A 255,624-nucleotide genomic window follows, 5' to 3' on the forward strand; every position below is an offset into this window, starting at 1 on the left:
AGAGTGCAGCTATTAATCTAGGAGCATTTGCTTGTGTGGGAGGGTTTATGTAAGTGGCCCTATTAATCTTCATTGAGCCGTTTCAGAAGGCGGAGGGGAGCGAGGGAGTGCGCTTCTTTTATCAGCCTCACACATGTCCATCTGTCCCTGTCAGACGAAGCGTCAGAGGAGAGACACGCGGAGTGTGTTTGAGTGGAGCTGTGTGCGTGTGCATGTGTGTGTACGTGTGTGTAGTTAAGGCCAAGAGACAGTGCCAGCTTAATTGGCCTTGCCCTGGCAGGGGACGTGATGGCAAAGTCAGGACTTGTGAGTGTGTGCGCATGTGTGTCCAACATCTGTCCTTTGTGAACAGCATAACAAAGACCCTTTTCTTCTACCTTCTTCTACAACTTCTCTGCTTTGCCATACTTCTGACTGACAGGAGACAAGAGTAAAGATCAAGACCTGGCGTTAGAGGAAACAACCAAGCAGTTTATGGCAGAAGACGCAGACAGTGGATTGATGTCGATTCACCAAAGTCATCTTTTCTTTGTACTTCCGTTTTGTTCTCCGGTCGACTTACATCATTCCATATCAGTTCACTACTGCTGGTAATCAGTTGTGTCGGATCACAAACCTAAACGTTCTCCAAGCCCAAGTCAAAAGAAAGTTCTGAAGGATCTGGTCAAAAACATTTACTAGACAATGCTGAAGAGATTAATGCTGGATACTGTAACAAAAAAGGAGCCGATTCATTCAAAGGCTGTTTGGAAAGAGACAGATAAAAAACAAAAACCTTTGAAAGTTTACAATCCTCTCAGGACACTAGCTTGCCCCTTTGCACATTGCAAACAAAACCAAAACCTGGACATGTTGAGGAATCTTTGGTGAAAATAAGAAACACTATGGATTGTTCCTGATGGCTTCCAGCATTGCTGGCACAACGTGAATTTCCCCCGAGAGACGTCGCCTATGTGGCTGAGGGGAACTGTTTTCCTTCCATGGAACAATGGAGCTTCAGCTTGTGCAGGGGTGTCAAACCACCGCTAGCCACATGGAGACGTAGCTGCCAATTGTGTTGTCTGAAAAGTTCACGCGTTGATGTGTGTTGCTCTGAGTTCAATTTGAGAGCCAATCCCAGATCCCACAAAAACAACAAACCTCCTGCTGACAAATATTGTTATATCTGCATTTTATATCTGCTCATTGTAAACTGAGGGGACATTTTAAACGATCTGATCTGACCATGGCTGGTTCAAAGCTTCCCAGAGCAGAAGGCGTCATTTTGTACCTGAACACCTTGGGCTAAGATACGACCAAATCTGAAAACATGCAAAACAACGATGCAAAACATCGATGCCTTCGAAGAGGCAAAAAATACAAAAAAACACATTAAAAAACATCACCACAGCAGTTGGAATAGGAGCACCTGTAATGTTCGTCTCGGATTAAAACCCAGACAAAATAAAGGTGTGTTTCCATTACAAATGTGCGCAGAACAACATCATTTTACAATTGATGTGTTTTGATTAAATAAGAAATCAAATTAAATCACATGCTAACGAGCTTGTTCACATGATAACTCGGTATAAATCCTGTAAACAGTTAGATGAGATATATTTCTAATTTTGCCATGGCACTAGTGCTCATTGTTCACCAGCCAATCAGAGGAGGCGCTACTGTCTTATTCTGTAGTTGGAGCAACAAGCCCCACCTACTTGGGAGCGTCTACGTATGCAGCGTTTTGGGGGAATTGTAGTCATCCATTTTACCATGTGGGAGAAAACTGTCAATTTTCAACTAGAATGGGACAAAATATGCTTTATTGATCCCCATGGTGACGATGCTAATGAGTTGACAAGCTGCTTCATCCAAAGCACTAAATACTGGTAAATACAAATATGTAAAAGTTACTAAAAATGATGTGCATAAGTGTGATATTGTGAGTAATTTATGTATGACAAAATGTGAAAAAATAAAACAATAAAAAGCAAAATACTTTTGGAAAACGAAATTAATTAATTAAAAAGGCAAAAATGAGGGCGAGGCCGGGCTGTTTTTGATTTTATTAGTTTTATCTCTCCAACAAAAAAACTTTTTTTTTGTTTGTTTAATGAAATTTGTACATCATTACAAATCCAAAACAGAAAAAGCGCTTTAAGCTGTTGCCTTAATAAAAGAAGGCAACAGAAGGCAAATGTTCTGTTTTCTTTTTTTTAGGTCATTTATTATTTTTGTTTTTTTCACTTTTCTTGTTTGTTTGTTTTTTATCATTCTTGACTTGAGGTCGGCGCCAAACAAAATTAATGCCAGGGCCACACATTGGACTGATTAAAATCTATAATCTTAATCTGTAAAATCTATCATTTTTGCACTCAGAACCCTGAATAATCTATAAACTACGGGGTATATATTTGATAAGCTGAAAAAAACAAACCACATTTGAATGCTGTATTGCATCACCTTCCTAAAATAATGCCCAAAAACAATTTTTGCCAAAAGTAATTTTTTTTCCTCCCAAATCATCTTTTGCAATCACAGACGCTGATTTTATTTTTTTGTTCTTCTCTCCAAAATCCCTTTTAACAAAAAAAAAAAATGACTCAGGCCATTGTTTCAATCTATCAGCGAGTAATAGTCTCAGAAGAAAGTTCAAGAATAAATCTACATCAATAGATTTATTTCTTTTTTTTCCAGGCCAGGCAGCTGTTCCTGTCCACCTCACAGAGAGCCGTCAGCCGTCGGTGCATTATTATTTTATTAGGATACTCTGCAGAGGCAGCAGCTATCCACGGCCCTCTGATCTTTCTGTCCAAATGGGCTGTTTTGGCCAGTGGTCCATGAGAGGGGATTTTCAGCCGTGTTGGGAGGCGGCGGGCTGTGACTAATACCAATACACAGCGGACATCTGCACGGGTCCGGACACACACACACACTGCGGGAGATGACACTTGTATATATGCCTTGTGTCCAGCCTGCACAGGGGAGGAAGGGAAAATATATTTGGTCCACTGATCTATGCCACCACCCCCCAATTTGTCTCTATCAGACACACAAACACACACACACACACACACACACACACACACACACACACACACACACACACAAAGCCAGCAGGAGCTTTTTGCTTCTGTGATCCCAATTATCTGATGTCGAGAAAAGTTCAGTTCTCACATGAAAAAGGTTTTATGTGGCTAAATATAAAGCGCATGTGTGTGGACAAATATAACCTTGATGATCTCTTGCTGTGTTCAGGTTAGAGTTTGGTACTGAGCTTTACAGTATTTCTTCATTGGCAACATATTTCAATGCAACAATGCTTTGGTTTTAGCAGTGCTGTGTTCACACACACATTGAGAGGAGGGAAGACAATGTCAGACGCTAGTTTCATAAGAACCATATCTACAAAGATTGTAGCAATGTCTTTGTGAGAAACAAGAATATATTCTGTATAATCATGGTACAAGATTTTGTTTGTTTATTTGTTTTAATGTACATTTTAAAACCAATCTGTTTCTTGTCTTGCTGTATAAGCCGATGTTTCAATCATGAGGTTTTTATGATGTTTTATTTTTCTGTTTTTATGATGTAAAGCACTTTGAATGGTCTTGTTGCTGAAATGTGCTATACAAATGAATTGGATTGCTTGATTGATTCATCAATCAATCATGATTGATTGATGAGTGTCACCTGATAACTATAACTTCCTGCCGTGTTAGGGCCTTGCGAGCAAAGACGCCACTTCAGATCTGAATGTGAAGAATAATAATATTCAGATCAATTAAATTTTTCCTTCCAACCAGCCAGCTGTTTCTCCTTATATTTTTTTCTTTCCGTTTACGGCGAGGCCTAACGGACACGGCTCTCCTTCCTTCACTGTTCTGCACTCAGTGATGTGCAGAAGGATGAAAGCTGCGCAGTAATAAAACACAGTATAGGTCGGCTTGTCATCACCAGCCAGCCCAGCTCCTCCTTCACGCAATTTCTGAATGACACAAAGGATTTATGATTCATGAGTGACCGATCTGACGCAGCAGCAGATCTGGTCCACAGTCCTGATATAACACAGTCACCATATGTAGGGAGCCACTTCCTGTCCTTTTCTTTGCTTTGCTTTTTTTTTTTTAACGTTATGCTTCCCTTTGTTGTGATTCCTCAGCAGTGCTTGTGTTTTTCACCCGATTGGTCTGACCTGGGATGCTTACTAAAAACATCAAACAGCACACAGGTATTAAATATTTCATATGCGAGGAGGAAAAGGCAAAATATGGACTTTTTTTTCCCCCAGCAGTTGCGTTTTCCATTAACCAAAAGTTTGAAATTGCAAAAATAAACTTGCTTTGTGGAAACTCGCCACCTTTTCGATCAAAATAAAAAGTTTTGCGCTCCGAGGAAATGGGACTGAATACTTTCACACACTTTTCATCATTTCATTGGTAAAAATATGTATAATTTTCTTTCTTCTTCACCACTTTGTATTAATTTTCACATGAAATTCCAATGAAATAGATTTATGTCTGAGTTGCAATGTGACAAAATATGGAAAAGTTCAAAGGGTGTAGATGTTCATACAGCTGAACCCATAACACTGTGGTGTTAACATGGTTTTACATTAAAACTGGTTCTAAAACTACGCATCAGAATTAAAGGATGAGAAAATCACAAATTAATGTGAATCTCTAGGACATCATTTCCAACGAAACCGAGAGGACATTAAACGTCTCCTCTTGTTTGGCCACTTTATTGTTATGCTGAAGGCAAACGGGTTCGGGCTGCTGCACCGGTAGAGGGATGGTACTGGAAGTCACGTCTGGCAACCCGAGCTCACCCAGCAATGTCATCCTGTCAGAGTCACGGCAAACACCAGCAACACGCTCAACGGGACGCCTCCCTGCCGGGCACACAGAGATGACACACCTGCTCCGAGTGCCACGCATGCGCACGATCTCCGCTGACTGGCGGGCCGAAGCAGCGCCTCCACCTGCTGTCACTCTGCGGCTCGCATCCAAGTGGAGCCGCAAGACGGAGGCCGAGCACACGGCACACCAAGGCGGAGCAGGACGCAATACCAATGCCCTCTGGTTGCTAGTACTGTAAGAACGGAGGGGCAGTGAGGGTCATTCAAACAGGAACTTTACAAGAGAAAGGAGGCCTTCATCCACTGACTAGATTTTGTCTTGTTTTGTTTTTCATTTTAGCCATTCTAATTCTGTAGCTACAACGGAATTCTAAATATTTATTTAGATTGTGAATTAATTATTTATATCAGCAGCAGAAGGAAGTTCCAGGTGTGTGAGAGTCAGCAGGGGGTGTAAGTGAGGTTTTATTCTTTTTCAAAAGGTCCATGAAAATAAATGCATTATTGAGAATTATGTCACCTGTTTTCTTCTTCCTGCAGCTTTTTCTCTCATGTAACTATTGTAAGAGAAGGTGTTTGTGAATTAATGATAGAATTTGTGCAATCGAGTGAAGAAACTGATTGAAGACAAAGACAAAAACATTCCAACTTCTATTAGCTTCTATCACCACAGTTAGCAGAGCTAGCACTACTTCCTGTAAACAACAGTTTCTGTTCTCACAGTCCAGCACTGTTTAGGTTTTCTTCTGACCACCGCAGGCTCTGGCCAAGAACCAATATTTCTGCTCCAGAGACCATTCAGTCCTTTTTTAGTGATCAGTATAACTATAAACCAACAATAATTTTTCTCAATTTCAATGAAAAAGAAAATAAAGCCCCATGCCGTGTAGAAACTTCATGAGAAATAGTAAAGCTGAGACTGAATCTCCACTTGTTGCTCCTGCCCACGTTTAAGCGAGTTGAAGCAGCACAGCTAGCTGCTACAGGAAGTTAAAAAAAAGCAGCAGTAAATACTCATGGTTGTGTGATTGCAAAATTTATTAAAAGAAAGGAATAATAAATCTAGATTCACAAACACTAAAAGATAAGTATTATGAAGCAAATTTAAAAAGTAGACAATAGCTGCATTTCTACTACAAAACTTTATTTGTATTTCACTGATGGAAAAGAATTTATATATATATATATATATATATATATATATATATATATATATATATATACTTTTTTTTTCCATTAAATAAACACATCTAAAATACCACATGAATAAATTTGCCCACAAGATCAGTCATTAAAAACCCTTCTGTATGTTCATCCTCTAACTACTTCCTGTTGTCTTTTTCGTGGTTTTTGCCAGAAGCAGTATCTGGTTGTTGATCATGTCACTCGTGTGATGCAAAAAAATGTTTATTTTTTGCAAAATAAACCAATCTCAAAACGTTGAATTAAAAAGCGAGTTTTCTCAAAATCGGCACATTTCCATTGACAAGATTTAGTTTTGAAACGTCAAACTGCTAAATAATATGGTCAATGGAAATGCAACCACTAACAGTAATAGATATAAACTAAGTATAACCAAGGATGCTTTGACAAGTCTACAGAGATGTCCCGCCTGAATTTCCATTTCATTCACAACAAACATTTATCTGAACTCCTCTGCTTTCTTTTGTCTCAACTCATACAATCGTGACTTCAGGCACATAATTCATGTCTTTATGCTACTTTTGCTGCTCTATTCTTATTCTCAGTCATCAAGCCGTATTAAGAAAATCTGGTTTAACACACTGTTAGGGAAGAAGAGACTGCGTCTTGGTTGATTTGCGTAAAGCTGTTTAACTGAATGAAAACACCACCTGCTTTCCTAATGCAGGGAAAAATGAAGTCGAGGAGTTTTGCAGCAGAAATTAGGGATGCACCATTAAGCACATTAAAATGATCCCTTTCGGTGAATCCCCGCTGAGAGGAGTTCAGTCTGAAAGCTAACATTATCATAATTTTGCATTATTATAACCAGGTTAAAATCAGCAAATTATGCAAACAGATACAATTTCCTATATGTTGCTCACTTCTGAGGTTAATGTCGACGTGTACGTCGCTTTAAATAGAACGAGATGCGCACAAGTTTCTGTTACGTCACAGCAAACTTCAGTGCATTTCACAAGGATGTTTAGTGGCAAACAAAAAGAAAAACGGTGTCTAATTATGTAATGGAAGAAAAGCATGATTCTTGAAATATTTTTTTTCTTTCCTCCACTAAAACCCTCCCCCTAAAACAGAAAGGTGTCTTTGTATTCAGCACCCTTCTGTCACGTTGTTTACTGAGACTCTAGTGCAGGCTGCAATTACAGACACAACACAATCTGAAACCATTTCAGAGGTTTCTTCAAGATGATATACGACGGTAACAGAAGAAGGTAGGTGGCTATTTCCGACTCCATTTTGTCGGGCAGAAGGGAGGAAGTTTCTGTTTGAGGCGATGCTCAAACATCTGTAGCTACAGATGCTGAGTTTGGCAGAGAGCAGAAAAGCCGTTTGTCTGATAGAAGTGTCTCTGGTGGACTGTGGGGACGGAGCGCTGTGGAGCCGGGTGAAAAGATCAGAATCAGAGCTTTCAGGCTGCTGTGAAAAAGATACAAGCCTGGGTCACTTCAACCAGCTGCGTGAACGTAACTTTCCTGAATAACCTTCTTCTAACCTGACCTGTTAGCTTATGTTCACAGTCATGTCTTGTAACATTGGCGGTTGTGTCAAAGTCTGTAGTTTTCAGATGATGTATTGAAAACAGGCCTGGAAAACATTGATGTAAAGCCTAACACTGACACGTTGTCCCCAGGTGTCTCCATTTGGATATATTTCCATCTAATTGTGATGTGACTCTTTTGTAATATTTTTTAAATTCTGCAAAAAAGAAAATGTAGATAAGTTGTGTTTCCATCAAGTGGTTTGGAGTGAATGGACCTGACCTTGCAGGGTGTAATTTCCTCAAATGCTGACGCTACACAGAGAACAAGATGTGAAAAGTCTTGTGCCTCTGGTAAGGCACTCATCAATTAAAGGTGAGGTTTGTTAGGTCAGAGTTTATTCTGTAAATATGTTTCCATCTCTTCTTCGGAAAATCCAAAAATCCCCTAAAGTGTAAAAACGCTTTTCTCCCCTGAGATTAAATACGCTTTTCAAATATTGATATTTCCAATGACCTTTTCTAATGTGGTACTTCAAAATGTGCATTAAAAAAACCTCTCTGTGTTTTCTAACAAACCTCTGAGGCCTTCATAGAGCAGCTGCTTCAACACTGAGGCTGAATCACAAACAGAAGGACAGAGCCAGGCCTGTCATGAGAAACTGTCCCAGTAATTATTGCAATAAACCATAATATTGTCGTTTTGGAAAAACATTTTCAATGTGATGTATTGATAATGTTCTCTCAAATATGAGTGAAATTTAATTTTATAGAGAAAACGTCACACTGGAAGTTACTTTAAATATCCAAAATAAATAATATAGAATGGAAATAAGAACCACTCACAACCAAAACAATAAAGAAGATGGATATTGAAATCTCAGCAAACAAAGTTGCCCTTATAAGTGGAAAATATTTAGCTCATTTTAATGTATCATGTCATCAATTGAATATTGATTTTTTGCTTACTGCAACTCACCTAATAGGTATCTTATGAAGGTGATTGGTTGTCTTGGATTTAACTTAAGGCATGGGTGTCCAAAGTGTGGGTTGGGGGCCATTTGTTGTCCTTGAAATGATTTTGGTCAGCTACCCACCAACAGGTCAAGAAGGGGAAAAAAATCTGACAGCAGAAAACAACTGATAACCCCAAAAATTGGAAAATAATAGTTTTTCTTTTGATACTCCATCAAGCCGAATCATCTTTTATGTTTTGTATTGCTAAAGATTTATAGATTTCATATAAAAATATATCATTGAATAATAATAAAAAGAAAATATCTAAATGAACTAATTTTAGCATCATTCATTAATTTTAAACAGTCTGTGACTCACCAGTAGTTTAATATGTTAATTTTAGCCCCAGTGACAAAAAGTTTGCACAACACGACTTACAAGACTTGTTTTTGCAAAAACTTTTGAAAACCACAGGAGGAGGATGAAACTTCACATTCATCCTTCTCTGTCTGTCACACAAACCCCCAAAAATTGAAGTCAAGAGAAGACAAAGGCAAAAGAGAAGCCAAAGAAATGCTTGTAAAACTGAAAGCGACGAGGAGAAAAACGAAACAAAGAACATAAAACAGGACACCTCCGGTAGAAAGAGCAGGGAGGAAACGGACACGGGAGAGAGACACAGAGTGACAGGAAGCAGTCGCGCTGCACGGTCCAACGGCTGACTGCTGCTGGCAGCAGGAAGTGAAGGAGCAGACAGGATTTTCCACTCTCTGAGAAACAACAGATACATGAGAGCAAATGAATCACGCGATGGGCCGTCTGCTCTCGCTCTGACCTCTCCCAGCCATCAGGGCGACTGAAGCATCAGACAGGAACAGGTTTACGTTGCCCCCTGCTGAACGCAGAGCCTCGTTTCTGCAGCGATTCAGATTGAAACCCCCTCGGTACTCCTTGAAGTTTGTTCCGTTACCCTTTCGGTTCAAGGACTCTGCTCTTAAATAAGTCACGGGTCACTCAGTCGCCTCCTGGTGTCATCCCCATTCCTCTCCCATCTCAATTCCACAAAAGGCGTACCACCCCTGACCCTTGACCCCGGCTCTTTACAGCCAAAACAAAACCCCTCTTGACAACATGCGACTCATGTTATGAAGTGGGTCCTTCTGTCTCTGGAAAACGTTCATTTGCAGGTCCTCAAAACCCTGCTGACCCTTTGGAGCATTTTGAACACGAGTGTCAGGCACAGAACAGGCGCTGCTGCTTTGGCTGGACAGTCTGCTATGCTAAGTTCATTTCTTTTTGTCAGTTGCTGTGTTTCCATTACAAATGTGTGCAAATCTTTGTCTATATTCTCTAATGTTGGAAACATACAATTATGAAATTGAGGCGTTAATAAACAAAAAATGAAATTAAAATGACATATGAATAAGTTTGTTCAATGTCAGGTTGTTGATCATGTGACTCATTTGATGTTAAACAAAGTGTTTGACACGAACAAAATATAGATTTTGCTGTGCCACTGCAAAGTGTTTGACCCAAGAGCAGGTTTCATTATGTTTGCCATTTAATGATTATATGAATATGTATATGTATCATAATTTCATCTAAAGGTTTACCAGAAAACAATAAAAAACTGAAATGGAGCAATTTGTACTCCCAAATTAGAGTTTTTCAGTAAAATGATCTCAGCTCAGATCTTCTTCAAAGATTGTCTAATCTGTCAGACCGCCCTCTCCAATCCAACATTCTCTAATCTCATCTTTTGACATCAGCTGATCTGTATCATAATTATTTTATGATATTGGAGTTCTGCCGTCTGAGAAGTGAGGATGTGTGCTGGTGTCTCTGTTCCTGCCTCTGGCTCTAAAGGCTGTTTCTCATGAAGCGTCTTTAGGTTTGATTTCTTGTCACATTTGCCACCTGGGCCGACTGTTTCCAACATGTCCGCCAGCGTGTTTTGAGGTTAATTAGAAAGAGAGTGCCAGATGTTCGAAGAGACGGGACTCCATTAGGTTGGCTGGTTTCTGGGAAGTGATTGTCTCCAGAAATAATAACAATAATAATAAAAATGTACTGTGAAGCTAAACATTTGTGAAACCAGGCAACTTTTAGAGCAAGGGGTTTTTATTCAGTGTTTCATCACATTTATGGAGGATTCTAATGGATTAAATAAAATGCTTCATATGCTTATTAATAAACCAAATAATAGGCAAAAATCACAAAATCAAATTAGCAGAGAAAATGTTAGCATATAGATATTAAAAGTAATGTTTTGTATGGTCCTTTGGGAGTCTAGTACCTTCCTAATTTGGTTCAAGGGTGCTGAATGTTTCAGAAATGGTTTACCATGATTGATGATTTAGTAATGGGACAAACTAGGTTGGGGAGTTTTCACACCTGATTTCTTACATTTTTTGGCTGCTGTCTTTTTCTCACTGGACTGAGTCAAACGAACCAAACCCTTTAAATAATCTGTTCACTTCTTCACCAAGAACTACTGAAGAAAACAACATGAAAACCTGTGAAAAAGACACTAAGCACAACTTTCTTCTTCATGAAACATAAACAGAAATGAGTGGTGTCAGATTTAGGAGGCTGTAGGATTTCTGTTTCGTCTTTGGTAAAAGTCTTTTCTCCCGCAGGAGAAACTCACACGTTTGTCTTGATTTTATTTACCCAGAATTCCCTGCTCAGTCGTTTGCTTCCTGTCCCCGGCGTTCACACGCACATTCAAATTGCACCAGCATTCAACCAAATCAAGAACTAAGTTTGTAATTTCTAAAAATATAAATAACTATAGAGCTTTAATGTTCCATCACCTAATGAAGAAGGAAACATGTCAGTAACCCTGCAGTGTGTTTATTTGATCCTCAGAGGCTGCTTCATGCTATAGTGCAACTAAAGCCCTCAGATTTCTGTTTTCAGAAACAGTGACTGTGCCAAAGAGGCTCGTTGGGCAGCATGATGTGGAGCAGTGGGCTGCAGTGGATACCACCGACATGTTTCACCCCTGAGGCTTGTTAGAGTCTGAAATGTATATCTTTGGTTCTTTGCAATTTCTCGGAGCATTGCCTGGTCTGACTTCGTTGGGGGCATGTTGGAGTGTCCAATCCTGGCAGGGACCTGAAATGTTTACGGCTGATGAGTAAACTTTCTCACTGCATGACTTGTTTGGAAATGATGTAATGACTTCACAGATTGACACCTCCTGGCATTGCATTCGCACTTGATGATCAGTTAATGAGGCGCATGTTAGTAGCAGCATCTAGCTTCTATTTTCCATTTAACATCATGTAGAAGCAGTAAGAGTACACTTAGTTTTTCTTTGACAAGTTTAAACCCACGATAAGTCTGCTTTTTATAAAAAAGAAAGGATAGACAAGAGTAAGTCTTTACTTGTCTCCTCAGAGAAGGGTTAGACAACACTGGGATGTTCTTTGGACTGAAATTGTTCCTGCGGTGGAACAATAGGACTTCATCATAGTCTCTATAGGAAAAAGTTCTTGGGTTTTTCAAGGACTTCTGCACTTTAACGCCCCAAAGTGTTGCTATGCAGGCTGAGGTGACTAAAGAACTTTGTATTACCAACCAGTAATGAGTAGCATTCATTCTGCAATGTTTAAAACCTTTAAATGATCAAAGACATTATGACTAGAAAGGCTAGTAATATGTGGTATGTTGGCAAATAACGCTACCTTATAGGAGATTCAAGTGACCTTGTTACCTTCAGTTGTTTTATATATATATATATATATATATATATATATAGATAGATAGATAGATAGATATCTATAAATATATAGATATATCTATATCTATATAGATATAGATATATCTATCTATAGATATATATATATATATCTATAGATAGATAGATAGATAGATAGATAGATAGATAGATAGATAGATAGATAGATAGATAGATAGATAGATAGATAGATAGATAGATAGATAGATAGATAGATAGATAGATAGATAGATAGATATACTTTGTAATCAACACCTTGAAGTTGGGTCTCTGTCTCTTTAAAAAAAAAAATTCCTTCTCTTTCTGAAACTCCGCCTTCAGAAAGTCATCACAACATGAAGGCGGAGCTAGGTCCAACCTGGTGTTTTGCACAGCTGTAGGGTTACCATGGAGATTAAATGATTAAATCAAAGCAACCATCCAGGTATATTTTTCATGAGAGAATAACATCATGACATGATGTAAAACTCAAAAAAGTCCATTTTTCATAATACTATCCCTTCAACAAACACAAAAATGTCAGAGCAAAAAGCTTTAAAATGAGTAAGCTGAAACATGATGGATGTTTCATTCAAGTACAGTTCATGTGTTTTCTATTATTTTCTTGGATTGAGTTGTCATGGTAAACTAGAAAACATGCAAACCCTTTGTGAGAAGCCCAACAAGATCCGTAATTCTCTTAGCAGTATTAGCACAACCTGACAAAGAACCGGGTCCATCAGTGTCCATCGGACCAAGTGAGCAGTTGGAATTACTGTTCAGAGCTAACAAGCTCTCAGTAATAAGGTGAGAGTCAAGCCCCACGCTATCTATCCAATTAAAATGTTGGACTGATGTACATTAGGACACAGTTCATGCTGTTTATGGGCTCAGCCAGCAGCGATTAGCAACTTGCTAGTGTTGGTCATGATGGCTAGCGGAGGAGACATGTTAATTTACTTGGCTGTTTTGTAAGACCTTCAGTTGAATAAAGTTTGACATCCATGTTGAAGTTTTTGTTAAATATTCTTCAAATAGTTAGCTGTTTACACTCATGCTCTGATTTTGAAGCAGGTGAAGACTGCTTACGATGTTTTTCTGTAGAGGACTGCAGATCCAGAGGAGCTCCACAATCATAATCAAATCATTTCTCAAATCTGACACATCTGGACTATAGTTTTCTCTCCTATGGTAAATAATCAATAGATGTGTCAGTAAAACTTCTTAAACTCACTTCCTGCTGTGTGATTTTATGGTATTTGTGATTTTTTGTGATGCTGCTCATCTCGACCTGGTGTCACTTTGAAAACAGGTTTTTAATATCACTGGGATATTACCTGGTTAAGAAAAGGTCAGAGAAAGAATAAAAATGAAACATCCACTATTTTGCTGTGTAAGGTTTCAGTTAAATAATGTGACGACAAACACAATGTCTGGGTAAAAATGAGAAAAACTCCTCTAGCCTACAGTACAGCCTCTATATAAGTAAGGCCAGTTTTTAAAATTTGTTCACCAATTTAGTTGCAAATTTTGATTTACTTCAATAAAGCCTAGCCTTACTACAAATTAGCTTCTGCAATAGGAGACATGAAGAGCTTAAATCACGCTTTAGGCTAATAAAAGATAAAGTATTGCTTAGTGTAGCTAATGAGCTCAAAGTCTGACTTTCTGTGTTGTTTATGTTTTTAATCCACATTTATCCCCCCAAGAGGCTTAACTTTATTCTTTACAGCTTCAGATAAACCCCTGAACTATACGGTAAGAACTCTACAAAGTTTCTGGACAGTTTGACAAAGAAAAACACAAGGATGTCTAGCATTGTGTCCACTATGCTAAAGCTAACAAATTCACCTAAAAGTAGTGTGTTTGTATCAGAACTCGTTGTTTACAGTCATTCTAGTCTGTCCTACGTTTAGCTGTGCTAATAGCATGGGTTGGTGGTGTTAGCTTGATGCTAATCCTACCGTAGCACTGGACTTAAAACTGAAGGGGTGTCACTCCAGGTCTCTTTTACAATAGAAACAAAGTAGTGTACCAGTGCTGTGGCGGTCAGTGGAAACCAGGCTTAAGGTGGAAAATAGACAGAATAGTTTTACATAAAAATTGTAATCATAATCTCACTTTGCTTTCATTGCTTCTCCGAAGACTTCACTTTCTCCTTCTTTCCTTTCTCTTTCTTCTCCCCATATACTCCACTAACTCTTTTCCCACATTCCTCCTGGGCATTTCCCAGCTCTACTATGGCGGTGTGAATGTTCAGAAGAGTGCCAGGATCTTCTGCTGTAAAGCTCCCCCTAAACCCCAAGAACAGGAGATAAGGAGGTGGAGGAGGACGATCCCTCCTCAGGGTCTCCTCTCTCTCATCTCCTCACAGTCTCAAACCCTGTGATCCCGCTCTCTGCTCAGGTGTTGATGCTCTTATTTTTGCCCTGAAAATGTTTTTTTTTTTTTTTAATATGCTTTTATGTCTCTACTTATTTTTGCTGCTTTTATGTTCCCTCCAACCCCCATCTGTGTTTGAGAAGCGAAGTCATTTCGTTTAGTCTGAGTCTTTCAGCAGGTTCATCTCCGGACTCTGGACTCTCTTGGTTTATGTTCAATATTTTCTCTGATCAAATAAGCCCTGATCTAATCAAACATGACTGCCGCTCGGGACTGAGGTCGGGGTGAAGGTTGGGTTAAAACAGCTGACGAAAATTCATTCAACAGTAGAAGAGAAGAGAACGTAACTTGTCTGAGGTTAACCGTCCCCATAAAAAAATAAAAAATGAGTCTCTTCCACTTCAATTACAGATACACTCCAATTTATCCAAAATGAAGTGAGTTCACTTCATTTTTCAAATTGACTTTAAAAAAGTTTCTAAGGAACGTGGGAAGATATCAACGAGTCAGTAGCTGCATTAACCATTAAAATGTGCAAATTGAACGTACAATAACACATTTCCTTCACGGTAACACAGCAATTTAAAAAAAAAACACCTTTTTTGATGAAAAGTTTTTGTTCTTGGATGAGGTTTGGTTCTTCCAGTTGCATCAAAATATATGTTTAGCAAAACTGCGATGAAAACACTTTATTCACCATCACAAGTCAAGGCTGACGTCACGACTGGCATTGAAAAGAAGGCGGTGACAGGAAGTGGTTGTTGGAGGATGATGACGCAGCGTAATAATGCCTGACAGATGAGAGCTCAAATATGAATATATATTTTATGTAACTCTTTACATCCGTCGCTGCCATGATTTTTAATGACTTCTCATTTGAACAAGCTTATCCAAGCGTAATTTTAATTTTAAAACTCCTCAATTGCTAAATTCTTAATATTCTGTTAATGTAAAAAAAAAAAAAAAACACTTAAACTTACAAACATTTGCAATGGAAATGCAGCTACTGTTAAAATAAAAGTTTTTTTTTCATAAACTGATGAAAAGTTCAATCACACACATGCTGCAGGACGACGAAGATGAATGAAAGTGATTAAACGTGCACAGCGTCTCCTGCTGCCCCTCCCTCTGTTCTGCAAAAGAAATTTTAAATTAAGTCCACGTAATCTCCTGAAACTCTGATATCTGTGCCTTAGCATTCAGAATCTAATAATCTCTGCCTCTGTTGGAGCAGGACTTTAAAGCAGTGCTGCAAGTTTGACACTAAGGGGGTTTAAACATGGCAGTGCCACGTAGTCGTTTTCCTAGAGGCTTGTTGCAAAGAGGCGAGTGTCAGAGGCTGAATAGTAAATTAGCAGGAGAGTCAGTTTGGCTAGCAGAACAGGCCAGATTACGGTGGGAGGCAGGAGGCAGGAGGAAGTGCCGAGGTTTGAACTCTGGTAATCTGTCGAAGGGAAAACCGCTGAAACACAACCTGAGACAGACAAAATAACAACCCTGCGTGAGACAAGATTTAACTTTTTTATGTTTACAGCAATATTCTCCATACGGGTGATGCTTTTAGTCAATCTTAAATGATTCATATCAAACTAATTTCAGTACAAGATGAAGAAAATCTGAGAAACTATAAAGTTTAGTTTCAAAATGATGATGACTTAATTTATTAAGAGATGGTAGCTTTCTGAACCAACCTGGTGATCTGTCAAAAACGGCTGACTTCCCCCGTTAAATCTGTGATTATTCACATTTTTTTAGCTTGACTTCAATAAAAATTTTGGTCAAATTTGCATGACAGTTTGATAGAATCTTAAATAGAGACGTCAGGTCAGTCTGGAAAAACGTAGAACGCTATTTCTAAAGCTTTGAACGCAGTGAGAGCCAAAATCCACGAGTTTATGGAACAGAAGAAAGAAAATAATTTGATTAAGATTCATTGAAACTGGGTTGTTCTTCTTCGGCTTCTGTTTCTTCCTTAATGGCTGTTGACAAACAACTTATTCAGCATTGCCATTACCAAGTGGTAACACTGAATTACCAGCGTTGGTTTATTATCACAAAGTTTTATAAAATCCTATCGTACTCCATATCCTATCATATGAATTAGACTATAGAATGTGACTTCACTTCAACAGCCAGAAACTGAGACATTAAATAATTAACTACCTTTTGGTTGAGAAATATAATTATGAACTAGTCAGTCAAGATTTTTGTGAAATAATGCAAATAGACCAGATTTTCACCTGGAAAAAAAAGCGCCTATCATTTTCCTTTCATCATTTTGTGCTTTGTCTTGTTGTTTCACATCAATTTCCAATGAAAAAAGCAGCAAGATTTGTGGTTGTAATCTGAAAAAATATAATGAATCTGAAAGCATACATCATGTCAAACCTTTTCCAAAATACTGTAAATCTGGTTAGAGAAAAACAAAGCATGTTAAAGTCAGCCCCATAATTTTACTTTGACTTATGTTTATTTCATCGCGTTGTGACGTCTCCGCCGCTAACAAACAGGCAAATACATCTTTCTACCAAGGTCAGTGCTGGTAACGTCCTGCTGTTGCTATGAGAAGGAAGGGGAAAATAATGCAGTCTGATGTCAGAACAAGCAGACATCAGTCCACATGTTGATTTGGCACGCCAAAAAAGAAATAAGAAACAACGTTGGGTCTCGTAATTGGCCAGACTGGACCAGACCTTTTCAACAACAGACAACCTGATTTCTCACAGCGTGAGCATCTGAAGTGTAATGAATCTCATTAATTCCAGAGGAGCTCCTGACGCTGCCGGAGTAAATCTTGGAAATGAGCTCGCTCGCGAATCAGCGGGACCTTCGTCCAATTAGATCACACCTGTGCACTTCCTGGGTGGACACGTCAAAAACACGTTGCATGTGAAAATGTCATTTTCACAGCTCTGTTGCGCTGGGCTTGTAATCTAGATTTAGAGGTTACCTCCAGATATTGTTTTTCAAGGCAGCCTCGTTTTTGTGTCCGAGTTCGCCGGGAGCAATATCCCTCTTTGGAGAGCAAGATTATTGTGCCTGGATAGTTTTGTTATCATCATTGTACACCTGAGACAGAGACTTCAGGATGACTAACAGATGGTTTTAGGGGATTAACTACAAAGAATAGATTGCAAGGTTAAAACCTGAGCTGTGTCCCTGAACACTTATAATGCTTAAAGCTACTACTTGTTTTGGGATGTGTTTACCGGCTTCAAACCAGTATTGGAAAAAAAAATTGAAAGAAGTTGATTCTTCTGCCTTCATGTTCTAAACATTATGTTTTTAAACATAATGTTTAAAAACAGCCACCAGCTAATCAAAATTAGCTGGTGAATGTTAAGCAAAGATTCACCAGCTAAAGCTAACACACCTGCAGTTCATATTGGAGAAATTCCATTCTTATCTGGCAATCTGCTTCCAGTCTGGTCAATGGTCTGGTCATTTCTCGAATTGATTACTGTAATTCTCGCTTTTAAAATGTCCACCTTGTGTCCTTGTTTTAAAGGGGTAGTGTTGTGTAAAATCAACTCTTTTGAGCTTCACATCATGATATAATGTTATTCCCTCATCTAAAATGTACCTGGAGTGCTGCCATGGGAGCCATTCAGCTGTCCAAAACACCTGGATGGACCTAGCTCCGCCTTGAAGGACGAAGCTCCTCCTTCCTGAAGGCAGAGTTTCAGAAAGAGCAGGAGATTTTAAAGAGAGGTCCAATTTCAAAGCATTAAATTACAAAGTCAAATTTCTTTTTAAGTCATATTTGCTACATATAGCCTTTTAATAACAACTGATGTTAACATAGTGCTAAAAACACTGTCCCTTTAAAGCTAAGAGGGGGAATGAGAAACGGATGAACACAAGAGTAGAAGAAGGAGGAGGAGATCGATGCTTTATCAGCGTTCCCAGACCCTAAAATCCCTTTGGCTCCAGATCAAGATAACTCCGGCTTGCCTTTGTTGTTTTGCTTTTTTTTAAAGTCCTGTAACAATTGATTTTATTCTGCAATTAATTAATAGATTTCCTGGTTGTAATTGTCGACGGATTCCCACACACGCTCTGTGGGTGTCTGTGCGCAGAGAGAGGGGAGGAAGACATGAATGAAGGGAGGAAAACAGAGTGGTTTATAAAGTGATTAAGGAGTTCATTTATTTCTGTTCTGTTTAAGAAAGCAGAAATTGTGAAAGCAGATATCAAGACTGAGGGAAAAAAATAAAAAAGCAGCTTCGGAAGAGGTTCTGCGTGTGTGAAATTTTGCTAATGACATTTCAGTGACAGAGGCAAAATGTCATCAGCAGCTAATTGATTAATTAGCCATTTAATGATAGCAAATGTTTAACCTTACATATTCTTTCAGTACACAGTACGAAAACCAGCAGCTCATTTTCATTCTGAGGCATCCAAGAAGAAGAAACTGATTTTATTTGTTTGATTACTAAACATTACCAATATGAGCGGCTTAATTTTAAAGTACTTTAAATATCAGACAAAGATAAAAGGTGCAGTTTTGAAATGATGGGTTGATATATTAAGGGAGAATCCAAACCAACTCCCTGTGTGAAAAGGTTAATTTCTCTCTTCCATTCACCTCATAATTTTTAGAACAACTGCATTCAGTTGTTGGCATTACATTTATTTTTCCTCGCAGAACGAATAACTAAATTTCAGTCACAATAAGAGGTTATGTCCCATGAACAATCTGCTTCAGAGAGGCATTTTTATGTATTTTACAGCCTAATAGTATCATTTTATAACTCAATAAAGTAAAAACGCTGAATAACATATGACTTAAAACAACTGGACTTTGTAATTTAACACCTTGTAATTGGGCCTCCGTCTCTTTAAGTAGCTTCTGCTCTTTTTGAAACTCCGCCTACAAGAAGACATCACAACATGGCTCCTCTGTTAACCCCTAAGACAAAATGCTTTCTCGAACATGGAAGAAAGAACCGAGGCAACACTCCAGGAATGTTTTTGAAGAGGGAATAACATGACATGATGAAACAAAGAAGTTGATTTTACTTAACGTTGACCCTTTCAGGCATCCCAAAACATTTGAATGAGAAATAAGACAGACTTTAACTAGGCCACTCGAGAATCCTAATTTTTGTTTGGTGTTTTTTGAGGTTATTTTGAACCTCCCCAGTCTCTGTTTAATTCAAATTGATCATACTTCATAATTAATGAAGAAACACTGTATTATAAGGCATGAATGTTAACAAAAAGTACTGATCAGACTCTAAATCAATGTGCGCTATTCTGATCTGCCGTTTCTTTGGAAAGAACATAATATGGTAAATGAACTTATACCTTTATCATATTATTTTGACCAGTCAAAGCGCTTCACACTAGAGTCTCATTCAGCCATGCACAAACACACATTTATACCTTGATACAGGGGTCAATGTGGGGTTAGGTGATCACAAGATGACTGCTCTACCCACAGAGCCACAGATGCCTCTGACTTCTGAGTTATTGACTTTATAAAACTATGAGAAAATGAGATGAACACATTAAAAGAACATCAAGCTAAAAAAAAAAAAGGCTTTGTGGCAAACCCAATGGCATTATGTTTACATGTGCTCAAGCAATAACTTGCACAAACAAACTATAAGATCAAGATGGTCCAAAAGCTGGAGTCTGTTATTAAACCTGACATGTTTTGTTTGGGGTTTTTTTTTACCCTCTTCAAACACTGTTCTCATTTTTCATTTTAGAAGATAGCAAAAGCTTTTCCCTCTGCCACAGTCACCCCTGGGTGATGTTACCATAGAAGCCTTCAGAGCCAATAAGGCAGAAGGACTTTCATATCCTTCACAAACAACAGAGACGTGTCTCCAGTCTTTTTTGTTTTTTGCCTGAGTTTGTCCCCTGTGTTTACCTCCGCCTCCACAGTCATCTCACCCTTCCCTCCGAAGGCCTTCCTCCGCCCACTCCTCTCTCCAGACCCAGATCCTTTATTTCCTCTCTCTATCTGTCTGCTGCAGCTCCGACTGGACAGGCGGTGAAGCCCACCTCCTCACGCCCCACCACCACCACCACGCTCAGGCACAAGCACGACTTTCTTTCAAGAGTTCCTTTTGTTAACCTGAGAGTATGAATTTTAAATACGCCTCATAACAAATCACTGATGTGAACTCCATGACGCCGCAAAGAGCGCCGCGAAGAAGCTCGCGCCATAACATGGCAGTCTGTGGGCGCCGGTAGAAAGGAAAGCAGGGAGCGAATCAATCAGAGGGACATCAGGTGAAACTAAATAGACAGGGCATAAAATTGGATTTTTCTCAAGTAAGCAAAATGGGGAGCTTTTACTTCTTAATATCAAGCCGCATGAAAACGTTCTGCTCGAGAAGAGAACACAAGTTTGTTCTGTGTTGCAAAACTACTCCTGGTTTAAAGCGAATCATCTTGGCTGTAGAGATTTAATTAAACTGAAGCACAGTGGTGGAAAACAAGTCCCATAAAATCACATTTCAATGCAGAATTTGTGATTTAGTTTATTATAAAGGTGGATAAGCTCTTGTTGAAAACCTGTGGTTTCCCTCAAGAGATGGACATTTTATGCAACTGAGGTTTATTTGTAGTTTGGGTTCATAAAATGAAGAAAAATCTGTTGCAATTATTTGGAAATTTTTTTTACATTTCCCAAATAAGAGTTTCTCAAATGATAAGCTACGTTAATAATAATTAGCAAGAATTGTTTGTGATCAGTGTAAAAATAATGATGGACTACTTATCATGTTGGGATGTGCTAAGGCAGATGCTAACATTAGCATAATTAGCAGCTAACAAGTCTTGTTATTTTCACAACTTTTCACCAGTTATTTTACAGATATATGAAAAAGGTTTGACATTAATCAGAGAACATTAACACATAAACCTGATGTCGTAACATGGCCGTAACGTTAAAATGTGTTTCCCAGCGTAACAACTGTCCACGGTGTTTCCTGCCAGCGATCTCAGCCATTTGACCTGCAGACCGTCATGCATGCTGCACGTTAACACGCTGTAGCGGTAAAGCTCTCAGATGAAAATGTGCAGGATCGGCACTCTGGCTGGATGTTCGCAGCATCATTAATTAAACGCTGACAAATGATCAGACCAATGCTTCCAATTTGTCTTGCTGGTTTTCGAGTTAATGAGCCTTTTTTTTCCTTTATATTGCTTAATTTGCAACATAAAGCCCCACACACAGTGGAGTCATTCACATTCACACGCATACGCATTTATATACAGCACAAGCCATTAAGTTAATTAACCAATGCATCTTTTTTTTTTTTAGAAAAGGCATATCCATCACTGTGGATATACATTTACCCCTAAGAGACAGCAGACAATGACTTCCAACCACAAAGGTTTTCCAACATGTCTATTGTGTTTGTGAGACGAGCAGACTGGGGGGGAAACACAACGAACACAGGAAGCTGAATCTCTTGATAAAGGACTCGGTCTTCTTGCCATGGATTATTCTGTCTGCCGTAGCGGTTTCACATCTCAACCGCTTATTGGAGCGGAGGTACAGGCGGTATATGAGAAAGAGACTTTAAAAACGAGAGCTCAGGGAGGTTGGGCGGGAGCGTCGGCATCAGGGGGGATTTTTCTGGATCGATGGAGCTACAGCTGTTGAAGAGGAGCGATCAATGGTTTAGCAAAAACTCCAGGTGGTTAATAAAATGAACGGCGAGAGCAAACAGAAGAGGAGACGGAGAAATTATCAGAAAGATCATTTGGTAATTGGAGAGGCGGGAAGACGCAAGCAAACACTGGTATTGGAGTATAAACTGCTCTCGTTTTTTTCCCTTACCAAACCCAACAGGTCATTGTCGATATAGAGTACATCAGAAAATCTTAAATTTCCCCAAAGTACAATCTACAAAGAGGAAGCCATTCTAGCCATTCACGTTTCTTCCTGCAAAGCAATCAACATATCTTGGGAGTTTGTTTGCTATCAGGTAAAAGGTTCATTGACAGTCATTTCCTTTAGTGTCTGGACTGTTAAGTCTTGGAAAGTGGTGGCAGAAAGCCTTTGTAAACTCTTAATGAAGAGACAGATGTTACAGTTCAGGAACATCTGTTGAGGGCTGGGTGTTTTCCCAGAACTACTTAGAATTTCATCCATTTATATTAGAAACCAAGTTTCAGCTGAAGAAAAGGAACCCATGATGCATCACTGCGGGTATTCAGATGTTTTGGTGGTGCGATGTGTTGTTTCATTCCAGACAAGCCTATAGAGATGCTGTCTTAAGCTTGACATGTCGTTGTATCTCAACACGCTCTCACTCAACGATCTGGGAGATTTTAGGTAGGCCTGAATATTTTCTTTGGAAGAAAATACTTTTGTATTTCAATTCTTTTCCTTAGCCTAAACATGAGGACATTTATCACATAAACTTTCTCTACTTGTGAAAAGTCCTGCAGATCCTACTGGGTTGCTTTCTGCCTCTTAGCCTATTTGAGTTCTTGATCATTTTGAAACATGTCTAGTGTTTGTAATGTCTCTGAACTCTAATTTGTTGGTTAAGAACGTCTTGTTCGTTTGGGGAGGTGTGAATGTAAAATGAAAACATGAAATCGTCATTTGAAAACTGATTTCTGTGTTTATTCAGGTGATCCCGCTCAGACACTGAAATGTTCTAAAACCACCCTGGAGACTCGCTTCTGTCATTAGAAACAAAATGCTTTGTCCTTTTTCCTACAGAGCTCCACTAAAGCGCAGCGATTCCTCTCTGAGATACGCTCACACCAAGTCGAACTTTCTCAGGCCTTTGCACTTCAAAGGTGATTGGTGCGCAGCAGTCGGATCTACGTATCAAAGTTTAAGGAAACGCCTCATGACGTGCTATTTCTGCTACCCCTTCGTCAGGATTTACAAGCTGCCTTAACGGAGATAAAGAAGCCGAAAAGGAAGGATTTTCACACAGACAAGGCCCTATATAGCCCGGAATCCGTAGTGAAACCCATTGAAGGAAGGTCAGCCAACAGTAAATATGATGGGATTAGATTTAGTAGCTTATCCTGCCAAGAAAATGTAATTCTAAAGTAAACTCTAAAACATGACACAATTGCCTTCCGTTCGTTCCCTGCATGCGGCGGGAGAAATGAGATGCGGGTGTGCTCTACCGGGCAGGCAGCAGACGACATCTTTAGAACGACACAGAACCCTCCCATTCACTGCAGAGAGCTCAGAGAAAGGAAATTAGGATGTAACGTGATTAGAGCAGGTTGTAATACCGATGATCTCATTTGAAGGATCAAACCAGAATGAGATGGGAGGGAAAAAATTTTTTAAAAAGAGTCTATTCTTCTCTGGGCTCCTGTACGCAGTGATGAGATCAGGCTTTTTGTTAGCGCCACAGTGATGACAGCTCTCACAATGCCGTCTGTTGGCGCGATGACTAAGCTGAAGCCAGGAGGTGAGAGCTTCAGTCGGGTCCCTGCAGCTTCAGAGCCTCTCCCAGGCTCCTTCGTCCCGTCTCATTTGAAAGTGGATTAGTGAAGGAGAGATAAGACGATAAAGCAGGTGCCGTCTCTTCCTCCCGATACTTTCTTATGTCATTCAACAGTCCTGCTAGTATATCTATCCTCTGAACAGAGGCCTTCTGTCACTTTGATCCAGTAGAAGGCATAGGGGAAAGTTTTTGATTGATAGAATCTTATTCATTCTCTTTCATTGTTCTCCTTTGACGAGAGGCTCTTATAAGACCTAAATGAAACATGTTCCTTCTTATAGTTTGACATTGTTTCACCAGGTCCTGTTGAGAGGGAAGCATAATGTCTCATGTCAAGTTCACCCAGCAAGAATTTAATGCTTGATTTTTTATTTTTTTACTTCATCTTCCCCTTCTGATGGTCTTAAAGGGCCGATATGTAAAATCAAGTGCGACATAAACCAATGTCAAAATAAAACAAAAGACCTCATCCAAGAGACAAAATGTGAGTCTTTTTGAAATTGGTAAAAAACTACTGTAAGAAAAACGAAATTGTTCTGATCAGAAATGTAGCTTCTTATAAGCATGTAATAGAGGAATGTAAGGCCAAACCAAAGCATTGGTTTTCTCGATATTTTGAGAAAACCGTAGATGATCTTCAAGAATCAAATGTCCAGTGACCTCAGGACGTCCAGATGTAAAAGCGCTGCAGGTTTATCTGGGATTCCTCAAACAGACAGATTTCTCTAGCGTTGTAAACATGGCAGGTTTGGACGTCCCTGTTGCTGCAACATTTATTTAATTCCTTTCTTCTCTCCCGTTATCAGACGATTTCCAGTGGGCAGTGAAGGGATGATCTTAGGTTCAATCTGGCGATGCTCAGCCATCATCCGGTCTCTTTCATCTTCTGGTCGCTTTGTGGCAGAACAGGACCGAGCTAAGATTTTCATAATCCCTACTTTTTACTTTTTCCTAGTGTTGCTTATGGATTCATGTTCAATGCAACAAGTGACTTTAAAAAATGACAGAATAGCAAAATTGAACAGTGCAATTAGACACATTTACCAGCTGTTGCACTGGTCAAAGCGAGTTTCCATCTTCAAGGTTTTCATCAGTTATTGCTAATACCTTCTCACATGCCGCAGTACTCCAATATACGTTTGCATTGTTCCGGCTGCTTCTCTGCTTTTTTTCCCCTGCATTTGGTCATGTTATTTCACGGCTTTCATACTCTTGACAGCTCAGTTTTATGACTTTGTCAGGCAGTATATCATAAGAAAAAAGCATTCCCTCCGGTACCTATCTGAAGTCAAAGAGCAGGTAAGTGCAGCTGAGAGACAAGAAGTCTTTTTTTTGAATGCTTAAGTTTGGAATGGGCTTTGAAAACATGATGAAATACAGTGAAACACACAGCTCAACTGTTGCTCCTCACTTGTAAAGTTGCTTCTGATAAAAGTGATTGCTATACAAGCAACTGTGATATCAAAGGAACCCGCTTGTATACATTCACTCCCAGCTGTACGATAAATATCACATGAAGTTTGATGCTCACCAGAAGCTGATACAGTCATAGTGAGATTCCACAAAAGAAACGTTCACGTTGCGCTCCACTTTCCTGTTATCTGTATTTTACAGCTGGTATTCATGTAGCTGATACTATTATTAACCCCATTCGCCCAGTCAGAGTAACGCTTGTTAAGGCTCCAATCTCTCTTTTAACTCACTGCCAGGTGCTTCAGGAACTGCCAGACTCATGATGCAGCCTCTTATGTTGCCTGCTGCTGTTTTTGGACTCGCAACCTAGTTCTGTTGGACCTCAATGCAGTATTGGACAATGTTGACCTTGACGTATTATTCAAGTGACTGGAGAACTGGGTCGAACTCTCTGGTCCACTACATTACTGGTTCCAGTCCCACCTAAAGAACCGGGACTTCTTTGTGTCAATCGGTAACTTTTCATTGGAGCGGACCGAATTTCCAGGCCAGGTACCCCAAGGCTCAATCCTGGGGCACCTCTTATTTTATATCTACATGCTACTTCTAGCCCAGGTTATAAAATGACATAAGATTAGCTACCACAACTAAACAGATGATACATATTACAATGTCACCTGGTGACTCCAAACCTAACCAAGCACAGAACAGATGCTGAGGACAAATCAACATGTGGAGCTGTTCTGACTTTTGTGAGCTGAATAGAAACCAAACTGAAGTTATTATCTTTAGACCTAGAGAGGAACCATCTACAGCTTCAGTTATCACAGCAAGAAACGAGCAATCAGGCCCGAAATCTGGGTGAAGTGATTGAGTAAATTAGTGAAATATAGTCACATGACATCAACCCGACATTTTACATTTCTTAATGTTCACATAAAATCTACTTTTCCCAGATACAGTATCATAGTGTATAAATGTTGAGTTGATTTTCCAACAGACACTGTGATCCTTTACTCAAGTTATTTTTTACATGTGAAAGTTAATCTACAAAAGAGAAATAACGTAGCTTCATACTCTACCATATTGAGTTCCCTTCTCCTGTCTTCTTATTGTCTGCTGTTGTTTCCTTCCAGGCGTGGCTGGTTGGCTGCGTCATGATTGCTCATTCCACCCACCTGGGTCCAATTATCCACAACAGCATAAGGCCCTGCGTAGCGTCTCTCATCACCCACTTCACAAGTTTTCAAGTTGTCTTTGCCCTGCTTGAAGGAGTTTGTCCTGTCTGACTCAGGAAGGCAATGTGCCAATCACACATAGCGTCGTCATTTACCTGTACGATCGGGACACAATGAGCCACATCGGAACTCTACAGATTCACCAAGTCGAGCCCGTTGAAGCCAGAACCTTCTCACCTGCATCCATAGCCAACCGTGTAAAGCCTCAACCAAAGGAAGAGTTCAAAACCGATTAAGCAGATGAAAGAACAGCTGAATTGAACAAAATACGACTCAAGTAATTTACCCTCAAAAGAAAGATGAAGAAGCTTCTAAGCTCGCTAGACAGATTAGCATGCATTAGCATAGCTTGGCTAGGAATCTGACACAGTTTGATCACGTTATCGTACCTTATACAATTAATGAATGAAAGAGGAATCAGTTGCCACTCATGTTTTAATAATAATGTTTATTTTTACCCACTGAGGCATCAGAGGGAATATTAGAAAAAAACAAAAAAGTCAATAAATGAGCAATCAGTAAGTAAAATGTGATAAGTGGAAACTGTCCAACAGTAAAACCTTTTATTCTTATCATAAAAGGTCTTAACATTTTTTTTTCCTGTTATTTGCCATCTGGGATCAGGAGAGGAAAATGAGAGGCCTTTTTCTAAGAACCCAAACTCCATTTGACCTTTCAGTTATTTAATAGCCTCATATAAAATTTCTATATTCTCTAATAATGCTGAATCAAAACTAATTGTCCTCTGTTGTTGGAGGGTTAAGAACAGGTAAAGAAAAACAGCCTGCTAATGAACTCTGTCAGAAGATTGGACTTGAAATAAACAGATTTGTTTTCATAAGTTACCAGTTCATCAGTTCAATAAGGATCAGAAAACTAGATCGTCAAATTGCTCTGTTGCTTCGCAGTTTTTCAACAAATGCTCTCAGAGCGATTAGTTTCTGTCGTAAAGTAACAGTTTATTCAAGCTGAATCGATGCAGAAATCAGCCTTCATTCCGTACGACAGCATATGAGTTAATTGTTTAAACGGCGTGACCTGGATCCATCAGACTCACACTGTGATACTGTGGTGCAGGGAGCATGAGACGTCATTTTCACACCAGATCTCAGTGAATAATGGATGAAACTCTGGCTTGAGATCATTGTTGACTGAATCAGCCTAGGAAAACGACGCCATAGCAAATATCCACATTATAATAATCATCAACGATATCTAAGTGGGTTTCTCAACCTTTATTTTTGTGTAACCAAGTGCTCAAAGTTGCCCTTCTGGTGCATGAAATGTTATTTTTGGTATTATCCATGTTGAAAGACCTTTATCAACCGACATAACTCCTTGTCATCTTAATATTATGTTCAGAGCAACATATGGCTCATTAATTTAATGTACTAAACATAAACTTGAATTGAACAATTTTTAAAATAAACTATGGTTTCAATTGGACAAAAAATGCTAATGTGATGGTTACCAAAATACAAAACTACCAGAACAATGAAGGAAAGTGCCTTTTGAACAAAAACATACATTGAACTTTCTTAGCTTCTCAAATGTAATACATTAACTCAAATAACGCTGACTCAAAACAAAAAACTACTTTCTTTCAGGAAAGCTGATCATTATTCTTTTATGTGGAGCACAGCGTGAGGGAATGTGCTGGTCTTTATAGATGGAGTCGTTTCTTCTTTTCTGAGGTCATCGTATATATGACCGTTGACCTCTTACAAAACGCCACATAATGCCCAGTTGTTTCAGACGTTGGACCTTCCTGAAATGCTATGATGGCCTTCAGAGTGAATCTCTGTTGTTGAAGTTGAACGGTTGATGGAAATTCACTGAGGGAAAACTGCTTGGGATTGGGGAAATTTTGCTCCACACTTGTGGCCCAGAATAATCCAAGGTCTGTGTCAATCCAGACGAGTTCTCTCACTCCGTGACTGTGACAAACAGAGAATTTTTTCTGACATGTCAGTTTTACATGCTGCTGGTCATGCATCGGGACATTGGATTGGTCTCAGGCATGAAGATGCTGCAAGGTGGAGCCCTTGTTCAACAGCAGACTGACAGCTAAGCCAGAAGATGAGAGGACTGACAAGTCAATGGAAATTAAAGGTACTTTCCTTGAATTTGAAATGTGAAGTTTACAGTACTGGGAGGAGCACTGTCTTAGGATTTTCTGTCATTGTATTTTGAATAACTGTGGACACATGATGAACACCAGACTTCAACTGAACAGGGCTGAATATTGAGCTCAGTATCTTCTTCACTGTGAGTGGACATAGTGTCATCTGTGACTTTGCTTCTAAGGTTTGATTTGCACACTTCTGACATGAAGGGATTACCATGAATGTCATTACCTTCTGTCTCACTTAATGCCGCAGTGGCAATGCTGCGTATTGGGACCTTTGATTCCTCCAAAGGTTGTGCGTTAGCATTCTGGGAGATGAAGGCAGAGAAAAAACACTCATGACCAGCTAAGCAAGGTCAGTGGCATCAACTAACTCGCTCCTTGGTTACCTAGCAACAACCTACTGAGTAACTTGTGCAGCAGCAGTTTCATGTTTCACCACTGTGTCTCATAACTGCTTAAAATAATAATGTTGTGGAGCCAAAAGAGACGAGGACAGAGGACAAAAAGGTTGTGTCACCAGTCTGCAGTATTTCAGATATATGAAGCAAAAAACGAATCAATAATTATTGATATTGACTGATATGAAATACTTATATCATGATACAAGTGTTAAGGTTGACACCATCAATAATGCCAGAATCTGCCCCCTGCTTCACTCGTGTAGGCAAAGATTCCAGCAGTTCAGGGAAGAGAGAGACCAAAGATGCTTCATGCACCATGGGACCAACTCCAGTTCTCATGTCCAACTTGCCACTCCAAAAGCAGAACCGTATCAAACAAACAGCTTCATGTCTAGACAACAACCCGTGTTCTCTAACACTTCATGAGCCGTAACCTCACACAGCCTACACCACCAACGCCACCCTGTTTCCAGGAGGGACATCCAAAGACGGAGACAAATTTATAGACCTATGTCTGTGAGTAGACTGTTTTCATCCTCTGAGGCTCAAAAAAAAGGAAAATCAATAGTCTTAACCATCATCAAAAAGACTGATGACGAGATGAAGACTTCCTTTAGGGTGATGCAAACACCTGTCAGCACACAAACACACCACCTTTGAGTAATTTGTCATAGAAAACAGACTCTGCTGTGACGATTCTTCTGATCATTTAATATGAGCTACTCCACCATACACTGACATCTACCTTTAATGTCTGATATCTTTCGAAAATAATTGCAATAAATAAAGAAAAACAAAGAATACAATGGCGTTCCTGGCGTTAACAAGGGCAGGTGTTTATCGTATTACCATTTAAACAATAACATTTCTTATCACTATAAGAAATTTAATTTATCGTCTCAATGCAATTACAGCGTAATTGGAAATTTTATTGGTATTTTCTCCACTATTTGTTCCATACAAGCATCAAATTTCAGTAATGTTTGAAAATATATTTACTTCCTGTGACCCTCCAATAGGAAAAAGCCCAAAATATTAGGAAGACCCTCTCCATGCACAGTGGACACCTAACATCCATAAAATATGTCCAATCCACCTCAGCAAACTCTTCAAAGTGTGAAAAACCACTTTCTACTCCAAACAGGTCAACCTGCAGGAAAGTGGGTCAAATATCCAACTTAAATCCACAATTTCATTCTTTTAATCAACACCAAAGTTCCACGACTCAACATAAGAGTAAGATTATAATCAAGTTCTGCCTTCCAACTCAGCTCTCTGAAAACTACAACAGACTTATGGGACATCAGCTTTCATGCAAAACTCACACTAACCTGTCAGTGTCCAACTCTGTCCCTCTGTCCCATTTCAACCCAACTTCACACAGAACTCCATCTGAACAACTCACACTTATTTTAAAAGAGAAATATGAACAAAATCTAATTTTACTAACCTTAAAAACAAACATAAAATGAACACAGAGAAAAAGATGAACTGTAGTCCTCCAAAAGGGATGGAGCATCTTCCTTATCAAGGAGGGATCAGTCTGCTTGGACGCATCTTTTTGCTCTGAAAGATTTTAGCAGAAAAAAAAATACAACTTTAAGACAAAGACAAAGGAGAAGCTACTAAATACTGACTTTAAAAAAAAAACACACAATTGGTTTATAAAACAAAGAAAAACAATAAACCATCCAAGTTCTAAAAATACTTTTTATACACACTAAAAATACCACATGATGCGCCATTAAATGACCTGCAAATGAACATGTTAACAAAAGACATAAATAAAACCTACAACCAACATTCTAAAAGATTCACAGACCATCAGCAGAAAATGCCTCTGTAGCCTGAATATTGTCTATTTCTGCCAGTTTTGCTGCAGCTTCGTTCAGGTGTTAGAGGAACAGAGTCGACTTCAGCTGCTGCTCCTTCTTTGCCGTGGCTTCAGTTTGAAAGCCTGGCGTGATTTTTGGAAAACCTTCTACCTGGACATTAGTACAATGGTACTGGAAATAAAAAGTTTTACTATCATTACAAGTATCACTTGTGATTAATTTGATGATGAGAGATTAGCGTTTTTGTTTTCTGGTAACAAACTGCCACAAACATTTCATTTCTGTTTAATGTGTTTTATGAGATATTCACCACCAGGGACTAAAAGAAACATTTTCACTTTACTGCAAAATTCTCCAACGACACAATTCTTCAGTATCTAATTCAAAAGAGCAGAGGAAATTGTATGTTTTTTTTTTTTTAACAATAACAGTATTTGTTGTTAATCGTTGCTAGGAGATGAGCGCGTTTTCTTGTAGCTGAGAGCCAGGAAGGAAATATTTGTGTTTTACTGTTGCAAAATTGACCCATTATAAATTTCTCGTGTCTTAGCAGATGAGCAGTATTTTATGTTTTATAAACAATAATATTACTTATGAATTTGGTGTGAAGAGATGAGCCGTTTCCTGGTAACAAACTGACATTTTTGAGTTGAAAGTTTAATAATATTCAACTAATGACAAAAAAAAAAATCGCTTTTCTGCAAAATTTACCAAATGCACAGTTCTTAGAAAGTATAAGTAGTATTTCAAAAGAACAGCGGAAATCCTTTTTTTTTTTTTTTTTTTTAAACAATAATATTTATTGTTCATCTGTTGCTAAGAGACACTAGAAACTAGACCAAAGTTACTTGGTAAGATTTTGTGTTTTTGCAGTGAAAGTTTCCTGGATTTATTTTGGACAAAATAATCAAGAAGTTAATGTGCCACTGATCATCCACGCTACAGAACATGAACCACAGTGATCCGGTAAAGCTGCAGAAGCTGCCTCCACCTCCATTAGGGGGCTTATGTTCAAGTCTGCATGAAGGTGGAAAAAGAAAAGATGAGATTTGGTGTGAAGGGGAGTCCTGCCTGCAGGAGTTTCTGTTTCCCAGCCATCATCTGCATCTCTTTCCCTCAGAATCCTTTCATGCCAATAACTTTGCTCTGCGACGGTTTGTCTTTCACCTCTGGAAAAAAAAAAAGTAGCGAAGCAACAAGCTTCTGCCACGCCGCGCACAACAACCAAAGCGGCTCTCAGAAACTCGTGTTAGACCGTTTTCCTGCTGAGTTTAAAGCAAATACCAAAAAAAAAAACAAGAGAAAAAAGAAAAGCGCAGCAGAGTGGCAGCTGCAGCTGCTTGTTGTAATGAGGACACAATGACAAACAGCCAGAGTTTCAGTGCTGCTTCACAGGTGGACTCTGGCTCATGATTGCATGCAGCTGCACAATACAGGAAAAGTGGTCAGAATATGATCCAAAACCTTTTTTTTTTTCTAGCATAATTTGTTTCAAGAATTTAATAAAAAATAAAAAGGGTGAGGAACTGAGATTTCTGAGAAACCGAGAATATCGGGTAGGATTTGTGGAAACTGCAGGGCCGGATGAAGCCTATTTCAGGGCCTAAGCAGATTTTCGCTTGCTGAATTTCACAGGCCAAGATGCTGGACAGTGACTCAACAGATTGCTGTCCTCTATGGAGGCTAATCACAGGCTTAATGAGTCACAGTCATTCACTCTTACAAAGTTCAGTGGGAACCACACACACACATACATCCCCCCCACCCCCCCCCCACACACACACACAGACTCCCTCATGGTCATGCACTGGATTATGGATTACAATCCCCCCTCACTTTTGACAATGATGCAAGAGGAATGCGCTGGCTTTAATCTGTAGTATTTCCAGCAGATTAAAGGCACAGCGGTTCAACAATAAGTGTACGAAACCTAAAAATAATCACATAGAAAAACTTTTATGTCCTTTTTGATCTGTGGGAGGAAATATAACAGTTATTTGCCTGGATTAAAGTCAAACGTTAAGGAGTGGAAACTTTGATCTTATTGGAATAATGTGAGAACAGCAGAATGTCCAAATGAGAGACTAAAGCAAAAAGACGGTTTACACTGGATGGTATCTGTTGTGATGAGGTAACAGTGTCATCAGACAAACCTTAAGCTAATCAACTTTCCACTGGTTGCTGTGGAACTGTTATGGGCGGAGCGAACTCTAATCTGTTGACCAACCAATAGAGGAAATGATGTAATCTTTGAAAGTTGTGTAGTAAAGGAGACGATCTGGATGACAACCTCATGCTTTTCTTCAATAAGCTCAAGAGAATCCTCCAATTTTGCCTCTTTTGGCCCTCCATATCACCCATTGCATCAGTGAAATGAACATTTGAGCTAGCTGTATGATCAGCTGAACAGTTAAGGGCTTTTTCAGCACTTCCGTCAGAAGTACATTGCTATTATTTGGTTATATTTTTCAGTATATGTTGGTTCTACCAGACATCCTGAGACTCTGGTGATTTGACAAAAGTTGTTGGGAGGAGTTACTGTCTCCCATAGGCAGTATCCAGCTCTTTAATAATGTTCCAGGCATCACTTGGAATCAGAATGAGGAATTAGTTGAGAGCGTGCGTCTTCTGCCAGAAAGAAAAGATGGCTCCTTTAGAGTCTGAAGGCTGTCTGGTCAGAACACTCTGGTGACAGATTGATGGGAACTGGATGGTTTGTTTCTAGGCCACTGAGACCATTCTAGTGATTGATCTTCAGATGTCTGTGGCCCATGTCAACCTAGAGATTTCAGCTTAGAGCTCCAGTTTCCTCAAGTTGCTTCTGTTGTCGTCACGGGACACGTAAATCTGTGAGCTGCAAAATTTACAGATTTTGTCCTGAGTGAGACCTTGTCTGCAAGCATGGATGAAACTGTTTGAGTTGTTCTGGGTCTTGCTGAACTTTTTGGGTGTTCACACGCACACACACACACACACACACACACACACACACACACACACGTGGATAATTCTAATTTGAAAAAATAATTGAAAATATAATGTGATCTCTGAAAACAATGTGATACAATAATGTGGCAAAATATTTAGAAAAAATATGAATAATAATTTCAAAAAATTAAAGCTGAAAAATAGTAAACAGCACAAATGTAGGTCCAACTATTGCATTTGCGCTTTTCCACTTTTTAAACGCATCCTTCCTAAATCTCAATTCTTGGCAACACTGGAACAAACATCTCTCTAGAAGGATGGCACTAGCAGTCCAAAGGAGTACAGAGCTTTTTTTTTTTTTTCCACAAGTCAATTTGGAAAGCTTAACAAATCAAAATCAATATTTAAAAACTGATTTTTGTGATTGCTCTGGTTATGTTGACGAAAAAGAAAAGCAAAAAAACAGAATGATGACATAAGGGGACAAGTTTTTTCTATACTTCCCACTGCAACGTTGAGGGAAGCACCGAGCGAACGTAAAAGTGAAGAGCTTAATTTGAGCAGGACTGCAACCGAACAGGGTGCAGGGAGAAACGGTGCCGCTGATGCTCAGGTACCGTCATGACAAGGACGGGTTGGGGATTAGAGAGTAATTTCAGGGACGCCGTGTCCTCGGAGAAGTGAGCGCTGTGTGGGTGGAGGGGGTTTATTAACATTCAGGCGGAAAACAAATTTCTGACTGACACTCTAGTTTTTTTTTCCACCCAGAATGTCATTTATATCAGTTCTCCTTCTGCATCTAAATTAGCTGCAAAAAAAAGCTACTTAAATATTCTAGGTCATTTATGGGGTTGTGTGAAATATTCTTGTTTGAATGAGAACCAAGTCTGATCAAACGGAGTGTCAAAATGGAATTAGCTTCTTTCAAGTCAAGTCTAATAGAGGGTTTTTTTCTGTTTGCAACTGTGTGCAATAACATAATTGCAACTCCTGAGATTTGCTACAGAGGGCTGAAGTGGGAAGGATGGATGTAAGGAAGCCTGGATGTATTTAATCCAGAGCCACCGGGGGGCTCAGAAAGAGCTTCACTGCAGCTCAGACTGTCCCAGATAAGGCTCGGTTCTATGGACGCCTGAACGTCACAGGAAGCTTCAGGTCGGTGCTAAAAACGGAGGAAATAAACAGCTGACGGAAAGAAAGGGTTTAGCGCAGTTATTGTTGCTACATAGCTAACGGAAAACAGACGGAACACAGTTTGTAAAGTTTCTTTACCTCAAGGTCAGGCTGGACAATACGGCTGAAAAACATGTCACCATGTCTGCGTTTCTTATCAGATTATGATAGTTATTGATTTGTTTTTTGTTTTAAATGCGTGAAATCCTGACAAACTGGTGTCGTCACCTTTGCTGTTTTATTCACAGTTTTCACTCCATGTTGTTTTTTACTTTTCAGCAGTTTTGAGGTGAAAGCTGAAACTGTTGCTGCGCTAGTCACTCAACAGGTTGCTGCCAGGTAGCCAAGGAGTGATTGAGTTAGTTGATGCCACCTAGCTTACGTAGCTAGCCATGAGAGGTTGAGCGGCTAAAGTCTTTCCTCTGCCTGCATTTCCCAGAATGCCATGCAGTTCTGGGTTGAAGTAAAATTATTGAATATTTCAAAAGATGTATTATCTCGTGATATTGATACATGTCTATCGCGATATATATTGTTACCAATTTAGTACCTGACTGATTCTCTGAAATTCTGTTTTTTCAACTTTTCACATACCGTCACCATATAACTTTGCTTTGATTTCAATTAAAATATATAAAATTTTTATCTAGAGTGAACCAAATATGTCCATATTTGGACTGTGTACACATGCAGCAACTTTTCCAGAACCCATTTTATGATTTTTTTGGTTTGTTTTAAAAAACCAAAAACAAACCAAAAAAAGGCTTAGTTTTAAGCTATAAAAAACACGATATATTTTGATCTGTTGAAATAAGGTAGGACTCAAGTGGCAAAGGTGGACAGCTGATGAGGCATTTCTTACTGAAAATGATAAAAAACAAACTTACAAAAGCATGTAGAACACAGAGAGCCAGAGACTAAGGAACACAGAAAAGTGGAACTAACAAAACCACCAAAACAAACCAGGACCCTAACAAGATCAGCTTCTGGCTATGTGGAGAGTTATGCATCATCTAGCTTGACTTGTTTAAACTCTGCCATCAATAACAGTCCATTCTGATGTGCTTTGCTTATCAAGAGCATCAGATGGATTCAGTCTCCTTAACTAGATGCTGTTTCTTTTTTCCTTCAAAGTGGCATTGGCTTATTAGAGTTAGACATATAAGCATGCAAATAAACTAACAGTCGCCCATATAACCTTATTAGCACATTTGATTGTGTCCCATAACATTGTCCATTGTCTCCAGAGGCTCACTATACCTGCTTAGTGTGCAATTAGCATTCCCAGAACTGACTGAGGCGTAACAAGGCTCGACCAGGCTGCCGATCATCACACTGGTGGAGATCCAGGATGAGGCAATGGAACGAGTACAGAGGCTGTAGGAGTTCGAAACCTTGTTTACAATGGTGGAGATCTGAGTTTTATAGGCATAATAAATGTTATTGCCCATAAACAGGAACGTTTGCACCCATAATCCAGAACCAACTCTGTTTGTATAAATGTCCTTTAAACTTCAAATGGAAGAAAGTGTTTGTGAATGGGAAATAAGAACTGAAATGGTTAGTTAGTTTTCTTCTAATTGTCGTTACTTTTTGACATTCTGAACTCTGTGACCTTGGATGCTGCTCTTGGACTGAAGTTTGTCTAAGCAGTTTGCAGTCTGACTTTGAAGGACCTTTCTAAAAACATCCAATTCTGGCAAGAATGCTTGATTCCCTCTGTCCACTCAAGAAAATACTAAAATTTAATTGATTTTCAGAAAATAGCAACTCAAAGAAGAAGAGTTGTTTTAAGATGACAGAAGGTCACTTTGCTCTTGGTCCCTTTTGGACTAGCCGTTAGCATCAGCCTGGCTGGTCATGCTAACCGGAAATAGTCAGAATCGGTCAGTAATTGATTTCTGTATGACAAGTTAAATGCTGGTAAATGAATTGTCCAAATGATAAGAATGTTATTGGTTGACATTTGTAAAGTTACAGTCAAAAATTAGCAGCAATAATTTGAGTTGTTTATTCTGTCAGGAAGGGAAAAAATGAGGTTAATTATTCAATCTTACTTTCAAAATGTTATTCATTCATTTAGACAGTTTCAAACTACTTCATTAGCTAACTATATATGTAGCGATGCAGCATTAAAGGTGACGCAGGTTACATGGATTTGATGAGAAAATGTTTAAAGGATTGAGATTCGACTGACTTAGAAAAAAAAAGTCACTGTGAAGATTTCTGTTTAAAGGTCCAGTTGAAGAGGAAAGTATGATTTTCCTCCAGGCGTTTCTTAGGAATATCTTTGTGCTACATGAACACTTGGTTCACTGGAGATGAATTACTGTTTTCTAAATTAGGTGGAAGCTCAGGGTCAAAAAACATGTGCATTTTGATGATGCGTTAAACTCACATTGCCATCTAGTGGCCTGGCATGACAACTACAGCAGATTTAAAGTGTCTTGGCAATGCCGTCTAAATGTAGAACTTTTCTCAAGTGAATAACACTCTTGAGTAAACATTGCCTTAATTTCCACTCTATAGAAACTGACAGTGTTGTAACCTGTTTATTCGCCATGAAGTATTCCCCTTTCTGCCTGGTCAGCAACAAAAGTCCTCGAGTCACAAGTGAAGGCATAATTTACTTTTCTGAGGAAAGGGGATGGGTTTACAGTTTGCATGATTGTTGATGGAATTAGAGCCATTACTCTCTGGGAAAGTAAAAAGTGAGTTACGGCTGAGCACCGCTCTCTCGGATCCGTCTTCACAGGCTGAAACAATTTACTCTCTCAGGCTAGAATATATGGACCTGCTGTCAGACATCCAGCAAATATGTATCAGCATGTCGCAACGACTGCGCATCAACAACATTCTACAGCAAGAAAGCAATCCGTTCCTGTCTGTCTTCTTGTTTTGAACCTAAAGTGATTTCTCTGCTTCTCTAGGCCCTCAGTTCTGCTTCCCAAATCCAAGTGTTCCACCCAGAATGGATTTCTATGGATCTTAGTGCTAAGACATAAAGCACATCCCTTCATTCCTTCTGGCTCCGGTGTCTCTCAATATAGGAAATCAGCGGCTTGTGCGCCGAGGATAGATTTTTAAAATGTATTGAGTTCACATTTCAGCAAACCGCCGATCGTTGCAATCACTGAGGCTGAAAAACGATGAGAAACACCTCAAAAGTTTCATCTTTTAGATGAGGAGAAATGCATCAGAACAAGTCTGAACATCTCCACAAATATTCTTGCTTTCAGTCAGTCCCTAAGCAGAAACGTTTTCAGTTCTCTGTATGAACCCCACTCGCCCCACCGCGCTCTTTGTTCATCCACTGAACACACACGGCTTTAATTAGACGGAGGCCCAGTATGTTCCCCAGTCCCAGGACTCGGGCTTCATCATGCAGCTTCTTTGTGTGACTGAACATGAATTTCATCTCCTGGGATTGTTTTACTTTAATATGGCATGAACTGAACTGAGCTACTCATGTCAGAGCAGTGATGTGAACATTAAACCATTCAGATTGAAAGTAGACCTGGGGAAATGAGGAGTTTCTCAATTTCGTCGTGGCTCAAAATGGACATGAAACTGGAGTTGGACGCTTCATTTAAAGGGGAACTTATTGTGCCAAGTTCACTTTCTACATGCTGTTGTACTTATATTCAGGTCTCTACTACTTATAGAAACAGTCCAGACACTTAAAGGGGCAGGATTATGTTTTCCAGGCAGATAGCTTCATTTTATACCACAATCAAGTAACTATGTTAACTTTGATTGTCAAAAAAATACTCTTTATATCAAATATAACTTAAAATAAATGTTATTTTGTAATTTAGTATTTATTTAGAAACTTCTGCTCTTCCTCAATATCCACCTTCAGGAAGTCATCACAACATGGCTGACTCGTCTATTGTTTCCATTTACAGCCTGAGGTGATACTTGCCAGCAATCTGAGCTGGGATCTGCTCAGGCATAACTCATCGCTTGCCGACAGCCGTGGCCTTCCATTGTTCTCAGAACCAATTAAAAGCAGCTCGCAGAGAGAAAGGCTGCCTCATCTGATACCATTCGTCATGGTAAACACTACCTGCGCTGTACCGCCGAACACCACTGTATCTGAGCCGGGGAACTGATGGCCGCGTCTCCGGGAGACGTTTTGTCCCCACCGCAGCCCACAACGGGACAAACAGGGAGAAGAAACAGCACTCAAACAGCCGCCAATTAGCAAGATTCGACGGGTTTGTTGGGGGTTTTGATGACAACCTTGATGGATTGAAAGTAGCGGCATTAGTGCGGCGGCGAGTCTCCGTTGGTGTTTAATGGGTTGTGAAAGCACAGTGGAGATCCATCTCTTCACACCAGAACCAGAGCAGAATATTAAAACTCTGTTAGAATCTGTGGCACATTCGCCTTCGCCTTCTCAAGCATGAATGATTTAGAAGTGAGGGAAAAATATATGCATGTAACCTTGTACAGTTCCAGCTCAAGTTTGTCTCTCTACAGTCAGCGATTGCCGCATTGAGATGCTGCAAATATATACAGAACACTTTCCAGCCTGTTGTTTTAGCTTATGAACATATTTTTTTGGGGGGAGGAAAAGGGAAATGTTTCCTGGAGATGAAGTTACCTGTGCATGTTTCCCTCACAGTTGACGTTCATTCTGCTGATTAGACCCAACTGTGTTCACTCCAGTTGTCACATCTCAGTAGCTGCATTTCCATTACAAATGTGTGCAAAACTTTGTCAATATTCGTCTAATGTGCAAAAAACAAAATTTCACAATCGCGGTCTTACCACTAAATGAGAAATGCAATTAATATCGTGTGTGAATGAGTTTGTTCACTTGAATAAAAAAAACATGCAGCACTGTCGATGTCCTGCTACTTCCTGTTGTCGTCTTCTTCGTGGGTTTTGCCAGTGGCAACATCTGGTTGTTGATCATGTGACCTGTGTGATGCAAAAGATGTATTTCCATTGCAACTTTGCAAAATGAGAAATAGTCAAAGTATTCATAAATAAACACCTCATTGTAGCGCAAAAACCTTTCAGCAAAAACTTTTTTTTTTTAAATTGGAGCGTTTTCATTCTTCTTTTTTTTTAATTATACGGTCAATGACAATGCGGCTGATTTCTGTCATTCTCTGCTGGATGACAGTAAATGAGAGCGTCCCACCCAGACGTGTGACGCTCTCATTACAGTGACATATTCGAATGAATTTCATTTTCATTCGGTTTTATTTCATATTCAACAAGCTGAACAGAGAATCCACATGGTGAATTCACACATCAGGAAGATGAATACGTGCAAGCTGCAGTTAAATTAGGCCATTTCATCAACTTTTTCTAATGCAGTACCTTCTAAACGTGCATTAATAAAAAATAAAAAAAACACAGCTGTAGACCATCATAGGGAATCCTTCCTACTTATAGCAACAAAAGAAAACTCTATAGTGAGTTGCAACATTTCATTTCAGTCTTGGATTGGGGACGTATTTTTGAGTTGAATTTGAGTGTAATTGAATACTCATTGTTTACTACTGGAGCAACCAGCAGATGCAGCATCTTGAATCACCATAAACAGACTGGAACTCAGACATGAGTCAGTAGAAGACAAAGGAGGACTTGTTATCCTCCTCACCAAAGACGGAGGAGTCTGCTGGTTCTTGGCCTCTTTCTGCAGCTCTTTGATGCATCTGAGAGGAAGTTAGGTCTTGTTTTAATGATGCTGACATGTCATTTCAAAGGAATCAAGAAATGGAAGACATCTGCCTGAGAAGTTCTTTTCTTCATGTTAATACGGTGCCAAATTTTAAAAAACGCAAATACAAAAAGTTCTGGATCTTCAGCAGGCACAATGCTAATCTCAGTTAGCTCAGACACAGAGTTTCATCTCATCTGCTGGAGTTCAGCATGGCAGGAAGCCGGTGTGAGGTTACGAGGATGCACATCTGGAAAATCATTTGCATAGAGAAGAAATGGTAAGTCCCCATTGTTCACAAAGAAGGGTGTGTTGATGCATATCAGAAAAGTTAAGGACTTGTTTAATCTGAAGTACAGTATCAAAAAACCCCTAAAACTAAATATTTGAATTGGGAACATTGAATTAAGATGGAGACGCCTTTCAGATCCCTCCCTGCTATGACTGGCCCTAATCAGGAATCTGGTGTCAGCGGCATTAATCATCCCACCAGAGATCTCATTAGAGGAAAAAACCCAGACAAACCTTTGCTGAGGAGGATCTTGTGTGGACAGCAGAGGTCCAGAACTTTAGAAATAAAGTGCTGCCTATTTGAGGGTCAGTATTTTGCGCCTTCTGATTTTTCTGTGGAACATAACTAAAGGTTTAGAGTAAAATTTGTCTGACTTTTTTATAGTACACATGTAAAATATTTTAAAGAAAATGGAGATTGGGACGCTGAAATACTGAGACACAATGCTACTTGACACACACTTGACTGGCATGTGTGAAAAATTCAGGAGTGGCTTCATTGTACTTGGTGCTGATTGGTCATAGCGCTACGGGTGGAGGTAGACCGTGGATGTTAGCTCCTGCAGAGGAAAGACTGTCGATATCAGCTTCACCATTAGCAGTAAGACTTTTATCTTCTGCGGTAGGGCAAACACAGCATAAACGTATTAAAGCATGAGGTTTAAGTTTGGAAAATTTAAATTGGCAGTTTTGAGCATTTTTGGCTCGCTTTCTGCCAAGCTAGCTAAAAATACTGGAGTGGTGGGTTTTAGTTACTTGTGAGCGGTTAGGGTCGCTAGCCCCAGTGAATACACTCCACTCTGTTGCAATGAAGATTACACCTGTTCTGTCTGAATGAATTATTCAAGAATTGTTCTCTAGCATTGGCCTCCATAAAAAGTGCTGAAGGTTAATGACTCACCATTTGGAAAACAGCTACATCCATAAAGCTCTCATTGCTGTATCTTAGCTGAAAAGTTGCTAGCAATGCAGCTGTGTCAGAGCTAGTGAGAGAAACTCTGCTCCGCTTGTGTGTGGCAGTGAAACCCCGAGGTGACCGAGTGGAAGAATGCTTTAGTTTGCCACCTGACTGTGCTGAGACACACCATCTGCTACCATAATACGCGCGCGCTGCGCGGTGCAGAGACGATACGGAACGTGTTTGCCCACGTTTGAATATTACATATTCAGATAATGTGCTGCATGCAGCATCTGTGTAGGTGTGTGTGGAATGTGTGGCTTTAGAGAAATCTTGTCTTTTTTTTCCCTGTTCCCAGGGAAGAAACATGGAGTAGTACAGAAGTTTCCACTGACCTTGCAGATTGGCAGAGGAGACAAAGGAGCGATGGTATTTAGGAACTCAACAATGCCTGAGGGGCAGTCATTTATGATGATGTGTGTGTGTGTGTGTGTGTGTGTGTGTGTGTGTGTGTGTGTGTGTGTGTGTGTGTGTGTGTGTGTGTGTGTGTGTGTGTCAGCTCACCCATCTGTTGTGTTCACTCTGGGGACCGTAGCAGCAGACACTCCTGATTCTCCACACACAGTCCTGTAGAGGTGGAGGTGGAGGGGAGGAGGGTGTTGCTCTCAATAACAAAAGCACAGATGTGTTTATCAAAATCTGTGATAATTGAATATCCCTGAAGAAACTTGAGACAGTAAATCTAAAAAAATAAACCCAGAAGCTCGTACAGTACTCAAAAACATCTCTGATTGTTCGTGCCAAGCAGATGTAACGACGCCTCATCCTCTCCCAGGATTAATTTCGTCAATATTTAAGTTAATATAAACACTGCGAGAGAAAACAAGCAGCTTGCTTCCTGACAAACAAGATGGCTGACTTGTTTGTTCAATTTAACAAGAAGCAAGAGGATTGTTTCTCTGGATTTTTTGCGCGACCCGAGGAGCAGGGCTCACAGAACGCTGCCGGGCGCCTGCAGGGACTGCAAGGTACTAAAGATAATTATCCCACAGTCAGACATCCCTCTGCACTAATAACAAGCCTGGTCTCACACTTCTTTCATGTGTCTGCATACACAAACAGACTGCTGTCGTTACACACTTTGCATTGGCCTCTCTGTCCCTTCGGGTTCAGAACAAACAGCTTCAGAGTGCTGTCATTCATAGAGAAAGAACATTTATTCCAGATTCAGACCTTTGTTCACGTCCCGATAGGCGATTAATAACACACTAACAATTAGTGTTTAGCCATGAGGCCCACTGCAAAAACACAAAACCTCACAAAGTCTTTTTGGTTCAGTTTCTACTGCAAACATCTTAGTACTTGAAATAAGATGAAACTAACATACATTTCATATTTCAGCAAGAAATGTTACATTTCTAGTAAATTATTGACTTGTTGTAAATCAATAATTTATTGGTGAAAACGAACCAGTAGCACTGGCAGATTATGTCACTCCTAACATTTCACTTGCTATAAGTGAAATAATCTCCCAAGTATCATTTAATGAATATTACATAATTTGTTTTTACTTAAAATAAGTTCCTATTTCTGGCTGAAAGGTTACTTCTAAGTTAGTTTTGTACTAAGATATTTGCTTTAGAAACTGAATCAAAAATACTTGGTAAGGTTGTGTTTTTGCAGTGTATATACTCCTGCTTCAACAAAATATTTATGTTTCTCTCATATTAGGTTGTAAGGAAGGAACATTAGAAAATAAATAGAAAATGTTAGCTTCCAAGATGGTTTTCATAATGTGTGTTATGAGTCAGATTACCTTATTTAAAAAAAAAAAAAGTAAAAACAATACGGTAAACCCATTAAAATAAAGTATTTCAGCACCAGAGGTTCACTATATCACTGTATTCATTGTCCACCACATATTAGATAAAGTTACTAAGATTATTTATATCTAATATTTTCACATTTCTCATCTGCATCACTCATTTCGGCATGCTCAGTGCTTGAAACTGAAAGGGAGACTGACGCCAAAACTTACAATGTCATTCACTGAAATTATAATTATTTGACCACTTGGAATCACTGCGAGAGAATGGAAATTTAATTCCCAGTTGGTTACTTAATCCTGTAATACAAATTCTTCAGAAAACATTAAGAGACATTGATGTGTAATACACCCATTAATGACGCAGCAGAATGATGCATCTTCCACACCAGTAGATGCTGTTTTGTGTAAAATGTAAACTGGGTAGAAAAGTCTGAAATCTATGTCATATTAATTTTGTTGTGTTATATATTTTCAAATATAATAATCACCTGAAAATCAGAGAATAAAAGTTTAGAGCTCTATACCACAGCTGTCAAACTCAAGGCCTGGGGGCCATAAACTAAACTCTGACAACAGTTGTGTGTTAAGAAGCTATTTTATCAGTCAAATTATTTTTTATTTGGGACTCATTTCTACAGGACCAAATTACATCAATCTATAAAGATGTTACAAATTGTTACAAGTTTAAGAAGCATTAATTGAACACAGAGAAATTAAAGGTGTTGTTTTATCAATACATCCTGTCATAACCAGAGCTTTATAGACATTCATAATCTTGAATGGATTAAAATGAAAATGAGTTTGACACCCCCGCTCCCTAAAGCCTATCACTGTCCTAACAGCATTCAGCATGACGAGGCGAGTAAACCTTCATCGGCATAGAGGGAGTGCATGCATAGTGTAAAGTGAGATTAAGTGAAATTACTGGGTGTTTGTTGTAACTCTATGCTGTGAGGTTGCAGTTTATATCAGGCAACAATATTAAGAAAATATGGCTGATATTTTATTGTTCATATCCATTGATTCCAGTGATCATATCAATTATGATTAACTTTCTGTTCCCTGACTCGTTCTATTTCTCACTCTAACCAGCCAGAATACTGTTGTTATGCAGAAACTGAATTCTGATCGGTTGAAATATAGCCAAGTTTTCAATGAAGGCAGACCTTTGTCATCGCAGTACTGAACACACTAGTTACATTATACACACTAGTGTGTGTATAATGTAACAATGAAATGCATGAGCTGGCCCATAGTTTCCTTTGAAAAAGTATCTTCCAGTATGTCTGGAAACCATGTAGCTGTTGCAATATGGTGTTTAATTCAACCCCACGCTGCTTTGAAGATACTTCAAAATAAAAACAGACTTGAAAAAGAAAATCTATCAGAGCAGAAAGTTAGTTTCCTGTAAGCCAGTCTTTGTCGGCTTTCAGGAGCCTGGTGTTTATGCGCTGTGTGTCGACAGATCATTAGATGTGTTGTCCCCGAGTTGAGCAGGGTCACGATGAACTCTGCAAGGGGAAAACACAACATCACCTCCAAATTCTGGATTGCTTCCCAGAAAATGAATGAAGAAGGGGGCCAGTGGAATTTAAATGTTTTGAAGCCGTTGTGTATTACCTGTCACGGACTGAAATTCTGATGGACCCAAGTTTGCTCAATATTCTGTGGAATTTGGTACGGATGTGAAATTCATTTCAGATTTTCCAGGCTGTTCGGCAGTGTTTTTATTTAACAGTGTTTTTATTTGCGAAAGTATCTACACCTCTTAGACTTTTCCCACATACTGTCACGTTACAAATTAGAGTTTAAATCAGACCTAAAAAATTTCAAGGTGCTAAATTACAAACTCTTTTGTCATAGTAATTTTTATGACTGAAGGCAACATTTCTACTTCAATCTACTATAAGTCGGCACTAGACTCACAGTCTACCTTTAAAAGGGGTCAGACCACTTTTACAGGTAGACCTGCGGTGATAAAAACAACAAATTCAATAAGTGAAGCACTAAAAACAGATGCTTGTGCACACACATGCACTGCAGATGGATTCAAAGACATATAAACAAGCAAATACATGTTTAATTCATAGCTCTAACTGAGTGGGACTCATCTGTTTTGAGAGAGACGGCTTTTGCTGTAGGACCCTTACGCTGACAAACAGAGAGCCAAAACACAATCCTCAAAATGAACGATAGCACAAATGCACGAGTACACAGAGACAACGTTTCAGCGGCGCCACACACAGAAACAGGAGCTGAGATCTTCCCATCCTGGGAGAGCTGCAGTAACACAGCTCAGAGATGAGGGATCGGGGGGGAGGGGGTTAAAGATAATGATTTAACTGGATTGGGCTGGTGGTCGGGGGACTACATTCAATTCAGAACACCACAAAAAAAGATCCAAACGAAGATCTGGGCTACATGTCATGTGACTGAAGTAATTTTATGGCTCAAAGTGCTCCGGAGTACACATGATGATTTATACATGGCTGCTTTTTAATGTAGTATTTCTGCTGCTATTGTTCCTCAAACTCCCTCAGTGATGCTCTCTAGTTCACATTAAGCCACTGTCAACAAGCAGTGATAGCATCTGAAGTCTTTCAGTAACTTCTGACTTGTTTTCTTTGTCTGGGGGAGTCGAATCAATTCACTCATCATTTGCAGTTCCTCCTCTTGTTTCTCAGTTGATTTTTAACAATCAGCCAATTAGCACAAACTGCATTTCATGATCAATATTACTCATTTGTTGTCATTGTTAGCCCGGATACTTGCTCATCGTTTGTACAATATTTGTACCATCTCACACTGCGTCCAGCTGAAATATGCAAGAAGAAACTTGCTGTAATGAGTTTCATTTTGGGGTAGATGTTCAGTGTTGTTGGATTTGGTGTGTTTCCACCTAATTGGGCTGCATTTGAACATATTGGGCTGGAAAAAAACCAAACAGTTTTGGATGGGTTGTTAAAATTTGGGCTGCTTTTTACAACATTTGGTGTCGTTTTTAGAACGTGTTCAGAGATAGTTGTTCCAAATAGTTCTTATTACGTGGCAGAAAAGCACAAAACTTTGAATAAATTTAATTTCTTGCACTTATCTTAAATATTTTGTTTTGAAGTCTCTAGAATCTGTCAAACATGGCATCATCAATGATTAGTTATTGGTTAATCAGATGTAATTATGTAGCAGCATTGTAAAAAAGAAACCCCAGGGCAACTTCCTGATTTTAAAGGACTTGGAACAGCGTTCAGCCCTTTATAGATTGGTTCTGGTCAGAATGTAATAAAGGATGACCAAGCATGCTGTGAATTGTCACAACTCTATGAAAGCAATCAATGACCTAAAGGACATATAAAATTTTAAATGCATACAAATATATGTTTATTAACATGAGTTTTGTTAGAGGTTGAGATTTTGCTGGGTTTTTGGCGGGGATTTAGGTGAGTTTTACATTGTTGCTCTACACTGTCAATCAGACCTGGCAACCCTGAGGACGTTCCCAGCCTGAACAGGTAACATGTTGGAATGACACACAACTTTTTATGAACTGTGCCACCACTTCCTGTCGTCTTTTTGTCATTTCTGCCTGTAGTAACATCTGGCTGTTTATCATGTGACTCGTGTGATGCGAAAATTGTTCAGATATGGCTGAAAAACCACAATAGTGCAAAAGCATTTGATGAAAAAAAAAATCTTTTTTTTTTCATTGATGTGTTTCCATTGAGCAGATTTACTTTCAAAATTTCAATTTGCATAATTCTACAGTTATGAAAATGCAGCTACTTTGAGTCAAGCAAACTGTTGTAGAAATTTTGTGCAATTTTTTACAAGGGTTGTGTTGATAACGCCATCAGCTAAAAGTCAAAGTACCTGAAAAGCACAGCGGTCTGAAAAACTGCAATGCTCTTCCATCCAAAACGTGGCACCCAACAATCTCGTCAATCATCGGAAAATGTCCTTCGGAGCCTTAGAGGAAATCCCCGGCTTAGTGAGCAAAAGTCCAAGCTAATTCCACTCAGTTCTGCTGCTAGGGAGGTGACCAGTACTAAAAATATTCCCACCGGAGATAATCACAAATCCTGGTTTTCACGTAAGCCCTTAAATAGAGGCTGACTTATTTGAATGGGAGTCTGAGATTACACTAGGTCATCTCCTGCTGGAAACCAAAAATCACACACAACCTATAAATGCATCGGATTGGGCCGTCAAAGTGTCCGGACCGAGCCGTCTGCTCGGCCCTGAGGGAATGTGTACTGATAACAGTTTGGGAAATCGTGTGCCAGTCCACAAATGTGGCGACTCAGTGTGTGTTCTCCAGCATCATCTCATCGCAGCCAGTATTCCCTCACCTCCATCACCCCACACAGCAGTGGAAATGGAGGCTGCCGCCTGGCTTCCCTCATCGATTTACGGTTCAGACAAAGTGCCAGAGATTCAGACTGCGGTGCATCAGCAATTTCACTGCCAGGAGAAGGAATTAGAAATAAGCCGTCGTCCAGCATCTCTGCGCAGCACAGACACAGTTTGGAGAGAAAAGAACACTTAATGCAGCGTCCAATCATTTTAGACTGGGAGAAAATGTAAGTACAGAACATCGATGAAAAGCTCTCATGTCAAATCCTATTTTTAGTTTAATACCTTTTTGTCTCGCCGATAAGGTAAGATTTTCAAAGCAAAGAGTCGGTTGGCTTTCTTCAATATAAATCCCAGAACCTTTAAGTTTCTGATAAATGCTTATATAAACCTTAATTAAGAGTTTTAATGGACTGGTTTCAGTTTTCCAGACACTACACCTGGTAAGATAAGTTGAAGAATAACTTTCACCACCAACCTCTTAAAGCAGTTGTATATAAACCACACAGTGCAAGCTTTATTGAAGTTTCCATCATCAAATTATGTAATATGAGTATGTTGTATAAAGTGGAAATGAACTGATAATTATTTCAGTTTTCTGACAAGCACAGAGAAACTGGTGTCATATGAAAAAGATTTACAAAAGGTAACATAAGTAATAGTTTGTGTGCTCTGTAACCCATCAACATAAATTATCCTCATTAAAAAAGTTAATTATCCTTTTTATCACTGACATATAATGACCTGCATTCTGACCAGTGATACAATATTTATGTGAAAGATTCAGTTTCAAAGAGCCTGACCATTTTAAACTGGTAGTGTTTGGGATTGATAGCGGTAACAAGAGGAGAACTATGCAACTGGTTGTTTTTATATGGTTGCAGCAATGACCAGATGCATGGAGAATGAGGAGCAGACTGTGGCCAGAGTGCAGCGGGGGGTTATGCCTAAATGCTTCCAGTACCTGACTTTTTTATGACATTCTGAACAACGCAAAGCAGATTTTTAGAAATGTGATCCAGTGATACGTATCTAATCTTGAAACATTACCTATATTTGTACAGCCTGGTTGCTTCCATCTGATCTGAAAGTCATTGGTACTAGACAAACAAACTAGACAAAATACAAAACACAGAAGAAAAACGACAAGCATTAAGCTGTTAATGTGCTAGCTCGGGTTAGACAACAACTTTAAAATCTCAGCCATTTTTACATTCACAAATACTGAGGACACTCGCTAAGTGTGGTGTTGCAGCGCCCCCTTCTGTGCATGTGGGACACTTTTAGGTTGTTTTCAGTTCACACAGTAGGTCACATACAAGTCGCACATCTTTGGAAATATGAACGACCACAGAAAAATGTCACAAAAAAATCTAAATTGAGCATTAAGGCCTTCAGTGTGAACCGAGCCACATGGTTTCCAGCTATGCTAACCTGACACCAAAGAAGGACAATACAGTGGGACTGGCGATATGTGTGGCTGTGGTACCATCGTTCTATGCAGGCAACAGGGCAATGGGTCTTCTGTCAGATTTCTTGATACTGTGATGAACGTCTGATTCAAAACCCAACACTGAGGGAAGTGGTGGAAACTACCACCACTAGTCAGCCAGTAAAACAGTCAGTTACCACAGAGACAGAACACAAACTAATGGACGGACATTATTGCCAACCCGAGTTAAGCTGACCTCTTAAAGGTAACTCACACCAGTAGTGTCAGACGTGGTGAAAATAGACCCTTACTGGTACTGAAAAGCCAGCATGATGCTACCACTGGAAGCTAAAGGCAACATGAGGCACATTGACTAACGAGAGGCAATGCTAGCAAGTTGCTCAGCCACAGAAACATCCTGCTCATCTCCCAAGTGATGCTTATTCTGCTGAATCATAGGGAACACCGACTGCATCATCAGGCAAGAGAAACAATTTTATTTTCTGTTCAGGGCTAAACTAAGCTAAAAGTATTTTTGTCTGATCATATGCTCTGTAAACCCTCAGCAGCTTTAATGGCTTTACTATTACTGTTACACAGTCCATAATGAAATGAGAACCTTTTGAGGACACAAAACTGTTAGTTTCTGTATTTTCAGGTTACAGAAAGGTCTAAAGCTAAATTTGTTTGCAAACATATGCGGATGTGGACACAATTAGTTTTTGGTTTTGTTTTGTCTCATAATGACTGTTAAAGACAATTAGCATAAATTTAGTGGTGTGTTTAAGTGTCTCTACTCATTAACAGCAGATGAACTGTGGGGCATGTTGCTGAACTATTTTGCTGATCTAAAGTGCTGTAACTCGAGCCACTGTAATTTAAAAATAATGACAAAATTATGTGGGTTGCTCAGCTTCGGGGTACTTCTATAGTAGTGGCTGAAGGATCAGGCTGCAAGTAATTCATTTATTTCTTTATTTTTTGCCTGGCATTTGAGTCTAATTACTTCTCAAAAAACTAATTAGTAGCTAAGTATTGAATGAGCGTCCACGCGCTATATTTAGACCGGGTTTGTCCCTCGATCTCTGGGTTTGTCGGTTGAAAACCCATGCTCGCGCGGCTCCACCTGCCTGGTCGCTTTGACGCCAGTGCTCTCGTGTGGCGGTGGCGCGCGACTGCGGCCCGACGAAGTGGCAACGCTTAGAAGTGTTTGCGTCTCGCGGGGATGTACGGCACCGCAGAACAAAGCCGAGGGATCACTCCGCGTTTTGACACGTGCAAGTGAGCGCCGGAGCGGCTCGGCAGCAGAGCCAGTCATTCTGGGCGTTTTTCTTTTTGACAACTCCAGAGACAATCGACGGCACTCTCCATCACCGCGGTTCAGCTCCTTTCCTCTTCTTTTCCTCTCCTCACTTTCTCTGTCAGCCGGGCTTCGGCTGCTGCTTCCTCCCGCGGTCCTTCCGGAAGACCAAAGAAGCGGCTGGGGATGTCAGCCTGTTTAACACATACAATATGCCCACACACACACACACACACACACACACACACACACACACACACACACACACGACTCTGAACCCAGATGTCTTATTTGATTGGACTGATATTGTGTGATCAAATGCCTTTTGGAGAAAGGCGGAATGCAGAAAAATCACTTTCTGGGTTTAGCTGTGCGGATGCAAAATCATCTTTCTTTTTTTCCCCCCTGACAAATGCGACATGACAGAAGACTGACGGAAAGAGCAGGATGCAGCGAAGGCGGGTGAAGTGAAAGTGAGAGAGAGGAGATGAAAGAGCAGAAATGGCTTCAGAGAGGGAGAAGGGAGGAAAAGCAAAACGCTGGGAATGAAGCCTGAAGACGAGGAATGCTGTATCAGAAGAGGAAACGAAGGAACAATGAAGAATCTGCCGTTTATCTCCACATGTTCTGGTCGTAGGGACGCTCCTCTGGTAGATAAGCCATGACAGACTCAATTTCATGTTTTATAGTCAAAATTCAGCACTGCATCCCAGAGGAGTGACATACTGCATGTTTTGGTACTAATCCAATACCAAGTAAATACAAGAACCGTATCACCGAAGCTGATATCGATATCAATACCGATACTTATTTAAGCATAATATATAATCAAACCTCCGCCTTTTCTTTTGTTTTTTGTTTCCATTGAAATATTTTTGCCAAACATCAGAATAGTGACAAAGTTTATAAGTGTCAACAAAATGCTTTACCATATTAAAATGATGTCTGTTTATTTCTTATCAATAAATAAAATGCAAAACAAATGTGGAAAAAAAGTTAATTTAAGAGCAGATCAAAGCAAAATCTGTTTTGAGGTAGAGTTGAGAAACTATGACAGAAAAATTAAATGAAGTTTCAAGAAGAAATCAGAGACTGAAAATATCAATCTTACCATGGAAATATCAATCTGATATTGGGTTGGTATCGATATTATCCATACCATCACCCCTGCTGCATTGACTAAATCTAACGTTATAGCAAGACATTGGATCTATAGCCACTTGGTTTCAAAGTGTTCACACAACGAAGAAGAAACTAGTGCTAAACATGGAGCTACATAGCAGATAGAAATTAGCAACAGATAGTCTATATTTACTGCTTGTTTTGTTGTGACACCCTCCGAAAGACCACAAACACAGGTGAAGAGAATAACAGGCTTCTTCTTTTGTCAAGTCTTCTCTCTACATATGAACGTATCTTTGATGTTTGTGGAAATTACTTTTTGGAGCCTTTTTACCTTTCTCTGTGTAAAAATTCCTCCAGCTTGTTCTTTCAACTGTTGGACCTTTAAAGGTTTCCTTTCATGACTTAGTAGATTTTAGCTCCCCCATAACTTCACAGGAACGCTTTCCGTTCCTCAGACATTCCTAAATGTCTTCTCTGTGCTGCTGCACCGAGGAGCATCGTCCTTTTAAGAGGCCGGCGCCAAAACATCCTTAGTCTCATCTACAAGTTCAAACTAGTGGCAAATACATCGATGATTTTATGAGATCTCTACAGGAAAATGTAGTAATTAAACAAAAGTACCTCTTAGCCTGGCACAATTTACAATTAACCAATTAATCGCATGCTAAATAAATATGTGCTTGATAAGCTTCTTTCTAATGATTACTATTTGAATATTTTTTGAAGAGCAGTTTTGTTTGCTGAGACATCATAATCCATTTTATTGATGGTTTCAGTTTTTTTCTCTGTTTTATTTATGGTTTTTGTTTATGGCGTCATATTTGGTAAGTTAAAACATCTTCCAGTTCCAGCGTTAACTGTTCTTTACAAAGTTAAAGTTTATTGGCCTTTGGTGAACTTAAATTATTTTGCTACTGTCAATGTAGCTCAAAAATGGTCACAAAATAATATCATTCATCGCAATCATTACTGGGGCATCGTATCGTCTAGCTAAATCTGCCTTTGTGACAGACGTACCAAACATTTTTGTTGTGGAAAGAATAAAAAAAGATGCATATATATGCATTACATTACTGCATTAATCTATTCCCGTGTGAAACCAGATAAGTGGTTCTAGGTTTAAGCTATATCCTGAAGTGAATGACGCTGAGGGTCATGAAGCTTCTTTAGCTCCAGAAATCCCACATCAGAACTAAAACGGCAGAGGATGCAGGATTATATTCCCTCTAAAGCGTCCATCAGTATTGTGTGCACTCTGAGGGAATCCCTTCTTACTGGATAAGTCTTAACTCTGTGTGGAACAGATTACAGGCTGCTCTTCTGTAAGACCCTCGCTAGGAAGTCAGCACAACCGGAGACATTTTTGACAGGATTACTTTACATGCAAATGCTTTGTACACTGACCCATAATGCAATTTCAGACAAGAAAAAGCAGGACTTACTGGAGAGCCGCGGTTACAGAGGAACTCTATTCTACCGAGGAAGCTTTCTAGCTGATATGAACGCCGCCTGAGTGCTTTGTGTCCATCAAGTTTTTCTTTTTTTTTTCTAAAATTATGTGAATAAGTGGAGGAAAAAAAAAACTCAATTAACTCATCAATGCCTGTGGGAAATCCAAAGTTTGCCAGGAAGCCAGTTATCTGTTTGGCTTATTAGATTGCTTGCTGTCATCAGCTTCAATAAGGTTGGCTGGCTGTCATCAACTACGGAGAGTCTGTTGGGCACTGATTAAGAGTCGCTGTTTAATCTTTTGTGACAGGACGGCCAATGGTATCCCTGAAAAGTTAGATTGGGAAAGGCTTTTTAGTCGGGCGCATCGGTTTTTTAAGAGATAAGTTCCTGCAATCAAATCACATCGAACATTTCATTAAGGATGTTCAACAGGGTGGCCATGAACACACGGCATAAAGACGGTGCAACTTTACACTTAAAGTTACAGAGACGCAAGACTGCAAAGAGTTTTTGTATCATCTGATTTTGTGACGCAACACAGACAAAGTCCTGAGAAAAATGTTTTCAAGTCCTTCACACCAACAGAGATCTAATGAGACTGGATATCTAGAGTATCCAATATTAAAATGAAACAATGTTTGTCGTCAGAGTGAAGGCTGTGAAGTTAGCAGAGTGTGAAGTCAGTCTGAGGTAAGATTACGGCCTTCAGGTGTGGAGGTGAGTCCTTCAATCTGTTTTAAGGCTCTTACTTTAACGTAACTACTTGTTGACTACAGTGTTGTTGTAGTCAACAACACTGGATTGTAAAGAAGAGAAAAATGATCCACCACTTGTAAGTTTAGCGTTTTTATGTGGCTGGTTTTAAAATATTCAGGGAAAAATTGCCTAAAACTAATTCCCGACAAACGTTGTGTTAAAGCAAAATCGACAGAAAAGCTACCTAACCAGCAAGGCTATATCAAGAACGGGTATGTCAGCAGTGAGTTAGCGGTAGCCTCAAATGCCTCCAGTCACAGAACAGAATGAAGTTGTTTGAATGCAACTCAAACTCAGAAAAATAAACAAAACATACAATATACAAGATGAAATAATCTAGTCAAGACAATGTTTAAGATCTGTGATTAACATAAAGAAGACTATCTTACTTTCTAAATGAATTTAAGACATTTTAAAACCGTAGTTTTAGATACACAAATGTAAGAATTTTTAAGGATTGGCACAGACCCTGGCTAAAATGTAGCATAAAAGCAGAAACGACAGCAAACCAACTCGCATTATGTCGAACCCAGATGAAAACAAATCTGTTTTTGTAAGAGAGAGAAAAAAAAACAACAAGAAAATAAGTGTGTTGTAACGCTTGGGTTGTGTTTAAGGGAGGAGAGGAGGCAGCAGACTCGTCAGGACATATATTTATATTTTGGCATTGCTAATGTAGCATACGTTAGCATATTTATGTTACCAGCAAATGCTATCATTTACTTATGGTCTAAGTGCCACAGTTCGACTTCTTCCAGCTATTTTTCCTCAAGCTAAAGAGGAAAAAAAATTTCCTGTCAGGAGTTTTTTCTAAAGAGATTCTCTCTGTAACATCTTCTGCTTTCTTCCTTTTTTTTCCTGCCTTGTTGTTTCTCTCTTTATGGTCCCTCGGGTCAAACCACAGCAGATGAGCTAAGCTTGAGAAAATTCTGGTTAAGGGCTTGTGTTGGCAGCATCTCCCCGTCCCTGCCTGGCTCTGGAATAGATCTTTCCTCTCCTGCAGTGTAAGGAGTTTGCCCTGGCTAATTGGATTTTTGGGAGAAAGAGAGTGGAGGCTGAAAAAGAGGTGAAGAAGAAGGAGACGGACAGAGGGAGACAAAAGGGAAGCTGCAGATGGATACATGTGTGGATGGTGACAGAGCGACTCTTTTTTAACTAAGAAAAACAGTGAAGAAAGTCAGTAGCTGTTTTTCGACTGATTACACAGCTGCAAAATTTAACATTTCTAAAATAAATTTTGCTGAATGGAAAAAAATGTCCATAAGTTTTAACGCTAGAAGAGGTTGTTCTCCAGCTTTATCAAAATTGCAAAACTGTTTTTAAAATCATTTTTGGCAGTTTTTCAGTTTTGTGGAAGTTTGTTTGAGTTCAGATGCTGCTTTTCTGAACGAGAAGACCGCATTGGGAGGTCTTGCCGAAGCCGGCCGTCTCCCTGTGACTCCAATCAGAGCTGCAGCAAACCTTGTACGAGGATCCGCCTTTCGTCTGCTCAGGTTGTTACAACTGGACATTTAGTAACAAAATAATAATAATAGAGCAGCAGCGCAGATGTTTTCCACAGTATAATGACCCCTCTGTTACCCATTTGGAACAATTACACAAGCACACACAGTCACATTATTTTCCGCATTAGATGCCTCATTATCTGTCCCCTTGCTTAATTCTGACTGATTGCAGCAGATCAAATACGCAAAACACAGAGAGAGGATGCTCCGACACGGATCCCCTTTTTCACGCCGTTTACACAACTCACACAGAATCTGCATGAGTGCTGCGCATAATGAAGCTGGTGCTTTAACAACAGTAAGGTAGTCAGCTGACGCTCATCTGGATTGATAGCCTGCAGCTGTCGCCATGTTGTCTCGCAACATGTAAAATCAAAGCCATGAAAACGGAGTTGGATTTACATTTCTCTGGAAAACGTAGCTGCCTCCTTACAAGATACATCTGATATCGCTGCTTTGCTGTTGATTTTTCTTTGTCACACTTAAACACACTGAAAATATAATCAAGTCAGTGAATCAGTGGGTTTAGTAAAGAAAAGCAAACGACAGAAGAAGTCTATAAATCGGGAGAATACATTTTCAGGGTTAGGACATGACAAATTGGGCGCCTGGTGTTATCCCAATTAATCCTGTATGCTGTTATGTTTGGTATACAGGCTGTACAGTGAGTTGGACTTTCTGCTGATGAAGTCTAATAGGACAGAAACACTGCAGGCTGCCAGACACAAATAATGAAGCATTATATGAAATCTAAACAGCTTTCTCCACAACTAAAATAAATGTCTTTTCTCTGTTTTTATCATCCTTTGCATCCTAAAGGCGCCTAAAGAAGCTCAAAGTTATTTACATATATGTTATAATACATATAATATATCTCCAGGTTTCATTCAGTTCACAGAATTGTTCTACTGAGGCAGCACGGCTACAGACGTCTTTTAACACGCCGCTGTTCTGTGCAAAATTTCCAGATACAAACAATAACATGAAGCCTGTCTATATGGAAGACTTGACTTTATTTTGACTTTATAGTGGTAAATTGTCCAAGACAATGTCTTCAACTGACCGAGGTTACCAAGTCCAACTTTGGGCTGTTCGGACAAAAAGCAGGAAAAAGAAAAAGAGCCTGCTCACAGAACTGAGGCCCTCTTACCACCCACACATTCTTTACTTTGCTGCCATCTTCTGTAGTTCCGACCACATTTCTTTAGACTGTCTGTAGTGTTACCTTTGCTCATCTTTTATAATGAGGACAGTGATTCCATGGCAACCAGAAGCAACTGATTGTCTTGAGTGTGCAAACATCAGCTGCAATCTCTTTTTTTTTTTGTAACAGTTCATCTGAGAAGTTGGGGCGAATGCATTGGTGGAGTGGTTTCTAACAAACAGGTGCACCACAATCTGCTCACCCGCCGTCAAAAGACAGAACCAATCAAAGAGAGGACGACTGCAGAAAGATAAGAGACATGAAAGGGAACAGAGTTTAGCAAAGTCTGCAAACTTCCTCCCTGATTGTGGCGGACGCAACGCAAAACATTAAAATCACACAGAGCTCCATGGGGAATACCAGATGTGTTAGATACAAAGAGGTTGTTTTATAGAGATGGTATGTTTGAGAAAAATGGTTGGTACAAATGACAGGAAGAAAACATGGTTAGACAGAGCTAACTCTTCCCTGGAAGGGCCCACTGCACTGACCTCAGCTTATTTATGTAGCAAGAATTTATAATCTGAACTGCCATGTACGGTGGCCCAAAAGGATCAGCAAAACCAAAAGCTACAACGCAGTAACATAAGCAACATTGGAAGCTACGCTAAAGCTCAATTTATGCTGAGCTGAAAGCATAATGTCAGTAGGTGTTTCCATTACAAATGTGAGCAAAACCTCAGTCTATATTCCGCTAACGTTGTAAAAACACAATTTTGCAATTGAGAAACACAATTAAAATCACATGTAAATAAGTTTGTTCATGTCTTTAAACATGCCGCATCATCATTCTACAGCTACTTCCTTTTCATTTTCTTCTTCAAGGTCTGTGTTGCACATGGCATGTGAAAAAGATGTTTCTATCGCAAGTTTTACAACAAAAATACTATTTCGATATGGCCAAATAACACAAAGACTTTTTTTAAATCAAAAATCTCTTTTTCTTTAAATTGTCATGTTTTCATTAGATGAATTCATTTTCAAAATGTCAATCTGTGAGATTATGTGGTCAGTGGGAAAACATCTATTTTTTGTTGACCTTTCTGACCCACCGTAGCCATGACTGACTTTAATAACTTGACATTTTAAACACTTTAATATCTCCTGTAAGTGATTAACACAATTAGTGCAGCTAGTCCTGGTAACTCTAAATAGCAGTTACCGTGAATCCGCAAATACTTGAAAGCCGATGTAAGAGCACTTAGTGTAACTGCCTATTTTAATGGTTCAAACACCAAATATACATTTATGTGAATAAATACGAACAATGGGACTACCGCCGAAAATAGTCTTCCTTAGTTCCGCTCTTGGCCAATCAGTGCCAACAAAAATAAAGGACGCTCCAGGATTTGTTCATTTGCAAATCCAATGAAGAGTGAAGTAGCCTTTTGTCTGCATAGCTCAGCTTCCCCAAGCTGAGAAAAGTCTCACTTCTAAACAGTAAAAAAGAAAAATCATAAGTCCATATATATGTACCTCTGGAATATATTGAGAGTTTACAGATTGCCAGTGTGTCAGATGCTGAATGTTGTTGACATAAACAGTGAATCTCTGCACACCACTGAAACCCACAGCAGGTACACAACACTATGGAGGATATATTTGTCTTTTGGGGCATTGAATTATTATTTAATACAATTTGAAGTCCTTAAATTAAGAATATTACCAGATTCCACTCGGCTGCATTTGTTTTCATTGAAGAAAACCAGTTGATGGACTTGTTGCTCTTTACTTCACCATCTGTGCTACAAAGCGTCTATGTGAAGGCTCAGTAGCCTCAGGCTTGTTTGTCTCCTTTTTACTTTTCTAATTTAAATGTCAGTTCTGTTCTGGCTTCACACTGAAGTGCTCATAGATTCTGTAGACTCTGAAATGAAGTCAGAGTCATTTCTGTGGAGCATTTTTAGATCCGTTTCAATTGTCTCAATTAACAGTCTAGCTATTACATCCTACTCTACCAGGACACCCAATGACAGATTGCTCTCTCTCACTCTTTCACAGCCTGAAAGCATTACAATCATGTCTCAACATGTTGTAGAAAGAATGATTAATGATTTTTTCCACCTTTTGAGGATTGTTTGACATTATTTGGAACGCCCCACTGATACAGAGAAAATAATAATAAAAAAATTACAAACTGGGTAAAATTTAAAACGTCATCGCTGCCAATCGTTCCTCAACAACCAAGAACCCAGACCCTCTGAACGAAGAGAAGCATAGTCTGGTTTTACCAAGCTAGCTAAAATGTAATCAGGATGGGAAAATATTTCAACACCATTACGGTGTTGAAATATTTTATATGGTTGAAATATGGTTCAAGATTTCTCAGGCTGATATACTGATGTTACCACTCATACTTAGATGGAGGCTTTATTAATTTATCAACATCTAATATGAGACGACAAAAGCTTTCATTTCGGGCTGTCAGAATAAAGGAGGTTTTAGCTGTAATTGTTTAATAATGCATAGGCAGATTTTCACAGTATTTATGTTCCTCCCACTTTCATGGGCCAGAAAAGTAAATAAAAGTCGGATTGAAAATGTTATTTATGATGACCTACAGGCCATTTCAACAAAAAATAAATAAAAAAGCTAAAATTGCAGTTTCATAGAGATTGTTTTCTTGCTCTGTTCTAATCTGTTTAGCCATTTTTGTGCCATTTCTCTCTCTCTAAGCGAGAATATGTTCGTTTTCTATCTGATTACTGATTTTCTGCTTGATAGCGTCTTATTTGAAACCAAGCCATTGTAATTATACTCAGAGAAATGTAGCGTTTGTCAATCCAAGAGATCTTTTTTTTTACCTCCCCTTCTGTGTCCTTCAGGGTTGTGTGTGCTGGATGTTCCAGACACAGTGGATAATTCCAAAATACTTTATGAAAAAAAAAAAAAAAAAAGTCTTACACAACGAGGCAATTTAACAATGACAGTAAGAGACAGCAGCGTGTACTGAATGCTGATGGAGCCGATGGAAGCATAACGGCACATTAAAACGCCTCAGACAGACAGGAGAACAGAGATATGACAACTGCAGACCAAGCTCAGGTGGTCAAAGAGAAACCACAACGGTGTCCTAATTATGCATTAATATATTGGTGAAATATCAGCAGGATGCACTGGAACGCACAACGAAATTTAAGAACAAGATCTCAATTGATTTAGATTGACTGGCAACACATGATTATCTTTGTTTCCATATTAAAACGGCCATGCAGCATTATTATTAAGCTGAGCCAGCATTTTGAAAAACATGTTATTTAATGTCTAAACATGAAGGAAAAGGGGAATGTTGTGGAACATGGAGTCCCGTCGCGTCTTTTAAGCGTCTCTGCTGCTTTTGATGCGTTTTTGTTCTGATTGGTGCCTGTGTGCTGGGATCCAGGGCGTGGCATTCACACTGAGGCACAGGTTGCAGAAAACTGTTTCAGCATCCTTCTTTGTCAAACATAAACGTTAGCTTCGCACTCATTTATTTCCGAAAACAAAATCAAGATAAAACATAAATAAAATTACAAGAAGCTTTATTCTCATAATTTTATTTATTTTGTACTGTTACATTTTTGTCAAAATATTATGATAGAAAACTATTTTGTTCTTGGTTGTATATGCCATTTTCTGTTGTCCTACTGGTTTACTTGTTTTTGTTATTTTTAATTTGCATTATTTGAAATGCAAAAATACAAAAACTTTAGTCTTGCAATATTATGACTTTTTTCTCCTAATTCTTTTTTTGTTTGTTTGTTTTCTTAGTCTTATAAAACTGGTCAATAACTAAAGCAAGTGTTTTGATTGCCATTGACTTTTCTAGAAGGGTATAATTAATTTTCAATATGACAATTCTTCATGAAGAGAGCGTCTTCAGTCAGAGGCTTCTTGGAATTCACTGTGATACAGACTGCCACACTATTTCCTTCCTGCATCACTGCCTATGATAACTCTCTGGAGAATTTGAATTAATAGGAGTTACCACATTTAACTTCCCTTTGGGATCAATAAAGTATTTTTGAATTTGAATTGAATTTGAAAATGCAGGTCAGTTTGTGTTCATTGTTTTGCATCTTTTCAGTGATCCGTATCCAGTTTCCTATCAGAAAACAAATATCAGTTAAATGAAAAATATCTAAACCTGCCAGGTGTGTGAATACTTTTCTTTACTTACTTTTAAACCTTGCAGTGTGTGTCTTAGTGAGCTTCTTAGCTGCACTGTCCATTCTCTGTCCTCACTCCACCAATGAGTCCATTCAGTCCTATAATTAGTCGAAACGCAACAAGCTGCACCGGCAGAAGAAAAATGAGCTCCACATTTACATGAGGTCCGACGTTCCCGAAGTTAAATGAACTAATTAAGAAGAGCCAGGAGCTCCTTTTGCTTGGGAGATCCAGGATTTAATCAGCTCTCGTCAAAGTGGCTAACTAGACGGTTCCAGCTCAGTTCACTCCATTACAAACTTCCTAATCACAACAGCATTCAAATGGAATGACTAATTTCTCTTTTCAGCTGCTGTTTCTTCTTCTGAATCCAACATTATCCACAAACTTGAGTACAGAATTACAAGTATGTCATTTGGGAATCTTCACGGTTCTTTGCATAGAAGAAACCAGCCAGGAAATCTTTGGTGGTTTCCATATTTGGAAACCACTAACATACAACATTATTGTGCCCCAACAAAAACATGCTTGAATAAAACGATATATCGGCTCCATTTAAAATATTAGCGCTTAATTTGGAGCTTTGTAAAGTGAACTATGAGTGGCTTTCTTTAGGATGGAGTAAACACTCCAGGTATGCTTTTCTTGTTGCCTGTGTCCTAACTTTGCTACAGCACATTACGTTCAACTGTTTTTCTAATTTTGCATTTATTTTCATATAAAAGATTTATGATAATTAGATTATCACTCTTATTATCAGAAAAGCAGTTCACTCAGGGGTCGGGTCAACAATAAAGCAGGAGTGTGATTTTATCACAGAGGACACTTCCTCTGACCCGTGCCTCTGCTGTGTCAGCTTAGCTCCTGTGTGTGTGTCCTTAGCCTAAGGTCCTAGCTTAAAAGCATAATTACTGCATAGTTGGCAAAAAAAATAAGGTTTTATTTATCTCATAAAACTTCTGGGACCATCATGGAGAATAAAACAATTGATAGGGTGAGAACATTTTGTATTAATTGGAAAAAATGGTTGTTAACTATTTGCTGTCATGTGTCTTGTCTATATCTAACCATTTTGTTATTTACTGCTGTACTTTGGCAAAACAATAAAACGACTGAAAAACTCTTTAAAAAAAGAGGATAAATCAGGTTTTTCTTCTCAACATTCATCCCCAGTTACTCCACCAGCAAATCCTCCAAATCTAATTACACAGTTTCACCTGCTAAATGTTTATAAAAAATTTTAGGGGCAGTTTCACTGAGTTTAACTAAATCTTTGGTAAATAATGGCACTTGTAATCAATGGAAAAGTTCCAGAATGAAAAGAGGTTTATTTAATTAGATGAAATAATTTTTTTTTTTTAAACTCACAAACTCTATGCAGAAAGACGCCAGGCCAGGATTCAAACCTAGAACCTCCTTACTTCAAGGCAACAGCTGCCAGCTGCACCACCATGCAGCACAAGACACTCCTGTTTCTTATCTGTTTATATCTGTTCTGTAAAAGCTTCAGTACGTTACTTTTTCATTTTGTTAAAGTATAACCAATGAGACAGAATCTGTGAAAGGTTTGAACTCCTTCACCTCCTCCCAAAGCAACATCGCTCCTGTTCAGAAACAACCAATCAGAGCCAGGAGGCTTAACGCTGTCAATCAATCTCATGTTCTCGTTGCTAAATATGCTAATGGCGGAGAAACACCTTTCTGTTCCAGAAAAACCGTCGTCATCAGTGACTATGCTAACTAGCCTTAGCATGTGTGGCAGATTGTGTTGAAGCAAACCAAACTAGACCTTTGCCACTCTAAAGAGATTTCAACCTTATCAAATTTAAAGATATGTATGGAAATGTTATGATACAAACCATTAAAATAAAAGCAGAGTTAGAAACATTATGCTTACAGTTTGTACACCTAAAATATTAGACTTAGTTTTTAGAGCTTAGCAATACGAAAGGAAGTAGAGATTGTGAGAACAGAAGAGAACGTTGTTAAGTATGGGAGGAAATGATACAAAAGGGTGAAAAGTGAAGTTTCAGGAGCTCAGTGACTAATACAAGTTATCTGTCCTCTAATCTGCCCTGCCTGACCTGAGAGGGTGGGAATCGGCTGAGAGAGCTTATAAGGAACAGGCAGAAAGTTCACACCCTCATTGCTGAGAGCAGAGACGAAGCGGGAGATACTCAGACATCCACTTTCAAAAGCCAAGCCAGGAGGATATGGTTTCAGATGTTAGAGGAGGATTTGAGTCTTTGAAAATGTAATGGAAAAGGGAAGAGGGGTACTTACAGTTTCATTTGAACTGAAGGGGGGAACAGAATAGCTACATAGAAACAAATTCAGATTTGAAACTTCCTTTTTCCCAGGTTGGAATGATTATGCATTATGTACAATGAATTTTAAAGGTTTGAGTACATTTATTACAGACATTCTCTTAAATTAGACAACATCCACTCAGTAATATTTGAAGCCTTCTGGCATACAAATAGCTGGACCAACTTTTAAGAGTGTTTTCACACCTGATGGTCTGGGAGAGTCGGTTCGATTGGGGATCAAAGTTGCAACATATGTTACATTTTCTTTCACATTGCACTGTGTTAAACAATCCAAACTAAGTGAAAAACCTGTTCACCCCTCACCTGTGGTGGCAGTGCACCAACAACCGGAGAGACAAAAACTCCAGAAGACACTGAACACAACTTGTTCCTTTAAAAAAAATTTATAAAAATGCCATTAAATTTAAGCAGTTACAGGTTGTTTTTTTTATGTCTTTGGTAAAAGACCACAATAATTTTCTTCCACCACTGCAAGAATAGCATGTTTGTTTTGGCTGTACTTACCCAGAATGCCCTGCGCTATAGAACACTTCCTAATTTTGGAGTGGTCTCGAATTCACTTGCATCCACACCAGAGTGCACTTCCTCCGAATGAACCGGACGTTTTCAGCAAATCAACTAGAGTTTGATTAAAGCAGACTTAGTGGAGCTGGTGTGAATGCAGCGTAATACATTTACCAACAGGCCTGAAGTTGGGATTTAATAGTAGTAACATTTTATTGAGGTCACTGTCTCAGTTTTGTCCAAATTTTAAAAAATGTATCTGATTTATCTGTTTCACAAAACATTTCAAGGCAGAATTAAGTTGCTATTCTCCTGATTGCCAGTGTTGAGTAAATGGAACAATCTTTTGAGGTCAACCCACCGATGTTATGCCCTAAGCAGACTGAGATGTACAGGGAAGGCAGAGGGAGAGACTGTAGTGATGATGTGATGTCTTATGCATTGTATGGCCAGCCCACTGAAGGATTTAAAATAAAGGAATTTGGAAGGGAAGAGTCCAGTAAGAACATCCATCATCTCCAACAGTCACTAAAGACAAGGTGGGGTACGTCCTGGACAGTTCGCCACTCCATCACAGGGCATCACAGACACACACAGGGCAACACAGACACACACAGGGCAACATAGACACACACAGGGCAACACAGATGCACACGCACTCACACATAAGGACAATTAACCCAACCGTCATGTTTTTGGACAGGAAGCTTGAGCACTTGGAAAAGATATTGCTTTGAAAAGATTGCCGTGGGTTGACTTCCAGCACAGATTTTATGTGTAGTCCATACTATGCAACACCTCTCGTAAGAAAAATATAGACATTGCCGTTTGTGCTTCTGTCAGCAACTTCTTAAGCTTCTTATAAAAGAGTCTTCACTGTTGACGGTCAGGAGTTCCAGGAGTTTCAAGTTCAGGGAAGCTTGATCTTTGCTTGTTCCTCCCTTGTTTCTCAACTTTGTGGCCAAATCAATTTTATCCGAGAGGGATGGGCTTACAAAAAGGTTTTTAAACGTGATAATGCTGGAATCCGCAGTTGCTTAGAAATAGATCCAAAATCTATCTTTAGTTCATTGTTGACGTCTCTTGGACTTGTCCATTACTCTGTGTAGTTGTAAATCAAAGCAACAGGAGATTAACAACCTCGCTAATTCAAGATTTTTTTGTCAAGATCATTGGACTTAACCATGTCAAACACCATCAGCCCATAATCTGTCCCCATCTTTCATTGTCATATGTTAAGCCAGTTCATTTCATAGTGCAACACAAACTTTGTATGTGACTGCTATTGTTTCACCTTGGTATTACAAATAGCTGCTTTAATCTTCTTGCCAGTATAACTTCTTATCTCTGCAAAACCAGAGCTGATTCCATCACTGATTCTGACTTCTCCCTCTACTGTCTGACAACAACTTATAATTGCAAATCTTATATCTGGTTCTACTTCCAATGCAAGCCTTGAAAATATACATTATTCAGATTTTAAACAGTCTCAAAAAACTTTCCTGGCTATTGGAGTGAATGATTCAGTTTTATTTTTCATTAGGGATCTCGCTTTTTATATCCAAACCCTTTAAAATCATGAATACAGAACAGAAGCGAGGGTACGAGGCAGGATGCTGCTCCTCAAAGTGAAAAATGAGATGCTCCTGTTTCCTGCGTTTGGCTCTCTCTCTCTCCGACATATTGTTCATTGGCGTTCCCTCACCCTGTGATGAAGCGGTGCACCACAATGGAAATGAGCCCCTGATTGTTCTGGAGTTTTAATCCTCCAGATTTATGTAGCCCCGAACAGCTGCACACATGGAGGAGCCACACTCATTGTGTTGCATCTGTTCGACGGATCAGACTGGGAAGGGGAAAGATGCGGCAGGGATCAGCTTGACGGCCAGTCGGAACCGGAACTTTTTTAAGAAAACTGGAGTTTTCACCAAAGACACAGTGCTGCCAGTTAACTCTTGTGCTTATCCCATACTGCTCTGGGTGTTTTGCTAAATGTGTGTCTAATTAGTTCTTAACATTTAGAAGCAAAGGAATAAAATGATTGTGGGCGATATAAAGGCTGTAACACAGATTGATGAATCAGTTGACTCTAATCTCTGGGTTTAGACACAGCTCTCAAGGAGCTAAAACTACAAAAAGATTTTAGCCCCTTGTCACTGTTGATTCTGACCTAGAATAAACAAAATAAACAGTCAGTACAGTAACAATACAGTAATATAACAATACAGTGGTGACTGAACCATAGACTACACCAGTAGCCAGAAAGGTGATGTCGCTCTATTGGAAATCAGATAAATAAACATGGGTGACAGAATTAGGAAATGTGCTCCATCTGGAGAAAATCAGATTCACTTCAACTAAAATAGAAAATGTATTTCATAATATTTGATAACCGTTTTATGGAGCAATCTGCAATGGCACATTAGTTCTTCTGCTCAACATGGTCAGGCTGGCAATGTGACATAGTTGCATTCCATAAATGAGCCATCAGTGCACTACCTGTTTTTCTTTGAGGAGGTTCACATGTACAACCAGCTGCTCTAAACAACAAATCCCCCAAAAATTTGAGATTTTGGAGATATTCGGAGTCAATCATGTCTTTGTCAAAGCTATTTCTCAATGAAATAGAACTTCAAAAACTAATTGTCGACTCAACACCAAGAATGTCCCATCCTATGCCATCTGTGGTTATATGAGCAGCTATAATTATCAATGCCGTAACTTACCAGATGTAAGGTAATTCGTGTTGATATGATGTTCTCACTTTGAGCTGCCCAGGAAGCTACTATTGCACAAACACTGCAGCTGTAAGAAGACTACTTATGTGCCCACAGCAAATTCAAACACTTGATTGGTGGAAACCTCTTCAACTGTCCCATAGTTAGCATCCAAGTAAGAGCAAAAGCAGTTTATAAAAACCAGTGGGATTCTCCAAAGACAGCTTTGTCTCCTCTACACAAAACTCTGCCGCAGCACACCGGCTTGCCACGTTTCTACTGAGGTGTCTTCAGATAAAGTTTCCAATAAAGAGTGTCTCCTGTGGGTAGAGCTCTGGGAGACTGTAATTACCTTCAGCTCTTCAAACTGTGTTGTTGGGAATTCACGGGAAAGAAAAAAAAAAAAAAAAAAAACAGACACAACGAGAAAAAAGTGAGGAAGCCAACACTTTGCTTCTCTTCATACCACTTCATCTAATGAAAGACTGCAGAGGAGGACTTTGTTCATCAAGCTGGAAAAGGGCTGTCTGTTTATGTGGCGCGCATTACGGCAAACATGCCGCCTACTCATCAAACCTGAAAAGATCCGCTCCTCAGTTTCATTTCATACTGTGTCGACTCGCAGACTCCCAAATCTGCTCAGATGTCAGATTGTGTCACTGCCTTAGAATAAAATGTTAAAACCCATCTGAAAGTCTCAGATGCATTTATTTTGCACAAGTCGTGTTGTTTAAAGCAGCACTGCCTGCGTCTTTTGGAATTACCTACAACATAATTTTATGCCTTTCACTGTTTATCATATGTTTTTTTTTATATAGTTGCATCTGTTCTTATTGAAGGAATAAGAACAGATGCTGTGTTTTACAAAACAGGCAGAAAGTTAAAGAACCTCGAAAAGTCAAAAGTCTTTACTAACTCAATTAGTACAGTACTTTCAAAGGTTTTTGGATCTTTTTAGTATTGTTTGTGCATACACAAACCTAGAAATGTACAACTGGGTTGAGAAAGATAGCAAAACCCAGAAATTAAAAAGAATTTATCCCCCATGGACTTGTTCTCTTTTCCAGATGTTATCAGAACAAATTTTAGATCAATGTCTGGTGGAAAACTAACTGTGGACATTATACAAACTACCCCCCACCTTGAAACATGGTGATGGCAGAATCATGGTGTTGGAATAGATTTCTTCTGCAGGGACAGATGGTTAGATGGAAGATGGATGCAGGATAATCCTGAAGGAAAACATTTTGCAGACTTCAACAAACTTTCTAGACATTCAACAGAGCTACAATGGATTGGTTTAGAGACAGGCATGTGTTAGAGTGACCCAGTCAAAGTCCAAACCTACTCTCTATTTTGCCTGAGCATGAGCTTTTATGTCTAAGAATGGGCAAAAGAAATCAGTTTTTAGACTGAAAGCAGGTACAGAGATGCCCCTATTGGCTTATGCCTGTCACTGCAGTGTAAGATGTTTCTGTAAGGTATTGACTTAAATTTTTTAGACAAACGAACAATACTTTTATTATAACACGTAAATAACTTTCCACCATTAAACCTTAGTAGATATTAATCATGTAAAATACAAGGAGGGAGTCTCTGATATTTTTCCCAGGTCAAAGCAGTTCCTGCCTGAAGTTCACAAAAAACCTGCTGCACTTCCAGATCTCTGCTCCTCAGTTTAGTTTGGGTATTGTAATGCGTTTGTTTCAGTAAGCTAGTTCTGCCTTCATTTTGGCTCTGGTTGGTAGTAAAAGCAATGAAAAGAGTTTTCCATAGATTTGTTGACCTCAACAAGAGCAGCCAGCTGAAACATTTCCCAGACCTTACATGCTAATCAATGCATGTCACTCTGTATACTCAACGCTGTCATGATGCAAAACTGAAACTGATGGTGGCGGAACAGAACCCTACTATACGTATATTTGTAAGGAAGTGAGTCTGCAGATTTTAAGAAATATTAAAATGAATATGTGATGCAAGCAAATGGTTATGTAGGAGATTTAGACCATAGGGTCGTCCCAATCTGGTGTAAATGGGACCTTATAAAGTAATTATTTGTAGCTTTTCTACATTTAACCATTGGGTGTAGCTGATTTCCAACCATATCTAAAAGCAACAGACCTTTTAGATATTTAACAACACCAAGTGCTGTTAAATATTTGTGACCTAAAATGCTAAAAGTCTCATCATGCTGAAATCTGACACCTGAGCAAAGAGCAGCCCACATTTTCACACATTTAAAGTTCACCCTCTTTAAGAAATGGCATGTACCGAACAGTGACTGTCAGCTTCAGCTGTGAGTCATTCCATTTACAAACCAGGCTGCCTCACCTTTCAGATAAAGCTTTGTATCTGAGATCCTTCTGAATGCTAAAGTGCATTCTGAGAGGCGAATCTCCATCTAGATAGAGATTACCAGTCAATCACACACACACACACGCGCGCACACACACACACGGAGACACATACAAGCATACACATAATAACTGTGATGGCTCAGTCCTGTGAGTTTTGTCAGAACAACTTTCAATACCTGAAATTGACATACATCATGTCAACACCTGAAATACTATAACTGCCTGTTTGGTGCTTCACCAACAAGAAAATCCTGTCAGCAATAAGAAAATTAAAAAAAAGATTGTTTTACTCATATAAGCAAAAGTGTTCAATTATGTCTGATCAACAGAAAGCAGCTGCATGTTTGAACAGATTTTGTCTCTGTGATTCTGAAGATGGATCCTAATGGATCAATGCAGAACATTTGCAGGGGGGGCGGGAAGCGGTATGGATGAATGAAAAGACAATAGAGTTTCAATGTAAAGATGGTTTGTAGTTTGTTTTGTTGCGACCTGAAATGTGAGATAAACTTCAGTGGAGTTTGAAAACAAAACATATGTATAGGTTTATGTCTGGCTAAACAATATGTGGGCCCAGTTGATTTTTGTTTTCTTTCTTGGGGGGGACTTTACTGTGATCCATAGGAGGGCCCAGAAAATCTTTGGGAACCACTGACTTAGACAAAGTAGCATCTGCTCTAACATTTAAAACAGATCCAGAGAAGGTGGATAGGAGGTTTTGGAAGTAAGGAATGAACAGATGAAAGGACAATGGTTGAAAGAGCAAATGGACCATAAGAAAGACCATCACAGGATTAGAACTGTGACATCTTCTCCTAAACCCAACTATAGCCCAAATTTGTTGAAAATTTCACCAACACACACACACACACACACACAGGCACATTCTCTCAGACAGATAAGACACGTGTCCACAGAGATTTGTATTTGAAGGTTACAGGTCAGCTTTGCTAGTCTTTGTTTTTGCCTGTTTTGTCATTGGATGTCGTGCCACGTACCTGGACCAGCAGTTTTAGTTTACCTCTTATTTTCCTCTGACTACAGTTAAGCTCCATTGTACTCATTCATTATGATCAGCCCCCAAGGTTTCCAAATCCCCCCACTTGAAGCATTTTGCAAACTCATTCAGCATTAAAACCCGTTCAGAGCTCCACTGTAGTTCTTTTCAAATGTAAGCAGCAGTAGATACAAGTGCCTGCTAATTCACCATAATGTCCTAAACTCGTGCACACACAGGGAGGCTGCGTGCCTCTCCACACACCACAGCAGTAGATGGCTGATTAGACTTGAATGAGTACCATCTGCAGTGCAAAATGAAGCAGGGAAGACCCACACTGAGTCCAGCTGTACTGCTCAGTGCTATAGAAGGTGCTCTTTAGTCAAAACGCTAACATTTTTGTCATAATCCGGCCTCTCATTTATGTGACAGTGATGGGAGTCTGTCAGACCAACAATTTTCTTTTAAATCTGGCCTCAGAGTTCAACTTTTCTGTAACACTCCCTGTGGACAAGTGAACACTCTGCAGGTGTGAACGCAAACATGACCACAACGCAGGCTGTAGTGGTTTTTTGTATGAATTCACAGCCAGCTAACCACAAAAACAATGGCGGATGGCATTGTGATGATTTTTGCTACTTAACCCGTTCAGATTAGCACAATTTCTGATAAGGAATACATGTCTGACATAAACACTTTGTTCATGAGACAGAGATGAGTTGCTGTATACAGTAGTTGTGTTTCCATTGACCATCAAATTGTGCAAATTGAAAATTTAAAAATAAACCAGCTTAATGGAAACAAGTCAATGTTGAAAAGAATCTAGTTTTTTATTAAAAGGTTTTTGTGTTACGATGAGGCGGCTTTCAACTCTAACACAAAACAGAACTACAATAGAAACAGTTTTATCACATAAACCAAAGGTTGATCAACATCCGGATGTTACCACTGGCGAAAACCATGAAGAAGACGACAGGAAGTGGTGGGAGGATGACGGTTTGTGGGGGTTTTTTCTAACAATGTGCTGAATCCATATCTGTTCTGTAAAATGGCCAACTACAATTTTCCAGGCAAACTTCAAAAACAGATCTGGGATTTTCAGGAATATTCAAATAAAATCAAAAGTTATTTTTACCCAGTGATACCAGTACCAAAGGCTGAGAAACATTAATAATCACTGATAAAGCTTTTTGTTTTTTACTGACTTGGCATTAGCACCTTCCAACCTTTATAACCTTCTGCATCACAGCAGTGATGCAGAAGGTTGAATAGTTGTTCAATAGATTGAACAACTATTCAATCCAACTTCATAAATAATGTTTTTTTTAATAAATAGTGAGATTAAAAGAAAGGATTAAGAGGATATATTCCAACCTTAGGTGCAGGTGGCCTTGGCTAAGAAGCTCTTAGAAGAATAAGGTGTTATCCATGAATTAATAAGAGATTATTAGTGTAAGCACATCAGGGTGTAAACAAGCTTTACATAATGGAGGAGTGGGAGGACACGGACTTACAAAGCAACACTGCAGGTGTTCAATTCTTCAGACTGAAGGAGAAACTTTAGGGACAGGATCGCTAATGAGGAGATGAGTGGGTGGCGTGACACGCCTCGGAGCTTCTTCACCTCGCATCTCTGGGAGGTTTCAGACCCGACGCCATGGTTTCAGCATCATCAGGCTGGGCCTGCCTCACAAAACACAAGCAAAGTGCTGCCATGAATTTATGAATCAGCATTAATAAACATGAGCAAACGTGACGACAGCAGAGGTTTAAAGTGAGCCACAGGTAAAGGGCAGGCGGCGTGAATCCCCACTGCAGCTGATGATGCTCAGAAGAGTTTCAACTGATTTTCATTTGCACATTTTTTCTCCTGAAAAGCAAGCTATGCTTGAATCTATAATGAGTTTGAAAGCTGCTTTAATAGAGGCTGGGGTTTTTTGGGTTTTTTTTACATTATTCTAAAATGTAAGCAAATATATACCATATGAACTTTGGTATATTACATGAGCAGAATATAGTTAGCTGATGCAAATGAGTGTTTTCATATTGGACTATTAAAATAGACTTATCCCTCTCACATTAAAATATTACCTTAACAATACATAAAATATTCACAGGGCAAAAGTCAAAGATGTCTAGACTGACGAAAGTTTCAGCACATCAGATCAGAACCAGTTCTGGTTCTGGTTCTGGTCTGCACTCAGCACTGTTACACCGGGCCTCACCAAAGAAAGATCTGACATTATTATTCCCTTCTTGTCACTTTGACATAACAAACGTCAACGCAGTTTCTCTCAAAGTGTTTTGCATTCAGCACTCTTTACTGCTACACACCTGCTGCTCTGAGGAGCCACAAATCCAGAGAGATTATGTGTAATTTAATCTCAGCTCCATTCTGGAAAAACCTTTGATGTTTTTTGGAGAACATTAAAGAACAAACAGCATCATGAACACAAAGCAACACAACACAAAAAACTCAGGGGGTTTAAAACAGGGTTAGATTATAAGACACACAGCTGCACATTTACCAGGACATGTTGTCCTCCTCAACCAGGACATGTTGTCCTCCTCAACCAGGACATGTTGTCCTCCTCAACCAGGACATGTTGTCCTCCTCAACCAGGATATGTTGTCCTCCTCAACCAGGACAGACCAAAGAATCTCCCAAAGCCCATTTGTGACGCCTCCATTGGTTTTGTGTGGCCTCAATATGTTTTGCCCAGGGAGACTTTGTTTTAAAGAGCAAATTTTACATAAAACCTTAAATCTTCTTCAAATGGAATCTTTTAATGACCTTTTTGCTTTTTTCATTTCATTGCTAACTTGACCTCTAACACCTGGTGACTCAAAGGTAAACCTGGGAGAATTCAAGTCTGCCTTTAATTTACTCATTACCTTGACAGAAAATAATCCATATTTTTAAGGAAGAGTTTCTCAAATACAGCTGTTGTTGTTGTTGTTGAGACAAGGAAATAAATATTACTCAACCTTTCCTCAGTCGAGGCAGCGAAGCTGCTGGGATGAGATGAATTGTTAGCTCATTTGCGCATGTGCTGAAAGAAACACTTCCGCATCCTTCTTAAAATGCACATCAACAAGGTGTAAACATTGTGTTCACACTAATTATAATACAACTTGTTATAAGAGGGACTATTCCATAGTCAATGTTGTAATTCTTTTGCTGAATAATGATTATAATAATTCAGTTCAAAGATTAAAATTCAGTAGAAAAATTGTTGACTTACGGCATTCACGCTGTCAGTGCGCCCTCTGGTGGACTGGTCACGAACAAAAACGCTTTTATGCTTTTTTTTCCTATAAAAAATCATGTCTTTTAAGAGATTAACTAAACTGTATCCCATGTATAAATGGGAAGCACTAACTTATTACTCCATTTTTCCTCATGTTTGATGATTGTGCATTTACATGTTTTTGTTTATTTATAAGATAGCAGTCAAAGTCTTGGCAGCGAAATGCGATTAAACCGTTTTTACTCTTATTTTATGTTATTCTCTTTGAATCACAAACGATTTTAACAATTGCAATAAAATACAAAAAGAGAAAGGAAATTTTAAAAAAACAAACTAATTCCTTTAGCAAATATGCAAATGAGCTAATGCACCCCACACTCGAGATTTTTAATCCAAAATCCATTGAATACCATGTATCAAAAATGCACTTCTTTGTCTATTGCATTGTTTGAATTTTGCCGTATTCCATGGGTTGTGAAAGCAGTTTCAATGCTCTATTTGGGTCTCTAATCACTCTTTGGCCACAGTCAGACTTCCAGCAGCTTCCAGGCTGGTTTTACATGAAGAAACAGAACATTTGAAAAAGAAGCCTGGAACTGACCCATCTGGAGCAGCCATGAAGGACATCCATTGTGTTAATGTGCCTGACAACACTCCAGTTTGTTTACATGTGTGCATTTTTGTCCGCGCCATGTAAGGCCTTGTCCCAACGCTGCGTCCAAACGAGGGGACGGACGCTGCAGAGGCAGCAGCAGGACCTCGGGCTCAGAGAGCCGTGGGACACGCGTGTCCCCGAGCTTTATAGTGCAGGACGGGACAGTGAAATGAAATTCATTTGTGTGTCTAAAAGTCATAACAAACATTTTACAGCTCCACAAAAACCATTCATGACCTGCGTTCACAACCCCGACACACACACCTGAGTCATTACATCCTGAGCCAATAAGACGCCACGCGAGTTAATGAGGCAACTAGGTTTACAGCCAAAGAGTGCAGACGTCTGAACACACACACACACACACAGCTGGGTGTGTGATATACCAGCTGTCGTTGGCTTAAACACACAGCGTGCTGAAGAGGAAGGGAGCCGAATTTTGCCCAGCGGCATAATTGTAATTAATGGTGCCCATTCTGTCCAGAACTATATTTGAACACGGGGATTTTCTGATGGACCAGCAGGCCTGTGTACAGCCGCAGTCCCCGGCATTCACTCTGCATGCAATGTGACGAATCAATACTGCAGACCTCTCAGGACCGCAGGGCCGTAAATAAAGGTGAAGAGTGCCAGTGGGTCAAGACATCTGAGGAGAAAACTTTTCTCCTTCAACTGCTTTGGTTTGGTTCTGTCAGGAGAAAAAAGGCGTTGAGATAGTTAAAAGGTTTACACCAAAAATATAGGGGTTCTTTGTTCATACAGCTAAAAAGAATGGTAGAAACAAGAAAGAAACTAAAAAAAAAAAAAAAACTTCTTCACATGACTAGCTCCTCTTTATTGGTGACAGAAATGATTGATGTGGAACATCTGCTTTGCTAACACCTCAGCTCGGTGGATTCATCCATGCGTGTTGCTTGTATTGACATAAAGAGAGACAGAGAACAACTGATGGCATGAATATTAATTCAATACAAATCGATGATACTAAATTGAGAGAAACAGGGAAACAAGAAGATGTCCTCCATACTGAAAATATAATCTCATGAAATCCAAGCACAGCTGACACTAGATATTCATGATTAAACTGTTCTATAATGCCTTATGTAAACAAAAAAAGACCAGTTTTGTAGAGTATGTATGGGCATAATTGAAAAGTTCAATCATAATGCCAACATTAAATGGGTGCTTATGGGTTGTTGTCTTTCAAACATTTGCGCTTTTGTACTTTAGCATTAGCTTCGGCTAAGTACCATGTTGGTGTAGCACTTTAGCGTTAGCAGAACTAATGTTCATCATTAGCGCATCAGGATTAGCACAATGAACCTTTTAGCTGGCAGCAACTTCCACCGTGCTTTGAAGAACAAATTTGATTTAGCTAGGACAAAGTCTTTCATTTGTAAGTGGAAACAGAAGAACCAAATGCAAATGAAGCACATTATCACCGAGGTCAAAATGACTGCCCTTATCTGAAAGCTTCATTTACAGGGATTTCATCCGGATTTGACATCAAAGAAAACGTGAGTCTAAAACCAAATCACAAGAATGTTTCCTTTAAACATGACAAGTTTTCTGCTTTTGGTTTCAGTGACTAAAGATGCTGCTTACAGATGCAAGTAACTTAGATCAAGCTTTTTGCTTAATTGACATCAAATTCGTCCTTGATTCTCCAAGTTGAAAACAAATTTTATGTTTTCTCGTTTTCCAGTTAAATGAAGAGTAGGATCTGCTTCGACTAAGGAGCCCATCATGTACTCATTAAAGCACATGTAGACGTAATGGATATATTATGCTTCCTCTGTGCAATTTGGAGCAATCAAGTAGTTCTGAGTGTTGATTTTACATTTCCAGTGACAGAAACAGTGAGAGACGGTTTCTAACAAATCGACAGCCTCTCGAGGACGTCTCTTTTTCTAAGACTACCAAACTGTCAGCAGAAATCAGAGGTCGAGAGAAGACAATAACACAGCAGAGGAAAAAGACTGAGAGGCTCAAGGTCGTAGGTGAGCCTTTCAGTCTCACCTGTCAGGTAAGGAAAAGATTATTTATGATGAAAAAAGTCTCTTTTCTCATAGATAAGTGAAATAATCTGCCAATGGAGCTAGTACTTCTTTCCCAATTTTAAGAAATGATTTACTCAAAGCAAGTTCCTATATCCTGCTGAAAAGTTACTTTTAAGTTACTTTTAAGTTAGTCTCTCCTCCCTTCTTTTTGTCTCATTTCAAATGTTTTAAGACATTTGTACTAGCAACTAGACTGAAATTACTTGGGAAGATTTTGTGTTTTTGTATTGTAGACAAGAACTTATAGTAGTTTCCTAACTTTTAAACTACAGAAAGCTTTTTGTAAATGAGCTTTCCCATTTTGAAGCCATATTTCTACACCAGGGACAGAAGAAGTCAGCCGTTTCTGACTAAATCTTATGAAATGGTAGAGAATCTACTACACCATATTGGGGCTGTTATAGAACAAAGAGGAGTCCGTTTCCACAGACATACTCACAAAATTTGAGATTAATCTCAGAGATTTTCTAGAAAGAACAGGAAAATTTAAAAAGTCTAAAATTTGCTAGAAAAAATCTCTGAAATTTTGAGCTCAACCAGAAATTCTCAAACTCAGAAGGAAAAGTCTGAGTTTCAGAAGTTGGAAGTTTCAAAGATTTTTGGCAGAAATTTACTTCTTTTTTTTTTAACCTAAATGTAAGTCACCCTAATATAAGGATCAATTGGGGCAAAACCTCAGCTGTGTATTTTGCTGGTGTTGATGAAGGTGCTGGCAAACCATGACAACACTGATTTTTAACAACTATTTGTTTTCCCAAGCTAAATAAATGCACTTTAACTAACAGCTGGAGTTCTTCCATGTCTCAGTGAAAGATTAAGCCACTAATTTAGGATGAATTCATTTAAACGTTTTTTACTCATCTCCACTGGGGAGCCAGCGGCAGCTTACTGCTGCTGCTTTATTTTGATATTTGCAACATGTTTTCTTCTCAGAAAACATGTTCTTATTGTTCAGTGGGATCCTTATGAAGGCAAGAGAGACGGGCGACGTTAAAGCCCTTCGAGAAAACGACACTCCTTACACAGCATCAGAAATTATAGAGCAAACAGCACAGCAAGAGAACAAATATAGAAATGCATAAGAGAAGAGTAAATATCCTGCAGTAATGAAGTGAAGTGGAATGAATCTGATCTCACTTCTGTTTGTTCGACATTTAAATGAGCGACAACACAAATAAAGCTGCTCTAATCACTCTTTGGCCACAGTCAGACGTTTATTTTATTTTTTTAAAGTAAATTGATGTGATTGTTAGATTGAAGTGACTCAACCTGAGAGTATTTCACACCCAGAGTAAACATGCAGCAGTTGCTATGTTATAAATGCTGTTTGGATTGAAGATTGTTGGTTGGTTGCAGTTTTCTGTTCACCTCCAGTTAAACTGTGGCTTTGTTTTACTGCTACCCTGTAAAAATGATTTCTGCAGGGTAGCAACTCTACAGCAGAGCAAAAGAAAAAAACTATGCTTGATAAATCCAAAGCAGCACAAAAATCTGTGCTCTGCTCTTATTTAGTGAGAAAATATCCTGATTTCTCTCTTGTCCTGTTCTCTAGCTGTTCCCTCTTTCATCTCTCCTCCCTTCCCCTCATCCACTGCTTTCTTATTTCACAGGCAGCTGGTTGCCAGGGTAACTGACATTAATTCATACGGCCATCGATTCGCTGCTCTGCTTATTACTATTTACCTCTGCAGGCCGCTGTGTACTTGTGCATTTGAAGCTTAACCGCGGCGTGTGTGTGTGTTCCTCAGAAGTTTAGTCAACCTTTATGAGCGTCAAGCTTCACTTTGCTACATGAAGACCGCAAGGTTGTTGTTTTTTTGTTTTTTTCTTGAATTTAAGCTTGTTATAGTCAACTGGTGTTGCAGCAGAATTTCAAAAGTTCCCTTTTTATTCCCATTTGATTTTTGCTTTTCATCAAGTACAAGTAACATAGATTAGGTGAGTGGAACAACAGGAATTCATCCGGACAAACCAGCTGTAAGTTGAAAGTCGTGTGTGTAAGAACCAGGTTTTTATATCTTTGTGGGGACCTATCTGCGTCTACAATGTGGAGTTATGGGGACCACTGCTCAATGTGGGGGCATTTTCTTGGTCCCCATGAGGAGAAATTATGTTTTAGAGTTAGGAGTTAGGTACGTAATGATAAGAGTTAGACTGTAGAAAATTAATGGAAGTCATAAAGTCATAAAAACACGTATTTGTGTAGGTGTGTGTGTGTGTGTGTGTGTGTGTGTGTGTGTGTGTGTGTGTGTGTGTGTGTGTGTGTGTGTGTGTATGTGTGTGGGTGTGTGTGTGTGTGTGTGTGTGGTGTGTGTGTGTGTGTGTGTGTGTGTGGGTGTGTGTGTGTGTGTGTGTGTGTGTGTGTGTGTGTGTGTGTGTGTGTGTGTGTGTGTGTGTTTAACAACTTGGTGGTTTAAGGTTCAGTTATCTGCCTTCAAAGTCCCGTCTTCTGCATTCTTTCACCTCTTACACACACACACACACACACACACACACACACACACACACACACACACGCACACACACACACTGCACCTGACTTCATTATCTGCAATCGGGATGTCAGCAGCAGCAGCAGCAGCAACCATGGTAACAAGTAGCAAGAAGAAGACTGTTGAGATTCACAGCCACTTCACACCAACGCAGCATCATTAATGTCATTTAACTCACCCCTTGGTGACACTTTCTATCTACCCGTCTGTTTTCCACCGTCGCTCCCCCTCAGCGCCCTGTCTTCCTCCCCTTCCTCCCCTTCCTCCTCCTGTGTTTCACTTTTCTCTCACCCATCTGTGTCACACTGTCTCCCTCTGAGTCAGGCTTTTTACACCAGGCTTCGCTGGCCGGTGACTCACCATACCTGGTTATTTCCTAAATTGTGTGTGTGTGGGGTTTTTTTTGGTGCAACACAGCTTCAGTGGAGTCACCACCGCAGGGGTCAATTAGTGACATTTCCACCTTTCTTTTCCAAACGACGGCACAGATTTCTCGCAGCGCAACACCTTCGCTGCAATGCAGTGGTGTAGTCCAAGGATGCTCCGCTCTGGGAAAAAACCAAAGAGCTTCCACGTAGAAATGGATACGGGTCATCTATTGTTTGAGTTTTTCTCCTGAAGTTTTCTGACAGAGACTTGCAGAGTTTTCAGGTTTCATCAACATGCATCTTAAAAATGTGCAATGTGAACAACTGTTTCTGAATCACAGCAGACTGAACGTTTCTGTGCAAAATAAAACAGACTTTAATATGAATAATACACATCAACGATGAGAATTGCTTAGTTATGCTCTGAAAAACACAACGTGTGGGAGTTTAAAGTCAGATAATGCATGTTTACAGCAGATATGTTGAAAGAGAGAGAGCAAAAGCAAACGATTAAAAAAAGGACGTGTGGCTCTGCTAGTAAATGGAGTAACAGTGCCCTCTGCTGGTCATAAGGAGGACACTCAGCATTGAGAGGGTAAAACATTATTACTGTTTTACTTCCAAGATATTTTTTCAGCTAGTGGGGGAAAACAGCACACTGCAGATGAAAGTTAAAAAAAAAAAAAAAAGAAAATATGTTTATATATCAAAAGGAATAGAATCTGTTAAAATTGCATTCAACAGATGTATCTTTGCTTCAATCGTGTCCTGTCTGTTGAAATCAAGGCTTTCAGAAAAAAGGTATAAATAATAAATATGCTTTCATTATACATCGTAAAAAAAAAAATATCCCAGACCAGCACATCTTCATCAGGCTCCCGAAAAACTTCATTTAACAAACAAAGCTCCACCAATCAGTCACCAAAAGAGAAACAGGACTTAAAAAATATACTATTCCTTCTTGGACCAAAATAAAAGGAACAAAAACATACAGAATAAGTTTTAAAAGGGAATTCTCACTCCATCTTATGTGTGTGTTTGTCAGCTTGCTTTTCAAACAAAACTTTACAGAAAACTGAATTTACAAAGAGCATCTAACACTAGACACGGTGATGTAAGTTTATCTGAATAGTGTCGTTTCATGTGTACGGTTCACATTTTACACTGAAGAACTAATGAAAACAACATTAAAACCAGAAATGTTTTCAGACAGGAATGGAAAAAAATGCAAGCATCCAAATTTTAAATCCATATTTAAGATATGACCAAAATGAACTAATAAGCTGCAGTAAATTATAACAATGTCAGCAGTGTTAACCTCCAAAGTTGTGCATCATCAGCATACAGACATTAAGAGATGTTGTGATGCTCCATAATTTGAAGTAGAGGAATCATGAAGCTAAAGAAATAAAAGTGGCCTGAGAACAGAGCCTTGAGGAACCCCACATGAGAACTTTGCTTGTTTTGAATCGTGTCAAAATTAGTCTTTGTCTGAGCATATCTGACGATCTCACCAACGTTGACAGTTTGTCTTGATCAAAACAAACATGGGAATCAAAACCTGACTGGGCAGCAGTGAAGTAACCTTATTAAATAAGAAATGATTAAATTACCTGAATCGATATTTTTGCAATCTTTGAAAAATGTTAGGTTATATATGGGCTTGTATTAGATTATAATAAGGCAATTTTTTTATTAAATAAATCCCTCAATAATTTTTCTTCTTATCCACCTCTGGAGCCACAAGCCACTCTGATCGTCTTCTGGGTTTTGTTTGTGAATAAATGTGAAAAGTCCTGACACGATTTGCTTGTAAGACTCCAGGATGGACTAAACAAAGCAAATGTGAAAACAGGAATCTGCTCCAGTACTCTCCTGTTGAGACATGAGAAATATACAGTCCTGTCGGCGTGGTGTAAAGCCAATTTAGATCAGCAGTAATAGCTTCACGTCTTTTCCTTGTTAATGTGGTTGGAACAGCTTAAATTACTGCAAATTGGTTTGAAAATGTGCACTATTAAAACATAGCTAGAGGAAAACCCTGAAGGCAGACATTACTTTAGCTTTGTAATGAGAGCCAGAGTTTTTCTTTCTTCTTTTCTTCTGCAGCAACAGAACAGAGAAGGACAGCGATGAAGACAGCTGACTCTACAGAAACTGGATGAAAACTAAAGAATCAGGTTTGCTTCCTTATGAGCAAATGGAACCATGACAAATCATTATATAGTGGCGACTCACTAAATATTGTCTAAAGGGACAGATTAACATTCTAGTTACTTATAGTTGAAACCAGAAGTTTACATACTCTAAATATATGAATAAAAACACATTTTCAAATCAGAACAAACGTCTCTTTGTTTTAGGCTCGTTTGGTGATTTTGGTCAGAATCACCAAAATGATTTCTGTTTGCTGCATGCTGCAATAGCGAGAGAATGAGTCCGTCACTGTTTCGACCATACACTACACACTGCGTCAAATCGCTCTGCTGAAGACAAGCAGACTGAGGACAAGATCCCTGGAACCAAGTCCTGTGGACTGTTGAGACCAACATAAACTCATTTGGTTGAGAGAGAAACATTGATATCCACCCATCTTTTCTGTCTCCACAGAGAACTGAAAATCAGTGACTGACCCCCTTCACTCTGCCATTGACTGACTGATTGCTTTATATTTGGCAACCTTTCAGACTCAAAATAGAAACTTGTATAAGCCAAGATCAGAATCTGGATCTTTTTAAAGCTCAATGATCAGCTAGAAAACTACCCATGAAAATATCCGATGAAAGATTTACAAATGTACTTCATGTATTTTTACTTAAATTGTGGAATGGGGTGGAGAACCACGGGTGAAGCCAGCAGGATGGTGTCTATAAATTTGAGATTTTTCCTAAACATACCGACCTTTCTGAACACCTTGGATATTGTAATGGTAGGCCAGTGGTTGTAATTCTAAATCTGGACATTAGATGGCAGCAGTGTAGCACCTTTTTTTAAAATGCCTGTTTCATCTGCTTGCTGTATTGCACTAACTTTGTTTGTACCTTAAAGTTATGTTTTGATGTTTCTTCCTCTTTTTTAAGCAACATTTAAACATGTTTGTAAATATGGCGACATTCTATAAAAAGATGCCAATATTGAAACAAACAAAACAACCGTTTTAACTTAGGAGGAAGGAAAATGAAAAGGTTTTCCTATCGACTACACGTTCAAGTGAGCACACTTCAAGATTCTGCCAATGCTTCTGGAAGTCCAGATTAAGGGCTTGACATATATCCTAAAGAAAACAACAACAAAAAAGTGGACAAACTGAGACTGTTTACTATGACTAATGGCATATGGTTAGCAGTTGTCAAGGCAACCGGCCAGCCATCCGCTGGGGCCTGAGAAAAACAGGAAGCAGAGTGAGAACCGAGAAAAGCAACTGAAACTGAAACAGACGTTAGAGCTCTGGATAAACTGAATGAAGCGACTGTGTGTGTGTGTGTGTGTGTGTGTGTGTGTGTGTGTGTGTGCGCGTGTGTGTGTGTGTGTGCGTGTGTGTGCAGAGTGAGGCCTCATCTGACAAATACCTGAACCACTCATACCGGTTAATCCAGTTTCAGTCATTACAGGTGCTAACTTGCACAGTTCAGCAGCAAAACCTTTAATCCTTATCTCAAAGTCGAGTCCCAGCCCAAGCCGCAGTAATGGTCAGTTTCCCAACAAAAAAGTCTCTAGCCGTCACTTTGCCTTTATCTTAACAGCCACAGATATACGAGCTCTCTGAGGCTCAGCAGCTATAAAAGAAAAAAGAACTGGACTCTGCTCTTTCTGCCTATACTAGATGAAACAAATGAGTGCAATCCAACCCTGTTGTGACGGTCATAAAAATCCAACCGAACGCAGAATAAATACAAAAACACTTTATTTTCAGTTGAACATGTTGATTCACATGTAGATTTCACAACATTACAGACGGATGGCGGGATGAAAAGCAGAGCAAATGTAATTTGTTTTTTTTTTCATGGTAGTTTGTTTTTTTTTCCTTTCAGCTAAATAGTTACATAATCCTCTAAGAGAGTGTGCTGCCGAAAATAAAGAAGGACAACTCCTTCCTGATAAGAGATTAAATGGCTCTAAATTACTCTGGACAACAGAAACACCCGTCAGCTTTCACTGCTCGTCTCTAACCCACATAAAGCGGAAGAAACTAAATCTGTGGAAAAGCGCACGCAGGATGTTGCTGCGAGGCTACCGTTAAGGCAATGCAAGTCGGTGGACATTCAGACAGTTTTGTTGTTAACGCCAGCTCTTCTGACCAGCAATTTCCTCATTTTTTAATTCCCATTTTAAATACCAGGAAACACCTTGTGTGCGTTTCTGCGTCCACTTGAAATAGCTAAACTGATTCCAAAAACAAACAAAACAAAAAAAAAAACAATTTAAAAAAAGCAGACGGCTCTCAGTTCAGTTATTAGCAGAATTTGCTTTAAATATTACATAATGCAGGCAGGATTCACGAGCTGCATCTACAGACTGAAACGAGCTTTTTCCGTCATTGAGTAATAACAATAATAAAAAAAGGCACAAGTATGAAAAGATTTTTGCAGTAAAGCAAGCAACAACCCCCTTTGATCCAGTGAGTCTTTATATTTAAAAAAAATAATAAAATCACCATGACGACTTAGTGAATCCAGTGTTACACTCTGGAGGGAGGGGGTTTGGTTCCCACAGTGGCTCCACCGTCTTCCTGTTGGCTGCGCTTTAGCCTGCTAGCTGTTAGCAACCCTTAATGGATCCTGTTTCCTCATAGCAGGGCCGATGACTCCTGAGTACTTTCTGCTTTGTCAGTGCAGCTCAGTCTCTGTGCAGGGCAAATGGGAGATTTGTGCGCTCAAATTAAACTGCCCCTCCCCCCAGGGAGGATTAAAATCAAAGAAATAAATTCATATGCATATCTTATTTATAAAAAGGCACAAGAGCGACTTTCTGAGGTGTAGAGTTTGCCACTAGCAGGCTAAAGCACAGCTAGCTTCAAGTAAGCATGGGCCGGTCACCAGAGTCAAGTTTTCATTTCATGTTTTTATTATGTTCCATCTTATTTTCCACCAGAAACAAACTTCTTGGTGCCTGAAGTAAAATGGTTCAAATAATATTGAACATAACTCATGTCATTCCTCTATTTTGTCAAAATTTTAGGATCTCATTGTATCAGGATTAAGAATCTCATACAGGCCCATGCCTACTTTGAATCGGGCACATCAAAAGGCACATATCTGCAAGTAAAGCGTTGCTCCCCGTTTCTCTCAAGACTCACAAACACACACGCAAACACACACACGCCAACCAGTGCGCTGCCTGTAAGGTGCTAAAGCAATCAAAAACCCACATACTATAGAGTTATGTACATTGTGGACACCAGGAGGACGGTGTTAGTCCCCCCGCTGTAGTAATGGCGAGTCCAGTGTCCTGAGGAGCCAGATCCACGCGGGCTGCTGTCCACTGTGGGGCCAGTGATTGAGAGTATAAATAGATGATAATTAATCTGCTGACCTGAACTGATTGGGATGTTGACGCCACATACCGGTTCCATGTGTCTCCAGCAAAGCATTTAACTTGGTAGATAGGTGCTTGCTTTGGTTAAACGTGGCGTTAAGGAACATGATTGCAAACAGGCTGCATCTACATTTAGGTTGTAGAAACTAACGGACTGAATTAAACTAATCTTTGGTAAGCCGAAGTCTTAAAAACGTGGAGAACCTTTCACTACTAAAAAGGTGTGTAAAGCTACTTAAGCTGCACATAAATGTTCCACCGGTGGCACACGGAGGGCGTCGGTATGGTCCTCATGTCCCCACTCGGGTGGAAGTGGTCTGCAGATTGTAAACCCGGCCCCCAAGGTGACGGTCAAATGCTCACCGCTTGGCGGACCGATACATCCAGCTAAGCTTCAGTCGGCCGAAAGGGAAAACTAAGAGAACTGAAGATCCACACAGGTGTTTTAGGCTCCGACGTAGCCAACATGTTCTCCAGAAGCGACTGTTCTTCCCCCTATCCCCTTCATCCGAGGTCAGGGGTCAGGAGGAAGTGACGTCCGAGGTTTTCCTAATGACGCTTGCACGCACCTCGTGAGCGTGGCTGCTCGACGGGGGCGTGTGAGAGTTCTGGCCGCAGGCCGGCGTCCAACTGTCGATGTGGTAGCTGATGAGGGGCGAAGGGTCCTTCAGGCTGGTGACCCGGAAGTTGGGTTTGCTCGGGTTGACGAACGAAGCCATGCCGGGGAGAGAGCACGGCGGGATTCTGAGGACCGACTGGTATTCCTTCTTCCACGTCTGACCGAGAGCCTGTCGGTGGGAACAAGGAGAAGAAGGAGGATCATTAAAAAAAATGACCTACACATCGTGGACAATTTCTGATGCAAACTGAAGTGAACCTGGGGCTGAGCTGCATAGCAAAGTGTTCATCAGCCTTGGACTTTTTCACATTTTATCATGTATTGTAAGGAGTCTTTACAGGAAGGAATAAAAAGTCCTCTATTATTGTTAAGTAGCACCATAACGTGGTTTTCAAAGTTAATTTTATAAATGAAGTGTATTCTATCAAGACTTACTGTGGGAATAGTGTTAATGGTCCAAGTTTGCTTCCATGATTAGCATTTTGCACACTGAAGTTAGATTTGGTCTCATTTGAACCGTAGCAAGGGTGCATCAATTACACCCTCCAACTTTGGCCGATGCCAATTTTTTGTCTGAAACTTTGCTAAATATAGCGACAAGTTAGGGTGAGGTGAGTATTGTTAACCAGATACGTTCAGACCTGACCTGGTGGGCAGGTCAACTCTCTCACAGCAGAACAAAGGGGGACAGTGGCTGATTTACAGACCTTTGTATAGACAGATAAAATTGGTAGATAAGATCAGTTTCTCATGTAGGATGATTAACATGTAACTAACCTCCCCTGGGAGAGCATTCCTTTGCCACTCACAAATTTGAAAAGTCCCAACAAAGGAGGGGGATGTCTGCTGTAAGTTTGGACTGAATCTTTCTCTGTGAGTTAGTCTGTCACAATAAGCAATACATCAAATAATCGCATGATTAATTAAAATTATTTATCAATTGTCAAAGACATGCTCCCCTTCAACACTGTTGAAAAGCCACCATTTTGAGAAGCATTTGGCACCCAGTACCAAGGTGGTGGTTTGCATTACCTGCCCCTTTTGCCTGTTTTCCTGTCAAAGCTGAATGATATATTTTGAAAATCACTTTTGGTAATGGAGACTTCATAATCTTGTTTCAGCTGCTTTATTCATTTATTTTGGATGTTTAAGCTGTTTGTCAGTTCCAGTGTTAAAGGTTTCTTTAGAAATTAAAGTTGTTTGATCTCTGAGACGTTGCACTCGCATTAATATATCACCATCACTGTGAAAGTTGAACATAGTATCAAAAAATGACAATATTGCAAAATGCGTTATTCTGACAAGCCTATCTGTGAGATGATAAAAGCTGGGGATACATGACTGTGCTGAATTTTAGTTTGCTGTATTAAAGTAGAGAGGGCCAAGTACACTTTTTAGATATGTGTTTATTTCCTCATAAAATGCCAGCTTGTTTTGTCCCACTGAAATGTGCTGAAACATAATGCAGGAAAGTCCAAGGTGTGGTAATACTATTGCAACATCACACATAAAGCAGCTAAACAGTCCTTGCTGTTGAATCGACGTGTGACTCTGTGTAAATATTTAGCCATCAGTAGTGTGTGTGAAATGAGCTAAAAGAGCATCTCCTCTGCGTGGAAGTGCAGGTGAATTCCTGTGTTGCGGCTCAGGACAGAACAGCTTGTTAGCATGTGGTGAGAGACAAAAGGACAAGCGGAGATCAAACTGTTAATGTTTGACTGCAAAGGTTCCTGACAGAGCCCTCCCTTTTCTCACTCTTTTGCAACCTTACAGGAAGCAACACACACACACCTAACTCAACACGTAATAATAAAACAGTTGTTTGAGATTCTGAGATGCACCACAAACTCTCATCACAGTCAGGGCCAAGGCTCCTAAACCTCATGATGCATACACACACACACACACACACACACACCCTTTTTGAGCAGGTAAAAACCTGTTTATCTGAAAACTGGTCCAGCTGCTGATTCATTCAGCGCTCTTTGGTGTGTGTGTGTGTGTGTGTGTGTGTGTGTGTGTGTGTGTGTGTGTGTGTGTGTGTGTGTGTGTGTGTGTGTGTGTGTGTGTGTGTGTGTGTGTGTGTGTGTGTGTGTGTGTGTGTGTGTGTGCATGCGTGCGTGCGTTAAGTGTCAGACCCACCTCTTTGTTGTCTTCTGTGTCGCTCTCTGTGTCGCTGCCTGCAGTCAGAGAAGACAGGAAAACGGAGGTAAAACCACACATGCAGGCCTGACAATTACTCCCCATCCCCCGGCCCCAACACACACAAGCGCACACACTGCTGCTACACACAACTCTGAATGTTAGCTGTGCATATAAACACACACAAGCAAGCAGAGCTGACACCCATAGATCGAGCTTGGCCTGAATGACGGGTCACAAACACATGAGATAAACCAGCTAGTAGCTGGAAAAGAGGAGCAGTTATCTGCTTTTATATAACCAGAGATTAAAAAATAAATAAACTACCAAAATGTTCTGGAAGTTGTTGGGTTGATAACGAGGCCTATCCCTCTATTTTCACCCATCCAGCTGGTTTGGGCAGACTGATGCTAACCGTTTAGCATCTGAACCACAGGGTTTGTTTTTTGACTGCTCAGGAAGAACAGAAACAGCCGATCAGATACAGAGTTGAGGAAAGCCAATCCTCTGTATTGAAACCACAATGATGTAAAAGAGGTTCCCATGTGGTCAGGAGCCCGTAGGTGCATTATTTAGGCTTTTTTTGTTCCTCGTAACATGCTGTGGTTAAGAGGATGTGTTTGTGTGTGTGGTATCTCACCACAGCATGAAGATACAGGAGAGATCTGCAGTGGGTACGAGTGGGAGGAGCTAACGGTCTGCTCCTCGTTCTCAGTGGTCACCTCGATGGTCTGGCACACGTCCGGCAGCTGCTCGCAGTGGACCAGGTGGTCCCCGGCCGGACTGTGGAGCGCTGCGGGTCACACACACACACACAGAGCGTAAACAAGAGGGAGTCCGGCGCACTCCTGTGGTGCAGGGCGACACAAAACACACTGACAGTACCTGATCCACTGTTGGTCACTATGAGGTCCCGGGCCTCTACTTTGAGCGCGAGCTGCTTGGAACAGTCGACGGGTCCGGGGTGGGCTTCAGAAAAAGTCGTATTTGGAGACAGAGCGGCTCCCTGAGGGGCAAAGGAAGAGGAGAGGTTGGATGGAGCTAAACATAACTGAAAAATGCAGCATATAAAGATGCAATGCACTGATCCGCTTTTATCTGATATAGATACCAGTATCTGAGGTTTAGCATCAGCTGATACCGATCCAACATAGAAAAACAGTGCTGAATTGACTAAAAAAAGATTCTTGTTTGTTTTTTTAAAAGCAGACATAAATGTTCTGAATTATAAATGTATATGATAACTCTGTACCTGTACAGCCCATTTAAATACACCAATACACAATTTTCACTTCTGCAAGTAGGAGTACAACAACTAATGCAACACAAATATCGGGAATCGGCCAGTAAATTGCAATCGGTGTGTATCTAGGCCTGACACAATAAGCACCAAATCAATTAATCGCATAATAAGTGAAAACTAGCACAATAATTTCCATTTGCATTTCTCATTTTTCTCTTTTTCAACTAAAAACTGGATGACAGAACTCTATAGTCGGTTGCTTTGATCTCAAGCAGCCATTTTTATGAAGGACAATTTTGCTTCCAGACAAAATAATTCAATTTATTTGTTGTTTTTTTGTTGATATTTTCCTGTTCCAATGGAAGACTTTACTTATCTTTGATCTTTGAGAATGTGTTTTGCACTCAGCGTATGACATAAAATGTAAATATAAAAGTGAAGTTTATTTTGAGCCGGTACTGTGCTGCAGACTGTAATATTCTCCGACTGCAGCGATGAACACGGACGACTTCCAGACACCTCTCCAGTGATTCCACTCAACACATTTTGAGACCTGCATCTGCAGGAGGAACAGCTGGATTTTTGCACCTCCAGTTGGGAGCTGCAACAACAAAGCAGGCATGCCTCGACCATCACCCACCCAGAGAGAGCACTCGATCCCTCCCACTGTGAGCTACTCTCTTATCTGATCCAACACAGAGCAATTCTGCATCATGTGGGAACAGGAAGGAGACCTGATTGTTCCAACTCAGCCGTTCCCTCCTTCACTCCACCCTCTTCACTCTGACCTGACGAAGCTTTCCAGAAGCGTTTTTCTCCGTATTGGCAGGAGTTGAGGCAATGCAAAACGCCTCATAGGTAAGGCATTTCGGCAATGCCGCCAAACTGGACTGTGAAGACCAGTTTATTATCAGGCCTGGGTTAAAGTTTACAAAGAGTGAGGATCAAAAGACCCAAAGGTTTTCCTACCTCTTTGCTTCCTTTGGACTTTCCCTCCTTGTCAGCCTTCTTCTTTCCTGCGAGGAGACACAGATCAGAGGGAGGATTCAGAAAACATGTTTTGAGTCAAATCCAGGAGTAAAACAGCAGAGGAGGAACGAGCGCAGCTCACCTTTCTTCAAGCTCCTCTCTGTGGACGAGAGCATCTTGTACACTCTGAAGGCGTTGGTTCCTTTCTTGATACTTTTGTCCTTCACCTCCTCGATGTCAGGCAGGCTGTTCATGGCGCAGCGGAAGTTGGCCTTCCAGGTCTTTGGGTCGGGCCGGTCCACGCCGGGCTGATATTTACCTGCAGACGGACATTAAGAGAAATACCAAAGAATGAATTAGTGTGTTTATTATTATAGCAGGGTTAGCTTGAGTTTCTTTTTTTATTATTATTTCAACGTGAAAAGGATGCAACTACAACATTGTGTGTCCAGAACACTTTGAATACTTCTCATTTTATGATAAAATTTGTCATATTATTACGTTAAAACCAAAGGAACATATATTCAGTGGGATTTTATGTGCCAGGTGAGGACAGAACTTGTCAAATTAGAAGAAGAAAAAATATACGATTCACAGCATTTATTGTTTTCTGAAATAAACCTGAAAAGTGTGGCGTGCATGTAGAACTTCTGATTTAATAGTGCGATGAAAAGCGTCAAAGCCACAGTATTTCATTGAGTGCACAGGGTGTTGCACTGTCTATTTCTGTTATATCTAAATAAAACACACTGGGTTGGACTTTAGAAAATGTTTTACATGGGCAGTAACCCAGGGCTGTAATTTTTGGGGTGTGAAGACAGATTTTCATTTTTTTAATTTTTTATATAATTAATGCATGCTTTGCAAAAATTCTACTTTATGTAACAATCATAGGCCTACATGAGATGAGCTGTAATAATGTTTTTAGGATTTTTATGAGTAGAATCAATACTCATGTATTTGAAAATGAAGTGAAAATATTTCTATTTTTTTATTTGGGAACAAAATGGAGCAACTGGCCAAGTGACGTGTTACACCTATCATCACCAGCTGGTATCACCAGTTCATACCTGGTTTATGCATAGGCCAAACTTAATTTATTGTAATTTGCATTAATGAAACAACTTTTCTTTAGTTAATAGGACATCAAAACGTTTCCCATGCCTCCGCCCCTAATACCTGTACCTCTGGCCCTGAACACAAGGATGCTTAAGATGATAATTTGACAAATTCTGAAAAGTTTCTAGGGTAAGAAATACTTCTGCAAGGTCATGTAAGGGTATTTTGGATTAAAAAAGAATGTGAAGAGAACCTTATTCATTTGTGGCATTTAAATGGAAAAACTCAGTTCATTTTTCAAAATATAAAGTCTGGAAGCAAAAATCCATTTTCCAAAATCCTTTTTTTTCTCATTCCTTGCTTAACCAGAGCCAGAAAGCACTGAAAAGTGTATTCTATTCTTTTCAGGTCCAAGTAGAAAACCCATTTCACTCTTGCGAAACTAAAGCCTGAAGGAGACTCCTCCCTCCACAGTTTGGAGTCGAAAACTGATTGGCTTTTACTTTGTTTTTTTTTTCTAAACCAATAAGCATTGCCTAACCGTAAAGTTTCTCAGATTTGTGGCAGAAAATTAAGATCGCTGTTTGGTCAGACATGAGACTGAAAGCCACAGGAAAGGAGAAGCAGTGAGAGTGTGCTCCAGTTACCAGTGTGTATGGCCCATCGCATGAAGAGCGGCGCGTCTTTCTCCAGGTCCCAGCCGTGACGCGCCGCATGCATCCACGGGATCTGGAAGATTCTCTTTTCCTGAAAATGAATGCGGCCTGTCAGCATCTTACTTCGCAGAATGGAGTCGACGCCAGAATATTAAAAACACCAACTCACTTTGTTGACCCATTTCAGTCCTGGGATCTGACAAGAGTTGATCTGTTCCTCCAGCCACGGCCGCATCCTCATCCTTTCTACAGGCATGGTGACCTAAGAGACACAAACAATGACAGGTATTAACAGGCGGCAGCTGGAACTGACCGAAATCTAAATTATTCTTCTCAAATAGTGAGACAGCGTACCATGATTATTACTGGGGGTGCATCAATTAAATCAGGCAGAGATTATAACTCAGCTAATCGTCCTTTAAGTAGCTCTAAATGCCTGTTTAAGTGTATAAACAGGGGTAATCTTGCAATCCTGTCATTCCCTGTTTGATCCAAAGCTATAACTTATTTCAAAAAGCCTGGAACACTTTTTGTTTTCCCCCCATCAAATATTGGAACTGGTCACAATCAGAGCTGGCTGCTCACCTAAAAGAAAACCACAAATCAATGACGGCCAGAAGAATCCTCATCAGTGCATTTCAAATTACTGATTCACAACAAAAGATGTTATTTCTAAACCTAGTTTGTCACATGGATGAACAATATACATATTTCTGTTTCATTTAGTTTGGAAATGAGAGATGTTAAATAAAGAAATAAAACTTGACTCAGGTTTAAACTTTTGTTAATGAAAATCTGGTTCTAGAAAAAAATAATAATAATAATATTTGGAACTAATAAAACAGGAAGCTGGGCAAAAATTCAAGCGGCAATTCGACAAATGTAGAATGTTTCCTTAAAAAAAAAAACAGAGGAGGACAATTTCCCCCGGCCTGAAGCTCATGATGGTTCCCGACATGATCAAAGTCCAGCAGGCCCCAGTGATCCCAGCTGCACATTAATGTGGCACTTCTGATAACAGACAGCTCCCTAAAAGGTCAAACCAGGTAACATGGCTCCACACCAGGCTGTTTTAACCAGCAGCAGGCCTGGAACATCCAGCTGAGTCCCCCCAGTGTGTGTATGTGTGTGTTACTCTGATCCTTATTGGTTTTAACACTTACAATTATTGTGCATCACTTTCCTTTCTGGTCAAACATGTGAGACACACTTCTACAAACTCTCAGATGTTTTAGTAAAATTTTAACTCTGCTGAAACGACCTTTGTTCCACTGCGGCTAAAACACACCATCAGGTTCTGCTCTCCTCCCAGGCAACGGATATAACACACAGAAAATATAATAACCTGGCAATAACGAAGCGAAATCCAACATGGTGCTCTCGCAAATAACGCTATTACTATTCAAGAGTCATTTTATTTCTCATAGCTCAAACTCTGTAAACAAAAAAAACAACAACACACAATTAGATACGGAAAACTGACATAAAAACAAGGGCATTTAAGTCATAATGTGTTCAAAGTTACAGCACACGCTAGCTGTCCGAGCGCCAGCTCTGTGCGGTTGTGGACACGTTTATTGAAGTAAAGTTGAATTTAGCAGCGGAGGTCAAAAGTTTAGCGCGCTGTTTGTCTGCTGCCTGCCAGCGAGCTGACCCAAAAACAACGAAGCCAAAAGTGAAAATAAACCCAGTACCTCGCCGGCGAACGAAGACTCAAAAACTACTGGGGTACTTTCACTTACAGCGCGAGCTAAGGAGCTGTCATGTCGTCCCGTAGGAAGTCGCTGCGTGTGACTGTGTGTACGCAGCCCAACGGCTTTTAATATGCGGAAATAAAAACAGTTACCGTCTCAGTTTGGACGGCCTGTGGCTCCTCAGCGCCGCTGTCGGAGAATAAAACCCAGGGCTCGAGGTGGACAACGGCGCGGCTTCGACGCTTTAAAATGCATATAGAAAAAAAAAAAGAAAGATGGTGTCGGTGGTTTATTTCTGTTTCTGCATTCAGACCGAAAGCAAAACAACGACTGCTTCGGGAAGTCAGGGCGCGTGCTGGAAATCCCCCTGCAAGCTCTCGTGCTCTCGCTTCAGCTCGGTCTCGAGCGGAGTCGCGGAAGATCCTTTGCGCGCTCCCCAGAAACGTACGAAGAGCGCTCACTCCGATTTATATCTCCGCTGTTGTTGTCGCCGTCGAAGTCGAAAATGTCTTCCCGGGAACATTCGTGCTCTGCTCAAAGGGCTCTCCGAAATCTTATTTACATGTTTTAAGCATAAATTGTCAAAAAATACAAGCAAAGGAAATCTTTTACTTTAATAAAAAATACATATATTTATTTCAACCGGCTTTAGCCATCATCATATACATAGACGATCTTTGAACTGGATTTCATTTTCGCTTCCTCAATTCTCCCTCCTCTCACACGTACCCACCGCAGCCCTTTTTTCTAACGCGCCCGGTGCCAGAAACGAAACTAGAAACTTCTCACAGCCGTGCATATAGGTTTGTGCAAGGCCAAGCAGCTGCAGCAGTTATTGAGAAAATGCATTTGGGTTTTATTTTCCAGAGTGCGCAACTGAAAATCATCTGTGGTTGCTGCTGTTGGAAAGGGCCAGAAAAGGGTTTCATGCATCTTTTTTTTTTTTTTATGAAACCGAATGTAGATGAAGCGTACAGCTGAAGAAAATGAATCTGTTGAAAAAAATAACAGCAACATTTTTAAAAACAAAACAAAAAAATGAATTATTTAAAAACAAAACAAAAAATTGGTATAAAATAAATGCATAAAATACAAAGTCAATGTTTAGATTTCAATTTCAAATGTCTTAAATGTTGGCGATGAGCAGTTTATGCAAACATTGAGACTTCACAAAAGCAGATTTGCAATATTTCTAAATGAATACATAAAACTTTTCGAATGAACGATGAAGCTGTTAGCATCCCTGATTTAAAAAAAATAGTCATCTAAAATAGCTTCATATTTTATTCCAGTAATCTTACACAAATATTGCTCCCTAATATATGAGGAGATTCCAACAACAATATGATCATTACTTGATTACCCATGACATTTCACAAAGTTGGAGAACAAACAGATTGTCATTCCTTTTTGCACATTTAGATCCTGGGTCCTCTTTTTTGCTCTCCTCTCCTCAGTTTACACCAAAAGATTTCGGTTTAGGTTTAAGGGCTGAGATTGTTCCGGAAGAAAGACCAGGTTGTCTGATGAACCATTTTAAAACTGATTTGGTTTATGTTATCAATTTTTTGGTTTTTGAACAAAGAATCCGGCCCTGAGCACCACAGACCCTCTACTCTGCTTACTAGTGTTTCCTTTGTTGTTGCTGTTGTTTTTTCATTTTTATCTTCTTTTCAATGCTCAAAGCGATTTCCACAGGGAAGCTCGATTAGAATCTCACCGGGTGAAAATGTAAGTTTTGAAGTCCAAGCAGATTTTGCTTGAACTCCTGGGAATTTTATATGGATTGTAGATAATACACATAATTTCTGTTCCCACTATAGAGAAAACAACATGTTGCATTGAGGAACAGAGAGTGACTGTGTCAGGACGTGTTGGGTATCCACTCCGTATTGCTTCACCCCTTGGTTCGCCACAGGCAGGGAGTATCTGTTTGTGCCAGGCATGTTCTGCAGGCGACGCTCTGGGCACAGTCTGAATGTCAACAGGAAAAGTTTGGTCATGTAAGCTGATTTAGGAGAGGAGGATTTATTTACAGTATTTGGGAAAGGTGCAGATTTTTACAGGGCATGTTAATGTGTGTGAAGAGGATTCTGGAAGTGTATATATATACATATATTTATAAATATTGTTCACTTCACTTGTTCCTGAAACAAGTGAAGACCTGCTCTAAAACTTCCAATAGCGTCCTCTAGAGGCTGCAGGCTCACATTGATTATTCATTTGTTTATTTATGATTTCTCATGGAATGCAAATTCTTCTGAATCACATTTCATACACACATTGACAAGTGCAGTGCAGTGGCGTAAAAAAAAAGAGGGGTATGACCTACCCATGGGGGCGCTGGGTGAGAAGGGGCGCCAGAACGATGATGGCAGAACGTTTGTTTCTGGCGCACTACTTATTTATTTCTTCATTTGATTTGTGTTGCTGTCTGGTGACAATGAGCTAAAGATGGAGATCCTGAAAACAAATAAAGGAATAGGAAACAAGGATAAAGATTTTCAAAGTGGTAGATGCACAGCAGGTCAGTTATATCAGTCTCTCATGAGGAGGCTTCCAAATATTCATGTTACCTTAAGTTACTAGTTAAATCACAGCACGTCTTCCAACGGTGTTCAAACAGCAAAAATAGAAACATTTTCCCATGTTTCAATTTTAAATGATGGATTCATTCCAGTAAACCGTAATAAAGCCATTGAAAACCTGAAAGAGAACCTTGTTATATTGGGCCTCAGAACACATGACAGCATCCTCTGGCTCAGAAACACAGCAAGCAAAGAAAAACTGGCTTCCAATGTTATTTGATTCACCAACTGTCTTAAATCATCCGCCTCATTCTTACAGGGAATCACCAAATCTCCTCGACAATGGAAAAATAATTTATTGGATTAATGTGAAAGGCAGCTGAAACGCTGCGCTACATGCTAAAAGAGTCATATTTCTGGAACAACTCAGAGCTGAAATATTTGTTTTCAGAACAAGTCCGTTCCAGGAAGACAAAAAGGGCAAACAGCTGGAGTTCCAAGAAAGCGTGTTCCAGGATGTTGCAAGTCCCAACAGGTTTTTTTAGGAAAACTAGATGCTTCTGACATGTGTTATGAGCTAACTTAGGAATTGTGTTCATGGAATTGTGAGTTGAAAGATAATTCCTTTGAGATTAGCGCTGAACTTATTGAAAGGATTTAGATGTGACATGATGGATTAACCACTGCCCTCTACACATCTTAATGAAAACAGTTGCCTATGACTCCATCTAACAGTATTTATCTAATGATCTAGAGTTTAAAGGATATTTTCTGTTTATTACAGTGTTAAAATCAGTAGTAGAATTATTAAGTGGCTGTTAATTCTGGCAGTCAGATTGAAATTGTAATCAAACCAGGGGGAATGTCTCTTTAAGGACCTGGAAAGTTACAGCAGGCTGTAATAAACCGCACTGGAAACCATAAAAAGCCTGAGCAGCTAAAGCCGATAACCGTCTTGTGTTCATTAATCAAAGTGAAAGCAGTTCTACGATAATTTGGAGAAAACAAAGACATTTTAACGACAAAGATAACCCGAGTAAAAACAAAATACACGTTTTCAAATCATTTTATTTATTAAAAGGGAAAATAAACTATCATGACCAACCCGCCTCCGTGTGATAGATGTGGAAACAGTGATTGCGCCCCAAATCTAAGACCTGAATGTACATCATCATTTTCCTCATTGTCCTGCTTCATAATAGTGTCCAAAGGTTTTAACAGTAAGAACTGATGGTCAGTCAATCTCCTTCAGGATGCTTTGGTAGAGAGCAAACATTCATGATTCTATCAAATTCTGGAGGTTGTCCTGGTTCTGAAGAAGCAAAACTGGCCCGTACCATCACACAACCACCGTCATATTTCACTGTTAGTCTGACGTTCTTGTGCCGTGTTGGTTTTACTCCTGAAGGTGAACCGCCTCTGCACAATAGGCCTAATAGTTTATTTTTAAAAAAAATACATGATTGATGTGATTTTTCTGAAATCTTAAAAAAAAACAGTCTAATTTTGTTTCTACTCTAAATAAAATAATAAATACTTTGAAAGTATGTTCTACATCCCAAAGGGGAACACTTTATGAATTCATTTAGTTGAGAAGTAAAAGTCTTTGGTCAGCATTGACACAACACAGGGGATTTGCTTTTTTCCACTATATCCAGGCAAGTTGGAAGAAGATTCAAAGTGGAACGCCACCTTGTGGTTGACTCGCGTCATGATCTGCATCAGCTCCAGCTTTCCACCGTACTCGGCCAGACTTTCACACAGTGACTGTATGAACCAGGAGCCGTTGGTGGTGTTTCTCCAGGAGTAATAGCCTGTCAGGTGGAGTGACGAGTTAGAGGGGAGGTTCAGGTAAGAAAGTTGAAGAGAAATTCAATGAGATTAAGTTACCTGGAGCACTAGAGTACGCGTACATGAAGTCTGCCTCCACAGGAATCTTCTCAGACGTTTCGTCTACCGCGGTGTCCGTCTCTACGCCGTCGTCAAACTCTGTACCTCTGCACGCCTGGGACGCGAAGAACGACGAGGTGAAAGAAAGAGAGAGATGAAAAACAATCAGATTCACTCGATTCCCCCTCCACACTCCCACGATAACTCCCACAAAGCATAGCATTTTCAGCTAATGAACTGTAGCTGACCTGTATGAAGAAGAGCTTTGGTTTTCCCACCAGACTCATGCAATGACGTCCTTTGATGCAATTGATCAGCTTTTCAAGCTTTTCGGACCGATCTGTGCCGTAAATCATCTCCTGGTCTCCATGGCTGAGCAGCACACACACAAACGAGGCGTTCTGACTGTGGTCCTCCTCAGCCACTGCACACAGAGCGACACAAGCCCTTACACCAGGGCATTTCTGGATATTTGTGAACCAAATTATATTAATTAATATCATTTGCAAGCCACAACTCTGTAGATTGTTACAAATTCATCCGTAACAATCAGATACAGATGAATTTGTGTCTGATTGTCTGGTAAAATGAGAGTTTGAGGTTCTTCCTAGAGTCAGCGTTGATCGTAGCACCGGTCACATTTTGCCGTTGCTGGCAGGATGAGGTGGCCCAGCGAGACCAGGAAGATGAAGCTATGCTGTTAGTCAATAGACGGCAAATTATTCTTGTTCTGCCATTTTAGTTCTTTGTCAGTGCATCAGTGTTATTGTTATGGCATAAGCATAAACTATTGACAGCGTCTGACAGAAGTTTAACACTTAGCAGGGTGTTTAAGACTGTTTCTTTAAGTTATGGTAGAATGAAGAGCAACTAAACCTTTTAGAAGCTTGCCACAAATCTGCTTATGGTGCAGAAACAATATTTACAGCGTTTATTAGGCAGTAATTTACTCCAACGTGGTGGATAACAGCTTATGAACAAAAGTCAGACAACTGGTTACCCATCCTGATCATAACGTATCATTTGCTTCAATGTCTCCTTCTGCCAGGGATGCTAGAGCACCTGGCTCTTTTTCCTCTGGACAAAAACAGTTTTTATTTCTGTTTTTGTTATCATTTGCAGTGTATAGTGCCCAAAGTATCATTTCTGGAAATAAAAGCCAGAAATCCTTACTAGTGCCCCACATTCTTGTAATTCTGTCCAACACAAATTTGAAATCACTTCTCAGAGCTTGTAGATGTTCATCTAAGAATCTAAGGACAGTTTCTGTCATCGATCACACTGACTACATGCAGAAGAACTTATATTTTGCGCTGTTGTATAGATATACTCTGTTCTGTTGTTTCCAACATGTAAAGTACTGAACAAAACTAAACATCTGCATCAGACAACATCTGGCTACTGATGATCGATAATTGGTGCTTAAGCTGCGTTTGTAAAAAAAATCTCACACCCTTAAGTCAGCCAGCAGTTCCATGTGGCGCATAAGGTATCCTTTCTTCCCACTTTAGCGCCTCAACATGTCTGTGCATACCACTACCCCCCCTCTCTAAAAAGTGACCTCAAGGTTCCCAGTGTGGTTGAGATCTGGGAGGTCAAGAATGTCTGCATCCTGCTCTTTGAGTCACTTTGCTATCACTCTTAACTTGTGACAAGTTAAGAACGCTGGAAAATCCACGTTTCTTCACCAAAGTGCTCCAGGGTTCGTGGGTGAAGCTGATCATGGAGGCTGCTCTGATCCAGCACCTTGTTCAGAACTGTGATTAAGCTCAATTCCTTGAACAAAAGGCAACACCACACACTGACAGATGAGAGATCTACCAGAGTAAAAAACATTGCAGAAGTTTTATAAGCCACACAGAACATTAGTCTGTCATGTTTGCTGTAAAGAGAAGCAGCTTCTTTGTGGCTGTTTTGTAACAAAGCTACAGTCTAAAATGTTCCCACCAACTCAGCACTGGCCTGTGATGCACAGTTGACAAAGCTGAACATGCAGGACACATGGAAGAAGATACTTTGGTCAGTCTGAGGCACAAGAGTACACCCTGATGAAAACGATTCCTCTTGTGACTTAAACGAATCGGAGTTGATCAGCTTTAGTTACCTGCTTTCATCCGTTTTATTATGTCATCCATGGTCTGGTCATTCAACAATCTGATCTTGTAACCCAGTTTAGTGAATGTCTTAGCAACATTAGCAGCGTCAACATCGGTTCCATTTCGGCAGCTCATTCCTGAAGGAAGATAAACAGGAAATCCGCTTAGCGTCTGGACAGCAGCTCGATGGAGCCAGTGTGAGATCTGTGGCCTGCATTTCATGACATTTTGAAAATCGCAGAATTTCCAAACACACCACAACAGGGTGAGTTCACACACACATTGTGTTTGATGGATTTTATTGAAGGCTTCTTTCGTTAGAGCAAAGGATAAAAAAAAAAAAAGAAATGAATGAATCCAAGCAAGAGTAAATATCTATTAATATAAAATGAGATTAAACGTATATGTTTTAACACATCTTTAACTACTTTTTCCATCTTGTTTCAAGAAAGCAGATTTTTTTTTAAAAGCGAACATTTTAAGGAGAAGTTATTCTTATGTCATATTTCTGGCTCAATTCATACATTAAATGACTCGGGCTGGTAAATCGGATTTCTTTGTCTTCATTGATGAAGCAAATGTAATTAATCAACTTGTGCCGAGACTCTGAGGCCATATCTGGGCAGCGTGTTGTTAAAACAATGAGCAAAGCCAAGTGTGAAGAGTTTAAGAAAGTAGAAACAGGAGGAAAAATGTTAAATAAAACAAAAACCTCAAAGATCTGACTGACCAATCTATGTGAACCGTGTGCCTTGAATGATACAATAACATGCAGGTCCAAGTTAGGTGAATAAATGAGAAGAAAAATAATTAACTGATAACTATAACACCAACATATATAAACACACACAACACAAGACATTTACATAAGAAGATCATAATAAAACCTGACTTCTTGACACAGTAAAAATAAATTGTAATGATAACAGAAGTAGTTTAGAAAAATAATCTGTGGTCTAAAATATGAGTAAGGCAGCTTTAATCAGAGATAAAAACTTGTTCAAAGTTGATTTATATTTAAGCTTTTGGTGAGACCTGAACAAAAATAATCATAGCTCAATATTTTTATTTTAGGATCAAACTTTGAAAATAAAAAAAAAATCAAAATAAAAAATGAAGGTAAAGTGTGATTACTTAAGAACCAGTGTCCTTTTTAGTGACAAACATGATCTATATCCTACCAGTGTTTTTGTGGAAGTTCTTGTTGTTGATAATGAGGCAGACGCCCATGCAGGGATAGTCCATTCGGTAGCAGAAAAGGTCAGAGGGAGAACCTGAGCTGTTATCATCATCAGCTGCTGCTGGAGCTGTGCTGCTGCTGCTGCACACATGGAAACACACAAAGACTCCTGAGGCTGTTTCACTCAAACCAGAAGTACTTGTGCATCACCACATGCTGTGGTGCCTTAGGGGATCACGCAATCCACGTTTGGAGGCCTTGAGTTCTCGACGCGGCCGTCGCAGGTTTGATTCCCAGACCCGACCATATTTGTCTTCTCACCTCTCTTTGCCCCCATTCCTGTCAGCCTACTTTCATATAAGGGACACTAGAGCCCACAAAATAAAAAATAAAAAAACACTAAATAATAATGATATGACAAAAGTGGAAATGGCTTTCAACCTAGTTTAACATGAACAGAAGCTGGATATAAAAAGTTCCCTATCAGTCGAACTTGGTTTCTGTGGAAAGCAGGATGAACTGGCACTGATAGCAGTTTACGTTCATAAAGGGGAGAGAGGCCTGGAAAAAACACCAGAAACAAAACAAAGAAACAGTCGCTACCTTTTCAGAGAGAATTTAGAGGCGTCCACGGTGTCTTTAGCCTGGTCTCTGTGTTTGCCATTCTCCGCCATGTTCCTACAGACATCAGCAGACAAAAATAATCAGCAAAGGAGAAATCAGAGCAGAAGATAAGGGACAACATCTAGGAGTCTTATTTCCTGCTGAGAAGCAGCGATTTTTAGAATCACTCGAGTGGAACTGTCTTGGAAACGGAGAAAATTTCCCTTGTGTCTTCTGAAGCAGAATGTTCCGGACAAACTTCACCGGGTTTCATCTGACAATGTAGAAGACCATTAAACTACACATAATAGAAACAAGTTTAACATAAACCTGGTGCAAATGATCTCTTATTAATTATTTAGTGAACTTATACAGTGAATATATAAAACAGATCAGTAATATGCATTATGTGTTTATTCCCTTTTGCTTTGAAAGACCTCAATAAAACCCAGTGAAGCCGACGGTTTAATGTCAAAAGCTCAAAGTCCCTCTGTGTGTGTTCACTGATGTCATTATAAATGCAGCCAGCAGGTCCTGCAGATTCCCGCTAGACACATGTGGATTTTAAGACCTCGTGTTAGAAAGGTCCAGTCAAAGCCCAGATCAAGATCCACTACAGACAAGACTTAGAAAAAAAATATTGTTCACAGACGTTCTCCATCCAGTTTGAACTCGAGAGAAGTTAAAAAAAAAAGAAGAAGAATCTGCGAGAAGCATACCCCAGAAAACTTTAGACGTCGGTGTTCTTACAGCAAAAAAGTGCTTTTACAAATGAGTCATTTGGGAGTGGTCCGAATACAAGCTCACGCCACACTTTTCAGATGTTTCCCATGCCAAAAATATGTTTGAAAACTGTAGCTTTCTCCTCCTGCTTCACAACAGGGCCCTATTTGTGTTTGTCAATCGCTTGTAGAAAACCAAATAGGAAGATGTAAACCAGCAAACAGCTTTTGAGGCTCTTTTTGCCTCTAACCTGCTTACATCTTTGTGTGTCTGAACACATTTAAACACGGATCATTCAGCCAGGTAGCCGCAGTGGTCTTATCTTATCCCTGCAGAAGATCGTTTGTTTTTAAGTTACCAGGTGTTTTTGTAGGAACATGAGTCATTGACGTGACAAGGAGTTTAATCTGTAATCTGCAGATCAGCTCCAGAATTTCAGTTCAGGAACATGAACCTTTAAAACCAGACACAGGCTGCGGACACAGTGCAGTTCCTGTGTCCGCTCTACAGAGCAGAGGCTTTTTTTCGTCACGCATTTGTTCAGCTGAAACAAACGTTGAATGTGTTGCTCTGAATTTTTTCAAGGCTCAAAGTCAAAGTAGCTACTATTTAAACACTCGGCGTTCACAGCTCTATATATACAGCAAATGCTAAGTAAAAAAAAAAAAAAAAAAAAAAAAAAACGAAAATGAAAATAATTTATCCAACAGGTATGAATCACTTTATAGCTGCGTAATCACACCAAGCCCAGTTTACAGTAAACGATTGGATAACATTCGGGGAACCATTAACGTGACTATCTTTCGACGTCATACTGGAACAAGCGACAATTAACAGGTCATTTATTAATAGGTCATTTGTTAACAGGTCATTTGTTAATTCCTCGCGAGGAGCCAGGCACCCAAAAGACTTCCTGTGTTCTGCTGCTGTACCAAACTGTCTGGAACACCCACCTTATCGATACAGCTGGACCACACGCGACTAAACACCTCAGAGGTTTCCGGCTCTTTACCGTCGACAACAACAACACGCTCACGATAGTCACCTTGAACCTACCTTTTGCAGAGACGCGTGGTAGAAGCGCTATATAGAATGTGTGTGAACTTAAAGACAAAATATAGTTGTTCTTTTCTCGAGGGTATAAACCTGACTTTCAGCAAATCAGAGACGCTGCATCTCTGATTGGCTGTGAAAAAAAAGGGACGGACAGAAGCTGATTGGCTGACTAAGCGCTCGCGGTTAACCTTGATTTAACCGAGTAGTTTCAAGTCATTTCACCTCTATATTCTCTATATTCTTATGTCACCAGTACTGATATAATTAATCATACTAAATCCACTGAAACATATTGAAAAGCCGCATTTATTGAACATGTTTATCTTACATTATAGTTACATACAAAAAATGCTCATTATTTGCGAGCCGTCTTCTTAGCCTGGACTTGACTGGGAGGATGAACTGGTCTCTGAATCAGCTTTGTTTCCAACAACAGAGCCGGTAAACTGGATGCTCCAAACTGCAACAAAAGAAATAAAATGTCCCATCACTTATGCCTCAAATATGATAATCCATTATGATATAAAAGGCAACTAAATATAAAATTGTTCCTTCTGATGAACACAAAAATCTAGTGAATGCTTAACTCTTCGGCAACCGGCCTTAATGGGTAAAACGCCCTCTATTAATTTTTTTTATTATTATCACAGAAGTATAATCCAAAACTGAATGTTTCAGTAGGACAAGGGTGAAAAAGAGAACAAAGCAAAGATGCATTATTTGACAACTGTTTTCTAGTACTCCTAATAATTACAACCTAAACATTTCAGAGTGAGAATACGACAGTCTTGACAGCTGACGTCTTCACCACCGGGGATACAAATGTGGTGGTCACCGTTTTCACAGAAAGTATCTAAATCTCGCCGTCTATCGTCAGCATCCCGCTGCGTTTCTACCGTCTCTTTCTCAGCGGGGTGCTTGCGTCTGTAGGCCAGGTAACGCGTGGTCAGCTCCCTGACGTCGCGGAGGAACGCTCTGCCTCTTCTGAGATCGACTAGTCTCTGCTGGAGCTCCGCTTTCTCCTTCTCCAGCAGCCACAGCTGCCTCTCTGCCCTGCATGACCAAACCCCGACAAGAGGAATTCACAAACTCCAACACTGTGCACAACGTCCCTTCAAAAACGACACATGGAGAAAAAATCTAATTATTAGATGTTTACCTCGTTAGCTCGTGTTTGGCGTTCAACAGTCTCCGAGTCTTCGTTCGAATCAGAGAGCCCACCTGCCGAAACAGAAGCCGCAAAGAACCGATCAGCTTGTCACCAGCAAGCCTCCCTCTAGATGCTAGCGGCTAGCAGCTAGCCACTACCTGGAGTTGCTGGATGTCACGCTGCAGAAGCATGAATGTTACCTTTATGTTCTCTCTTTTCAAAGACCGGAAGTCCTTCAGAGATGAGATCTGAGGAAGAAAAGAAACTCAAAGAATGCATCTGGTATTTTCAAACAAGAGTCACATTTTCAGATTTATTGGGGATTAATCGTGACATCGTGTTTAGTCTTTGAGACTGCGTGCCAAAGTGTTTGCGCGTGTGATGGAGAAGCGATGTCGCAGGGCGAACCTGTTCCTCCAGATGAGCCTTCACGTTGTTGGCGAAACAACCGACAGACTCTCTGACTCCCGCCGACTCCACCGTCTCGCTGGAAACCGGTGCACAAAAGAAGTGAAAGAGGCTCTTGATGCAAAGTGAAAGAGTTGGTTTGCAGGTTGCGGCATGTGGGCAATTTTACCTGTACTGCTGGCAGAAATCCAGCACGGCATCCAGCACCACCTCTAACTGGGATCCTCCCCGGCCGCCGACAGCTCTGGCATCTTTAGCTGCAAATATTCACATCTACAGCTCAATACGAGCACACTGGAGCTTGGAAACATGTTTGGTTTTTACTTGAAAATCTTCAACATACTCTTATCTGATGAGGACTTTCTTCCCAAACTGAGCTGTTTACTCAGGCGTTTAGTCGTCACTGGACTCGGATGCTGGAAAATGACAAGCAAAAAATGGAAACGGTCATACGAACGTCATGCTGCTGCTTTCAGGCAGAACATGGATTCATACCCAAACGCTGCCTTCATCATTTTCCTCATCAGAGGAAGGGAGCTTCCTGCTGTTCCTCCTGCGATTCCTCCGAGCTCCATCAGAGTCAGACTCCTCCTGGAGAGACAAAAAAAATAAATAAATAAGTTGTGTGAACAGCATTTATTCTCCAGACTCTGTCATTTTTAATGTACCAACACAAAACTTTTGTAGAAATGTGGAGAGGTTCTGTGTTTGTCAGGGTTTTCCCCCTGTCCATCATAAGCCTGGCGGGCCACCAGGCTTTACTTGTGCCCCCCACCAGGCTCAGCATTGCTTATTTAAAATGTTAGCATTTTGTAGTTGCTGTTCAGGTATTGATCTTCCAGTCTTCCAAAACCACACAATTATCAAGTGATATTTTCAACTTTCCTGTCAACTTTCCCTCACCGATCCTGCTTTCAAATATCGTCTTCTAACAATCTTTACCTCAGACTCTGAAGTCCTCTCGTCAGCTGATTCGCTCGCCGTCTCGCCCTCCTCCTCCAGCTGCTGCCTCTGTGCCGGTCTGGAAGGGAAAGATTCCGCCTTCAGGAAGACATCGCAACATGGCTCCTCTATTGACCCTTTAACAACGTTTTTACCAACACTGCACTGAGAAGTAGCTCATATGAAAAGCCCAGCAGATGTTCAGTTACACCAGGTGTTTGCTATTTGCTGCTGGCTAGTCTAGAGGAGTCTTTCCGTTAGCGCTCTGACCTTCCAGCAGACGTCCTTCCCGGGGCCTTCCTCATCGCAACAGGCTTCTTCCCACTCAGACGCCGGCTGGTCGTGGACTGGGTCGTTTTGGACCTCTCCGCTGTCTCGCCCGGCTGCCTTTGTGCTGCTCCCTTTTGTTGCCTGATTGTTGGCCGATGAGCAACAGATCTGAACTGTTGCCAAAATGATGTGGAATACAGGAACAAAGCGCCGAACGTTACCTGGCTCTTCCCTTCCCTCCTGTATCAGTCCTGCTCTTCTTCTTCCTCTCCTCATCCTCGCCTACTGAGACTTTTCTCTTCGCAGCAGCTCCCTGCTTTTCCACAGGAGCAATTTTTCCTCTTTGACCTCGGTTTTTGTCCAACTGTCCCTCCTCCTGGACATCCAAGTGCTCCTCCAAGGCAGTGCTGTGAAGAGGGTTGCCTAGGGAACAGATCCGATAAAGGTTTGGCTTTCAATGGGTAAACAAAACTAATTTCACACACGAATTTGGGAAAATGGGTTGAATTTGTTGGTTCAGTAACATGGGGGGACACCCACTGTCATTCCGCTCCAGTCCTTCAAAGAAGCTGGCTTGGTCCACAGCAGACGGACTGGTGGACTCCATCTAGTTAGGACATAAACGACAGGTTTATAATTCAGGTTTACAGTTTGATAAGACAGCGTTTAGGGACAAACTCACCTGGCTCTCGAGCTTCTGGCCCGGAGGCACTTTGGTCCCTCGGCTCTTTCTGGCGCCGCAGGAACGAGAAAACAGAGACGTGCCTTAATTTTACAGCTTCAACAATCTGCCGTGATCTAAATTTATTTAATTGTGCTTTCTAAGGCTACAGAGTGCTTCATGTTTACTTGTTGCGCCAATGAAATGGACAAGTTTCCAAGTCAAACACCAAAGAATCAGATTTTTCTAATCATTAAATGTAGCAAAACTGAGTAATCATTTTTCACTTCAAACACCAACTGAAAGTGTCTTCATAATGCAAATCCAGTTTTTTGAAAGTCAGCAAATAACAGAAGACATGTTTAGGTTGATCATCTAATTTCTTAAGTTTCTGTTAACCTACTGAAAGAGTTTGCAAATAAAAATGAAGTAATTTTAAAACAGGCCTATGAAATCTAAACCCATTTTGAAGAGAAATTGTGCTTGCAACGATGCCTTAAAAGTGAACATAACAATAATAATAAATTATAGAAAAGGCAGCTTTCAGTTTTAAAAGGTCATCAACCGAACAAATGTCTCTCTGCTTTACAAGGATCCAGCTGCATTTAATCATCTGCAGGTTAATTTTAAGTGACCTGGATTGGATTACTATAACACCATTTTAGAGCAACTTTATTGTGAAACACTTTGTCAACCATATTAGTAATAATAAATACACATTATTTATAATATTTTCACTTTCTGAACCTTAACTTCCGGACCAAGCAGCTGGTTGGACCGTCCCACTGACAGCCTTTTCTTTCACGGCTTGTGAATTAGAGCGCCCTCTAATGGCGTTAATAGTCATTGAAATCTCAGCTTAGTAAACTAAATAAATGTGACTCGGTACCGGGTCGAATAACCCGTTCCAGCTTTAACTAAACATTTAAGTTACATATTATATGCTAACCTTAATGTCGTGACGTTCTGTAACAAAACGTATTCAATCCTAATATGAGAGAAACAGAGCATTATTTTTCTATTAACGGCTTCAGTATTTTTATTACCGAGTTTTCGAACAACAAAAAGTGGACATATTATGACATAAAACAAAACCAAACCGCTTCGGCGGATCGGTGTCATGTCCTCACCTCACTTTCTTTAGTGTTTTGTTGACGCCGTTAGCTCGACCTGGAGTAGCGGCTTCCCGCTAAACAGTTCGAGCTCCGGACGGAACCATTCCGCAAACACCGGGGGGACTAGCGGAACATTTGAAAGGTGGGGAAGAGAGGGAAACTCTTGAAATTCGCAGCTTAAATAAAACCTCATATATTTTAAAAATAATGTGCAGTCAAAGCCTAGAAAGATGTTTTAAAAATAGGAGTGATTTAGGAAATTTATTTAAATATTGCAGTCGATCGCTCGAAATGTGAATATGGAAAGGTCCAGTCCTACGGAAAGCGGGAGGTCATCTCACCTTACTTCGCCATTTCAGAGCAACGCACTTCAACTATTGCGTGTGGTGATATTTTTGTTGGAATTTGAAAAAAAAATCGAATCCAATCATTTGATTGGACCTACTCTGGAAACGTTACACCTTTTAATTACCCCCTCAATTCTTAAAAACAACCAGGAGTTTAAAAGTCAACATGATTTTATTTTTAAAACAGAAGTAGAACAAATTTTAATTGCAACTAATTAAAGTCAATTTTAAGGAAATGAGATGATTTGGGGTTAATGTTTCCCTGTGACAAACCATCAAGATTTTTACAAGACAGAGATTGCAGAGAGGGTTGAATATTTCCAGTTAAATATCTCCTAATAAAGCTGATGCTGCCCTGAATTGATCAGCCAGATCTAAAATTTGGTCCAAATTAATAACAAAGAAGAAGAAAACAGTCAATTGAAGAACCTATTTATGAACAAATATGCAACACTGGTGTGATTTAAGCCTTTTCAAGTCTGAGACTGCATTTAATAAAAACATAAGACTGTTTAAGATCTATCTGAAACTAATCAGATTTGAAAGGAACCCAGTTTTACAGTTTACCATTTAAGTAAGAACAATTAAGAACCAGTTGTTCTTAATTGTATCAAAGCAACAAATAAAAGCAGCAAAGATGAATCACTAAATGTACACATGCCACAAAGTTTACACCGATCTTTTAATATTTCTTTCATGAAATCTTTTACAAAATGAAAACCTAGTGATTAACTTTTCATTACAAAAGAACATTCAGTTAAGAAAGGTGCTTTAGCCAGTATCCTTTTCTAATCATCGTTATAAATAAATTAATAAATTAAAATGATTTCCCATATTTTTCCCATAGGTTCCCGAGTTCTCCAAACACAGCTAGATCAGACTGTGTTGTCCTCAGTGACTGAACTAGTTCATGAGGCACCAAGCTTATTCATATATTCACAGTGAAAACAGCTTAAATGTACATCCAATGTACAGCGATGACCATGCTGATCTAAAAATGGTTGAGATGCTGTGGTTTTTTCCACTAACACCTAGTACTATAGCTCGACGTGTGGCTTTTTGTCAAATTTTGTCTTTGTTTGGAGTTTCAATGAATGCCAGTCAGATTATTGTAAGAACATCACTCTTGTGATGCAAACAGAGGCTCCACCCCTAAACAATAAGTGACCAATAGTCTTCTGATGTCACGAACTCCAGCAAAATCAAAGGGTCTGATAGCATGTAGCAAGTCACGCTGAGTGTGCACTAATAGAAATAGAAGGGCCATTAGCTTAAATATCCGGCATGTGATCAGTTTGTACATGTGGCTGTACCCACCATGATTCCTGATGGAGCAGGAGAGACTGTTTCCCTTTGAAATTTTCACATAAGAGCTGATTGGAATCATCTTAAAAAATATTTTAAAAATCATACATTTGTATTGTAGTGAGGTTTGATCATAGAAAACACTTCATGTGTAAAAACTCCTCTGGACTGGGAGGTTTAGTGTTCCAAAGATCCCATCTTGGAAATGCTTGACAAACACTAAAAGCTGCATGTCGGCCTGCTCTGCTCGTTTCTTGTGTTCCAGATCGACACCTTGGAGTTTCTTGTCGCCTCTTTCTCTCTTCACAACACAGATGGAGCTTGTGAGCCATGCTACATGCTGATCCCAGCGTACAGCTCATCTATCTGGGACCTGAAGTGCTGCTGCATTTCGTTCCTCTTGGCCTTCATTGTTGGGGTGAGCAGGCCGTTCTCGATGGAGAACATCTCCGTATGAATGTGGATGGCCTTAACCTGCAGGACACCGGTTGTGTTAGAGGAGAATAATGCTTTGTCAGCAACTTATCTCAGCTTTGTTACGTTTCAACAGGATTCACAGTCTTGCGAATCTCGTCTAGAAGCCGGTGTTGCACCTGCTCAAAGGACTTGAGGCCTCCTTCTTTGCCAAGCCGCAGCATGTCTTCCAAGATGGCTGCCTTGACTTCCTATAAAGAAAAATAAAATTGTAAACATAATGTCCTCAAGAAGATGATTTAAAGTTAATTAAAACATTTTACAGTAAAAAAAAAGGATTGAAACGATTAATTGGATTTATTGTGATTAATCAAATATTCAAATAATTGTCAACTATTTAGAAATCGATTTATTGTCAAATTGAGTACACAGACTCAAAAACTGGACATTTGTTGAAATAACAACACAGAGCAGCAATTAAGTCAAAACTGTACAAAATATATGTACATATGGACTTTGTCAGTTCTACCAAAACTCCTCAAGTGGCAGTTTCAGCTTCACCTGGTTCGAATTATTTTTTATAAAAAGAAAAAAAGAGTCCTATACTCCTTTCAATATCCAATTATTAATTAGTTAAAAATTAATCAACAGATCAGCCCAATACTGTATTGATGCTGAGCTTAGTTGATGTTATAAGTATTATTTTAGCTGTTTATGCTGACAAAAGATCAACCGTTCAGGTAAAGAAATGCTATATTAAGGCATTTGAGGCAACAAAATGCTTATTTCTTGTTTGGATGCATCTTTTAATGGAATTTTAATATTATATAAAAACATTCAATGAAAGTTTTGCAGAATGTATAATTAGTTGAGGGCTAAAAGAGAATGTGTGTAGTAAAGCTCTGAAAATTGGCTTTGCCATTAAGTGATTGTAGAAATTTTGTGCACAGTCTGCTGGGATTACCGCTTTCCTACACAGCTCCTGGTAGCTTCCCTGCAGCCTCAACGTTTTCTTGGCCCAGCTACACAGGAAGTCGGGGTCAGGGACCACCACCGCTACCAGACAAGCCTGGAGACAACAGTTACACCCGTCTCAACACGATACGCAGCCTGAGACGAGTTTGAGAGAAAAACAAAACAGTTTGGCTTTAAAATGGCTGACCTGCAGACTGTCTCCATGCACAAACACCTGCACCACTGCGTCGCTCCTCATGTAGATGTTCTCAATCTTCTCAGGAGCGATGTACTCGCCCTGGGCCAGCTTGAAAATGTGCTTCTTCCTGTCGACGATCTTCAGCGTGCCGTTCTGTAAAGAGATGTGTGTACTGTGTTACTACTCCCTGCGACATCAAGGCTTCTGATAAGGACACAGTGAGAAGCAGCGGGTAACAAAGTCAGATTCACATTAATGGGCCGATGATTAATCAATAAAGATTTTATTCTTGGAAAATGTGTATTTTTTTGCCCCCAAATAATGCACTCCCTGGATTCTCATAAGTCAGAGTGATGTCGCTTGCTCAAGGCCACCATCTTGTTTGACAAGCGTATTTTAAAGCTTCTATTTATGTGGACTTGGAATTTAGGTCAAATCTACAATGGGATATTCGGGCCAAACTTTATTTTAAATTAAATGAATAAAGTCCTAATATTACCAGAATGAAGTTGTAATTTAAGAGGAATTAAGTAGTGCTTTTGAAATGAAAAATAGCAAAAATAAATAAATAAATAAAAGGAGAAAACAACATGGAGTAAGCCGGTCACGTCAGATCTCAATAAGTCTAGAAACTTCCTCATAATTTCAGTACATTCTTCTGGTAAAAATACATCTACAGTCTGCTAATTTTGTGACTATATTCTGATCATTTAACAGAAATTATTGTAACCTTGCCCTAATACTCCATTGTACAACTCACAGAAGGGATAAAATAAAATAAAATACACTTTTTGAAAATATTTCCTGTCATTGAGAAAATTTAAAAAATCAATTAAAATTGAATCTGGTATGACGACATCTTAAAGCAATATCACTATAATTCACATAGAAAAAATGTGAAAATGAATGAAGCTGGATGAACGTACAGGGAGCCACTTCCCGATGTCTCCGGTGTGCAACCATCCGTCTGCATCTATAGTCTCTGCGGTCTTCTCTGGGTCTTTCAGGTAGCCCTTGAAGACGTTTGGACCCTTCACACACACCTAAAAAACAAAAACACACCTACATGTAGAAGGGAGAGAAGGCTAACCAAAACCATGTGATTCCATCGGCTGGTATTGTGTCCCACCTCCCCTTCCCCGTTTACAGCTAGGTAGTTCATCTCAGCGACATCCACCAGTTTGATGACGTTGCAGGGCAGAGGCGGTCCGACGTGACCTGCTGAGCAGAGGTCGCTCTTAGTTCAAGTCTCACTGGCCGATTAGACGGCTTCACGTGGAAAAACGTTACCTGCACTCCAGTCGCCAGGAAGGGTCATCGTACATCCGGCGGTGCACTCCGTTTGCCCGTAGCCTTCGTAGAACTGCAGAGCAACAAGACTGGATTAATGTGGATCTGATTTATGAAACAGCAGAGAGCAAACTTCCAGCTCAACCATTACCCGACAGCCGATAGCAACTCTGAGGAAGGAGAGGACTGTAGGGGAGATGGGGGCCGCTCCTGTCACCATGAGACGCACGCGGCCTCCGAGGCTGGCCTGTAGGGGGCAGCATAGGACACTACTGAAAAATCTAAAACAATCAGTCAAAATAAGCAACAAGCTCTTGCACCTGATCAGCAAAATCTGATTCAGGCCCGGGGCTTCATGCCTAGCTTACATCCCCTTTCCTCTCTGTCGGTGGTACAGCGGTGATGTCAGGGACAGAAGGCTGAGTTATAGTCGCCTTTAACAGTTTGGGTTGAGCATGTTTTTAAGCCAAGACAGCAGTTTGGCGTTTATAGCTAAGGTTTACATTAGAACCGCCTGGAAGAGCATCGTCCAGTTTGTGTGAACTGTGGCGCGCGCGACCCGTGACGAGTTATCAAAATTCAGAGGTGCACAAGATGCTGCAACACGCTGTGCATGCAGCGCATGCCTCTGCGCGTCTGCTTCAAAGCGTCAACAATACACCTAGCTGCAGCAGTTGCTCGCTGCTCCAGGTTCCGATTTGAAATTGATAGTGTCAAAATGATCCCAACCCAAATTTGTGTCGTTTCATCATTAGTGAGCAGAAGTCCGATGTTTCTGTTGTTCTCTTGGTTTGTTGTACTTCATATCAGATGGATTTCAGAAAGACATAGTTGCTCTCTGTGGTGGCGAAACTTGTAAGCTCCGCTGCTGCAGGCATGTCTAGGTTGTAAAGTTAAATCATTATGAGCTTTATTTGGGTATAAAGAGCCCGGTCATTAGCCCCGCCCCTCGACTCAACGCTAATGTATTCCACTAGTGGACTAATTGATCACTATTATTACAATGATGTTTATATCTTACAGTCTTTCAGCAGAAACAATGCCTTACATCACAGTCTTGATGGGTTTAATCTACTTTGTAGTAGTGTATTTTTATAAAGCATGGAGATCAATAATCATAAAAATGTTCAAACGTTACATAATTTAATTGTATATCAGTTTTTGAAACTTTTGTTTTAATATAATTAAATAATCCATATTTGGGGCAAATGATTTTTATAAAATATGATGAATGGATAATGGGCTGATTATCAAACATAATTATGTTGAAGTGATCTCCTTGTGCAATATATTAGTTACAAAACCATAAAACAAACAAACAAATAAAAAAGCAATAATTAAAATGTAAGTAAACTTTCCCCAAGAAGAGAATAAGAGAATTGCAGAGAATTATTTTACATCATTGCCTTTCAATGAATCCACTAATCCATGTTTCGGCTCCGTTTTGTTAAAGTCAGCAACCAGCAACTACTGCTGCCACTTATACATTGAAAAATTAAAAATGTGCTGAGAAAATTTTTTGTTTCCTGTGACTTGAGGAACAATGTGACCAGTTGGTTCTGCATACCTGGACCTTCCTGAAGATGAGTCGATCCCAGATACTGTCTGTCCGCACAATGCCTTTCATGACCTCTGCCTGCTTCCTCCTGTACGCCAAGTCCAGCAGCCAGCGCTTCAAAGAGGTGTTGGCCTGCCCGAAGATCTGAGCGTGCGCACGCACGCACACACACACACACACACACACGCAACACACACACGTAAACAGTCAGTGAAAACAAGGTGAACCTTATCACTCTCATATCTCTTTTAATCAAACAATAGATCTAAAACTCCAACAGGTGACACAATTAATGATGATTAATTAATTATTGAAATCAGTTAATCAATAACTGGAGTATTCAGTCTCTAAAAGTGGCCAGTAATTAAACCAAAGCCTTTGCAAAAATCTTTACATTTTGCATTTCAGATGAAAAAACCTACTTTGCATGGACATGTTTACTACCCACAACTCACGTGGGAGTTTTACCTTCACTTTAAATTCTGTATTAAAACAAATCTCATATTAAGATCTTTTGCTATCCAGGTATTGATCCAAAAAACAAACAGTAGCTCAGTTGACAGTATGATTTTTTTCCTGTTGCTCCAGATGATCAAACTACAGTAAAGAAATGCTGTTATTGCATTTTAGACAATAAAATATTTACTTTCTTACTGGAATTATCTTTGACAGAAATGTTATGCTTATTTCCATTTTTATTGGATTTCTAATAGTGTAAAAATGGCTACAGTGAAAAATTTGTGGAATATGTCCATTTAATCGTCAGAACAATTGATAGAATAATCGATTACTAAAATAATTGTTAGTTGCAGACCTATCACAGTGCTGCCAGTAGACGTTAAGGTGGCTCAATCACCTTATCATACATTCTGTTGAGAAGTCTGGGTACAACTGGGAACACGGTAGGTCTCAGTGCGATCAGATCCTCCGATAACCGGCGGACGTCTCCCTGGAAAAAGCCGATTCTGGCTCCATGCACCAGCATGACCCCCTGTCAGAAAGATGGCACCGTAAACAGTTTTTGCAGTGTGTTCCTGCAGTAAAGAAGATGGGGCGACTGAAAGGTAACAACCTGAAACGTACCTGGACTACCCTTTCAAACATATGAGCCAAAGGGAGGTAGGAAATATGGACGTCACTGGAATTCAGCGGACAGCACAGCTACAGGATATGACAGCAAGGAAGCAAGGGTGAGTGATTTTATATCACAGGCAGTAAATCTAGCATTAAGTCTCCGAATGTTGTCTAAATGGACAGAAGAGGATGTGGGTCATAAAAACCTACTCTGCATCTTAAACCAGCTGACCCTGCTGTGTCGCAAGAAACGTAAACAATCCAAAATGCTAACACTAAATAAAATATGAACGTGAAAGCTGTTTTCTCCCCAAACCATTTGTCGCTTTCTGAGTAACAGATGGAACAGAAATAACATTAAAGAAACATTGCATGCAGAGCTGCATGTTTGTTTTGGGTGTGGTTACTCTGTGAGTCGGCTGCCTGAATTCTGCCGAAAAATAAAACAGAAAGCTAATGTAGGAGCTCTTGTTTCTCATAGCAATGGTTGCTTTCTGCCATATCTGTATTAATTTGTTTTGGAAGACACCTGTGGTCTTTTGGTTCACATGTTTAATGCTACATCAATTTACCTTTGATTTGTTATGTTCTTTCTTTCCCACTCAAAGGGCAAAAATACAAAATCCTACCAAATATTTTCATTTTAGTTTCTAGGGCAAATATCTCTGTACACTTGACATAAGATAAAACTTGCTATCTTGCAAACAAGATAGAGGAGCTTGATCTTAGTCAATAATTCCTTAATATAACTAGAACTTTTTCATCAATAAGTGAATTAATCTGCCAGTGAAAGAAGAAGATATTTTTTTCCACTTTATAAGTTAAAATATAATTTTGCTTCCCCAAATCTCCTAGATGAAAATCAAAGCAAATCTTAGAAGCTGAAAGTTGAAAAAATGAAAAATAAGTGTTTTTTATCTCCAGATAAAAGCTCTCACCTCTGTTAGTTTGATGAAGGAAGAGTAGTTGGACACAATGTTGCCATGTGTTAACATCGCTCCTTTTGGGCTTCCTGAAAATGAACAGCAGGATGGAGGCTTTGGTCATGATTGAAGGTATTTCAGGTGCGGGTCAGACGGCGTGTGTTACCTGTGGTTCCACTGGTGAAGCAGATGACTGCCATGTCATCAGGCTGAGGAGGCTGACGGGGGTCAAACACACAAGTTTAAGGTCAAGTTTATTAGCATTGGAAAGTTCTGGGCAGATTTGTAAGTTACTTACAATCGGCTGCTTGTAATTGGCCTCACCGAGAGCCTGAGGAAGAGGAAAGTAAGACAAGACGGTAAAAGAGGAGAGAAAAGGACATTTGATTCCTTCAAAAAGAAAATAGTTTAGGAAAAATTAAAATGATGACATAAATATTGGAAACAACTCAATAGAGAGAAAAATAAGTTTCCCAACAAGTAAATTCCAACAGATTATTAAAAAACAGCCTTAAAATCCACCAGTCAGACATGGTGCAGAGGTTAAGAAGTGACTCCAGACCTCCATTTCCTGCAGGCTCAGGATGTGGACTCCGGCCTGCTGGCCCCTCTCCACCAGGCTGGCACTGGGGGTCTCCATCAGAACGATGGTCTTCACCAAGTGCTTCATGTCTGCAAGGCAGTCCAGCACCAGGCTGGCTTTGTCCGTCACGTCACACACTATGGCAGAGATGGAAGCTGCACAAACACAATCCCGACGTACGGAAGAGGTTCGAGTCAAGGACAGGCTAAAACACAGTAACTTACAGCAGCATGCATGACCTTTGAACCTTTGCCACATTTCCTAGCATCACAAGGACAAACCATCATGTATTTTAATGGGATTTACCAACATAAAGTAGCAAGTAATTATGATTGGGAAGGTAAATGTGAACATGGCTTTTCAGAAAAGTATTTTTTTTATTATTATTATTTTAAATGTTATTTACGCATATCAGACTAAAGCAGGCAAAATACAAAAGCACAAAATATCAATTTTTAGCACAAATATGTAAACATAAATGTAAAAGGACTGCAACTAACTAATTATTCTGATGATTAATAGATTAAAGGTCTAAAAAATTGGCCCATTCTGCAGATTTTTCATTTAACCTTTTAAGGGTTTTTTTTTATACAAAATTAGAAGTACATTAAAGACACAAAGAAATATTTGTGGTTGTAATTCATTTAAATGTGAAAAAAACTGAATGGATGTGAATAATTTATCAAATCATTCTGCTGTTGCAGGGTTTCACCTTTGTCTATGATGTAGGAAATGGCCTCTGTTCCCAGCGTGTCGTACAGAGGGACGGACACCAGGGAGTAGGTGTAGCACGCCAGCTCACTGATGGTCCACTAGACCCACACAGACATTACAGCGTCAAAACAGAACAAAACATATTTAATGTTAGATTGGCATTCTGGCCTAAAAAAAGCAACAAAAGAAACGAATTGAAGGATAAGGAGAAAAGTTTGTACCTCTGGTCTGTTTTGAGAAAAAACACCAATGTGGGGGTTGGTGATTTTTGAATGTCCTTTGTGAAGAAACGCAGAACCCAGATGTTCTGCTCGCTTCATTACCTACCAAACATACACACACACACACACACACACACACACACACACACACACACACACACACACACACACACACACACACACACACACACACACACACACACACACACACAGGGGATTTTAAGGCAGCACAGATAAGCTGATTAGTAGAAATTAGTAAAAACCGACGTAAAAGTAACTTTCTGGTAAGAAACAGGAGTTTAAGTTCCTTAACATTGATTAAAAAGCATCATTTTTAATTAATGACAGATTATTTCACTTCTAACGTAGTTTTTCCATCAATATTAAGGAATTATTGATTCCTATATCTTAATCCTGAGTTAATTTTGAATTAATTCAAATATAATAATATATTTGCTCCAACAGGCACCTCTTTGTAAGACATCCACTCATAAGGCTGTTTTGGTTTCCTGAAGCCCAAACAGGGACCATTATCTGGGAGGAGAGGGGAGAGGTGAAAGGTCAAAGAATGAGGAAGAAAAAAACAGAGACAGCTTGAGGAGGGCTCTGTAACTGCAAAACACTCATTTCTACTTTAAAACTGTAAAAATGAAATAGCCAAGAGATTGAAGATCTGTTGAACTTAAACCTAAATGAAAACTATACTGTGGGTCAGAGGGCATGTCCCAGGTTACAGCTTTAAGCTCTTTATTATCTCACTTACTGGAAACTCTTGCTCCTCTGATGAAAGACTCGTACATAGTTCTGGCGTCTTCATAGGCGTGAGTCAGGTAACTGTCTTCTTTCTGAAGCACTGAGCGATGCACAAAATCACTGCCCTGAAAAAACACAACATGTTATGAAAGCTAATAAGAGAGATTTCAGGCAGTGAAGAAGGCTTTTGTCTAGGATGTAATTCAGCTTGTTTTTGTGAGGGATCATGTGGCTACAATGTAGCTCCACCAGTGTGTGAATGATAGTTTGAAGCACTTTGGAGTCCTTGGACTGTACAAGACCAGACTATTTATTCTTTGTCACAGTTTCATCATCTGTCTTCAGTAAACTATAAGTGGATTTTTCCAGCAGTAGAGAGGTTAATTTTCTCAGATTGCTCATATCTTTAAGATCTTTAAGATCCCCAGAGGTGGAAACATTTTTCCAGGAATGAGAATGTTTGACACATTCAAGGCATCTTGTAAAGAAACCTTGAGGTGACATTTATTATGAGTTGATGCCATGTAAACAACTTAACTGAATTATATTTAGTATTAAACTTTATTTTGTAGTGAACAACAACAACAAAGTTTTCTTGGCTTGTTCTTGAGTGTTTATTTTCCCCTTGGATTTTAACTCACCGGAACCTCGACTGACTGCGTGTGCAGGTCCCAGAACGGTGGGAGGGCTTTGGGTCGCGTAGCCAGGTAGTAGGTGGTGGCAGCGGCCACTGCTCCCATGCTGACCAACATGGGGGTGGAGATGCTCATGATATACTGGCTCATGTCTTCCAGGTCTAAAGACCTCATCTTCTCTAGGAACGCCTGGCTCAGCATTTTGCTGTAGTACTGGAACAACAGGTGGGCCTGGGGGCTCAGGAAAGGTCAGAGATCGCAGGTGCTGGACAGATGCTTCTCAGGAGGCGACCTAGAAAAGAACAGTACAGAAATATTCAGGTGTGACAGCATCATCGAAGCATGTAGGTTCATACCAGCTCCAGCTCCAGACGAGTGCAACCATGGGGGCAGCGGCTTATTTTGGGCGGGCAAAATGAATCTACGTAGCAATAAGATCACACAGTAACTTTTGTTACCAAATATAGCAACTTTGGGCTTCTTCACAGTCCGGATTATTAAGTTATGATTACAGTTATCTATATTATGTACAGTTTTTTTTCCAAAACTTTATTTATGCTTTAACGTGAGGTACAATGTGAAGGCAGTGCAATAGTTACACAGTTAACAATGTACCTTTAACCTACAAACCTAAGAGGGCTAGAACAAACCCAAACATACCCACATATATACAGACATGAAATACATTAAGTGGATCAGATCATAGTAAATAGAAACAGATACATTAATAATAAAATAAACAAAAAAACACCGGTGCCAGGGGATACTACAGTCAGTCAAACTAGAGAAGGAAAATAGAAGAAAAAGAAACATAGGTAAAAATGATAAACATCACATTCACCCACATTTACACCGACATGCAGGTTGGTGGGCAAAGTGCTGCCACGTGCCCTGCCCAGGGGCACTTCAGCATGTGGCTCAGGAAGCTGAAATCGAACTTACAACCTTCTGGTCACAAGACGACCACAAAATCACAGTTGTCCTAAAAAAGCCACTGCATGATCCTTTAGCTAATCTTTTCTAAAATACAGGTTTAAACACAGTATAACAAGCTACAATTCAGTGCAATTTAATATAAAAACTGAGTAGAAAAGGGAAAACTAAAGGACAAACCATAAAAGCACAAATACAGTGAAAATAAGCAGAAATCATTACTATTAATAGAAGAAATTTTAATTCTTAAATTCTTAAAATAGCGGCACTAAACCAGCAAAGGGAAAATGTCTAACGTCTGGTGAGTTCAATTAATTTCACAAGTTTAACAATAAAATTGCACAAATGTTTGGAGTTTCTTGAACTATTTTGGGGGTGATTTACAGTGACCAACTGACCTGACCTGCATGTTTTAGGAGATGTGGGGGGAACTGGAGCATCCAGGGAAAACCCAAGCAAACACGGGGAGACCATGCAAACCCCACACTGCGTCTCTGTGAAGATGTAGTGCTAACCGCTGCGACACCGTGCTGCCCACGTTTTTCCGTCTTTCTCTAAAAATCAAAGTCTGGAACATCAGATGTGGTCTTGGTCGTCTTTTTTTTTTTTTCTTCCATCTGAACATTTTTCTCACCGTTTTCCAAAATGTCAATTTTTTCCTCTTACCATCCTGTAAGCCTTTCATGTCTGTATCATCCAAATATTCCCGGCTGGTTTCTTCAATGATCTCGGTTTCCTTGGTGGTTTCTTGACTTCACCAGCCTGGTGAGGTTTCTTCCCGGAGTTCGTCCTCTGAAGAAACCTCTCGATGCAGATCTTCAGCCAGCTCGTCTTTGCTCTGTTCCTCTTCCTCTTTGGAAACTGAGATTGGTTCTTGTTGGGAATCTTTGTCAGCACTCAGCGTGTCGGGCAGCAGCAAATCTTCTTCTGATGGTTCCAAATCATTTTTTGCAGAACTGTTCTCTTGCTGGTTTTTGCCCGCTTGCTGTTTCAATGCAGTCATATAGGTTTCATACCGACACCTGACCTTCTCTAGCTCAATCTTGACACTGTTTAATTTTTCTTGCAGGAACCTAATCTCTTGCCTAGTCTTTCCTCTGAGGATGGCATTCTCGGCTGTCAGATTTTCGAGAAGTGCCTTGTCCTCTTCTGACTTCTCCATTTGAAGTCACCTCCTGGGTGATCTGGAGCTTTAGTTTCTGAACTTGTTGGATTAACTCCTCCTTCTCAGCTCTTATGTTGTTGATAAGCCGCTTATTGTCATTATCTTGTTCAAAGTTTGCCTCTTTCTTGTGTCTCAACTGCTGCTGATATTGTTCCACTTCTTGCTTTACTCCAGAAATCTGGCTTTCATAGCTGCAGATAATTTTCTTGTATGAACGCTTGGTCGCATTCAACTCTTCTTTCCAAAGCTTCTTGTGTAAGAAGAGTTGGTATTTAGGTCACCTTATAGTTTTGGCTTTTTAAATGAACCAAAACACTGAATTCTGCAGCACATAAACAGTACCAAGTTAAGTTGTCAAAGTCAAGCTAGCATAGCTGAACTACTTCCATGGTTTCCTCCAGAAAACTTTCTAAACCCAGTGGGAGGCCGCATATTTTTTTATTAGAAATATTTCAAGTTGACAGGAAATTTGAAAATATCACTTGATGAGTATGTGCTATTGGAAGATTAATACCTGCACACCAACTATAAAGTCTTTAAAAAGGAAAATCATTAAAACAAACGATGCTTAGCCTGGTCGCTCGCCAGGCTTGGAGCCACCGGGAGAAATCCTGTACTTCCCTTTCCCGCTATTTTATTTTCTTCTGAATTAAAACTTTTTCTTCACTTTGTTATCCAGAAAGGAGTCAGGATAAAACTGTTTGTTGTTTAAAGGGATTTCTTTTTGGCTCTCGTTGCCTTTATTTGAAAGTGCTCAAACAGAAAAGTAGGTAATGAGAGAGAGGGAAGACATGCAGCAAAGATCAGCAGGCTGGGATTCAAACCCTTGACAGCCATGTCGAGGCCTAAGGTCTCCTTCAGTGGGTTGTACTTAACCTTTGTGCCACTTTGGCATGCCAGGATCAAACAGTTTGAATAATATTCAGTCTTTACATCCGAGACCTTAAACCTGACTCTTCAGTGTCATCCCTGTTTATTTCCTGTGAAAAGGAGAATAAAGGTCCTGTTTTCTCTTCCTGCACTCATATTCACACTGTTTGAACAATAGCTTTGCATCAAGGATTGTCCCAAGGTATTTATAAGACTGCACCTTTTCAATGGTTCACCCATTAATTATGGTGGACTCTGGAGTTGGGATTACTCTTCTGACATAAACAGCCGTGCGCTTCGTTTTTGAGGTGTTGATTTGCATATCTGCGTCTTCCCACCACCTCAGAGTCAATGACTGAGCCGTCTTGCTTTTACACAGGCAGTTATTTGTGATCATCTAATTATTCCGTCTTTTATTTATCCTATAAATACTTGGAAGAAGGTTGTATGTATCAACATGTATTTTTTCAGTCTGGAAGATCAGATGGTATTCAGCACAGATGAGTTAATAACCAGTAACATTTAAATCAAAGAGCTCCACTGTCATCTTTCCAACCCATAAGATGAATTTCAGGTTGAGCCGGTGGAGGTGGAATTAGCTTGTTAGTTTCTTTTCCTCTACTTAGTAATATGCTTAAATTCCATCGTAGTGCATAGGAAACAGACTTTCAGATTACACTTAAAAACAGCACTTAAAAATGCTTGCTTAAACTGGGCTCAAGTTCATGGCTCTGGACCAAGGAATGTACACAAAAGACATCAGATGCAATTATCATATTTATTGGAAATCTGAGGCTCAGTAGCAAAACCTGAAGCTGCTGCTGCACAAGTTGCACAACAGGTTGTTGCTAGGTAACCAAAGAGTAAGTGGGTTTGTTGATGCCGCTCACCTTGCTTTAGCTTGTGGTGAGAAGTTGAAAAGCTATAGCGTTTCTTCTGCCTACATCCCCCAGAATGCCGTGGAGTTCTGGATCAGAGATCAGTGGAATTGTTGAAGACCAAGAATTAGTGGCGGTCAAATCGGGCTGTCCTATCGTTACCATGGTGCACGTCTCGTCGCCTAGCAACCATGGTGGTGCTAAATACAAGCTGCTAAAAATGGGGCTCAAAATCGTGCAGTTTCTTTTTTTTTTAATTAGCTCTTTTTAAGAACATTGTACTAAAAAACACGTCTTTGCAAAATGACAAAAACATAACACAACCTAGTATGAGCTGTTAATATTTGGATATACTTCTATTTAAAGGTGTGCTCCTCTGTCACACAAGAACAAAAATCTCCTGTTCAGTTTTCAGTGAATCTTGCCTTTTCCCATCTAAATACAGGAAAAGGGGGAACACATTTGGAGAAAACTTTGTCGCATTGCCATTGAAGGAATTTGAACACATCGAAAGACAACAGATTGTAAATATGCTGCAACATTCTGATAGATACACCTGTAGCATTTAAGAACTTGTTAGTTTAAAAAGTATTTTTGGTAAACAACTGAGTCCATGTGGCTTTTGGAGTCAAAGGAGCTGTTTAGTGAATACAGAGGTAAAATCTGAGTTGCATTGTTGTTGAGGAAACAATGGAGAGCTCACTTTAAAGATGAATGACAAAAAGAAAATCTGAATGTGCAAAATTTAAGACCAGTGCTTTGGCTTGAGAACAACATTCCCCTTTATGCTCTTTCCTCTGTAATCGTCCAAGGAGGAGCTGTGTATTCGGTTTCACTGTTTCTCCTTCAGCAAGAACACACAAAGATCTGAGGCGTGTTGTCACTGAACATGAAGGAGGCTTAAAAACAGCCAAACAAACCCAGAGTGGATCACATCTCTCTATAAAAAATATGGATAATATAACAGGAGAAACTCAACTCTGCTTTAAGCATAGAGAGACTGGTCCATACACTTTAAAAGTAAGAGAACTAAAACAATTTCACAGATTACTAAAACTAGAAAATGATACATAAAATGGAAAACAAGTACAAAGAAAACAAAACAGGAATCTTTATCTACTTACCAAAAGTACAACTCTGGATCGTTCTATCCGATATTTGCCACCAACCTGGACCAGAAAGCAGCGGGTGTTTAATCTCTGCTGATTATCCACAGACAGCGACCCCGGCAACGCTGCTGCTGCCGCGGCCACGAGGAGGAAGTTACACTAAAAACCCACAGAGACCCGTTAATACACAGTTAGCCAGAGCTAGCCCTCCAATCACACATCGCACAGGCATCAGGAAGCCCTCTGATAGGCCCACGGCTCCAAGACAGCCGGCCTGATTGTTTACATTTGGCCTTTGAGACGGTCAATGAGCAAGATAGGAAAAGAGACAAGAGAGAAGCAACTTTTACTGCTTTATTACTTTTACAGAGGCTTCTAAAACACTTGTTTGGCACGTACAGTTGTGTTCAACTAAAACACCCCTGGAGTGAATGAAAGTTTCCCACAAAGAGTGTCAAAAAGTGGGAAGAAAGAGCAGCTCAGTGGTCTCACCTCTGCCTCAGTGACCTATGACCCCCCGTGCATGGTCAGCTGAGACGATTGCATGGGCCGAGATAAAAGCTGATCAAAGTGGAATGGAATGGCTGCGGAGGACATTAAAACTTGTTGCACAACAAACTCCATTCATTCGTCCAATTTGTACAATTTTAAGCTGTCCCTTCGGTCCGCTTCAGAAACGCTGCAAATCATCTCAACCGATGAGAAATCTGATTATTTAAATATGAAAGTAAATATTGATTTACAGAAGCTGAGATGATTTTTTGTTTAGGCAAAATGTAAATGTAGAATAATAAAGTCACAAAAATAAGGAAGACTTCAGTTCAGGTCTGGAACATTATGTACAAATAATCATTGGTCAATTTTTATGGATTTTAATTAAACAGTCAGCTGATGGGAAGGAGAGGAAGTGATAAAAATGGAAGAAATCATTTCACCGCCTTGTGCAAGGCTGAATTATCAAGTAGGTGAAAGTTGAAGTGGAGTGGGGCCGTTAACCCCCCCCCTGCTGAGTTGCTAGATATCCTGTTCCTTTATTTTTTTCAGGACAAACAGAAAGGCCTTAAAAATCCCAATAATACTTATAGATCTAGGGAAACATGGAGGTGGCAGCATCATGGTTTGGGGAAGCTCCTTTGAAGCAGATAGGGAAGCTGTTGTGAGGTCATGAAAAGATGTTAAAATCATCTCTAAATGATCACAAAAACAACACAAGAATTTTTTTTTTATTTTTGATGTATTCCAACTTGCTAGTACTTTCTGCTAATGTGACTGATGCACACTTTCCATATTCCACTTTCTGCCCCTGGAACAGATCACAGTTTGGTAAACGAACTAAACTAATTGCAATACAAACTGCAAATAAATTTGTATGAGTGAAATATTTCACCTTTATTTTTCTGCTTTTTATTTCTTTCCACTTTTTTTTCCCAGCAGTCTTTTGAAGGGCACCAAAAAGCTGATTTTGTTTTCATTTCATTTTATATATTTGGTCAATTATTGAAAAGGAAGAATGAACAAATTAAGACCTATTTAAGGTTCTGGTAGAAAGCCACATTAAAGGCTCTATCAAAAACAAAAACAAGGGTCAAAACCTCATCCCCTCCCATGACCTCTCAGGAACTGGCCCTTCTGACAGGAAAGCAGAAATATTTCTATGAGCTTTTTTGCCACACTGGGCTTATTTTACTGGTCCAGTGTGTTGTGAATTCATGAGGTAGAACATTTTATCACTTAGATGAACTTTAGCCCATTATATAGATATGCAATATGCCTATATTGGTTATTGTACAGAATGTGCTTAGAGTGATCTTGTCAGCAGAAGTGCTGGGTCTGATTTGGACCATGTTTTGCGCATTTCTGCAAAACGTTGCACAAATGCGTTTAACTCCAGTTAATAATGACTGAAAACTATGTTTAAAAAAAAAAAAGATTTTTTTTTTTTTTTTTTGAAAAGCTGCTTGACCAGAGAATGGACGCCGGGAAACTCTTCTTTCTGCCCCACTTTATGCATTTGTGACTTAAATAAAACACCAGATACAGACCAGACTTCACGAGGAGCAATACAAACAGAAACACACGCGGGCCATACAAGTAAACACTACTTGATACAAACAGCTGCTTTAAAGCCGATCAGCGCGTGAAACACCTTTCAGGCGGTTCAACCTGAAATTTAATTCCATATTTTGCCAAACTTCATTTCTGAGAGCTCCTTCAGATGGATAAAACTTCCAGCGCGCTTTGTTTGAGCTGCGAAGTTAAGCTCGGCAGCACCGCAATCATAATTCAGCAACATAAGTCAAACTTTTCTTACCTGTCTCTCAGTGAAGTTCGCCGCCGCTTCACGCGCTCCACCGCGCGCACCTGATGTTAGAGCTGCTTTGTTCTCGAACGCGACTTCCGGGTTTGCCCTTCAAAATAAAGGACGCAAAACTAAACTGAAGCTAAAAACGAAGAACGCGCAATGCACACTTTTCAACTCAAAACATAAACGAGTAAATTAAATATCCTTTTTTTTTTACCTCACGTCCTTCTATTTTTGTTGAGAATGCGGGTTTGTAGCCTCAGATGTAATTCGTTCAAGTTTATTTTGAAAACCGTGGTCGCTTAATATCGTGGCCTTAAAGATAACTTCCACCGACGGCTTTCTTATTTTAAAGTTACTAACCAGGCTTGCATAAAACAACTCAAAGCCATCCTCAGTTATGACTTGTTAATTACAGATTAACTGTTAACTGTTTTCCAGCTTATGAATATCTACTGAATATGCTTCAATATTTACTGAAGATCTGCCCTCCCAAAAACCAGCTTCCTCTTGCATGTGCAGCACCACTAATGACGTCACACAAGGCATAAAATAACTTCATATCTTCTTCAAGGGCTTCCTTTTTTTCTTGTTGTATTTGCGTGTTTTGTGAAATAGATTGTCCAGTTGTTTTATGCTGGACAGCTGCAGCAAAAATATTTTATTTCCGGGAAATAAAGCCTCATCCATCTTAGTGCCAAACCGTGTGCAGCCAGTCACTGCTACACTCTTTATCTCCACCGGGAATTTCCTGTCCAGTTGCAGTGAGAGTACTATCAAAGGCCCGGGTTGTGTTACCCAGAAGCTCGTTAAAGCTAATATTTAACCAGTACCGTCCTGGCCTGTGTGCACAGACTGCACACCATCAGATCTTGTGCAATGTGACCAGTTTAATGTGAAGTTTGGAGCTTAGAAATATCACCAGCTCATTAGCTGTTTTTTACTCAAGAAGCAGTGAGATTTTTTTTTGTTGCTGGACATCAGAGGTGTTGTGACCTAATATTACACAGTAGTGGTATAAACTGTAGGTCATACACTGGTTGAGGTGTGAATTAGTGTAGCAGTTGCAAAATGGAGCACACGGGACTCAGGATCTGCGTCAGTTTATTTCTGTAACACAACATGGGATACACTCAACCATTGGTGTGGCACATACACACAGTCAGATCCCAGCAGCTCTACAAACATTTTGGAGGGAAAATTTCAAACAACCTTAAAGGCCAACAGTTTAATCCTAACTGAAACTAAAGTCTTTCTTAAGACATATAAAAACAATTAACATTTTAATTTAAAAGTACAAAAGTCTGAGAACAATTATAAACATCATAAACATCACTAAGAGTGGGGGGTAGCATTAGCACGTCTTACCAGCAGCTGTGTAGGCAGCTTCTGCCTGGCTGCTGCAGCTACCTCACAGAACCCACTCTGTGCGACATCAATAACCACCCTCCCAGAACGACATCAGGAACCAAAAACAACAGACATGTCAATTCTACAAAAAGTGTTTTGAGAAGGTTCATATAATAATTATAAAAAATAAGTAAATAAAATCAACTCAGCTACATTAGCATGTGCCTAAATTCTGTAAATCTCTAAAATCTCACCGGATCTGAGATATTCTGGTGCCTCCTTCTTGTATGCGATTTTAACTTTGAACCATTTCTCCCAGATTTGTTCCTTCTAAATCTTGCTTTTCCCCCTTTTCCTCTATTCACTCTTCTGTTGGTCATTGATATTACCAGAAAACTATATTGAGCTGCTGCCGTCTTGTCTTGATGAAATCATATTCCAATTTCACCGAGCTTCACTCAAACAAAGCAATTCCTAAAGCTATGTGGAAAATTGCAACTTTGGATTAAGGCACTACTTGAACCTTATGAATAACTTTAGCAAAAACGTGGTTATAATTTTTACCTATATATGGTTTTGTGGTCAGGTTTTTTATTTTTTATTTTTATGAAGGAGGAAACTGTTAATTTTTTGATGATGTTGAATCTGTTAAATCTGTCCATTTAGCCTTTAACTCAGCCAGACGGGTGGACAATCAAGCTGAGCTTAAGCTAAAACTTTAGAGGTTTTATATTGAAAATCATTAAGTCCATGAAAATAATTTACATTCGACTGGTTGTGGTGGTGGTTAACCAGTGGATGTGGTTTGGATGTCCATTATTCAAACACATGAATTAAATGTACAGGAACCAAACAAAAAATAATCCAGTTGATTTAGGATAAATAAATCAGAGAAGCACACATGACTGGTGTTCTTCTACATATTTTATTTCTTTATGACAACACAAAATAATTAGATGCACCAAAAAGATTGTCTATGCTTTTTGTTTAAAACGCAGTAAGAAATAAACTAAAAACTTTCAAGCGAGTTCTCAAACACTGTTTTAGTAGTATAAAATGTCAGTATTAGAATGATGAGCAGCTTTCACAACATAAAAATAAATTAAAGCTTCAAGCAGCCTCGAACGGCCCTCGCAGCCAAGCGCCGCTCCGGCCTATTGGCCACCGCGGGGTACAAGCAACCGCCGCCCGACGCCAGCCACCACAGAAGCTCTCACGCAGTTTTCAGCAACCTCCGCCCGCACCGCGGAAGCTGTTGCTCAGTTTCCATCAACGCTTCCCACGTTCTAACACATAAGTTGTTGCGCAGTTTCCGCGCCCGTCCACCAGGCGGTACGCATCGATGCGTTCGGCGGCGCTCCTTGACGATGCAAAAAATGTGGTCCAGATTCATTGGTTTAGCGAGGAAATATAGCTGGCAGATTAATGTAGGGGGCGCAGTGGAGTCAAAATACATTTCAATGCTGTTTTGCTCTTTAGAGGTCAACAAAGGTCATACATATCCAATTTGGCGCCAGTCGAATGATCCACGTGTCATTTACAGCCGATGTATGCACATGGCGAAGTACTGCAGTTCTTCATTTTTCATCATCTTCAGCTGTGTTTCTAAAGCACTCTACTTCATTGTTGGAGCAATACTTACTCAGAGTGGCGAATTACTGAAATGGTTTGTAAGCAGTAACAAAACGCTACATTTACTGCATGATTTAATTCAACAAAAATTATCTGAGACATTTCTATCCTTTTAGAAATGTCACGGCAACGCTCTCACAAAGTTTTCACGCCCATCCGCCCGTGGATCTGTTTGTCATTGGTGGAGTAACACTGACACCTACTGGCGAAATACTGATATTGTTCTTCATCCTGTTTATCCGCTGTTTCATTTGTGGAGCAATACTGACCCCAAGTGGCGAATTACTGAAATTGTTTATAAACAGTTACTGCTGCTGAATGACGTTTGTATTATTTCTAGCCAAAATGAATTAATGTTTGTACTCTAACCCACAAAACAAACTTATTAAAAAAAATAAAAGAAAACTTATAATAATGTATATTTAAATAATTAATGTTAACCTGCATAACATAACCTATATTTCATAGGGTGCTGTGGTGTTAGCTGGGCTAAGGTTATTTCATCAAGTGGCCATGGAAATGTGTTCAGGACTGTTCTGTAGAGAGACATAGTAAGTGTGAAGCAGCTGTAATCTTGCATTTGGAAGTTATTCAATCTTGATGTTTCACGGCAAATCGTCAAAGTTCTCCACGCCGCCACGCCCACCTGCTCCATCGAAGCTGGTCGGGGTTGGAATCCTCAACACACCAACATGTCTTCTGTCTCTGGGCACAGTTTCATGTTGATGAGGTCAAAGGGGTCAGATAGCGACCTTTCACAGTAAAACATTACACTTCCTGTTCTCAGGGGGCGTGGCCTAAGTGATGTAATCATTCGACCATAGGGTATTGTAGGACACCTGATGATGATCAATCACAGAAACTTTGGTGCCTCTGTGAGTTTCTGTCTAGGAGATATAGCAGTTTATTTTTTATGGCGAGTAGGTGATCTTTGACCCCTGCTAACCCCCCTTCAGCATACTCAAAAACTCACTGTTTTGATAACTTTAGATGGGACATGCCTTATGAACAGACTGCCCGAGTTTGAAGCCGATCAATCAAAATCCCTAGGAGGAGTTCGATCAAATACGAAGGCTGTAAACGGCAAAAATGGGGTCAAAATCCGAACTTCAATCCAAAATGGCTGACTTCCTGTGATACTTGCACTATGACATTAATTGTAAATTTTGAGCATCTTGGGGAGCTCTACAAGTGTACCAAATTTTATGTCTCTAGGATAAAGTAAATGAATAGAAAAGGGTCCTTTGAAAATTTCTAGGTGGCGCTATTGAGCCATTTCTTGTGGGATTTTGCGATGACCTTAAAAATCAAAATTTTTAAACAGGCTTAAGGACTCCGCCAAGTTTGGTGAGTTTTTGAATATGATAAAGCCTCCAAAAAGGCCCCTTATTAGGGGGGCAAAATAATAATTAAAGCTGCAAGCAGCCTCGAATGGCCCTCGCAGCCAAGCGCCGCTCCGGCCTATTGGCCACCGCGGGGTACAAGCAACCGCCGCCTGACGCCAGCCACCACAGAAGCTCTCACGCAGTTTTCAGCGCCTCCGCCCGCACTGCGGAAGCTGTTGCTCAGTTTCCATCAACGCTTCCCACGTTCCAACATAGAAGTTGTTGTGCAGTTTCCGCGCCCGTCCACCAGGCGGTACGCATCGATGCGTTCGGCGGCGCTCCTTGACGATGCAAAAAAATGTGGGGCAGATTCATTGGTTTAGCGAGGAAATATAGCTGGCGGATTAATGTAGGGGGCGCAGTGGAGTCAAAATACATTTCAATGCTGTTTTGCTCTTTAGAGGTCAACAAAGGTCATACGTATTCAATTTGGCGCCTGTGGGATCATCCACGTGTCATTCAGAGCCGATCGTATGCACATGGCGAAGGAATGCATTTTGTCATTTCTACACCCCAATGCGGTTGGTCAGCAGCCAGCATTCATAGAGTTCATTATGTTATCGTTTTTAGTCAGTATTCACATGATGAAACCCATATAAATTATAGAATAACAGTAAAATATACAGCAGAAAAAACATGTGACTGCCTCTTAAGAGTGGGCGGGGCTACAGTGAGGTCATCAAGTGACCATGGAAATCTGTTCTCTAGAAAGACAGAGGAAGTGTGATGCAGCTGTGATCTTGCATTTGGAAGTAATTTAATGTTGATGTTTCATGGCAAATAGTGAAAGTTTTACACTAAGCCACACCCACATGCTTTGATGTGAACTACAACTGAGATCTAAATGCAGTGCAACTTTAACGTTATCGTGAAATGAGTCAGGAAAATGGTGAAGGTTAAGATGTATCAGTTTAATAAACCGTACTGTTCAGTAATAAACCAAGGGCAATGCACATTAACAGAGCACAGTTAACTTTCAGCACATTAGAACAATAGCACAGGCTGAATCCCATCCATTAATTAGGTATTAATCACAGGAAGTGCTGCAACTAAATATTACAACCCCATTGGATGGGTAATAAGATACTTAGCATTTTCTCAGAGCTCTTTCAAACGACATTTTAAACATCTTCTATACATAATAACAAACAAGTCTGAATGTATGAAACTGGATGTATCAAACACACTATTCAGTTTATTGAATTAGTAAAGTGCTTCGTTAGCATTAAAAACATTGCAGGCCTCAGGCATTGGGTTAGCATCCTCCTCAGAATAACTGTTCCAAACATGACGGCTTCCAGAACCAGCAGGAAGGAATAAATTACTCACCGCACCGCGAGTTACGACTTTTTAAACGAACAGCAATGGGCTCTTTGCACCTGCCGCGCTGGAAATCTCACGGCAAACGCGCTCGAAAAGTTTCCACTGTCGGTCTGTTTTGTCATTGATGGAGTACCACTGCCTCCTGCTGGCGCAATACAGGTATTGCGCCAGCAGTACCTGTATTGCGCCACCAGGGGGCAGTGGTACTCCATCAACACTGACCCCAGTTACTCAGCGGAGCTGTCATTTGTGTAGTGAGAATAGTGGCGAATACACGTTTTGCTGAATGACGATGTTTGTATTATTTCTAGCCAAAATTAATGAATGTTTGTACTCTAACCCACAAAACAAACTTATATTTTAAAAAAACTTATATTAATGTATATTTAAATAATTAATATGTTAACTTGCCCCCAATTTTCTAGGGGGCGCTAGAGAGAAATTACGCCACGCCCTACAAATATTGTGATGGATTCCTGTAAGGGAGTGTATGAGGATCCATCCTTGTGAGTTTGGAGCAGCTGGGCCCGAAAATGTGGAATTGAGAGCCAAACGTATGGCGATGGCGTTAGAGGTCACTTCGCCACGCCGCCACGGCCACCTGCTCCATCAAAGCTGGTCGGGGTTGGAATCCTCAACACACCACCGTGTTTTCTGTCTCTGGGCACAGTTTCATGTTGATGAGGTCAAAGGGGTCAGATAGCAACCTTTCAAAGTAAAACATTACACTTCCTGTTCTCAGGGGGCGTGGCCTAAGTGATGTCATCATTCGACCATAGGGTATTGTAGGACACCCGATGATGATCAATCACAGAAACTTTGGTGCCTCTGTGAGTTTCTGTGTAGGAGATATAGCAGTTTATTTTTTTACGGCGAGTAGGTGAACTTTGACCCCTGCTAACTCCCCTTCAGCATACTCAAAAACTCACCGTTTTGATAACTTTAGATGGGACATGCCTTATGAACAGACTGACCGAGTTTGAAGCCGATCAATTGAAATCCCTAGGAGGAGTTCGATCAAATACGAAGGCTGTAAACGCCAAAAATGGGGTGAAAATTGGACCTTCAATCCAAAATGGCTGACTTCCTGTGATACTTGCACTATGACATTAATTGTAAATTTTGAGCATCTTGGGGAGCTCTACAAGTGTACCAAATTTCATGTCTCTACGATGAAGTAAGTGAATAGCAAGGGTCCTTTGAAAATTTCTAGGTGGCGCTATTGAGCCATTTCTGTTGCAATTTTGCGACGACTTTAAAATACGTAAATTTGAAACAGGCTTAAGGCCTCCGCCAAGTTTGGTGAGTTTTTGAATATGATAAAGCCCCCAAAAAGCCAATTCATTTGGAGGGAGAATCATAATAAGAAACAGTACAGAAACAATAGGCCTTCGCAGTGCTTAGCTGCTTGGGCCTAAATATCTGAAGCCAGCTTCAAATATCTGTCAGGAGATCTGAAACTGAAGTATAAATTAAGACCATAAAAGCATAAAATCTCTGCGTTCTTCATTGTCCTTTGCTCATGCATTTCAGCAAAGTTTCAAAAACAGAGCTTGTGGTGCAGTGAAACACCTTTGGGATGGGGTGGACCTTGGGATGTGGTCAGCTGGAGCAGAAGGAGCAATGGATTCCTCCAGTCAGGTCGCTAACCACCCCCTCTCTCACCAGTCTGTGCAGGTACTGAGTTTCTTTGTCCACGTTGTGCATGTTCTGCTGCTGCATGAGGCTCATGGGCAGGTTGTCGTAGTAGTGCAGCGGCGCCCCCTGCTGGGACAGGTTGTAGCCGAATCCCGCCAGGCTGACCTCGTCACAGAGCAGGCTGGCTAAGCTCAGTGCAGTCACGCCCAGCGTCGGTACATTCTACGAGGAAATGGAGACCCTTCATGTTTTATCCACTCTGTGCTTTCAATTTTAAGTACACTCCGATTAAAAATGTGAAACATGATTTACAGAACTGACCTAAACTCTAGTGAATTATCTTTATGGGTTTATCAATGGTAGCTCTGACACTGATGTATGTATGAGCATAAGCCACAACTCCTTTGTAGTGGAAAAACTAAAAGTCTGTTTCTTGTTTAACTTTAAATACTTGATATTTTGAAGCAGGAGGACATGGAGCTGAAGATAGGACTTCCTCCACAATTTGTAATTTATCACTTTTAAATGGCCTTTTGGGGAATTCTACAAAAGCATAAAATTAGGCTTGAAATGACTAATCGTGATTAATGCACTACTATAAAAAATAAATCTCAACTAATTTTGTCAACGATTAATTGTTAAACTTCTGAAATGTATGCATTGCATTCAAAATAAAAAAAACTGCAACAAATCAACAATCACAAGAGGAATGCTACGTAATTGCATTTTAGGCAATAAAATATTCCCTTAATTTATATATTAAATAATGTGTAAAAATGCTTAACTAGATAAATGCAAAATCCACAACTAATTTTTTTCCCCCAGTTAATCGGTTGTCAGAATAATCAATTACTAAAAATTTTTTTAGCTGCGGTCCATATATTACATTTGGAGATAAAGTTAAATGAAAACTACAATTTCATATTGTGTTTCAACAAAGTCAATAATTTGTTGAGATTTTAAAATCAAGAGAAATTTGGCTTTTAGCAGCACCTTTGACTCAGTCTTGATGTAATTTCTTTGGCTGAGCTCACTTTGTTCCCCCCTGTGTGCTAGAAGAGGCTATGACGCACCTTTGAATGAGTGACATCATTTCTGTGCAATGACTTTGATTTAAATGCCGCAGTTCACAAAACATAACACAAGGGGGCGATACGTCTTCATTTAAAAAGAAAGCATGAGGTCTGCAGAGACTAAATGTTAAGACAGATGATGCCTTTTGATTTAATCTTTGCAGTGTTTGAACAGTACATCTAAATCCTCTTAAAACAAAACTGCACTCCAACTTTCTTTCTGAACATCAGATTGAAGAGCTTCACCCACCTACAGCTGGTAATCCTGAGTGGATCAGATTTTACTACTAATGTTTTGATCACTTTAAGCTTTTTTTTTTACAGAATGTTTTAGAGCTATTTTAAATAAAAACCTAATCCAGGTGTTATCCCGTTTTTCCTCCCCCCGACTGCTCAGGTAATGGTTCAAACTGAGCTGTACCTGGTCCCAGCCCCACAGGCGATACCTAGGCTCAGGGTATTCCAGGAAGTCCAAGGCAGTCTGCCTGACGACGTCAGGATTCAGAAGTCGGAACCTTGAGGGATCTAGAGGAATTTTCTGTGGAACCCTCTGCCAGAAGAAGACCCACTCCCAAAACGTCTGCAATACAAAGCAGCACTTTGATCGCTAAAGAGGAAACGGCGTCCTCGTCACACGTTGGCAAAACATCACACGACTGGGTCGGCCCAAACACAAATCTTATGCATTTTGGGTAAGCACGATAGAACACTCAGAAACCTCTTGCTGATCTACGTTAGACGTGCTAGAAAGTATTTGACCGGGGAAAAATAAAAAAGGAAAATGAATAATGCTTACTTCTAGATATCGATCTAACCAAACTACGTTTGTCGGTCAGATTTACATACAGCAGATGAATATGAAAATATATAGATTTTATCCTGCCTGCTAACAACAGAGAACAAGAAAACGATAAAGATAACGCTCCAGCCACTCACCACGCTGAGCTTCCTGATCATGGCTGAGATCCAGCTGAGGTCAACGCCTTTGAAGATCACGGCCACGAACACAGAATGAGGGTCTGTGTCCATCCAGCAGAGGGGGGTGCCCTCAGGATAACTCATCCTGATGCTGGTTCGATTCCCCACGTCAGCTGTGTGCTTTCCCAGAGGGCCGCTGTTCAACCTGACAGACAGAGAAAGGAGAAGAAAGTGGAAACATTGCCTAGAACAGGAGCAAGATTGGAGTTTGTTACCATTAGAGGCGCACCTAATGTTTATTTGATTCATCAATTATTCTGACGATTATCAATTAATGAGACAAAAAATTTGCTTTTTTGTCTCAACACATTTATTATACATTAAACGATGCAAATAAACTAATTTCTTTTTGAAATAATGAGCATTTTATTGCAAAAAATGCAATACCACAGCATTCCTTTGACGTGCAATTGATCATTTTAGACTTTTAACATCAATGTGAAACGTATGCTTAACTAAACATCATTATAATATAGCAAAAGTAGCTTAATAGCAGATTTTTTTTTTTTTTACAAAAAGTTTTTTTCTAAATCTTGAATGCAAAATGTTTTTGATTTAATTACTGCTCTGTGCTTTTTCAGCAAATGAACTTTTTTTTTGTCCATACTCTCCAGATATTAAATGTACTACTAAATTATTTGACAGTTATTTGCAATTATCAATTAATTGTTACAGCCCCAACTGCTACAGAAAACAAAAACCAGGAGGTCTCAATCTGAGTGCAGTTCCAGTCACTCTGCATGTTGTCAAGTCTATTGCAGAACCATGAGAAGTGAAAGCGAAGCCTGACCTGATTATGGTGTGGAAACGGTCGATCTGCTGACCGAGCTCCAGCCCCTTCAGCACGCCACCGTTCCCCACCACCACACAGCGGCGACACTTCCTGGAAGCCTCCTCCGGTCCCGGGTCAGGGTGGGCCGCTGGCAGCTGGAAGCACAGAGAGCCGATCAGGTCTGACGTTCTGAGAGACTTTGCGGCTTTAACCAGAATCCATTGAGGTTGCAGACAACAAAACCCAAGACGACCCAATAAACCAATATACAATATATGTGCATGTTGGTTGTTTGGTTTCTTGTGAGCTTTTGTTTTTTAATATGCCTGTTCTCCTCAGTAGTTGACATTTTCACCAAAGATATATCGATCTGAGATTATCTGTATTTGCCTTGATGCTGAAAAAAACTAACTCTAGACCAGGAATCGGTACCATGTGCCTGATCAATAAGAGCAGATCTATTAAGTTCAATTCTATCCCATCTTCCTTTATTATGTATTTTAGCATTATATCTAGAATCCTTGATTGTTCTTTATGTACTATTTAAAAAAGGTTAGACCTATCGTTTTTTAATCAGTTTCAGTGTCTATCCTTTATTTTTACATTTGCTCTTCTACTGCTAATTGAACTGAATGAACAAATTAAAGTCGTCTTGTTTTTACATGGAGACCAAGCTTCTGAAATCATTGGTGTATATAAGTGAGCTGCACTTGTGCAGATTTAGCTAATAAATGCATAATTTAGTAAATTTATGTCTGTTTTTTTTTTTTTAAGTACATTTTTTCAGTCAATTCAGCATTGGTTTTCTGTATCAGCTGATGCTAATGCTCAGATATCTATAGCTTCCTTCATGGGAAGTGTTGCACTAACAACTGAAACCAAGCAAGTTGAACTGTGGTTGTTCTGAGTTATCAGTAAAACCTCCCTAGATGGTATTTTCATTCACCAGCGTCAGCAGGTTCTCGACTTTGTCTTTAAGCCCTTTGAAGCCAAACGGCGGCGGGTAGAGGAGGAGCTGGGCGGGGAGCGGCTGGTCCCTCCACAGGAAGGGCTGGACGGCGCTGCTGGCAGACGGGAACAGAGTGAGCAGCTTCTCTCTGCTGCCTCCGGGGCGACACTGTCCTTCCAGAACGCGCCGTGCGTTCTCATGCACCAGCTGCAGGGCGAAACAAAGCCAGGCAAATAAAGAGTCTGTTATCACAACCTGTACAAGTATCTGCCTTGTTGCTACATAATACTGAAGAATACTGAGACATAAGACATATCCAGGGAGGTGTCGTGTGTCAGAAGGATAAACATTATGCTTCGTGTGGTTTGCAGTCCTTGAACATCACATTTTGCTTTTGTGTGTTTTATTACGACTCAGACCGCAGCAAATCTGGAACATGACTTAATTTATTTTGTCTTTGTTGTGTTTCCAATGCCAGTAAAACGCGAGGTCATGAGCCGACGCTAATGGTTTTTAGTGTTAGATGCCTTTTAAAAGTTTAAAGGACTTGAACTTTGTGTGTTTTATGACATCTTAAGCGCAGGTGCAGTTCTGTTGACCATTTGTTGCCGTCTCTCTTCATGTCAACACCTGCATGGTTGCAGATTACAGGACAACTGATAGATGTACAGACAAGTGTCATTTAGTCCCAGGTTAACTATCATCCAAAAATAACTGCAAACAATAACTTCCATTTGACCTGCAAACAGAAATCAAATATCAGCATGATTTAGCTAAAAGTAATATGTATTCTCCAAAACATCTTGTAAAGCACTTTGTATTGCCTTGTTGCTGTAAATGTGCTATATAAATAAAGTTATCTTTACCTTTAATCCAAAACTTAAGAAGGATTTTGCTGATGTTGCTTTTTTGAAAGAGAGGCATCTAGTTTTTATTTTTTGACGCAATTGAGCTAATTTCCTCTCAGATATGATAACAGGATTTGGGTCACTTCCTTTCGAAACACTTGCTATAATGAGCCAAGTTTGATAAATCAGATAAAAGCTGATCTCCGAGCATCGAAGTTGGTTTTTCAGTCAAAGCCTCAGGATAGTCGCGGTTCTATTCATTATGCAAATGTAACCGATCTTGACATTTTCCATCGTAAGAAAATCATGTTGGAAATAATTTTACACTGACTACAAATAATAATTAGAAAGGTCTCCGACTGCATCCATCACTTGTGCTGGATGGGCCATATTAGTATCCTTGAGCTGCAGTTGAGCACTTTGGAAAACTCTAATAGAAATCCTACAGAAATTGCTTCTTATTTACATAAAAAACAAGGTGCTTTTGAAGAACAGATTGAAAATCCAGACAACTCTTGTCATGAAAAGCTTGAAGAGGTTCCAGTGTGCTCCGCTGAGCTTCCCTCACCCGTTTATGTGCAGAGTTGACATAAAACTGATATGGTTCCTCTGTTCTTGTGTGTATCCGCAGCAGGGAGAGTATCATCAAAACTAGACAACTCAGAACAATAAGTCCCAACAACATCTGCCTGCAGAGAAATGGAAAAAGAAAATTAAACAGTTTAAAATATTAAGCCAAAGACAAACATGAAAAGTGATAGCAGAAAGGAAGAGTGTTCATGTCTCTGATGACATTTCAGAGTTGAGCCTCTGAGTCACAGTTTCAGGTGAGCAGCTGAGATCCCATTAGAATCATAAGAATCAATATCAGCGTCTTATATAGGCGTCGGAGCAACAAGCCTCTTATTCCTGGGAGTGGCTATGCATGTGGCATCTTGGGAAAAATATAGTCGGCCATTTCCAGAAGAGCGATACATGACTTTGTATGGACTCTGTGATGCTGAGAGCACCGAACATCGTCCAACAAAGCCAAAAACAATCATCCTGCCACTTCCTGTCGTCCAAGTAGTGAATTTCTATGGTTTTATGGAAATGCAGCTTCTGTGTTGTGTGGTGATGGAGCAACCCTGCTACGGTAAGCTGGCAAAGACAATGGATGGAGAATAAAGGTTGGGAGTTTTGCTCTTTATGAAACGGAAGGGAAGAGATTTGGGTCCCCAAATACGGTTTACCATATTAATACATACATATTACATGTATTAATTTATTTATTTTTTTGTGCTTGTATAATTTTAAAGCTTAGATAAGTTAAAGGGACAGTTTTATGTAAAATTGCCTTTTTGGAGAGTTACATCATGTTACAATGTCATTATATCAGAAATATACCTGAAGTGTAACTTTGATTCTTTCAAGCATGTTTGAGAAAAACTTTCAGCAACCATCCAGCTGTCCAAAACACCTAATTGGACTCAGCCTCGCCTTTGAGGATGAAGCTCCTCCTCTGACCTACAGTTTTCAAACTTTCACTTCACAGAGCAGCCTTCCTCGCCAATCCCCCTCTCAGCTCCTTCAGACTAGCCAGCAGAAATTAACAAACACCTGGTGGAACTGAGCATCAGCAGAGATCATTATAGGAGCTACTTCACAGTGCAACGCTGGTAAAAATGTTAAAGCGTTAATAGAGGAGCCATGTTGTGATGACTTCTCAAAGAGCAGAAGCTTCTTAAAGAGACAGAGGCCCAATTTCAAGGCATTAAATTACAAAGCCAACGTGAAGGAGATGTCTGGAGGTTTCCTTCTGGCTCTGTTGCCCCAGCAACCAAGTCTTGGATAAGCAGAAAAATCAGATGATGGATGGAAACAGTACTGGTCTGGAGCTGTTTACTTTTGCATTTTCTGCTCTTGAACCCACATTTCTGCTGTTGTTATGCTGACATGCAAAAAATTACATGTCAGCTAAAGGAAAGTGTGACGACATGCAAATAATGGAAATGACATATTTCTGTTTGGGTCCAACTGACAATATCAATTTTTTTCCTAATGTTACACACCAAAGAGAGATGTTCTCAGCCACAGGCACCAACACAATATGAATGAGTGAGCAGTGATCACCTGTGTGCTGGACGGTGCAAGAAAGGCTTCATGTTGTCATCCGCCGTGGATCCAGCTGTCACCTTGGATCTTCTGGCTGAAGCTCGGAGCCCTCTGGCTCTAAGGCATCCTGTCCTGGACACACACACACACACACACACACACACACACACACACACACACACACACACACACACACACACACACACAGTATTTCTCTTCGTCCACACAGACTACCAGAACAGAGGAGCTTCTGTGGCTAATGTGAGCTCATTCAAAGGGTTGGTGGTTGGATAAATTTTCTGCCTCCTGCTTCCCCAGTGTCTGGGATCAGATGATTGTCAGCTTCGGTTTGAATGTGTAAGCTGAGCAGAGAAAAGGCAATGATTATCACCTCAGGCATTAAAATACTTATCTAGTTTAGAGCTGTGACTAACAGGTAATGGATTACTTATGTTAAGTTATTCTACTGGTTCTTCATTAAGCTACTCAAGTCTATAATTACACAATATGACAAAAACATTGAACATGCAAATAATTCAATTAACTTTTTACAAAAGAAATACATTTTATTGCCTGAAATGCAATGAATATTGGCCAATATTTTTACTTCAGATTAATAACTGGGTGGAAAAAAGGTGCTAGGAGACTTTTTTTATAAACTGAATCTGATCTGGGTGAAAGTAAAACTGTAATAGGAATATTTTTCATTTAAACTCTAAGTTTAGTCTTAATTCCTGCTCTAGCCTCTGGTAGATGGTTTTTGAGAATTTGCCATTGAATTTTCTAGAATGGTTATTTCTGAAGTTCAGTTTGCATAGAAACATATGTGACAAAGCTGAAACAGGAGTCAGATTTCAGTCAGCCTCAAAGCTGCTAAAACGCAGGTTGTGATCTGCACAACAGACATTGTGCTTGTCCCAAACACGACACGACAATCACATTGATTTGATTTGATTTGTGCTTCTTCCAGAACACCTACTAGGTTCTTTAAGTTATAATTTCTATAAATCATAGGCTCCATTCCGTTATAGGTAGGCATGCAAAGCATAAAGATTCAATTTGAACTAAAATGAGGTTTAGCATCATAAAAATCTATTTTTAAAGCCCTGACTGAAGGCCTGAACCCAATGCTAACTGTAGCTTCATCTTGTTGCCCACTTTTAAATGGCTAAGATGATAAAACATAACAGAGAACCATTTTGTTTAGTGAAATCTCTCTGTAATTGCTCTATTTTTTAATGAATTAGTCGTCGGGTCTGTCAGCAGGCAGGGGGATAATGGCGCAGTCTGTAACGGGTGTTTCGGTGCGTTTCGGCTCAGTTTAAATTGCGAAGGGCTCGCGAGCGAGTTCCAGGACGACGCTCAGATCGCGGCAGCTACATCATTACACCACGAAGTCACTCGTTTTCTTTACGTCTTCCTTTAACATCCGAGTGAAACAGAAGCGAGATATTTTAGACTATTGAGTTTTTTTAACCAGTGTCAAGAGGCGGTAAAAGGTCTCGTTTTGAAAATGTTTAGACATTAATCCAGCCACATTAAAAAGGAGCTGCTGTTCGGTTACAGTAGCCATAGTTACCTTTTACGACAATCGTCCGCTACGGGCCTTTATGGACTTATACCCGTCCTACCTCTCATAGATTGCTCCCTCATTCTGTTACTTAAAAGTGTCCTTACTCTCGCATGGACTCCGGTGGTTCTTCATGGCCCCATTCCGTGAAATAAAGTGAGCTGCTCTCTGGCTCCGGCAGCGTTTAGCCTGGAATCCGTCTTCATCTGTAAGACCCTTCAAGGACTCTGACGCAACCAGCCAATCAGGTTCAGGGCATCACCCATCACTTCCGCTTTCTTTCATATTACACATACCTTCTGCAGTTACAAATTATTCTTCACACGTAAAACCGCTAACAATTAAGATTTATTGTTACTTTGTACATCATTAGATACGGGAAACAGTGGAGATGTAGGCCGCCTTCTAAACGATTATGTTATTTATGACAGTAAAGTCTCAGTTTAAAAAGTTTTGAACAGGAACTTTTTATTTATTTACTGTATCATACAATATATGCTTAAAAGCATAAACATTATCCTGTAAAAAAAACTGGAAGGCTTTAATAGGTTACATTAATCTCCACATCAAACCTTTTATAACAGGACATTTGGTTTGCAAGGTACTCTTAAAAAACCTGTTGAACATAATATTCCCGCCTGCTTTCCAGACAAATGGCGCTTCAGCTGCAGGGTCGAGATCAACAAACACGCAAACAGTTGCCAGCGGCTCGTCCTACTGCAGAGGCTGCTTCAGTTCAAACAGTCCTGTTCCACCTTTGACCACCTTCCCCACAACCAAGCAGGCCGAGGGAGAAACCAGCTGATCATGTGACCCTGAATAAGAATAATAGCACTTAGTGAAAAAAGGAAAAAATAGAGCAAAGATTTCAATGACTAAGAAAGAAACTGAGCATGCTGATTTCTGTAAACGAGTGGAACGAGTGAACCAAAGCTGGAGGAATGTCATTTACATGCGTAAAGACAGGAGCCATTTTCTTCCCTTAAGTATGAAAATCAAATTAGACTCGAGGTCCATTGTTGAATCGTTTCCCTCCATTTCTTACCCAGCATGGTGGCCTGTTTGAGGAACTTGAAGCTGGTCTCGAAGGTCATCTGCTGCAGAGGGGAAGAGTTCGACATGATGGCGTGTCGGTTTAACGGCTTGTAGACGCCTTCGAAACACATGTAGTCTGCCACCAACGACAGATGCCTGGGGTCAACCTCAATCCCTGCAGACGGGGGTCAGAGATACTGGGTCACAATCTTAGACCCAGGTGCTCTAAGAGTTCTGCACGTTTTATTGAACGTTACAGAGTTTTCTACACTCAAATTTTCAGACGTAACTGGGGGTTCTTTCAGGATAAATATGACAGATGTGGTTGTAGAGGTCAGACTTTACACATTAAATCTGCTAAACAAAAATATAAGGCAAAAAACAAAAAAAAGACAATAAGAAGGAAGGACGGTAATAGAAAGAAAGGAAGGAATGCAATATTATGGAAGGAAAAGAAGACAAAAAGGAAGGAATGATAGAAAGAAGGAATACAAAAGGAAGTAACACAGAAAGGAAGGAAAGAAGGCAGTAGGAAAGAGAAAGACAGAAGACAAAAGGAAGGAAGAAGGTAAAGAAAGAAGGGAAGGGAGAATCGAAGGAAGAAAGGAGGGAAAAAGGTAGTCAGATAATAGACAAATGGATGAGTGGATAGATGGAAAAAGTCAGATACAAACAATTTAATTCCATCAAACCTGATCCAGACTAGAAAATAATTAAGTTCTAGACATTTTTAGACTTTAGTAATGCTGTGAATTAGAGGATAGCTGTGTGTGTGTGTGTGTGGGGGGGGGGGGGGGGGGGGGGGTGGGGGTGTGTGTGTGTGTGTGCGTGTGTGTTTGTACCATAAACTGCAAAGACATCTTTGATCTCCTTCTCTATGACTTTCAGAGCCACTTCGATCCCGTAGGTGCTGGCCATGGCGTGGACCTCATTGGAGTACAGTTTGTTGATGTCCAGGATCTGGAGACACAAGCTGATCATGTGACAACTAAACACATTTATGCAAAGATGTATTTAGTTGTTACAACCTGATTTAATTCCAACAATCAGGTTGTACCAGTTCTGTTCAGCTGGCGATTTCAGTCAGTTGACATGATATCCTCATGTCAGCATTATTATTGATAATGCTAAACCGTGTTTATCAAGTCTTTAATGGTGACTTAACTTGAAAATGCAATAACTGATCAGATTATAATATTAATATAGACATGTTGCAGTGTGACGTCAGGCACGGAAGATCCCCACCCCATCGCCCTGCTGAAGGGCAAAATGTGCTAGCTTACCATTGGCTTTAGCTGTTAAGTTGTCAACATAACATGCTAAATATTAAATGTAGCATGGCATATGAAAGAAAATGGGATGCAGTTCTTTGCTACTAATTGTCAACACTACAACATTTTAATAAAAAAAAAAAGTAATTAAATCTAGCATAGCTGATGTAGCTAAGTTAGATCAGTTATGCTAACTTGACTTTGACAACCTTAACATGTAGATGTGCTGTGGAAAATTTGTTGTTTCGGTTCAATTAGAAAAAAAGGAAAGGCAACCCACACACCGACTCTCTGACAGATCATCGGCAGAGCAGGTGTAGAGCAAGGAAATGGAAGAATGAGTGGTTTTTCTGCATTATTTATACCTTTGTTGTGACTCACTGCACTGAATTAATAATGCTACATCTCCAGGTTTAATTTAGTTAATGCTGCAACATCTCAATCATCTCATCGCCCTTCAGTGTTGTGCACATGTGTAAAATTTCTGGTTGTGAACAATAACATACAACCTGTCTATACATGGAGAGAAATGTCTGAAAAAGTTGACGCTTTATATCACATTGATAATCAATAACAGATCATGCCACCTGTGAGCGATTTACTGCTTCCCTAACGGCTGCTGTGTTTTGTACTTCCTACTTTCATTTGGAGGAAGTCACTTGCTTCATTATTCATTCTCTCTTCTCTTTCAGGTCACCTGGTCATGTGTTGCCATGGAAGCGTGCCCATGAGCAGTGCTGATAAGGACCTGGTGTTTCCTGTCAATTGGACAAATCCATTGTTTGAGAGGGAGGGGAGATGTTTTTTGGATTTTCTTTGAGCCCAGATTGTTTTTGTTTTGAAGATGTTAGTGGAAATGTAAACATTTTTCTAGGAATATAGTTTAGTACAAATGTTTGAGCTGTAACTTCAGGTTATTTCATTCATATATATCCCTCGACATATGCTTCTTAGATTACTGTGTAATTTCTTGTTATTCAGTGCAAAAGTGAGTCAAAGTGTGGCATAATTTATGGAATAAGAGTTCCAGGTTGTGTGGAATGCGGCCGACGTACATCGTTGTACTTAAAGATTTCGTGCATGTTGATGCCCTCTGTGTTGAGAACCGTCTGTTTTTCCCCAGACTTGGTTGTGGTCTCGCTCAGAAGGCACCGCGTCAGGCCTCGGGTCTCCATGATGACGGCGTTCTGGGCCAGAGTCGACAGGACCGAGGTCAGGTCGAAGTGGACCCTGTTCAAAGGGAACTCCAGCTCCACCTGTGTGAATGGTCACGTTTCGTACAAGTTGTTAGAACATCGGAACTGATGAGTGAAAATAATGGCAGAACAGTTTCAAGTCTGAACAAACTTTGGGCCTAACCCACACCAGGCACCTTTCACTATATTCAGTATGTTGACGGCCTTTCTGGACTCAAACCTTACGGTTCTAGGCAGGCAAGTTCTAATATTCCAGTTCCAGCTGGAAAGCTGACTTCAGGGGGTTTTCTTGCTTTTCCCCCCGAATGTCTCAGATTTAAAACTTCTAGAGCCGAATTTAAAACAGTTTTTAAGACCATGATGAACGAAAGATCTCCACAGAAATAAACAAACTTTGTCCAGCCAACTGGCTTACAACAGACACAGAAAAACTAACTAGCTAACATTGAAATAGTAGCTAGCTATACCCTTGCTACTTAGCGAGGGTATGTTAGCTGTGAGTTACAATTACCTGAACTGTCTCAAATCACAGAATCAATGAAGATGTCTGATTCAAACAGAAAAGTCCCACCAGAAACAAATATACATTTAATACAAGATTAAATAGTTCTGTCAAGACAAAATTTAAGACTTGCAATTAAGGCCAATTGTCTATTTTTCTTAAAAATGAATTTAAGACATTTTAATGCCTTCATTTTAGCTATATGAATTTAAGACTTTTAAAGCATGCACTAAAGCCGTTTCACTGGCTTATGTTAGAAAATCTGAGATATGAATCATAAGAGAATGCACCTGAAATCTCCTGTTAGTGTAGTTTAAAGCAGATTCTCAAAATAACATTAAAGAAAAGTCATTAATTACATATCTACTCCTATGTACGTATACCATTTTGCACAAATATGGACCAATAGCCTTGTTGCAGTTTACTGTAATTCTCTAAAGTGCAACCTGGCTCACCTCACACCAGAGTTCTTCCTGCTGATCGAAGGAGTATCTCTGTATGGCCGAGTTAGAAGACAGAACTGAGTTCACCCTCATCTGGACCAGGGAGCCTCTACTTGGCCTCACTCTTGTTTTTTCCTCCTGCTGCTGCTGCTCTCCAGTGTCTGCTGACTCTGGTTGGGTCTCCTCCGCTGCGTTTGCCTGGCTGTTCTCCTCCTCACCCTGATCCTCTTCAGCATCGCTGCCTTCGCCCTCGTCTTCGCTTTCGTAGTCTACCTGTAAGTGAAGGTGAATTATCAGCCTGGACTAGCAAGTCACTTTCCAGCAAGAAATAAGAGCATGTTTTTAAGTCGATAATTCCTCAGTATTAATGAAAAAGTTCTTGTTGCATTGGCAGATTATTTCACATTAAAAGTGAAATAATTCACCATTGGAAGTAGTAATTTATGATCCAATATTAAGAAAAAATTGACTCAAAACAAGCTGCAATATCTTGCTGAAAAGCACTTTGTAAGTTAATTTTGTCCTATTTAAAGTGCACTAATATATTTGCACAAGAAACTAGATTGAAAACACTTAATAAGACTTTGTGTGTTTTTGCAGTGTACTGCTCGTGTCCTGATTGGATGACAGTTTCTGGGAGTACAGTCCATTCCAACCAAGTTGAAACTCATTTTGGAAAATGTTAAAGAAAGTCTGACATTGGGGGAGGCACCTCAATTCATGAAATTACGTTTCACAAACGAACAAGTCCTGTTTCAGCCTCAGCCCTACCTCCTCTGCCTGTTTGCTTTTCCTCTTGGCGTCTGATGCATCAGCGTCTCCTTCATTCCCCTGGTCATCGACAATCTCTCCTTCCTCCTCCTCTTCTCCACCACCGTCCTGCGGAACGTGAACGAAAATAAAAGCTCAAGCACGACTGAGGCTGAGGGAGAACACTGAAAAATAATGACACAAAACTAAATTAAAACCTGGTCGTCTGCGGTCCCATCCTCATCCATGTTTTTATCTCCATAGGTGGCCTTCCTCGTCTCCACGGCGATGGAGGCCAGCTTGGCTGAACGCTTTTTAATGGCTTCCAGGAGGAGACGGAAAAACCTGAAAGTAGACGAGGAGGTGGATGAGAGCAGGTGGGGTTAAAGACAAACAGGTGAGCTCCGACTGTTTCCTGACATGCGAACACACACCTCGTCTCCATGTAGTGGAGGATCTGATGGGGAGTTAACAGTTTGTCGTCACAGTAACGCTCCGGAGGCAGGAAGTGAAAGGTGACTTTAAACGATTGCAGTGTTTGATTAGTTTCGATGCGAAGCGTCTCGACAACGTCCACCTTCTGCAGCACCTACACACACACACACACACACCATTTATCTCTAACCCTGATAAATGAAAGTGGCAGTATTGTGTATTTCCCAGGTATGCAGTGCAGTTTTGTAATTATAAAAATGCTTTAAATATCAAACATGACTTGGAAAAAAAAATCTGACTTTTTAATTTAACACCTTAAAATTGGGCCTCTGCCTCTTTAAGAACAAGTCTTCTGAAACTCTACCTTCAAGAAGTCATCACAACATGGCTCCTCTTTTAGAAACATTTTTAGTAGATCCTAAAATGAGCTCAGCAGTTCCACCAGAGGTTTGCTAAATGCTGCCCTGTGAGGCAGAAGCTCGGTAGCTGGGAAACTGCAGCTCTGAGAGGAGCTTCGTCCTCGAAGGCGGGGCTAGGTTCACCCAGGTGTTTTAGCACAGCTGAACGGTCGCCATGGAGATTAAAGGACTTCTGAAGCATACATGAAAAAATCGAGGCAACACTCCAGGTATGTTTTTGATGAGGGAATAGCATTAGAAAAAAGTTGATTTTACACTTCACTGCCAGATACTTTTAGCCCTTCCTAAATGTAATCTCAAGCTAAACTGAATACATGTCTTAGTTCTGACCCTAAAAGCGATGGGCTGCTGCATTAAGATTGGGCTTTGATGAAGGAGGAACAGAAAGAGACCACAGCAGAGGAGATGAGTAAAACAACTGGTAACAGAGGAAGAGAAACTGATAAGAAAACAGAACTGTGATGGCCTCAGACCTCAGCGAGGCAGACTCTGGTGAGCTGCTTCCGCAGCGTTTTGGCCCTCTTCAAGGCCTTCTTGTTGTTCAGCACCGGGACGCTCATCATGGGGGTTTTAATGTTGGAATTGGCCACCATCAGGATCTCCCTCAGTCTGGAAGGTTGGACACGAGTTGGCTCTCGTTAAAATGAGACGTCAACAACAACAGACACAAAAGCGTTGTGAGTGTGAGGGTTTGTTACCGAGGGATTCCCAGAGTGACGTTCATCTCTCCTCTGCCCGCAAAGTGGAAGGTGTTGAGGGTCATCTGGGTGGAGGGCTCACCTATGGACTGAGCTGCCAGCAGGCCCACAGCTTCCCCCGGATCACACAGGGAGCGCTGCCACTTATAGTGCAGCAGCTGTCGCAGCCTGCAGTCATTCATTACTGTACGTCACTCAGCTGCTTTTACAGCAGAGGAGACACAATCAAGCAGGAATCTAATTCTAGCCATTAGCCATTATTTTCTTCATTTTAGAATCACTCAGACTAGTGCAAGCTACAAGGTGGAAGGATAATGATGCGAGGTTCAACTGTCCAAAAAGAAGAGTTGCGTTTCAGTACCTCTGCGTCTCCATGCCGTCCTCCGTGGCGTTACCTCTGTTCTGAAAGTACTTTTCGGTGATGTCATGGAAGTTTTCCGACACCGACCCGAAGCAGACGTCGGGCCTGAACAGGCCCAGGGTCGGCTCAGGGCAGCGGGACGACCGCCTGGTGTATTTGACTCTGCTGGCTTCGTCCAGAGAGTGCCAGTCCTTCACCAGCTGTGGAGACAAAGAGAGAGAGAGAAAAGGGTTCAAGACGACACCGTATATGCAGCAAGTCGAACTAAAACGGACTTTTACCTGCAGCACTGCAGGATCTTGAGCGGGCAGCGGCTCAGTTGACGGGATGGCCTCTCGTAGTTTTGCTAACTTCTTCTGGGAAAACAGTAGAAAGGCACCTGGCACAGAAAACATAGTCAAACCAAAATTTATGGAAAAAAATCAAATAGAGCAGTAATCAAAATATTTTTTTTAGAGACGTATACCTCTCCGGGGACACGCCAGCTCTCTCTTTGCTTTCCAGCGCTGGATGGCTGTGAAGTGGCGGGCTGCAGTGTGAGGGTCCAAACGGGCCAGAACGCTGTCCAGGTCCTGTGACCTCCTGATGACCTGAGGAGAAACAGAAAGCACAAGCAAAGGAAGTTTTAAAGGATTCTTCAAATTAAAAATGTATGCTCAACTGTGACAATAGCAACAGGAGAAGAAGAAAGAACAGAAAACATATTTTATAGTCATAAGAAAGAAGAAGCCAAATTTAAAGTTATGACAACATTTATATGCTATTCTGATTCTGGATATTCCATCAATAAATCTTTAAATCTTTTTCATTTCCTTGTATCTTTCTTTTTCTTCATCTTCTTTTTATTCTATGTTTCTTTCAAAATTGTAGAGTTTATTGGTCTAAACCTCTCCTTGCATTTAGTGCAGGTTGTACAAATATCAAAGCTGCCAAGTGGACATTGAAAGAAGAGCCATGTCTTGGGGAAAAGCTGACATGAAGCTAATTTTAACGGTTAAATACAGAATTAAAGTTGAGTTTTAATGAAGCTGTGTATTCTGTGGTTGATGGACGGTTTGTTTTTTAACTCTGTGTTTAGGTGAGTGAACCACTGGGAAAAAGACGCCAAGAGAACAGAGTGTAGCACAGTTATTAGCACGGTTAGCATTGCCTCCTTTTATCTTCTGATTTTTAAGTCCCGGATAAAGTGAGATATTGAATAAAAGGTCAACATATGTAGAAAAGACGCCTCCATAGCAGCGTTTACGTTGACCACATCATTGCACATTTTGATATTTAAAAAATAAATTGAAATAAACAAGCCAAATTTTGTAAAAATAATGTTTTTCTATGAAAACTTTTAGCGCTAGCATGAAGTGGCTTTTGTTTTTAGCCTTTATAAAAATTTGTTCATTTCACAAAATTGCAATAGAAACACCTTTCAGATTATCAACAAGCAGATGTTGCTGGAAAGAAGAAGAGAGCAGGAAGTAGTTCAAAGATCATTAATTGCGTTTGATATATAATAAAATTTGTAATTTAAACGCTGCAATTTATAGTGAAAATTTCCAACTTTGAGCCCTTCTTATGATAACTTTACCATAAAAGAGAATTGTTGTCAGCCATTAGTGACTAGATACGGTGCGTTCGCTGACAAGAAAAAAGATGGGATTATTCATTTCCAATCAGTTGATCAGCCATCAGAGATGGTTGGAAGTAAAAATCTCTTTTAGCAGACCTCAGTTGGTTTTGCTGTACATCTCTAAGAATAACATCAACAAGACGACATTAAATAAAACCACTCAATTATGCTAGTAAATTATGGCAAAATAGTTCCAAAAAGTAGCAACATTTTTTTTTTTTTTAAATCAAGAGTCCAGCCTCCCCACAGAAAGCCAGTCAGTGTCTGTGTTTATTGCGACACCTCGTAGTTGTTCTCGATGAATGGGAACTGCCTGGGCTGCAGGAACTGGGTCTTGGGAATGTCCAGCCCATCCTCGCCATACAGGAACTGGACCACGGAGCCGTCGCTGTCTCTGACGGTCAGGTCATACTGCACCACCAGACCCTCCAAGTGCTTTATGATGCATCTGGGGAGCAGAAGGTGGGAGGGAGAATGAGGCAGATGAAGAAAAGAAGAAGCACAGCAATCCCACTCATTTACAACCACTTCAACTTCCCAATGCCAGCTGATGATGAGGCTAAAATTTGCTCCGTTTACACCAGGAGAGGTTTTGTGTAAAGGTGAGTTACCTCTGCAGATATCCTGATCGGGACGTTTTCACAGCCGTGTCCACCAGTCCTTCTCTCCCAGCCATGCAGTGAAAGAAAAACTCCTGGAGACACATCACAATCATCAAGGTTTCTGCAGGTTTCACCAACTCAAAGACTTTTTAAGACCATTAATTAAATTAAAGACCGAAATCACAACAGAAATGTACAAAACAAAGTAGCATATTTTTATAGTAATGGTACCAAGCCTTTTTTTTCAGAGGCAGCACCTAGACTTGTGTCAGGTGTAGTGGAGCCAAGTGGTGCTAAATTTGCCACCACAATGAACCCAAAAAAGCTAGCTAGCTAGTTAGAAAAGGTATATTAGTAGCTAGTTAGCGGTGGTCTCAACCATCTTGAGTCACAGAACACACAAAAAACAAATATTTGAATGCCTCTCAAATGTCTGCCTGACAGAAAAATCCCATGAGGAAAACAAACTACACAGTTAGCTAGTAAAATTGTATTAGCAGCTAATTAGCTGCAGCTTCAACAACCTCAATCACAGAAGACGATGAAGATGTCTGAGTGCGACTCAAACGTTTGCCAGACAGAAAAGTCCCAAGAGAAAAATAAACTACAGAGACATTAACATTAAAAATGTAAGACCATCTTAAATTTTTTCTAATGAATTTAAGACATTTTAATGCTTTAATTTTAGTTTCATAATTTTAAGACTTATGCAACTTAACCTGCACATATCTGACAGTCTGCATGTTATAATGTCCTTCTGTAGCCAAACACAAACCGCCCTCCACCTCCACAGCCGAGTGGACGAACCTGTGGCTTGATTCCTGTGAGGAAGCGTCCAGAAACGAAGCCCCCCGCGCCAGGCGAAGGGTCATATGGCTGGAAGCAAGGCAGAAACTTTCCTGAAGGCATCAGGGGCGGCCGGCGGCCTTCCAGCTCTATCTGGCCCAGCAGGCAGGAGATCTGGAACGAGCAGCAACAAACGGGATCAGAACTAGGAGTGCGCTGAAAAGAGGGTTGGCATTTTTTCCCTTCACAATCCATATAAAATGGAGGACGGGACAAAGATAAGAGCAAACTTGGGTCACCTGCATAGTGTTGACGGTGGAACCTTTAGCTCCAGACTGCACCATGAGCTGGAGGTTGTTGTCTGGGAACGGGGTGTGCAGTCCGACTGGCATACACACCTAAACACAAACACATGGTCACTGAAACACACTTTGATACACCAAGCGGTGATGCTTCATCCTGTTACAGCGTCACACTAGAAACTGCCACTACAGTTTTTAGATGTCATAAAATCCATCAGTTTAAAAGACATCATTAGTGTCTGAGTACATGAACTTGTTGGATTTCATCATGAAACAATTAAGTTTTAAAGACTTCTGACTTTTTAGCATATGGGCAATAAGTTGCAAACTGATATCTACAAAATAAACCAAGAAAATAAATGTTGGAAAATATCTCGAGAGGATAATCCACAAAGAAATATAGATGTAATAAAATCTGTGAAGATTATTTTAAAAACTATCATTTCAGAGTTTGTTTGGCGTCTAAACTAAATCTAAAAATCTATTTTTCAATGTCTGTTTAGACAGTAATGCAAAAACGAGAAAAGATGAGGGAAACAACTTTTTATGTGACATACAAATAGTAAAAAAGTTAACATCTAAATGACTAAAGACTGGAATAATTCCTATGCTGTACATGTATGGGTCATTATTGATCCCGGTGATGGAGAGTGAAACCTTGTTGATGTCGTTGTTCACTTGATTGGCCACTTCCTTGAATTTGTGATCGGCCAAGCTAAAGTCTCTCTGGTCGGGGCTGAGGTGAGCGTCCTGCCACCGACTGGCAGCTTCAGCCGGAGTCGTGCTGGGAGGCAAGTTGAAGGCAGCCTGCAGGGCCTAAGGGCACACACACAAACTATTTGAAAATCACTTTCCAACTAGGACCAAAGGGGATTTCATGAGTATACTTTGCTGGTGGCTTGAAGAAGAACCGGCTAAATATTTGAAACTACGCACATTAGCAGACAATTATTGTTTCTACGTGTTATCTGTCACAGCGCTCCTGTTGCTATGCTGCGCCATAATAATAACCTTGATGTAACTTGTTAGCTTTAAGGGGCGGGGCTTAAATTTTTTGCTAATATCTTAAAAGATACAGCAAAATTAAAGGCGGCAAAATGGAGCCTAAAGCTATTGGAGAAATACAGGCATTGTCCAAACCAAGATGGCGAAAAGTACCGACAGTCAGCAGTCTGCTAGCTCAACACGAAATGTTCAACATGAAATATTTTCATGTTTCAATACACGTCTTTTTTTGTAATTTTAAGACATTTCTTCTAGTAAAATTGCATCTTCATTCTGCTGCTATTACACAAATGAGAATTATTCTCACCTTACCCTAATAATCCATCATACAACTAACAGAAGTGATGATTAAAATAAATACTTTTTGAAAATATTTTTCTGCCGCTTCTAATTTCTTTTTTCAGAAAAGAGAGTGAGGAAAAAAAAAAATCCAACGCTGTTCAGCATTCCTGAGTGTTTGTGTGCAGTAGATGTTTGTCCCCAGTGGGCATGTGGAGCACCGTGGGGCCCATAAACTGCACCTTTACTGTGGCAGCCATTTTGGCCAGTGGCATCCAGGAAGAAGGAAGCACTGAATTTGACAAGGCTGCAGGATTTGATCAGCGCATTAAACACAAATTGGGGAGATTTGCTCACCTTGGTGCCAATTTTCAGAGACTCTTGGATGATTTGTTTCCTCCGCATATTGGCTCCAGGTTTCACCAGAATGTCTTCCACTCCTAGAGAGACACATGCAGGTGACCCGGAGTTAAGGCTTGAGAGAAGAATGACTCAATCTAATGCGTTTATATCTACTACCTATAGTGTCCCTATCGAAGCCATTACAGTTAAAGGCAGGACCGTACCCAGAGTGAAGCCCCTGTAGAGTTGCAGGTAGGCAGTGAAGAGTCGAGCAAGGCAGCTGAGTAGCTTCCCGCTGGTCTCCCCTCCGTAAAGCTCGTAGCAACAGTGGACCAATCCGTAGGCCGATGAGCCGTAGTGCGCTTTGTCCAGAACACCGACCAGCAGTTCGCCCTGACGGATCACCACCTGCAGGACGACGCCGTGAAGCCGCCAGTTCAACCCGCAGATAAGCTCCAGAACATCTCCTCTAGTGTGTGTGTGTGTGTGTGTGTGTGTGTGTGTGTGTGTGTGTGTGTGTGTGTGTGTGTGTGTGTGTGTGTGTGTTCCTACCTGTGACTCACACATGCTCTCTGGGTTGTACCCAGGAGAAGATCGAGGTGGGAGCTGGATCCAAGCCTTGCCAGGGATTTTGGCTTTGCCGGTGAGGTTAAGCGGGACGGCTTTGTCTGGGAGAACGTTCAGCAATAAAGTGGAGACGACCTGTGGAAGAGGAGGAGGAGGTGGAGTAAAGGGTGATGTAACAAATACAGGTCTGGAAAAAGTGGAGAGCCCACTGCACTGAAACCCCACTGAAACCCTCCTGGTTATTCCACCAAATACTGATTTCTGAACTCTTAAAGAGTTAAAACATTACTGATTTAAAGGAGAGGAATACAAATACACACCACCCCTGGAATACTGTTCTATTTTCATTCCTATTAAAAGAAATTATCCTCCAAAATGAGAAATGATAAGAAGTCATTTTAAGTTAGATAAAAATGACTTAATTTAAGCATTTATTGCTTAAAATGAGATTGCTAAGAAAATGGTGAATTTTTGGTGAGCCCTCATATCAAGTCCCAGTCCAGTCTGTGAAAATGTGAGATAGCAATGTGAAAGCAAAGGTAAATGTGTGTGAATATTCTTTATGTTTTTCCTTCTGTGGTTGCAGAAGGAGTCGTGTGTAGCGGTCACCTGCTTCCCGGTCCACAGCTGCTGAGGTTTGAGGACAGCGGGGGCCAGCAGCCTGATCCGGCCCTTCTTGTCGGTCAGCCCTCGGTACACCAGCTCGGTGTACTGGTCCTTGGTGAAGAAGCAGCCTCTGATGGTCATCTTGGTTCCTGACACCATGTGGTCTTGGATGAGGCCTGCTAAAGGTTTACCGTCCTGACCACAAACAGGGAAGGAAACCAACAACTCATTCACATCCCTCTGATTCAAGGAGTTCAGGGTCTGAGAGTGAAAAGCAGGCAGGCCTAAATGTATGTGTGCTGAAGGGGTTCTGTGGGGGCCCACCTTGGGGACGAGGTACTGCTGGTTGGTGCTGACCAGCGTGTAGGCCTCGGCTCGGCCCAGTTCAGTCTGAGGGAAGTGGGCGTTCATCTCGTCTCCGTCAAAGTCGGCGTTGTACGCCTTGCAGTTGGCGTAGTGAAGCCGCAGGACCTGAGGAGCAGAGGACAGAGAGGGTTGACTGGTCATGTGATCTACAGGGTTACTGACCTAACAGGTTTCACTACAATGGTTCTGAAATTTACTGAATTTATTGATAGATATTTACACAGCAGGTGGGATCTGACTAGAACAAGAAATGAGGAAGGAAGACAATAGAAAGTAAAGGAAGGAAGGAAAGATAGAAGGAAAGAAGAAAGAAAATGGAAAGGAAAGTAAAATTGAGGGAAGGAAGACAGCAAGAAAAGGAGAAAGACAGAAGGAAGGAAGCAAAAAAGAAGGTCGGGAGGAAAAAAAGGAGGAAAACAATGGGAAGGAGGAAAGAAAAGAAGAAAGACAATAGGAAGAAGGAAGGAAAAAGGGAAGGTGGGAAGGAAGACAGCAGGAAGAAAGGAAACAGAAAAGAAGTCAGGCAATGTGAAGGAAGGATTCCACATTTACAAAGCAGGATAAGGAACCTTTTCCTTCATGGATCCTTCATATAGCAATGAGAGCAGAAGAAGAGAAGAGGTGTTACCTTCTCTCCAGGTAAGATGCGAGCGCAGTGGGCTTGTATGGAGGGTCTGTGCAGGGTGGGCTGTCTGTTGAGCAGCAGAACGTCTCCATTCTTTATGTGTCGATTCACCTGAGGCAACAACAACACAGCATGACGGAGTGAAAACCCAGTCGCAGCTCTCAGTGGATCCGCTTCCAGTCAAGACTTACAATCTTCATGGGCATCTTGTGTGGACCGGGACAGGGCGTCAGCAGTTGCTTGGCGACCGCCTCCCTCTGCGTGGCGTTACTGGGCGACAGGATGGTCTTCATGCCGTCCTCGTTAATCACCATGGAGGCGCCGGGGTGGACGTTGGGCCCGTTGAGGACGGCCTGCCGGAGCTCCTTCACGTTCCAAGGCGTGACGGGCTGAGGGTAGGTCAGCTTGGTGGCAAACACCTCAACACACACACACACACACACACACACACACACACCGTCAACACGTCAACAATCAACTGGTTGACAACTCTGTTGCTACTCTCCACCTAGATCTAGTCACCATGGGGATCCCGATCTCATTGGTTCCGATGTACATGTCGGGACAGATGACGGACCGGGCGGCGTAGTCCACCCGCTTCCCCATCATGTGCTTCCGGAACAATCCATCCTTCTTTTCCAGGATCTGCCGGCCGGAACAGAAAAGTCTTTGGTTTTATCTTAAAAGGTGAATGGACTTTTTTATTTGCATCCTTTAATGTTTTTTTCTAATACTGTATAGAAAGCGGCTTGAGGAGTGAAATTAAAAATCTGCAGAATTTTAAACTTTTTTACCCAATTGACAAAACAAACAAACAAAAAAAAAAAAATCGCTCCCAAAAAGTTATTCCTGGCTGCAGCGGTATTTTAAACATGTCCTAGTTCATGCCCCATTTTTCCCCTACATGCCATTAAGTCTGTCACACCTGTCTGATCCCAGGGTATTTATCCGTTATCAGTTTGTCCATATCACTGTCGAAGACAATGTTGACATGGCTCTGCAGGCGGCTCCACGTGTTATAGAGCTTATCCTGTAACGTCGCTCCACTGATTCCCGACAGGAACGTTTGATCGTCTGCCTCAAACGTCTGGGGAGGAGAAACAAATGGTAGGATAAATAAAGAGCTGAGATAAAGTGTTCCCAAAAGGAAGCCGTGACGCTCCCTCACCACTCCCTCCTCCTGCTCCTCAGTTTGCTTCTCTCCTGCTATGAGAGCCAGAAGCTTCCTGATGACGGCGCAGTCCTTCATCACAGCCTGCATGTTGACCGTCTGGCCGTTGGTGAACATCTGGTCACCTAGGCGATTAATGGGGCGATACCTGGAACAAAGGGCGGGTCAGGTGCGTGTATTGCTGCAGTCAGCCTTCGTGCCGGCTCGTTGTGCTGCCAGCGTACCTGCAGGGTGGAACCACCAGCAGCTCCAGGAAGAACAGGTTGGGGTAGAAACCCTCCTGTCCCTCAGATCCTGAGCTCTCCGCCAGACCAGGAAACAGCAACTTCAGGAAAAAACCTGGAATCAAAGGTGTTGAGATAAAGCGAGATCATCTCATTTCCCCATGCTGGACATTTTGGTTTAGCAGTAACAATGCATAAAACTGCCTGTAAAATTTATCATATAAAGTAACATCTAGACCAAACAGTGATTCTACTTATTTTTGTATTTAGTCATAAGAAATCAAAGTCATAATCATAGGCAGAAAGAGACAGAGTGCTGTCAAGCCATGAAAAAGGAACAGCAGGTTTCCAGCCCGAGGAGTCTTGAAGAATGAAATCTAAACATTTTGAGTAATTGATTAAATAATGTTGGATTTTACCCTCTTTCTCCCAGACTTTACTGATGTGCTCCCTAGCGGTGCTGGCCATGAGAAACACTCTCTTTCCCATCAGATCTTCTGCAATACCTACAAAAAGGACATGTAAGCAGAGAGAAATATTCTCATCCAACACATGCCACGCAAAATAAGAGCGGAAATCTAGAAAGAACATTTTCACTATAAGCAACAGACACCATCCTCTTGTATTAATTATTTGTTCTAAATGTTTCTTTCTGTATTTTGCTTCATTGAACACTTTACTACTTCTTACTCCACTGAAATGTCTCAGCTTCTTCTGGACCACTGCAAACTAAGCCTGAAAACAATTAGGCTGAAGAGTTTAATTGGTTTCCATATTTCCTTGATTGAACACTCTTTATTTATTTAATAAAAACTTTTATTTTCTTTTAAGTTTCTCTAGATCTTGCAGGGACATTAGGGATTCTATCACATAGAAATGTTCTTCAGGTGACAGAAGGCTGATTTTGTAACTATCTTTATGTGACTCTGAAGGTTCAGGTCTGACTCATTGCTACAGCCAAAAATCAGGTCTGATCGCCGGTTTCTCGCTGTAATAACCGAAGCTGAAGTTAAAATAACAAAAAACTGAAATTGAGAAACCAATTTTGTTAAATAAAAATGGTAATTATTGGAAAGAAATTGAACTAACTACAAGAATACTGGTTATAAAACTAACTGAAACAAACATACTGAAATTAGAAATATAATATCCATAGTTTTTGTGATTATGAATCTATTCATCAGCCTTTTGAATTATTTTTTTTCCTCCCACACAAGTTAAATTACGCTGTAATTACAAATTACAGCGCTCCATACGCTAACTGGTGGTGCTTATGCTCAAAGAGTGTTGATGGCAAAAAGTTGAGAAAGCACCAGAATCAGCTGATCGTTCAATCATTATTGAAAACATTTTTTTTGAAAATGGCATCATCTGTTGAGTCCTCATTACCCAATCGATGTATAAATAATCACAAAACAATACTTTTACCTTTTTGAATTCTGCACCTAAAAATAAACTAAACTAGGTAAAAACTAAAACTACCACTAAAGCCAATGAAAACTAAATTAAAACAAAATATTTAACTAATAATTAACTCAATTAGACAAAAAGTCAACAATACTATTATAATCAAAAGCAAAGGCTGAACCTTTTTTTTCTTTTTAAGTTGAAAGAAATATCATTTTGTTCATGGTTTTAGTCACTGGGTATGAATTTGGATTATTTTTATTTGGAAACAAAAAGCTGCAAATGAAAGCTACCATGAATAATGTATTACGTATTAATTAGATTAACAGGAGTGATTTCAGGAGGACTGTTCCACAACTTCATTTAAGCTGTACTGTTATCTTCCTCCATTTTACTACAAATCCTTGAACATGCCTAAAAAAAACTGTAAATTCAAACACTATGCACTGCCAAAGTCCCCCACCTGTGTTTTCAGCAGTCTGTCCTCCCGTTGGCATGGTGATGATCAGCTTGCTGTTGTGTTCGCGACGCACCATTGACTTGCCACCTCTTCCCCCGGGTAAAACATAAACATGTAGCACGAGGTGAACTTCGCGTCACCGTTCAGAACGTCATGCTTCAGGTTCGGGCTGGGTCTCTGTCGGCCTACCTGCAATACGAACACTTCCTGGAGTTCATGTGGACCTTCCAGAAGTTGTTTATCAAGCTGCTCTTCTTCTCCACCAGATGTTTAATCTAACAAGCAGAAGAGACGCGGAGTCGGTGCGTGACGCAGGGAGATATCATCAGTAGAACCACCTGTCCGGTTGGGTTTGTGATTATGTGGAGGAGTAAACTCACAGGTTTGAAGTTCTGTGAAGCCTCGGCGTTCGCTCCAATGACCATGCTGGTGAACTCCCTCAGCACCTGCTCGATCTCGTCTCCTGTGGCTTTGGGGTTTTCTTCAAGGTGCTAACATAAGAAGAACAACAATAATCAACTTTATTTATTTATTTTTTGTCTGATAGCAAATCTCTATGGTTCCGATGGTTACTAGTTAACTACACACGGAAAGTGAACGTCCCGGTTCACTTTTAAAAATTAGCTTACCGGTATCATTTTGTCAACAGATTCAAATTTGAATCGGTGGAAATTTGGATGCTGATGCTTCCCAGCAGCTGCAGATGTTCCTTTAACTCACCTGATTAAGAACGCTCTCCACAAGATGTACCTCCACCATGGCTCCATGCTCCAGTAACCGGAGCTGGTTCACCAGCAGGTGGATGGCGGCGCGGGGACACGTCAACATGTGACACAACAGGCACGAGCCGCGGATCAACAGGTACAGTTTCTGAAGAGGAACAACATGTCAGACACAAAATGAAATTAATTCATTAAAAATTGGACTATTTGAAGCTAGAAGCATTTCGGAAGCTGATAGGATGCGCTGAGAGCAACACTCTTTAGTGTAGAAGCTCTAAGTGAAGAAAACTTATCTATTATATTTCTTCTGTCAGTGACATCACAGCACAAAAACTGGAAGAAGATGTTTAAAAGGAAGCTATAGTTTCTATGATGTACTGAAATATGTCTTCATTTACTTCAGGCTAACAGAGACAGTGAAACTTGCAGCAAATGACAGGAGACTGAAAGTGGAAAACCAAAGTTACGCTCCTTTATCCTCTTCAACTTTTTTCTATCTATAATTAAGTCAGCTTGCTGCAGTTTTCTTTTTATTATTATTAATATTATTAATCCTGCTTGAAATTTTATTTTAATTTTCACTTAAATGGCACAGAAAAAATGTCACATTTCTTGGGGAAGCATTTCAAAATTATTCCTAAATCTTATCTTTGTGTGTTGTACAACTCTTAGACTTTAATAGCTGTATGTACTTTAGAGAACAACAGCACAGTCTTGTGCTGATCACCAACATAAAATCCTAAAGAACGCAGAAAATGTCATCTTAATTAACAATAATACTACGTCAATAGTTTTAAAATCTTAAAACTGTATTTTGCATAAAAGGTAAGACTCTTTTCGGCAGAGTTATGAATGATTAACAATTTCTCATTGTAGGAAAATGGAGAAAAAAAATACATATTTTCCAACACTATGTTTTTTTTATCAAAATAGTGAAAGAAAATTTGTAAAATCAGAATGTTGTAAAATAAATAAATAAATGAAATGAAATAAGCAACTGCACTCAATGTTTCTATCCTTCAACTGAATATACCTATATTTGTGAAAGCTGTTGATCTAATTCTGGTACAGGTTTGTGTACTGAATGATGCTCACATCAAAGAACAGCGGGTTGAAGACTGGTAGAGGCAGCTCGATGTGTCCAAAGTGTCCTGGACAGTTGTTGAAATCCTGACAGCAGGTGGAACAAATCTGGGAAAACCCAACAACATTAAACAAAGTAGCATTATTCATTTAAATGCAAAATGAGAATTGGATTCCTATAAGGTCCAATCACTGAGCATGTGTTCAGTAAAGCACCTCTTTGGTGTCTGTTGGCCCCAGAGCCAGGTCATACAAACTGTTCTGGGCCACATTTCCAACGCCGTCCAGAAGCCTGGAGTTGGTGATGGTTTTCACGCTCAACTTTCTGAAAAAGAGATGGAAAAATGTTGCAACTTATCCTCAGTTACTTTTTACTCAGTTTGTCCTGAGCTTTGTGGGTCAGAAAGTAAAACAGGTGTGAAGCTCAAAGGGGAGTTTGTTTGTGTTTCACTTATTATTTGACAAGCATTCTCAGCTGCTACAAGTAATGAGTCTCCCCGCAGCAGCTCCGATGTGACACTTTCAGGAGGCTACGAGCCACGAGCTTCTGCGATGTTTTGAACTCTGACCCGCCAGAAGCTAACATGCTAAACCTGCCTCACCTTATCTCTTCGGTTGTGTAAAAGCCGAACGACATGCCCTCCAGCCGCCGCCATGGCACTTCTTTGGAAAACAACATTTCTGGATGCTAGCTGAAACTTTGTTGTTTACAGTTGTGAATTCATGGCGCTGCGCGTGAAGCCCACGAGTCTCTTGTTCTCGCACGTGGGACCGCGAGACCACAGCTGAGACTGGAGGGGAGCACGCGCGCATATGTCACGGGGCATTCACATGAAATTAAGTCTTTACAGTCACTTTATATTTCAATGTGGTCTACAAAATGGTTGTTAATGCAGATTTAAGTCAGTTATACTTTGGTGTTAACTTTTGAAAAACCTGTAACTGTTATTTCTTCTCCCCTCTTTCGTTGGTTCGTCCCTTTCCCACAAGCCTTCAGTGCTTAACAATATGGCGGCTCCCTGTAAGCACGTAGGACAGCATATTCATAGAAACGGAAGATTTCTGCGGTTTAACATCGACCAGCTGTTTGCTAGCAGGTAGGGCGAGCTTGTGAATGTTTTTCTACCATATTCTACTTTCACTGACTTGTGACGTCATGTGTGTTGTTGGTTTAGCAGCAGTAGCATCCTCCGACAGGAGAGGTCACGTCTCTGACTTTCTACTGACATCACTACTCCTACGAGTCTACTACTGCTTTGTGTTCAGATTAAACACATGCAGCTTAAAGTCAGACTATGGTCTTTTATTGGTTGTGTCCAGATAATTAAAGCTTAGTTCTGCTTCTCTGCAGGAGTTTCGGGCGGACTTCAGCTCTGCAACAACAAGCCACCGACCTTCACAAAGGTAAACAAATCACAGCAGTTTGATTTGGAGACTCAAGTCTCTAAAAACATAACATGGGCAACATAAACATAGGCATAAAACAAATGTGAAATACAGTTAAGATTAAGGGGTGCGAATACTTTCATAATGCACCGCAGCCATTGCAAGTCAATGGAGAGAACAGTGTTGAATTCCTGTTGTCTTTTGATGTGAAAATAGCCTCTTTTTTTGCTCTGTTCCAGAATCAAAAGAAGCGATAGTCATCCCCAGGAAGAAATCATGGTATGTCTGATATATCACAAACAAAGTTTTATTCTGATCACTACATTCTTTAGCACAGTCAGTATTGCGTCTTCCTCTTGACAGGAGCAAGGAGGCAGTGCTGGAGGCCCTGGCTTCTACTGTCCAACGAGTAAGAGTCTCTCTGGAGAAGATTTTGGTTTCTGATTCTGTTTGTTAATTTGGTTGTTTCTCATGTATCCTGCTTGGACATTTCTCCCTGCAGGACCCAACAGCCTATCCCTACCAGTTCCAGGACGACTCGTACCTCTCACCCAGGACATCCGCTGAGTTTGTAGGAGCTCTAGCTCGATATATCAACCTGTGTTACCATAGTGATTTCTCAAAAATGAGTGAGGACAGTACCTGACACTGAGTTGTTTGTTTTTCTTCTTTCTCTTTGCAGAATCTGTTCTCCCTGTCTCAGGAATCCGGCAGAGCTGCAGCCAAGTACTTTGTCAACTGCAACCCCAAGTTATTCACCAAAGACTTTGCAGAACCGCATATACCAGTAAGAACCGCAGGGATGCAAATAATTAATCAACTTCCGATCAATTGTCGATTGATGGGTTATTAGATTAAAACTATTTCCAAAAATGTCCGCTTCAGCATTCTTTTAGTGTTGTTGTTTGGCCGCCATTGATCATTGTTAAGCGTCGCCAGTTGATACAGAAACAGTCCAAACAGAACCAGTGGGGATGTAAAATACACTTTATGCAAGTTTTTTTGCTGTGAGTTAAAGCTCTTTGTGGAGCAAAGAGAACTTCTGATGTAGATGTCTCAGTTTATGGGGAAATTAAGTGTTTCATACAGTTTATTCTTTTCATCTTTTATTTTTTTGTTCAGTAACCATGAGCTTCCTCTTTTGTTGTATTCTATAATACAAGAATAATAATATGAGAAAACCACAATTTTCTTTGTGTTCAATAAGTATTAAATAAAGCAGAGAATAATTTTTTTTATTCAGTGTAGTCTGAAAAATATAACTTTTTTGTCATGGAAAGACAGCTGGCCATTTAGATTCTAGAAAAAACGGAAGGTTTTAAGGAAAAGACCGCTTATTGATTAATTGCTAGTCGATCAATGATGGGGTTTTTTGTTAGGTTTTGCAACCCCACATGTTTCCTGTGAGGACACAGTGTGAGATATGATTTCTTTTCTCTCATCTGCATTCATGTTGTCCTACTCATGTAACGAAAGGTCAGCGCCTGCAGCCTCAGGCATCTGTCTACCCATGTCTTATGTTGTCTTTTTTTATTTTTATTCTACTTTATGGTTTGGATGGGCTGTACTGAAACAAGTTTTGTTGTTCTGATTTTGATAGTGATCAACTGTAGAGGAAGTTAATAATCAATAACTTGCACACTTTTTTAATCTGTTTTGTGTGCATTTGTAGTGTTTGATGCCAGAGAGCGTGGCACCGTGTCTGGAGGAGGTGAGCGAGGCGGCGCTGGAGGAACGGATCAGCCTGAGGAAGGTCTCGGCCGCGGTGGAGATGTATGATCAGCTGCAGCAGTCCGGTGAGGTCACACACAAGAACGATTACGTTTCTTTAAAAAGAACTCCCACTGATGCGCCGCTTCATTTCTGGTGAATGCTGCTCCTTCCAGGCACAGCAGTCTCCATGGAGACAACCCACAAGTTGTTGGACCTCATCTGTCTGTACTGTGACAAGGAGCCAGTCCAGGAGTGGGGACCGAAGACTGAGGCCAGAGTAAGTCGATCTTAACCCGGGCGACGTGGTCGGCTCTACGGAGCGCGGGTGCTGAGGTTTGTCTCTGTGTTTGACTCAGGAGGAGGCGGGAGATAAGGAGGGCAGGAGGTGGAAACCCGTGGGACGCCGACTGACAAACTTCTTGAAGTTGACCTGGAAGGACAACAACAATGCAGAGAGGATCTTCAACCTGCTGCCGGAGAGAGACGCGCGGTGTTACTCCGCTCTGATCAGAGGCATGGTGAAGGTAACGCCTCGCTCACGTCCGTCATGCTGAACAAACAGCCGCGTTTCATCACCGCAGCGTTCCTTCATTGTTTATGTCTCTGAGCAGCACGGAGCACACGCAAAGGCCTTCAACATGTACGCAGACCTGCTCAACAACAGACTGTCAGGTGAGGATCAGGACACACTGTGAGAAGGAAGCAGCACATTGCTAATACTGCACGAATATCTGCTTGGATCCAGGATAGCTCAGATGTGGGGTTCCCCAAGGTTCAATTCTGGGACTCCTTCTATTGATTACATAACCCACCTCTACTTTATCAGGTTATAATAAGAAATAAGATTAATCACCATTAGACATGTTGCAAGAAACTAATTTTAGCAACATGACTTACCTTTAATACTTGTTAGCACCAGGGTTTCCCCCAGAAAACTTTCCAAACCCGGTGGCAGGCTGCTGGATGACCGCCACTTTTTTTTTTAGTTAAAAAATATTTCAAGTTGACAGAAAATTTGAAAATATCACTTGACAATTATGTGTTATTGGAAGATTGATACCTGCACACCAACTGCAAAGTCTTCAAAATGGGGGAAACATTAAAACAAACTCAAATAAATAAACAATGGTAGAATGGTGGGCTAATTCAGACAGGAAAGTCACGTAGCACCAAAAAACTGAACAGTTTTTGTTGGTTTTCTTGCATTCACAGCTGATGTCCACATCTTCAACGCGCTGATCTCAGCCGTTCCTGATGTCAAAGAGAAGTTCAACGAGAGATGGGACCTCATCGATGTAAGTACACCTCAACTGTGGAACGTTGTTCAGATTCCCTTTAATAAAAAAAAGACATTTTTAACATCAGAACTGAAGGAAGCAGCCAGACCAGATGTTCAATGTTAAATTGTGTGTGTGCGTGCATGTGTGTGTGTGTGCGTGTGTAGGAGTTGCTGAACCAGATGAAGGAACAGAAAGTTCATCCCAACCTGCTCACCTTCAACAGTGTTCTCAAAGCTCTGAGGCGATGTGGCTTCCTGGCTAAAACCTTCTCGCCCCAGACTCTAAACGAGATGAAGGCCCTGGGAATCGGTAAGCTACCGGCACCGTCACCTCTACCATTTTCCTCCGGGCGATTATGGGGTCATGTTGTTTCCTCACCCATGTTTTCCGCTGTGTAACCTTCAGCTCCAAGCTTGGCCACCTATGAACACATCCTGGCAGTCTTCTCCAAGCCAGGTAGGTCTGGCTCTCATTGAGGCAGGTGTTTATGAGCTACTTCCTGTTCATTAGCTACTTCTTGTACGCTTACTGAGCAGTGGACATTTCCTCCGCAGCCTCCTCCGGGCCCAGCAGCATGGACGTCTTACAGAATGTGTTGACGAAGTTGGAGGGAACCAGCTTCACCTGCCAGGACCCTGATGATGGTGAGGCCAGAGCGATTGAGAGAGGAAATGATGTCATCTGTACTGATACTATGACAGGAAACCTTTCTAAACTTTTCTTTTTCATTTCTTCCCAGTTTTGTTTTTCTCCACTGCAATGAAAATGGTAAGTTTTAAAACTTTCTCTTTTTTTAAATGTCTTTCCCTTTTTTTTTTGTTTTGATCTTTTTTTTTTTTTTGTTTTTTTTTTTGCGTAGAATCAGACTTCAGTTTTTTTCACTGAGTTTGAGCAACCAAACAGGAAAATTACATTTAGGGCTGTAACTCTGTTCCTCCTACATTAACCTCACCTCCAATGTCTTCAAGTGTTTGGACGGTAAAGATCTGGAACTGGGTTACAAAGTTCACAGTCTGGTGGAAGTTGGGGAGAACTGCAGGCTGCTGGGAGATTCCTATCAAAGGGGTATCTATTAGTAAGTTCCCAGAAATGGCTCTTCTGATACGTTCTGTCTTCATTTTTGTTTTTTTTCTCCTTCCTAACTCTCCCCATTTCCTCTGCAGCGGTCGCTTCTTCAGCCTGCTGTGCATGATGGAGCACATCGATGTGGTGCTGAAGTGGTACAACCGGATCGTCCCTTCGGTCAGTGCACCCCCATTCAGCTGTGTTTCCATTACAGAAACTTTGTCAAAATTCTGCTAATGTTGGGGGGGAAAAACACAATTTTGCATATACGGTGTTTCCATTATTTAAGAAATGCGATAAAATCACACAAGAATGTTTTTTCTTGTGAAAAGTAATCAAAAAACAGGAGGCCCTCCGTCATCTTCCAGCTACTTCCTGTCATCTTCTTCTTTGTGGTTTTCTCCAGTAGTGATATCTGGTTGTTGATCATGTGACTCATCTGATGCGGGGAGAAAAGTGCTTTCGTGTTTTGTGAATTTGACCAACCACGGTTGACATCATATATGGCACTTCCCATTTTTAGATAATTGTCAATATAAAAGGCTTTTTATAAAAAAATACTTTTTTTCGAAATTGCCTCGTTTCTATTTATTTTTGAAATGTTAAATTGCTCAATTACACAGTCATTGGAAACCCAGCTACTGTTGGCAGATTTCTGCCGTCTGTGGACGGTAGCTCACTCTTCAGTCTGCTGTTTGCAGTTGCACTACCCCAACCCTCCGGGAATGAAGAGCCTGCTGCAGGCTCTGGACACGGACAGCCGCCTGGACCTGCTGCCCACCATTTGGAAAGGTCCGTCCCACACCGCCAGGAGCGCTCCGCCTGCCTTTGTCTCTAGAAATATGGTTCATTTCCCTTTATTGTCTGCAGACATTAAGACTTTGGGTCATGATAACAAGCTGAATCTGGTGGAGGATCTGCTGAGTCTCATGGCCAGAGAGGAGCACAGTGTGGAGGTCAGTTTTCGTCCCTCACTGATTCACCTTTTTCACGTCCAATACAGAAACAATTGGCTGGATTGACTTAAAACATGTATTAAAAAAAGAAAACACAAACATAAATATGCTGAATTAAAATTCATTTGATACTCTCCGCCAGTACAGCACACTTAAATGCACAAATAGAATTTAAATGTTTGGTCAAACATATAAAAACAAGACAATTTTAATTTATTCAAATTAGGAAAACAATAGCCAATGTAAAATAATAAGAAACTGACTACCTTGGTCAAACATGGAAAAATACTGTAGCAATTTCTTTGAAATGGTTCAAAAAGTGCATTTAGGTATTCTAAATATAATGTAAAATAAATGATAAAGCATTATGTCACTCAGAGCACAAAACATAGAATTAGACTGAATAGACCTGCCTTCTGAATTGGGCCCATTGTCACTGATACCTGATATAGGAGTGTTTTTTTTTATATTGGCACCGATACAGATATTAGCATCGGGTCGATGTGTCTTTAAAAGGCTCACTTTTATTGTGTTATCATTGGCAGTGAGGAATTTTCTATTATAGCAATAAATTCTACTAAATGTTTAAAAACTAACTCTATTGTCAGAATTTCCATTATTTTCTGTTCCATAAAAGTTCCATAAAAGCATTAATAAATTCAAAACTGTGATCAAATGTAATTACTGTGATCAGTTTAATGATAAATTAAATTTCTTCTGCCGTTTGGTTATTTTAAAAAGATTGCAAAGCTGTAATAAATAGCTTTTATAGTTATCCTATCGGTACCACAAGATCTAGTGATAAAATGTCCGACTGACCACATCATCTGCAGGTCCAGGAGTCTTTTGCTGCGTGTGCTCTGGATATTAAACGCGTGTTTGACGAGAGGCCCGGCATGGAGTGGAGAACCTCGTCGCTGTCGCAAGTCTCCATCCTGCTGCTGCGAGCCAACAAGTTCCAAAAGGCCTGGTGAGAGAAGCATTCACACCGCTTACAGCCTGGCAGCGGGTCCTCAAAAAGTCTTAATTTTTATCTAAAATTAAGGCAATAAAATGTCTTAAATTATTTGCTGTTTTAAGTGGACCAACAAATTGTTAATCACAGGTATTAAAATTTGTCTTGACAAGACTATTTAATCTCCTATATTGTATGCATGTTTTTTTTTTTCTGGCAGGACTTTTAAGTCAGGCAAAAGTTTGAGACACACTCAGACATCTTGACGTTCTGTGACTGGAGACTTTTGAAGTTTTTCTTTAATTGGTTTATTACCAAGTTTGAGCTATTATTTCTGTCGCTATAAAGCTCTAAATCAAGGAAAATGCAAAGATATCAGTCAACTCTTAATTTTTAAAATGTATTTAATCTCCAGTGAAATAGTTTTAAAAAGATTTAAAAAAAAAAAAAAGACAGTTGAGGCCATAGACATGAATACATAGATGCCTCATAGAGTGGGTAGGCCTGTTGCTGCGATGCGTCACAGCGTACGCATTATGGTTTCTGACCTCGTTGTGTCTCTTCCGGTTCCCTCTGCAGGGACATGCTGCAGCTCTTCAAAGGCAAAAGCAGGGTTCCTTCGTAAGTTTTCACACCATTTATTTATTTATTTATTTATTTAGGCACGTAACCCTTTGGTCTTTTCTCCACAGTGGGGCGCTGTTGAGCAGCTTCCTGACCGCGTGTCGATGCAACGCTTCCCCTCAGAGAGCCGTGGAGCTGGTCCAGCTGTCTGCAGCTTTCGGTCTCCCAACAACCCCGGAGCTAGCTAAGAGGACACTGGCTGAGTTTGAGCTGGACGACAAACAAAGGTGACTCACTTAGTTACCTGGAATCGAACAACAATTGGCAAATCAAGTTTTTCTAAATCGTTCTATTCTTCTGGGGAGTTAGAAAAATATATGAGGCACTGTGCAAAAGTTTTAAACCGACCAGCAGAATGTTAAAGAAAACACTCCCACAGTAGACTGCGAAGCACTATCAAGTAGCCTGGTCATGAATTATTAGCAGACACTACTTGGAAGTGACTTGGGACATTTAAAGTCCTGACAGCAGCATCTGAATAAGTCAGAGAGGTACATTACAGGCCTTGTCTGTAATGTACAGACAAGGCCGTACCCATATCCGCAGCAGGTCTCCAAGGTGAACAGCCTCTGGCGTGTTGGATGAATGGAGTTAAGGGAAGTCGGCAAGTCAGATCTGTAACTTCGGGATAAAGATTGGCAGGTGGGATGGAGGAGAGTAGGTGGGATGGTTATGGTTTGGGCTGGTGCAGCATCTGACTGAGAGCTTTGAACGTCAAAAAGAATCTACTTGAAAATCTTAAGAGACTGAAATCGATGGATCAAGAAGAATCCAGCATAGCTCCTTAAAACAAAATCCTGGAGACCCATCTCAGAGCGTCAATTTAGCAGAGCAGACTACTAAATGTATAAAGAATTACAATGTTTTTTCTCACTTTTATTCACTATTCAATAAATATTACGATTATTTAGCATAAAAGCTGCCTCATGCCTTCTGATTTTAGTCAGCCGTGAGTTCTTAGGGTTTTGTCTTTTTGTAGCCAGGGTTACTGTTGCTTCTGTCGTTTTTTTTTTTGTTGGAAACTTTTTCATTTTTTGACAGCTATGCTAGCTTGATGAGCAAAGCAGCTTGAAAAATCTGACTAGCAGCCAATCAGAAAGAAGAGCATGCCAAATAAGTCACTTTATTTTATGATAATAATTACTAGTTAAACATAAAATTATAAAAATAGTCATAAAAATACAGAAATAAAATTGCAGTACGACTTTATTCTAGAATTCTACAAATTTATTGTTATTCAACTTTATTCACATAATCACTGTATCCTCATATTATGACTTTATTGTCAATGTCAAGTGTATTTATATAACACTTTAAAACAGGTATAATCAGTCGTAAAAATTAGTAATATAAAATGGATGCACTTTTCTTTGCCTTTAAAGCGATTTGTTTTTTGTTTGAAAAGAAAAACATAAATCCTCTGTTATTAATACACATTAACTCTGTATTTCCCTCCTTCTCTTCCAGATCCATTGTGTCTGAATTCGAAGCTGCCCCAGAGAAAGACGACTAAATAAAATTCAGTGTAACTATCAACGTCCTTATTGTGAAAGTCCTACTGCTTATTAGTGTAAGGAACACTTATCTCCACTCCTCTATGTAATAAAACATTTTAACAAATGCAGCCGCTTTCTTTTCTTTCTGTCCACTAGAGGTCAGTGTTTCTCGTGTAACCTTTTTTTTCTCCTCTGGAGTTTTTAATCCTTTTCTTTCCTTTTATGGTCGACATTTTAAGATCTTAGACTCGCGCTGGGTTTCTTGGTGTGAAATGGACCGTCCAAGTCTTAAATGTTTGTTTTTCTGTGTAATCCAACAAAATTGACTTTATCCTCGAGGGCAAGGGGGGGCGACACAAGCACATATTTCTCTCTGTGATAATTTACCAGTTTCCTGAAACTACTGATAAGCTCCTTCCTCATCATGCTGCCTGCGGATTACATTGCAGGGGGGTCTGGAATGTGCTGAACTTGATATCTAAACAGATCTGGAGTACCTATAGGTGGAGGTACGCAGGAGGACATGCTCATTATGATGAGGCAGGTTGTGTGAAAATGTCTGTCGAAACCACTTAAAGAAACTTAAAAACCAACCAGGACAAACATTTCAGCACAGCAGAGGTGAAGACATTAGATTAATAGTTAAATTTGTGGAGCAAAAGTGTCGAGCCAAGTATTCTCTCATGTCTCTACCTGTCCACACTCAGGGGAGATGCAGGGTGTGAGTGAGCAAGCCGGCACAGGTTGTTCGTCCTAGTCAAATCCTCTCCACCAATCATCAGCTGAGCTGCCAGCGCAACCAAATAAGGATAAGTGGACAGAAGAGCGAACAGGGGGCGGTGTGGTGTTGAGTCGGAATGGGTGTGGTCCGAGACAGAGCTTCACACACTCTCATTAAGCACACACACCACCTCACTCGCTTTGCATGGAATACAAAATGTGGCCCTTCCGTCGCATGCAGCCTGATTTGGTTGATGCCACGCGGTTTTGCCTGTGGATGAAACTAAGCCATATAAATCCTTAAGTAGACACACACTTAAGCCAGAGGGGTGGCCGGGGTGGCACTTGCCACCCCCAACAGAGCCCTTGCCACCCCTACTGCCACCCCACTGGAAATGGTAATTTTAAAATATAATACTTATGAGATCGGCAAAGATTTGCCAGGAAAACTGCAATTTCCGACTGTCCCTGAAGGCAGCCCGATGTCCGACGCTATTCATTGGTTAAACTGACATGTGGTTCCTGCTTGTTCCAAAACACATCCGCGGCTTTAGAGTTACACCTTCAAGGAGTTTTGCAGGTATTTACATTTTACCGCTCAGCTGTAACCACTGTTTCCTTCCTAATGAGAGGCGGCACTTGTCATACATTTCTAAAAAGCACCGCTGCGTAGTGCCTCGTTTATTATATTAGCCATGCTAGTGCTGGTAGATCATGTTTTAGACATTCTTTTAACACATGTTTTAGTGACATGCTGCCCTCTAATGTTTTCTATCTCCCAGCTCTTGCTTGAAATGTGTGTGGTAAGAATATGTGAAAAACCATTAAGTTTAATAATGACTGAAATGTAAGTAGGCTATGTCATATGAAAACTTTGAATTATAACCTCACTAGTTATATTAATTAATTTTGAACGAAAGGAAACAAATAATTTTTCCTTTTGTTCCATGGAACGGTCCATTTGTATACGGACCCCTTTGATAAAGCCTTGCTCACCCTTTGGCCCCCCCTTGAAAAAAAGTCTAGCTCCGCCACTGCACACAGAGGAGTTGAATTAATGGAGGGTGTTTAATTTGCCTGGGCGGGGGGAGTGAAAAATGTCTGAATTGTTTTTAAAAAGCCAGAAGTCGGTGAGGGTCAGAGGTCAAATTTGCTGCTCATATGCAGCAGGCCGAGTATTCTGGCCTTCTTTTAATCTGTTGGGGCTTAGATTAAAAAAAAAATGTGAGGCAGGAAAACGAGGAGAAGAACGAAGAAAGGTCTTTTTATCAAAAGGCATTTCTGAAAGAAAGCTACTGTGGCAGCAGTCAGCTGGACATTATCAGTCTTCCATGATGCCGCTGCTGATGTCAGTTTGTAGTCTGAAGATGTTTTAAAAGTAATAATCTGGAGGTAACTGTGTTATGAACACCTTCAGCGTTTTCACATTCTGAGCCTCTGCTCCACAAACCTGAGTATGTTGTGACTTCACGCAGCAGAACAACACAAAGTAGTTCACAACTCTGAAGTGGAGGGGAAATTATATGTGGTTCACGATTATTTGTACAAGTGAAAGTATGAAAAGTGTGAACATTTGTTTGTGTTTGTCCCTCTTTTGTCCAGGTAACGCCTGGAGCCACCGATCACACACTGCAACACAGGACTTCCTGTTCCCACCAACAAAGGTCAGGCCACCAACAAAGGTCAGGCCACCAACAAAGGTCAGGCTCACGAGAAGTCGTCATAGTTACAGAAATCATAAAATTACATGTTTACAGAAATGCGTAAAGTAGGTTTAGATATAGGCGGGTATCAATCTGAGTATGGATGGATATTGATAAACACTTGAGGCTGGGGTGGGGGATTACCTTCCAGTAGGACAACACTCCTAAACAGACAGCCAGGAACAGTTTAGATAAAATCACAGGGTGTTAGACTGGCCTAGTCAAAGTAAGTTGAAAACCTGATCCAGCTTAAACTGTTTGGCAAAAGAAGAATTATCGCAAGACAAGAAGTACTGTCTGAGAAAGTCAGACAGTGCAAGGAGGTTTGGTGTCAGTAGACAGTAGTTTAATACGTGACTAATCTTTGTGAAAGCAGACATAAATATGTCTGCTTTCTGTATTCAAATGTTTCAGCATTTAAAGAGACCGAGGACGGGCTCGAGGTATACGGCACCAGTTTCTGCACATTTGTTTATGCGTGAGCTGCTCGTCCCACACGGCCGTCTGTTTTCCATTCACTCCCTCTCTCACACTGGTGAACAATGGTGAATTGACCTGCAGTTTGCTTGGCTCTGCTGTCACCAACGTTAGCACACAAGCTGCCTGTCATCAGGCAGGACAGGGAAAAAATCCCAAGGTTTTTCTGCAGCTGTGTTTCTAGATCAGGGGACTGCGACCTGCAGCTGCGGAGCCACGAGTGGCTCTTTGGACCTTCAACAGTGGCCCTTAATCATTTGAACCAACAAACTTTTATATATATGTATAATAAGTTATGACGGAGTGTTGGGTCCATGCTAAGAACAGATACAATTCTGAAAATAAAGTCGTACGAGGAAAGTTCAAATAGTATGAGAATAAAGTTGTATTTTGAGAATAAAAATTATATTATTAAAAAGACATTGTACAAAAATAATAAATAAATAAATAGACTTACAAAATGTCCATGTTTTTTTTTTTTTTTTATAAAATTCAGAATTTCATCTCAAAATTTCACATTTTTTTTCTCGCAAATTTTCAACTTCTGGAGTTCAGAAATGTCTGGGTTTTTTCTAGAACATTGCTGAGATTAATTTCAGAATGTCCTCAGAATGTTTTTGGCAGAAATGTACTCCTTTTTCCCCACCTATCTACCGTGGTCCTACTATGCCGTCGCTTCACGCTGGTCTCATACCAAAGTTGCGATCACAGGACTTTGGCGCCTTGCAGTCACCAAGTCAACTCTTTATCCCGAAGTATTCTAGAGTCAGACTCGGGCCCTTCTGTCCGACAGCTCAAGTCCCAACTGGGTCATGCAACCTGATCTGAAAGCACAGCGGCGCGTCTGCATCAGACTGGCTGAAATAGAAAAAGAAACCACAGTGGAGAAATGGGACTGATTTAGTGGATATGTGTTTCTCGTTAGTTTATTAGCAATGCAGGGGAGGATTGCAGTTTGTTTGAAAAATCAAACGTGTCTTAATAAGTCAGATATTATTATCTGTCTCAAATTTTTACATATTTATCCATCTGTATGAAGGATATTCCTGAATGTAGGGAATGGACTGTAGGTCTCTGTTGGTTCCCAGTTTCCTTGTGTGGAAAATCACAGTTTCAGCCCCGTAGCGCCACTTAACTGTTTCCTTCAGTTGTGATGACAATGCTACACATATAAAGTATGACTTAAAAGCTCCTATGATGAGTTCAGCAGATGTGCAGTTCCACCATGTGTTTGCTAATTGCTGGTAGCTAATCTGAAGGAGCTGAATGGGTTAGATTAAAAGGTTTCTCAAATATGAAGGGAACACTCTAGGTATGTTTTCGATGTTATAATCCCAAAACAATGGATTTTACATAATATTGCTCCTTTAACAAAACAATGTTGCAAAAGTATTCACACACCCTTTCAATTTTCCTCATTTCCATTCCAATCTATCGGTGGTGGTGGCATCATGCTGTGGGAAAGGTTTCCCTGTGACACACTCATCTGATTTTCACATAGTTCCATGTGACGGCAACTGAATTCGTTGCGGTGGTCGCGTGACAAAATCTCACATGGCGGTTTATCTGCCGAACACAATGTGGCTCTCATATGTTTGCTTCTCAGAAAGACAAGTTCTAGAAATGCCCCCTAAAGAAATGCTCTCTCTTGGTCATATTTGTGGTATTCACTCTGACAAGATTCAGCACATCGCTACAGGAAGACGGGGTGAGAGATTATAGGAGGACGGGGAGAACGAATGGAGGAGAGAGAGGAGGAATTCCTGCATGTACGGGCTAGAAGCGCTAACAGTTTGCATCCAAAATGACACTTACTGCTACAGCATGCTTCCTCTGAGGAATGCCAAACAATTACAACATCAACATGTCTGCATTTCTGCAAGGAAATGCAAGGTACATCTACTAATAAGAAGGTTTTAGTTGATGCCTACATTAGGGTGCAGCAGCTGGTCAACGCAGTGTCTTGCGTGACTAACTGTGAGTGGGTTAGTGTATAACGAGAAGCCCTTACTTATCTTCTGATTCTCATAGGATGTGGCAATAATCCTGGAATGGGGGAGGCGAGCTCTCAGGGGGAATAAAGATCCTGAACCGAACATTGTTCAAAGAGAAAATAACAAGGGCTAAAAGTGATTCTCAGAAAAACATTAAACGAGTAGCTCTAAGATATGTAAAATTACATTTTCACAGTTCAGATTTTTGTTTTTTTAATCTTACTGGGGTTTTAAATGATGGAGGCACGCACAGCAGTGGATATTGTGAAAGGGAAGATTAGTGTTCCGTGGATTTCATTTCGTCACAAATTAAAATCAGAAAAATATGTATCATGCATTCACATTTGGCATGCTTGTCCAGCCTTGTATCCTCCACAGTCCTGTTAACACAGACCATACATTTACAAGGCACATATTGAGAATGCAAATATATTTGATTTCAACAAATTTGAATATTTTAAATTATTAATGATTTAAAGTTGATATTTAGGAATTGGCAGGTTTACTTTATAAAAATACAAACAACCTTGATTGTCCGTTTGCTGTGTTTACTTTGTGTTTGACCTCTTTGTCAGACATTTCGGAAAATAATAATTATCAGTGATTGTTTTTGTCTTAGCCAATTAAATTTGAATGTTAGTGGTGGTATTTTTAACTGAAAAGGGGTCCCTTAGCAAAATTCTGCCTAAGGCCCCAAACACCCTGCGGCCAGCCCTGCTTAACTTTAACAACTGAGTCGTTCTGCCACATAAAAACCCAATAAAATGCAAAAGTGTTTCGGTCTGTGGGACAAAAAGTCGAACTATTCCGATGTAATGACTTGTACAGGTCACTGAATGAATCATTTTGAATGTTAGAAATTGGAAAAAGCTGAATATCTTCTCAGAATATTTGTCGAACAGCGGCCCGAACGTTAGCATTGGCATATTTAGCCGCGAGCTAAATATGCTAATGCTAATATGATAGTAATATGATAGTGAATATTACCACCTGTTCTCGGTTAGACTGTAAAAATGTGGGGTGTTTGGTCATAATACAACACATGACAAAAAATATAGCTTTCTGAAATATACCTCAGAAAATAAAATGGCATTTTAAATCAAATACGTGATGTATAATTTTATTTTACCAACAAATTTAAAATAAATAAAGAAAAAAAAAACCAACATACACTCCGGGGAAAACTAGCTTTCTCCTTGAAACGGTAATTTATTGATTCCTCTGGCTGTGGAGGCGGGATGAGCCCGGAGGAGAAGGGGCGGAGCGGCTCCGCTCACCGGGCGGTGTCAGCCGAGAAAAACGGGACAGCGCGGCAGAGGCAGGCCGACAGAGGGTTCCAGTCCTCCGGCTGCTTCCAGCGAGCTGCTCCAGCGGACCTCAGGTAATGTTACAGCCCACAGCATTTACTGCTGCGACACATCTTTTTAAAACTGCATGATGGAACATTTTAACAACGTCACAAATAGAGTTTAGAATGATTAAAAAAAAGACTATTACGTCTTTTTTTTTATCATCTTAAAAACACCCAGCCAAAATGACAATGTTATGGTTTTATGTGATATGGAAGCGTTTTCTTTTCTTTCTCTCTCTCTTTCTGTCATTCTGGTACCAGCAGCAGCCATGTCCCATAATCAAAGTCATGAGCATTGCTGCTGCTGATGATGATTCTGGATGGATGGATGGATGGATGGATGGATGGATGGATGGATGGATGGATGGATGGATGAATGGATCTTAATGTGCCAGCAGCATCGAGGCTGACTCTGTGTTTTTAACTGTCCTGGTGACCACGTTGCCCTGGGTAAGCTCAGTGGTGACCTTTTGTTATTGGTGGACCAGCAGGTCAGACTCAGTCAGATAAATGAATCTCTTACTGTTGTCACTGATGTCAGTGAAGTGAAAGACAATACCTCCTATAAACAGGGACATCTTGTGGCAGTAGAATGCACATCTTTTCAGAGTGCACCCATGAAATAACATTTCATGAACTCAATAATAATAATAATAATAATAATAATAATAAATTTAATACCAGAGATGAACAAGTCCATCAGAGAGGATTTGAAAGAAGCAGATTTTCTCATTCATACATATTCACATTAACAATTCAAGCACCAAAATATATATTTATTTAGCTATTTGTTTGAAAAGAAGGTTGGCAGAAGTGTAAACATATTTGTTCCTGCCACCTTTCTTTTTCATGTCTTACTTTGCATCATTCTTTATTTAAAGATTTAATTAAATCAAGCGCTTCCTCATCATGTTTTTTGTCTGTAAATGCAGCAGCAATTCAGTCTGATGTGCTTTTATTGTCTCAATTAAAATCAAAGGAAGTATGCTCTGATGATTAAATGAGAGGATTTTGTCATTTCCTCATCACTTCATACTCTATCAAAGAACACTCAGTATTTATTTTTTCTTCTTCTAGTAATGATCAAGCCGTTCGGTTTTTCCTTTGATTGGCTCTGTTTATTCCGTTTACTCGAGACTGGTCATGGTCTCAGGTTAGGTGGTCTTGACCAAAACACTGCTGTTTATTCTGCTGCTCATTTTGGCTTGCTAAGGCAGTAGTTTGTAGCAGCCAGAAGTGACATACTCACTGCTGTCTATATGGCATTTGTGGTGGTAAAAATTCTCTGGTTCCCATTATTCAAATAGTCTGGGAAACAGCATAACTGTGCTACACAAACCCCAGGTTTCACAGTCCCATGATGCATTTGTCACAGGTGGTTTGAGAAATGTTCCCATGCCTTTCACCACTGGCACGAGCGTCCTTTATAACGAGCCCCTTTTTGACTATTCAACCAGCAGGTTTGCATGCTTCCCATCAAACTGAAATCTCTCGTTTGTTTGTCGGGCAGGGGCTTCATTTAAACATGCAAAGGAGGATCTTGCAGATTTAGACGTGGACAGGTTAAATGCAGTTGACATGCTTTGGACTAAATCAGCAAAGAGACGTCACAACATAGCTCCCTTTTCTCCAACAAGAGCAGCTGGTTTAGGGGCGGGGCCATGTTAGGTGGGTCTCCTTTGAGATTGATGGTGAAGCTTTGGGCTACAAAGCCAGCACACGTTCAAAATACACTCAGACCGACAGTTCATATAGTAACCAATTTTTATACTAAAATAAAAATATTGGAATTAAAATTTAATGGAATCATGAAACACACGATAAACCCATCATTTGTGTACAGAACAACAACAAGATGAGTGACAAGAGAAATTGGTCGTCTTTGTATCTGCTCACTATACACATTGGATAAAGAAATAGAACATTGTAAGTTCATCTAACTTCAATGCCAGTGGTACAGAAAACACCTTGGGGCGAGTTTGGCTCAATATGAGGTTAAAGTTGAAGATAAAGGAGGTCAGATGGTGATGATTGGACATCGTAAATGTGACCCGCCCACAGATATTATTGAAGAGTGTTGGTCATTTCACTCCTTCTCCATGTTGACCTCCGAATGTTTTCTAGTAGAATTAGAGAGTTTCACTTGGCGTCACGAATTTGACACCGCGTGAGATGTTGACATTAGCGTCTGCTGATTTTACTAGTCTCTTATTGCATGACTGGGAATGTGTTTTTAAACAATTTTCTATGTTTGAATGTTATGGTTATGTGTCATGTTGGTATTTATAAAGAACAAGGTTAGATTGGATAGAAAATGTTGCTGTCCCCAACAAGTGTTTCATAACAGTCCATTGCTGACAGATCATATCATTTTATGATTCCGATCAAAGAAATCTACAATTAACAGGCAGAGAAAGAGAAACAAAGTTCATGGATAGTGTTCAACTGAGCTGAATTTGATCATCCAATGGTGACCTTTCAGCTAATTTGCAATGATTTAAGGTTGTATAAAAATGTTTGTTAACACACAAAATCTTACCAACTACTTTTGGCTTGGTTTCTTAGCATCCTTGACATAAGATAAAGCTTATAAGATCTAAGAGCTTATCTTAAGGCACTAATTCCTTAACATTGATGAAAAAGTACTTGTTCCACTGGATGATTATTTCACTCATAACTAGTACTTTTTCATCAATATTAAGGAATTACTGATGTAAAACAAGCGCCTATATCTTATTATGATACTACATTTATAGTGACATTTCTTATTTTGAACAGTGACAAGCTGTGACTGTGAGATATCTTCTTTTGCGAACAGGCAGTGTTTGTTATCAGGGAAATCTCAGTCTGTCTGCTCTTTGTCTCTATCACAGTTGCTGCTCTGCTCTCTGCAGCTAACGGCTCTCAAATCAAACCCCAACTAAATCAAATTCAGGACGGGGCCATCTCACTACCCTGCTGTTTCTGGAACTGGGCATACTTTCTGGGTAATACTTTCTGGGACATAATCTAAGCTTTCATTTCATTCAGATAGCTCTTAGGTTATTAAGAGTGAACATCTTGCAGTAAAGGATGCATCAAAGCAACTCAGTCTACAATGATCAAATATCGATGAGATCAGATGGAGCTAATGAGTAATCCAATAGAGTAAAAATGATCGATAAACCCTAGTATGAGCTATAATAATCCATTTCTGTAGCTTCTGATAAAGGCTGTATTAAAACAGTAGAATATCAGAGAGTCAATTCCATCTGGCTTTGTCACAGATGAATTTGCGCCGCCAGGAAGCGATCCACTAACAGGAAGAGAAGTCAGAGTGCGGCGGTCAGCTTCATGAACATCTGTCTCTCCCTCAGGTCAACATGTCTGGGAAGGTGAGCGCCGACGAGCTGGAGGAGATCAGGCAGAGCTTCCAGAAAGTCGGTGAGTTCCCTCTCAGAACCTGGAGATGCAAGGACATTTATTGTATTCTTTATCTAATACAAAACATTAGTTTGTAGCTGCAAACCATTAATATCTAATGGATATTTTTTCTCATGGTTAGAATTTATTGTCATGATGCATTTCAGTTATTGATGTCAAGTTAAAAAATCGAAACAAAACTGACAATATGCTGACTTTGCTACATTCTCCACTGTTTGCTCCACAGAAGCATTAATTAATATCAGTAAATTTAAAAATATGATAAATGTTGTTCCTGTCCAGCTTAGTGATAAAAGCTGCACATTGTAAATGACATCTGAAGAAGCCTAGTGTAAATGGGAACATTTTTAAAAACATTTATGTGTTTATGGCTCTATGAATGCTAGCAAGATAAATATAAGATAATAATGGCTATTGGCTACAAGAATTTATCCTTTGGGTTTGTATGAAGTCGTAATCTACCATTCGATGCTGACAACTTTGAGTTCTCATCTTTTGACAAACACATCGACTGACTGCCGCCATTTTATCTGGAAGGTTGCAGCAGCATGAGAAACAGAGAGCAGCTGCATTAAACCTCCGTTTCCTCCCCTAACCCCAACCCTGTCTAGATGTGGACAACAGCGGCTTCATCTGCGCCTCAGAACTGGGCGACCTGTTCCGGGAGGTGGGATGTCCGTTGCCTGGATACCAGATCCGGGAGCTGCTCCAGCGACTGGACCGGGACAAAGACAGCCAAATCAACTTTGAGGAGTTCACGGCTGTAGGTAACGCTAACTAACTAACTAACTAACTAACTAACTAACTAACTAACTAACTAACTAACTAACTAACTAACTAACTAACTAACTAACTAACTAACTCAACTTGGTGGTGGTGTTTACTTTACATTTGAATGATAATGAGCTAAAAATTCACCAGTTTTTCTTTTTTGTTGCCATATTTAATTTATTGTCAAATTTGTCATGGATGAAGTTAATAAGTACTAAATGGCAGCTTATCTACACTTATCTTCTTATCATTCGTATTCTATTTCGTTACCATGAGTACCTGTATTGAAATATTTATTATAAGCAAAGCTAGCCCAAACCATCATGCTACCACCGCCATGTTTGAGCTTTGGCATGATCTCTTTCTGAAACGCCGGATATGTCCTAAGCTAGGTGTAACGGGACACCAACTTCCAAAAAGTTTCAAATTTGTATTGTTAGACCACTGACTATTTTAGTTGGGAATGAAGTTGTTTTTATTTTTGGCAAATGTGAGATAACCCTTTGTGGGGGGTTTTTCCCAGGGAGAAAGATTCTGAAAAAATAATAAAATGTCATGCACCTTCTTTCCTTTTATGCTTCTTAAATATAACGTGAACTGTATCATCATCTTCGATAGGTTTTTATCCAGGTCTTGTTACATGCCACTTTGTTTTGGTTTTTTAAGAGACGTATACAAATATCCTCACTATTGCCCTCCTACGCAATTCTGCTTGATTCTCATCTCTCTTGCACTGTCTCCATCTTCTGTCATTCAACTCAATTTCTCTGGTAGAATTTCAACTGGGTCCATCAGTGAGCAGAAGGAAACATGACTTATTTTATGCAACATTTTATAGTTATAGTATAGTGAGGTTGTAGTTTCAACAATGGCAGCAGAGGAAGTCATTGACCACGCTCCCAAATATGGAGTAATTAAAGTCAGAGCAAGAGGAAACTGTTGTGATGTTACTTACTACACGGTTGTTTACAGTGCACCCGGTTTCTGATAAGCTTATGCGTTACAGACATTACAGCCAAACGTTAGTCCCTGGGTAAGAGCCAATTGTCTCTTGCCTCCAGTAAGTAATCCTTTCTCAGTAGCTACAGGTCCAGACACTCTGTACGAAGAAAAACGTAGAACAAAGCACAGGGTTTTTACCAGGCCAGAAAACAACTAATGGGGGTCAAACTTTGAAGATATAAATAGGTATTGTGATTAGAACTGGAAAGTGCTGTGTTATACCTGGTATTTTGTCACACTTACTGATGGATTGCTTTGCTGATGTACGTTTCTGCCCCCACTCTAACTTGCTGGACCCAACTTTCCCCTAAACCTTTCAGATCTTCCAGGAGATGAAGGACGACAAAATGGCTCAGGGTTTCAGGAAGGCTCTCAGCAAGAAAGAAGGTGTCGTAGCCATCAAAGGCACCAGTGAGCTCTCCAGTGAGGGAACTACACACTCCATCTCTGGTTAGTAGCTGCTTGAAACAGTCTGAGCCTGTAGCTTGTTGGGTTTTACAGTACTTCAGGTGAAGTGATGTTGCAGTTGACCTTCATTTCAGAGCAGGAGCGCTTCGCCTTCGCCAACTACATCAACTCATCTTTGGAGAAGGACCCGGACTGTAAGCATGCCCTGCCCATTGACCCTAACACCGGACATCTGTTTAAAGCTGTGGCAGACGGCATTTTGCTTTGGTAAACCTTATCCATCACTTCCTTTTCCCCCTTATTGAACCTTCGTTTTCATATTCTAAACCCTGGTGTCATTTCCTCTCATTTTTTGCGACAGTAAACTCATCAACTTGTCTGTTCCTGACACCATCGATGAGAGGACTATCAACAAAAAGAAACTCACAGCTTTCACCACACAGGTAAGACTCATATGGATGCATATTCACCCAAATGTGGTTGAGTAACGCAGTAAGTTCCATCTGACTTTGGACCAACAGGAGAACCTGAACTTGGCTCTGAACTCAGCTTCAGCCATCGGCTGCCAAGTGGTCAACATCGGCGCTCAGGACCTAAAGGAGGGCAAGCCTCACCTGGTGCTCGGCCTCCTCTGGCAGATCATCAAGATAGGACTGTTTGCCGATATAAAACTGAGCCGCAACGAAGGTGCAGTACACTCAACTGCACCTACTCCACTGGACTCACTTGATACAAAGTTTAATTTCTACGTCTTGTTCCGGTCTGAACATCTTTGCATTCACAGCCCTGGCAGCGCTGCTGCAGGATGGGGAGAGTCTGGAGGAGCTGATGAAGCTCAGTCCTGAAGAACTGCTGCTGCGCTGGGTCAATTTCCACTTAAAGAATTCGGGGATGACCATATCAAACTTTTCTGGAGACATTAAGGTGAGGAGACGTCACAGTGGGGGCTGTGCTTATTTTATGTATCGACACTCATGTTGGTTTGGTAAAGGAGTTTGTAAAAGTTTTGCACCCATTTTCTACTTTCTGTGTTAGTCTTCTTAAAATAGAGTCTGTTTTAGCTGCAATTGGTAGAACTACCTGTGTTTACATCACAAATGTGTGAGGAAACGTTGTTGATATTCTGCCAATATCGAAAAAAACACAAGTTTCCATGAAGCCGATTTATTTTCGTAATTCCAATTTGTACAATTTTTTTGGCCTCTGGAAATGCAGCTACAGTTGCTTTGGTTAATAGATCTCCAAATTGTCCCTAGGTATGAGTAGGTTGTCTGTTCTATGGACTGGTGACCTGTCCTGGGTTCACCCCGTCTCTCACCCAATGGCTGCTGGATTCCAGTCTCCACAGGTCATTCCCATATTAACAATGTGAAACTCTTTGTGTTTTCTTTGCAGGACTCCCGGGTGTATTATCACCTGCTGCAGCAGATCGCTCCAGATGGCAGCAAAGAGGACGTTCCTCGGATTGAGATTGACATGACTGGTCTCTATGTGAGTCTGCTCTCATTTTCCTCGGGGCGTCCGCACATTCTTAAAATGTTTTCAATTTGTGAAAAAGATAAGTTGGCCTTAAATACGTTCACAATGGTCTCAAATTTTGTTGTGGTCTGGCTATTTAATCTTGTATATTCTGTAGTTTTTTTTTTAATTTGCTGGAGTGTACTGTAATATGAAAGTTTAGACTCAGAGATCTAAACTGTGGCATTCTGTGGCTGGAGGCAGTAGCAGCCACAGCTGTGGTAACTAGCTGCTAATACACTTGCTCGCTAACTAATATCTCAAGGTAGCTAGCCAGCAAGAGTAAAGCTAGCTAGCTTTTATTCTTCAGCCATCATGGGTAAGATTTATTGACAGTTATCTGAAAGACATTTGAATGACATTTGTCTTGCCATTGGCTCACTTCTGTTGCCAACCCCTGCGATTTATTTTTTGTACATTTCTTTTATGTTACAGGTCTTAAATTCCATTCATAGTGGTCTTAAATGTCTTTTAAAAGTCTTACATTTGTGTTGGTGAGGTCTACAGACACCCTGTTCCTTTACTTTAGTGAGATTACAACATCAATCACCCTAAACTGGTGAACACAACAGAAAATGGTGGTGACGACACCGGAGTCAATCTTGAATCTATTTGCGGTTCAGACTAAACCCAGTTAAGGATGTTTATTGACGTGGCCGTTCAGGCCGAATGGAAGCTGTTTATCTTCTTTCTGCTTCCTGTGGTTATTTTAAGCTCTGGATATCATTCCGACTGGACTACATGTTATAGGCTGACTCTGTTTTTCTGAGTGGAATTTTAGTATTTTCTTCCCACAGGAGACTTGGGAAACAATTTGGAAAAACAAAATTCAAATGGGGGGATTTCAAACTTAATTCCATGAGGGCAGGAAGAAGGCAGAGTTTTTGTCATTTCAAATCAATCCATACGCAGCATTTTGCTGAATTTATTTCTTTTTTCCCAACTTTGCAGTCAGATCCAAAAGCAACTTAAAAGTTCATTACAGTCATCTTTCTTAAGTTATTTGTCATAGATAAAGAATGTAATACACACCCAATAAGATCAGAAAAAATGTTGATTGGCTTGTTTGAAAGAAACATATATACTTTTTGTGGCCATCAACAAACTTCTGGCATAATTCTTGCTTCTTTTTTCAACAGAAATATTAGAATTTATTTTAGTTTGTTAGCTTGCTAGCGTTGAAAATTTAGAAACTGTGAATTTTCACTTGCATGAAACTTGAACAGATATAATATCACAACTGTGGTCTTTTGGCTCTTTTCAGCCAATAGCTAACCGCCCTATTACCTGAATAGGACGGTTAGGTATTCAGCCAAACAAACTGCGATTAGCTAAAATACCAAAATACTTTAGCCTCTTTCTGGAAACATTGAGAACTGTCTATTTTAATAATTCAAACACCAAGTAGACCCTAATATGCATCATTTCGCACAATGAAAACTGTCCTAGCACTACCACAGGAGCTAACATTCACAGACTTGCTTATTTTCAGTGTTAGGATACACCCACTCAGTGCAAAGGAAATAAAATGGGCCTTCTAAATTGACTGCGATACCAAAGACACCCAATAGCGTATCAAGAAGCATTGCTCCTAGGTATGCTAGCTCTCTAAGCTACATCTATTGTCAGTCCATCCCAAAAGAAATGGATTAAATGTACCAATAAAAGGCCAAAATTTCTGACTGAAATGATAATACATATGATTGCACTACAACAAGTATTGTTTTTTTCTTGTGTCAATCTTAATAAATTGTCATAACTGTCACAATAAATGAACCCAAAACAATGGAAATGTCTTTTTATTTTCAAAAGTTCTTAATCTGTGTAGTGGTCATTCATTCAGGGTTATTGATGTTCTTTTGTGGTATTTGTGAGACGTTTCTTGCTCTCAAACCTGACATTGTGCTTGCGTCTCCAGGAGAAAGACCTGAAAAAGAGAGCCGAGTGTCTGCTGAAACAGGCCGACCGGCTGGGATGCCGTCAGTTTGTGACCGCCACCGACATCGTGACAGGAAACGCCAAACTCAATCTGGCCTTCGTGGCCACGCTCTTCAACAAGCACCCGGCGCTCACCAAACCCGAAAACCAGGAGTGGAATCTTGAGAGTAAAGCACAGATACGACTTTCTTGAAACTTTATTTTTCTCACTTGTGTCCAGATTTGTGTGGGCTTCATCATCCTCCTTGACTTTGTTTTAGGTGAGACAAGAGAGGAGAGAACCTTCAGGAACTGGATGAACTCGCTGGGAGTCAGTCCACACGTTCACTACATCTATGGGTCAGTGGTTCTATTTCTGCCACGGGGACGTTCTTCTGTTCACTGGCTCATCAACGTGTTTGTGTTTGCATGCAGAGATCTGCAGGACGCCATAGTGATTCTGCAGCTGTATGAAAAGATTAAAGTGAAGGTGGACTGGGACCACAGAGTCAACCTTCCTCCCTACAAGGGAGTAGGAGGAGGCCACTTAAAGAAGGTCAGTTTGGAGACCCGGAAAGACTTGAGACTGTGAATTGGCGTAGATCTCAATGTGTTTGCATCTTTCTCTTCAACAGATTGAAAACTGTAACTACGCCGTGGAGTTGGGGAAGACCAAAGCCGGCTTTTCTCTGGTGGGAATCGGAGGTCAGGACCTGAATGAGGGGAACGAGACTCTCACCCTGGCCTTGGTGTGGCAGCTGATGAGGAGGTTGTTTGACTTTTCACTTTCTGGCTCACAGAGTCAGCATATGCTGAGGATGCTGGGTTGTTATGCAGTTATGGAGAGGGAGGGGTTGCTGCTTGTCCAGCCTTCAGTCTGAGTAATTAGCATTTTCAGAGGCTTCCTCAACTCTGACAACATATGAACTTTATGGGAAATTTGAGATTCACTTTGAATATGTGTCATTTTTACTTTTTAAAACATTGTAATATTGGTTATACTGAAGACTAATAATAATGACCGACATGGTGCAGGTACACTTTAAACGTGCTGGAGGACCTCGGACATGGAGAAGTTGCTGGAGACGATTTGATCATCTCGTGGGTCAATAAGGCTCTGAAGGAAGGTGGCAAGAGTTCCTTCATCAAAAGCTTTAAGGTAAGAGGCACAAACCCAAACAGTCCAGTGATTTATTGGGATTTCATGTGAGAGATTAAACCTAAATAGGACATCAGTTTGAAGTGGAATCAAGAAAAAAAAAACACCAACCAGGGAACACTTGTGTCATTCTTTAGAAGTTGTATAATTATTACATTAGACTCGACCTGTGTCTAATTTCCTCAAAGGTTTGGTTCAAAGATTCTTGGGCAGCGATAGGATATCCCAAAAGTTTGTCAAAATTTTTAGAGGGATTCAACAAGTGGCAGGCACCACTAACTAAAACGTTAGCCATGCTAACCCTGAAGCATGAGTCACAACACTAGTTCTGCCAGTGCTAAAGCGCTACCCCCACACAGGACTTAGTAGAAGCTCATGCCAAAATGGTACACCAACATGATATTTAGTACAATCTGATGCTAAAGTGATACACAAACATAGCATTTAATAGAAGCTAATGCTAATGTGCTACATCAACATGGTATTTAGTAGAAGCTAATGCTAAAGCGCTAAAACCAACCATGTTGACAGAATGTAAGGGGGCTTTCAAAACAATTCACATAATGAATTTTGCCATTTATTTGTTAATTAGCACCTCTGTTCATTTCAGTGTTTTCTTTTGTATACTTCCTGTATTTGTCACTTGCCATTTGCTCAATAAAGTTTCTTAAAAGAAAAGACATAGTGAGGAGAGGAAACAGAACTGTCTTTGCCCACTTCAAAATAAGAAGTATAACCTGAAGTATTCGTAGCAGTGGATAACCAAAGCTTCAACATAGATGTCAAACTTTATTCAACTGAATGTTTGCAAGTCATGCGAGTAAATTAATGCTTTAGAAGTTAAAATAAAAACAGAAAAACTAATTTAGAGGAAGCTAAGTGCGCTAAATACTTTCAAAGTTAGCAAAATCACTTAATCGCTAAGCAAAAAAATTAGCTCCGTTATTAGCACAGCAGTGGATTAGCGGTAGTGTCAACAGTAGTAAATAAGCAGCTGGATGTTCATGTATTAGGACGGCCTCAAGCTAATATGAGAAGTTTTGCTAATTTTCTGTGTCTGCCTGTCTGTTTAGGACAAAGCCATTAGCACCAGCCTTCCAGTGCTGGACCTGATTGATGCCATTCAGCCACAGAGCGTGAACTTTGACCTGGTGAAAAGAGAGGATTTCTCAGATGAAGATAAACTGGACAATGCCAAGTAATCATCTCTAAAAAAACCTGAACATGCAGCGGGGCTAAAAAGCTTTGAACAAATTTTAATTTTACTTAGTAAAATTTTACTTTTAATTGGCAAGATATTACCATAGTAATCCTTTGTTTAAACCTTTCTTGCCCCAGGTATGCCGTCTCCATGGCGAGGAAGATCGGCGCTAAAGTCTACGCCCTGCCTGAGGACTTGGTAGAAGTCAACCCTAAAATGGTGATGACCATCTTTGCCTGCCTGATGGGGCGGGGCATGAAGAAGGTTTAAAGAGCAGCATGTACACACTCACAGGGACTGTCTTCACCTGCTGAAACATAAAGGCAGTGAACATGGTGTAGAAGTTTGTTCTGACTTTGTGTCTTTAAACAGAAACAGGAGGCTAAATCTAAAACGTCAAAGGTTCAAATATCATTCTTCCTGACGTTAGCATTTAGGTTTAAAATTGATTGTTCATCTCAGAGACCACTCGCTCTCCTGTAGAGAAAAGTAGAAATAGGGTCTTTAAATTTGAAAGTTGTGACACATGGGGAACATCGGGGTGATTCTTTTTTCAGTTTCCGGTTGTGTGATGGGTTTTTTCTCCTCACTCCCCTTATCTTTACTTTCTCTGTTTTTTTTTCTATGATATCCTCATGTGTCACCGCTTTCACAGTTCTGCCGTGTGCCAGCCTGTTCACAGGATAAGCATTTATCACAATTAAGCCATATCGATCTTCACGGAATGCCTTATATTGTGAAATTTGCAGACCATCTTTGTTATGCCAAAGATGGTCTGTAAGCTGGAAGCCATTTATTAGTAAACCTGATTTTATTGGCATAAGAGCTGGATGCAGCGATTTTGCATGACGACTGAAACTATCCAACCAAATCCATCCAAAAGTTACTTTATTGTGTATTTGAAAAGACAGGACAGTCACATTAAAAAAAAAATTATGTTTGGGTATTTTCTGTTGACTTCTGAATAAAAAGAAAAATCTTGTTGATAAGTGAAAAGTGTTGTACTTATAGCAAAAGATTATTTCATGCTGATTGATACTGTTTTCATAGAATATTACCAATACAGTTCATAAATAAAAGCTGCAGGTCAGTCTAAGCAGAATTTATTGTTCATTTTAAATCTGTGTTTGTATTCTCACCCTTATAAACACCATAGCTGAAATGTCAACAAGGGAAAATGATTCACAACCAAATTACCAACAAATGGTGAAACTCATCATGTTGCTGCGTCTTCATACATTCTACTGCTGCTCTAGCTTTTCCAATCTAAACTAATATTCACTACTGTTTCCTGCCTTACAATCATTTCATTGTAATCTAAATTTCTTTCAAATACACTCTACTGAGAATGACTGTACAATCAGATCTCTTGTCTCAAATAAATACCTTTTTTCATTTGTCTTTGCAGTCTTCTTGGCGTCATTGTGGATGAATGACCTACTAGAATATGTAAATATGTCATATGCTCAGTTGGTAGTAAATCTGTTGTTTATTTGAAAAATGACCACAACTCCCTGTATTTCTCAGGCACAGGTGTCACATTTTTTCTCTATTCACTGTAAGTATTTGACAGGTTTCTGTGCGTCCAGCATCAGTTTCAGCCATGTTGAATTGGTTTTTGTTCAGAACATGCAGTTTGATGTTCAGCTTATCAACAGATAGCATGAGACAAACTTCCACTGCTAAACTGATGATCCATACATCCTGATGAATTCTGATGGGTTTACTTAGTAACTTTTTCAGCCAATTTGAATAAATTTGATAACCATGATCGAGTGGGACGTCTGCACAATTGGATTGAAATAACTTTTGTAATAAAGTACTTTGAGATGACGTGTTATGAACTGACGCCTAACAAATTAAATGAATTGAGTAGTCTTACACCTGTATTAAAGAGCCAGGATTATCTGATTTCCAGGCAAAATATTCAAAATAACCTTTTCAATAACGTTGTTCTGCTCTAGAAAGCAGGATGTGTGTCGTTTCCAATCACCACTTCCTTCCTTTTGGTCTATACTTCTATTATTTACAACTAAACATGATCTGCAGTGTGTTACCTTTTTAACGGTCCAATGGACCCTTTCATGCAAAGGGGTCACCAAAGTGGACAGCTGTCTAAAAGTCGTTTTCTTGTGAATTTTTATGTTATAAATGCATCATAAAATACACTGTCAACTACAGGGCATCAGCTGCAAATGCAAGAAATTATTTTTGTTAAATCCAATATGGCCGACAGACAAAAAAAAGCATGCCAACCAACCCCGTCCGTCCTTCTGCTGTAGACAACTAATAGGTAAAAAAAAAAAATTGTGATATCAAAAAAACCCTAAACAACAGTTCTACTGATGTATTTTCCAAATAACAACTTTTATTTAGAAAAAATTACAGCTGATCACCTAAAAAATGTTTGGAAAAAAACATTTTTTTTTTTTTTATAAAATTGTTTTCCTATCTTTTTTATGCCTTAAAAAATTGGGGGGAAAAATTCTGACACAAAGGATTATAATTCATGCACGAAAGGATTAAAGGTAGAAAAATGTTTCTCCTCCACATGGAGCATAAATGATGTTTCCTGACAGAAATATTCAGACGTGGGCATCAAGACATTTCTCAGCTTCAGTAACCTGGAGATAACACGAAGACATGATCGCAGAGGCCACTTCAAACAGGGTGCTTGAATTCAGATGAGCTTGGTGGTTTAAAAGGAACACACACACACGTACAATTTACAATTTAAATGATGCTTTTTCAAGTGCACCATGTGATCATCCCTTTTATTGGTTACATTTGCCCGCTTCATCCATTTCAGCCGTGCTCTGTGTATTTGTGTCCATTATGCCGACTGTAATGAGAGGCTTGAAAACAGCTGCACACGCAGAACCAGGTAGAAACAGATCAACTGAACATGAGGATTGATTTGGAGACCTGACGCCGCAAACATCTGGAGGACAGAGGATCGATCAGGTTAATGAACTAGTATCATGTTACTCTCTCTTCATTTTCTGCCCATCAGCTTGTTGCTAAGCCATTTCTGTGGCGATGCCTGGAGCAGCGTGACCTCATGATGACCTTCTTTTGCTGATTCCTGCATTTTGAGTTTTTTTAATTATTGTTTTTTTTTTTTATGTGTCTGTGAAGCTTGTTTTGAACATGTTCATACATGACCCAGTGTCTGTTTGGTGTCACGGTTCTAACACCACAGGTAAAAGAGCAGAACCACGTTGTGTTTGTGTGTGAGCAGCATGACGGGTCCGCTGCACGATTCCCACAGGTTGTCTGTGAAAACATGGACGGAGGAGGATAGTGATCGTGCTGAGAGCACACTTAGCAGGTACACCCACACACACACGCACACACACATGAATTTTTAAAAGGATGTGCGCTTTTTATGTATTTCTGAAATAAGTGTGGCTTGGTGCTACGGTTAAATAAGAAACCAAAATCACCTGCTACTGCTTGTATTAAAGTGTAAGGATTTAAGTTTTTCTGTGTTTTTTAGGATTGTGTCAGTCCAGTCTCTGTGTCGTCCCGTTTCCCCCTCCATTGATCCCTGCTATGTCTAGTTGCCTTGATTACCCCCTGAGTTTCTTGTTCTCTGTCAAGTCCTTGTCTACTCTGTGTCTTCAATGTGAGTCGGTGTCTCTTCTCATCTGTGCTGTCTGGATTATTGAGACTTTCATCATTGCCCTCACTTCAACCTGGGTCCACCGCTTTTCTCCTCACCATCTGCCCCCACTTCATGACATAAAGTATAATTTTACTATTAATCAAAGTAATCTGAATTTACAAGTAGTGATGAACCCGAAATGATTTAGGCTGATATTGATTTCCAATGTCAACGTTGCTCTTATGGCCTACAGCCAATATTACTTATGTTGTATGTATAAGGGCTGAAACAATTGATCAGATTGTAATAAATCAATTCTTGAAATAATCGTTAACTAATTTGGTGATGGATTAATTGTTAGCTGGAGCGTACAGACTTCAAAAAAAGGCCATTTGCTGAAAGCACAACTCACTCTAGGTGGCAATTCACTCAAAACTGTACAAAAAAGAAGAAAAAAATCACTTTCAAGCTGCAGCAACTAATGACAATGAAAAAGTCTACAGTTAAACTAATTAACCAATTAGAAACAAGAAACAGGCAGAGAGAGGCTGGACCTAAGAGCAGCTGAGGACCCCAAGAGGCCGACAGGTGAACTGCAAAAATAAAACAAATGACGCAACTGGAAGCTGTTGGACATGGAGACAGGTCAATGTTTGAACCACAAAACAAAATGTCCATAAAAACTCTGGAACGTCATTGCGGCCTCACAGGAGCTGAATGCAGTTATGATCATTATAACTGCATGATCATTATTGCGCTTTATGTTGTTACACAGAGGAGCTGCAGTCATTCATGTCTCAGACAACATCCTGTGAGTTACTCCAGTATGTCCTGTGTTTCTGAACGAGTAGGGGACAGTCCACATGTGATGACACTTCTTCAGAGCTGCAGCGAATGGCCGCCATCGAAAGGAATTCCCAGAGTTCCTTTCGAGGCCGAGGGGCCCTGTCCAGGTATGACCAAAGGCTTTGACTAGAATATCCATGAGCAGTGCTCAGTAGGTACCGCCATGTATTTATTTTCCATTAGTCGACAGTTCGGACTACGTCAGAAGTATTCCTGTCCTTTGTGTGTGTAGAATAGTGAGCATGGTGATGACTCTGAGGGAATGGGCCCAGAAGAGTCTGGCCGAGGAGACGGAGCGGCCCGATTCCTTTCTGGAGCGCTTCCGGGGTCCGGCCAACGCCGACCTCCAGGCCCCGCCCAGCAGGTTCAGCCACACCCACACCGGCTCTGAGACGGAGCATGAAGCCCGACGCTCCCGACGCACGTAAGACGCCAAACCACCGTCTCAATGTGCCGACGCCGATTTGATTCACTCTGCGTTTCTGACTCTCTGTCAGGAGGAGGAAATGGAAGCTTGTGGTTTTGTCCCCGTCTGATGACGCCTACTACAACTGGCTGATAGTGATTGGAGCAGCGGTTTTTTATAACTTCACCCTATTAGTCGTGAGGTAGGGAGCTGATATTGGAATCAATATTAGAATAGCTGCGCTAGAGAACACACTGCTCTCTGGCGCAATGTTTTTGGATGAGGAGTTTTTTCAGCCTTTTTCGAAAATGTTTTAAGGCGCAAAGCTCCAACGGAAACACTTTGTTCTTGTAACCGGATGTTACTACTGACGAAGAAGAAGAAGACAGGAAGTGGTAGTAGGAGGGTGATGCAGCATGTTTGTTTGAGTGTTCTTTTAATTCAGGGTTGATTTTTATTGCGTTTTTGTGGAGGATCTTGTTGTTGTCAGTTATGTGTATTCACTCTATCCCTGTTTCACTGAAGGGCCTGTTTTGATGAGCTCCAGATGAAAAATGTTCAGGTGTGGTTAGTCCTCGACTACATCTGTGATGGAGTCTACATCCTGGATATCGCTGTTCGTCTCCACACAGGTACTCAGTTAGTAATCTGACAGAAGCAGTAGTCTCTCAGTGCTGCTGAGAATAGAAATCCTTATTCAATGGTGTAGATTTTCATTTACATGGTTTGTTTTGGTCCACATCCCTTAGCCTGGGCATTGTTGTCAAATTTGTTGTCATATGTCAAGGTTTTCTAGATCAAGGCTTGTTGGTGAAGGATGTTCGTCGTCTGAGAGAAACCTACATCCGAACACTACAGTGCACCTTGGACATCTTCTCCATCCTCCCCACGGACCTCCTGTACCTCATAGCCGGGATGAGCTACACGCCTCTTCTCCGGTTCAACCGCCTGCTGCGGCTGTCGCGTCTCTTCGAGTTCTTTGAACGAACAGAAACACGCACGAGTTATCCCAACACGTTCCGCATCTGCAAGTTAGTCCTGTACATCCTAGTCATCATCCACTGGAACGCCTGTGTGTACTACAGTTTCTCCAAAGTCCTGGGTCTGGGTTCCGACTCGTGGGTGTATCCCAATGCTTCGGACCCCGAGTTCGGCTCGCTGGCTAGAAGCTACATATACTGTCTGTACTGGTCCACTCTAACACTCACCACCATCGGCGAGACTCCTCCACCTGTTAGAGACGAGGAGTACCTGTTCTTGATATTTGACTTTCTGGTAAGATCGTCGTCCCCAAACATGCCGTCCATTGAGTGAACTTGTCCACCGAAGACCAGTCTGTTGATGTTTCTGTAACAGGTTGGGGTTCTGATTTTTGCCTCCATTGTTGGCAACGTTGGATCCATGATCTCCAACATGAATGCAACGCGAGTGGGCTTTCAAACTCGCGTGGACGCCCTCAAACATTACATGCACTTCAGGCATGTCAGCAAGGTCCTGGAGCAACGCGTCATTCGCTGGTTTGACTACCTCTGGACCAATCAGAAGACGATTGACGAGCAAGAAGTGCTGAGGAGCTTGCCAAACAAACTACGAGCAGAGATCGCCATTAATGTCCACCTGGACACACTGAAGAAGGTAAACGCCACTAAACTCCTCTGACATCAGTTTATTCAAGTCTTCGATGCCTTAAATTTGCGTAACTATGCCTCATTTTGCTCTGTCTATAACAGCAGTCTCAAACTCCAGTCGTCAAGCGCCGGTGTCCTTCAACTTTTAGATGATCTGACTCCAATGGTAACTCATTACCAGAGCTCCATAACATTTGACTCCGTACTAGTGAAGCAGTTTTGCTATTTAATTCAAGTGTTTACTACAAGGGACACATCTACAAGTTGAAGGACTCTGGCTTTTGGCTGGAGTTTGAGTCCACTGGTCTGGAATGTTCTTTAACGTTCATAAAAACTCTCGTCAGAACCTGAATGTTGAATCCCTATCTGTCCATAAACTGCAGTGTCTTAAGTATTGCCTGTTTCTGTGAATGTGTGCGTGGATTCAGGTGCGTATTTTCCAGGATTGCGAGGCCGGTCTCCTCGTAGAGTTGGTGTTAAAACTTCGGCCCCAGGTGTTCAGTCCTGGTGACTACATCTGCAGAAAGGTCCGTACTTCCTCTGAAGACGTTATCGTTTGTTGATCTCGGAATAATTGCTAGTATCTGTTGAACTGTAATGGTTGACAGAATACAGTAAAACACTCCAGTTATTTTACAACATGGGACTCTAATACCGCTACTTTGTATCCTTTTTCCCAGGGCGATGTGGGCAAGGAGATGTACATCATCAAAGAGGGCCACCTGGCGGTGGTGGGGGACGATGGAGTCACCCAGTTCGCTGTGCTGACCTCAGGGAGCTGCTTCGGAGAAATCAGCATCCTGAACATCAGCGGCAGCAAGATGGGGAACAGGCGCACCGCGAACATAAGGAGCCTGGGCTACTCTGACCTGTTCTGCCTCTCCAAACAAGACCTGATGGAGGCTCTGCAGGAGTTCCCACACGCCAGGGCGCAGCTGGAGCAGAGGGGGCGGGACATCCTGCAGAAGGAGGGGCTTCTGGAGGAAGTAAACGTGTTGGCCGGGGAAGAGCTGGAGGAGAAGATGGAGAGGCTGGAAACCAGTCTGGACCGTCTGCAGGTCAGCGTAGCGGCTTTTTATGAAACTTTATCAGTTTTTTTTATTTAATTTTTTTCAAATTTCCATTGTGTTTTTATTATTATTATTTTAATTAAAACAACTCTTGAAAGCCTGTCAATAACTGAAACCAATTCTTTCCAGACGTGCTTGGCGCGCCTGCAGAGTGAGTTCAACTCCTCCCAGCTCCGGCTGAAAAAGAGACTCACGACCCTGGAGCGCAACATCACCACGGCAACCACCGGCAGCGGCTTCCTGTCGGACGCCGACGGCAGCGAGAGTGTCTCCGGCTGCGACTTTGTACGAAGCGAAATCAACATCCGGCTCTGAAGACTCACCTATTTATTTATTTATTTTCAGAAATTTGATAAGTAGACTCAAAATAAAGTAAATCCCAATACGGACCATCATTTTCAGATTTTTATTTGCTGAAAACAAACAGAAAAGCGCGCAGTGTGTTTCACTTCTACTCTTCCGGATCAAACCATCCTGCTGATAAAATTCCAAATGTAAACTAACATACAGCATAAATAGATCTTTATAATGTATTGAGCAGAAATAAAAACCCATCTTGCTTTTAGTTAGAACTACAAATAAATAGTTAATAGGGATCTTTTTAGTTTTTGTCAACGTGTTTGATCTTGTTTTACTTTTTTGTATTTTTCCTTTTGATGACATTATTGTCTCTAGAAACCCACATAAACTTTGTGTATAATTTAAGATCATAACTTAGTATGTATCAGGATGAAGGCTGTGTGAAAGTGTGTTAAGGACTGAAACCTGTGTAATGTGGTAACTCTGTAGCTGGAGTCAATGTTAGCAAGCAAGTGGCTTCTGATCAAAGTCCAACGGCTTTGATCAGAGTCTGCAAGGTATGAGGAAGTGACTTCAGGAGACAGAGAGCACTGCCCAGGTTGAAAAGGTAAAATAATTCATTTGCTGTTTGTTCGGCTCAGTTTTTTTTCAACCTGCTTCCAGTCCAACATGGTGCCTTTCTATGCAGTGAGGTTTGTCTTCATGCCAGCTGAATCATTCTGCAGAGAAAAGCTTCAGTTTGGATCTCTTAGTTTGGACTCATGTACACACACATGCAGGCAATTTACCTCAGTGCTTTGAAATAACTGTTTTCACTCCATGTTTCTTGTTGGGTTTGTTGTTTTTGTTTTTAGCAATGCAGATAATATCTCTGGTGCTGGGTGTGATGCTGGTGTCTGCAGTGTCTGCTGCAGGGCAGGTTAGAGTTTATCTTCATTTTCTTTTCCTTTGCATCAGTAAAATAATCAACTATAAGCAGACACATTCAAATGTGGGAAGAGTAGAGAGAAATTGTACTAAACCAATTTAACTAACATTTTTATTTTACTAACAAAGTTTTACTAACGAATTTTTACTGAAGTAGAAGTGAAAATATTTGTCCAAGAAATGACTGAAGTGAATTTAGTCCCACATGTAAATCACACCATTAGATGGACAAAAACATAAAGTTATGGAGCAATTTTTGTATCTTCAAGATGTATAATAAGTAGTATAATTACAAAACAACAAAATCAGGAAAAAGATTTTTGTCATTATGAAACCTTAATGAAAACTACCAGTGTGTGTCTGGTTAATATTTGGCTAAAATGAGCTTATCGTCCATTCAGTTAAATTAGTCATTGTGTGTGTAGAAAGAGTGGTGATGCTTCATTATAGAACTAATCCAGTTTATTTAAAAGTCACATTTCAGCAACAAGGCAGCTCAAAGTGCTTTACATCTCAAAAACATAGTCCTAGAAAACACGGTCAACATTTGAAACACAACTTTTTTATACAAAAGGAAAATGTACAACATTGTAAAAATACTCCTAAAAGTAATTTCCCCCCAAATTGTTACATCAGTAAATGTAGCTGCATAAAATAAGCTATTTCCAACCCGACTGTGGACACAATAACCTTCTTCAATTTTAATTCAGTGTGATAAACCAATGCCAAGTTGTGCATAATTGTGAAACTTGATGAAAATGATTCATGGTTGGTAATAAAAATCTGACATTACAAGCTGGGCTGAATGTTAGAAAGTGTTTACTGGGGCAGTAGCCCAGGGCACCAATTTTTCAGGGGCGGGTCAGAATTTTTTTCTCACATTTTTATAACAAGTTTTTATGGATGCATGTTTTGAATACATTGCACTTTATCTTAGAGCTACAGATCCACATCAGCTGAGCTGTAATAATATTCTGGGATTTGTAAGAATATAAACAACACTCAAGTATTTCAAAATTATTTTGTGATTAATTTTTTTTTTGTTTTCTTTGGGAGGGTTAGGAGTGTAACAACATGAAGATACTGGCTAAGGGATATATTAAACATATTAAACCATAATCAGTTGGTATAATCAGTTCAGACCCTGTTTAGTTATAGAACTACCTATTAATGTATTGTAAATTGCATTAGGGAAGTACAGTTTCTTCAGAGGATAGGGCACCATGGGTCTAGATAGTTGTAAATCCAGCCCTGCATATGTTCAGTATGTAATCAACACTGTATTCATCCATCTATGCTACAGCCTGGTTTCTTGGAGTCCGTCATGCTGTCCATCGAGCAGCGTCCCTGGCTCATGGGCGTCTATGTCTTCATCGTTGGACTTCCCCTCGTTCTCTTCGTCAGTTTCATGTGGCCTGACAAGGTATTTTGTGACCACACTGTTGTATTCTCTGGGTAAGTAGCACAGCTGCAAACCTTGGAACTGTGTGTGGTGTTTTGAACGTAGAGGTTCGGCCCACCCAACCAACCGTATTACTACAAGAAAACGGATGATGTCCAACCAGACGACCCTGAGGTCTCCCCGCTGGGAAAATCAGCAAAAACCAAAAGTAACAAAGTCTTGCTGTTTTTTGGTTTTTTTTACGTTTGTCATAGTTTCCAAGCTGAAAAAAAAACAGATAATTATTAGCTTTTATGAAGGTGTAGTTATTTATGATTATTTTAGCTGAAAACGCATTCTCTGCCTGAGAAAACAAACATTTTGTGTGTGTGTGTGTGTGTGTGTGTGTGTGCGTGTTTGCGTAGGATCGCAGACCAGTGAACAGAGCTCCGCAGAGGAAACAACATCAACTCACAAGAGATTGCTGAGCAAACAGTAATGCTCTCAGTGTGACTAACCTGACTGTTATGATAAAACTGCTGCTGGGGCTGGAGCAGTGCAGTCAGGACTCAGTCATGTATAAGTGAAGCTTCTGACTGTAATCAGGACCAATTAGAAGCTGCTCTGAATCTCGCATGCTGATTCCCAAAGGGCGTTAGTAGATTTGCGACTTACATTTCTTTTCGTAATCGATTAAGCTGTCGATTTTTCTGACGCATTTTTCTAAATTAAAAAAATATTTGATTGCCTAAACTGCAAAAACTGAATTACTTTTTTATTAACATTTGTAGTTAAAAAGAAAACCATCAACATGTGAAAAGCTGGGCTCAACTTAACATCAATAGAGTATTAAGTTAATCTGGTGACTATTTTTGGGCTCACTGAGTAATAACTGAACAGAAAAAGGAGCTAACTATCTATTTTAACAGTTTTGACCCAGTTACTGCCCTGAGTCTGTTGATTTTTGTTGTTAGTACGTAGTTAGCAATTAATCGATGACTCAACTTGATAATAATCGATTAATCACAATTAATTTGTTTAATTGTTTCAGCCCTAGACGTGACCACGACGTATGCCGTCTGATTGCTAAATCTGAATAATATCCAACATGCTGTTTTCCTCATTAAAATGTAAATAAAAACACATGGATGTGAGTTTTCAAAGTTAATTATACAGTTACATATTTTATTTTATCTTTGGAAAGATAAACATCTCATTTCCTGTCAGAAACATGTGTGCTGATTGAGTAAAAATACCATTTTTATACATCATAAATGAATAATTCTTAGGCTAGTTGCAGTTTTTCAAACACACATTTCGATTCACCAGTCTAAATTCACCTTCAGGATTAACATTACAAATTTTCATTAATCACAAAAGAAGCCAAGATGTTTTCTGTATCAGATGCTACGTTCTATTTTGTAATACTTGTTTCATGCAATAAAATGCTAATTATTTTCAAAATCATTCATTGTTTTTTCTGTGATTTTTTTTATTAATATTCTCTCTTTCTGCCTCTCAACGTTCAGATGCTGTTATAATAATTTTAAAAACCCTTTCCATTTGACACAATTGGCAGTGTATTAAATACTTATTTTCTGCACCGTGTGTATAAAACGAGGCTGTCTGACTGCAATCAGTCACAGAACAATTATGCAACCAAATAATGGAGGGAAATGGCCTCCTTCTGTCCTCCATCCTCCTACAAACGCTGACCTTCAGCCGCATTCAGCCACTCCAAACCATTATTTCAAATGGCACAAAGCTGCTAATCAGACAGATGATGACTACTCAAGTCTCAATGACACTCACAGAGGATGGGCCAGACGGGAGCCACGGTGCGTTGGCCAAGAAGAATCAAAGAATCAAAGTATCACACTAAGCTTGTTTTTAACAACAAGTTTGATATCAGGAACTTGTTGTTGACATGAAGTTGGTCTCGGCAGGTTGTGGGCACATCTGTTCTGAACATTTGGTGTGTTTTATCACCGTGGAGAATCAGGCATTTCTACTGGTGCTCCTCCTGTTTGCTCTGCCCCTGTTTTGACTCAGTTGTAGGAAGATTTTTCCATTCTCCAGGGCAAGAATCAAGCAGATAAACCCAAACCCTGAAGAATCTGTCTGCTTTACTGACTTCTTGCTGGTTGTGCTGCAATTTCTCAACAAGAAGAGGAAGAGAGTCCCCACCATGGCCCTGCTAGCAGGACTGATGATGCTGGCCGCCTGCACCCACTTTGTCAAGGTGAATACTTTGAATAATCCCCATGCTGTTCTGGGGTGTTGTGTATTTACGCTTTGTAAAATCCATGTACCTCTTGAATTTTTTATATTTTGTCACAATGCAGCCAAAAAGGTTCTGCTTAACTGTTTCCACTTCACCTTCAGCTGAAACGTATTGTATTTCATGATGACTATTGTATGATAGCAACACAGGAGTGTTATTCTTATGGCTTCCTTTATTATTTTCCAAGAGAAACGGGAGATAGCTAAACTTGGCATCAGCGTGTCAAAGCCTTACAGAAACATGTGATTGAAAGTTTGTCACAAAATTCCAGATTTTTAAAGGTGCGCGTATACAACGCACCTAATAAAAAAAAGTATGTTTTTTACATACCTGTTCAAACTATCACCATGTCGTATAATGACATGGCCGTGTAACACGAAACAGATAATCATCTTCTTGCTGCCGTTGCCGTCAGAAATAACCAAATCAAAACCAGGGGGAGTGTCTTAACGCTGTTAATCAACCTCATGAATGTGCTCCTAAATATGCTAATGGAAGAGAAACATCTCACTGTTACCTAAAATCTGTTTATCCGCCATCATCAGAGGCCATGCTAGCTAGCCTTAGCATTCACGAGAGGCTCCGCTGACAAAGAGAAGCTGTTGGCAGAGGGCAAGAGAGAGGGATGTGTATGGGGAGGAGGCACGCACACGGGCATGATTGACAGAATGAAGACCCTCCTCCTGGCTCTCATTGGTTGCTTCTAGTTAGTACTGGGACAAGACACAGGAGCTTGATTTTTTCACAGATTACTTGCCTCAAACCATGCTGTCACGACACAATGACATTTTTATATATTTCCTACAAAAGCTGACATTTCTACAGACTTGGTCATTCATTTTAAAGGCTACATAATTGCAGTGTGTTTTATTTCCCACATATTTTCTACATTTTGCTTTCTAACAGGCAAAATGTGTTTCCAACAGGCATATTTGAAACCAAATGAGATAATGGAAAGGAATAGATGTGACCATGTCAGGGACAACACATATGTGTGTATGTGTCTGTGTAGGCGTCAGACGGCTGCGGCGGGGAGCTGGCTCGGTTGCGGCAGCAGGAGCAGCTTTTGAAGAGACAGCTTCAGAAACAGGAGCTCCTCCTACGCAGCTTACAGCTGATGACCCAACAGGGCAACAACAACGATGCCGGATCTGACCGGGTTCAGGACACCCAGCACGCAGGTCAGCGCCCACTGCCTCGCGCCCTGAGGAAACCCTGTGGAAACTCTGTGGAAACTGTATTTGATTATGCTGTGTGCTGGATAAACGGACTTGTGTTTCTGTGTGTCAGACTGCTCCCAGGTCTACAGTTCTGGGTTCAAATCCAGCGGTCTGTATCGGATCAGGCCCAGTGGGAGCCCCTCAGCGGTCAAGGTCTATTGTGATATGAGTGAAGGAGGAGGATGGACTGTCCTACAGAGACGGGTCAATGGCACAGAGGCATTTAACAGGTGTGTCTGCAACATGCTGTGTCATAGGCATTGGTTCAGACTCAATGATCTGTGTAAAAAAATAAAAAATCTCCTCAACTATCAACCTATCAGGTCATGGACAGAGTATAAGGATGGCTTTGGAGACCTGAATGGAGAATTTTGGCTTGGAAACGACAAGCTGCATTTTCTCACAACACAAGGTGAATACTGTTTTGCTCTGTAGACTGGAAACTAAAAAATGCAAATGCTCTTTTAAGTGTCCACTTTGTGGAAAAAGCCATGCGTATCCTTTTCGGTAGCCTTTGTTTGTCTGCTGCCATCAAGTGGTCAAAAATAACTATTAGTGCTTTGGAGAACACTTGTGTTTTCCACAATCACCTGCTTCTCAATTTTCTATGGCCGCAAAATTCTCGCAGGGTTGCTGGTGTCTATCTCTGGTGGTCTTGCTGGGATTCCAGCACCAGGACATCCTCATCATACCAACGCAATAGTGCTTCAATTTCTACAGGCCGCATTGTATGTTGCACAAACTTATTATTTTTCTTGTGGATCCTTGTTTTGCAGGGAATTATTCAGTGAAGATCAACTTGGAAGACTTTGATGGCCACCAGCGCTATGCTGAGTACAAGAACTTCCAAGTAGCAAATGAAAAGGTCCCAGTCTGTAAATTTGATGGAATACATTATGTGTGTCACTGTATAGTTGCTTGAAGATCAAAAGGAAAACAGATTGAGTAACATTATATCTTAATTTCAGCTGGCTACTGTTGACATAGAATTTTAAGTTAGCACAATACTGCACAGGATAGCTTTGACACATATAAAATATAACACAGAAAGTTAAAGTACACTCTAGGTTCATATAAATTTAGATGAAACTAAAAACAACGGCTCAATCTCTGAAACGCAGATAAATTCTTAAAAGGAGGATCAGACAGAAGAAACAGAAAACATAGGCCTAGACTCCTTGGATCTCTTGAGATAAGGAGCCTATATGCCAGGCAATTAACAAATTCCTGAGCATGGTTCAAAAGTTCACTAGGATCTTAAAACTTTTTATAAATAATTTTATCTATATTAGAATTAACTATATTTCTTTAAGCATGTTTTTAATTAGTTACTTATTAGATACAAACTTATAGTCATTATTTAGCATTACATTGTGTGCAAGCTTGGTTAAAAATACAAACTACTTTCTTGTGAAAACAGTTTGAGGCAGAGATAGCGCTGCAGCTGCAATCATATATCAAACTGGACAGCGGCTGGTACGAGAAGGGTTTGCCGTATATCTGCTTTTGGGGCTCTTTAGCAGGAGGTAATAAAATTAACATTGAGACAGCCCACACAAAGGAAAAGAACACACCTCCTAATGCATATATTTAAATGATGAGATTACGCATTCTATAAAATGATTTGGTTTACAGCAGAAGTTGGAATCTCTTTGTGCTGGGTGAGAGTTTTCCCGGAGGATGCATCTTCTGTCTTTTTTTACTCAGTTCTTTGTCTCTGTTCTGTAATGTCTTGGACTTTTGATGTTTTAGGTGAGATGATTATTGTAACATTCTTCTTGCATTGATTTTCTCTGGATAAAACTCTGAATATCTGAAGTCTGACGTCGTACGATTGCTCTTTTCTCTCTGCACACTTACACAGACACAGGAATTCGGGACTAAGAATTAATTAACGAGCTAAGATCAAGTTCTTCATCTTTTTAATTCTTAACACTACCTACCTAAGAGTCCTAGCTAGTGGCTAAGCTAGCTAGTTATAACTAGGTAGCCATTAAGTTAGCTATTTAGCTGGAAAGACAGCTAAACAGATTGAACCAAAGACAAAGTGGGCCTCCACTGTCTTAAAACAACTCCAGTTTTAAGAAAGATTATAGCGGTTTTATGCAAAGTTCACTTTATGTAGTTGGAACCGTTGTCACGATTGCATTGGAAGGTTATTTACAGAGAAAAAGATTATTTCCATGGGAAATAAAGGTAGGAGTTGGTGCTCTAACTCCTGATCTGTCAGTGTGGAAGGTACTGGGAAAGAATACGCGAAAAAATTTAAGGCCAGGTATGCAGTACGTTTTACACAGCAGGATCATTATTTGTGTATTGCTTTATACCTGAGGGTCCTGTTAAAAAGAAACATCAACTTTTGTAGACAGAAACGCCTACCTCAAATGTGACAACATCTTAAAGGTTTCCGTTGACAAATCAAAGTTTTAAAAACTGGAAATGATAGAAGTTCACTTCACTCTTGGATGTCTGGATGTTGGCAACTAAATTAGATTTATTCAGTGTGAGTCAAGTTATTAATGTTATTCATTTAAAAAAAACATCCCAAATTTTGTCCTTAACCTCATGCAAGTCGTTATTTTTTCTTCCGTCAGTAGGAGCACTACCGCCTTTCCTTTGGAGACTATGTTGGTACCGCTGGAGATGCTTTGACTGGAAGCTACCAGGTTCCTGAGGTCAAATGGGCCAGTCACCAGGGCATGAAATTCAGCACCTACGACCGGGACAATGACAACTACAGAGGGAACTGTGCTCAGGAAGACAAAGGGGGCTGGTGGTTCAATAAGTATGAGCCCAAACAAAAACCCACATTTATGTCTTCCAATGACATTAACAAATAAAATGCTCTGTTCGACTGGTATTTTCCATAGATGCCACTCAGCCAATCTCAATGGCGTGTACTATCCCAACGGACACTACAGTGCTTCCACAGATGACGGTTTGGTCTGGTATCCTTGGAGAGGGTGGTGGTACTCGCTGAAGACCAGCATCATGAAGCTGAGACCCGTAGACCACAAAACTGGCAACCAGGTGGCAGTTTCTCTCAAGCCACCTTCCTAGGTTATGCTCACTTTGGCAAATGGAACAAAAATACTTTGCAATCCATCATATCGTCGTACTTAAACCGCATTGGGACAAAATTGAGAATGTGTGAAAGTTTTGGTCAGTTCTACAGACTTGAATGTTGTAAGAGGAAATTGCATCCAGCTGTCTGGTTTGAAGACATAAGAGGAAGTCTGATGTCAGCATTATTGAGAAGGAATGAAACATTGGATTGACATGAGACATTATCACACAAGCACAGTTGACTGAACATGTGTATTTTATCTAAACAATGGGGTGGCATATCCTTTCAAAACTACCCCGTCAAGCACTGTGCTGATTCAACTCATCATCAAATGTCCTTGCAAATAAATCCATTGCTTTTACTGACGGACAGGGTTGTATGTTGTCTTACTTTTGATTTATTTCACAACTTGAATCAACACATTGCTAGTCTATGGAGAATTTTATGTGCTCCATGTTCCAGTAGCGTAACATGTGACTTTGTGATCACATTAGCAGGGGACAGATTACAAAGTGAAACATAAGCATGAGTCCATCTGATTTACACTTATTTTCATCTTATTTCTAAACCCATATTGTAGTTTGTTGTTGTTTCCAGGAAGCAGATCTTATCTTGGGTTGGTCTATAGACATGGATGTTTATGATTACTCCTAGAGTATAAATAACCGGGATAGAATATACAAAATACAATCAAACAACATTCACTCATGTCCGATTATACTATTGTAAGATAAGAAAATTCACCTCCTATCTCTAATTACCATACTAATATAGCCCTTTTGTACTCTAAATTGCTGCATAGCCTGGATTTAAAGTAAAAGGCTTTCATTTTGAACATCTAAAATCCATAAACAAAAGGACTGTATGTGTCCATGCCCAGTATGGCAGATAATTCTCCATAGATAGATTTAATAGGATATTCAGAATGTTTATTCTCGAAAACAAGAATGTACTTATGAACATCTGAAAATGCAGATCTATTTCTGCTCAGTGACCTTTATTTTATTTTTTTTTACACATGCATGTCTGTCTTCCAACCTATCCTTAAAAACGAAGTTTCTGCTCAATAAAACACTTTAAATATTCTAAGAAAGTAATATCCGTGTTAATAACTAATTTAGATATGGCTGACATATGATTTATCATCGCTGCGTGTGAAAATATTAACTGCTGTTGACGCTGAATGGCGCCTTTGTTGTGAACGGCTGTCTGAGACAAAAATCTGTCGTCACACAAGCGGGGCACGAGCCTTTATCTTTTGGTACGCTTGATTAAATGTTACGGGAAACCGCTTTACTGGGCGGCGCTTCTACCAGTGAATAGGTGGCTGTGTTCAAGCTTGAACTCCCCGCCCTTTCAAACTACGCGGAGGTTTAAAACGGGCGAGACGTCAGCGCTTAACGCCAACGCTCATTGGCTGACACCGTTTCACGTTGTGAGAGATTGTCAGTCAGCTGGAGGTTTAAGGTGAATAACGGTTACTTGTTTTCGTCTAGCGGCCCTTGACGAAATAGTGGTAATGTTTATAAGCTTGCTCGGCCCGCTGAAACGACTTGGTATTGCTGTTCGGAAAACAGAATTGTGAGGTTCTTGTCAGAAACTCTTCAGCGCGAGGTGAGTAAGCTAACCTTAGCTGATGTTGAACTGGTTACGAAGCGAGCAAGCTAGTTTGCTACCTTCCGTCAGTATGCTTGCTAGTCAATTACAAGCCTTTTTTTTGTATATTTAAGCGCAACAATATTGCCCTCTATTGCTATTTTTCAGGTAAATATCTTCCTTGTTCAGTTTGGCGAGCAGTCGCTCAGCTTCTTTTCCGCCTCTTTGTCTCCAAGGTGACGACTTTTCTCACTTCATTCATCGTCTCATCACTCTGAGTCTTTCTGTCTGTTCTCCGAGAGGCTGCTGCCAAAACCTTAGACGAGCGCGGTGCGTTTCCCGTCTGGATTGTTGTTGCAGGCGGAGTCAGTGCCTGTTGCCACCGGGTGGCCCGATGCGAGGAGCGGGGAAGACGTAGCGGTGCGGCTCGAGGAGGAGATGTCAGAGCGGGGATGCCTCTTCTTGGAGACAGTGCTGTAGTCGATGGAATACCGGAGTGCACGGCGTCCACCTGCTGCTGGCACTTGCGGAGTTGCAGCCTAACAAGCAGTGACAGATATATGGATGGTGAGGTCGCAGCATGCCCACCCCCTCAACTACCACTATGCCGCTGGCTGGAGGGAGCAGCAGCCGCCGCAGCAGCAGCAGCAGCAGCAGCACCGGAGGAGAAGAGGATCCCATGGCTGCCAGTGCCGACTCCACCAACGGTTCCTCTTTCCGGGTCGTCCCGGCTTTCTGCCTGGGCGTGGTGGCGGCTGTTGCGTTTCAGCTGGCCTGGGGAGGCCTGACTCTCACCTCTGTCCTGCTGAAGCTCTTCATCTACGTCTCATTCGCCTTACTGTGCTTCCTGGCCGGGAGCTTCGTGCTGCTCGTCAGGAAGAGCCCTCTGAAAGTCAGCTGCTTTGACCGAAACAGGAGGCAGTCAGCTGCTCGTCTGGAGTTCTTCAATAGGCTGATGGTAGGAAGATTACTCCTTCTAATAATATGGATGTATCTATAGAAATGTATTCATAGAGAACATATTTTAGTACATCAGACAATGGAGAAAAAAGAAAACACTTAGCAAGTACATGGTACCCTCCTGCCCAGATAAAAAACAAAACAAATTAAACATTTTTAGTTCGTAGCTTAAGAATTAAAAATATATTGATAATTTTAACTGATGACATGGATCAAAATTGTAAAGATTTTCTTCTGAAAATGCTGAAATTTAAAACAATTATCTGTCTAAGTTCAACAATAAACTAAACGTACAATCATTTTCATTAAACAAGTGAGTAATTGAAAAAAAAATTGTGGAAAAGAGATGTTTGCACATCTTTAAAATAAAGACATACATTATTCAAACTATTTTGAGCTCAACAACAATTTTCAGAAAGTATATGTTGGATTCAGTCCATTTTCAGCTGTAAGAGCCAGGTTAAGTTGCTATCCTGCTGCACATTTCTAAAAGTTGAATTAATGAATTAAAATCAGATTTGGTCCGTTTTAGAGTCAAGTATCAGTAGATAAATGTGGACCTGTTTACTACAATATTAAAGAGAAAGCAACCCTCTTATCAAACGATGACTACATTATATTCTTCCTGAATTATTTCCTTTCTGATTTGTAATTATTTAAATCTGATAGTCTCCATCGACACCAACCCCTGTTGTTATCATACCTGCATGCTCTTAGTTTTATTCTATTCTCATTCTGTATTTCTCATGTTTTCTCTTTGTTCTTGCAATTTTTTTTTTTAAATCTTGAACTAATAGGTTGAATCTTGAACTCTGGCTTTCATGCCATCCTGCTTAATTTACGCTAAACACCCAGTAAATGATTGTCCATTCCTTCAGAAAAACAATGCTGTGTTTGCAGCTGGCTGCTGGCCTGTCTTTCAGCTGCGTCGTTTGCTGCTGTGTGCCGATGACTTATTGACGATGGAGGGAGATTGGTGCAGACATCTGTCTTGTTGACATGTTGTGTCAGCTCTGACAGATTGTTTATCAGGGATACAGTTCTCCTCTCTTAGATATATTAAAATGCTAACTGCTAATCTCTTCTGCTTTCCCAAATGTGAGGTTGAAAGTGAAGTGACCTGGTGCTCTGGTTGTCCCTCAGGGTCGGTTTTCAGTGCCTGCGCAGGAGTCCGGCCTGAGCAGAAGAGTGGTGGTGTCTCACAACGTGGACAAAGCCCTGAAAGAAGGTAATTCATCAGAGATGCTTTGACGTATAACAAACTTGAACGAGCCGTACAAGTTTTGCTGTTTTGGGTGAAAACGCCCTGCCTGGGGTTGAGCAGTGATTCTTCCAGCTTTTGTGAAGCTTTGCTTTGCCAATACTGACTTCAGATGTTTTGGATTTCTCTTTATGAGCTGTAAATGGAGAAGATCAAACTGTGTATTTTTAATAGTCCAGACACAGTGTGTCCGCACATTCTTAACAAGTCTTAAATTCATGTTTCTAAGGGTTGATTTCTAACGTGAAGGCCTTAAAATGTCTTGAATCCATTAAAAAAGTAAATATGTTTTTTCCCAAGTCTTACATTTTGTCTTTATGGAGCTATTTAATGTCTATTTTATGTTTTTTATTTTTCTACTTTTTTTACTTTTCATTTCCCGACACGTTTCTCTGAGAGAGTCTTCATCATAGATTTGAATCTTTTGTGCCACGTAGAAGAAATGAGGAGGAAATACGAAAGGATTAGTTGGTCAGCGATTTCAAACATTTCAATTTGCTCTTTAGACCACAGTGGAGCAAATGCTTTTCTAACATGTCAATTAAAGTTTCCTGCCTAGATTTTTACTTCTGGGGAGCTTTCTTTGTTTTGTACAGTCAAAGACTCGAGCCTTTGCTCATTTGTTTCTTTGCTCTAGAGAATTGTCAGATCACGGAGCTTCAGGGTGAAAATGTACTGACTGTAAGAAAGCTGTGTCATTTCCATGGAGGCTTGTGTGTTGTTTCCAGCATCTTTCGTCACAAAAACATTCTGTTAGTAAAAGTCTCTTTCGCTTTAAAAACAAACAATAAGAATGCTGAGTGATGGCGCTGTTCTGCTGCCTCTCATCACTGCTTCTCAGTGACCCACTGTTGCACCAGTAAAAGGCCTGGTGAGGGAGATGCACAAGCACTTGCACAAACACACATCTACACAATGAGAGGAGCTGTTTGTGTGTGTATGTGTGTGCGCGAGCGTCTGCCAAGCAGCAGATGGCTCCAGGATTTGTACTGAGTTAACAAACGCCTACACAGTAGAAGAAGGGGATTTGTACATGCTCCACTGTGACTGGCAGGTGGAGTAGGTTGATGGCTTTGGATTCGGAGTCGGCTTCTGCTCTCCGTGATCTGATGACTCGGTCTGAGTTTCTGTCCAGTCCAACGCCTTCTGGTTGGATTAGAAAATCATGGACACAAATAATGTTCAAAGGAGTAAAAATGTTGCCATTTTGGAAACACTGTACGATGAAGTGTGTACACAAGTGTATGTTGGAATTCAATTTGTAGCACTGATTTTATGTATCAAAAGACTGGCTACGATTGCGTCAATGTAATCTTGCAACAATCAATATTTTAAAAAAATTGATTAATTCAATATTCTGTTTTGGAAACTTGAACTTTTGTAAAATGTGGATGATTTTTTTTTTCTCATTCGCTTCTTGTGTTTCCAGAGTGATGCTAACTCACCCAAGAACTACAGTATTATATAATCAGCAGCTTCTATTTAGGTCAACTTTGAATTCAAGTTAACTCAATGAAGGAAAATTTAAATAAAACCCTCTGTTTAAAAAAAAAAAAAAAAAAAGTCTAAACAACCTCAACTAAGTTTGGAAATTTAATTTAGTATGGATTGGAAAACACATTTTATTTTTAAGCCAAATTGCCTGCCTGTAATTGAGCTGTATTTTAATAATGTGCAGTTGTTCAAAAACATATTGTCAAAGTCTTATCTGAGCAGTAACAGCAACAGTAAAATAATCAATATACTAAGATTGTAAGCTTGGAGAGTCTGTTTCAGTCTTAAAGTGCCTGGTGTATCTAATTAGCATCAAACCTACATTTTATATAATTGTAGGAACAATGTTGAAATTTATAATCTCTAAGCTACTTAAAATATAATTGACAACAAAAACACCATTATATCCACCATTGGATATACATTCAGGCTTTCAGGGGTTAAAGTTATTATTTTTATTAATCTAATTATATTTACACTAGAAGCAGAGTTGACATAACACTGTCGACAGCACAACCCCCAACTTCCTCTAAACTGTGAAGAACACCTTGTCGTTTGTGTTTTTGTTTTTGTTCTTTTATTATTTCACCGCTACATTCGTCCTGTCCTGGGACTCAGTGTTTGTATTTGGTGTCTCTGCATATCTTTGCTGCTCAGCCGAAGTCCACTTTGGCTGTATTGATCAGACGAGAGACTCTCCATGTTTTCCAAAACAACTTCACCATTAGCAAAGACTGAAAAAGAGCAAGGGGGTATAATGAACTCATAAGAGCGCTCACAATCACCAAAGTTTGCTTTTGATATTCCTCATTAATTCTAATTGGCGCTTCTAATAGACGCCAACAATGAGGCGTCCTGTGTATTTTCAGATTAGCATCACACGAGCGTGTGTTCCGAATGAGGCGAACGCGGTTGTGTCCTGCTCCTCTGGTTTCCTCCTACAGTTAGTCACGTCACTTTCTGCTTCTAAATGGAGTTTAATTTGCCAGCCCTGGTGCCTGGTTTCGTTTTCTTTCTTTTTTTTGGTAATTAACCACAAATTAAACAGCTGCAGAGTTAGTCCAACAGGTTTCATTTCCTCAAAGGCCAGGTGCATCAGAGGCAGTGAGGTATGCAGAAAATTATCACAGAGATGACTGATAACATTCATCTTCTCATCTCTCCCAAACAAAACCAACCTACACTGCAATCCTCTCTCTATCTCTGTCTCCTCCCAGTGTTCGACTTGGCCTACAGAGACTACATCCTGTCCTGGTACGTCTCCCTGAGTCACGATGAGGGCCAGCTGTACTCCATGCTGCTGGAGGACTGGTGGCAGATGATTGGCCTGTTGCGATCCAGACTCGCAGACATAGACGTCGTCAACGTGGTGTGCTATGACAGCGTCCGCATCCTTCACTCCCACTTCACCGACCTCAAGGCTGCGTCTGGAAGGTATGCACTCAGCCATGTTTCCGTCCAGGCGAGTTCGAGCGAGCTTTGAAAATGTCGCAAAAATGAGAATGCAAATTATTTGTGCTTCTGTTTGGAGCGACTTGACCAGGCCAAGCAAAGCGCATGGGAACAAACAAGATGTAGAATTTTGATAAAAAAAATTTTTTCCAAAGTTTTGCTGACAGACCCACCAGTGGACGTGGAAAGTTGGTTACGTCAGAATTTATTCAGTATTTATGTTATTCGTATTTTAACTTTTTTCTTTTTCTTTCTTTTTTTTTTTTAGAATGCAATACTTCAAAATGTGAATTCAAAAAACCTTGATGGAAACACGTCTGGTTTGTTATTTGCATGCAGTTGTAGCGTGTAGTGGGCTTAAAGTTTTCTCACCATATTAAAGTTTTCTCACCATTGCGATAACAATAAAAGTTACAATAAGAACCGTTTATTGCTACTTTATTAGGAAACTATCTGGCTGTGACTGCCACTAAACTGCACACCTATTATTAATTGTGTTGATACTTTAATTGAAAAAACAGTCAAGAAATTAGTAAAAAAAACAAAAAACTGTTTTGTCAGCTTTTTAACATCTTGAATTGGAATTTATCATGGCAAAGATAAATCAAAATCCTTATAAGACATTTATCGTATCATTTACTTGTGATACGATAAGTAAATTGCCCCAGATTTTCTTAATTTCTGGGAGTTATTTATATGTGAAACCAATTTTATCTACCTTTGGAAAGCTTGCTGTATTTTGCAACTTTTCAGATAGGTGATCAGCCAGAAAACTAATCGGTCCACCTTTACAAATTGAAACTAATTGATTTTATTCATTCTGCGTTATGACTCGTTGGTGTTCACAGGAGTTGGGTTCCACTTTGAGTTCCTGTCAAAGGCCTCCACACCCACCAGTGTCCCCCCCTGCAATTTCACGACAGAGTGAAATCCCATCAATCTGATGGAGCGTGAATGACATTAAAAGCTCACTTCCCCCTCAGTGATACGCACAAAAGATGACCGAGGGGACAGGCGGAGCGGCACTTCACGCTTCATCTGCTTTTATTACTCTGGCACGTCGGGCGAAGCTCATGATTTGACTTCGCCCGTGACGTCTGTCGACGACAGGTTGGCGACAGAACGGCGGTGTTTCTTGTTCTGTCAAGTTTAGGAAAAATGGAATGACAACAGCTCAGCATTGGATGCGTCATAGCAACCTGACCCTGTTTGAGCTGATTTGATTTGAAGCTCGGATTGAAAAATGTGTCTGTGTTTCAGAAGTTTACATGCGCTCACAACGAGCGTCGAATCTCAACAGATGATGGAGCTCAAACTGCTAAATTTAGCTTTAGAAACCATTATACGTAGTTTACATGATAAGATTCTTCCGTCCTGCAGTCCAAAAGCTCCAAATGAATTTGACGGTGCATGTAACACTATGTCTCATCCTAATCTGTTTCTGTATTTACTTTGTGTGTGTGTGCACAAAGATCAGAGGAAGCTGCTCGTCCATTTCCTCTCCATCCCTGCTTGGTGTGTCCCGACTCCGAGTTGGCCTTCCTCCGTTGTGTAGCGAGAATCCTGTTGCTGTGTCTGCTGCCTCAGAAGGACGCCAAGTCTCACACGCTCCGCTGCTGCCTCACAGAAGTTATCACAACCAAAGGTGCTGACGTCCTTCTACGTCTCTACAAGATTTGTTTTGGTTGTTTTTTTTTTTAATCTGATCTTTTTATTGGAATCGAACAAACTAGGAAATGAAACTGACTCACTTTCCATTAGAGCTGGAGGATATGGCTTCGAAATAAAATCTGTTTTTTGTCATACTAGATCCAATTTTTGATTTAAAAAAAAAATGACACAATTTTACCAGGAGAATGTTTTAAAATTAAGAAATTTTCCCTCTTTTACAACCTGTGATCAATCCCAACAGAGGTTTTTTTTGTTTTTTTTCTTTTTTCTTTCTTCTCTTCCCGGCGCTGAATTGTGATTGTGTTTTGTGTTGCTTGTTGCTGCAGTGTTGAAGCCTCTGGTGGAGGTGCTGAGCGACCCGGACTCCATCAACAGGATGCTGCTGTCTCAGCTGGAGCAGAGGGAGCAGCAGGCCGAGCAGCAGAAAAAGGCCTACACCTACGCTGCCTCTTACGAAGACTTCATCAAGCTGATATCAACTTCCACTGATGTCAATTTCCTCAAACAACTCAGGCATGGCAGACAGACAGACACACACACACACACACACACACACACACACACACACACACACACACACACACACACACACACACACACACACACACACACACGGCCTCATTAAACGCAGAATGTTCTGTACCTGCGCAGACGTTCTTTGAATGCACCGCTCTGCCTGTATAAACTCAATAACAGACGGCTTAATTACTAATATTTTTTGTGCTGCTGCTGCTCCTGTGGAGGGTTTCCATAGGAACAGTCTCTAAAGCAGTGTGGCGGCTCTACAAAGGGGAGTTAGACATGATACTGTTACATGTGGGTCATTAGTGGAGGAAATAATGGTGACACACAGACTTTCATGGCGTTTTGTCCGGTAAAGAACAATCGTAATTATGTTTTATTATGTCTTTTCACGTTTTCTGGTCTCTCCATCTCTGTCCCAGGTATCAGATAGTGGTAGAAATTATCCACGCCACCACCATCAGCAGCTTGCCTCAGCTCAAGAAGCAAAAAGGTAAAAGGAAATTGACAGAATGTGACGGCAGTAATTGGTGTGCCTCAGCACAGTCTGCTGCTGCGCCTCTGTTCTTTGAAGCCGAGAGAACAGTGTGTTGAACGGGGTGTGTTCAGCATGTTCCCAAAATTCAGCAAGCAGTTTGGCTTGTTAGACCGATGCATCATTGTTCCCATTAAACTGAGCTAGCTTGATGTCCTTTAGAGGACTTTATAGTGTTTAGTTTTCTCTTACTAAACACTGTACATGAGGGTTTTATTTTATTTTTTATGAATTCATTATAAGGTTTCCAATGAGGAATAGAGAATCCCTCTTAAAACTTTAATTTGCTTTTCTTACTCTACCTATGAAACACTGTTTTTATTCACATTATAGATGAATGCTGTCTGTAATGATTATGAAGCAAAAACAGAAGTGTCAGCTGGAAACGAATAAAAACAAAAAACTGTTTATATAGATATATTGTGACCAAACAGACAGCCTGGTGGGATCCCACATCTGTTCTTTTGAAGCTCTGATACTTCTGTAATAAACCAGTTATTCACACTGTAATCTGCTTACCAGCAGAACTACTCTATCAAATACCTTTTCAAATGTAATGTGAAGATATGGACAATAAATAATGCCATCTTCATGCTAACTAAAAATGTAAATAAATCCTAGATTTTGGATGTATTGGGATTATTTTAGTTCTGTGGTTTAATCTCATCACCGCTCTCGGTAACTTCGTCACCTTCCTCTTTGTTTCCCTCACTCAGAGCGCAAAGGCAAAGAGTCGGCAGCCATGAAGGCGGACCTGCTGAGGGCGAGGGACATGAAACGCTACATCAACCAGCTGACCGTCGCCAAGAAACAGTGCGAGAAACGCATCCGCCTGCTCGGTGGACCCAACTACGAGAACAGCGAGGAAGGAGGAGCTGATGACGGCGACGAACCCCAGAGCCAGAAGGTCAGAGGCACAGAAACGCCGGAGGGAGCATTTTATTTCTGAAAACCAAAGCCGTTCTGTTCAAGTCGTTTGACGTTAAAGCGCTTTTGGTCTCATTGTAATCTCTACCTCCTTTCAGATCCTCCACTTTGATGATATTCTTTGTAACCCGGGCTACAGAGAACACTTTCGAGCATACATGGAGAGGATTGATAAGAGAACTCTGATAAGCTTCTGGGAACTGGTGGAAATGCTGAAAACTGCCAATAAGGTATGCAGGACGCACATATGTCAGAGTTCAACCCAGCCATTCCAAACTAAAAGTAAAAAAGAGTGCAGGGAAATTTACACCTCATGAACTAACTTCAATAAGAAATATGATCCTATAAAGAAATCCAGAAAGCGTTTGTACACTTAAATAGGTTAAAGATTTTAGAGTTTGCAGATAAAAAACATGCAGTAATACCAGCTGCTTTTTCTGTTAGCGTTTATGTAAATATTTGTTTTTAGGTGTATCTCTGAATTTTCTGTTTACATGGCGGGGGGCGGGTGATGTTGATGTGCAGCGTGTAAAGGCGATGCCAAGCCTTTGTGACCTGGTTTCCGTTTGTTTTGGCAGAATGAAGTGCCCCAAATCGTGGGAGAAATCTACCAGAAGTTCTTTGTGGAGAGCAAAGAGATTCCAGTGGAGAAATTTCTACTGAAGGAGATCCAGCAGAGTCTGGTGGGGAACAGAGGGACCGAGGTGTTTGTCAGACTGCAGGAGCAGGTAAAATAAGACACAGATGATTAGTAGTGAAGAATTAATTATTGAAATAACCGTCAACTAAATTTGTAAGAGGTCAATCATTAGGTTGAGATTAAAGACTCAAAAAAGGCCATTTGATGAACAAACGATACACTCACAGGTGAACCAAAACTGTACAAAAAAATGTTACTTTTAAGATGAAAAAAGAAATTGTAAAAATGTCTGACCCAGAACTCCTCATGTGACTCGGTTTTACCTTCACCTGATTCAGATTCTGCAAAAAAGCACTTTTTTCTGTTCTATTGATTGACTAATTGAAAAAAATGGCCAACCATATCAGGTTTACTTATTGATGTTGGCCTGAGCGTTTCACATGTTGATGTTGGAAGTATTTTGTGTTTTTTGCTATAAATGATAAGCCATGTGCTAAAGGGACGCTACATCAGCGCATTTTAGCTTAACAGTCCTACGGTCTCTTATGAGGTAGAAGAACTTCTTTTTTTCCTCCAAAATGTCAGCTCTGTTTGGAGCTGTTTGAGCAGTTCTTGCAGCAAGAATGAAACGTATTGAAATGTTCTCCAGGTGGCTGAGACCATGAGGGAGCGCTACTACCCGTCCTTCCTGGTGTCCGACCTCTATGAGCGGCTGATCAGACGAGACGAGTCCCACAGCCAATCACAGTGCAGCCCAGAGGAGAAAGGCAACGGGGTCAGATACACACACACACACACACACAAAAAGATGATGTGTCTGCGTCACATGGATTTTACGAGATTGGCTTCTTTATGTGTGAGCTGACCTCGTGTTGTTTGTGTCCTTTTGTGTGCAGTGCCAGGGTCTGGATCCAGGGGAGGAAGAGTGCGATGAGGGAACTAAAGGAATCAACGAGCAAGCTAGCTACGCTGCTACTAAACTACGGCAGCTGTATGACAAACTGGAGTATAAGCGGCAGGCGCTGGGCTCCATCCAGAACGCCCCGAAACCAGACAAAAAGGTAGCAGACAAGAAGCCCACTGTCTTAGCTCTTCAGGTTTCCATCTACCTACAGCTGCATGATTAATAGAGTTAATCCATGAATCAAATCTTTGGTTTTTGAAGATTTAATTTTTTGAAAATCTGGATTTTTCTTTTTCTTTTTTCTACCCATGCATTTCTTGTGTTTCCATAGTTCAGAGGGAACAAACAAGACCGCCATCTTGTTTCAAAGCATCTATTTATAAGGAGTTTGAATTCAGATCATATTCACGTCAAAATGTGTTTGTTTTGTTTTGTTTTTTTTAATTATGTGAATAAGGTCAAATGAAAAGTCAAAATAATGATAATAAAGTTGTAATTTATTTCTTTTGTCGGTAAATTGACTTTTCCTCTTTAAAAGGTGTTCTGGTAAAATTGTTTTTTGTTTTGTTTTGTTTTTTCTTTTCTCTGCTAATATTGGAAATATATTCTCCAAATTAAACAGCAGTTCTCATAGCCTGACCCGTCCTACAGCTCGCAGAAGGGATGACGGAAATAAAAGCCACTTTTAGAAAATACTTTGTCATTTGTAATTTCTTCTTTAAAAAAAAAAAGTGGCAAAAAAATACATTGATTAAAACCTGATCTGATGTGAAAAAGAAATCTGAGATTTTAATTTCAATCAAGTATTCTGACATCAGATTTTTATTTTTTCCCTATTCTTGAAGGTTGTCTCTGTGTGTTTCTGCAGATCGTGAGCAAACTAAAAGAAGAGATCGGCGCCATGGAGAAGGAGCACAGCGAGCTGCAGCAGCACATCACCAGGACCGACTGGTGGTGTGAGAACCTGGGTCACTGGAGGGCCAGCATCACTGTTGCCGAGGTAACCACGCCCACTTTCCTCACCGCTCATACAGAACCCTCGGGACCCTGATTATTATTTTATTTTATTTTTTTATGGTTTCAGGCGGCAGAAGAAGGCGGCGAGACCGTAGCTTGTTACAGCGTGTGTGTTAGCCTGACGGAAGGAGAGGAGACGGCCAACAGCTGCTGGAGCGTCCAGAGGAAACTCACCGAGTTCCAGATGTTACACCGCAAACTCACCGAGGTACAGCTGCTACAATCTTCATTTATCCCTGTTAATAATTTCTGTTGCATTGTAATTGATTTGGAAATCAGAACTGTTTTGCGAAAATCAGATAAATTATATTCTTTCACGACCGCATTATTCTGTGTTTCGTTTGTGATGAGGTCTCGTCTGACTCTCACTGAACACTTCTGGTAAAAAAATTCTTATGAGAAGTTATGCAGACATGAAAATGCATTAAGCCACTATTAATATTCTTAACAGTCTATACTAATTACAGTCATATTTTAAAGGCTCATGTTATACGCCTGTTATAAATACAATAATAATTTTCCATTTGGCCTCCTCAGTGTTTTCCATGTCTGAAGAAACTCCAGTTGCCGTCGCTCAGTAAACTTCCCTTCAAATCCATCGACCAGAAGTTTCTGGAGAAGAGTAAGACTCAGCTCAATGCCTTCCTCCAGGTAAAGTTCACTGTGTGTGTGTGTTTAAAGTGTGCTTAAGACTCCCACTATATAAACATTAGGAGAGTTTCTGAAGGTTATGTTGGTAAGCAATTAATATTTAGTCTCACTGTGCTGCTCTGTAACAAATAAATCTGATGTTAGCCAGCTGATTAGTTGGACTATCAGCTCATGTAGCCTGTTTTAAAACAGATTTACTGTAGTAAGACTGATGGATGGCGATTGTTTATTTTCCACACCTTGTAAATCTGGCTTTTTATACGACAAGATACATTACTGAACAACCAAATGTCTCTTTCATGTAACCGTGGGAAATCAGATCTTGAATCTTTAACTTTATGTTGACTCTAAACCACTGAAGCACTGTTGACGATAACTGGCATTTTCTGTTGCAGCGGTTGTTGACAGATGAACGACTGTGCCAGTCGGAGGCACTCTACGCCTTCCTCAGCCCGTCTCCTGAGTACCTCAAAGTAACATCGTCTCTTCATCCAAATTGAAGTCAAAACACACATTTTTGTTTTTTTTTTTCAAACCGTGGCTTCCTGTGCCGTTCTGCATTTCAGGTGATGTCTATTCAGAAGAAGTCCTCCTTCTCTTTGGCCTCCTTTCTGGAGAGGTTACCTGGAGATTTCTTTTCCCACACTGAGGTATGTGCTGTCTTCCCAGCAGGTCGGATGATAATTTGAGATGCTTAGCTTCACCCTTCCTGTCGCGGCTGTGATTGGTTGTCTGCAGGAGGACGGCGACGATGACAGCGACCTGTCGGACTATGGCGACGAAGCGGACGGGCGCAGAAATGCCTTGGCTGAGCCCTGCTTCATGCTGATCGGGGAAATCTTTGAACTCAGAGGAAGTGAGCAGCTAACGCTAACAGAATGATGACCTTAAATCACGTCAGAGTGGATTCATCTAACTGCTTTTCTGTCTCATTTTCCTGCTAAGTGTTTAAGTGGGTGAGGAAGACTCTAATTGCACTAGTCCAGGTTACATTTGGACGAACTATCAACAAGTAAATACTGGCTTTTTTTCGTGGGGTTCTTTCTGGGTTTTCGTCTGTCTGTGATCAGCACTAACATGACGCGTTCCTTCCCTCAGACAGATCCGGGACACAGTAAACTGGCTCTTCTGCGAGCAGATGCTGGTGTGCTACATCAGCGTGTTCAGGGACACCTTCTGGCCTAACGGGAAGCTGGCGCCTCACGCCAAGGCCCGGACCGACTCAGAACGCAGCGAAACCAAGGAGCGGGCTCAGCAGAAACTCCTGGACAACATTCCAGGTAGCAATGTCTGGAAACTTCCTGTGTACCACTTTGACTTCCTCTTCCACTTTGACATTTCAGCTGCTGATTTCACAGGCCTCTGCTGATGTCCAGTATGGAAAACCATCACAAATTTATTCACAACTGCAAGATAAAATGGAATTTCATTATTATTAAACTGATTTGCTGCACCTCACAATTAAACACTTATTTCTGTTAGTTTATCACAACAGCATTGTCTTTGGAACATGAGAATATCTGGCTAAGACTAAGGTACAGCTTGGTGATAAATCAATTTTATTAATTCATCAATCTTTAGACTTTTGAAGATTGAATTATTGGAACATCTGTATTTTTCTTTCTGCTTCTTTTTTTTATTTTTTTAACTTGTGCACTCCAGTGTTTCACCCCCAGAGTATTATAAGCCTTGCGGGCCACCAGGCTTATCTTGTGCTCCCGCCAGGCTAATCATTACTCTTTTTTTTTTTTTTTTTTTTTGTCTTTTTAAAATGTTTTGAATTTTTTTAAAGACTTTATATTTGGTGATCAGGTATTAATCTTCCAAACTTTTGATAGCTCATAATTATCAAGTGATATTTTCAAATTTCCTGTCAACTTTAAACATTTTTTAACTCAAAAACACGACGGGCTCCTGGATGCCCAACCACCAGGCTTGGCATGTTTTCTGGGCCTAATTCTAGGACTTTGAAAACTTTTGCTAGAATTTGTATTCAGTAATTTGTCATTTTCTTATTGCACATATGGACAGATATGTGTTTTTGTTTTGATCAGATGCACTAGCAAACCTTGTCGGCCAGCAGAACGCTCGCTTTGGAATCATCAAGATCTTCAACGCCCTGCAGGAAGCCAACGCCAACAAACATCTCATCTACGTAAGACGGACACGCGAAGCGTCAAAGTAGATTCTGGTATTTTTATTATCCAAAGCTAAAGAGCTATGTGTAATGACTCGGCCTGTGTTTCTGTGTCAGGTGTTGATGGAAATGCTGCTGAAGGAGCTCTGTCCTGAACTGAGAGCAGCAGCAGAGAATAGCTGAGCACAAACATAGAACATCCCTGGTTCACCAAGCGGAACGGGGGAAATTAGGGTGGCTCCACCGGCGGCATCTGTTCCTCACCCTTTCTGTTGCTGACACAGAATACCAAGCGAGAGACAGGAAGTGAGGCGTTATGAGGTGAATGTCTGAGCTTGGGTGGTGAAGGCTGTGAAATGACGGCAAACCGAGCTCACAGCGGCCTGAAACGAGGAGCTGGCACTTCATTTCGTTCAACAAGATCACTAGTTGTATCTGTAAAAAAGAGCCACGTTCACTAAAGAACAATCACTACGTTCACTAAACAACAATCACTTAATTTGTGAGATTATGTAACACGTCTTTTTTGTTCCTTTTTTTATGTTTATTTAGTTGTGTTCTGGAGACACAGACATTCCAAATCGATACTAAAAACAAAATGTTCTGCTGTAAATCTCATAAGTTGAAGTGAAAATCTTAATGTTTGCACATGATAGGAGGTGATTTGAAAATAAATAAATAAATAATCAAAAAGCGGACCGGATCGATGACGGAGTTTGGATCTTCCGTTCCCCAGGAAAAGTCTCAGCACTCTGACCTCTGAACATTCCTACACACAGCCTGAGCAACAACACTTGTGTTCTGTGATACTTGTTGAGACTTGGAATTGTGCAATATAATTTCATGTGAATGTCATTGTGATGATTTTATTTATGATTATTATTGATAGATTTTATTTTTACCCAAAAAAATAATTTAGAGAGCGTTTATATGAGCAATAAATGACAAACAAAATGTGATGACTTGCATTCCTTTTATTATATATTGAAAAGGGAGTACAATTTAGTTTTTTTTCTTTTCTTTAATGTATAATTAATAATTTGATAAATTCTTTAAAATATTACAAATTAAATTTTCAGTATTTGGGACTATATTTCTGTCTTATGGCAATTCTGAAACTATAACAACTGATGAAAAAGATGGAAACATAAAAGTACATTTCTGCCAAAATGAATAAGTTCCTAGAAAAAACTAGAACAATTTTGAGCTTCAAAATTGGAAAATTTCCATTATATTTTCTTGAAAATTATCCTGTTCTTTTTAAATTAAATTAAAAAGAACAATTTCCTTTTTGTTCTAGAAAATATATGAATAATCTCAAAATGTAATTTTTTTTTTCTATCAAATTTCCAGCTTTAGAAACTCCACATTTTTTCTCTGCAATTTCTATTAATCTAAAATTTTCTGAGCCTTTTGGATGAAAGTTTAGACCTTTTTTCTTTATCTGCAATAACTAATACCGTCGTAAATATGGCATTAGAGCTAATGTTGCTACATTTCAGAAATTGCTCAATTTAGCTTATTTAATCCATAAGCTTCCACGTCTTGTGAAGCTGATTGTGGGGACACAAACACATGGAACAATTGAGATAATCAGATGTGTTGAGAACAATATTGTAAAAGTGAAGCAACTATTTACTGAAAATCAAACTACTCAATATGACTTTTTTTGAAACATTTGGGCTGCACTGATATTGTTGACAATCCACATCTTGACATGAATAGCAATATTCAATAACTGTCAAGTTATTCATATTCTGAACCAAAAGTGCAAAAACAAAAATTGTCATTCTATGCAGAATTTTATTTGGTGGGAGTGGGATGTGCTATGTATTTACTGCCTATCTTGTGTGTTTTTTTTATGTATTATGTTTATGTGCGTTATCTTTCACGTTGTGCTTTTTTAAATTATTTTCAAAATAACTATTTATTAAATATATTTGGAAAAGTACAAGTGGATTCAAAGAATGGGCTTTTATTTTGATAGTCAAAAACCTAAACCGGAAGTACTTCGATTTCTAAAACTGTTGTGCTACAGCGTAAAAGTGCAAAAGCTACGCCAATTCGGCAAACCTCTTGAGCTCAGGTGCCGCTAAAGGTAAGCCTGTTTAAGTTTCTGGCGGTAGAAAGGCAATTCTAACAAGGACAAAAAGAAGTTTCTAATTACTAAGAATAACTTGTTGATTTATTTACCGTACAGTTCACGCTGACTCGCTTTGCTTTTGAATAAAGCTAACGGGTTAGCCAAGATAAACTTAAGCTAATTTTAAATAAACGTTCTCCTCATTATTATTGTTTGACACTTTAACATGTAGCTGGTAATGTAAGGCAGAAGAAATGGCGAGCCTCGTCGTTAGACAAGGCGGCTAAACTAGCTGAATCTCTGTGAAGAATGTGATGCTGTCCATTGTCGTTGCCTGACAACGGAGATTTAAAGAGACAGTAACCGCCTGAGCGCTTAAGCCCATGTAAACGTCGCTAAGAAGCTCTCTTTCCATATTCACTTTAGATAGTTATGTGAACCGGTTGATATCCTGGCTTTCTCGAGTACTTTCTATTGAGGGAAATGGACGACGAGCTGGAGAACTTCATCAGAGAACGCAAGGCGCGAGTGGCCGCGGATAAGGCCAGTCTAGAAAAGGACCCTCCCTACATGGAAATGAGGGTAAGTCTGCTACAATTGTTCCTATAAACTTGTCTCTTCAAGGCCCTGTTGGGACATATAAAGGTTAAATGATATCAAGTTGGCGAGGACACATTTGCAACCGTAAAATCGTAAATAATAGATGCTTGTTTGTGTAACACATGTAGTCATGGCCAAACCTGGCAGGAGCACAAATGTTGTAATTTGTGGCTTCTTAGTAGTTTAACTGCTAACATTAGCTGTTTAAAATACAGTTCAAGTGCTAATATGTATCAGAGCCTTCTGCAGAACAAGTTGACATTATAAACCATCACAACAAACACTAATGCTGCAGATTTTTTCTACTAGGTGGCCATGGCTGTTCTGCCCTTCACACCTTCCATGGTGAAATTTCACTCTTAAAATTCCCAGAATTCCCTGCTGTTTTAACACACTATTAAATATATGAAATGATTATGAATGCTACTTAAATCAAATTCTATGTTATGCTTGTAAAACTTAACATATATTTTCTGTTAAAACTAGCAATCGTGTCTTACGTTTTAATCAAAAAGCTTCCTCTGGTTTTGACTGACAGGCAAAACCCAGCAGAGCCTATGGGTCCACTGTGAAAGAGAACATCCCTCCGAGGATTACCATCCAAGGAAAAGGTGTTTTTTTATTGTTGTTGTACACAAAATATAAAGAAATTTGGAAACATTCAACGAATTTAAAGGAGCGGTCAACTTTTTGAGCTTTACATCATGTCATAATGTTGTTCCCTAATCAAAAACATACCTGGAGTGTTGCCTTGATTCCTTCACGCATGTTTGGAAAAGCCTTTAATCTCCATGGCTACCATTCAGCTGTGCAAAATGCCTAGGTGGACCTAGCTCCGCCTTCACGGAGCTTCAGTTTCCAACCTACTGAACTTCTGCCTCACAGAGCATCTCTTTCTCGCAACAACTCCACTCAGACTAGCCAGCAGCAATTAGCAAACACCTGCTGGAACTGCTGAGCTACTTTATTCAGGCTACTTTTCAGTGCCACAACGGTAAAATTGGTTAAACAGTTTATTGTGTAACTGACTGTTACACAATAAAGGAGCCATGTTCTGATGACTTCCTGAAGGTGGAGCTTCAGAAAGAGCAGGAGTTTCTTAAAGAGACAGAGGCCAATTTCAAGATGATAAATTATGTCAAATTTCCTTCAAGTCATGTTTGATATATCAGGTATTGTCTATAACAAATGAAGGCAACACAGTTGCTTCAGTGTGCTTTAAAAAAGCACTAAGTGCCTGGAAAACCTAATACTGACTTAAAAAAAGACAGGAAATCTGTCAACTTTCTTTGGAGTTATCTCTCTTGTTTGATGAAAAAACGGCTCATATTTTTCCTAAATGGGTGAGTGGGTTGTGTTTTCAGCATAAAACCTTGCCCACAATTTGTCTCTGCTTCAAGTTGCTGGGTGTGTTTGACAGATGAGAGCTGCAGCGTTGGACTGCCGCTCGGTGCTGAGTATGAGAAGAAGAAACACCGGCTGCAGCATGAACTGCGGATGGACTACAGACGCTACATGGCTCAGGTTACTGCCTCTTTCAGTCAGTCACTCACAGGTCATTTTCTAACACCCATTTTCCCCAAGAGGGCTGCTGGTGCTATCTCCTAACGTTCCAGGCGAGAGGCAGGGTTCACTATCGACAGGTCACCAGGGCAACACAGAGACAGACATGACAAACAACCATGCACGCACACACGCAAACACACACACACACCTAAAGAGAATTTAGAGAGACTAATTAACCTGACAGTCATGTTTTTGGACTGTGGGAGGAAGCCGGAGTACCCAGAGAGAACCCACGCCTGCATAGCGAGAACATGCAAACCCCATGCAGAAAGACCCTGGGCTGGTTTCTACTGTGCAGCCCCGCACGCAGGTCATGTGTCTGGGGAAAGAAAACTACAAGATTTAGTGAATCGATTTACCTTAACGCTTCTCACAGTGGGAATCACCTGTTTGTCCGATATTATAATTATTTCTGTTTGGTGATTTCTAACGACGTGGTTTCTCCTGCAGCTCCAACCTGACCTCCGAAAAAACGGGAATAGTCACTTTGTGACTGGACTTATAATAGGTAACGAGACTTTTCTGCTCTTTTTTTTGTTTGTTTTTTTAAGCAATAACTGTAAATGAGCATTTTTCATAATAAAAAATGTAAAATCCAGTGTTTCAGATATTAAATCTTGTGACTTGTTCCCTAAGAATAAAGAGTTGAGCTTGCTCTCGTTATGCGTTCAGGAGCGGCCGATACAAACGAGGCTTTGCAGAGAAAGAAGGAGCGCTACAGACAGGAGCTACAAGAGCAGATAGCTGAGCAGCACCGCAATAGGAAGAGGTACATCGCCCTGCAGAAGTATACACATCTCCTCAAGTCTGTAGCATTTCATCAACCACTAGCGCTTGATACAATAACATAATACAGTAACAAATTACAAAATAAGCAATAAACATTACATTTTGTCAAATCATTAAGAATAATCATCATATGCTGATATATACATCAATATAGAGAGTTTTCTCTATTTAGCTCTGTTATGTATTGAACCAAATGGACTCTGTATGAATGCATTAAGATTCATAGTGGTTATAAAGTGAGAAAATGAACAGAAAATGAACAGCACTGTTTGATGGTGTACCCTCAGAGATTAACTGTATGTTTGTAGAAACATGATGTGTTTGCATGTGTTGTTGCAGGGAAAAAGATCTGGAGCTGAAGGTTGCTGCGACAGGAGCGAACGACCCTGAGAAACTGGTCAGCTGTCACATGATATACAGTCTGCAGTGGCGCCCCCAAGTAGGGGGCCATTGGGGGCCAGGGCCCCTGCTTGAGAAAGGCTGGCCATCCCAGAGAATCATGTTTATGTCATGGAAAATAATACAAATCATTTTCTTCAACTAAGATGTAAATGTAAAACCAAACAATTATTATATAATACAATACAACACATAATTATATACAAGTAATTTTTTTGCTGTATCCTGCTACAATATATTCTCGCCTTGTCTGACCACCTCTATGAACTTTTTGTGGTGGCGCCACTGACAGTCTGGGCTCAAATCACTGCATATTTCTTTTGAATCATTTTTTGATAAATTTGTTGTCCGGCCCGCTGCAGCCAGACCGAATCAGACAGTTGGGTCTGAGCAGGAGGGAAAGTCCTGTTGTGACTGAGCCTTCAACGACAGCAGAGAGTGGCTCATCATCCAGAACCGCAGCCAGTGCGGAGGGAGCTGCCAGAGGAAGGGACATGCCTCCTCCCGGGCTGCCACATGTTGCCTTCCAGTCCCCTCTGCTGGAGTACAGCTCCGCTTTGGGCCTGGGGGAAGGACATCTGTCTCCCAGCAGCCAGCACAGCAGCCTGTCCACAAACGCTGTTGAGACACACAGGTATAATGGGAACTTCACTGGACTCCTTAACAATAAAAGCTTGGTCTTGTTATGAAGCTCTAACTCACTGTCTGTCTGGGTTCTTCCAGAAACAACCCCTTCCTCCCTCAGCCGCCCTCTTCACTCAGGGAAACTTACAGAACCCCATACGGAGAACCCCATCAGTACTACGGAAACAAGAACCTCCTTGACCCAAATATGGACTATTGTAAGTGCACTGCAGGAAACTTATAGGGGCAGTATTCTCTTAAATTAACTTTTTTGAGCTTTATATCATGTTACAATGTTAATCCCTCATCAAAAACATTCCTGGAGTTACCTAGATTCTTACATGCATGTTTGAAAAATCCTTTAATGCAAAAGGATTTGTCAGAGTTCAAATGTGCAAAATCCTCAAACAGGATTTCGCACAGTTGAATGGAAACTGTGCAAGTGAGTGAAACGCCTGTGAGTGAAACGCCTGTGTGGACCTGTCTCCGCCTTACAGGGAAAAGTTCCTCCTCTGAGCATTTTACTTTTATGTCTTTGTCGCTCCTATTTGCAAATACACTGCAGTATTTTTAATATATTTTATATATTTTGAGTATTTTTTTTTACAGTTTAAGAAAAAGACTGTTATAATACTGATCATTTAAATTACAGAATTTTATGCAATTTTATGCACAAACCTGCTTTTAACTATAAACTGATACAAATTGTCTATTTAAAACTATTCATTTCTGAATTGAATTGGAATAAAATCGACACTGAAAGACTCATCTCTAGTTATAGGATCAACCCAGTATCTCTGATCTCTTCCCAGATGGACATTTTCCTTCTCCTAATGCTGGGATCCCCACGTCCTACTGGAATGTGCCACCAGGGGGAGCTGTGCCCAGCCAGTTGGGGAACCACAGTCCTCACAGCCAGCATAGTGGCTATAGTTTTCCAGAGCCTCCATTAAAGTAAGGACACTAACGTGTCATAGAACCTCAGAAAGAACACAGTCTTTGACTCCAGTCATTGTTTTTGTGAAACGGTTCTGGCAGGTGCCGCAGTGAATCTGCTGTTGCAGACTCGCATATCGGAGACTTCCCCTCAGAGAGGTCCAGATGCTCCAGGGAAAGGATTCTGAGCTACAGAGATGCTCTGAAACAACAGGTAGGGAGAAATCTATCCAAATATACTACAAAGTCCATTTTTTTCACTTATTAGGATAGTGCATTAGTGTTACCATCACCCAGTTGGATCGTCATGGTTGGGATGTTTATGTGCTCATTACATAGTGTGTGATATGTTGACAGGAAGACTGCAGGAGTGGGAGTAACATTCCTTCCACCAAGGTAAAATGGATTTAGATAAGGATAGATGATAGAGGAAAGTTGTGTCCTTAGAGCCTATTCTATTAGCCAATAGAAATATTTGAGATCTTTGCCCTCATTTAGATGTTCAATATCCCAGATCCTCTTCAATCCTATCTTCATACCGCTTACGTTCCCTAGACATGACATACTGCTCCATGCTCTTCCAGGTTACTTCTCAGATCAGATTTATTTTTGCCTGACCAGTTGGGTGGAGCAAATTCCCTTTTAGATAGTTAAAATGTTTGTGACGTTTGTTAAGTGCAAACAATTAAATCTGCTGGATCAGATCAACTGCCAGGAATGATGGTGGCTGAAACTGGTATGTAGGGTAGCATTACCTTAATCCACTCAGTAGGTTAACTTTAGTCAAAATAAGCTGAAAATCTGGCATTAGCTAAAAAGCTACCACTATCATTTTGGCTTACACTAGCATGTTGGGTAACATTAATTTAATCCATTCAGTTAGCTTCAGATTGAGTCAAAGTAAGCTGAAAAGCAAGTGCTAGCTTAAAAGGTCATTATCAAAGATCATCTTGGCTTCCACTAGCATGTTGGGAAACATTAACTTAGATCTTTCCCTAAGTCAACTTTAACATTTGAGTCAAAATTGGCTAATCTAATGTTAGCTTAAATGTTATCACGGTTATATTTAGTTAAGTAATTGTAATCCAGTCATTAAGTCAACTTGAGCTTTTAAGTCAAAATTAGCTAATGTTAGCATAAGTGCTATCACTATCCTGTTGTCTTACACTAGCATAATGGTTAATATTAACTTAATTCATTCAGAAGTCAACTTTAGATTATGAGTGAAAATTAGGATACGCGATACGACAACGGACATTGTGTCGTGCAGCTAACAACATGACGTGTCTTTCTGCACCCCGGGCCGGGAATTGAACCCAGTTGTCCTTTGTCGTGTTGCGTAACGGAGTCGTGCCATGCTGCAGATCCAGGAGCAACAGGAGCGGCGGCGCCTGGAGAGGGAAGAGAGAGAGCGCTTGGAGGCCCAGCTGGAGGCCGACATGCAAAACCACGAGCCCTGGGGGAGAGGCGGGGGAGGAGCTCCTCTGAGGGACACCATGGGAAACCTCATCGGTGAGTCCTGATTTCTTTTCTTTGTTTTTGTGAAGAAAAAAAAAAGTATGAGGAAGTTTCCATTGATCCTCATCTGGGTTTTCCATCGGCCCAGCTGACCTCAAGCAGATGCACAGGTTGAACGAAGAGGCTTACAGCAACCCGGAGCTGTGGCAGAGGAGAGCCACGGCTGCCATGACGACCCGCCTGGCAGAGCAGCCTCAACCTGCCGCCAGGGTCACACAGACCAACAGCTTCAACTCTGCTGACAGGCTGCCTGGTAGATATCCTCCTTCCTGCTTTTCTAACCGACTCCTTTAACCCACCAGGATTCTCTGAGACTCAAGTTGTAGTAAAGCGTTTGCAAAAAATGACATTATTCCAATTGATGAAAATCAGTGCTTTATTTTTTTTCCGTAGATCGCTGAGATGCTTTTTCCCAGTTTAGCTTTTGGTTTACATTGATGTCAACTCAGTTTCTTAGTAGCTCTGTTTCTGTGACAAATGTGTGCAAAACTGTACATATAATGTTGGAAAAATATCATTTTGCTACTGCGGCGTTTTTGTTAAATAAGAAACTAACCGCAACTTAAATCACACATGAATAGGTTTGTTCACGTGACAAGTAATTGTCACACATCATCCTCCACCTACTTCCTGTCGACTTCTTCTTTGTGGTTTGTGCCGGTGGCAGCATCTGGTTGTTGATCGTGTGACGCGAACAAGCTTGTTTTCATTTAAGATTTGAGAAGCAAAACAATATCAATATGACAAAAAAAAAAAAAACCACCTCTACCTAGTGGCAGAACGTTTTATTGAAAAATGATAGTTTTTTTTTCTAAATTTGAAAGCAAATTTCTTTTGTAAGGTCAAATTGATGAATGAAAATGCAGCTAATGTAGCACAGATTGACAACCGTGCTTAAAGAGGGAAAACCTTTTTGCCATCAGGACGTCACGACAGAAAGTGACTCTGGAATCAGATTTTTGCGAAAACTTTTGCTTTTAAATTCTGTCGTTTTAAAGTGTTTGATCAGCTGATGAACGCCCCATTTCAGTTTGTTTGTTTTTCTTTGCAACAAAATGGTTTCTCAGATTTTGTTTCACTCCCATTTCTGCCTTTTGCATTTTTAAGCTCTTCCTAGGACCATTTTAAGGTTCAAAAACTGAATTCATGCTTATTTTTAATTGATCACATACACTTGTCTACTCAATCCAATAATAAAGTCCATCCATCCATTTTCTGTTTACCCTTATACCTAATGGGGTCGTGAGGTGCTGGTGTCTGTCTCCAGCTACGTTCCAGAGGCGGGGTCACCCTGGACAGGTCGCCAGCTTGTCGCAGGGCAACACAGAAACAGACAGGACAAACAACCATGCAGACACTCACACCCAATTGACCTAACAGTCATGTTTATGGACTGTGGGAGGAAGCCGGAGAACCCAGGGAGAACCCGGGGAGAACCAATGCATGCACAGGGAGAACATGCAAACTCCCCGGGCCGGGAATCGCCAGGACCTTCTTACTGCAAGGAGATAGTGCTACCAACTGCTCCACTGTGCAGCCCCAATCATAAAGTCAATTGAATGAATTCTAGTGTACTGCAAGTTTTAGATTGGTAAAATATCCAAACAAACCCAGATGATTGAGTTGTTAACCAGATTATGGGTTCATGCATGTTAAAGAAAAGAGGGGTTTAGTTTTAGTACAATATGTGTATACCATGTTGATAGTAAAGTAAGAGCAGCCTTTACAAAAAGTAAAATCTAAGCAAGAAAGTTAAAAAACTTGATAATGAAGGTCAAATTATAGTAAAAAAAATTGTGTTGTTGCAAAGTTTACCAGCTAAACTCTTTGTCCTCTGGTCTGCTTTTAGAACATAAACTATTTTCATTCTTCGCTTCGTTTTCTCCCAGGCTTCACTCATGTCCAGACCTCCCAGTTTGCCAGAGGTAAAGTTTTTGCCAGCCAGCCCAGTGAGTTCCATCTACAGGAGCAGGACAAGTACAAAGCTTACCTCAAGCAGCAGGTAACGGCTTTCTGAACTGCTAAAAAAAAAAAAATACTCCAACACAGTTGGAAAAGTAGTCCTGCTTTTTCTAAAAACATAACCAGCAAACTGAGCAGTTTATGTCCTCTGGATCTAACTGGCGGTGCGCCGTTACTCTTAGATTGATGAGAAAATACGTAAAAAAGCAGAGGAGAGGGAACGAATGAGACTGGAGGAGGAGAAGGAGGAGAGAAGACTGGCGGAGCAGAGGGCCCGCATCCAGCGGGAGTACGAGGAGGAGCAGGAGAGGAAGAAACGGAAAGAAATGGAGGTGGGGCGTCCTGCAGTGTCCGTCCGTCCTGTCCTGGCACATCCCTCTCTAAATGTGTTGCTGCCTCACAGCAAAAGGCCAAGAACGAGGAGCTGATCCAGCTGGCCGAACAGAGGAGGAAAGAAGCGGAGAGGAAGAAGAAGGAGGCAGAAGAGAAGGAGCGCGCCGATCTGAGGAGGCAGTATGAGCGAGAGAGGCAGGCCAGAGTGGACGAGGTCAGTTTATGTTATTCGGCCCATCAACTTCCTGCACCTTTAAAGCTGAACGCTCCTACGATTTCAACAAAGAGGAGGAAAGACAACAAAATGCAACTTACCTGCAACATTTAAAACAAAGACAAACACATCAACAGCTATTTACATTAGATTAAAGTTTGAATACATATAATGATGTTGTAAGACTTTCAACTTAGTTGCATATGAATCCCTACTGACCACCACAGGGTGGTGCTGAAAACACTGAATGTTCCCTTCTTGCATGTGCCATTCGAGCAATAATATCAACAGAGCCACAACTGTGACATCGGATGATCAGAGGCTATATATCATAACACATAACACATGAGACGTCATTCGAGGCTCTGTTCCTACAGAATCTTCTCGCGAAATGCAAGGATTCTGAGTGATAGAGAATCTCTGGCTTTCATCCGGGATTCATAGATCCGTAGTTACATATGTAACTTTTGTTCTATTTCATCCCTACTGCTGAAAGCACTGAATGACTAATACCGGAGATTTCACAAAGAATCCTCAGCACATACCTCATTGAGAAGGCCCAGAGAACTCTCGTAAAAGGACCTGGTCTAGAGGATGAGAGGGGGCCACATTCACACTGTAAAATCTAGTGAAAGTGCTCGGAGAAGCCCATGATGCAGCAGCACATACAGCTTCCAGTGGAACTCCTCTCAAGGCTGTCCAGGAAGTGGAAACCCTCCTGGTAGAGTGTGCCTTCACGCCGACTGGCTGAGGGTGGTACCCTGCGGCATAGGCGTGGCAAATGACATTCACAATCCAATGAGAGAGACGCTGTTTGGACAGAGGACAACTTAAAGCCCCCATAACACAAGAACAACTGGTTCAAGCGTCTTATAGCAGCAGTGGCTGCAGTATATGCCTCCAGAGCCCTCACAGTACACAGGGCACAGTAACTCAGAACTATCACCAGCTTCCCCTGACATAGGCTGAAAACGCACCAATCTCAAAGGTTGGTTACAATGAGAATGAGAAAACACCATAGGTACAAACACCGGGTTTGGCTGCAAGGCAACACCAGACCCATCTGAACTCCATCTGAGACATGATGAGCATGTGGCTCACTGACCCTCTTAGCTGAGACAATAGCCAACAAAAAAGCAGTCCGACATGACAACTATTTGAGGTCTGCCTGAATCAAAGGCTCAAATGGAGGGTTGCACAGAGCACTAAGGACCAATGACAGGTCCCAAACTGGTGCTTGCGGAACCGTTGGCAGGTGCAGTCTATGAGCACCACGCAAAAAAAGAGAAACCAGAGTATGGTATCCTCCTGCACAGCCATCAATATCAGCATGACCAGATTATATAGCCGCTACATACACCTTGAGCGTCGAAGGAGAGCGACCCTTATCAAGAAAAGACTGAAGAAACTCCAAAATAGTGGGTACCACAAAGGTGACTAGATCATCATCACGGGCAGAGCACCACCGGGAGAACAGACGCCATCTGTTTTCATACTGCTGACGAGTGGAGAATGCCCTGGCACTCAAAATAGTGTGCCTGACGGAAGCTGAATACCCAATCAGCTGCTGTTCAAGTCTCCCAGTGGCCACACTCACAGCATTGGCATTGGGGAGCGGCATGCCATATCTGACCCCCCAACTGAGAGTAAATTTCTCCTGATCAGAAGACACCATGGGACACTGTGACACAGACTCCATAGAAGTGGGAACCCTGGCCGTGGTGGCCAATATGGAGCCACCAGCAACATTCTTTGGCCCCCCTCGAGAACTCTCAAAAGAGTCAGCCAAATCAGGGAAAGGGGCGGAAAGGCATATAGGAGGACCCTCAGCCAAGGATTGGCCAAGGCATCCTGGCCCAGTGCACCTGCAGCCCCTGTGAGGGAAAACCATAGAGGACAATGAGTTGACTCCTCTGTGGCGAACAGGTCGACCTTTGCCTGATCGAAAAGGTCCCAGATAAAGCGGACTATGTCGCTGTAGAGGGACCACTCTCCCGGGGCTGGCGCCTGTCGAGAAAGGGAGTCTGCCACCCGGTTGTGCAGCCCTGGCAGGTACATCGCCTGCCAGGGCGGCAGCGGTAGTTCAGCTGGCCGCAAGTTTAAAGACGACATTCAGATGAGATTCTGTTTAATTTTTTTGTTAAATGCAAAGCTGAGGTAAATGTTTCCTTTAGCTTCCTCGCTCATAATCGCATTCAGAATAGGTGAGCAGCCGCCCTTTCCAGGAGATTCCTGGATTCCTTCAGAAGCTGCGCTGACCTGGTGCCACCTTGGTGGTTGATGTGGTAGACAACAGAGGTGTTGTCTGACCGAATCAAGACATACCTCCCCTCCAGGTGGGGCAAAAAGTGCCCGAGAGCCAAATCCACAGCTCCAACACAATCCATCCTGTGGACACCAGCGACCCTGAACCACCCTGTGTTGCCACACAGCACCCAACCCGTGGAGCTGGCATCTGTACAGCCTCAGATTGATTGTCCATGGGGGTGTCCACCCCCATGGACACACCCCTGGACAAATTGGCCCTGTCTCTCCATGGACTCAGGACACCCAGAAATGGCCATGTTACCATAAATTTGCGATGCTTGTGCAGCTTGGCATCCAGGCGCCAGCTGTTGATCCACCTATGCAAAGGGCGCAGTGACAGCAGGCCTAAAGGCACATTCCGAGTAACTGATGTTAGTTTGCCCAGCAGTTGCAGGAAGGCGATATAAGGAAGATGCCTGCCCAGCTTGAATTGACTTACCAGCTGGAGAAAGTCATCCATCCTCTGAATGGAGGGAGAATCCAAAGCACTTCAAGAAAAGTGGTTCCCTGCAAAGGTATTAGACAGCTCTTCTCCAAGTTCCCCTTGAGGGGCACGTGAGCGAGCACGTGACTCAGATCGCAAGATGCATGCTCTTGAGATGGGGTGCAGAGAAGCCACTCGTTGAGGTATGGTAGAACCTTTGTGCCGCGGGCCTGCAGAGGAGAGAGGGCTGCATTCACACACTTAGTCGGACGTCCAACGATGGCGAAAAGTTCCAGAAACCTAAAAGGCCGATGCCATACAAAACAAACCACACACGAGAAGAAAAGAGGAACAGAGCCTTGGATGATGTCATGCTATACAGCCTCTGATTGATCATCCAATATGTCACAGGTGTGACTGTTGACATTATTGCTCGAACGGCGCATGCACAAAGGGAACATTCGGCACTTGCAGCACCGCCCTCTGGCGGTCAGTTGGGATGAAATGGAACAGAAACAAACACAAGAAGCTATTTACATTACTGTAAAGAGGAGGAATACATCCATCTTTTCTGTGTTTGTTTAGTTGTTTTTCTGTTCTGTTTGTTTCTTAGCCTTTATTTTTATAAAAAGGACATAATACAAATGCGACATTGACATAAAACCTGCAACATTCAAAAGAAAGACAAACACAATCAACAACTATTTACATCACATTACAAATTTGAATACATACAATGATGATTTATAACAGAAACAAACACAAGGAGCTATTTATATTTCAGTGAAGAGGCTGAATCCCATGTCGAATAAAAAAAAAACTGTCCTTTTTATATTTTTGTTTTGTGAACATTTAAAAAAAATAAAAGTACAATAAAAATGAAACATTGACTTAGAACTTGCAACATTTAAAACAAAATGACACTGGATGGCGTGTTTCAAGCCACTTAATGTATCTGAAGGGAGTGAATGTGTCTATGGCCCCTCTTGCACTGCACAGCCAGACTCGGTCTGACCCGGACCGGTCTGACTGACTCGGGCCGGTCTGGCTTAAAAGCAGGACTGATCGTCTTTGCGTTAACATTTCCAGCCCAGTCCCACCCAGTTCCCTGGAACCCCAAGAGCTGCGGTTCCAATTGGGCCGGCCAGACCGGGCTGGATTGAAGTTGTAAAGACTGAACAAGGATATTTCTGCATCAAGCGTTGCTCCAGGGGGGAAATCCCACCAGCCGCAGCGGTAGTTCAGCTGGCCGCAAGTCCAGCTTAAAGACGACATTCAGATGAGATTCTGATTAATTTTTTTTGTTAAATGCAAAGCTGAGGTAAATGTTTCCTTTAGCTTCCTCGCTCATAATCGCATTCGGAAAGATTGGACAGACCGGGAATCCTCAAGAACTCAACCATAGTCCTCAAGAACTCAGGCCCTACATGATTTAAGTGTCTCCTTCCTACCAAACTCCTGATTGACAGACTTCTGTAGTATTTGGTGGCTGCAGAGGAGGTCATGCAATCATTTGAATCAGGTGTGGTGAAATAAGTAATTTTTACATGAATCAAAGTACTAATAATCTAACAAAAAGGGGCCATTCACATTACTTTAATGACGTTGAACACTGATGTGATGGCGTTTCTCTTTCTTCCAGGTTCTATATTTTGCTTCCTTCTGTAAAGCCTCTACAATCTCGTAGTTCTCTGCCTCGATTCTAAGGGTTTTTTCCTTTTCCAGCATGAGGGTGAGTTCCTGAACATCTTTGAGTAGAGATCTCTGTTTCTTGTCCTCTCCCTGAAGCTTCTTGGTCAGGAGTTTGGTCTCATCTGAGAGTGTCGCTGTTATCTTACAGGCTTTCTCTAAACCTTGGTAAAGTTGATCACGTACCTTTTCCAACTCCAGCTTAGCTCTTTCTGCCTCTTGTCTTAGAGCTCTTTCTTTCTGCAGTTTTTTGTTTGCTTCCTGCCGAATAAACTCTATCGTTTTCAAGAGAGAAGCATTTTCAGTCTCTCCTCGGATCCTAAGTCTTTTCTCCTCTTGGAGCATTTTCTCCAGCTGTTGGAGTTCCAGTTCAAATTTGTCCCGATCATCCAAAGTGATCTCAGCTTGACCCTCTCTGGACGTTTTCTCCACGTCGTGAAGCTTCTTCATCAGTTGCTCTGTAATCTCCACAGCTTCCTGTTTGTCCGCCTCAATTTGGGCTCTCAGTTCTTGCTCCGTTTTCAGTTTTTGGTCCAATATTTTTATGCAGTTTTCTGCCTGGACCCTCAATGCTTTTTCTTCTTCGATGGTTTTCTCCACGTCCTGAAGCTTCTTCATCAATTGTTCTTTAATCTCCACAGTCGCCTGTTTGTCCGCCTCAATTTGGGCTCTCCGTTCTTGTTCTGTTTTCAGTTTTTGGTCCAATCTTTTTATGAAATTTTCTGCCTGGACCCTCAGTGCTTTTTCTTTTTGGATGGTTTTCTCCATGTCCTGAAGCTTCTTAATCAATTGTTCTTTTATCTCCACAACTTCCTGTTTGTCCGCCTCAATTTGGGCTCTTCGTTCTTGTTCTGTTTTCAGTTTTTGGTCCAATATTTTTATGCAATTCTCTGCCTGGATCCTCAATGCTTTTTGTTCTTTGATGGTTTTCTCCACGTCCTGAAGCTTCTTCATCAATTGTTCTTTAATCTCCACAGTCGCCTGTTTGTCCGCCTCAATTTGGGCTCTCCGTTCTTGTTCTGTTTTCAGTTTTTGGTCCAATCTCTTTATGAAATTTTCTGCCTGGACCCTCAATGCTTTTTGTTCTTCGATGGTTTTCTCCATATCCTGAAGCTTCTTAATCAATTGTTCTTTAATCTCCACAACGTCCTGTTTTTCCGCCTCAATTTGGGCTCTCCGTTCTTGCTCCGTTTTCAGTTTTTGGTCCAATATTTTTATGCAATTCTCTGCCTGGACCCTCAGTGCTTTTTCTTTTTGGATGGTTTTCTCCACGTCCTGAAGCTTCTTAATCAATTGTTCTTTAATCTCCACAGCTTCCTGTTTTTCCGCCTCAATTTGGGCTCTCCGTTCTTGCTCCGTTTTCAGTTCTTGGTCCAATACTTCTATGAAATTCTCTGCCTGGACCCTCAGTGTTTTTTCTTCTTGGATGGTTTTCTCCAGCTTTTGGCGTTCCAGTTCAAATTTGTCCCGATCATCAACAGTGATCTCAGCTGGAGCCTCCTTGGATGTTTTCTCCACGTCCTCGAGCTTTTTAATCAGTTCTGCAATCTCTATTGCTTCCTCTTTGTCTGCCTCAGTTTGGGCCCTAAGTTCTCGTTCTGTTTTCAGTTCTTGCTCCATCATGTCAAAGAAAGCCTCAGTACATTTAAATTGATCCAGATTTTCATTTTCAGCCTCAATCCTCAGCTCTCTCTCTCTCTGGAGCATTTCTTGAAGCTGTTGGACATCAAGATAAGGAATGTCCTCATCTCGAACTTTGATTTCTGTTGAAGTTTCAGTCGAGACTTTGTTCAATCCTTCACAGTGGCAACAGAATTTCAGGGGAATCTTGATGGCTTCCCTTTTCGCTGAATCACTTTTTGCATCAAGATTATTTTCACTCTTCAGCTTTTCCTGGAGCTTCTTCACCTCTTTCTGAGCCACAGCGATATCAATTTCAAACTCAATGGTGAGCATCTCAATTTCCTGATGGTGTCTCTTTTCCATCTCCTTCATTTCTTGTTGGAGTTGCTGCATTGTGGGGCAGCATGTTGTCTCATCTCTGACTACCAGGCCTTGGTCCTTGGATTCAGCTTTCTCCAGCTTCTCCTTAAGCTCCTGAATTTCCAGAAGCAAGGCCTGCTTCTCCTCCCTCTCTTCTGAGAGAAGGTCTTCATAGTAGCGTTCTGTGTTGAACTTCTCCATCGTAATGGCCTCAACATCTTGATGAAGCTCCTTGATCTCCTGCTGAAAGATGTCAAAGAGCTCATTGTTGAGATGATAGATCATTGGTTTCGGCATTCTGGTTTACTCAAACAGGTTTTGCTCAAAACAATGTTTTCCTCAATCCTCACAATTCGCACAATCCTCACAATCCTCACAATTCTCACAATTCTCACAATCCTCACAATTCTCACAATCCTCACAAGCCGCACAATGAAAAGTGGGTGAAGATCTATGGAACTCTGTCTCTTTATATGGTACAATTCTTGTGTCTGATGCATGAAAAAGCCTGTGATGTCATCAGTGAAATTACCATGGCGATAATTCTCACCATCTTATTGGCTGAATTTGTTACAATACAAAAATATTATTAATCATGGAGCATTGGAGCACATACTGCTACAGTTCAGAGTTGATTGAGCAATTCTGTCTAATTGATGACATTATCAATTCATTTCCATTAATATTGCTCATCTCCAAAAATGTTTCAGGAGAAAAGAAAACGGATTTCTAGCAGAGTGTATTAATTAAATGTTAAAACTTGGATTTCTGTAAATTGAATAATAAACACTGATAAGGGTCAGTCCATGTGAATTGAACATTTTGTCTCTCCTCTGTCCTGATGGAGTCTCTCCTCCTGTTCGTCACTCATTGATCCAGATTGTCAGGAAACTGATCCACATGAATTTTGATGTTCATGTTGCTCCATAGTTCAGAAAGTCGACCTGATGGAGAAAAACCAATGTGGGTTTTGGATTCAGCTCATCAACATGAACCTAAAGCAGTTGGAAGTCCCTGTACCCGTGTAATCCAGTGGACGTTCTGAGCGTGTCAGTCAGAGTTAAGGCTAGTTCTCATCTGAATGTGTTTAGATGCACAGAGAGCCTTCTCCTCCTATCCCGACCCTGCAGAGGAAACACGGGCGACGCCTGCAGCACGCCTCCCGACCCGCCACTGTCCACTCCTACACCTCCACCTCTCCCCTGTCTGTGAGTAACACACATTGGACCATTTCCTTTATGAAGAAGAGTTAAACGGGTTTTTCTTATTTTTAACTTTGTATTTCTTTTTTTAACAGGAGCAATTGTCATCAGGTCTTCAGTCCCCTCCTGTTCCCGCTCGTAGGAACCAGCTCAGAGCTGCAGGTGCGGTAACCCTTTGAAAACCCGTTTAGCTCCAGCAGAGACCTGGTTTGTTTGCTGGGTTCATTCTGCCTCCACTGTCTTACTTTTATTCAAACTCCTGCTCAGTGTGTGGTTTTATCCAGAGATCCAGGCTCAGCACTGAGATGAGTTAATTAGATAAAATGTTCTGGGTTTCAGGAGACCATCGCGACCTGTTCAATGAGCTGTCTGCTTTGCGTCGGCAGCTCCGCAGTGAACAGAAACGCCTAGAGAGCGATTTGCAGCGGGGGAACTGGGAGGAGCCGGACTCGCCCGTGAATATCAGGTCAGACCCAATCAGAGCCGCTGGTTCTTCTGCCGAGACCAAAGCATGTTCACTCAGTCATCTGAAAACGGAGACGTGGGGGGAGTCCCGCTATCTAGAAAGTTTAGCTGCACTAACCCAAAAGAGGAAATCATAGACATTTGTTCTGCTAACACTCTGTATGCTAAGATTGGGTATGCATTGCATAAGTCTCAAGTCTTTCTGACGACCTTATAACCATTTACTAACCATTCTGTACAGAGACAAAGTTAGTGTGCATATCCTTTTAGTTGCTCAACATTTCCAGAATAATAGAACTGAACTGGAATTGAATATTGACAACTTCTCTTCATCTGTCCAGAGATCGGGAGTGTCCAGCGGTGGACGTGTTCGACATGGCTCGGCTCAGGCTCCAGGCTCCAGTCCGAAGGCCAAACTCCCGAAACACAGAGCCCAGAAATCTGCTGCGTATCCATGACTCTCTTCAGCTGAAATACACAGGTACTACATGGTCATGGCTGATGTGTGGCAGTGAAGGGCACCGCTAGCTAAAACGGTAGCTCCACTAAACCCAAAATCATTAGTTCCACTAGTGCTACAGTGCTAAAACAATAACATACTCAGTTGAAGCTGCTGCTTAAGCGCTACCCATTAAGGTATTTAGGAGAAGCTAATGGTAAAGTGCTACACCATTCAGGTATTTAGCAAAAGCAAATGCTAAAGTGGTTCACCTTGAAGGTATTTAGTTGAAGCTAATGCTAAAGTGCTGCACCATTAGTGGAAGTGTGCCCACCGCTGTCCTAGTGGAAACCCAAATCACAGTTCTGTGTGTCTGAGGCAGACAGAGAGTCGAGGACGGGTTCTGGAGAGGACAAACTGGAGGAAGTGGGCGTGGTCAGAAGGAGGAGGCGGGACTATAGAGACTCCTATGATCACCAGAGCAGCCACAGATCTACAGTCCAGGATGGTATCAACGTCTACATTCTGATTTCATTTCCTCTGCAATTATTTCCTGAGAACATAATTGAGGCCTAACCTCTTCCGAAAATCACCGCAGTAGAATCGCATCATTCAACTTTAATCCAGTAATTTGTCTGAAGGTGAAAATCTAACCTACATGTTTCATTTCCAGATTATTTAGATCTGTCGCCACCTGAGCAAAATGACTATCTGGTAAGAAATCCCACTTTTTAAAATAAATTGTGAAATTTTGTAGCATTTTTGGAGGTGACTTGTGACCGACCAATGGTGTGTGTTTGTGTGTGTTACAGAGGAGTGTGAGCGGTGCATCCAGAAGAGGTTTCCTGCTCGAGTCAGAGAGCGCGTTCATTGGTAGGACAATACAGCAGACTGTTACTGAATGCCGTCTCTAGTGTTTGTTTGCAGCAATTTTCTCATTTTAAAATTGATACTTAAGCAGTATTAAGTGTCTATTTCTGAAGCATTAGCTATCAAAACTGTCACATATAGACTCAATCAACCATATCAGTTCATTTTACAAAACGTTATTAGTCCTAAAGAGAAATTAAATATACATGAAATATATATTTTTTTTCATACCAGGTGTGATTTCCAATTTTTATAAAAAATTTTTCTTGCTTTCTTTAAAAAAAAAAAGTGAAAAAAGAAATTACAAATGACAAAAACTAAACTTTTTCAAAAACCAAAAATTCAATTAAATTGATAAAATCGATTCAACACCTCACCCAAATAACATGTCTGCAAAGCTAATATTTACCCTGTAAAGTTTTGGTGCAGAATTTTTTCTGATCCTGCTTGTTATGTTCAGACCCCCTGGGCGGGGCTTCTCCGGTGCCCCCAACTCCTGAGCAGGACAGGATCCGCCAGCTGTCAGCCAGGGAGAGGAGGAGACTGGCCAAGCTGGCACAGCGCCCCCAGGTGACCATTATCTGCACCTGTATGACTCTTTGCTTTACAGTCCGTTTCTTGAATTTTCTGCTGGTCTTGTAACCTCCAGGAAGGAGCTGCTTCCGTTCAGAGAAGTTACCCCGACCCTTCAGGTGGCAGGCTGAACCTGCAGGAGGCAGGAAGTGAGGTCAGGAGCCGGAACAGAACAGGTCAGCTGATGCAGGGTGTCTGCGCATCCTTAAAAAGTCTTTTTGCATATATCATGCGTCTTAGTGTTAATGTTTGTGTTCACCATCCACCAATAGATGCCTAGGTTTGTTCTGTTAAAAAAACAAAAAAAACCTTTTATGGTGCTATGGAGGTTAACGCTACCAATATACTGTGTAACACAGCAGGATTCTCCCTTATATTTACAGATATTTTGGTCTTAAATTTCATTCAAGGTGGCATTAAAAAGGCTTGTTTCTCTCTGCAGAACCTCTGGACGGGTCCGACGACGAGTCCTCCCCTGTTCAGTCGTCTCCTCTCAGCCTGAACCGCGAGAGCTCCGAGGAAACCGTCACCACAGACTCCTGGATCGGACCAGGAACGTCGAACGCACTGAAAAATTTGGACCTATCGTTCAGGAGGAAGCGGCAGGCTACGTAGGATTGTGTCCCTCCAGGGTTCTGGAGGTGGCCGCTTCATGGTCTCGTTTTTTGGGTTTTTTTACATAGTTTTATTCTGTTTTGCTTTTTGACCAGAGGATGTGCTCATCTGAAACCTTCTCCTCTGAATCTGTAACTCTTTGCTGTTTGAATCAAACTTTGCGTGTTGGCGCGTGTTTTAAACGTTTTTACTGGATAAATTATGTCTGAAATTAAATCTATTTTATATATAACCCTTTTTTAATTATAATTTTTTTAGGAATAATCATGTTATGCAACATTTCAATTTTCATGTGCTCATTTCCCCCTGAGTTCCCAAAATCACGGAGAAAAAAAAAACTTAAAGTGCAGTCCCTAAAGTCCCCTTTAAGGATTGCGGATGATTACAGAGAGCATCCATTTAGAAGATCTGAGATTTCTCTCTAATTATAGACTGCAAAGCATACATGCTGTACACAGAGAGAAGTAAGTATATTTTCTTGTGCTGATTTAAAAACGACAAACCCTAATCTAATCACGACACTCAAAAACTTTTTTTTTCACATTGTCATAATGGGGTATTTGTGTGTGTGAAATTTTGAAGAAAGAAACTTCATACAATTTTTGTAAAATGCAGGAATAATGTCACACTGTGAATATTTGTGAAAGGAAAATAAATGAAAACTAGATCATTAAACTGGACCTGTGCTGTTCAGCTAATGAAGTCTGATAGGTTTCAGGATTAGTAAATGTATGAAGCACTTTAACGCGAGACTTGAATGGCATCCCGCTGCTAACGTGGCGGTAGATAGTTTTTTTTTATTACTTATTTACCTGAGGCCTCCGTTTGTGCTGAATCATTCCCTTTCCCCCCAGAGTGGCGTCAGGACCTGACTTTAAATTACAACCTGAATAATATTTGCTCTTCTCTGTGCTGCACACTTTAAAACACACCCTTGGGACTGACCACTACACCTTCTGCTGAACCAGAACGAAGAAGAAGAAGTAAAACCGTCCAACATAAAAAAGCTGCTGCGCCTGTGGCAAAGTCACAGTGGCGGTTCAGAGCTGAGCCTGTGCTCCGGTGAATCACAGTGTCAGCATAATAAAACATTCATTTAAAATGTATTGTAGAATTACGTGTGTAACACTTTCAGTAGGCTGTAGCAACCAGACTCAAACATTGGCTGCTTTTTTATTTATTTATTTATTTTTTGTCATTTAAATGTTTGACATTGTCAAACAACTTTTTGTATCAGATAAAGTAAACTTGAGCCGAGACAAAATTCTGCTTCCAAATAATTCTTTTAATATTTAATGAAGCTACCAACCCAATCCAAAGTGATTCAATATATATATAAAAAAGCTAATGGACCTCCAAGTTAAACCATGAATTAACTACGACCAAATTATTGGTGGTGATGAAGCAAAAGCAGAAAAAATCTTTTCCATCCACCGCCTGTCTTCATCTTTGTGGGTTCTCATTTGTGTTGCGTCGCTAGCGCTGAACACTCATGGCCCATCTTCCCCTCCATTCCCTCGTCTTTCTCTCTCTCCGTCTGTATGAGTGATGACCTTCCCCGGCATGGGATGGGAAGCCAGATAGAAGCCATCCACACTCAGCTGTGGCCCCATTAGTCAAGCAGACACCCAGGTGTCAATATACCTTCACCGCCTCCCACTCAGCATTACACTGACTCAGGAAGGCCTCAGCACTGTAGCATGACTGGAAACCTCATCCAGAAATTGATTGTCTCTGGCAAATAAGAAAAAAAAAACTCCCCTATGGCATGTTGAAACAATTTATGGCTCCAAACTAATTTAATGCTGTTTAACTTTTGCAGCGGTGTAAATAAACCAAACCACAGGATCCTGTACAGCCTGCAAACATAATTCTGTAGAGATAAATCCTTCCTTTTACAGCCACAAAAATATAACTGTAATTTGAATGTTTTTCTGAAAAACAACCTTTCAATCAGTTAATCAAGTTTGTTTCATAGTATATTTTAGCAAAATATACTACGACCTTCAACAAAGATTTGAAAACAGAGGTTACACAACCACATGTTAGTTCAGTGATCCACAATTACCCTCAAAGCATTTTTAGTGTGTTAATCTAAATGTTTGCGTTAAGAAAAATGGCAGTGCCTCATGTTCTTTTCCTTCGCTTTCTGCATGATGAAGCAGATTTGCTTCATTTCTCCTTTTGGGATGTGCCACATGGAAACAAAAATGAATGCGTTTATTTGAAGCCTTGCACATGTTTCTGATTTTATGTTGAACACAAATGCATCTCAGTGAGTCTAATACAAATCTTTTAACACCATTTAGCAGATTCATTTTGCGTCTGTACTATTCACGTTTTCATAATCTTCACTTTGAGTCCCCATGTTGGCTGAACATTTTTTTAGCAGCTCAAGGCAGAAGTTCTTGGTCTAAATGACTTCAAGAGGGCTCATTAACATGATGCCAACATCGAAGAACTAAACCCTGCCTGTGTAAGGGACCTCAGTTACCCTGAACCCTGCTACTACCATCTCATCTGTTTCAGTCAGAGTTATGAGTCTATAATGAGGCTAATGAACGCCATAGCTCACGTTTGTTAATCAGTTTCTTGAATTAGATTGTCACTTCAGGGGACTGTCACAGGAAATCACAGAATAATGGCTGAGGTTGGTGCCTCGCTAACCGCAGAGAACGGTGAGACTGTAACATTTTTAATGTCTCTTTTTCCACACTAGTTCATGTCTATATAACGTGGACGATTTAAAATATACTTCTTTACAATGAAATGTTCTTTTATTTATCTCTGAAAACAGGAAGTGAAGAAATGTTCTTACAGAGACGCACTAGCCTAGCATAGCTAGCTCAGTCGCCATAGCTAGCCCAGCTGCTATCCGCTATAGCTAGCGCTAGCCTAGCAGCAGCGAGACACTTTCTTCTACAGGATTTCTTTGATCTTCTTTAAAGCATCTTTTAGTCTACTTTTAGGAAAAATCAGCCTGAGTGTTCTCTCATTCTCTCCTCATAGACTCTTTTGACGGTGACATGTTTGAACTCTGACACCTATTTTGACGGTTGTGTTCATTCTCACTTTAACCGTTATACTATAACGGTTATAGAAACCCTCCATGTCTGAGGGTTGAACGGAGAACACCTTCAAAATGCGTAGAACATGTTTTAATCCTGCTGTTTCAGTCCGCATAGCTGCAGACATTTAAACTGAAGATAAATGTGGTATTTGTCCTCATTTCTTCCTGAAAAGTCTTCCCTTAATTTTCTAACTGCCGTTATTGTTAAGACGGATATTGACGAGACACATGTTAGAAAAAACCCCACACGCTTGTCACCTGAAAAGAGCAATTGCACCATCTCACCACTGGGTGGCAGTGTTGCTTTATGCAGAGCGGCTTTACAGCGGCAGTTTCTCTCCACAGAATAAAGCTCGCGCTGTGATAACACATTCACACACACACGAGCTCCACTGGCTCGTTTAGGTCGCCACAGTGAGTATGATTATAAATACATTGAAATGTATTCAGCCTGAGACTGTGAACTCTGTTCAGTTTGCTCTACAATCAGGGTCTCCTTTGTATCCTTGTCTCCTCCGCATCTCTCTCCGTCATTGCTCAGCTGCAGCTCAAACCTCTCTCCCCTTCGGTGCTCCTCAAGTTCAAGCCAGGAATCATCTAGCAAAGTTTTGGATCAATTTTTTGATCATTCCATGCAACATCTCTGCTACGCCCAATTAAGCTGACACACACACACACTCGCTCAAACAAACACAGTGATGCAGACTTGTGCTGCCTATCTCCTTATTTTACCTCTGGGATGCGGCTGACAAATGACAGCGTTGTTCATCTGCCAACCCGACGTCTCCTGCTAGGCAGGGTGTGTGTGTGCTTTTTGCTTGAGAAAAAAAAATCGTTGAGGGACATGGGGAAGCAGGGGTAGTAGGGTGGGAATGGTGGGAGACCAAGAATCTGGTAAGATTCATAGTCTCTGATTGGCTGATGAGAACATCCTGCAGAGTTATGGATTTGTGACAGAAAAGGTAGTTTGCTTCGACCATGTTGCCCAGCAGACTGAAAAACAGATTATGTTCTGTTTTTTTCTAACAATAAAACTAATCCCTATGCAGGTATCACTTGCTCAATGCTGGATTTCCTCCCGGGGTGGGGAGGAGGACAGGTTGAACCTAAAAGTGAAACTTTCAACTTTATAGGACTTCATGTGTCAAACTCATGGCTTTCCATTTAAATACAAGGTTGCTGGTTCTAATCCATCTGGTGTGAGTCTCACACTTTTCCTCTTAACACTCTACACAGTGAAGTCTCACTTTGAGCAAGGCTCTAGATGCAACCTGATTTCTCAATAGCACATATAGCAAAATTTTGAAGTCCCAATCTTTTGAGGAAGGGGAAAAAAAGTTTCAAACCCTGGACATCTCTCCCTGGCCTATATTGCGGTCTAAACCAATCAAAAACAGTGAAGAGTGGGAATACCCTCTCTGATTGACCACCGTCCAGCTGTTCACGAACACGTCCACGTTCTGCATTGCGGTCACTTGGCTAGTCGAATAAAAAAAGTTAAAGGTTGAGGAGAAAATTTGAAAAAGTTAAAGTTAATTCAAGACTGAATGAAAAGTGAAGTGACTGACATTCATCAGTTTGACGTACAGTCATCACCTTGTTGTGTAGTTTGAGGTATTCTAGTCAGCCAAAACACTCCAAGTCTTTATTTTATTCTTAACAAGTAACACAGTCATATGCCATCTTCCTACTATGGAAGGACAACTTCACTCAGTATCACTTGTTCAATAAAGGGTGTAACACTTTGGTCTCCCCACATTGGTTGATTGTGCACAAGGGGTTACAGAGGTCCAGTGAGTCTTGCCAGGTTGTCCATCTTATCTAAACGTAAGGTTTGCAGGGACGTGTGGATGTTTCCTGAACTGCTGGGTTTCCCGTCATTCACCTGTAGAAGCTTTGGAACATTTTTCATCTTGTGATGTGTGTCTGTCTTCCTTCCTGACCTTTATGAGGGGAATGTACCTTCATTGCAAGCTCCTTTATGATCACTTTGCCTCCCACAAGATGAAAGTCTCTGAGAGCATCTTGGGTGTGAGGTGTGTTTTGTACTTTCAGTTGTTCTCGTGTTTTTAATATTGATGTCTGCTTTCACTGTATCACACTGAGAACTGACCTTCATTCAGAGTGCCGCTGCTTCCATCAACTTGCTTCAGTTTAGTTTGAAACCTAAACGGCAACCCTTTAGCTGTGTATCAATGTAAGGGCTGTATTTAAAGGCCTAATGTGTCACTGCAGCTGTGCCATTTAGAAGAGTGATGCAAATCTTTTCCTCAGCTGTGATCGATCCATCAGGTTGATGCTTCACAGCCCATTCCGACATCCACTGAGGCTCACTATTAGCAGCACCCTCCCTTGCTGCAGGGCCCACACAGGCTTCACATTCTGACTTATTTATCTCAGCGTGTCTCCTAAGTGTTGTCGCAGTAAGTGGTAGAGGAGTTTTGATGCAACTACTTGCTGTTCAACTGAAAACACTGGTTTGACCTCCTTTAAAACCTACCAACTCTCTTGTTTTTGTTCATGAAGTGCAGAGGATGACAGTGATAATGAGCTAAAAAAAAAAAAGTCAGTATTAAAATTTAAAAAATCTGGAAAACTGTTTCATTCCATTTCTCGAGAAATGGAGAAGGATTTGAGAAAGTTTACTAAAGACTAGACTGGGATCGCTAGATCTCTCGGTCAAAGTAACTCCAAATCCAAAGTTCTTGTGGGCTGTTCCTGATTGGCGGCGGTCAATATCAGAAGTAGTCTTAGGAAGCTTACAGTGGTGAGATGACGTGAACGTCCTGACGCCATGTTTAATTCCTGATAGGAAGTTGTGCTTGTTTTGAAACCATCTGATTAGCTAAACACTGAGGGATGTATTTGTACATACATACATATGCACACACATATGAGTGAAGCGTATGAGCCTCTTCTATAGCTATGGCAATAGAAGATGTGCGTTTAAAAGGGTTGCAAGGAGGCTTATTGACTCTCCCAACCGTAATCCACATCCCCAGTGCAAATAAAAATGCATCTCCAGCTTGTAGCTGATCAAATGCAAACATGCTAATGTCGGATTCTTGGGGCGATGGAAGGGCGGAATGGAAACGAAAAACATTCTGGGCCAAAGTAGCAGAGATCAGGCAGAAACAGATGCTTTAATTAGCAGCCGGCAAAGTGCTTGAAGCCGTGTGGCTATGTATGCGTTTGATGGATTTAATTACTTGAGTGTAAGATGAAACACAGAGAAATCAACAAAGTGGCATCTTCATAAAGGTTAACAACCGGCAGCCCTCCTCTCTCCACCTCTCCCCTCTCTTTCCTTTCATCCTTTCTTCCCGAGTCGGTCACAGAAGGGAAGAGAAATGAAAGCGGGGCCCGGAATGAGAATTAGGGAGCAAAGACGGACACAAAGACTGAGTAACTCTCTTTAATCAAACCAGTAGCTCAAAGTGCCATCAGCTTTATTAACTCCACAAACACACACACGAACTCGCACAAGCCTGTCTGTTGTTCGAAAGCACACCGATGGAATTGTGCCCCGCAGAAAAAGAGGGAGACCTTCCCTTTCATGCCCAGCTCTCACTGTACAGATTACAGGTAGAAACGCAGAGATTACTGCGAAAGTGAAATTGAGTGTCTAGTTTCTGATGTGTTGCCTTCGGCCCGAATTACTTTTTTTTTTTTGTCCCCCCCCCTCTTTTCTCTTTCTCTTGTCTCTCTGTACTTCACTGCTGGGGTTGTTATAATATTATTTGGGTGAGGGAGGGGAGACGGAAAGATTGATGAGAAAGTTATGAGACAGGATGATGAGCAGCACGTTCCAGACTGTCTGCGCCTGTGGGCCAAAGATGAGATGTGGCAAAGAGGTGACAGGAATCGGGACGTTCTCTCTGATTGCAGTCTCAGGGAGCCGCGAGTCATTAGACACTTTTACATTGATTTACGTCACATCTTGTTCTTCCTCACAACTGGTGGCTGCGTTCGCTCCCAAGTGATTTGGTTTCTGTTATGAAGATAAAGGTGCAAATGTAGACATTTTTCAGATTTTTTATTTATTTTTTTCAGAACGCTCCAGTATTACTTACCCCAAGTGTAGCAGCTGCAACTTTTGTAAATAGGATTACAGTCGCAGGAAAACATGTCTTTCAGGCTAGATTCCAGCTCGGAGAAATTCTGTTAAAGTATCTGATTTCATTTAATCATTTTCCTGGTCTGGTATGAGGGGAAAAAGTTGCATTCTAGACTTTGTTTCCTATAACTTACTATCTTGTTTGTGCACTTGCATCCTTCTTTCGTCCATACCTGTCTATGTCCATTGCTTTTATTCCTACCTTACTCCTGTTTTCCTTTCTTTCCTTCCTTAACTACATCCTTCTTCCTACCTCCTTCTTGTTCTTCTTGGTTGCTTGCTTTCTTCCCTTCCTTTGTCCTTATGTCCTTCCTTTCTTCTACGCATTTCTAAATTCCTTGTGTTCTTCACAGCTTCCAAATGCAAAGCTCAAATCCACTGAATCTATTTTATTTGCAGCTTAACATTCATCAATAAGCTCTCTGCAAAGTAAAGGTGCTTCAGTCATCATTAATTCGAAAACCAAAGTCTAAAAGAAATGTTTACTTGTGCTGTCAGGCATCCAGATAAGCAAATGGGACAAAAACAATGTAGCAAGGTCACAGACTCCTCCTGATTGTAGATAACAGGCTGGTACTGGAGTGCATGAAACGACAGGTTGCCTCTGCTGCGTTTGTGCTGTTCAACATCTCGTGTCGCTAAATCGTGTCAGACCAGTGAGATTTGAGCTGCATTCAGCAGGTCTTTCAATCATCATTTGTGCCAGAACATTTCTTGTTGTTCTTGGCAGGTAAAAAATTAGAAATTGAAACTTTCTACTTAGACTGTTGAAAGCTGTTTGATGCATACACTTTCGAGATCATCCTAGACGTCACCAATAACATATAAGCCCAGTTCCTTATGCTGAAACCGTCTCCACCATGCCTTACAGGTTGTGGACCAGGGTAATAATGAGCAAGAAATCTCCCAATGTTAAAACATTATAAGATCTGATGTCAGTCAGGACTGTGTTGCAAAGCCCTATCCAGTTGCTGTATGTCTTACACAATTCATTTAAATAGAAGCTTGATTACCTGTAGACTATGTCCAATTATAAGGAATAAAGTAGTTCCTAAGTTACTGGTCATTTTAACAGTCTTCTAATAAAAACTGCTTGTTGGGCCTTCAATAACATTTTAAAATAGAAGTACTGAAGACGTCCCCAACGATTTTAAATTGCTTGTCACAGTTTTATGCCAACTACACATCTAAAATATTGCTCTACAGAGTAACCGACACAATATGAACAGTCTACAGGTACTGTGATAACATCGCAACAGGCTTATTATAAGCTGCTGACCATGTCAAAGTTAGCATCTACTTGGGAGCTTCCAACCTAACCTGGGTTGCTGGGATTTGCTAATCCCAGTAATCCCGCTAGCTTATCTGTGCTCGTGGGCAGTGAATGGAAAAGGCAATCCAATGGGTCACCAGTCTAAACACGCTTGTCACCAACTTTTTCGAAGCTAACGCAAGTGAGTAGCCACCGTCTCATTTACCAATTGCTCCGTTACAGATGCCAGCCTGTTATTAATCAGAAGAGAATTTAGTTTCGGATTGTATAGTCTTAATTATGGTGCTGAAAATGTGCTGTAATTACAAGATGTCTGGCCTTCTGCAACCTCACCAAGGTTGGATGGATTGATGGATAGATGAACTGATTGATCTAAGGAATGTAATGCTCTCAGCAAAGATTCATTGTTCTTTGCTGTGAAGAACAAATGAAGGTTTGTTCTTCAGCTCAAATCTCCATCACTCCCTCCCTAAGGTCTCTTGAATCAATGCTGAACATCAGTGAGAGAGCGCATATATGGTTTGTTCTCTGCTTCAATCTAGATTCCAATTTATATTTCTGTGCTCATTGTCTTCTATTATAGCAAGTAACAGTGAAAATCAATTTTAAAGCTCACTTTACTTGCATTATTACCTGGTAAGTGACTGTGTGTGGGGTATTTAAGTTCAATTGCTCCTCTGTACATGTTTTTATACAGTCTCATCATTTGATCCATGACACTTCACAAGGCAATTGGCTTCAAATAAAGATACAACTGGTGTGTGTGTGTGTGTGCATGACTTGGCCTTGGAGATTGAGCTTGTGGATTTTACAGCTCTTTTATAGTCCATTACCAGCCCCTTACTGCAGCGTAATGGCCTCATTCTGTTCTTTTTATTCTGTATCTCTTTACAGAGTTAAGTAACTAAATAACGACAGTAGATGGAGCAGCAGCTCTAGCAGCACCGCTTAGACAGACAGGCACTTTTAGGTAGGAGAAACAGCCGACACCGTTTAGGTTTCTCAACCGCATTCAAGTTTATAAGTCCAAAGTTTCAGTAAATTGTCCTGAAGGATTGTTTCGAACCTTTTCACATTTTGTTCTACACAATGACTGTTGTGTTGATAAGCTGATAAAGGCCTAATATGAGCGTTGATGTGCTTCTATCACTCACTGTTACTCTTCCAGACCAGAGGTGTCGCTGTGGGACAGTGTAAGACGCATATATAAAATGATCAGACTTTGTACTCTGTCAGCTTCAAGAAACTTACAAGCAACTTATTCTTCTAAACCACATGTAAAATCCACCTATAAATTTATGTTCAGCTGCTTTTGCCAACAAATAGTCCTGGCAATGCGCAGGCTACTGAACCAAATTTAGATCAACTCTTTCTCGGCCAGAATCCGTTAAGAGGGGAAACGCATTGGCGAGAGGGCGCACTTCGAGAAAAGCTTAAGGGCTTTTTTTCTTCCTTTTACTGAAAAAAAAAATACAGCTCATCTCTTCCTGTTTTGATCCTATAAATGTACATATACTAAATGTAGCTTCACAATCTAAGTAATTTCTTCTACAGTCTGTACTCTTTCTTCCAACATCGATCATTCTGGAGGGAAATCATTCCACCGACTTTTACAATTTGCAGCTACGTGCTAAAACCATCCTTGGTTTAGAATGGAATATTATTTGTATTATTTGCGTCAGACTCAGACTTTTGAACCATGGTACGTTTTATCACACAGCTGTCATGAATTGCGTTGTAGCTGGAAATGAGAGGGTGAAAACGACTGCCACAGAAAAACAATGGGTAACGTAACTACGTCAACACCGGGATTTGACAACGGAGGTGTGAGAAGCAAGAAACAAGGACGACTGCGGGGAAACTAATGGGAGGGAAAGGCAGGACGAAATAATTCAGCCATGGCAAACAAATCTCAGAAACCCAGGAACAACCTTCCAAATAAAACTCATGTCTGAAGTGTTCATTATTTCAGTGACCCAACTCTGAAATAACGAACGCTTGCCAGCCAGTCTGGAGCTCAGCCAAAGTAAATGGTTACAATAATAATTTTTGGGATCCATTTTGGACGACCATCTGTCGACTGTTGTGTAATACAGCTTTACTGATGAGCATTCTTGTCAAAGGTGACAAAAGAAAACCAAAAAAGCCTGATGACCAGAACTGAACTTGTCAGATGTGCCAGAGAGGGTGATAGAAAAAGCTATTTTTTAGTTTATAATTTAGCATTTGCCTTTTCGCAAGCAGAAATGCTCCAGCAATCTTCCTTAACCTACATGTTCAAAAGACAGTCCGCTAGATGCAAAAACAAAATCTTACCAAGTAAATTTGGACTAGAAAAAAAGATTCTTGGAGAAATAAATAAATTGCAGAGCATCCTCTTATGAGAATGTGTTTCCCTCTGTGATTAATAAAGTAGTTTTGAATTGAATTGAATGTTGAGTGTCAAGTAGAGTGTCCGTTAGACCAGAGTTCACCATAACCTGGTCAGTTTCTCACATTGCTGTGTTTGAGGGAAGGCGCATCAATCCGAGACGGCAATGCTGCAATGATTTCTCAGAGCAATGTTGGTATTTAAAGTTGCCTTTCCAGATAAATAAATCATGCCTGTTGGAACCCTGCACTTGGACTAAAGCCCAGTCCCAGATGATCTACTCACTGAACTGACCTTCTCTACAGTCGCCTTAAAAGAGGGAACAAATTGATATCCGTAAATCCTGAGTATTTAGTCGCTTGCATCATTTTGACCAGATGGAGAACAGTTTCCTTTGCAAACTGAATGAATTAAAAAATTTACCAATTTACAAAAATAAATAAAAATATACATTACCTGCTTTCACTCTCTGTTGGCCAAATAGAAATCTGTGTGAAAATTGAGTAAATTATAAAGATGTTTATACGTTTGAACAGAATATTCCTTTGTCATGACACCATCTGTTTGGTCAAATGGACCAGTTCATCTTGCATCAAAACTCCCCCATATCATGATGCTGCCATCTCCATGTTAAAGAATTGCAATTGAGTTATCAGGCTCGTCTGGTTTCCACTTTTTGGTCCAAATCTAACCATGCAGAGACATATCTTGATAAACTTATTTTTTTAATGTTGCTTTTGAAGTGATGGCTTCTTCCTTGTTTCATGTCCTCCATCCTTATTTCCTGTGGATTATCAGAAAACATTCATGCCTAAACAGTGTAATGGATGAACATTTCTATTAAGCTTTGACTTCAATATAATTATTTGTGACACCTTCAGGGCTAAAACAGTGGAGGGCAGCAATATTCTTCCAGATATTTTGGCTGATTTTAGTGACCTTGTAGTGAAGACCACCTAATCCAAGATCAAGCCAAGACTTGATCTTGGATTAACATGAACCTCATGTTAATGAGGTAGTGCTTGCTTGTGCTCCAACATTACCTGTGGCAATGTTGGTGGCAAACAGCTGAAAAGAAAAGGAAACAAGTTCTCTAAAACATGCACTGTCTTTCTGCTTCCTTTCTGAGTGGTGATAAAAGTTTGATGTAGTCCCCACTGTCTTTGACTTTGGACTTGAAAAGTTGTTTTACAAACGTATTCTCCATGATTTACGAAGCCAAATTGTATTGATGAAAATTTAGTGCATTCGCTCCCAGACAACCACTGCAGACTTTCTTGGAGTGTGAGTGAGAAGGGGTGAGGATGGCACCAAAAATACATAATTAGCAAGGAGCCACATTATTGGTTAACATTTTGAGTCGTTGAGTCTGCCTTGTGTTCCTCAATTTAACGTAAACGTTGAAGAAGCCTACATAAAAACATGGGCTCTCTCGAAGCCATAGTCATCTTACTGTATAAAAATGTTTGAATTCAAAGAAAGCTGCAAACTCTTTCTAAAACAGTCTGATTTAATATAATATGGTGAAAAAGCAAAGTTGTGTGTATTTTTAATTCAGTGTATATTCATTCCTGGTTTCAGCCGATCTGAGCATAACAAGTCTCTCCTTATTTCACCGACTGGTTTCAGGAAACTAATTTCTCTGCACCTTGCCGATTTCATTTACGAGAACATGCAATAATCCACAAAAGCAATTTCCTGGCTGTTCGACAGCGAGCGGCCTCGGGTTCTGTCCATGTTGTGTTGTAAACGAAGCGTCTGATCATCAACACGCTAACAAACCGAGAACTTTTTTTCTTTCTCTTTCCCCTATTCACGAAGGCCCGAGCTGTTGTGCAATCTGTCAGCACGTGTCACAAGCGGCGTGTGTCGTGGGCCCTGTGGGCCGGGGTTCCTCGAGGTAATGGCGATAATGGCGAGGTTGTGAGCCTCAGAAGTGATTCGGGAGGGTTTTCAGCTCTCATGTGTCACGGAGGAGGAAAATCAAACGAGGCTCTTTAACGCTCACACACTCGGAGCGACCCAGCACAGTTTGAGCCCCGCCTGATGTCATCAGAGTAGGTTGCTAATTAAGAAGAAAGTCTGTCTCATTCATACACACACTCACACACCTATACACACACACATGCACACGCAGACAGCTTGGAGCTTGTCTTGCTTTTCCCAGAGTCTCATGACGGACTCGGTTGTTTGGATGTGTATGCAGCGGTGTGTGTGCTGTCTGCTCTTCAGTCACAGAGGCTTGAAGGGTGATTTGTTTCTCTTTAGTGTGAGCATTAGGGCACTTCATAAATTTGAATGTACTCTAATCACTGCAGTGCAAAAATTACCTTGAGAGCAAAAGCTCCGTTCTGACAGATCCAGCTCCTTGCAGAAGGTTTTCATCATCCTCCATCTTCTTCACCACTACAGAATTCAGTTTGTTTCATTGGGATTTTATGTGATTACCCAAAATACGACAGAAATCCTGACTGAAGAACTGACGAGCTTGGTGTACTTCTGAATTCAGACCTACATTTCACTAGTGGAAATCTTTTAAAGGAGGTTACATCTCCACCAGACTATTTGGTTATTTGTAGCAAAATTTGGTAAAGCTCAATTATATAACAAATTTGAAGACATGCCACAGATTCTTACCCGTATTTAGTTCTTGACTTTGACTAGGTCATTGCACATAGAGAAAAGAGGCCTGAGCAGCTTCTTCTTTCATGAGTGTCTGTGTGTTCTCTATAAGGATTCTGGGAAGCTTTGAATGGGGCTTCTTATGGCAACAAAACGGTCATATTCTAGCTAATTTAAGAAGATAAATTAAACATTGCTCAGCGACGCTCACAGCTTTGGAAATTTCTGAAAACGATGCTCCCAGATGGCCTCTCTGCACATTTAACACTGTAGCTTGTACAGTTTGATCACCACATAAATCAAGATGCTACAGACCAAAAAAAAAACATTTAAATATTCAAGACGAGCGCCTGAACTCTCAACACATTATCTATATCTCAGCCCTACAACAGAAACAACACAGCTGCTCTGCAATATCAGAGCAATGACCCAGTTAGAACAGCACTTAAT

The 255,624-nt window shown here is 40.5% G+C and overlaps 13 protein-coding genes and 1 non-coding gene across 31 annotated transcripts; 7 read left to right on the plus strand and 7 right to left on the minus strand.

Annotated features, from left to right (window-relative positions):
* Window positions 1-82,739: 82,739 nt before the first annotated feature.
* On the minus strand, window positions 82,740-93,158 carry irf2b (interferon regulatory factor 2b). 4 transcript variants are annotated; one of them, XM_055034524.1, is made up of 10 exons: window positions 92,818-92,832; window positions 91,430-91,660; window positions 91,245-91,337; window positions 91,067-91,166; window positions 89,503-89,679; window positions 89,361-89,407; window positions 88,034-88,154; window positions 87,789-87,941; window positions 87,149-87,186; window positions 82,740-85,175 (listed from the first exon to the last, which is right to left on the minus strand). In XM_055034524.1, exons 2-10 carry the CDS (start codon window positions 91,430-91,432, stop codon window positions 84,909-84,911), a joined length of 999 nt encoding a protein of 332 aa, XP_054890499.1. In that variant the 5' UTR covers window positions 91,433-91,660; window positions 92,818-92,832; the 3' UTR covers window positions 82,740-84,908. The 4 variants fall into 4 exon arrangements, with proteins under 4 accessions (XP_054890499.1, XP_054890501.1, XP_054890500.1 ...); XM_055034526.1 differs by lacking the exons at window positions 91,430-91,660; window positions 92,818-92,832 and adding an exon at window positions 92,922-93,158; XM_055034525.1 differs by lacking the exon at window positions 91,430-91,660 and having other exon boundaries at window positions 92,818-92,874.
* Window positions 93,159-96,347: 3,189 nt separating this feature from the next.
* On the minus strand, window positions 96,348-102,953 carry LOC129362835 (caspase-3-like). Of its 2 annotated transcripts, none has more exons than XM_055034600.1 (7): window positions 102,846-102,953; window positions 101,067-101,141; window positions 100,465-100,601; window positions 99,292-99,420; window positions 97,436-97,611; window positions 97,188-97,302; window positions 96,348-97,111 (listed from the first exon to the last, which is right to left on the minus strand). In XM_055034600.1, the coding sequence occupies exons 2-7, from the start codon at window positions 101,135-101,137 to the stop codon at window positions 96,879-96,881; spliced, it is 861 nt and encodes a 286-aa protein (XP_054890575.1). In that variant the 5' UTR covers window positions 101,138-101,141; window positions 102,846-102,953; the 3' UTR covers window positions 96,348-96,878. The 2 variants fall into 2 exon arrangements, with proteins under 2 accessions (XP_054890575.1, XP_054890574.1); XM_055034599.1 differs by having other exon boundaries at window positions 100,465-100,604.
* Window positions 102,954-103,135: 182 nt separating this feature from the next.
* On the minus strand, window positions 103,136-107,504 carry cenpu (centromere protein U). 2 transcript variants are annotated; one of them, XM_055034597.1, is made up of 15 exons: window positions 107,407-107,489; window positions 107,226-107,264; window positions 106,298-106,346; window positions 106,156-106,222; window positions 105,837-106,038; window positions 105,616-105,756; window positions 105,346-105,424; window positions 104,899-104,994; window positions 104,747-104,819; window positions 104,573-104,660; window positions 104,404-104,482; window positions 104,154-104,243; window positions 104,005-104,066; window positions 103,742-103,898; window positions 103,136-103,305 (listed from the first exon to the last, which is right to left on the minus strand). In XM_055034597.1, exons 4-15 carry the CDS (start codon window positions 106,220-106,222, stop codon window positions 103,201-103,203), a joined length of 1,239 nt encoding a protein of 412 aa, XP_054890572.1. In that variant the 5' UTR covers window positions 106,298-106,346; window positions 107,226-107,264; window positions 107,407-107,489; the 3' UTR covers window positions 103,136-103,200. The 2 variants fall into 2 exon arrangements, with proteins under 2 accessions (XP_054890572.1, XP_054890571.1); XM_055034596.1 differs by lacking the exon at window positions 107,226-107,264 and having other exon boundaries at window positions 107,407-107,504.
* An 897-nt stretch (window positions 107,505-108,401) lies between these two features.
* Window positions 108,402-125,679, minus strand: LOC129362954 (long-chain-fatty-acid--CoA ligase 1-like). 6 transcript variants are annotated; one of them, XM_055034787.1, is made up of 22 exons: window positions 125,628-125,662; window positions 123,332-123,475; window positions 118,368-118,653; window positions 117,737-117,851; window positions 117,443-117,507; window positions 116,974-117,075; window positions 116,751-116,850; window positions 116,018-116,193; window positions 115,754-115,786; window positions 115,622-115,673; window positions 115,471-115,544; window positions 114,542-114,619; window positions 114,315-114,449; window positions 113,468-113,602; window positions 112,052-112,147; window positions 111,901-111,973; window positions 111,740-111,831; window positions 111,537-111,653; window positions 110,620-110,763; window positions 110,422-110,526; window positions 109,637-109,708; window positions 108,402-109,517 (listed from the first exon to the last, which is right to left on the minus strand). In XM_055034787.1, exons 3-22 carry the CDS (start codon window positions 118,560-118,562, stop codon window positions 109,377-109,379), a joined length of 2,100 nt encoding a protein of 699 aa, XP_054890762.1. In that variant the 5' UTR covers window positions 118,563-118,653; window positions 123,332-123,475; window positions 125,628-125,662; the 3' UTR covers window positions 108,402-109,376. The 6 variants fall into 6 exon arrangements, with proteins under 6 accessions (XP_054890762.1, XP_054890764.1, XP_054890765.1 ...); XM_055034789.1 differs by having other exon boundaries at window positions 123,332-123,376; window positions 125,628-125,658; XM_055034790.1 differs by lacking the exon at window positions 123,332-123,475 and having other exon boundaries at window positions 125,628-125,679.
* A 1,098-nt stretch (window positions 125,680-126,777) lies between these two features.
* On the minus strand, window positions 126,778-141,469 carry st3gal5 (ST3 beta-galactoside alpha-2,3-sialyltransferase 5). Its single transcript, XM_055034794.1, has 8 exons — window positions 141,338-141,469; window positions 139,679-139,792; window positions 138,135-138,255; window positions 136,716-136,925; window positions 135,788-135,924; window positions 134,956-135,142; window positions 134,441-134,599; window positions 126,778-133,168 (listed from the first exon to the last, which is right to left on the minus strand). The coding sequence occupies exons 1-8, from the start codon at window positions 141,343-141,345 to the stop codon at window positions 132,911-132,913; spliced, it is 1,194 nt and encodes a 397-aa protein (XP_054890769.1). The 5' UTR covers window positions 141,346-141,469; the 3' UTR covers window positions 126,778-132,910.
* A 92-nt stretch (window positions 141,470-141,561) lies between these two features.
* On the minus strand, window positions 141,562-161,298 carry polr1a (RNA polymerase I subunit A). Of its 2 annotated transcripts, XM_055034796.1 has the most exons (37): window positions 161,111-161,298; window positions 160,725-160,833; window positions 160,521-160,616; window positions 159,424-159,573; window positions 159,084-159,194; window positions 158,893-158,978; window positions 158,707-158,792; window positions 157,256-157,342; window positions 156,837-156,951; window positions 156,610-156,760; window positions 156,367-156,528; window positions 155,964-156,086; window positions 155,633-155,860; window positions 155,445-155,552; window positions 154,775-154,921; window positions 154,454-154,645; window positions 153,830-153,979; window positions 153,502-153,685; window positions 153,293-153,375; window positions 152,309-152,467; window positions 151,649-151,747; window positions 151,371-151,523; window positions 150,573-150,655; window positions 150,244-150,409; window positions 148,807-148,930; window positions 148,622-148,719; window positions 148,341-148,540; window positions 147,980-148,147; window positions 147,755-147,890; window positions 146,862-147,016; window positions 146,646-146,772; window positions 146,449-146,556; window positions 145,690-145,950; window positions 144,592-144,792; window positions 143,108-143,225; window positions 142,276-142,440; window positions 141,562-142,045 (listed from the first exon to the last, which is right to left on the minus strand). In XM_055034796.1, the coding sequence occupies exons 1-37, from the start codon at window positions 161,185-161,187 to the stop codon at window positions 141,945-141,947; spliced, it is 5,067 nt and encodes a 1,688-aa protein (XP_054890771.1). In that variant the 5' UTR covers window positions 161,188-161,298; the 3' UTR covers window positions 141,562-141,944. The 2 variants fall into 2 exon arrangements, with proteins under 2 accessions (XP_054890771.1, XP_054890770.1); XM_055034795.1 differs by having other exon boundaries at window positions 156,367-156,760.
* On the minus strand, window positions 153,112-153,247 carry LOC129363034 (small nucleolar RNA SNORA5). The gene has a single exon (XR_008606291.1). It is a non-coding gene; the product is annotated as a small nucleolar RNA SNORA5 (small nucleolar RNA).
* Window positions 161,299-161,419: 121 nt separating the features above from the next.
* On the plus strand, window positions 161,420-170,111 carry ptcd3 (pentatricopeptide repeat domain 3). Its single transcript, XM_055034798.1, has 23 exons — window positions 161,420-161,605; window positions 161,860-161,912; window positions 162,134-162,173; window positions 162,258-162,303; window positions 162,397-162,465; window positions 162,577-162,681; window positions 163,567-163,690; window positions 163,781-163,884; window positions 163,964-164,131; window positions 164,219-164,279; window positions 164,820-164,902; window positions 165,052-165,196; window positions 165,293-165,343; window positions 165,442-165,531; window positions 165,627-165,655; window positions 165,856-165,962; window positions 166,051-166,129; window positions 166,654-166,744; window positions 166,823-166,908; window positions 167,742-167,878; window positions 168,443-168,484; window positions 168,556-168,714; window positions 169,955-170,111. The coding sequence occupies exons 1-23, from the start codon at window positions 161,517-161,519 to the stop codon at window positions 169,998-170,000; spliced, it is 2,004 nt and encodes a 667-aa protein (XP_054890773.1). The 5' UTR covers window positions 161,420-161,516; the 3' UTR covers window positions 170,001-170,111.
* Window positions 170,112-176,176: 6,065 nt separating this feature from the next.
* Window positions 176,177-189,027, plus strand: LOC129362765 (plastin-2-like). 4 transcript variants are annotated; one of them, XM_055034485.1, is made up of 17 exons: window positions 176,177-176,258; window positions 179,102-179,215; window positions 179,585-179,651; window positions 180,263-180,414; window positions 181,745-181,874; window positions 181,967-182,099; window positions 182,194-182,275; window positions 182,354-182,519; window positions 182,617-182,756; window positions 183,228-183,323; window positions 185,269-185,455; window positions 185,549-185,627; window positions 185,703-185,823; window positions 185,903-186,036; window positions 186,303-186,426; window positions 187,500-187,624; window positions 187,765-189,027. In XM_055034485.1, exons 3-17 carry the CDS (start codon window positions 179,591-179,593, stop codon window positions 187,895-187,897), a joined length of 1,863 nt encoding a protein of 620 aa, XP_054890460.1. In that variant the 5' UTR covers window positions 176,177-176,258; window positions 179,102-179,215; window positions 179,585-179,590; the 3' UTR covers window positions 187,898-189,027. The 4 variants fall into 4 exon arrangements, with proteins under 4 accessions (XP_054890460.1, XP_054890459.1, XP_054890461.1 ...); XM_055034486.1 differs by having other exon boundaries at window positions 176,243-176,258; window positions 179,123-179,215; XM_055034484.1 differs by lacking the exon at window positions 179,102-179,215 and having other exon boundaries at window positions 176,192-176,258.
* A 1,531-nt stretch (window positions 189,028-190,558) lies between these two features.
* LOC129362735 (cyclic nucleotide-gated cation channel-like) lies at window positions 190,559-195,573 on the plus strand. Its single transcript, XM_055034443.1, has 11 exons — window positions 190,559-190,591; window positions 190,830-190,958; window positions 192,086-192,187; window positions 192,313-192,504; window positions 192,578-192,688; window positions 193,012-193,118; window positions 193,274-193,761; window positions 193,843-194,121; window positions 194,543-194,641; window positions 194,795-195,172; window positions 195,314-195,573. The coding sequence occupies exons 2-11, from the start codon at window positions 190,870-190,872 to the stop codon at window positions 195,497-195,499; spliced, it is 2,031 nt and encodes a 676-aa protein (XP_054890418.1). The 5' UTR covers window positions 190,559-190,591; window positions 190,830-190,869; the 3' UTR covers window positions 195,500-195,573.
* Window positions 195,574-196,017: 444 nt separating this feature from the next.
* LOC129362740 (calnexin-like) lies at window positions 196,018-199,259 on the plus strand. Its single transcript, XM_055034455.1, has 5 exons — window positions 196,018-196,091; window positions 196,339-196,403; window positions 197,715-197,834; window positions 197,919-198,021; window positions 198,218-199,259. The coding sequence occupies exons 2-5, from the start codon at window positions 196,341-196,343 to the stop codon at window positions 198,289-198,291; spliced, it is 360 nt and encodes a 119-aa protein (XP_054890430.1). The 5' UTR covers window positions 196,018-196,091; window positions 196,339-196,340; the 3' UTR covers window positions 198,292-199,259.
* Window positions 199,260-199,719: 460 nt separating this feature from the next.
* Window positions 199,720-204,729, plus strand: fgl1 (fibrinogen-like 1). Its single transcript, XM_055034408.1, has 8 exons — window positions 199,720-199,724; window positions 199,845-200,034; window positions 201,089-201,257; window positions 201,367-201,526; window positions 201,620-201,708; window positions 202,073-202,161; window positions 203,894-204,081; window positions 204,167-204,729. The coding sequence occupies exons 1-8, from the start codon at window positions 199,720-199,722 to the stop codon at window positions 204,354-204,356; spliced, it is 1,080 nt and encodes a 359-aa protein (XP_054890383.1). The 3' UTR covers window positions 204,357-204,729.
* Window positions 204,730-205,711: 982 nt separating this feature from the next.
* snx25 (sorting nexin 25) lies at window positions 205,712-221,087 on the plus strand. Of its 3 annotated transcripts, none has more exons than XM_055034612.1 (22): window positions 205,712-205,977; window positions 206,128-206,917; window positions 208,063-208,147; window positions 210,892-211,108; window positions 212,599-212,771; window positions 213,124-213,310; window positions 213,742-213,812; window positions 214,571-214,761; window positions 214,880-215,011; window positions 215,360-215,509; window positions 216,071-216,196; window positions 216,318-216,482; window positions 217,194-217,325; window positions 217,410-217,550; window positions 217,880-217,993; window positions 218,389-218,466; window positions 218,560-218,643; window positions 218,732-218,849; window positions 218,939-219,005; window positions 219,092-219,273; window positions 220,048-220,148; window positions 220,248-221,087. In XM_055034612.1, the coding sequence occupies exons 2-22, from the start codon at window positions 206,540-206,542 to the stop codon at window positions 220,311-220,313; spliced, it is 2,958 nt and encodes a 985-aa protein (XP_054890587.1). In that variant the 5' UTR covers window positions 205,712-205,977; window positions 206,128-206,539; the 3' UTR covers window positions 220,314-221,087. The 3 variants fall into 3 exon arrangements, with proteins under 3 accessions (XP_054890587.1, XP_054890586.1, XP_054890588.1); XM_055034611.1 differs by having other exon boundaries at window positions 206,196-206,917; XM_055034613.1 differs by having other exon boundaries at window positions 206,320-206,917.
* Window positions 221,088-222,139: 1,052 nt separating this feature from the next.
* Window positions 222,140-242,090, plus strand: LOC129362861 (centrosome and spindle pole-associated protein 1-like). Of its 2 annotated transcripts, XM_055034646.1 has the most exons (26): window positions 222,140-222,228; window positions 222,640-222,795; window positions 223,352-223,424; window positions 224,234-224,337; window positions 224,830-224,887; window positions 225,052-225,148; window positions 225,508-225,565; window positions 225,930-226,201; window positions 226,291-226,409; window positions 227,004-227,145; window positions 227,230-227,341; window positions 228,492-228,639; window positions 228,734-228,898; window positions 230,535-230,647; window positions 230,790-230,939; window positions 231,011-231,154; window positions 238,649-238,765; window positions 238,855-238,921; window positions 239,099-239,225; window positions 239,566-239,705; window positions 240,046-240,171; window positions 240,337-240,377; window positions 240,476-240,536; window positions 240,994-241,103; window positions 241,183-241,282; window positions 241,549-242,090. In XM_055034646.1, the coding sequence occupies exons 2-26, from the start codon at window positions 222,697-222,699 to the stop codon at window positions 241,719-241,721; spliced, it is 2,916 nt and encodes a 971-aa protein (XP_054890621.1). In that variant the 5' UTR covers window positions 222,140-222,228; window positions 222,640-222,696; the 3' UTR covers window positions 241,722-242,090. The 2 variants fall into 2 exon arrangements, with proteins under 2 accessions (XP_054890621.1, XP_054890622.1); XM_055034647.1 differs by lacking the exons at window positions 230,790-230,939; window positions 231,011-231,154.
* Window positions 242,091-255,624: the final 13,534 nt, after the last annotated feature.

Source organism: Poeciliopsis prolifica, unplaced genomic scaffold, assembly GCF_027474105.1.
Source record: "Poeciliopsis prolifica strain line A6 unplaced genomic scaffold, Auburn_PproV2 SCAFFOLD009, whole genome shotgun sequence".
Classification (NCBI taxonomy): Eukaryota; Metazoa; Chordata; class Actinopteri; order Cyprinodontiformes; family Poeciliidae; genus Poeciliopsis; species Poeciliopsis prolifica.

Coding starts and splice junctions, on each gene's coding strand:
- LOC129362740 (XM_055034455.1), top strand. CDS start 196,341: ATGCAGATAATATCTCTGGTGCTGGGTGTGATGCTGGTGTCTGCAGTG. Junction 196,404..197,714: donor CAGTGTCTGCTGCAGGGCAG/GTTAGAGTTTAT, acceptor TCTATGCTACAG/CCTGGTTTCTTGGAGTCCGT. Junction 198,022..198,217: donor AAAATCAGCAAAAACCAAAA/GTAACAAAGTCT, acceptor GTGTTTGCGTAG/GATCGCAGACCAGTGAACAG.
- cenpu (XM_055034596.1), bottom strand. CDS start 106,222: ATGGAGTCCACCAGTCCGTCTGCTGTGGACCAAGCCAGCTTCTTTGAA. Junction 105,425..105,615: donor GGAAGGACGTCTGCTGGAAG/GTCAGAGCGCTA, acceptor TTTCCCTTCCAG/ACCGGCACAGAGGCAGCAGC. Junction 103,306..103,741: donor ACCCCGCTGAGAAAGAGACG/GTAGAAACGCAG, acceptor CTTTTGTTGCAG/TTTGGAGCATCCAGTTTACC.
- polr1a (XM_055034795.1), bottom strand. CDS start 161,187: ATGTTGTTTTCCAAAGAAGTGCCATGGCGGCGGCTGGAGGGCATGTCG. Junction 160,834..161,110: donor TACACAACCGAAGAGATAAG/GTGAGGCAGGTT, acceptor TCTCTTTTTCAG/AAAGTTGAGCGTGAAAACCA. Junction 153,980..154,453: donor AGCTGTGGACCGGGAAGCAG/GTGACCGCTACA, acceptor CCTCTTCCACAG/GTCGTCTCCACTTTATTGCT.
- st3gal5 (XM_055034794.1), bottom strand. Junction 135,143..135,787: donor CGTTTCCACACCATAATCAG/GTCAGGCTTCGC, acceptor TCTGTCTGTCAG/GTTGAACAGCGGCCCTCTGG. Junction 133,169..134,440: donor GCCTGTGGGGCTGGGACCAG/GTACAGCTCAGT, acceptor ATTTCCTCGTAG/AATGTACCGACGCTGGGCGT.
- ptcd3 (XM_055034798.1), top strand. CDS start 161,517: ATGGCGGCTCCCTGTAAGCACGTAGGACAGCATATTCATAGAAACGGA. Junction 166,909..167,741: donor GAGAGGAGCACAGTGTGGAG/GTCAGTTTTCGT, acceptor CATCATCTGCAG/GTCCAGGAGTCTTTTGCTGC. Junction 168,715..169,954: donor GAGCTGGACGACAAACAAAG/GTGACTCACTTA, acceptor CTTCTCTTCCAG/ATCCATTGTGTCTGAATTCG.
- fgl1 (XM_055034408.1), top strand. Junction 201,258..201,366: donor TCAGGACACCCAGCACGCAG/GTCAGCGCCCAC, acceptor TCTGTGTGTCAG/ACTGCTCCCAGGTCTACAGT. Junction 204,082..204,166: donor GGGGGCTGGTGGTTCAATAA/GTATGAGCCCAA, acceptor TATTTTCCATAG/ATGCCACTCAGCCAATCTCA.
- snx25 (XM_055034612.1), top strand. CDS start 206,540: ATGCCCACCCCCTCAACTACCACTATGCCGCTGGCTGGAGGGAGCAGC. Junction 211,109..212,598: donor CTCAAGGCTGCGTCTGGAAG/GTATGCACTCAG, acceptor GTGTGCACAAAG/ATCAGAGGAAGCTGCTCGTC. Junction 218,850..218,938: donor AATCTTTGAACTCAGAGGAA/GTGAGCAGCTAA, acceptor TTTCCTGCTAAG/TGTTTAAGTGGGTGAGGAAG.
- LOC129362765 (XM_055034485.1), top strand. CDS start 179,591: ATGTCTGGGAAGGTGAGCGCCGACGAGCTGGAGGAGATCAGGCAGAGC. Junction 182,100..182,193: donor GCAGACGGCATTTTGCTTTG/GTAAACCTTATC, acceptor TTTTTGCGACAG/TAAACTCATCAACTTGTCTG. Junction 186,427..187,499: donor CCTTCATCAAAAGCTTTAAG/GTAAGAGGCACA, acceptor CTGTCTGTTTAG/GACAAAGCCATTAGCACCAG.
- LOC129362954 (XM_055034790.1), bottom strand. CDS start 118,562: ATGCTGAGCCAGGCGTTCCTAGAGAAGATGAGGTCTTTAGACCTGGAA. Junction 117,508..117,736: donor CAGAGGAGCAAGAGTTTCCA/GTAAGTGAGATA, acceptor CTCTCCTCCCAG/ATAATGGTCCCTGTTTGGGC. Junction 114,620..115,470: donor CCTTCATCAAACTAACAGAG/GTGAGAGCTTTT, acceptor CATATCCTGTAG/CTGTGCTGTCCGCTGAATTC.
- LOC129362861 (XM_055034646.1), top strand. CDS start 222,697: ATGGACGACGAGCTGGAGAACTTCATCAGAGAACGCAAGGCGCGAGTG. Junction 223,425..224,233: donor GATTACCATCCAAGGAAAAG/GTGTTTTTTTAT, acceptor TGTGTTTGACAG/ATGAGAGCTGCAGCGTTGGA. Junction 239,226..239,565: donor GACTCGCCCGTGAATATCAG/GTCAGACCCAAT, acceptor TCATCTGTCCAG/AGATCGGGAGTGTCCAGCGG.
- irf2b (XM_055034524.1), bottom strand. Junction 89,680..91,066: donor GCGATGGGCCATACACACTG/GTAACTGGAGCA, acceptor GTCCGTCTGCAG/GTAAATATCAGCCCGGCGTG. Junction 88,155..89,360: donor AGTCCAAAGGAAGCAAAGAG/GTAGGAAAACCT, acceptor TTTGCCCCTCAG/GGAGCCGCTCTGTCTCCAAA.
- LOC129362735 (XM_055034443.1), top strand. CDS start 190,870: ATGACGGGTCCGCTGCACGATTCCCACAGGTTGTCTGTGAAAACATGG. Junction 192,188..192,312: donor GGCCGAGGGGCCCTGTCCAG/GTATGACCAAAG, acceptor TTGTGTGTGTAG/AATAGTGAGCATGGTGATGA. Junction 193,119..193,273: donor CGCTGTTCGTCTCCACACAG/GTACTCAGTTAG, acceptor TCATATGTCAAG/GTTTTCTAGATCAAGGCTTG.
- LOC129362835 (XM_055034599.1), bottom strand. CDS start 101,137: ATGGCGGAGAATGGCAAACACAGAGACCAGGCTAAAGACACCGTGGAC. Junction 99,421..100,464: donor GAACTTCCACAAAAACACTG/GTAGGATATAGA, acceptor ATCTTCCTTCAG/GAATGAGCTGCCGAAATGGA. Junction 97,112..97,187: donor CGCGTACTCTAGTGCTCCAG/GTAACTTAATCT, acceptor TCCACCTGACAG/GCTATTACTCCTGGAGAAAC.